Source organism: Calliphora vicina, chromosome 3 (assembly GCF_958450345.1).
Source record: "Calliphora vicina chromosome 3, idCalVici1.1, whole genome shotgun sequence".
NCBI lineage: Eukaryota > Metazoa > Arthropoda > Insecta > Diptera > Calliphoridae > Calliphora > Calliphora vicina.
The window spans coordinates 63,491,015-63,717,698 of record NC_088782.1 but is presented as its reverse complement, the minus strand read 5'-3'; the positions used below and the strand labels follow the sequence as shown (position 1 = coordinate 63,717,698).

Genomic DNA, 226,684 nt, shown 5'->3' with positions numbered 1-226,684 from the left:
GTAAAAATAAGAAAAAGAAGACAAAGAGTAAGTATATAAGAAAGGACCGTTCATTTTTTATAGGGTGTTTCATTAAGTAATGTTAATTTTAAACATATGTATATTGTTTAACTAATACTTTTTAAATTTATTTTTATTTTAAAGTATAATTTGGTGAAGGGTATATAAGATTCCGGCTCTCTTAGGCCGGGTAACTTATCAAAATTTTAAACATTGTTAAGGCATAATCAATGTTAATTTAAACATTGATTATGCCTTAACTATGTTTAAAATTCTGATAAGTTACCCGGCCTTAATGGTTTATTTAATGTTAATAACAATTTTTTAGATGTTAATAAAATATATATGCGCAATTCCATATCATCGTACGTGACATTTGTTGGATAGAGTGGAATAGAATTTGCAAAAATAAGAGTATCTGAAAAATAATTTGGTCTTTATGTTCCATTCAGAGGGTACAATATTTTAAAATAATAAAAAGTGCTTTCGAAATATTGTTGTCCAAAATATTGAGCAAAATAAGGGTATATCGTACGTGACATAAAATGAAACTCATTTTGAGGTACATGTAGAAATATGCGAAAATATTCGAATCGTGAGAGGCGTTATGTTTTCTTCTAATTTCTTACACTAAACGAAATATTTTTCATTTACAAAAAAAAAAACAATCTCTGGATGATTTTATAATAAATAAAATTTAATATCGTACGTGACAGATTTTTCTCTTGAAATAAAACAATATATATTCTGTAAATATATGTACACAAAAACTAAAAAAATTAATAGAAAATATACATACATTCGGTTTCAATAAACAATTTGACAATAGCAAAAAAAAAACAATCAGAGTCAAATTCATTTCATACTACAAGCTAATTGGGAGCCTAGTTTTCGCCGCAATTTTAGACTAAAACATACCTAAAACATTAAAAAATTAAATATAATCAGTTTAAACTATAATTTTGGTCTTTAAAATGTTGTAATATGTAAAGTAAACTTAGAAAGATTGAAATTTACATAACTTTTAATCCGTTTATATATTGCGTTTCAATCGGCTCAGTAGATTCGTAGTTATAATAACAAATTGTAGCAAAAAATATATTTTTTACATGAAAATAGGAATTTTTTTTTTTTTAAAAATCATGAAAAATCGAAAACGGCAGAAACGGAAACGAAAACGGCCAAACTACCGCATTCGATATCGAGTAAAATTGATCGTAATTTTCTTATTTGAGATTATGGCATTCGATATCGAGCAAGAAATTTAGTACATTTTATCATAATTTCGATATCGTAATCATTTTTCGATACGATAGCTCATTCGATCACGAATGCGGTGATCTTTATTGCTTTATCGCAAAACCACATGTAATAGAAACAAAATGAGATATCGATCATAAATATCGATGGATTATTTTCGAATTTATTCACAATTAAGTGAACTCGCTCATTTTCACAAAATTGTATGTATGTATGTACTTCGATTTAAATATTTTGGCGAATGAGCACAATTTCCTTACTGTTTTGAATTTAAGTTAAAAACTATTCATTCCAGGTAATTTTAAATATAGTCTGCAAGATTTACTAAAATTGGAAAACGTTAACCTTTAAATCGTGAAGGTCAAAGGTAAAATTTATTAATATTTGCAATTTCTAGTGGAATATAGCGAAATGTTATATATTTTTGGACCGATTTTAATGAAAATTGAGCAAATCGGATTTTTTTGTAAAAGATTTTCCAAAAAAGATTTAAAAAAAATGTTTTAAATTTATTTATTTTAATTTTTTTTTAAAAATATTGCAGGAAAGGAATATTCAAAGAACTTATTTTAAAAATATGGCAAATATAGAAATTTACAGTTTTTTTTATTTTCAATCAAAGTTGAGAAATATTGAAAAAATGCATAGTTGGTAAATATCGATTTAACCGGGGAAAATTCTCGCAGTCGTAATCGAAATAAATATCGAACGCTAATAAGCGAATAAGAATAAGAGAATCCCAAAAATAAAAAAAAAATCGTACGTTCGAATATGTATTGGATCGTGTTCGACTGCAGTAATTATCCCCCAGGACAAACACAAAACAAACAGTTGTACTTTTTTTGTTATTCTTTTCTTAATAAATATATCTATCTATCAATACAATGAAAAATAATGACGTTAAGTTACCTAGTTTTCGAGATATTGTATCTGAAGTATTATCTGAAAATTACCTAAAAATGGTCTGTTTATTTGAACACTGAGAATCAGTCAACTTTGAAGGGCTAAATCTTCTGAACCAAATTGAAAATAATTTTATATTTAATGTTTAATATTTGAAAATGACCATTTGTAAATATGTATCAGGTTATACTCTACTTTTATTACTTTTATTTCAAAAACCAGTCAAGCAACAAAAAGTCCAAACTTGTATTTGTTCTCTTGCTCTGCATGCCACAATGAAAAGTGGTTGTAAAACATCAAAAAACCAGACGATTCGATATAACTTTAAAATTAATTTAAAACACAATCATGTAAATATTATTGTAACTATAAAAAATAGTTGATTTCTTTATTGTTTATACTGAATAATTACTAGTACTACTACTATACAAGTTAATTAGGCCACTTATGTGATACAATTTTAAAATAAAATAAGCGACACAATTCTCAAAGTATATAAATGGAAAAAGGATAACCTATGAATGTATCCTTTAAACATTGGAATTATTTAAGAGATATCTAAAAAATTATAGTTAAAGATTTACACATGTTGCATTATATAATAAGGAAAGCACTCGCACACAATAATTAGTTACTCAATGTTATTTTGACCACAATTTGTTTTTTTTTATAAAATATAATCAAATGGTTTATTTGTTTTTGTATAAAAAAAATAATATTTATATATGTATAGTTTAAGTAAATTGTTCATATTATGTACTAAGTTCTAAAGCATGATTAGAATGATAAAATATGTTTATGTATAAGAGATGCAAGTTAATGAAAGGGTATCAAATGAAAAAATAAAAAAAATATATACTTTATATACAAATATTAAACATACAAAGAAAGAGGAGAAGTAGTAGGTAGTAAATAGCCGTGCAGCAGATTTAGCATTTAATAAAATCTTTATATTTTAAGTGTTACTTAAAATATGATTTTGTTACTACTAATGCTTAACCGGAAATCTCTTATCGACACAATCAAATTGAATTTAATGCTTATAAAAAATCTTATATTAAAAAAATTTAAAAAAGAACAAAAATTAAGCTTTATGTAGATATTACTCCAATGTTAGAAGTTTTTTTTAGACTAAAAATATGTAATATGGAGTGTAGTGTTTTTTGTTTGTTTGTTTTTGTTTCTATAGCATAGAATTAAATTAAAATAAAAAGTTGTGACAACAATTATTAATTATAGGCGACTTAAACAATATTAAAATTACAAAAAATCACTTAAAGATTTAATAGTAATCAAATATATTTATGTATAAAAGACATTTAAGAGTCCTTACAAAATTTGTTAAAAGTAAAATCATATTTGTATGACAGCGAAAACCCTTCATTAAGCGCAAGTTTTTTTTTTTTTTGTTTCATTATATTTTTTTTGAATTGTGTTACGATTACCGTAAATTGAAATTACGATATTTTAGTATTTTAAATACTTGTAAAGAAATTTCAGCTAAACTCTAAATATTTATCATTAAGATATTTTAATTATAAATGTGTACTCTTTTTTATTTTTTTTTTGTGAAATTAAAACATTAAAGTTTATATTAAACGTTTAAGTTTCTTTCTTCATTTTGTGTTTTAATATAGTTTAAAGTGTCTTACAGTAAATGACACTAGGACGCCAATGAGATGATCATGATGATGATTTTAATAATAGTTTTTTTAATTATAATAATGCTAAATGTAACTTATTTTCACATAATTGAAAATAATAGAAGGAGTATTTAAGTTGCAGACAATGTCTGACTGCTGTTGTTGATGTTTTGCCATATTTTTTATTTAAATACGTCCCACTCCACTTAATGTACATGATTTATTTTTACGTGTCGGCTGCACCGAAAGTGGAGCTAATACTTCTGACTGTGCTGAAGGTGAACTGCTGCGCATGCCAGAACTTTCCTCATCAACAACTTCCTGGAAGACAAAACAAACATAAACATTAATATTAATTAAAAAAATATGAAACTTGAAACTTTTATAATTAAACGTTTATCTTAAAATATTATTTGTACAGAGAGTTTTTGGTACTAATTCTTTAAAATTTATTTTAATAATTAATTGCAAATATTTTTTCAATGCAGTTCTTCTTTTAACATTTTGAATAATAATAAGGCCAGATTTTCAAATAGTTTTTTTTGTAAGTATTATGACAAAACATAAGACAATTCAAAATGAATCCTGAAAAACCTATAGCTCAAGTATTTTTTCTTTGCTGAGCGTCATACATTTGCCCAATTCACAATTGGTGTCGTAGCGTTGTATGTCGTATTTTTTTTTTTATTAATGTTTTGTTTTTGTTTCGAAAAATTTGTTCGAAAAATATTTACGATATACAATGCTACAACGCTACGAAAAAAATTATAATTTGTGGGAACTAATATTGTAAGATCTCTAAAAAAGACTAATTTCGATTGGTCTAAGGAAATGTTAAAAATATTATATAGGTGTGATTTAAAAGATATCTATGTGAACATGACAGTTGCCAATGTGTAAACTATGATTATTAGGTCGAAACAAAATAGCAGCCGACTGCATTGGTCTATAAAGGAAAATTCAAAAAAGTTATTCCTGCACGAATCGCCTTAAATATAATTCGATGTATTTGTCTTTGCCAGACAAAATAAGGGAGGTTACTCTATTCTGTAATTAGATTCAATTTGAAAAGCACTCAAATTGCAATGCAGTTAATCGTTCGTTTTCTTATTTCTTTATTTAAATAAATTGTTTCAGAATCAAAAATAAATGTATTGATCTTGTAATTCCAAGATTTGTTATTGAGACTTTAGGAGACTTTATTTTGCGTATTTCTGCCCATCGCTGTTCATTTCTATGACTTTTTGCTTTACTTATTTATTACTTTATACTACATATTTTATAAGCTAAAAGTCTAATGACAGTCTGCGCTATTTGAATTCTTGAATCCTTAAATCCTTCTCTCCTCGAACTTCTATCTACAGTGATGGCCACCAATTTAAGACAAATACTTGAAAGATCGGTAAAACATATATGCACAAAGATATGTGGAAATACGTTGACGTAACACAAAGGGAACAATGTACTTGGGTCCATAGATCCGTTGGGCTATTAGATCCCCAGATAGTGTATACATCACATCGAAAATTTTCCAAAAATACAGGGTGTTTTTAATGGAGATATCTGCCCTGTATGAGACCTGTACACAGCGATATAGAGGGTAATAATAGAGCGTTTAAAATGGCGTTTCTCTCTAGAGGGATAAACAGCTGAATTCACACAAACTCCACTTAATTGGCAAAGAAAGTTGGGAAATTTTGGCCCATTATGGATATGCAGAGGACACTATTTATGATAAATAAGCCACACAGCGGTCATTACTCGATACTGGCCTATAGGTGTACATGCACAAACATTTACTTACAACGACTTCTAGAAGAAGAATAGACTACTGAACATCTTCTCTGATTCTGTCTGGCATTTGGGGACTTGAGTCGTAGAATTCTTGGTCAACAAATTCTTATTGACAAAACCTGTCTATACAGAAGTGATTTAGTTAAGATGGCAAGCAAGAAACATGGTATGAATTGTGCGATGGACACAAGGTAAAACAACCTTACCCAAGTGACCTATGCTTCTTAATATAATCTTCAATTTCCATTGTATGTGTTTCAAATATCATAACCTCAAAATGGAAAATTACGTATTCAATGCAGATCTAAGTCAAGAAACAAGTAAGAGAGCTATATTCGGCTGTGCCGAATCTTATATACACTTCACCAAATTATACTTCAAAATACAAATTTTAAATATTTTTAGATAAACAAAATATTTTTTTAATTTTTTGTAAAAAATATTTTTTCGAATTATTTAAAATTTAAATTTTTTTTTTTTAAAAATTTAAAATTTAAATTTTTTTTTTAATTTTAAAAAGTTTTCTTTTGGTTGTAGTATGTTGTAGGTCCGACTTACTATGGTCTTATATACGTCGTTGCAAAGGTCTTTGAAATATCTATCATTAGATATCCATATTGTCTATATTAATGACTTAGTAATCCAGATATAGGTAAAAAATCGAGGTTGTCCTGGTTTTTTCCTCATATCTCATATCGATTTTGCTGATTTTAAATATGAAACTTCTCGAAAGCATGTCTGACAGAATTATTGAAGATTTGGATCCCGAATATATCTGGGGTCTTCAGAAAATTGATTTCAACAGACAGACGGGCAGACAGACTGACAGGGCTTAATCGACTCCTCTATCTATAAGGATCCAGAATATATATACTTTATAGGGTCGGAAAATTATATTGTGAAAATTACAAACGGAATGACAAACTTATATATACCCTCCTCACGAAGGTGAATGGTATAACAAAAGTATCAATGTGTCAGTTAAAAAGAAGCGAGAATCGTGCATGGAAGCATTCATTTATTCATTATATGAAGACATAATTGAAGAGATTACAAAAGCTAACGATGAATACTATTTTCTGATTCAGAGCGATTTTTGCGACGTTTAATAGATGACTGTTACTTTATTCCTAAACGTTATCAAACAGCACACATAAAATGCTGGAATTCCACATTATGTCTGATTTACATATCAAAAGTCTTATTAGTTTAGAACTTTTTTGTTTGAAACAAAAATTTGTTTAAACTATCATAATATATTAGGACATTATGACAATATGACCTAATAGTAGACCGTTTGAATTTCAAAAAGGTTTGTGCTAGTAAGTCCTATATTTTTATTCAATCCCAATACCCAGAATCCATTTAATTGTATTTCAACTGCTTGCAACAATGTGAGTTCTACTTCGAAATGTTTGTTGTTATTGTAACAGTATACTCGACATCCAGATTGGTACATGAATGCCGGGTATCTCTTAATGAGATGGCGAGACATTCTAACCTGGAGTTATTCTGGGTGCCTGGTCACTCTGGTGTACCTGGCAATGCTATTGCGGATGAACTAGCCAAAAGAGGCTCACGTCTACAAATTGACGAGATCGATCACTTGGTCGGTTTACCGCTATCTTGCTATAAGTCAACCATACAGCGTAAATTATTTGAGTCTGCTCAGCTCAGATGGTCTAATTTGACCTAATAGTAGACCGTTTGAATTTCAAAAAGGTTTGTACTAGTAAGTCCTATATTTTTATTCAATTCCGAATACCCGGAATCCATTTAATTGTATTCCAACTGCTTGCAACAATGTGAGTTCTGCTTCGAAATGTTTGTTGTTATTGTAACAGTATAATGCCGTTTTCTTTTCTGGCAAAAATGCTGCCTTTTACTTGCCCTTTGTTTTGCAAAATTCCATCATTACTAAAATGTAGCATATTCTGCAGTTAGTCATGATATCGAGAGAAATATTAATTTAATTATATACAATTCAGTTTAAAACTACTATTAGTCCGGTCGAAAGCCGTCTATCCAGGACACTTTTTAAGGAAAGTCCGAACTAAAGTCAAAACGTATTTGGTCAAAGTATTTTGGTTTTCCATTGCTCTACATTGTTTCAAAACAAAAAAATCACAATTTTTCAACATTAAATTACAAATTTCTAAACGTGTGCAACAAAAAATAATAAATATAAATTAAAACAAACATAATTAACTTACATGTATATTCGTACAACTGGCCAAACGCATTTGTGCTAATTGTGAGGCAGGTGTTAAAGAGTTGGTGCTACCGAATGGTGATGTCATCATGGTGGAAACAGCGCGTTTTAATTTCGAAGGGGTTTTGTTGAATGAAAATGCGCGCCCGACCTAGGTAGAGTAAATATTTTCTTCAATTAAATAAAAGTCAATGTTAACAAAAACAAACAAAAACAATAATAAAATAAAATTTAACATAAAAATTTAAATAAAAAATCTACTGTAAACAACACCTTATAATAAATATTTATACATATAATTAATAATGAAACAAAAACAACAAAAAAACCTACCTTTAACCGTGTACGTGCCGCTAATTTAAAGGCTTTTGATAGCGTACTCAAGTTCACATCACTAATATCCACTTCCAATTCTTGAGAAGTACGACATAGTAAAGCTTTATCCTTTTAATGGGTGAACAAGAAAAAATACAAGAAAAGAAATCAATCAATAAAATAAATAAGATTGTAAAAAAGATGAAATAAAAACAAAGACACTTACAGTATCAGTACGGCAGGCATTTTCAGCCATTTGTTTGCACAACGTTTTCAAGTAGACAACTTTGTCAATCTCCTCATCACTTATGGTAAATGAATGCAATTTATCTTTATCCTGGCGACAAAGTAAAGCAAACGCACGAGGACTGTCGGTTATATCAATAACAAAACGTATTGCATTTAAGGATATTAATTTAATGTGCTTAAATGATTTATTCGTACTGGGCGATTTGGCACTGTTAAAACCCCTGGAACGTTTCTTACACACCTCTATGGTGTCGGAGAATAAGTACAGCATTAAATTATCACCACGCCCGCTAAGATTATCCGTCAATTCGGTGACTTCACAGCGAGATATGAAACTACGATTGGAAGATACCAAATGGGCCTGCAAAAGAAAATTAATTAATAAATAATAAAATAATTAATTGTTTTCTTTACAAACTTACCGGACATCCTTCAATATCATTGAATATATCAAATATGGCCATACGTGATTCTGTTTTCCGTTTATCCTCATTTATATGCATCATCACCTCTTTGATGGCCTTTAAAGCCTCCTCCAATCTCGCATAGTCGGGATTACTTTTGTTCGTATGCTTTAATATGTCATTCAACAACAAACTGATACTGGGCAATCTTTGCACCGGCCGTATCATTAAATCCTGCAGACTTTGTCGTCCACATTCCGGCTTCGTTTGATTTATCTTAAGAAATGCATGGAATCGAGGATTTTGTGTATCACAGTGTAATAGTGTTTCTTTCATTTGTTCAAAGAAATTCACATAAGGTGGGTAGGCTTTTATTAAATCATCACGATGCTGCAGTATTATATCACCAATTGAACAATCCTCCGTCCATTTACCGTGTATGCTACGCAAACGTTCGAGCATACTTTGATGTACCTCGTGTATGGGTATAAAATTACCAAATATGGCTCGAATTTCCGATTTATTTAGTAGGGCTTCGTTGGTTTCCGCAATTTCTTCAAGGGGATTTTTGAAGAGCTAAAAGAATTTTTGAAGTTAGAAATAGTTGAAATAATCGTTCGCATAATTTTGAAAAGTTGTTTTGAAATTTATTAATGGTTTAAAGGATGGCATTATATTGATCAATTTTTATATACTTGTGTTTGTAACGGCCCGCTCCAACCTTAATTTAAATTCTGGCAGCTAATTTAAAAATAGTTTTATCAAATATAATTGAATTTTGTTTAACCCTTTCGTAATCATCAACTTTTAAATCAACAGTGTTACTTTTCAATTCATGGACTAAGGAAGTAAGGATGGAACTCGGCATCTCAGTCGAAGGCAGACGTATCCCTACGGTTCAGAACCCGAAGATGTTAGGGGTAGTCTTCGACAGCCTCCTTCACTTCTTCAATTAAATTCCTACTGGGGCATGGACAAGAAGACAATAACGGCGACATATAAAGCAATGGCTCACATTCTCCTTAATTACGCAGCCCCCATATGTGCCCCTTTTCTCAGTGACACACAATGGCAAGTATTGCAGACAACAAAAAGCAATGCACTTGGAATCGCAACTTCATGTGTCAAAATGACAATTGTGGATCACTTGCATGAGGAAACCAAGATGCTGTCTGTCAGGCAACATAATATGTTGCTGGCAAGACCAACCATCAAATTTGTATGGAAGATCCCCATCGACACATACGGGCAGACATTCGGCGTTATATTTGAGACATCCAGGATGTCATATCATCGGACCTCGACCGAATGTCAATAATAAACACACAGATGACATTGCACCAAATGACGGTCACAGAAGCCATTAAAGGCTACAGATGCAATAAGGTCTTAAATCAACATCGGACAGTGAGAGGCAAACTCTATCAACACTTGCACAGTTAAGAGCTGGTTGGAGTAGTATTCTCAACTGCTACCAGGAACGAATTGTTCCAGGTACTCTTAACCGATGCCCTTTCTTCACTAACTTCCCCTTCTTCACAAATTTTTAAAAAACAATGCAATTTCAATTATGTAATAATCTATAAATAAAACCTTAGAAGACAAATAATTCACTTACATTCACAATTGTATCCAATATACCGACATAATTCGATTCCGTACTATAGAAATCCATAAAATGATTAAAACGCATTGAGGACTTCTTTGTGGGTGTCTGTTCGCATACTGATGTCTCCGGCTCTGTCAACAATTTACCACCCTCCAATTTGTCCGGACTTGTGGTGCAATCAAAGAAACTACCCGATACGGATAGTAGGCCAGCATCTGAGACGGATGAACGACGTTTGCCCGAACCCAAGGGTGTACCTTCCAGCTGTATGCGTTGCGAGAAACGCTTACGTTTACGTTTATTAAAGCTGATGGGCAAGGAATCACGACGATCACAATTTGGCGTATTAGCAATACTATCAAGGTACTAGAAATGGCAAGGAAACATGAATTAAATTGTTATTTTTATACGTATATAACTTTTATCTACAACTTACATCCCCGAACAGATAATCCATTTCATCGGCATAGCCATTTTGTATGGTATACCAAAACCAATCAGATTTTAATATATGAGTACGATGATTTTTGGGTTCTGGTTTAGCTTGTGTGGCATGTTCATCGACCACCTAAATGACAAAAGGTTAAAATTACTATAAAAATTGTATAAAATAATTGTTTATTAATATAAATATTAAAAAATAAGTTTTATACAAACACACACACACACACAAATTTATATAATTTCAATGATCTTGTTTAAATTTTCTTAAATTAAAAAAAAAGACAGGTAGAATTTTGTAAAACAATTTTTAAATTTATAAAACAAAATTTCCATACAATATTAGTTTTATAAACCTGTGCTAAATTTAAAAACTATTTTGAATATGTTGCTAAGTTTTTAGAATTTTGCTCGTTTTATAATACAAGAAGTATTCAAATACATAAAATTGGCTAAATTTAACAAGAAATACTTGACATTTCTTGTGAACAACTTGTCGATAAAAAAAATTTAAATATTAGTCGCAATATATTTGAAATTTTTTAGGAATATATGATCTATTTTACTTAGAAACATAACTCAGGGGAAATTTTAGAACTTAGAACTAAAGGTGATTTCAAAATTCGCCTTAAACCATTAAAAATTAACACTTTTTCTTAATTTTCACTTAGAAATTTAATTTCAAAAGAAAATCATTTAGCTGACCTTGTCTTTTTTTGTGCTGTCTTTCTTTTTTAATGTGTTAATATATTTCTTTAAACAAGAATATTCATTCATAAATTTGTTTCTTGTTGCTATTTTCAAATATCTAATATATTAATGTGTGTTTGTGTGTGTTTATCATAAAAATTCAAATTGTTTAAATTTTTTTTTAATTTTTATGTAAAAAAAGAGAAACGTATATTTTTTTCTGCTTAAACAATTTGTTAAATCTTTAATACGTTTTTGTTTTTTGCTCATAATACTTTAAGAAAAAACAAAGAAAACAATAACAAATTTGCAGAAGAAAAAAAACTTTGGCTGAATATAACCTCTGTAGTTGTTTAAAATATAAAAATATACATAAAAAATAATAATAATTAAAAACTAAATTGCTCTACAAACAAATAAAAATGTACATAAACATAAAAATTTAATAAATAATGACATGCACTTGAAAATTAAATAAACAATGATCAGCAGCCACTAACTTATGAAATATAAAATTAAAATCAATTAGTGAGTAATCATTCGGCAGAGCCGAATTTATAACATCCTCCACCAGTTTTCAGAAAATGCATATATTAAGGGATTAAGAGATTTGGTTTTGATTTTTAGCATGAGAAAGTTAAAATTAATTGAAAATCGGTTTCAAAATTCATAAAACTATAACGAAATCCTTTTTTGCTTAGATTAAATAAAAACAAAGTTATTAGCAAAAATGTTGCCTTTTGCCCTTGAAGTGCATTTTGTTTCTTCTCTTGTGAAAATGTTCACACTATGTTATACTTTTTGCCCTCAATTTGATTAAGTGAGAATGTTCCCATCTTAAATTCTACTGAACTCGAAATTCGTTTAACATTGATCAGTTATTGGATTTAATAGTTTTACTTTTTCTTGTCTGTCAATAATGTTGCCTTTTACTTGCCTTTTATTTTTTTCTACAAGAAGGTATCGCAATCAACGAGTCTAAAAATGTCACCCTAACAAGGCAGCAAATTTACAATAATTTTCCTGTTTTTGACTAAAGCTGCTGATGAATAAACCAACAGCTTTAAAAAAATCATATTTAATATGAAACAGCGAATTGAAAAAAACGTATAAAAAATGTGATTAGAATCAATCCGAGCATGAGGAATTCCCCTAAACGATAAAACGGATTGCTTTCTGAATTTAAGCAGATCAATATAGAAAAGGCCGATAGGAGTCCTCACTAGTCTCATTGAATTGAGAAGACTTCATGCACCTTGCTCGCATTAAGCTTTCGGACATAGTAGGATGAAACTTTCATACCTGATTGATATTCCTGTCATCATCTTAATCATGTAACAAGAAGGAATGAAATATTTGTGAAACAAGACCATTGGATCAGTAATGATTCCATGTCTGCGAAAAATCAAAAGCCTTACTCTTCGTGATGAAAATACCCCCTTTTAAAAATGGTTTTAAGACCCATATTTTAAATTGTAATGAAACATAGTTTAAAGACAGCCAGTTACACCAACTTACTTGGGTCAAGATCACGTTGCGTTCTCTTAAAAGCTCCTGACATGTCCGTGTGTGATACGGTGCAGTACCAACCTGACGCACGAATGAACGAATCCATCCTTCGACCACAATCGATAGATCCTTTAAGTCGTGGACTAGTAGTCCTAGTCCCTCTCCGTATTCACAATGACAACTTCTACACAAGTCATTGGGAGCAATATTCATTCCCTACAATCTAGATGTCGTGTAGACACTCGAGAGATAAAAATTCTGGTTTACTGTCGGTATAGATCCGTACACACCGAATACCCTGTAATACCTCAACCAGAGTACCACCCTTTGTATTGCCGAAATTTCTGTCTGAATAATGCTGCTTTGATGAGCAGTATGAAACATACCCACTGCCGAAATCGATATAAAAACCTGAACCCACCCTAGTTGAGGACTTTGAACCATCAACATCCATTTGGAGATGACCCAATTGTGGTCAACACAACGAGCACTTTAAAGGAATTAATTGCAATTTGATATTAATTGCCGAAAGCCTTACTCTTCTTTAAGCAAATATTTCATTTTATAAATGGTTATACGAAAACTGAATATGGTAGGTTATTTCTTAACTCGATTTGGAAATAAGATTATTTCAATATGTTTGTTTCCTAAACACATTATAATTCAAATCGATTTACAAAGTAAGTTCGTTGTTTCTTCGGTATTGTTGCAAAAAAATTATTGAATTCCCAGGACGCTATTAAACTATATGATTCTATTTAGATTTCTTTTCTGAATACAAATCATATACAATTTAGCTTGTTTGATATTAAATCTTAAATATTAGTTTGTACGGCTGCTACAAACTCAATTTGTTAAATTATAACAGACTAGAGTTGGGTTGTTCATGAACGAACAAGTTCAATTGAACAATACAGTCAAATGAACAATAAGAAGTTGTTCAAACATCTGGTTCTTTATTGTTCTTTTTATTCACTTTATTCTTTTTGGTCGTCTGACATTACTGTAGATGTTTGAAGCTTATATTTTGAAAACGCGTTTCAATGGGATTTATGTTGTTTGAATTTTATATAATTCCTTCTTCTTTTGTTTATTATTAAAATCATATTATAATATGCCAAATTATTTTTTAAAAAGTGACCTGTTCGTTTTGTTCACTGCATAAACATTAAGCGAGCAATTGTTCATTCACTTAGTTCAGTCAAACATCACAGTATAGTGAACAACTGAACATAGAGTATAGAGTGAACTGAACAAAAAGAAAACGAACTTGTTCATTTATTTGTTCTGAACAAAAATGACCAATCAGTAAAAAGAACGATTATGCCCAACTCTATAACAGACAGACAAGAAGAAATGAACCAATATAGCTTAAATTTATTTTACATATAAATCAATTTTCAATTCCTTTGATTTATAAAGCCAAAATCCCGTAAAATTTCTTCTGCAAATGGTGGAGGATATACAAATATAACTAAATAATTCAACAGCACATTAAATTATATATTCTTTGCTATATACAAATTCAGCCATTAATAAAATTATATTTACAACTAATAGTTTCTCTTGTTTTTACATAAAAATTATTGAAAAAAATAAACAATTTTAGCAATAAATTTATAAAGACAAAAAAAATAGAACAAAATCAAGAAAACATTTAGAATTTGCAAAATATTTAATAACAATTGTGCAAACAAAAATAAGCATATTTATTTGATTTCTTTTTTTATAAATAAAACAATTAAAACACATTAACGCAAATTGTAATTTGCGTGGCATTTTTAACATCAAAAAAACATTTCAAAACTAAAAAAATTTAAAGTTAATAAAAATATTGAAAAAAAAAATTAAGGAAAAAAAGTTAAGGTTACAAAAATGTTTTATAGTTAGGGATTTAACTGAATTTGCTACTGTTTGTTTTAATTAATTTAAACAAGGTTTTGAAACAAAATAATTTATTGTGCTGTTGTGTTGTTTCCATATAAAAATTTATTGTAAAAACGAAATAAAACAAAACACCAAATCACCATAATGTTAAACATTAACTTAATTAGAAAGAGAAGGAAAGAAGTGCAAATACTAGAGAAATTAAAATATGTATACAAACTGCAAAAAAAAACACAAACATTTATATAGTAAAAAAGTTAAATATTTTTCTTTATAACATTCTAAGCATTTAATTTGCTTTTGTAGTAGTAACCATTGTATGTATAATTTATGGAAATGATAGTTTTTTTTTATTTGTTTAAATGACAATGTTAAAAATGCGCTGCAAATTACAATAAACAAAAGATATAAAAACACAATTGTTAATTAATTATGGATGGAACGGTACCATATCGTAAAAGTTTCACTGTTAAGAAAACAAATATTCGTTGGATTGAGTAATTAAAAGCGAAACTTAAATATCATCTTAGTTTTCGTAAAGACCCAAAGAATATCTGAACAATAATGTAAAAATAAATAAAAATGTTAAAGTTTAACATTAGACTGCTACATGTATTTTTCTGTGATAAGTTTTAGCTAGGGGCCGTAATTATCTCTAGTATTATTCTATTTACAGTTTAAAATATCTTCTGGCAAAATGTATCAAGTTACATTAGCTCTGCAGAGTGTTTATAACAGAAAATTTAAAATATAATTTGTTGTTGTTAAATTTTAAAAAAATCTATATTTTTAAATGTTTAACATTTTTAGTTTTTAATTTGAAAAAGTTAAACATTTCATTAAATTTAATTTTTTTAAAAAAATTTTTAAACATTGATGAATTTTTTTTTTTTTGATCTGAAATATTTCATTAATTTTGTTTTTAATTTTTTAAATTTCAAAACTTTGACTTTTTAAATTAAAATTTTTAATATTTCGTTATTTGAAGATTTTGAAATTGAAGAATTAATTTTTTTTAATTCGTAATTTTTAGTTTTTTGAAAGTTTTTAAAATTTTGATTTTTTTTGGAAATTATTAATATTTAATTTAAAGATTTCGAGTTTTTTTATATATTAAAATGTTGATATTTTAAATTATTTTGTTTTATCTGAAATATTAAAATATTCCTTTTATTTAAAAATGTTTATTTCATTTCATTTGAAAATTTTTAATTTTTTATTAATTTGAAGATTTAAAATTTTCAAATTTTGTAGAAATTTGAAGATTTTGAATTTTTTATATCTAATTTTTTTTTTCATCAGAGGATTCAGAGGGAATAATTTGATATATGGACTAAATAAGTTTTGATTTTGCTCTGTCAAACATTATCAATGATAAAATTATTGATACTACTGAACTTTGCCTAAAAGTACCACATTTATCGAGAATTTTGAAATGAAATTTTATAAAATTTGATTTAATTTAAAGATTTTAATTTTTTTTAACTTAAATTTTAATGGTATTTATTTTTTAATTTAAAATTTGTTCATTTAATCGGTGACTAAGTTTTAATTCATAGGATTCAGAAGCAATAATTTGATAAATAGACCAAAATGTTTCAATAATACTAATTTTTCAAACAATATCATGAACATTTTACCAAAATCAAAATTATCGATGAGCAGGGAAACCAAAATATGCAAATGCATGTTTTTTCAGGTGAGTCTAATGAACACATGGATAAGATATTTACACGTTTCAGAACTATTTACGAATTTTGGCATTGATTTGTTAGTGCATATTTTTGCATATTTTACCCTTAAATACATATTTTTGCATATATTTGTTTTAGGAGCATATTTATGTCATATTTTGCGTTTTTAGAGCATATTTTACTGTTTAATAGCATATTTTGAGTTTATCAAAAACAAATTTTGTCTTACTTATTTTTCGCTGTTGTGTTACAGGTTTTTACTTCCTTTGTTTAAAATTCAAAATCGAAAACAGAATTTTTTTTTTTAAAATTTAAAATAACAGTTCGAAACATTTTTTTATCCAAAAAATTAAAAAACTGAAAAAAAAAAATGTTCACCTAAAAATAATTAAATTTTTTATTTTGAAGTATAATTAGGTGAAGGGTATATAAGATTCGGCACAGCCGAATATAGCTCTCTTACTTGTTTTAATATAAAATAAGCACTATTTTAATAATAGCTCCATCTAAATATCAAATTTTAGTTCTAATGTGTTAAAGAAATATTGCCTTTTAAATTTGCTCCTGTAACATTAGTTGATGTCGAAAGAACATTTTCTATGTTTAAAAATGTTTTCAGATCCAATAGACAACGATTTTTATTTGAAAATTTAAGTAAATTTTTTTTGGTTAAAAATTATGTAAAAGTTTGTTTTTTTAAGAGCATATTTTTTAAATTTTAAGAGCATATTTTAAAGTTTTTACTGCATATTTAAAGCGCCTAAAACGCTTTTTTTAGAGCATATTTCCGGTTTCCCTGTCGATGAGTCAAAGATAAAATTATTGATAATATGGAATTTTACATGAAAATACCAAAATATTTTGTATTTTTGACAATTTTAAAATAAAATTTTATTAAAACTTTTGAATTTTGAAATATTGCATTTTCTAAATTTGTATTAGTATTTTTTAATTTGAAAATTTTATTTTTTAAATTAAAAATTTTGAATTTTTTAAATAAATTTTTTAAAATTGAATTTTAATTTTAAATTTTTAAAATTTTAATTTGTTGTTTTTATTAATTTTTTTTTCAAATTCAGAGGATTCCGATTCAATAATTCGATAAATATGTTTTAATTTTGCTCAGTTTAAATATGATATTTTCAAAATATTAGAGTATGTTCATGAGTATTATTTATTAATATATGCTGCAAATTTTAATAAATTCAAACATTAATCAATGAGCCAAAGTTCAAATTTTTAATAGTATGGAATTTAACATGATTTTGAAATGAAGATTTAATTTTCACTTAAAATACCAACAATTCAGATAAATTTAATTCCAATTTAGCGGTGGATCCGTATTTAATAAAGGGGATTTTGGGAATTTAGTTTTCGAATATTAAAAGTGAGTTAAAGGGTTATATCTGAAATATTTTAGATTATTCTATTTAGTTGCAAATTTTGCTATAGCACCTTAAAAGTAACTTTTTTTATTTTTTGATGTACTTTTCATACAAATTTTGAACCTATGAAAAGTTTAAAAAGAAATATTTAAATTGTAAGAGATTTTACGTAAAACTAAGATGATTCTGCTAAAAAATCGAATATTGTTAAAAAAATATGATTTTTGAAAACTTTAAATAACAGTGAAAATTGTTTTATTCAAATAAATATGTATGTATATTTTGCAAAAACAAATGTTTTATTTCTTAAATTTGTTCGATTTTTTTTTTTGTTGATATTTCATACAAAAAAATTATAAAGAAATTTGATTTTAAGTACCGTTTGAGTCTGAGCACCACAAGGGGCATTAATAGCTGTAGCAACAAGTTGATTATTGCTGTCAGCTGGACAAATCATGTCCACATTTAGCATATTATGAATGACATTTGATTGATGATGATTTGTGATTTGTATTGATTGGTTACTTGAGGGTAAAGCAGCAGTGTTAGTAGTAGAAGTAGTAGTAGAAACAGATTTAATAGCTACATCAACAACAGTTTTGCTAACATTTGTTAGATTTGCAGAACATGTGTTAGAAATCGAGGAGGAGGTGGAGGAAATACTTGGCATATTGGGTATATCATGTAGGGTTAAATTAAGGGATTTATTAAACAATTTGGAAGTTGAAGTAGACGAAGATTTTGAAACTGAAGAGCTGGATCTTAATAGAGTACGTGGTGCTGAGGAACAACTAGCACCATATTTTGAGGGTGCTTTAGGTGTCTTAAAATCGTCTTTGTCATTTTGACAGTCGACAATATCTTTTTCTGGTGATTTGTGTTGCACATTTAGAACATACTTCTCCTTGCGGCTACTGCTGCGTGTTATGCGATTTCTTAAACTGCGGAATTTCTCTTTGACAGGTTTGCGTATGGACTCATTAAATGTGGTTTCCACCGAGGCAATGGAACATATGGAATCATCAGCATTTTCATTATTATCTTCAGTATTGTCATTATCATTAGGGGCTGAATCGAGAGCTACTGAACTCCGTCTTGGTCTTAACATTTTGGCAATGGGTGTGCGCACCGCCACAAAACTCATGGAACGTTTAATGGAACGTGTTATGGAACCAGTGCGCAATAGTTTGGGTTTTTTGGTGCTGGTGGGCAAAGCAAAAGATTCCATCGACATTAGGGACACACTATCGAAACTCTCTCGTTTTCGTTTTAAATCCGATTGAGCATCTTCCAAGTCGATTTCGTTATCTAAATCATCGGTATCCATTTCCAAAGGAGAACAATCGTCAACTTTAGTTAAATCTATGTTCTCTGGTTTAAGCTCATTGGAAGAGGAGGAAACTTGGCCACAATATATGGGTGATATATTGGCATTTTGTTGAAAATCGTTAGTAGATTCATTTGTTAAAATTTTACCATCCGTTTTAGGGACTTCTTTAAGTAGTTGTATAAATTGTTTACTCGAGGACTTGGATGATTTGGGAGTGCTGGCATGGGAATTAATAACATGAGGTTTTAATAAACATAAACTCTCTAAGGCCTCGTCGTTATAGGGTAAAATTAAATCATTTACCAAATCGTCTTCATTAGCATCTTGATTCAAATTATTTTCATAGTCAACTACCAGTCTTTCATCAAAATGATCTTCATCATCATCGTCATCATCCTCCTCAGCGTCGTTCTGATTGTCTTTAGTTTGTTCATTTTGCTTTTCAATTTCTTTATTTTGCTCTATTTCATCTCCATCAACTTCCATTGCATTAATATCAGATATTAAGGGATTATTGTTAATTGTTTTTTGAGGAGTTTGATTAGTATTTGTAAGAATTTTCGAATTATTATTAATATTGTTAGTATTAGTGTTATTAGATAGAGTTTCTGAAAAGTAACCACCCGTATTAGGCATGACCTGCAAAAATTTAGAATTATTTTGTTTCAATATTAAAATAAACATTTATATAAATTAAAAAAAAAAACAACATAAAATTCTCATTAAAATTAGTTAGTGTGCAAAAAGAAAAAAACAAGAAAAATATGTGCAAATATTAATGATTTTGTATCGATTTTAAAAACTCACAACATGTGAACACTCGGGATCATCTAATACGGCTGGCACACCGCCATTACTTTGCAAAACATCAATCATGTGTTGATGTTCATCTACGGGAAAGCCAAAGAAACAGATTTTCTGACCCTCAAAGGCTTTTAAGCGATGATCTTTGGAAAAATCTTCCGTTGTGGCCTTAAATTCTAAATCATTTTTACGTTCCCAGGCAGCATAAACCCAGGCGGGTCGTACCACCGTTAAGCGAAATGTTTTGGCATACCTGTTTGGAAAAGAAAGCAGAAATTGTATTTAATTATTGGTATACAAACATATTTTTTAAAAACAAATTTAACAAAACGTTTTAAACTTAAATTAAAACAAACAAATTCAACTAATTAAATGAAAGGCCATTTAAATATATTGATTCTTTTGTAAATTTGGCAATTTTGACAGCAATCTTTCACAAAAAGAATTCAAATTTGTTTTAGAATTTATAAATCATACGTTTTATACAATATGTTATTAAAATTAAGGAATTTCTGAGAATTATAAAAAAATATTAAGATTCAATTTCAAATACTTACTGATATTTATCACCACCACTGTGGGTACTTATTAAATGTGTAATTTTGGAATTCATATCTTTGCGTATACAGCCACCCATAGAATGTATTAAATTTACTAATTTTGTCTGAAATAAAATACAAAATAAAGCATTAATTATAATGAAAAACAAGTAGATTATTAAATAAAATACCCACCAGTTCATCTTTTTTCCGTATACCGGTGAAACAAGTAACTACACCACGCATGGAATAATTATAAATTGGTCTGGCATTGTGCATAAGACCATCCTTCATGACGGCCGATTGTTTTAAAGCTGGTGGACCCAATATACTACAAAGAAAAAGAAATATACAAATATAATTTAAACATAAATATTACATTAAACCACTTAAATATTACAAAATAAAACCAATATTTTAAATATTTACAATAATTTGCTTAAGAAAAATATATATTTGCAATTGTTTCGCAGAATCTTTAATAAGTCGAAAACAAATGCATTTCATCAATCAACCTACACTTTTCCATAATGATGTCGGTCAGGAATTAAAAAATTCCCAGTATTTTTTTTATGGGCCACCAAATGTTTGTAAACATCAAAAGACCATATCTCGTTTGGCAGTAGTTTAAGAATTATAACCCCAAGTGTAAACATATTTAATTGAATAATTAAGAGGAATATCCCAAAAGCAATAATAATTTTTAAGAAATCGTACAGGTGTTAAACTATTTAGCGTACAAGTTTATTAAATATGAAATGAAAATAAAAGAAAATTTGTTTATTTTTATAAGCAATTTTAAATTGTTTCTTTAGAGCGATTAATGGTTGGCATGTGATTTCAAAGCTGATAAGCTAATTTATGAGAATTGAAGGATAGTGGGGTAATAAAAAACTCATTCATATCGTATAAAACTTTGAATGGAAAATGCAAATTAAGAAAAATTTTTTTAGTAAAATATTTAAAATCATGTGAGAGAAACTTTAAGCGAAAAATTAATAGCAGATGAAAGAGTAACTTTATAAAACATTGGAAATAACTAACTTTTCTTTTAACTAGCTTTTATTCCGTTTGTAATTTCTACAATATTCATATGCAACCCCATAAAGTTTCAATTACATACTACGTTTATGCGTAGCCTATTCGCAAATAAAAATAATTTGCAATTAACTAACTCTCTGTTTATATGTCACTTTGGTTACGGAAAATTCTTATTTTTTTAAATGCAAAAATTAAGGAATTACAAATTCCTGATTGTCTTGCAATCCAATTAATGCAAAAACGCAATGAAATATTTAAAAAATTAAAGAAAAACTAAAAACATTAAAAAATACGGCTATGTTTAAAATCTTATTTGCAAATAGTGTAGTTAATCAGGAATTGTTTTCGTGAGTTAGCTATTTGCAAATAAAAAATTAATTCACAGTTTATACGGCTAATTTTTTTACTTTCAATATATTTATTTGCGAATAAGTCGTGCGTATAAACGTAGTAACAGAAAATATGATTTAATCTGCAAAATGATATAAACAAAAAACCGCGAGTACCTCATTTTGTTCTGTACCTAACTAGACAATAAGGTATAAAAATGTCATTCCAGCAACGTATATCATTCTGCAACATCCATGTAAATGCGCAGTTGTTGTCAATTCGAAATCCACCGTATCCCTTTTCATCACTTGGATCAAGGAATACCGTCATATTAAGAATCTCTGTCGAAGGCAGACATATCCTAACTGTCCAAAAGCATCTTATAATTATACTCGTCAGGTTTACGGTCTGACGAGACATGAACAAAGAGACGACAACTAAGCTGCCACAATATGGACCACATTTCTCAGCGAAACCCAATGGCGAAGATAACATCGCAACTGGATGTGTCAAGATGACGAATGTGAAGAGACCAGTATGCAAACGGTCAGACAAGAATATTAAAGTTAGGACGGTATCGAACATCTACGCTGCAAAATTTTAATAAATTAGTGGTAGTCTTCAATTTTTTTCTCCATTACCCCACTTGGGGGAATTTGGCTTCCACAAAGCATCTCCATCTTATACGATTTGTTGTTCGCGTATTTTCCAGATTACACTGGCCTACTTATTGCATTATCGTGCGTCTCCATGCAAGATGTTGCCATTATATCCAGTCTTTTTATTATTTTTGTATCTGTTTTCGTTAAACGGTTGTAGCGGGTCCAAGGATACATGTACGATGTTACCATAAGATCCAGACTATTGTTATTTTTGACTTGTATCAGTTTCGTTAATCGGTTGTTGTTCCAACTAAGTAGATGATTGGTCTGCTGTAGCTGGTCTAGGATAATGGGGCTTCTATCTGTCGTTTCCTATAAACAACGCCCTCTGTGTATTTGGAGTAGTGATGGGGAACCTCGCTAATTCTTTGATTTCTAACCTTTTTCCCAGGGGATGGCGGGCTGCCTGACCTTTACCATGATGTTATCCACTTTTCCAGGGAGAGAGGAGGTCAGGCGGTTTCTTGGATGAATTTTTTAGGGGAGGGGGGTTGGTTTAATTTCTAAAAACTCAAAAACAATGATGAAAATTGTTCTTCATCTGCCAGGGATCGAACCTGGTGTGCTTGGTTTTGTAGGCAAGCACTTTAACCACTAAACCATGCCGGCATATCCAAGCCTCCTAAAATTATCCTCGCACGCCACTTACATCAACCAGAAAGTGAGAAACCAAAATAAAGTCCTAAAAGCTATCGCTGGCACTTAGGGGATGAATAAAGAGACGGTAGTAGCAACATATAAAGAAATTGGTCGCTCTCTTCTCAATTACGCTGCCTCTACGTGGAACTCATTCCTCAGCGACATCAACTGGCGAGGTTTACAAACATAATATATAGTTGACCTTGCAGTTGACCATACAGTTCCTGATGGCTTGTCATCTGCCTAGTCACCCTAATCATCAGACACTGATGTAGGATCTTTTTTTCTTATTTATCCAAAGAGTTTTGGATTTTCTCTTAAATTAAATTCACACATAAAGATTGAGCCAAAAAAACCATGTGCTGCTTTAAGAAAGGTAAAGGCCGTTTTTGAAGATAATCCTGTGTTTATCGTGCCTGATGTCAGAAATTATTGGCTTCTTTTGCAACAACTGCAAATGGCTTGCCACACAAGAAACTTCTTGAGGAATTTGGTTTGTTTTTTTGTCCGGAACATTACCTCGTCCATCAGCCACATAAAAATCTTGACCCGGAATTTGTGAAATGTCAACCAGGACAAAGGTTTCATCATCAATCACACAACAGGTGGATTTTTTTTTTTATAAAATTGTGGCTAATTTTTTTAGCTCGTTCTTTTTTTACTTCTTTTGCCTTACCAATATCTGTTAGACCTTTTATTCTTCCTGATCCAGCTTTTCATTCAATGTTCAAGTCTTCATTGAACTGCTTAATGGTCCATATTGGATTTTTTGAAAAATTTTTATCATTTTTTCACGTACTTTTTTTTCCATTTGTCCATTTTGACCAAAATATCAGTTGTAAATTAATGATTTAGAAAAGATAATATCTGACACATTTTTAAAAGCTAACGTGATTAAAAAAAAATATAATAATTTGTTAGACCAAGTATAACTTTTGGCTGGAATAGTGTGTTAAGTTTTTCTGACTCACTCTTTATTATAAGATAATAATAACTAGAAAATAAGTTTGGACGATAAAAACCCATTTCTGTTCATAAATTAATCTGTTAAAGAACTAAATCTACTTATTTTAGATTCATTTGCAATTAAAAACAAATGAAAATGTATACAATTTTGGTTTTTTAATGACAATATTTTGATTGTTTAAATTAATCTACATTTTTTTTCCACAAAAAAGTTCACTTAACACTTAAGTGTGACAAATAATTTGTTTTATTATAATTTTTATTTAATAAACAAAAAAATTATGACATGAATTTGACCTTTAAAGTTGGATCAACTTGAAAAAATACTTTTGTTTTAAGAAAACAGCAGAAAACAAAAATCAACAACAGAGAGGCAGGCAGGCAACTAGGCTATAGTGGAAGTAACAGACGGCGGCAACGTAGCAACAGCAACAAACAGTATTTGACCTAATGTTTCAGGTTGAGTGGTTAATAAACTTGTTGAGGGTCTTTTACGGGTCCACAAAATTTATGGAGCATGAAAACATACTCACGTATTCAAAGGGGCACACAACTACTCTGTATATTGTTTTTAATAACACAATCATTAAGAAAATATAAAAATAATAATAATAATACAAAAAAATATTTACAATATATTTTTAGTGTAATAAAAATAAAATTAGTTTAAATAATCAAGAAATACAACAACGAAAATCATGTGTACAATGTCATCAAGAGGACTGACAACAAGCTGGCTGACTGGCTGGCTGACAGTCTGGTTGTGTCTCCGTGGTAAAAGATTTAAGATTTCATACAAAATTATTTCACATTTTCAAAAATTTTAAATCATAAATTTTATTAATAATATTGCGTGTGGACAACACACAATTTTTTAAGTATGAACATTTTATTTTTGTTAAATTCACACAATACAAACGATAAAATACAATAGATTAGTGGCGTACACAACTTAACACAATCAAAAAATGTTGCCGAAATGGAGACAGGGTGTGGTCGAAAAAGGTGGTAATTTAGTTCATTGAAATCAGAGCTTCGAATTAATTAATTCAACTTAAGCTTAATTCACTAAAATCTTAATTCGGAATTTAAAAAAATCAGCCATTCAATGCATAAATGCATTCCCAACATCTAATTCTTTAGCTTTATTCCCAAGGCTTTTATTTAAATAGAATTAATACGTCGTTGAATTAATTCATAATAGAATTAATTCAGAACAGGATTCATTCAACCTTCAAATGATTAAATTTTTGTTAATTAAAATTTTATACAAATTGATTTTTTCATTCAGAAAAAAATTGATTTTTGTAATAGAATTAAGAAAAATGTATTCATTCAACAAATCTTGTTAAGCTATTTTGTAATGGATTTGAATTCAAGAGAATTAATTCTCAAAGGAACGAACTCAATACATTTGAAATACAAAGGAATTAGCCTATGAATTAATTCATAATGAATTCATTGACGGAATGGTTAAGAGATACAACTTATTAGAAATATGAAAACGACCAGCTTTCTGTTATGACTTAAAGAAAATAATGCTGTACGGTGTTGGATTTTTCGTATTGAGAAAAGTGATTTGACAGCTGTCATATTATAGACATGAATTGGTGACAATATGATATTTTCAAAATAATAAATGTTTTGAATTAAATAACACCTCATTTCGCCAACACCCTTTTAACATTATTCACAACGCTACAATTCATACTTAAACATCTCGCATATAATAAATATTTCTTTTGTTATACTTGTGTTTTTGTGTATTTTTCAACACTTTTACTTTTCATATTTAACGTATTGGCGCCAATAGGATTTTTTTTCTGTTCTTCTTCCACCTATATTTTGCTGCTAATTCTATTTATTTGATTTTTCGAAATAAACCACAAATACCAACCAAGCAACACCATGAACAATAATAAAAACAGAAACAATTCACTTTATAAGAATTGTATAAATTTGATTTAAAGATTTGACAGCAGAAGAGAAAAAAAAAATGAAAAAAAAAACAAAGGCCACCATCATCATCAGCAACAAGCAGTCGCAGCCAGCAACACTCACTCATTCACACCCAACAAAATTATCATAGAGACAACGCGAATCATTATGGCCAATTTTCCCTGAAATTATCATACAAATTTCGAGAAAATTAAATTAATAAATAATAAATAAATTCTGTGTGATGTGATGATGAAGATATTTTTCAGTATAATGAACAATATAAAATTTATTGTCATCAGAAATGTGTGACAAGGAAAACAATTTCGTGTGACATTTAGTTGAGAAATAGGTCGAATTTTGATTACACTTCAGATATTTTTTTAAGTTGAAATTAAAAATTCTTAGCCATGAGATAATTTTGATATCAACAACTAACTTGTATTAAAAATCAAACGGTCAAAGGTTAAATTTAAATTGAAATTTAAAAATCATATATTCTGAAGTCTTAAATTGATATTTGAAGCGAAAATAACCAAACAAAAAAATTAATAAAAATAATTACATATACCAGTGTTGTTTTCGTTTTCTCACCACTTAGGTTTATGACAACAGAGTTAGGTCTTTGACAGAAGAGTTTCCGCTCTATGTCTATTCTCAATGGGATTAGCTATAATCATTTGGACAAGTATTTGGAATTATGTGAAAATTAATATTTTAAAGAAAAAAATATTTCCGATCAATTTTCAGAATATCATTTAGCATAAAAACTTGAAATGCAGATCTAGCTGAGTTAACTATTATTAGTTTCGCTGTATGGTATCAGTGTTCACAATAATGAACTCAAAATTCAACACAATAAAAATATTGGACAATATTTTAAAATGCAGTGCTTTTAAATACTTTCAAAGCCACTCTCTTCCTTTTCTCTTTTCCAGTCTGATGACTAGTGAAAGGAAATCGCCAGAAAGACATTAAAAAGTCTAGATATTCCAAGACTTCATGAACGCGATGGAGAAGATCGTGTCAAATATTTGGTTTTCCTGCATCAACTCAGGAGAGTGTGAGAGACCTCTCTCAGATATAGGATAAATCACCGAAAAGAAAAACGTTTTCGTGTCGACGTCAGCTGGTCTACTATATCGTCCTCTACAAACCTTTAATTACTCCTGTATTATCGGATTCAAATTATCAGTGCCTCCTTTTGACTCTGGTCGGTTACATTGGGTATACAGAGCAGAAAATTACTAGGAAGCATTCACAATAGTATTTTTGACAAATTCCTTTTGACTTTGGTCTGATACATCGGGGCTACAGAGAAGTAAAATGCTAGGACGTATGGGAAGGGTTAAGTTTGAAACTCTTCCCAGCAGAGAAAATTCCAAAGATTTTGGTTACATAAAATTGATAACAACGACAATAAAATGTTAGGAGTGACTAATGCTACAGAATTCCAGCATTCCAATGAATGTCTGGTCTGTCATTCTGACCAAAAAGCGTAGTGACAGCAGCACGTGCCTAATTCAAATCGACAATAAGCTGTAGGTGAACTTTCAATTTTAAAATACATAAAAATTGCACTTTTTAGGTTATGGTTTTTACAATTAACTGGAAGGAGAAGTACTAGTGTCCTAATTTACATTCTCGGGAAAAAATAAAAAAATCTGTTTACTTCCAGGAATGCCAGGGAAATTTTAAGTTTTTCGAATAATCTGTTTTAATAGACGTTTGCATAGCGTTTTAAAAAAATAATACAGTATTTTTGGTTAACCAATGAGGGTCCATCGTTTGTTAACTGTCTATAATATAGTAGTAGTATTTGACCGGACTTTTCACAATCTTCTTTATTATTGCTAATCGAATGATTTAGTTTTACAATCGTATTTCTTCTTTATCAGCTCTCTTTCTATTGCTAGAATCCGTAATACTGTAATTTTAAGAAGAAAATTTATAAATAAACTACCGAAATTTCCCGGAAATAGGTCCGACAACATAGTCCCGAAAAACCCTAAATATCTATTAAAGTGACAATCATATCCGTAGTTGAGATAAAAATGAGAGGGATCAGATTGTGGTACATGTAAATATTAATTATTGAATATCTAAAGAACTGCTAGAGCGACAGTTAGTTAAATGATATAAAAACGGGTGAATCCAGAATAACGTGGGCCTCTCATACAAAGTAAATACTTTAATTAACGAATATCTAGAAGGCTTTTAAAGTTGAGATATAAATGATCAATGACAGATTAGTGGGCGTGGCACCTTCCATACAAAAAATTTTACGATATAATATCTGGATAGATGTTAACTTAAACTTATAATGTCGGTTAACATATTTTTTGTAAGAAAACCTTAGGAAACATATCGAGAAAATAGTGTAATGTCTTGTTAAAATGAAACATTTTCTAATCTATATATATAAAAATGAAATGATCCATGTATGTAATGTCATCACGTGAGAACGACTGGAGCGATTTGGCTAATTTTTTTTATTCGATTCGAAATTTTCAGGAGATGGTTTGTAAAGAAAAAAAATTTAAAAATTCCGGGTAAAACTCGGAAATTCTCTTTTTGTGAGTTCAGTCAACTGTAATAAAAAAGCTCCCTAAAGTATGCAGTACAAATTTAGATATTTTATTTGCAAATAAATAAGAACAGGCTGGTGTGAGTGGGTTGGAGAAACTTGAAGAACTAACATTAGTAAATGCTACCGGGCGAAGCCGGGACGATCAACTAGTAAGAAATTAATAGTAATTCTGAAAGTTCTTCCTTCATTCCAAACTGTAAAAAAACTGGTTCAAACAATGAAATAATATTTCAAAATATAATGTATAAATTATAAACTATAATCAACCTATAACACCTATTAAAAAATCATAGTACATATAGGGTATTTATTGTGATACAAATAGATAAATATGCAAATTTATAAATGCCGAAAATATGTCTATTGTGATTTTATAAACATAATGGAATGAAAATATGTATTGCAAATATTATGAATTAACATAATACTCTTTTTCATATAATTTTAATTAGATCGTCAGTAAACCCTATTAAAATTCAAGGTAATAAACTTGATCAATAATAGCCACATATTTGAGTTTGCTAAAAATTAACACAATCCAAAAATAAGCACTGTAAAAATATAACAATGATTGCTGTATGGAATTATGTATAATACATTTTGATTAATAACTTTTTTTTCTTATTAATGGAGCGATTAATTGTTCTAATTTTTCAACAACAAGCTGTTGAGAATTATAACAAATAGATACAAATATCAAGAGAAGAAAAAAAATACAAAAAAATAAAAGAGGTAACAATTTTGGAAAAAAGTATACAAAATGAAATTTAAAAATATTTAAACAATTCTATATTATTTTATAAAGAAAACAAATCTGGCCGTTTTTAACAACATTATTAATCTCTTTTTTTATGCAAAAGAATTGGAAAAAAACAACAAAAATTCATTTGTCATATAAAAATAGACAACATGGCACATTAAATATTTAAATTTAGATAATATTGAAATAAATTTTGAAAAACATTGCACATACACGTTTCCAAGAAAAATATTTGATTTTCACTTAATTTGTATCAGAAAAAAGAAATCCCAAAAACTAAAAAGTAAACAACCATATAAAGCCATTGAAGGAATATATAATTTTTTGTATTAGATAGATTTAAAAATAAAAAAATTTCGTTGAAATCTTCTAAAATTAAGCATCGATTTCTCAATATGTCACTTGGTTATAAAAGCAAATTATGTATGTATGTAGTTATTTTTAAATATATTTTGAATGAATAAAGATAATCATGAGGATTTTGTCATTCATTCCCTGCTGCTATTAAAGTGTGGCAAAAGCTCTTAAGCACACAAACACCTCGATCATTATCTAGTATGATCAAGATATAAAATTATAAAATAGAAAACAATTGTACAACAAATGACACATGTGTTTTATCTCATATTGATGAACTTGTTATCTGTATGTAAGTATATTTAAATACAGAAACAAACAATTTACTTTCAATATATTAGAAATATACAATACAAAGCTAATTTAAAAAGGTCTTAACTAACAATCAAAAATTAATTACAAACAGTAGGAGGGAAACGATTTTTATTTATAAAAAAAAAATTTTTACATTCATGATAGAATTATTGATTCGTTTCAAAGGATCAAAGGGCTCATTAGTCAATATTTTTGAAGCCTTCTTCAGTTCTCTTTTAACAAGACCCCAATATTTTTTCGTTTGATATAAAAATTATTGTTGTAGAATTTGTTTCCCTGGTATAAAAACCACGTTATTATTCTTTAACCACTACTGAAAATTCCTACATATTATTGATATGTTGACCCATTGTGCTGAAGCATTTACTCGATTCGACATATCTGGACGACTAAACATAACTTTAGTCACAGCTCGTCACAAACGTAGTTATAATTTCGCACTGAATAAAAAAAGAACTTCCAAAGAAGCGATAAAGAAGCAAGGCATTTTACAAAAGGCTGTGTCAGAGATGAATGAAATTTTTTTTATTGCTATTTGTAAGGGAATTTTTGATTTTAATATAAATATTGGGTTTATGACTTAAAATGCGGGATTTTTTAAAATTTCTAGCTTTTATTTTGAAACCTTTGTACAATATAAATTTATTCAAAGTATTGGCCATTATTAGGTATGACATTTTCCCATCTTTCTGGCAACATATGGATTCCGAGACAAAAAAAAGAGCTCAGTTCATAATAGATAGGACCCTCCAAATACAGAGAATTACCTTAGCGCCATGGATATTTGGCTTTGGTATCGTAATGCATCCATTTTTCATCGCAAGTAATGATTTGCTGCTAAACTGATATTCTTTTATAGGGTTCAAGCATCATTTGGGACATGAAAAAGGTCTCTCGGCTTCAAATCGTATGGTACCCAATTTTCCTGCTTTTGGACGAATCCTGCTCCCAATGAGTTTTCAAGCTCTTGTTGAGTTTTACAACAATCTTCATGGTGTAATGCCTCCATGTCTGGGTCTGCAAACTTTTTTAGCTGGCCTGGGCGATCTTTGACTCCTGTGTCAAAACCATCACTTCTGAACCTCACAAACTATCTCTCGCACGTTGAAACCAATGAAACACATTCACCATAAGCATCGGTGAGCAATCGATGTGCTTCAGCGAAACTTTTTTCAAATCTAATAGATCGAAACAAATAATAGTTGGACGGGGTACGGTGTGGACTATAAAGCGGGTGTGGTAAAACTTCCCAACCACTTCATTCTAAATACTTTTTAACAGGCATTGCAACATGTGACAGAACGTTGTCATGATGTAATATAACGGTTTCATGTCTGGCCGCATATTCTGAGTGTTTTTCGGCCAATGCTCACTTCAAACGAATCAGTTGCATTCGGTAGAGGTTCCCTGTGATGGTCGGTCAGATTTCCGCAGCTTATAATAGATATTACCCTTTTTCTCCCACCAAATACCTTAGCGCCATGGATATTTGGCATTTTTGTCGATTCTGCTGGTTGGTCGGGATTCACATACGATCTCTTACGCTTCGGGTTATCGTAATGGATCCATTTGCCATCGCAAGTGATGATTCGATGCAAAGCGTCGGACATGAAAAATCGTCTTGAAAGGTCTTTCGGCTTCAATTCGTATGGTACCCAATTTGCTATCAATGATTTTGCAAGCTCATATTGAGTTTTACTACAATCTACATTGAGTAATGCCTCAAATTCTTGGTTTTCAAACTTTTTTGGCTGACCTGGGAAATTTTTTCCTTCCATGTCAAAATCAACACTTCTGAGCCGCACAAACCATCTCTCGCACGTTGAAACCGATAGAACACATTCACCATAAGCTTAGATGAGCTTCAGCGGCACTTTTTTTAAATTACAAAACTACATTTTCGAAGCAAAGTTTCTTTGTTGTACTAAGTTATATACCCAATATATTCTGATTTTAAAAAGTTGATTTCGAAACAAATTACGTATTTTTCCCAGAAGGGGTTTAATTTAAAAATAAACTTTTAATAGGATACATTTTACACTATTACTACACAGTGCAAAAAACACACGATCGTGACAGGTCGTGAAAGGGACGTAAAACCCTATATTCAGTTTGTGCATTTTTGTGACCAATTTTTTTATGGGTCACCAAAGATTTTAAAAATCAGTGGGCCCTCAAAAAATGGTGTCATCAATTTTTGGCCAACAGCTAATTCAGACTTGGTGATACCGCTTAACTTTATATGGCAATAATATAGCTAAGAGTCCGCCAAACAAATTTTGTTAAAATTTTTTCCCAATTTTTTTGTGAGTAGTTTAATTGGAACCGATTATGGCCTATTGGCTAGGATGAATAAAATAAAAAAAAAATAGCTTTTTCGTGCACTTTTTTTGAAAAAAAAATATACGAAGAAAATTTTTTGTTTTACTTTTTTAAGAATAACTTCCATGGACTCCTAGTTTTTCACTAATAATATTTAACTAAGTTGTAGCAACGGTAAAGCTGAATAACTCTTGTGAACATATCAATGCATTCTGAACGTGTCTGGTCACTCTAATTTCGTTTTTACTATTTTTTAACGCTAAAACAAAGATTTTTTGTTAAAATAGTATGATCAAGTCCACACTTCTATGTTGAGCTGTATTATTTACTCGGCTGAGGTGTTTATATTTTTCTTGATGGAAAATCACCATTTTAAAATATTTTTAGTTTTTAAGGTAAATGACGTCCGTAAAAACACAAAATTAATTCATTTCACTAAAATGTCACTCTTCAAGTCATAAGGTTTTCATCGATATCAAAAACTTATATAAAATGCTTATATTTACTCTTCAGAAGCTCCACAAACCTTTCCCACTTTCAAAATTTGTTTCATATCTTGCATCAAGCCGGTCTTGCGTGATCAATATTGGGTAACGTGATGGGCCCGGATCATACTGATAATTAGTTGCCCATTCTTCGTTATTGCAGTGCAATACTGATCTATACACTCGAACATACTTTTTTAACAACAAATCTTTGTTTTAGCGTAAAAAAATAGTGAGCTATTGTGAGCCATTTAGAGTGTATAGATGTGTTCAGATTGCATTGATATGTTCACAGGAGTTATTCAGATTTACCGTAGTTACAACTTTGCCAAATATTGTTAGTGAAAAATTAGGAGTCCATGGAAATTATTCTAAAAAAAGTGAAAAAATTATTCTGAAAATAAAGTGCACGAAATAGCTATTTTTGGGGAAAACATTTTAACAAAATTTGTCTGGCGGACTCTTTGCTATATTATTGCCATATAAAGTTAAGCGGTATCACCAAGTCTAAATTAGCTGTTGGCCAAAAACTGATGCCACCATTTTTTGAGGGCCCACTAATTTTCAAAATCTTTGGGGACCATTCAAAAAAAAATTGGTCACCAAAATGGATAAACTGAGTATAGGGTAGTAGAATCGAACCAATACTGTCGATTGTTTTTCCAAAAGTCTTCATTTGATGCATAGTGATATTGGTTTCTTTTAAAAACTGTTACTTAGGACATTTTTCCAAACAAACTGTTAATGCAGACAACTGCTTAGATAAACTACACAATTATATGTTTTAGGTAACAAGAAGCAAATTATATGCATAGCAATTTAGTTTTAAATTTGCAAAAATTAAAACAAACAAAAAATCGAATAAAATAAAATAAAATAAAATGATTTAAGTTTTGAACACAATTTATTATTGAGTTTTTTTCTTCTTTATTATATAGTATAGACTAAAATTTATGTTTCTTTATAATTAAACATAAATATTTCTTCTATGAATTTTTTATGGGAAATTAACAAATATTTAAAATTAAATTGAGCATTTAAATACATTTGTCGTATTTTTTTTTGTTTGGTTTCTTTCTCCTCCTAGAAAGGGGTGCGTGTTTAATAATGGTTTTAAAGTGTTAAAAATTAAATGAAACACTTTTTGGCAAGAACACTTGACAAAAGGCCCTCATGTATTGAAATAAATTCAAAACAGAAGCAACAAAAATAAATAAATAAACACAACAAAGAATCGCATTTGTAATTATTGTACTCGTAATAACACATACACCAAACCATATTTGTTAATTTAAATAGATACAAGTTGTTAATTCTATTATTTAATTTTCACTTGTTAATATGCTAATTTTACTAAATACAATAGAAAATAAATAAATAATTTATATTATTTGCAAATTAGTCATGTTGTTTTTTTTTGTAAGGGGGACCAATTACATTTACATTTTTATGTATAGCTATAAAACTATTTGTACAAATAAATAATTAATTAACATATTTATACTAAACTATATTGCTCTTTTAATAAATTCTGATATTTTTCATTAAAAACAATAATTTTATTAAAATTTTATTTTCAATTGTTATTTTATTGAGAAAATTCAAACTTACCATTGTTTACTTTTATGTATGGCATCATACACAGGACTCTCGAAATCATTTAATATAAAATACGTTCGCCAATCATAATCGTTAATAAGTTCCAGACCAGTTTCCGATGTTATGATGGGAACACCAAATGTTTGGGCAGCTTCAACAGTCGCCGCATCATTTATCACATCGCCAACCAGGCAAATGCGTAAATTTTCCGGCGAAGGAGAAGGTGAAATTGACATTTCTGTAAGAAAAAAAGAAGAAAATCAATATTATAAATATATAAACTAAATTATTTGATTTAAGGTAGTTGAACTTAAAATTTTGTATTAGATTTGAGTTCAAATACCTTTTTTGAATTGATAAATAAGTCTGCTAATATATTTATCTCTATACATATTTAGAATTGTTTACTAAACTATACATTTCATTTCCACTTATGTTTGTGATTTAAAACCTCTTATTTTTATATTTTTTAATTTACTTAAACATGTCCTTTTAATTTCCATAAGTACCTTTTCCTGCTGTCAATTAACAAAAGTTCAAAAACCTCTTAAGTATTTGTAGATAAACTTTACATTGTTTATAAATGATTATGTTGAAAAGATCCTTTCTTTCTGTGCTGATCATTTTGCTGACCTTTTCAAAAGTTCAAAAACCTTACAAGTTTTAGTCAAATTATTTTCAATTGAGCCGCACTGCTAATAACTGAGTGTAGGAGGCGGGTCTAATTGATAATTGTGTGTGATATGATGAAGTTCAAACTGTTTACAATTGTTTTTTTTTTTTGTTAAAAAGATCCTTTTATATAAGGAGTGAGATCGAAAAATTCTTAACATACATATATGTTTATAAAAAAGAAACCACTAAACTTACAGCTTTAATTTTTTTTTTATTTGATTGAAATTATTATTACAATTTACAAAAAAAATTATTTTTATAGTTTTAATCACTAGTGATGAAATTTTGAACCTTTTTCGGAAACCCTTCCATTAACGTTTTTATAGTGCTTTCTGTCACTTTGCTCGAACATGTAGTCCATCTCCGTTTAAAATCTACCACACTTTTGGACACCTTTTTTGTACTCTTCAATTCTCTTTTAACAAGAGCCCAATATCTCTCCACTGGCCTTAGCTCCGGGCAGTTTGGAGGATTTGCCTCTCTTGGTACAAATACCACATTATTGTTCTTGTACCACTCAAGGGCTTGTTTGCCATAGTGACAGGATGCCAAGTCAGGCCAAAAATAAGTGGACACATTATGAAGTCTTATGAATGGAAGCAGCCTTTTTTGTAAACATTCCTTGATGTAAATTTCGGTATTTATAGAGCCCGTTGTAACAAATGAGTGGCTTCTTTTGCCGCAACTGCATATTGCTTGCCATACCAAGAACTTTCTGGGAAATTTTGTCTGCTTTTGGGTCCTAAACTTTTCTTCAACATTCCCTCGAGCATCAGCAACATAAAATTTTTGACCTGGAAGTTGCGAAAAATCTGCCAGAACATACGTTTCGTCATCCATTATGCAGCAAGAATATTTTTTTATAAAACTTGACTTCAATTTCCGTGCTCTGTTTTTGGCCTCTAAATTTTTAGTAGCGTTCCTGTCAGGAACTTTTTGAGCCTTGTATGTTTTTAAACCTGCATTAGCTTTAACTTTTCGTACCAAATAGTCCGAGCACTGAGCTAACCGGGCTGCTTTCCTACCGGATGTGTTGGGAGCTCTTTTGAAAATGCGTTCTATTTTTTTGGCTTTAGAAACATCATGTGGACCATTCCTTCTACCTGAACCAGGTTTTCTATCAACTGACAAGTTCTCCCGGTACTGTTTAATAACATTGGAAACAGTTTGACGGCAGACCTTTGTATGCTTGGCCAACTTTTTGTAAGACCAAGTTGGGTTTTGTTGAAAATATTTAATAATTTCAGTACGCACTTTTTTCTGGTCACTCATTTTAATCAGATTAACAAAAAAATTAATATAATTGACATTACACATAATAACTGACATGTTTTTCAAAGGTAACTTGATCAAAAAAAAATTCAAATAATACTTGGGTTAAAAAATGTAATGAAAAACGTGTGTTAAGAATTTTTCGATCTCACTCCTTAATACATATGATTACTGTTTTCTTTCTGTGATGATCGTCTCGCTGACCTTTTCATATACTAACAAAAGTTCAAAAACCTCACAAGTTTTAGTAAAACCATTATTTTAAATTGAGAGCCGCACAAATTTTATATAATTTTATATAAGGAGGGAAATAAAAAGAAACATTGAATAACAAATCAAAAATTTTCGGCAAATTATTTTTCTTATCTGAAATAAACTTCGGCTGTGCCGAATCTTATATACCCTTCACCAAAATATACATTAAGTTACAAAAATTTGTCGAATTGTTATTTAAACATTTTTTTTAACTTTAAAATTTTTTAAATTTAAAATTTTTTTTTTAAATAAAAAATTTTTTTTTGGTTTTTTAAATTTTTTTCGGTTTAAAAAATATTTTTTCTGATTTTGACCCATTGTAGGTACAACTTACTATGGTCATATATAAGTCATTGCAAATGTCATTGAAATATCTATCATTAGATATCCATATTGTTTATATTAATGACTTAGTAATCCAGATATAGGTCAAAAATAGAGGTTGTCCTGGTTTTTTCCTCATATCTCAGCCATTTGTGGACCGAAGTTGCTGATTTTAAATAGGAAACTTATCGAAAGCATGTCTGACAGAATTATTGAAGATTTGGATCCCGAAGATATCTGGGGTCTTCAGAAAATTGATTTCAACAGAAAGACGGACATGGCTTAATCGACTCCGCGGAATATATATACTTTATGGGTCGGCAAATTATATTGTGGAAATTACAAACTTATAAATACCCTTCTCACGAAGGTGAAGGGTATAAAAACGTGGCCAACACCTATTGCTAGGTAATGATTTTTGTATTCTATTTATTATATCCCAAACTTGGCTCTCCTTTAAAATTTCATAATCTATTTTGTCCGAAGACCGTTTTTTGCCCTAATCCGAAACCGTAACCTTTTTCACAAAACTTTTGTAAGCAGGTTTTAAACGTCTTAGAATACCGATGGTCAAGTCTTGACTTCATATCGTTGAATTGATGCAAGAACAATAAATCTCTCTTAATAAGAAATATGGAAAATATTTTGTAGTTTTCAGTTACAAAAAAAAAACCAAACTCTCTTGTCGCATATGGGCGATATATATTTAAAAAAAAAAATGTCTTCGTTATGTTTATGGTATCAAGTTGTAATAAAATCGTCAGATACTTGTGATCATCGAACTGGTGAATTCATGCACGCAACGGGCAAAATGCACTCATTTGGCACAAATAACTCAATTTGTTCACTGAAGTTATTTATGATGTGGTAAAAGTTAAAAAAAAGAATTGTAATTTATGCTAAGATTTTTATGACAGGACCATTAATCCATAAAATAAACAATTTGTATACATACAATTTGGGATTACCATTTGAAACATAAACATTTTTTTCTTACAAATAAATCTGACGCACATTTTAAGATAATTACCATTTTTACTAAATTTAAAAATTTTAAATTATTTTTAAAATTTTTTCCAAATTTTTTAAAAAAAAATATTTTTTTTATTTATAACTGAAAAAAAGTATAACAAATAAATTTTGTTGGTGAAAAAAAATATGAGTTAAAACATATTTTTCCCGATTTTGACCCATTGTAGGTCCAACTTACTATATTCTGATATACATACATAGTTGCAATGGTCTTTAATATATGGGGGATTTCACGTCAGTGAACCAACTTTTAAAATCGATGATCGGGATGAAATTTACACCAAGGTTAGACCTATTGGATAGTAATTCAGACACAATTTTTCAACAAGATCGGTCCAGAACTCTCTGAGTTAGAAAATTTGACATTTTGGCCAAACATGTGATTTTTCTCATCCATGTAACTTATTACCTATTGTTCTTAGCAAAATGTGTTCCAAATAGTTTAGATAGCTATTTCTTCAATCTTTCGAAAAAAAAATATTTAAAAAAATTTTAATATTTTTTTTCCGAAATCAAAAACTTGTTTAACTTTTTTTCAAAATGGGCCTTTTTTTCTTAAAATAAAGCTTAGATATTTTCCTTGAAGACCTATTTGGTCGCTTAGGGGGATGCGAGTTTGATATCTATCAAAAAAAATGTTTTGTAACTCAAAACATGCAATTTTTTACTTTTTTTGCAAAATCAAAAACTTTGTTGACTTTTTTTTCAAAATGGACCCTTTTTAATTTTTTTTTTTTTGCTCAAAAGAAAGTTGGGATATTTTCCTTTCAGACCTATTTGGTGGCTTAGTGGGATGCGAGTGGGATATCTTTCAAAATAAATGTTTTGTAACTCAAAACATGCAATTTTTCACTTTTTTTCAAAATCGAACTTTTTTTCCAAAATTAAATTTTTTTTTTTTTTGCTCAAAAGAAAGCTTGGGTCTAGCTAGTCGTTTAAGATCTATTTGGTCACTTAGTGGGATGCGAGTGGGATATATATCAAAATAAATGTTTTGTAACTCAAGATATATAATTTTTGATTTTTTTTCGGCAGAATCGAACACTTTTTTTCAAAAGGGGCCCTTTTTTAATTTTTTTTTGCTCAAAATTAAGCTTAGGTCTATTCCTTTAAGAGCTTTTTGGTCTCGTAGTGGGATGCTTAGATATTTTTGAAAAAAAATTTAAAAAAGTTTTTGATTTCCGAAAAAAAAAATTTTATTTTTTTTAAATATTTTTTTTCGAAAGATTGAAGAAATAGGTATCTAAACTATTTGGAACACATTTTGCTAAGAACAATAGGTAATAAGTTACATGGATGAGAAAAATCACATGTTTGGCCAAAATGTCAAATTTTGACCCCCTCTAACTCAGAGAGTTCTGGACCGATCTTGTTGAAAAATTGTGTCTGAATTACTATTACCCTTGCCACTCATGGTGAAGGCTATAATAAAATATGCAATTAAGAGTGAAATATGCAAAAATATGCTGTAAATATCTAAACCTTAAAAACGTTACCAAAATTATTAAAATTTTTTGAAAAGAATAAATAACTAATGCGTATATTATATTACATATTTTTGGCTGCCCTGGTCATTGTCATTTTTCATCAAGTTTTTTTTTATCAAATTGAAAATATATGTACCTACAACAGGATGTTCAAGAAAAAAATCATTCATTCAAAGCTACTTATCAATGAGCCCACGCAATTTTACTACATAATAACAATGAACTTGAATTGAAAATTGTCATTGCACACTCACACTAACTGATTCATTTATTCAACCATCCATCCATCCATCTATTCTCTCACTCATACGTTTCATGCATAAAACACCACAACACAACAATAATAAATTCTATTATAAACACACGTTCAACAAACAAACATCCCAGCAGTTCTGAGTGACTGTCCCGAACTAATGATAGGTAATATTTACATAAATAGCTACGTGACTTGTTATTTTGACTTGTGACTGATTACTTCATTAGCTACATAACTAGCTATTTTACCATGTACGGAAGCTAATTGACCTCAAAAAGTCAGTTAAAAAGACATCTCCTAGACAGTCCAATAAACGATTGCTTGTATATAAACCATTCTCCGTTAAAATAACTACCCGCCATAAAAAATAAGTGCAGCACAAAATACAATTTTTAAGTGACTATACTCTAGATTACTAAGAGTCGCTAAAGTGAAAATTAACTTCATGCTAGATTACTTAAGCAAAAAGAAAATAAACTGTATGAGAATTATATCAACACAATTTGTATAAAAAAAGTTTGTGGGTATAACTCACAAAAAATTCCAGTAGAAAATAAGCGATTAAAGTCACTAACTCTAGACTTAGATACATAAGTAAAGACTGACTTCACTCTAGATTACCTAGGATGTAAAAAGCAACCAATTGACTTCTATCTGCACTACAAAGAGCACATACATACATGTCAAATGACCCAAAATATATATAAACTGGAGTCAGCCAGTGATCAGACATTAGTGACAATAACCGCCTCCAAGGGATACATTAAATACTTGTAAAACTGCTGGGGATACATACTTAGGACGAGTACATGCAGACATGTGTAAAACATATTAATGTAATCTTTTGAATGTTGAATAAAAAAAAAGGAAATTAAATAATAATATAAATAAAGAAATAACAAAAAACAAACTACACCAACAAACGAACATTCAACATAAACATGGTACGCGAACAAATGTATGTATGTTTGTATTTATGTCGTGTACCGAGGTACATACGTAAGATGGTACTTATTTTAGTGTAATTATTGTTGTTGTCGTTTGATGTCTACCATTTGCACCAGGCACCATGTGTACCAGCTGTTTTTCTTTTTCTTTTTTTTTATTTTTATAATTTTCTTCTACCGCTTCTTTTTCTTTTGATTTTATGTTTTCGGGGATCTTTCTAGTTAAATCGAATGGTAGATATTGAGAGAAGGAAGACGAGTGTCATTGTAGTCGTAGATGGTTTTGTTTATTTTTATTTATCATTTCCAAAACACAGTGTGACAAATATTTATTTAAGCAAAGGTAAATACAATATATTTATTTACCTATTACAAGATTTATTTGATAATTGGCACTATTTTATTTAATTAACGGTTTCAGATTAGGTCACTCGTTTATGACGAGTATTCGGGAAAAACTTGGACGAATTCAAATCTTTTATAAAGGAAACAAGTAAGAGTGTTATATTTGGCTGCCACCATCAATATTTTTCTGATATAGGAATTAGTATATGGGGGGCCAATTATGGACCGATCCTCAGGTTCATATAATACTTATTATGAGACAGTTATGAATGTTCAAGTCATTTCAGAGTACTTAGAACTACATAATTTATGCAATATTGCTGCATACTCAAAATATTTATGATTGTTCAAACAATATTCCGGTGGGACATTTGTATGGGGGCTAGGTGAAATCATGGACCGATATTACCCATTTTCTATATCAAACTAACCATATCGTCGAAAAAAACTTTTTTTTAACCCAAATATCGGGAGAACTTGTCCGTTAATATAAACTTGGTTCAGGTAGAAGGAATGGTCGACATGATGTTTCTAAAGCCAATAAATAGAAAACATTTTCAAAAGAGCTTCCAAAACATCCGGTAGGAAAGCTGTCCGGTTAGCTCAGTACTCGGACTATTTGGTACAAAAAGTTAAAGCTAATGCAGGTTTAAAAGCATACAAGGCTCAAAAAGTTACTGACAGGAACTCTTCTAAAAATTTAGAGGCCAAAGGTAGAGCACGGAAATTGAAGTAAAATTTTAATTTAAAAAAATATATGTATAGTATAATAAAAATTTTAAATATTTTTAGGTAAACAAACAATTTTTTTTTGACCAAAGTTGTTTTTTTAATTTTTTGGAAAAAAAAATATTTTCGATTTTTTTTTAAAAAATTTTGTAATTTTACAAAAATTTTTTTAAATTTTTTTTTTTTTAATTTTTATACCCTTCATTCCGTGTGTAATTTACACAATATAATTTTCCGACCCTATAATATATTCTGGATCCTTATAGATAGCGGAGTCGATCTGTTCGTCTGTCTGTCTGTTGAAATCAACTTTCCGAAGCCCCAAATAACTTACATACACGATTCATACATCAATATCTCCGGAATTCTTCCGGCTCGGTTGCTATTTAAAATCGAGGAAATCGGTCCACAAATGGCTGAGATATAAGATATAAAAAAACCAGGACAACCTCGATTTTTGACCTATATCTGGATTACTAAGTCATTAATATAGACAATATATCTAATGATAGATATTTCAAAGACCTTTGCAACGACGTATATAAGACGATAGTAAGTTGGACCTACAATGGGTCAAAATCTGAAAAAAAAATTTTTTAACCCGAATTTTTTTTTTTCACTAAACGTTTTTTTTCGCTAAATCCGGGTCAATATTTTTATGTTGCTGATGCTCGATGGAATGTTGTAGAAAAGTTTAGGACCCAAAAGCAGAAAATTTTCCCAAAAAGTTCTTGCTGTTTATATTACGAATTTTGATCGTGTACTTATTTAAAATACAATTATTTTTTAATTTTATAAATAAAATTTGAAGACTTTTTGCAATTACTCATTAATATGCCAATCAAAAATTGTAGAATTTCATATTACGCACACTGTAAGTACGTATTACGACGTATGCAGTATGTGATTGACAATCGCTAATGTTGATTTCTAGATGAGCATTAGCAACAATCACGAAAATAAAAATAAATACAAATTCGTTAAATACATTACACTAAAAACAATAGCATAGAAATTAGACATTTTAATACATCAAAAAAAAAAAGTGCGAATAACCATGTAGACACACTGATAATCGAAACAATTATTAATATTCAGTCAGGCGAAAAATAAACGTGAGGTTTCAATGATGACAAGCTACACACATTCTTAAATATTTTCCGGCCTCCATCACGAAGATATTTGGCAGTTTTTCTTAAATGAACAGTGTTTCCAATAGTTTATTTTATAAGAAGATATTGTTAAAAATTTATCATTATTTTACAACTCTAGGAATTTGGAATGTCAATATAGAAATAGGTCTGTTACGTTTGTACATGGAATAGTCAATCAATGGAGCATTGCAAAATTTAAATTTGTAGTAAAAATTTTAGTATTAGCAATAAAATATGTTTGTTTTCTAAGCACTTTTCCAATAACCCTGTTTATTTGTAAATATTATTAGATAGAATAAAATAATTTAAGAATTTATACAACACTTCAAACGAATAATAGTTTGTCGCGTGCCATTTAATTTAATGTTTATTTAGTGCGCCAGTTTGTCAGCTGCCTTGGAAAATGTGTTTCATTTGTTTTATTAAGAAAAAATAAATTATTTAGATAAGAGCCAATGCAAAATATCTAAAAATACATTGAAATTTAAGGCCGAGATGATTCGTGCACTTCAGTACATACTTAAACATAATTCTCCCTGACGAGATGGAATGCCAGTAAAGGTCTGAAAGCAGTACACTTCCACGTTAGATCGTACATTAGTCAACCTTATCTTTGTGTTGGAAGATTCTTTATGTAGCGACAATTTCAAACATAACATTAGCGACCGTCAGTAGGGCACAATATATGGTTGCTATCGGATATATACAGCCCAATTATGAATAAAAAATTCCCCGGGAGTTTTTTTCCCTTTGAATTTGAATAAGAAAAATGAGAAAAGTGAATAAAACTCCCGGGGAATTTTTATTCATAATTGGGCTGATAGTTTCGGTTTATTCGTAATTTTGACGAAGCTCTATACACTTCCAAGACTTTTAGGTGTTTGTAATATATTCTCGAGAAACAAATAGAGATCGCAATATACGAGTTATTGTAGACGAGTACTCAGATCAAGATATATTCAGAGGCACCATTTTGGCGAAAGTAAAGTGGTGGCTCTAAATATTTCTAAAGCGTTTGATAGAGTATGGCATGGTGCGCTTTTAGCAAAACTTATTGCTTTTGGTGTCGTTAATAACTTCTCTCGATTTATATTAAGCTTTCTCAAAGATCGCACTATACGAGTTGTTATAAATGGAATTTCATCAAACGAGTTCAAGATCAATTCAAGTGTACCGCAAGGCTCCGTCCTTTCTCCTACTCTATTTCTTATCTTTATAAATGACCTTCTACCTCAAACTTTCAATCCCATTTACACTTTTGCAGATGACAGCAACATTTGCCATTCATATGCATTCCATTATAGACCAAGCCTGTCGGAGATTGGGGCAATGAGGCAAAACACGAATGATACGCTCAACCAAGAACTTGTGACAATCTCTGAATGGGGTTGTGCGAATAGAGTCGATTTCAATGCACACAAGACTCAATGTTGTATGTTAACTCACAAACGCACAACAGATCATGTTGCTCAATCTGTTTTTATGGGTGGTGTAAATATTAAGGAATCAGAAGCTCATGATGTTCAAGGCATGAGTATTCACTGCGATGTCCGCCGGACAAAACACATTTTTCGAGTGTAGAAAGAAGCATTCAAGTGCCTTGGTTTTCTAAAACGGTGTAAGAAATACTTCACTCCATCTGATCTCCTTACTATTTACACCAGTTATATCCGACCTAAAATGGAATACAACTCTCATGTGTGGACCGGTGCTTCGAAGTCTATTTTGGAGTTACTCGACCGCGTACAGGAGAAGGCAAAGATGCTTATCAGTGACAGTAGTGTATCCAGCTCTATTGACTCACTGGAACATCGTCGCAATGTGGGTTGTGTTTCACTGTTCTACCGATACTACAATGGTATGAATTCTGCTGAAATTAGGGAACTTCACGCAACACACGCTCTTCGGCAAGGGCACATCAATTCGTTGTCGACTTGACAGTGGATCGCAAAACACATTACAGGGAAAATTCGTTATTTAGCCGTACTGTCCGTATGTGAAATAAGCTTCCTCCTGAAGTCTTTCCTGTCACTTTCAATATAGGAAAATTCAAATCAAATGTCCACAATCCTCCCTCCCATACCCTATTTTCCTAGTTCCAACACAATGCTTTACATGACTCCCTAGTCATGTAAAGTCATCCCCTGAGTGCTGGTCCAAGAAAAAAAATATTTTCTAAGTGCAGACATTTTTCATTTAAGTTCAATCAATTGTAGGCCATACCTGTTAGATATTGAATCTATTAGAAGGAACATGAATGATTTACCTAATACCTCTAAATGGGGTTTATTTCAATGCTCCCAAAACTTAAAATATCAATACATTATTATTTATTGGTAATATAAATATTGAGGCATCCGAAGCCCTTGATGTGATGGGCATGAAACATTTCTGAGCTACCACTAATTTCTTAAAATCTTAGAAGAGCTACTTCACTCTATCTGATCTTACTATTTACACCATCTACAAATATTCGACCCAAAATCTATTTGGGAGAGTCTCCAACCCTTAATGAAGAGTTGAAGGTGGTAGTAGGGAATACAACTTTAATTAAAATTTAAAAATCAAATTTAATTTTACTTAACTCCTTAGTACTTCAATCGTATGGAATTCATTCCCTTAAGAATTCATTATTTATAGAAATAGTTCTTTATAAATTCTTCTACTACAAAATAGCTTAATACAATTTTTTTTTAATGTAACATCAATTCAAATCTATTGCAAATAGGATTGAGATATTTTATTTCAATTAATTTTATAAATTATTAAAAACAAAACAAAATGAATGAAGAAAAAATATGTATATTCAAGGTAAAATGAATTTTATTACGAATTAGTTCAAAAAAGAATGAAAAATCTTTAAATGAAGCTAAAGTATTTGTTTTGTTGGAATGAATTGCTAAAATCTTTTTTAATTCTGTATTAAGATTTCGAAGCTCTGCTAACAATATAGAAACATTTAAATAGAATGTCCTCCAACACTACTCTCTCACGCAGCATATTAGTAGGGTGTATTCGTGAGTGTTCGTTCAAGAAGAAAAAATGTAAAATAGAGTACTGCAACTCCAACGATCTCATAGAGGGAGTAACGAACAATAAACTTATATTTACGATGACCAAATTACCACTACTTACGACTATATAATAAAATATCGTTAAAATAACAATAAATTGTTAATTTATGGCCACAAATTAAGCACAAGTCTAGAAAACAAACCACAAAAACCGCAAAATTATTGTTCAGATGAGTACGAGAGTATGTAGGTGGAAAAATTTAACCTCATTTTTTCTGTTTTGTTTTTTCCTTTTTTTTTTGGTTGTAAATTAAAAATAATTAAATTTGTAATAAATTAAATAAAACACAACCTAAGGTAAGCAAAAATTAATTCAGCATTAATTGCTTTGCAAATATGTATGAATAGTTTTCAGCAAGTTTGTAGATTAAAATAATATTTTTGGAAAATTTCTTAAATAAATATTTATTTATTTATTGTTTTTCAACGCAAGATCAAGCCAGAAGAGATGCACAAGATTTCTTAATAATTTATTTTACAAAAAAAAAAAAAAAAAATTAGAATAACAAGAAATTCATAAATATAAAATTTATGAACATCTATCATTAAGTTATTATCTGGTATAATTGATATTTGTTTTGTTAGTGTAACTATAGAATAGTATGTTTATTGAACAAAAAATTTTGAAAATGAAGCAAAAAAAATATTTTATTTTAAATCATTGATTTTTGAAAATATTCCAATGTCTGTTTTTGTAAAATAATTTGGTTGTTGCAGCACACAATAGATAGAGGAGGAATTGTTTTGGAATTCTTTAGTTTTTCTAAATTGCATGCGTCAATTGTTACGATTATTTATTCTTTATTTTTATTGAAACATCTAACGATGCTTGCTAATGCATTTGCAAAAGATGAGCAGCTATTGTAGTGTCTGCTGACTTGCTTGCTACTACATACACTCTTTACACTTTTAGTTTTCAAATGTTATTTACTGACTATAGTGGTGCTTAGAGAAATAGAAAAATTAAGTAATAATAAATTAACCATTAGATTACTTGCAAGCTAAAGTCTTAACTGATTCCTTTCTGGCAAAAAATGTTGCCCTTTTTATGCCTTTTTTCAAAAAAAAAAAAATTAGATCTTAAAACTGGTCATATGTGGTATCAAATCATAGGTATTTTCAAGATCTATCACGATTAGGGTTTTTATCCCGGGAATTCCCGGTACAAATTTCCCTGGAATTTTGCCAATTTTTCACTACCCGATTCCCGGGATTTTTAGTCGGGAATCCCGGGAATTAAAAACTGACGAAAATACATAGAAAACAAGTTAGAACTCTGTTTTTTTTTTCAACAAAAAACAGTGAAAAGTTTTTTGCTTATATCTTGGCAATAATAGACCGCTTATTATTATTATTTATCTGGGATTTTTCGTATGAAAATTTAAAAAGAATATTCCTTATTTATAGAATTTTTTATTATTGAATCATTCCAATTTCTTTAAATTTCTTCTTCAAATCCATAACAAAATAACTTCAAAAATTTATTAAATGATTAAATTTTTCTTCAATTAAAATCTAGTACAAAAAGATTTAAGACAATTTTTTCAATTAATTTTGTAAATGATTTGATTTAACAAAAATTTAATCATTCAAAGTTTGAATAAATTCTGTTATTAATTAACTTTAAAATTAATTCAGTTTAAACAAAGGCTTTGGAATGAATCTACAAAATTAAATATTAGGAAGGGATTTATGGAATGAAAGGCTGACAGTTTTTAATTACGGATTAAGATTTTAGTGAATTAAGCTCAAATTTTATTAATTAATTCGAAGATCTGATATTTAATAATTATAACACTAAGTTTTTATATGAAATTTGGCTATAATATTCCTAATTTACAGTATCATTATATATTTCGGGAATAGCCGGGTACCCGGGACCGTAGAAAAAAATTTACCGATTCCCGGGAATCAAAAAAGGTCGGGAAATTAAAAACCCTAATCACGATAAATATAGTAGGCCAACTCAATAAATAAAGAAAAATATTGAAAAATTTTCGAAAATATAAGTAAAATTCAAATATTTATATATATCTAACCGAATATTATGTATTTCCAAAAAAGTTTATAATCTAAATACCTTTAATTTGATACCAAATTTATCTGCCATAGATATCCGTAATAGTACCAATAATAAGATTTTGCAAGCAAGGGGCAAAAAAAATGCAACATTTTATTCCAGAAAAGAAAACGTCATTAGTTTATGAAACTAATATTAGTTCATTCTAAATTGAAAATGTTCAACATATTCTAATAAATTTGTAATCATTTATTGTTAATTCACAAACCATTTAATTATTATTTTGTTGATATCCTTTAAATGCTTCACACAAAGTGTGCTATTTATCTGACTCTAACTGTAAAAGATAAATTGCAAGTAGTTTATATGGAATGTATAGATAGACAACAAAAACAATTGCACTTGAATTTAAATCTATAAACAAACTAAATTTAAATGTTCATTTGCTACTTGCGCTTCTTGATACAAGATCATGTATGGAAAAATTTGATCATTTATGTATATATGTATACGAGTGATTCCCAAACGTTTTATTATTAGCAATTCAAATTGCCGCCCAAACATAAATTCTTAATTATTTTTTAATGTCACGTATACTATTTGCAATATCAACTAAAAACGATTAATTGTAACTGAACTGATCTGATCTGTTCCTCTCTTTCTACAAAACAATGATCACAGCAAAAAAAAAATTGAATCAAAACAGCTGTTTTAAGGATCATATCTTCGATTGTCAAGATCATGCAAGTCTTAAAATGAAAGATATTGAAAGTAAAAAAGAATTATCTGGAATTATTTTTTTTTTCAATTCTATTGCACTTTCAACTATAGAAACATATTAAAATAAATATCACTGTTTAAGCACAATTTTAGCCTACTAGTGATTGTTGTTAGGTATTCCACGGACAGTCAATCTCACTCAACATAAATTTTTCTCCAGAAATCCGCAACAAAAAAGGTTTGTTACTTTTTGGAAAATTTACCTTTTACCTACTAAAAACATTCAAGAGTTTTACGCCACACAACGCTAATTTGCCACCTAACGTTTTTCTATTGTTTGTTCCATTAAGCGCAGAATATAGTATGTGATTAAGAAAAATGCGAGATAAATTTTAAAAAGGCCAAAATGTGATCCTTTAAATGTATAAAGTGTAGTGAGAAATTTAAGTTATACTCAAATGTGTATAATAGAGCCGACCGATCGATTAACAGGTAAAATATTTAGTAAAAACAATGTAATCATAAATATTTACTTTGTTTATCAGCATAAGCAAATAGCGAAATTTTGTTAAGATAAAAGCAGGTCATCGAAATGAGTTCAATATAAATAAAGGAAACATGTTTTAAGACTTAAACTTCTTTGAAAAAAAAAAAAAATTTGATAAATTGAATATTGTTTTGTTTATTTTCCGGTATCCTGATTTAAAAAATTGTTGAAATAGTTGAAATTTTAAATGTATATGCAGAAATAAGATCAAACCATCCAATTCAATGAATAGTAATAAAAAAAGAGTAGAAGATCCTTCCTAGACGATCCTGTGTTACATTCATTGATGATTTTGTTTACTACTTTTTAAAATTAAACTAAAATAATTGACTATCTGGAAGTTACATAACAGAGAAAACATATTCGTGATAGTAACCGAATTTGTTGCCAAACGAATGATTCGGTTGCACACATAGAAGAAAGTCAGTTGATAAAGAAAAATTTCGGTTGAAGCAACGAAACTTTTGTTACCACTTCTAAAATATTGTAGTCACAACTGTAAAATTCGATTACTAACGTAGAATCATTCGATTGGCAACAAATTCGGTTGCTATCACGAATATGTTTTCTCATTTGTTAAGACACTTTTAAGTATCCCTTTTAGTAATCAAAATATGTTTTATTTATCCAACTTAGCTGACGTTATTTATCACTCTGATTTAAAAATGTTATATAAAACAGGTGGACTAAGGACCCCAATGTATACTGAAATAATTCCCAATTGTATCAGTCAACGAAAATTGAATGCGATGAAATTGCTTTGAAAAATATATATTGGGCAGTCAGCTCGCAAAATCTGCATTGTTTTGCCCCAACATAAGACCAGATCGCCCATTCCGAGCGAAAGGAACTTATGGGATCTTCGACTGGACAGAGTAAAGAATCGTTGGCCTACCTGATCCCAGATAAGTTACACAAGAACGTATTCATTTCACAGCGTATCCCCGCTGGAAGCCAAAGAAAGGTTCAGGTCATATTAAATCGCCAAACAATCCCATCGTGCCAGCTCATAGTGTGCATCAAAGTGTAACACAGTCCTTGACGATACCCGTCCTTACCTGATATGAAGATATGGCCCAATGCGCTATCTGACTATCCGACAATACAAAAATCCTAACGTCCTCAATATTATTTCAAAGCAAAGGCATATCAGGACTTTGAGTACTAATTCGCTAGTACGTGAATATCTCCATACGAAAGGATATTCTTGGAGTATTACAACCAATTCATGGTTGCCTCAGAAAGTCTAATACACCAGCACACCTTATAGTAAGTGTCTAGCAAACGAAAACTGCCCAAAAACTAAAGCACTAAAAGCTTCGGATATTTTTCCTAGTAGTTAAAGAAGAAAGTTGGCAGTCCGGTTAGCTCAGTACTCTTGGGTACGAAAAGTTAACGCCAATGCAGGTTTAAAACATACAAGGCTCAAAAAGTTCCTGAAAATTTAAAGGCCAAAGACAGAGCACGGAAATTGAAGTCAAATTTTATAAAAAAATATACCTGCTGCATAATGGATGACGAACATTTTTCGCAGCTTCCGGTTGTATATTTTTATGTAGCTGATGCTCGACGGAATGTTGTAGAAAAGTTTAGAATGCAAAAGCAGAAAATTGTCCCAAACAGTTCTTGGTATGGTAAGCAATATACAGTTGCGGCAAAAGGGCTCTATAAATACTGAAATTTACATCAAGGAATGTTTACAAAAGACGATGCTTCCATTTATAAGACTTCTTAATGCGTCCCCCTTTTATTTGGCCTGATTTGACATCCTATGCTATGGTAAGCAAGGTCTTGAGTGGTACAATAACAATAATGTGGTATTTCTACCAAGAGAGGCAAATACTCCAAAATGCCTGGAGCTAAGGCCAGTGGAGAGCTATTGGGCTCTTGTTAAATGAGAATTGAAGAGCACCAAAAAAGTGTCCAAAAGTGTAATAGATTTTAAACGGACAAAGTGACAGAAAGCTCTATAAAAACCTTAATGGAAGGGTTTCCGGAAAAGGTCCATAAATTCATCACTAATCCAAACTGTAGGTTTAGTGGATTCTTTTTTACTAACATTTATGTAAGATTTAAGATTTTTTCGATCTCACTCCTTATTAACATATTTCATGACATTCCTCTTTCAAAATCTAAATCCAACAGTAACTGTTTGTGCTTGTTCAGATAAGGCGGTTCAACGAAATCACTTACACCATTGCGACTACGAATTTATTCATACCAACTAGTGTTTTTAATTTCCTGACCTTTTTTTGATTCCCGGTAATCGAAAAAATTAGTTTCTACATTCTCGGGTACCCCGCTATTCCCGACATATATAACAATACTGTAAATTAGGAATATTATAGCAATATTTCATATAAAAACTTAGTGTTATAACCATTATATATAGAGCTTCGTATTAATTAATTCACTTTGAGCTTAATTCACAAAAATCTTAATCCGTAATTAAAAAATGTCAGCCTTTCATTCCCTAAATCCATTCACAATCACCCTATCGGCAATAACATTTAAATTTTTGTTTCCACGAAATATCCATTTCCCTCGAAGGTAAAATTGCTATCGTGAAATTCCCATGAACTTTTCATTCACAATAGTTAATTTTGTTCGTAACAGCTGCATATTGTTTACAAAATTCCATCTAAAAATTTCAAAACAAGGGGAATTTCTTCACGTGAACAAAGTTGATGAACGGAAAAAGGAAAATATTTCATGTGAAATATTGATTCGCGATAGGGGTGAATATATAATGCTTTCGCTTCATTCACAAGCTTAATTTAAATTTAATTAATTTTGAAATTAACTGATAACAGAATTTATTCAAACTTTGAATGATTAAATTGATGTTTATTCAAATCTACCACGAATTGAGTTGAAATGTTTTTTCTTCATTCAGTTTTATTTACAAAATGAATTGAAAACCCTTTTTTTAAGCCTTTTAGTAAAAAAATGAATTCAATAGTAGGGCCGAGATATAAACGAAAAACTGTAAAAAAAACTTTTCACTTTTTTTTGTGAAAAACTCTAACTTGTTTTCTTTGTAGTTTCGTCAGTTTTTAATCCCGGGAAGCCCGACTAAAAATCCCGGGAATCGGGTAGTGAAAAATTGACAAAATTCCCGGGATAAAAACCCTAATACCAACGCATGCAATGAGACTGGATGCACTGATAACGACTACTGAAGAATTTGTCATAATGGGGAAGAGATGGTGTCCTACATAGAGAAAACAGATGCCTGGTGATAACAGAATTTCTCGTCAATATACTGATTCGATTGTATTTTTTTTCGCTTGTAGCTACAGAAAGTCAGTGATCGGTTATTAAGATTGAATCATTCGATTGACAATAAATTCGGTTGATACAACGAAACTTTTTTCTCTGTATACCTATTGTCAATATCCGGCTTTCGCTATTATGGAGAACGCATAGTTCATGTCCCCAACATCTTAATATTAAGGTTGGAAGGGTTGAAGAACATGAACCTCAGATACATCTATTCATTTGACATAAAATCTTGATGGTTTGCTATATAAACAACAACTTTAAAGCTTATAGATATCAAATATATCAGCATGGATATAAAATTCACTACAATTACTGGAACTCATTTACATCCGTAACTCGGTATCAAACAAAATGTTCTTGAGTAGCCTACCTTCGTCCATTAAATTATACATTATATTTAAAGAAATTATATTTCTGTTTGTTTGTTTTTTTAAAGTCGCGCACTACTTTGAACATTTTGTCAACATGTGCTATAATTTTCGTCATCATGTTTTGTTTATATAGCGAAATGTCATTTCTAATCAATATAGAACGATTTATTTGCTTAACTTTTACGCAGTGGTTTTAAACAAAAAAAAATATTATCTGAATGAAATGTTTAAGATTTTCTTAATTGATTAAAATATTTATGTCTTATGATGTCTGCATGTACATATGTATTTTGCTTAACAATAAAAACATCCGGCCCATCAAATATTCTTTTTATTATTTTATTAATAATTTAATTTATTTGTTTATTTTTAACAATTCATTACATTAAATTTTATTTATGTGTGTTGATATATAATTTAGATTTATTTTTTACTAACCATAACACATTTTAGTTTATTTTTGTTTGTTTTCAAAATAAAAACACTAATAACTCGTAACTGAAGTTAAAGAGCAAATAATTTGTTTATTATACAATTATAATCGAATTCAAACACAATTTTAAAGCTGATGAAAACATTTTGGCAAAATGTTCGTTTAATTTTTTTTATTTTGTTTAAAAACTCCTAAAGCGATCAAGCGTAACGTGCCCGAATGAGATACAAACGAAGACTAAAGGTAAGAATTGAATTTTTGTGTTCGGTATCGAGCATAAAGAGGGAGAGTGAGAGAATGTTTCTTTGGCTGCATGGTTTTTGTTGCATATGTTATAAGGAACTATTGAAGCTACTTAAAAAATGACCACGACGTAGGTAAAAATATGAACAAGGACTAAAACACATGCAAAACATATGTGTGTAAATTTGGCAATATGGGAAAAGGAAACTTATACATTTCTGCTTAACTGCAACAAGTGCGAAATTGTTTTTGTGTTTCTGTTGAAAGGAAACATCTGAGGAAAGGAAAAAGGAACAAAAGCAGGTGCTTTAAAACTACAGGTGGGATTATAAAAAGGATTAATGCTTATAAAGATCTCATCAGTTGAAGTGCTGGTTGTGCTTTAAAATTGGTTCAAAGTGGTTTAATTATAACATTTTAACATTTATTACAAAACATTTTGAGCTGACCACAAAATTTCAAAGGGTTTCCAAATCGCCCATTGAGAAAATATTTTTATCAGAGTTGTATAGCATAACTTCAAAGTGTTTTCGCATCGATTTCAACGCGCGAGAGATGAATTGTTTGGTTGAGAAGTGGAGATTTTCCAAGAATTCCTGTCATTACTCCATGAATATTATTGTCAAACTCAACAAGAGTGTTGGGAGCTACTCAAACAGCAATTTCAAACGTTGCGAGCATCAGGATTCATTTAAAAGCAGGGATATTGGGTACTATACGAATTGAAGCCGAGAGACCTTGAAAGATGATTTTGCATGTCCGAAATAATCCTAGAACGCTATCATTTTGCACCGAATCATTACTATAACCCAGAGAGTAAGAGATCGTATGTCAAGTTCGGCTAAAAAGCCGAATCGACACCAAAGCCATAGCCACTCAGATCTCACAGGGCTTATATCAGCAGAGACCTTGTGAACGGACTGTCCTAGTGGCACCTGACTTGTCACTGTCAGTCACGCCACACTCTTCCATCACATACTGCAATCCACAATGCCCAACAACACGAAGAGATGGATAGTGAACTATCTGAGTGGCGGACAGTCGTTCGTGGAGTTTAGTTAGAAATGCTCAACACCCCGTAGAGTTAAATAAGGTGTCCCTTAGGGCGGGGTCCTGTCGCCGCTCCTGTTTTACTTCTACCTCTCTAAACTTTCAGTGCCCCAACAGGGTGTGGAGGTAATCACTTATGCGGATGACTAGTTTAGGGAGAAATGCTCAATACCCTGTAGAGTTAAGCAAGGATTTCCTCAAGGCGGGGTCCTGTCGCCGCTCCTGTTTAACTTCTACCTCTCTAATCTTCCAGTGCCCCCACAGGGTGTAGAGGTAATCAACAGGTCTCAACGTTGATGAGCATTGCGGGACGATAAGTGGTTATCTCAATGAAATCCACAATTTCTTCACTGCACGCTCTTCACCACCTGGACGAAGGAGGTAAAACTCAACTTAGGCATCATGGTCAACGGCGTACAAATTCCGACAGTGAACCAACCGAAAATAAACTGCGAAATATGAACAAGGTCCTGAGGGCACTAGCCGGCAGTACTTGGGGAATGGACAAAGAAGACTTACTAGCTACCTACAAGACGATTTGTCGGTCAGTGGTCAACAATGCTGTTCCAGTGTGTGCAAAAAAATTTGACCAGACCATCTCATGGACTCATCCTGATTGAATATTTTAAAATTGTTTATGTTTCTACAACACCAACACCAAACCCAAATATCAATGGCGCTTAGGTAATGCTCTGTATTTGGTGGAAGCAAACATATCTGGTCAGACCATCTCATGGAACCTGTACCGAACGTAACTGATTCGTTTGAAGCATTTACCGAAAAACATGCAGAATATGCGGCCATCATGACAACACTCGGCCGCATGTTGCAATGCCTGTTAAAACAAATTATAATGAAGTGGTTGGGAAGTTTTGCCTTATCCGCCAGACCTTGCCCGCCCCATAACTATTTGTTTCGTTCGATGCAGAACGCTGTCTCTGGGATACAATACAGATGTTTGTATTGGCGTTAGGTCAAATAATGGATTGATTTCAATCAATTTATGCTTTTTCCTTGGACTAATCAAAACGATGTACCAAACAATGGAAACTTTTAACTTCAGCCGGAAAGAAGTGTAAAACGAAAATAATATTTAAAAGAACGATGTAAAAAGCTTCCTGTTTACAGTTATTTTATTTTATTTTATTTTTAATTTATTTTTCTAAGTTTTTCGCTTAATTCCTTTTTTTCAAAGTTAACGAAAATGGCTACAGTTAAGATTTGTGAAGACTTAAAAAATAAAATAATTAACGATTTTAAAGGTGGTTTAAAACAAAAAAGTATCTTAATAGACTAAAATTAGAAATAAGTACCCGGACAGTTAGTCGCAGGGCAAATGAGGCTGGTCTTGGCTGCTATCGTCCTGTGAAAAAACCACTCATTTCTAAAAAGAACCGTTCTGCTCGTCTACAATTTGTCAGGGATCATTTAAACTGGTCGATACAGAAATGGAATACTGTCCTCTTTTCCGACGAATCCAAATACAATTTAAGAGGCAGTGATGGGAGAACATTTGTAAGACGACCAAAGGGAAAAAGAGCAGTTATAAAAAAGTAGCAGTTATAAAAAATAAGGGATACCCAACAAAATATTGAGTTATTGCAAAGTTTAGACCATATTTGTTAAAATAATACCTAAGTTTCCATTGTTTTGTCAATGCCGTAATAAAGAAATCTTTTAATTTTGTTTTCTCATTTTTAAAATTTAATTAATGTTTAATGTTAAAATTTTTTAAAAAATTATTTCAGATTTTAGGCCACTAATGAAATATTTGGAAAAGTTTCCATTGTTTTTGTCAACCACTGTATTTCAAAAAAATTTGGTATATCGTTTTGATTGGTCCAAGGACAAAACCTAAATTGATTGAAATCCATTATTTCACCTAGCGCCAATATAAACGTCTTCCCGAAATAGGACTTTATCGGTCGTGTTTTATATAAATCTAAGTAATGTCACCTAATTTTATGACGATCGGTCCATAATTCCGAAAATTACTTTAACATGCACAAATATTTTAGAGGTATTAATATGGAGATAAATTTTAACACAAATACGATTTATGCTCTGAAAGCATGCTTCTATAAATAAAAAACTTTTACAATTTCTTGACATATTAATTGCATTTAATATAAGATAATAGCTCATTAAAATCTCAGAATATTCATACAATAAAACAAATTAATATAAAACAAACCATTTCCCTTTTCCACAAATATATCATGTTCCCCCTCTGCAAATATCCGAAAATACTAGAAGATAAAAATCAATTCCGTAAAAAACATATGCATTATAAACTACACGCAATAAAAAACGGAAGTTAAAGGGAGTTTTCAGAAGGGAAATCTTTAATACTCTCGCTCGTACTCATAAACAATGATCATAAAATTCTTCAAAACAAAACACAAACATAATTATTGTCATCGACGAATAATATTAGTTTGAATGTACTTGACACTCGTAAAGTGAAAAGAAAACAATAAAATTACTTGGAAAACAAGATAGAAAAACCTAAAAATACTTTTGGAACATTTCAAGTCGTGACACCAGCGAAACAATTTGGTATTTCTAATTATAAACTAAACACACACGCTAAACTACTAATCCACGCACTAATACATGCCAAAAAAAAAACATAGAAAATTAAACATGTATTTGAAAGTACGTTTTTCATGTTCCTGATAATTTTGTTGTTGCTCTTGTTTTAGTGATGATATTGTTGTAAAATCCCACCATAAACTAAAGGAATCTCCACTATATTACACAAGAGAGAGAGACTGAACATGAGGGAGGAAATAAAGGAACTGATAGAAAAAGAGAGAGAGATCGTACATCGTTAGTACAATAGTTGCTCTTTTGTATGTGTTTATATTTTAAATTTTATGAGGCATTACTGTACGCATAAAATAAACTTAAATTATGAACGAAAAGGAAAGATCAAAGTGCGTCTGTTGGTATGTGCTCCGTGGTAAATTTATGTAAGCGTTTGTGTGCGTGCTGTTGTTATTTTTATTTATTTGAAAATAAAAATGTGTATGTGTGTTGAATTAAAAAAAGACGGTATAATTGAAGACTGCAGTACAACTTACAACAATTAATATGACTCACCCTGCGAAACTTGCGTGGTTTTTTTAATGTAATTTTCTGTGTTTGTAGATGAATGAACTATTGAACATTTTGAAATGGCAGATCGTGAATATAATATTGCAGCGAAACCTAACCAAGAGAGTACAATTTGAGATCAAAAGCTCTAAATTTGTATGTGTTGGCCTGTTATAATAATTCATAGATATGTATATCATTGCAATTGATCCTGTTTATTTGGCAGCACCTTTACAGGAAGACTCAAATTATTCTTGATTACCAATCTGCTTATAAAATGAAACATATTTATCTCGCATCTACATGATGTTGGACAAATTGGAAGACTACTGACAGCAAATTAAAGGCAATGTAAGTGTTTGATCTGTGCGAAGATCTCTTAAAGAGCATGACATTATCTCTCTCTCTTTATTGTATATCCTTTGCAGGATGCAAACAAATAACAATTAAATGATATTATCTAAGAAGTTTGCAAACGTTTACAGCCTGTAGCTCCATGCCAAGTCCAGCTGCTTTCGTCCAATATCACGCATACCCTCGATTTTACCATGTAGTATTAGGAGAAGAAGTTCATATGCCACTCCTATGTGATGTGAACAAAATAAGAAGTTTTACGGATTTTGATGACTAGGAGTAGTTGACGTTCAGTGTTCAATATTCTTAATATTTACAAAATCTGCCAAGGGACTCGGAAAAGTCGGTATGACAAGCTTATTCATATGATACGTTTTAAGGGTTCAAGACTCCATGGAAAATGGCAGAATAGACCAGATGTAGCATTTGGGATTTGTCTTCATTTATTTTTAAGGGAAATTACCTTGAACCACTGTCTGAAAATAAACCCGTTGTGGCGGAAAGGTTGGAATAAAATGCTGAATATACATAATAAATTAAACTTCCCCAAAACTGGCTGAAAACCCAAGAGATTCTTGTTATTGAATGGACAGCACAAAGCTCCATTGAAAATGTGTGAACCATGGGAAAAAGAAAGTTGCAGCAGCTGGAAAATAAAATGAAACTTTGGGATAAATTATAACAGATTTGGAATGACATTGATATTACTCATTGTAGAAAGCTTGTAGATAGTAAGCCTAGAAGTATTAAGGAACATATTCGCAAAAAGACAGTTATTTCAAGACATTAAACTGTAATTTTATTATTTTGTAAAAAGGAAAAACTGAAGACTTATTAGCAATGCAAGGATTTTCATGCACTAAAAAATTTAAAATATGCGCTTATAATATGCACTATAAAGAGAGAAAATATGCACTAAAAATTACAAAAATATGCAATCAAAATTTTTTTTTTTATTTGAAATAATATGCATTTATAACAAAATATGCAAAAATATGCAACAACAAATCGATGCTATTTTGTTGCAAATTATTCGATTCGGAAAGATAAATTGTCAAAAGCGATTTTGAGTTAATGAATACTAACATACATTTGCATAGAAATCCTTGTCCTGCTTATTACATTTTACAAAAAGTTAAAAAACTTAGAACAATTTGAATAATTATACAAAATTTTCTTATATTCTGAGTAAAATTAACCACATTTAATTTAAAGGAATTGTAAAAGAAACTATGAGTAATTTCTCAAAATAAACCATTACAACATTAAATGCTGAATTGAGCATCCCTAATATTTGTTTAAATTGTATCTCGTATATAAAAACAATAACATGTAAAAAGGAAACAGATCCTTTTTAAACAACCACCTTTACCTTTATAGGTAACCAAAAAATATAAACAAAAGCATTTTAGAAGTAAAGACAGCGAGAGGAGAGAGCGAGAGAGAAGGAAACAAAAGAGAATAAATGAAATTAGAAGGATACAAATAATCCTAAAAGGGTGAGAGCTTTCAAAAGATTTGATTAAATTTGTTTATTATTAGATAACGATATTAAGGGCAATAATAAGAATATTTTTAGGTAAACAAAATCAAATTTTGTTTCAAAATTATTTTTTAAAAAAAATTTTTTTTGGTGAAAAAAATTTATTAAATAATATTTTGCCTGATTTTGACCCGTTGTAGGTCTAACTTACTAATGACTTTTAAATATCTGTCATTAGATATCCATATTGACATAGTAATCCAGGTATAGATAAAAATAGGCCAAAAATCGATGTTGGCCTAGAGTTTTCAATATATATCAGCAAATTTTGGACCGATTTTCTCGAGTTTAAATTTCCACCGAATCGGTGGATCGCCCCGGCTTCGCCCGGTATGAACTAACTAATGTTAGTTCATCAAGTTTCTCAAACCCACGCACGCCAGCCTGTTCTTATTTATGTATTTGCAAATAAAATATCTAAATTTGTACTGCTTACTTTAGGGGGCTTTTTATGACAGTTGACTGTAATCACAAAAAAAAAAAAAGAATTTCCGAGTTTTGCCGGAATTTTTATTCCGCTCCAGCCGTTCTCACGTGATGACAGTACATACATGGATCTTTTAATTTGTATACCCTACACCACCATAGTGGGGAGGGTATTATGCGTTTGTGCAGATGTTTGTAACGCCCAAAAATATTAGTCTAACACCCACCTTAAAGTATACCGATCGACTTAGAATCAATTTCTGAGTCGATTAAGCGATGTCCGTCCGTCCGTCTGGTCGGCTGGCTGGCTGGTACAGGTCGCAATTTTGAAGATATTTCTGGCTGAAATCGGTCAACTATTTCACCTAGCCCCCATACAAATGTCCTCCCGAAATTGGACTTTATCGGTCATAAATGTTTAATTTATAAATGTATCTCCACAAATTCCGAAAATCACTCAAAAATATAAATTATTGAAATTTTAAAAGAAAAATTTTTTTGCTCTTTTACTTAGTGTTGGGTATTATATGGTCGGGCTTGACCGACCATACTTTCTTAATTGTTATATATATAGAAGATGAAACATGAATGTAAGTTATTTGGTTGATTTCAACTTACAGACGGTCAGACAGACATGGCTATATCGACTCCGCTATCTATAACAGAAATTAAAAATGCAGTAATTATAAACGGAATGACAAACTTATATCCAATTTTAAGTCGATATTTTTGGCTAAATATGATATATGAGCGTTTAACTGACAAGTAAGAAACTCGCTCTCAGTATTTTATTTGATATACCTCGTTTTTGAAACATTTGAAAGATACAATTGAAGATTAATTAATACAATTAAAGATTCAATCAATACCTTTCTAATACTTTGCCATTTTCCTTTAACCACATCTGATATAATATCTTCCTTCGTGGTATAATTTTGAGTCCGTATTTTTCGATCTATTGAACAATTTCCCATAGATTACCATTGTATTAAGAACTGGCGATTGGGCAAAACAAATAAATCATATGATTGTAACCACTCGGTGTGTTTAAGCGAATGGATATATAACATCCTTTAAAAAGGATCTGTATCCAATTCCAGTCATAGTATCATTTATGAAATGAATTGGACAAATATCCTGTCCTAAAAACAGCTCCACACCATAATATAGACACCGTCAAACTTGGATCTCTTATTTGTGTACATGAGGTCCAGTTTGTTTCCATTCTGCCATGTTACAAATGTTCTACCATCAATGCCTTTAAATTGTATTTTGATTCATTTCTGTACTGACCAGTTTCAATGTTATTTGGCAAATTATATACTTACGAGTTTTCTTCACCTCAAAAAATTTTGCGAAAAATGCATCTAATGTTATAACATGCATTTACATACATATTCTATTTCTTTTTTCTTGCAGATGTTTAAAAGTTTCCATTGTTTTCCCAACGCTAATATGTATAACTACGTTCTATAAATTTATTTTTGTTAACATTTACTACTTAAAAATGCTGAAATTTACTATATTTTAAATTAATAATAATAAAAGATAAATAAGTATATAAATATTTTCGTAAAAAATAAAAAAAATGTATTTATAAAAAAAAAAATTTAAATATACTTTCTAGCAAGTGCTTTAGAACAAATACGCAAAATATTAAGTATCTGCAAAAACATACAACAAGCAGAAAAGAGAAACAAAAAAATTATTTTAATATTTTGAATGACGTGTGCCGTTGATTTTTCAAACATTTGTCTTATTTAAACAACAATTTTTTTTTTCTCGATTTTTGATTATTTATCTACACTTAATGACACTTTTTTAGTGAATTTGTTTTCTGTTCATTTCATTATACACTTTTGCAAATAGAAAAAGAAATAAATATTTATTTAAATTTTTAATATAAGACCAGGGTTTAAAATTAGTTAAACGTTTTTTACATTTGACTACCGACTGCGCAATAAATATGAATCGTTTTCATATTAATGTGCACAAATACTGAAAATATACAAACTATAAACCAATGCCATATATGCACAAGCTTCATGGTAGAAATATTTGTCGCAGTTTTTCCAAAAATATTTTGCCTTACAAAATATTTTACGTTGCAGCTAGAAGACAAAATGAAAATTTTGCATTTTTAAATCTTTTGCTGCCTAAATATATGTATATTTTTGGTTAGCAAAAACAAATGAAATTGCTTGTGTATAATATACAAAAAAATTACTACAAAAACATCATACATGCAAACAAATTGCAGCGTGAAAACCATAAACTGCAAACGATATGCGCAGTGAAAAATTCAAACAATGAAAATATGGAAGATGCTAAAAGTAGACTGCCAAACCATACGAAGTTGAAAAATGTAAAATACGAAATTGTGCAAAGTTAAAAATGTTTAAAGCGAAAATGTTTATTTTTAAAATATTTCCGCCGCATATATGGTTTTGTTTTGCCGCATATAGTCATTGAGTAGAAAAATGTGAAAAAAAAACTATGAAGTTGATTTGGGTGTACAAAATAAAAATTGTATTGAAATGTGTGTTAATAAAGAATTTTAGTGCAATAAAATAGAAGTTTTATTTTTTGAGGTATGTAATTGTATGTATTGTGAAAGATAAATTAAATTAAATAAGATTCTGGACACAGGATAGCTAGCGGAGGATATTATTATTGAATTTTTTGATTGATTGGCTTTTTTAATACGAATTCAAATGTATTCATGCTGGTGGTAATAGGAGTCCAGAAAAATTAGTAAGAAAAAAAATAATTTTGTATGTAAAGCGGTTAAAAAAGGATATATAATGCAACAACAAAATGTGACAACAACAGCCAAATACCATAAATAACAGGATCATTCATTTTATGAATAAAATCTATCATAATAAAGTGTTGTACATTCAAATGTTTCCTTTCGTAAAATTTGTAACAGGAGAACAAACAAAAAAATAAGCAGCATAGAAAATAATTGTGGAAGAACAATTTTATGTGTAAGATATAATGCAAAAAAGGCACAGGTATAATTACAACAGTAGCAAAAGGAAATTAACTGCAACAACATCAACTTATACACACAAGTAGGTAATTATGATATAAAATTGCTGGATGTGTGTACATACAACAACAATTTATGCAAAAATCATAAAGAAATACATAAATAGGTTCAGTCGTGATCGTGAGTGATTTTGTAGCAGGAGAAAAAAGGATAAAGAGGAATGATAGAAAATGTAAGTATCAACAAAAGAAAGGAAAATAGTTAAAAAGGGATAGAAAATGCAACAACCAGATTATGGAAGGACACATGCATGAAAGCAAGAATAATTTATCACTACAAATGAATACAAAGAGGTTATAAATAACAGGAGATACGAAATTTAAGAAAGTTCCTGAAAATATAATTCTGCAATCAATATTACAACTATTCGCGAAAAAAAAATAACGGACACAACGACAAGTGTACAAATAATAAAAAACAAATACGCACAAAAATCCTTTACAAAAAACAACAACTCAGTGCACATGACAAAAATTCCTCGATCTAAAAATAAACCAAAATGCGTAATAAAAAATGATCTGTAACGGTATTCAACAAAAATCAGTTCTACACAAACAATGCAATAATAATATCATCCGCTATCCTTTGCTCATAACCTTCTTGAATGTACTTTCACTGCATTCCTATCCTTCACAATACATATATTTTTTTTTAGCATTCTATATTTTTTTTATTTTACTCCTGTTACAAACGCTCAGCCAATCATACTCATTTACATTTCAGATTGCACAAGTTGTTGTTGACTTTTTAATTTTCTACATTAACAGTAAAGAAACAACAAAATGCAATTAATTGCAACGGTACTCCACCACATGTCTAGAAATTCCTTTGCTTTGTATTTGTTCCTATTTTTTGAATGTGTTGTTGTTGCATTATGCAGCTAGAGGACACACAACCAACAGTTGCATTTCAAAATTACTTGAGGTAGTAGTTAAGTAGTTGTTGTTGTATTTCCTTTTTCTCCTGCTGCACTCGTGCCTATGTAAAAAATTTGTTGTGCCTTCGTTGCATAATTTGTTCTCTGTTGCTTATTTGTTTTTTTGTTCTCCTGTTAGAAATACTACGAATGGATACATATGAATGAGCATTTAAACTTTAAATGCTCATTCATATGTATTAAATTTTAAAAACACAAACAAAGTCGATCATTTTCGCTCTCACTTGATATTTGTATACAGTAAAATTTTCTTCATTGTAGAATTATATTTTCAGGAACTTTCTTAAATTTCGTATCTCCTGTTATTTATAACCTCTTTGTATTCATTTGTAGTGATAAATTATTCTTGCTTTCATGCATGTGTCCTTCCATAATCTGGTTGTTGCATTTTCTATCCCTTTTTAACTCTTTTCCTTTCTTTTGTTGATACTTACATTTTCTATCATTCCTCTTTATCCTTTTTTTCTCCTGCTACAAAATCACTCACGATCACAACTGAACCTATTTATGTATTTGTTTATGATTTTTGCATAAATTGTTGTTGTATGTACACACATACAGCAATTTTATATCATAATTACCTACTTGTGTGTATAAGTTGATGTTGTTGCAGTTAATTTCCTTTTGCTACTGTTGTAATTATACCTGTGCCTTTTTTGCATTATATCTTACACATAAAATTGTTCTTCCACAATTATTTTCTATGCTGCTTATTTTTTTGTTTGTTCTCCTGTTGCAAATTTTACGAAAGGAAACATTTGAATGTACAACACTTTATTATGATAGATTTTATTCATAAAATGAATGATCCTGTTATTTATGGTATTTGGCTGTTGTTGTCACATTTTGTTGTTGCATTATATATCCTTTTTTAACCGCTTTACATACAAAATTATTTTTTTTCTTACTAATTTTTCTGGACTCCTATTACCACCAGCATGAATACATTTGAATTCGTATTAAAAAAGCCAATCAATCAAAAAATTCAATAATAATATCCTCCGCTAGCTATCCTTTGTCCAGAATCTTATTTAATTTAATTTATCTTTCACAATACATACAATTACATACCTCAAAAAATAAAACTTCTATTTTATTGCACTAAAATTCTTTATTAACACACATTTCAATACAATTTTTATTTTGTACACCCAAATCAACTTCATAGTTTTTTTCACATTTTTCTACTCAATGACTATATGCGGCAAAACAAAACCATATATGCGGCGGAAATATTTTAAAAATAAACATTTTCGCTTTAAACATTTTTAACTTTACACAATTTCGTATTTTACATTTTTCAACTTCGTATGGTTTGGCAGTCTACTTTTAGCATCTTCCATATTTTCATTGTTTGAATTTTTCACTGCGCATATCGTATGCAGTTTATGGTTTTCACGCTGTAATTTGTTTACATGTATGATGTTTTTGTAGTAATTTTTTGTATATTATACACAAGCAATTTAATTTGTTTTTGCTAACCAAAAATATACATATATTTAGGCAGCAAAAGATTTAAAAATGCAAAATTTTCATTTTGTCTTCTAGCTGCAACGTAAAATATTTTGTAAGGCAAAATATTTTTGGAAAAACTGCGACAAATATTTCTACCATGAAGCTTGTGCATATATGGAATTGGAAAATAGTATTTATATTTTTAGTATGTATACAATGAAATATTATCTTGTTAAATATTTGTTGCAGTTTTCATGTAAAATTATGATTTTTTTTGCAATTTTTTGACTAATATAGTAGTAATTTTAAACTCTGTATAAGACACAAACATAAATCTAGAGATGACATGACTCCTACCTACTAACAGTTGAAAAAAGTCAGCATTTTAAAAATAAACTTTTTAACAATTTATATGGGAAATCAAAAAAGTCAACAAACAATTTGTTTATAACTAATGATAGAAAAAGTATGAAAATTTTGATTTGATTAGTCTTAATGAATGTATGCATTATTGAAAAGAATTGTGATTAGTGAAAAGTTATTTATTGAAATTATAATCAGATTAAAGTCGTTTTGAATAAGTTTTTTTTTTCTGGATTTAGAGATATTCTTCAAACCGTGGAATATTTAGATGATTTTGCCGTGTAAAAAGATGTAAATATAAAAATATTCCTAATATTTTTGATTATAAATCATAAATCATAAAAATATGTACCAAAGTGCCTAAAAAGTGAAATTTTATACTTATTTTAATCAGAAAATTAACATCTTGGGATAGCAATTCGAGTTAGTATTATAAATCAAACATTAGACGTAGGTATAGAAAAAGTTCTTCAGCGATATAAAATAGTATACGTTTTTCATTTCTGCCCTCCGGCTAAATATCAAGATGGTATATTTTGTTTTTGTCGCATGTCCGTATTTCCCGGGATATGGGCCGCCAAATTTCGAATATTATATGTAAATTTTGTATTTTAGTTGGTATACAAACCATCGAAATAGATGTAATTATACTTTAAAGTATGGCGGAAATCGTTAAACATTTTTCCCTAGTTCCCATACAAGGCCCCCTCATAAAATTACTTCAACATTCATAATTGTAAAGCTAGGTATTTCGAAAACTTTCAAACCATATAAAAAATTGTTACGGTTACTACGCCCTTTTGCATTTCACGTGACGATTTGTAGGTGTCGTCAGGATGTACCTATCGATGTTCTCATAGATAATAAGAATACTTGTAATTAAATTTGTTATTGACCAAATAAATAAATAAATAAATGAATTCAACTTCAGAGCCCCATAACTCTGAAATATTGAACGGCGAGAAAAAATTTGTTGTTTTCCCCTAATTACAAGATTTTTTTATTTTCCTTTGCGCCCATAAAATAGATTTGTTCCAAATAGTTTTCTTTAAAGACCCATAACTCGGAAATAAGAAATTAAAGATCCTGCGAATAAAATTATTATAAAAATTGCATACCTATCTTTAGTCTGAATATGCCATCAAGATGTACATCTCGTATCAATTTGTTAACGATCCGGTGTGGCGCCCATATAGCTTAACCGAATAATAAAAATTCTGTAGGATTTGTGTGATTTTCTGCTTTATACCGATTTTATATGATCTAGTATAAATTTACATCCCTGAACTTTGGCCCAGACCGACTTGGCAATATGTACAAGTAAACAAAAACAATGTTTATCTTAAACCATATTCCTTTTACTCTTCCTGTTTACACTGAGATATTTACACAAAACATAAAATAAAGCAAGAAAATGAGGAAACAGGTGTGAAACGAATAAACACAATATTACAATTAATAATATACAGAATCCATCAAATACACATCTTTCACTATTAGTTTCCTACATTTCAAACAAAACAAAAAAATAAAGAAATTTCAACTTACCACTCTTGGATTGCTCCTCTATTGTTTCCATTTTGATTTGTAGTTCAGCTTTTCACAAACTTTAATTTAATACTTTTGTAAACAAAATAAAATATAAATAAAAAATCCGAAAAAAACAAAAGCTAAATTCATTAACTTCTCACAGAGAAGCCATTGTTAATTAATTTAAAAGACCACTAAATTTATATTCGTATATACAACACAATTGCAAGTAAATATTTTGTCAACTTTTATTCTATTAAAGAAACAACCAACTTTTTGATGGTTGTTGTGTGTAGAAAATTGCACAAATAGGTTTGTTTAAAGATCGTCCGACGACTCGCTTTTAGGAAAAGATTTTTCACATCTCTTGGACAAAATTAAACGCCGCTTTTTTTAGTTGTTGTTTTTTTATAATACACTGTTACACAAAGCAATAAATTTAGAGGAATGTTGTGCTGTATCCTTATTTTTAACAATTAAAGGTTTTTGTTCTTGTGTACCTCTTTGGCTGCCTTCATAAACCATTAAAATGGCAGGTATAGATAGGTAAACATTTCTTATACACCAAACTTTTTCATGTAAATTCTTTTCTTTTGATATTTTTTAATAATTTCACAGGAATTTTTGTATTATCAAAATGTATTTTTTAATTTGTTTTATATTTCAAGGACACTTTTTTTAAACATTTTTATAAATATATTTTAAATGACATTTTACTATTTTGTAAAATTTTCTGATTTGATTTTTTCACTTTTCTTTGTGTAAATAGAATAATTTTTAATTCGTTTAATTACTATTTTTAAATTTATTTTGCTTAATTAAATTCTGCCTTTTATTGTATTTCTCCTTATTCTTGTTCGTACTAACAACGGCGTTGGCGGCGGCGAATAATAAACTGCAGCGCGGACATAGCAAAATTGAAATTCCAACGATCGTTTGCGATGTTTTTTGTTTGTATTTGTTCTGTCAATTTAGGCGATGTTTTTCGTAATGACAGCTGTTTGTTTGCAAAAATGGCGGCCTAAAAAATGCAACACTGTACTGTAATGCAGGGATGAGTTTTATCCAAAAAATAGTGTTGCCATTAGTTTCAATATAAATTTAGTGATTTATTGAAGCCGTTTAAAAAAATTAAAACATCATATATTTAAAGAAATTTTGATTCTCTTGCATGATATGACTTTAAAATGTAATTATAGCCATTCTCAAAAAATCGATTATTAGCTTTTCATTCCATTCATTAAATTCGAATACGTTTTAAATAAAATCCTTTGAATGAAGCTAAAGGATTCATTTTTTGGGAACCGTTTTATGGAATGAATAAATGCATTAAATTAAAATATAATTAATTAATACGAAGGTATAATTTATCAAATAAAAACATTGTTTAATTTGAATTCATATGTACCTTAAACATTTTAATATTGACACATGGAGAATACCAGAAGATGTGTATTTAATTAAACTCCTTTTCCAGATATCAAGCCTTCGAAGGGAAAATAACATTTTAGAAAATATTGTAAAAGCAGAGCCTTCCAAAATAAATCAATTTTTTTTAATGTAAATTTCAACTTTAAGCCTAATAGCTTTCTTTTTTTGGAATTATGGGTTTCACAATGGCAAATCTTAATTTTTTATTTCACTTTTGCATTTTAATGTAAAATTTTTAATATAAATGTAAAATTTTATCGAAAATCAGACTATCCATTTGAAAATTGGAGACTTATTTCCACATTTCGACACTGTGTGTTTTTTTACAAAAAATAATAATGTATATCATATGTGATAATGAAGTCGATTTCAAATTAAAAAGATTTAAGAACATGTCTCTTTAAATTGTAATTTAAACTAATACTTTATTAATAAGTTCTATAAATATATGAAAAATACTATTATTTCACTTTAACGATTAATTTTAAATTAAAAACGAAATTATGTATGAAAATCGTTTGGAAAAGTAACGACTATTATAAACTGGCATTTTTCGAGCCAAAAACTTGACAACTCTGTGTGGTGTATTAAAAATAGGGACGATGAGAGCCATCTATTGTGCAGTAGTTGCGTTAACACTATTCAACTCGTACTGGCACTGGGATGATAAAGAATTGAAGAAAATGAAAACCTTCAATGTGGCAATTTGTCAAACACACTACTGACAGTTTATCAATAACAACACAAAGCCACTGCACACATACTTTTGCACTGTTTATTTTCATACAAAAAGTAAACAATTTATTTCATAATTTATGCAAAAACCGCACAGCAAAGATTCAATTTAACAACAAAGTGTTACAAAATAACGGTCATTGCAGATAAATTCAAAACACTTTTTCAAAATGATGGAAAAATTTCTACCCCAAGTAGCTGCAGTCAGTGCACAGCAACAGCAACAACAACAGCATTCACAAGCAGTACAATCTCAGTCCTCGAAATCATTTAGTGTTTCCGAAGAACATCGTCACTATTTAAAAGTATTCATACAAACTTATCACAATTTGCCAATTTTATGGGACACTTCTTTGAGGGACTATACTAATCGTGATAAAAGAGCCGATGCTTATCAACAGTTGGTGCCCATTTATAGGTATTTGAAACGGGATGCCACTTTGGAGGATGTTAAGAAAAAGATAAATACTTTGCGTACAAACTATCGCAAGGAGTTAAAAGTGGTGGAAGCAGCCCGCAAACAGGGCAATCACTATCAGCCCAGATGTTGGACATTTTATGAATTGGATTTTTTGCGTAATGCTGAGAAATTTCTGGCCATCGATACGTCCATAATAAAGCATGAAACCTCTTCCTCCGCCACATCTTCGGTCTACAATAGCTTTAGTGAATCTGCGCATGCAGGACATTTCCTAGATAATGCTCCTTATGGCTATTTAATGAATAAGGGCAACACTTCGCCCATGAGTATAACGGAAATGTTTCATAAATCTTTTGGTCATCAAAATAACAACAACAATAACAATCAGCAACAGAGAGAACAAAATTCCAATCACAATACTCCGCCTTTAGGTTTGCCGGGAGGCATACAAACTAACATTGGAGCTTCATCAACTACAGCACAGTATCAAACACAAACAGCGGTAGCGGAAATAAATTCAAACAAACGCTTGAAAACAACTGCTACTACGGCACAAAATTCTACTACACCTCCCGATGAAATGCTAAACATGGCCTGCGATTATTTATCCTCCACCTATCCTGAAGAAGAGTCTATAGCACGCACCTGGACTTTTAAATTGAAAAGATTACCAAGAGAACAACGTCTGTTGGCTGAGAAATTTATAAATGATATACTTTTCGAAGCTGAATCGGGTAGTTTACATCGAGGCTCTATGCAACTGAATGCCATGGAGCCATATGTACGATTTGAGGAATCACAAAATGATGATAGTAGCCAAGAAAAACCACAAAGCCCAAATGCTATAAGTACCACCACAAATAGTACTAATGCTGTACAGTCTTTAGAACAAGCCGCAACTGAGGCTCCATCACATCATTCTCCCATTGAAGTAGGCAATATGCTAATAAATGATGGATCTACGCCCAGTGCCTCGAATGATGCCGATAATAATAGTAGAAATAATAGCGCTTTTAGCAGCTATAATTGATAGAACGCAGAGAGTTGAATCGATGAATGTACATAAATATTTTATGGGAAATTAAATAAGAATTAATTAAATGAAGTACTACCGCAATATTTACTGTAATTAAATTTATAATTAAGAATACAAAATTATGTTAAAGTTTAACTTTATGATGTAATATAGATCCATATTAAGAGAAAAATAATAAAAAGGTTCTTTTTGAGGTTTTTATGATTTTTGTCATATTTCTCACAAAGGAAACATATGAAGTATTTCAAAGGTCTTTAAATGGCGCTTCAATGTGTAATGAAAGCTTATTTTGAAAACTATATTCCGTTATTTCAGTTTCCAAAAACATGACCTTTTTCCAAATATAATTGTATATTTCTAAGATAAATTCAAATTGACTAGGTTTTTCTATTAAAATATAGTAAATTTCAGAGTTATAAAGCAATAAAATTTAACAAAAACACATTTATAGAATGTGGTTATATTTCTTAGCACAAAAATAGTTTTTTTTTAATTATTTAATTTCATACTAAGAGGAAGCTAGCATAATGTATTTTTGTTCTTAGTACTTTGTTCTTATTTCTTTTTAACACCGTGAATTGTAAAATGAATAACACTCCAAATAATAGGAGCCTCATAAAAGAAATGGGCAAGTAACGACAGCACATTTGAAAAGCAATAAAACAAAATCTTTGACTATTTGTTTAAATTAAGTAATAGTTTAATGAAACATTTACAAACAATTTTATAAATTAAATAAATAATATTATCAGTTAAAATTGTTGAAGAGATCTAACTAATTGTTAGTACAAAAACGTGTATTCCCTGATCTAAAATATATTTTTCAAAAATATAAAATAAATTAATGAAAACAATTGATTTTGGATTAAGGAACTAAAAATTAAATGAGTATATTAATTAAAATTAAAACAAAATGAACTTTTCTCTCTCACTTTTAGTTAACTCTTTGATAATTAGTTACACCCCTGGCAAACCAAACAAAGGGTGAGGCAGCTGCAAACATTAGGCCAGCACCAACCATGGGACGATGTAAAATCCAAGCCACGGCGGCTATAACAAGAGCCATCGATAATGAAAGTAAAATATTGGTGCCGACTGGAAAACGTGGATCTGGTGCCAGCGAGGAAAGAAATTGTATGCGGGATACTGAAACAAAAATTAAATATTAGTAAAAATTTAGCAAGTAAATTCTTTTTTTCCATGTTCTTTTTAATATTTTAGATCTTTTATTTTTGTTAATTTATACTCACATATAACATGTAGTAAAGTTGAAGTGCAAGTAACACCGAAAAATACTAAAATCCAACCCATGAAACGGAATCCCCATGTTGTTAAGCGTTGAGCATGATGTTCCTTCTTAAACACCTCTGTTAAAGACAATTCTCCGGGATACACTAGAAGTATATCAACTCCACGACTGGTTCTGTAGGGTTCAATTTTATTTTTCACCATTTTGCCCACAATAGTATACTGTAAAATGCACAAAAACAATATTCTAAGATAAAAAATAAAATATACAAAATTTTCACTCACCATTTCACCTTCCATGCCAGCAAACGAGAATAAGATACGTATATCACCAATTTCGGGATTAAATAAATCATTAGTATGATAATATAGTCCCAAATGCAATTTAATTGTTGCATCTTCGGGTCTAGTATCCGAAGTCAATTCTACATAATTATTAAATTTATTTTTGATATTATTGCCCAGTTCGAAACGACCTACATAAACGGCATCAGCTACTTGTGTTTCCGATTCAATGGGGAATTGTTTAGGATTTTGATGTCCAGTCTGTATATAAAATGAACGGGAATCTATAAGTTTGTCACGCCAATCACGGGTATAATAATAAGTACGATCCTCGGTATGCACGGAAGCAACACTTTCGCCATAATTATGTTCACTATTAAATCAAAAAAGATAAAGTTATAAAATAAACACATTTTGGAAATTGTATTGTAATACACCTACACAGTTTCTTCCACCCATTGATACATTTGTACGCGTCTTCTGAGTTTAACCGCCAAAACCTGAATATTATAATCGGGTTCGGTCAAAGGTTCGCCTACTATAATTGGTCCTGATATATGAACAATACGATCATTGTATGTAGGCTCGATATCATCAGATGTGGCATCTAGTGTTACAGCATCGTCCAGGGCCTCATCCAAAGACAGGATAGTATGAACGGCCCGCCCCTTTTAGTAATTACATTGTATGAAAACGTTAGCTTATTATTCGCAACAGATATAGAATTCTATTATTTTATGTACCTCATTCCAAAACAGAACACCCGCTCCGCCAATGAATAGTACTAGGCCAAATGTTGCTACAAGCCAACATGATCGATATGTTTCGATTAATGTCATTGTTAGTGCATTATTTTAAAACTTTAAATGTTAATTTCAGTCACACATATACTTCGTGGTTACACATATATTTATACCATTAAATTTTATAAATAATTCGCAGATTCACTAATTCTAAACAATTTAATTCTTGTCAGTCAGCTGTTGCATTGCAATTAGTTGTGTTATCAAATTTTGTGAATGCCAATCATAACATTATATATGGTGATGCCAACACAAATATTTTATTAAATAAGTGATGCCAGAATAAAAGAACTTTATATATTGCAAATGATTTTGAAAATGAAAAATTTGAATAAAAAATTCCGAACTAAATAAGATTTTATTATTACATATACCCCCGTTAACACGAAGTCTGGTTATGCCTTAACTAATAGTTATACTGTAGGTTAAAATTATTTTTGTATGAAAACTGTCAGTATAACTATTAGTGAAAACATAACCAGACTTCGTGTTACTGGGGGATAGTGAAATAAATTAATACATTTGGGTATAAATAAAATTTATTCAAGATCGTCTAAAAGTAAAAAGGGAAATATCAAAATACCTTAAAAATATTGAATATGTACTATATTTTTTTACCAAATTGTGGCAAGAAAGCTTATTAAAAATATCTATTTTTATAGAATTTATATCATATTTTTTATAGAATTTATTATTCCTTTTTCTTTTATATTATAGACAATTGTATATGTAAACAAATAAATTCGAAGAACATAGTAGTTATATTAACATAGATCATCAGGGTAACAATATGAAGACAAAAAATTAGTAATGTGTTATTTTTACAATACATATTAGGTAAAATGTATTGTAAAATTACATATTACTAATTTATTGTCTGCATATTGATACCCTGCTGAAAATTCCAAATTTAAAAAGTATAAAAATAACGGAATTAACTGTCATTTTCGTTTACAAAATACAATGTCATCAATTTACAGAGCATAACAAAAAATAAGAAGAAGAATGTTTATTTACATTTTGCAGAATTTTGTTCACATTTTTTTTTGGAAACTTTTGATTATCATGTCCTCAGAAATTTCTCCCGAGGATGTAGCCAAAATATGTTTTGATAAATTTAAAAGTCTACCCAAGACCGGTAAACCCACTGACAATGAATGGACTATATTGGCCGGTGTGGTTGTACACAACAAACAAACTGGTAAGAGTGAAGTAATTTCACTTGGCTGTGGTACTAAATGCATAGGAAAAAGTAAATTATGTCCGCAAGGTTTAATACTCAACGATTCACATGCTGAGGTAATGGCTAGAAGAGGATTATTGCGGTATATGTACCATCAACTAAACACAACTTTGAAAAACCCTGAAGGAGACAATGATTGCATATTTAGGTGGCTGCCGGAGAAGGAAATATTTAAACTAAAAGAACATTTATCATTTCATTTCTTGAGTACCCAAACTCCTTGCGGGGATGCCTGTATAATTGCTGCGCAAAAAACTAAAGAATTAACTGAAGAACCTTTAATTAAACGTAGCAAAGTGGAAGAGGTAAAAATTGAAGATACAAATGTGGGTTGTATTGTTGAAAGTGTATATACTGGTGCTAAACTTATAGGTTCCCACCATAGCGATGCTATGGACCAGTTAGAGGGTGCTGTAAGAACTAAGCCGGGAAGGGGTGAACGTACTTTATCCATGAGCTGCAGTGATAAATTAGCTAAATGGCAAGTAATGGGTGTGCAAGGTGCATTATTGGATTTCCTGCTTGATTCACCCTTATATTTTGATTCATTAAACTTTTGGGGAGAAAATGATCTTGCTACCTTAGAAAGAGCTATGTGGAAACGCTTTAATAACAATTATAAACATTCTAAGTATTGTCTGCATATTCCCAAAATAAAAATATGCAACAAACCGGAATTTCCATATTTTCAAGATAGCACAAAACAACCTTCACCAAATGGTCTAGTGTGGTGTAACTTACCAGACAGTATGAAGTAAGTTTTACTGTCATTACTGAAGAGTTAATACAAATAAATAATTGATAACATTTTTTATATTTTCAGACCTTATGAAATATCAGTGAATGGCAAGAAACAAGGCATTACTTCGAAGAAACTACATAGTCCACAGTCGGCTTTAAAAATTTCCAAATATTATCTTTTTAAAGAATTTTTAAATATTACAAAGTTATTGCGGGATTCTATAAACAAATTTGGGGATATGGAATCTAAAACATACTTTGATTGTAAATCTTTAGCAAAAGATTATCAAAGTGCTTGGTCTGATGTTAAAATAAACTATTTTAAACAATGGTCCCAGAAACCAGATAATCTTTTACAATTTTCGGTTGAAGAGGTTGAAAATAAAGGATTTGGTAAAAAATAAGTGTTGTGTTAAAGAATTTCTTTTCTTAAGTTACAGTTGTAAGGAAACTAAGCTTTAACATTTAAGTGGGAGCTAGAAAGGAGATAGTTTAATGAGAGGTAGATGATAAAATTTATCTATCATCTATGTCGACACAAAATCACGTCGACAGCTAAAAAAAAAGGTATATATTTCGCCGATATCAATAACAATTGGTAACTATTTGCAATTTAACCCGTCTTAAAATTCTGTCAATAGTAACCATTTGTTATCGATATCGCCGAAACATATACCATTTGTTTTGCTGTCGACAATGACTTACAGATTAGGGGTGATTATGTTCTGTTAATACGTATCGAAAAATGTATGTACATATAAAATCGAATCAATCATTGGGAATAAAGCGCATGGAATCTGTTTTATCTGTGCAGAAATAATACTGTGACTTTAAGAAGAAAACTCACGAATTTTACCGACAATTTCAAGGGAGTTTCCAAAAAAAAAATATTCCCGGGAATTGAAACGTCAGTTGTGTGTCACATTTTAAAACAAAGTAGTAAACCTCGTCCAAACTACCTATGGCGTTACACTAAATAAAAAATATCCATTTCCCATAATTAATTGAAAAATTTTAATGTTTTTTTTTAGAAGAGGAAATATTTTTTTATTTAATATTTTTAATACATGTTATTTTTGTTTGTATTTGTATTTGCTTTTGTTTTTTTATTAATTTGTTTACGACAATAAGTAACTACTTGTTGGGAAAATGTAATATTTTGGTTATTGCATTTAAAAATATAAATATTTATGTATATTTACAACAAATTATTTATTGCAGGCTATAAAAATTATGTTTAAAAAAATATTTTTAATGATTTTTTGGTTTTTAAAATTTAATAATAAAAAAAGCCGAATTGATTATAGTACGAATATTATATTGTATAATAATTCAGTCTAAATAAATATAATTTTTTAAGTATATATATATAATTTGCTTTTATTGTTTAATTTAATTTATAAAGCTTACCTATTTAGTATAAAACAAAAAAATTAAAAAAAAAATCCCCTAGATAATGAGAGGACAGGAAACACTTTGAGAGAAAATATTTAAAAAATATCTGGGTAAAAAATGTAAAAATAAAAAACCTTTAATTTGTTAGAAATAAAAATTAAATTTTATTTTATAATTTTGTTTCTTTTTTTTAAATTCAATTTAAAACTTACTAACAAATTTAACAAACTGTTTTAAAACAAAAGTTTCATGTTTTTTTATAGGAAATTAACTAAATATGTATGTAAAATAAAAATATACAAACTTAAAATATACAAATTTAGGTTTATTTACAAATTAAAATATTAAACACAATATACTACAATTAGAAATAAAATAAAGAAAGGTTAAACTAAAAAAATCAAGAGATTTTATATGAGTGATGTTTGTGTTTTAATTTTTTGTCAACTCAAAACAAATTTTGTTTGTTTTTTTTATATTGAAATTTAAACAATGCGATTCGAAATAATAAAAATAAACTATTCACTTGCTTGTTTTTGTAGTTAAAGTAAGTGAGCTGACATGAACTGACTCTTTTAAAGTTTTAAGATATTAAATAATGGGTAGGAGGAGATTAAATAAATTTGGTTACTAGTTGTTGTTATTAAGGATTACAATATCACTTGTCTACATAATAATTTCATTTTAATATGTATGTATACATATATTTATTGTATTTATATATAATAAATACATACGTAATTATAAAGCTTATATATTTCCTATAAATATGTATAATGAAAGCAAATTAAACAAAGTTGCAATTATTACAGTGCCAATTTTATTTTAAACTATTTTTCTCTAGAAACATACTAAAATACGTTCTTCATGACACCATCATAACTAAAACTTTGATAAACCATCAATAACAAAACAAAAAATAATTAATTAATCATATTTTATCAAGTTCTTTCTTTTTATAAAGTTCAATAGTTCTTGTTTGTTAATTATTAAAAAGCTTGTTTGTCCTTTATCCATGTTCTTCAATCTTGCAAAAATTTCAATTTTAAAAACTATTTGGTGGTGTTATATGGTTTTAATATACGTACGTTTTCTGTAATACATTATTTCTGTTAATGTATCTTTCACATTTGTGTCTATTAGTTTACAAAAAAATATGTTTAAAACTAAATAAAATAAATTAAGTTTATATTGCTAATATTTTTTTTATGTATAAAAAACTAAAAAAAAAAACAAAAACACTTATTGAAAACCTTTACTATTTTGAGTTATTTTGTTTAACAAAACAAAAAAGTTAACGTTGACTAACATGCCACACAATTAAATAACTTTTGTCGCCACGATTTTCAATGGTCTGATTTTGTTCCAGATTAATACTCTTTTCCATATCATTGTCATCTGTAAAATAGTTTAAAAACAATTATGTATTTATTAATAAATATGTATTTGCAATAATGATTAATTGTAATTTAGTATTAACTATTGTTAGCAATAAAACAATTGTGTATTATACAGTTGTTAGGATAAACATATGCAGGGGGGTTATTTTGTATATCGTTTCGAAAAGAAATTCGTTCGAATTTGTATGGTTTATAAATTGTATTTCGTAAAGGCTTTCTTTCGAATCAAATTACACTATAACCCCTTAGGAAATATACTATGTATGCATGTATATAACAATAACGAGATTAAATAAAATAACCAGCCAAGTTCTGTAATCTTTATGGTTTTATTAATTTTATGTACATTAAGGTTATAATTTATATCGATACGGTATGGGCATAAAAAAGTACGAAGAAATCGTAGATCAGTTTTTGACAGACGTTTAACAAGTTTCGGTATATACTAAGGTTATCGACTGGAATTTTGATTTGCTTCACAGCTGCCGTTTTTTTTAATATAGAATTTTCGAATATTGAATAAACCTATTTTTAAAACGTTATTTTTTGCAAGGAAATAGGTATGAAATTTATTATTATATTTAAGTATTTGGAACTGTTTTCCGGATCACAACTTCACGAAAGGATTTGTTGTTTCATTTCTTAGGGATATTAAGAGCTCTGTTCCTCAAATGATACATTTTCCCTAATGGTACCAAAGTGTAAGGGAAAGTTGATGCTGGCATCTCCATTACGGAGTATGAAATCAAAATTCCTTATAGAATCAATTATGATTGCAGTCAGTATTCTTCAGGTGATTTTGTATGAAGTTGAAGGAATGAAGGACTTCATGGTCTCGGCACTTGATTTTAATAAGACACCCATGATTTCGTTTCCTGATAAAACCGTGGCTTGAATACGACAGACTGTTTGATGGGAGTGCGGTATTCAAGGAGGACTCAAAAATTAAAGAGGGTACAGGAGCCGGGGTCTTCATTATGGAGAAGTCATACAGCAGCCCTTAGCGCTTTAAAAAGCAATGTAGTCTAATTGAAACTAGTTAGAGTATACGATTGGGTTGTACTGGGCTCCGCGGCACTGCTCAGGGCAATGAGATTGCGGATTAAATCGCACGAATCGGCTCTGTATTGAGTTTAGGTGAGAGGGTGAATGGGAGGAACAGTGCGGACTGTAGGATATCAGCTGGACATAGCAGGTACCAATCTACTGTAGGGTTAGACAGGGTTCTAGTGGGGGCAATTACGTACCCAATATGAGATAAAACAAGTTTACAGGACATTTTTTGTTCGACTAGAAGCCATTAGATTATTTTCTCTGGGAATATGTAAATTCCCAAGTCTATGCAGATATAAGAAACAATCGAGCAGCAGGATGCGAATATTGTGAAAATTGTACCTCCAGGTTACGCCAAGTACGCGATAGCCGCGGCTGCCACATGACCCAAATCATATTCTATAAAAATCACCATTTACATTCTGATTTTAAAATATTCTCTTCCCAATGAATTACGCATTTTTTATGATTGAACTTAGTAGCACCTGTTAAATCTAGACATCTGGGCACCGTAAATATACGTTTGGTTCATCCCACAACGCCAGTTCTGCTTAAGAAAAGTGAGAATTCCCGAGAATAAACTTTCTGATATACTTTTAAAATGTCTTGATCCGTCGGAGTTCCTCTCATTGGGAATAGATTCGTGACCACTTCATCTTCTCTTTTGCCATGCACTTTTCCTTAAAACCAGTTCAATATTTATTTTGTATTATATTTTGTCTAATGGTTACGAACTTTTATATTTCTTGTTCATTAAGATATTACTAAAGGGACCTTATAGGAACAAAGTAGGCTACTACAACCATTTTAAATCTAAACTATTACGTTTCATTCTAAAGGCCTTCCCAAATTCTTTTAAGAATTTAGGTTTAAAAGTTCTTACTGATTGTATACAGTTTTTCCTTTGTTATTATTTGAACGCTTATAAAAATAGTAGTTTATCAGTCAAAGTATCCATATTTACAAATTTTATAAATTAGATTTTACCAATTCACAACATGTGTTGTATAGTTGTATCGACGTATTGTTGTATAACGCTTTTTATTTTCAAAATTTATTTGGCGTTGTAATACAACAATACAACGTATTTAAGTTGTAAATTAAACAATTGTATATGTGTACACACCACTGCGCATATTTGGTAGTTTGTTTGGTAAAGTTAACGATTCTTTTTGTATTAAATTTTTAATTAAAATTGTAAACAAAATCATATTGAAAAATAAAATTTAAAAAAAAAAATATAATTTTTTGGAAAAGTTAATTTTTTGTACAAAATTGTTAAATAAAAAAGAAATTAAGTTCTATAGGAACATTTTGTTTAATTTCCTGTTAATCGTAAGCAACAATTTAGAGCTAAGTTCGAAAATTTGCAAAAAAAAATATAAGTACATTAATTAACAATTTTAATAGATTCGTGGAAAAAAATAATATAAAAATATAACCAAAAACCAAATAAACAAAAATATGCCATAAAATAGTTAAAAATTATTTGCGCAACTTGTTTTTTTTTGTTTAAGCAGAATTTTTAAATAATAAGGTGCAAAAATAATAACTTTGCAAAAGCCAATGTGTGACCCTTTTCGTTTTTTTTTGTATTTTGTTAAAAGGTGTGTGTGCATATAAAAAATGTATAATTGTAGAGCAAAATAAAAAAAAACACCAATTGAAATTGAATTTAAAGAATAAACAAAAATATTGAAAAATTGTATAAACCTTGGTTTACTTCAGGTCACATAACTCCTTTTTCGTTGTTTCGAAACAAAACTAAGTAAGCGTTTTAACCAATGTATAACGCTCGTATATGATTGGCAAACGTATAACGTTAATTTATAAAGTTCCAGTTGATAAAACTATAAATTAAATGTACTATAAATTAAAACAAAACAACAAAGAAAAAAATTAAATAAAAAAAAATACGTTAATACATTATTATTACTCAAGTTGCAACAACAAAATGATAGAAGAACAACAATAACAACAAATAAGTAAAAAAAGAAGTTAAAACAAAACAAAAGAAAGATATAATAATAATATTCTTACGAATCAACTTTCCAAACTATCAAATGCGCAGCATTATCACTAGCATCAGTTATAGTTCTCTCTTGTCCTGCGATAAGAACAAAATATGAATTCAATAACCCAACCGTACAAAATATATAATTAAAAAGATATACAAATAAAAACTTAATGCTATGTAGTTCAAATATTAAAAAAGTAAAAATTTAAAATAAACAAAAAACTACAACTTACTTATGCGAAAATCAATATAACCTTCACCACCACACATCACCAGCATATCGGGTCGCTTATTGGTAAATTGTAATTGAGCGCTATTGTTTTGACGCAGTGGTACTGAGACAAAAAATTTAACAGCATCACGATGTCCATGAAAAGACAGTTGAGCATTGGCCATACAGCATAACGGCAGTTGACTACTTGGATCATCTACATTTAGCATTAAATAATATAATAAACATTTCTTTTTTCATTTAAACAACAAACTTACTTAATTTTCCTTGACCTTCGGATAAGGGTACAGAGATAATAACTCCATTACTAGTACCAATCCACAGACGATTACAGGACACCATTAAAGCGGTAATGCGTACAAATGAGAAACCCAATTTGCCAGTACCCAACATTTTCGATACGTATGGTTCTATATCCACATCCTGATTGTGTTCAAATGTGTAGGTATTGTATAAACGTAAAGTTGAGTCCAATCTATTTGAAATTTTGTTATTATTTTCATTAAATTTAGGTTATGGTTTTAAAAACTATTTGCAGTTAGATTTTCATTGCATATTTTATATACATATATTATGATGGTATCAATCAGAGGTTCGAATTAATTAATTTTTTGCTTAATTCACTAAAATTATAATTCAGAATTAAATAATGTAAGCCATTCATTAAATTAAACCATTTCCAACTAAAATTCTTCAGCTTCATTAAAGAGATTTTTTAATATAATTCATTCATTGTTGAATTAATTCATAATATAATTTATTTATTTATAATAACATTCATTCAATTCATGAATATTTTTTATTTTTTAAATTTATTTTTGTTTTATTTATAAGCAATTACAAAATGAATTAAAAAAATGTTACTAATTAATTATTCAAAGTTATTTTGTATGGATTTGAATTAAAGAAAACTTGAATGATTCAATTAGGAATTAATTCTACAAAGAATTAAGCCTGTGAATTAATTCGTAATGAATTCATCAATGGAATAGTATAATTTATTATTTCGAACCTTTGGTATCAATAAATACATATTCATGAGAATTTGATACTGAAATCAGCAAAATCGATTCATAAATGGCTGAGATTTAAGCAAAAAACCTAAACTACCTTATTTTGTTTGTTTACACACAGCGATCGATAGACAATTTAAAAAAAATCGATTCATAAATGGCTGAGATTTAAGCAAAAAACCTAAACTACCTTATTTTGTTTGTTTACACACAGCGATCGATAGACAATTTACATTTTAGAATTTTTTACTCAATTTTTTTTTTTAAATTGGCCAAGTTTGGATAAATCTGGTGGATAATGTGTCCGCTTAAGTGAGCCAAAATTTACTTTTCACGCTTTTGCGTTAAATTCTCTTTCCGGATCGTATACAAATTGTATATAGTCCCGAAGAAAATTGTTTTCTACAAAAGAATAAATAGAGGGGATTTTTAATATTCCAATTTGGATACGTGTAACTTTTTCTAGGAACGAAATACCTGTTAGCAATGGTTGGCCCACCATTTCTAAGAAAACAAAACTAAATCTAAAACTAAACCTAAATATCTCATCAACTAAAAGAGAACTTCTCCAGGATAACTTACATTTTAAATTTCAGCTCGTTCGGATCATAAATGTAAATTAGACGATTTAAAAAAAAAAAAATTAAACCCGAGGTGACCAACTTTGAGGGGCTATGAAGTGGCCCCCATTACCCCTAGGAAGCTCAACAACAAAAACACCTCAACTCCAACCAAGTGAAATTTCGAAACAATATCTTCAATAGTTCCTGAGATAAAACGTTTCTGAAAGACTGTGCAACATCAAAAGGCATTCCCATCTGCAGTTTATCCGTTCAAACTCTACTTCATTTTTAGCGTATGAATTTTTCTCAGAATCTCTTTGAAACTTTTAACATTTTAAGGTAATGCACGTCACCATTTTACTCTTGCGAATATGCGAACATTCGCCCAATCACAACAAACATACGTATTATATATGTTGTTGTTGTGATTGTGCGCAAATATTTCCACATTGAAAATATTTCCATAAAAATTAAAAAAAAAAACAAAAACATTCATACGAGTACTGTCTCAAAGTGAAGTGATTTACAATTTCGGCTCAAAATGACCAGGTTGTCAATTGTACTGAAAAACTAACGATATTTCCATATGCTTTACAACATTTCAGTACTATAGACAACCATTGAAAATGTTTTCAAATACAAATTTATACCTGATTGAAACCCAAACACCAGCACCTGTTGCCGCCATTTGTCGCACTTGGCTCTCTTTGCGCGGATGAGCGTCCAGCGAATGGATAATATTTAAAGAGATCGGATCCACAATAAAGATCTTATTGCGATGGGCGGCCCATATGCGTTCGCCGGCCACACAGAGGCAACGTATCGAATGATTGCGATCACCTAGCGTCACCAAATGATAACTATTCAGATCCCATTGGCCGTCTGTTTGGCGGCGGAACACGGCTAATTGGGCATTTGCGAGGGCCACCACAACGCGTGACTCAACATGAACTATCGCTAGGACGGCATCGGGCAAATGAACTTTATGCAAACACTCGTGCCAACGACCGACAGCACTGTGCACGTACAACCAATTGTCCTGAGCACCCAGCCACATTGTGGGACCCACCGAACTCATGACGGGTTCCTCACGGTCCTTAGTTCCCAATATGGGATTAATGGGTTTTGAGAACGGCAATTGTTGTTTCATCGAAGAGTTATTGTTATTGCTGAATTGCGACGTTGTATTATTGATTGTTGCATCTGCGGCATTGTTGGTAGTGGTTGTAGAGTCGGTAGCATCGTTATGGATACGTTGCGGTATGCCCGGTATCGGTTGACGTATTTTAATTTCATTGACATTGCCTAATGGTTCAATCGGTATGGAACCATTCTGCTCATTCGATTTTTCTGTAGCTTCTTTAGCTTTTTCTTCCACTGGAGTTTCAGCATTCACCTCTAAGGCTTGTTCATTGTGATCTGTTTCTTTGGTATTGCTATTTGGATCCGTTTTGGGTTTAACACGTATAAACTCTACCTTGCCAAAGCCTTCGTTGCCCTCTCCAGGTCGTTCCAACATTTCGCCCGCCTTTATAACCTCCGAGTTTTCGAGGAGGGCGTAATCCTTCTCCATGGCACCGGGTACCGAGGCAATACACAACAAATGAGAGGCACAAATTGGAAATACATCTAAAACTGTGGCCGACTGATTAGCATCCACCACAGTCACAGTACTGGCTGCATGGGTGCTTGTGCATATCCAAACATAAGAGGTTAACTGGGTCTCGGGCTCCAGATTTTCAAGGCTGCACCGAGTTATTTGACGATCTAATGCCTCGGCCGAATGCTCAGCTGTAGGACTAGTTATTTCGGTAATTTTTGCCGTCGAACGAGGGGCATATGGTGAAGTAGATGGTATTATGGACTGACCATTTTTGGTAAAACCTCCATTCAGATTAACGCCCGCCGCACAAAACACTTTCATATGGGGCGAGGCCTCCGCCAAAGGATTGCAATACACAGGCACTGGTACACCACCAGAATGTCTGGATTGCTGTTCTTTTTCGGTCTTATTACCCGGCAAACTCCAGCCATAAGCATGTAAACGGCCGTCTTCTTTCTGAACATGAGCTCTCAGTTGACGATATTGCTCATGTCGCCTAGCGCGGGCTCTTTCAGAGGTGCCTTCTTCGGCATAATCTTTGTTGGCTAAAGCATTGGCTAAACCAGCACTGGCAGGATGGACTCCACCACCAGTTATGGCAAGGCGACTGTCGCTATTTCTACTGGGGGATCCATGAGAGTGAGATGGGCTTGAGTAGCGAAACATAGGACCCCCTCCCTGCCCATCAGCGACACGCTCTTGTGGGCGATTAGAGGGGCTGAAATTAAATAGGTTTTTTCACATAAGACCCTTCATATACATATCAAAAGAAATTACTAAACCAACTTACGTGAATAAATTACTAAAATATTTCCAAATGCTTTGCTTAGACTTCTTATCCAAATTATCAACAGTGCGCGTGGCTCTCAAGATTTCCGTCAAACGCACAGCTTCTTGCAGTTCCATTAAACGTTCCTTATATTGATTACGCTCCATTAGAACCATAGCCATTTCAACACGTGTAAAGCGTTTACGCTGAGCCAACGGTACATCATTTTCATCTTGATCATTATCATCTGAAATTGAAAATACTTAATTTACTACGCTTTTAACCCTCCTTAAAACTTACTTTGTTGTTTGACTTGTTCTTTGGTTTTCTTCAGTTCCTCCTCCAATTCTTGCACCTTGTTACGCAATTTATTGCGTGATTGCTGCATGGCATTCAATTCCTCTCGTAAGATTTCAATTTCGCCAGTTAACTCATCGACACGGGCTATCAAATCATCTTTGACAATGTTAAGAGCGTTTCTGTAAAGTGTTACAATTAGAGCAAACTTGTTTAGTGTAAATTAAGTTGAAATATTCATACTTAGTAGCCAAAAGTTCATTGTTTTCCATAATGAGATTTTCCACTTCTTTGCCCATTCCTAAAATAATAAAATCAAATAATAAAATATTTAGGAGAACATTTATTTAAATTAGCTTAATTCTACTACATAAATCAAAATGTTACAACAACCAAGTTATATATTACAACAAAAGGATGAAAATTAAAAGTGTTTACAAAACTATAAGTGTGTTCGCGTACTGGATAATTTGTAATTATTACTGGAAGTCCTTTGATAGACAAAAGTTGACCAGTAAAAATATCAAGATAGAAGCAGGTTTAAAACATATAATTTGTAATTATTACTGGAAGTCCTTTGATAGATAAAAGTTGACCAGTAAAAATATCAAGATAGAAACATATGATTGTGATTTAATAGCGATTTTAGCTTTTAAAAATGTATTAAATATCAAATGTTTACAAACTGAAACTTAAAAATTGTTATTATTTTTGGATATTTTTCAGATTGAGAGTGAATTTATTTTTACTTTCTTAAATACAATTACTGGATAATTTTTAATGGAATGTACGCGAACACACCTTATAATAAATCAATTTTATTAGAAATAAATGAGTGTAGGTTAGTTTATTTTAAATATAAACTTAAATTTGAATGAATTTAAATATTTGTACATTTATGTCTAATCTTCTCTCTTCTTCTAATCTTTATTTAATTTGATTACATAACAATTTATCTATATCAATAGCTATTGTTGTTATAACATATCTTTTGATAGCGAAAGTTCTTCCCTGGACAAAATACATCCAGTTGATACAGCTGTCACTGAGCTGATAATATGTGGTCGTTTGTTATGGGTGAAATGCCTTTGTCATTAGAGTTTCCAGAAAACCGCGGTTTTGGTTTTAAAATATTGAAAACCAATAGGTTTCGGTTTTGTGCTAATTAAATATTATGATATTACAGAAAGAAGAAACATTGATAATGTACAAACATTATATAAAAAAGTTGCTCATACTTTTTTGATGTTTAACTGATGTTATTTCATCTTAAAATTTTAGCATCGATTTAACTTTAGATAAATTAAGCTCATTGAATTATGAATATTGTTTCTTGTACTCCTTTAAATCTCTGTGCTGTGTCTCATATCGAGGGACTATATTCAAAACCCTCTATCTTTGATTTTCACGAAAATGACTTTTTGATGGTAAAATGTTTAGTAAAACAGCCCTCATCTATGGTATGAATTTTGCTGTTTTATTTGAACTTGTTATTTCTCTATCTTATACAATTATTTTTATCCGAATGCAAAACCCTCTATCTTTTCAAATATTTTTTTTTGGAATAATTTCTTCATGTTTTCTTACTAATTTTTGCATGCTGAATATGAGTTTTACATATTTCAATCATTTATCAAAATAGCGAAATCCGATTCTGAATTGAATTACCATGAACATATTTTACCATTTTGTTTTTGGAAAATATAAGGTCCATGAATAAAAATAAATGGTTTAAGTTGGAATTTGCTTAAAAAAAATGTCTACTTTTAAAGTGTCATCATCATGGTTGTGGCTACCAAAACCGCAACCATTATTTATCTAAAGCTCTATCCAATTTTGCTGCGGATAATAATAAAGTTGTTGAACAGAAGTTCTTAGAGAAGATAGAGATTAAATTGTAAAATCAATCTATACAATTGCCAATCGATTAAGTTAGAATTACTAGAGAAGCCAGGACGACTGTTCAAATTCACAATGAGATCGAAAAAAAGTGTTTGATTATGATGTCTTTAATAATTACAATGATGACAAACTTATTCATGTGAGATTCAGTAGTTGCTTTTAAAAAATATTGTAGAATACCATACATATTAATAATACGCGAAAAACAGTTTTTTTGACTCTCCTGAAATGTTGTGTTTTGAATATAGTCCCTCGATATACTATTAGTTGTTTCGAAACTTGAAAATATGTATATTGTCTGAAAATCGTATTTTCACAGTTAAGTAACTGTTACAGTGCAATTAGAAAAATGTGGTGGATGTATTATCAGAATATAATATGCTGTTAGGTCAGCTTTTTTTATTCAAACTTGATATTTTTCAGTTCCAAATTTTTAAAAAGAAAAAACCGTAAACAGAATAATAATTGTCGGTTTTAAGTCATAAAAAAACGTTGTTTCGGTTAAAATCTATTTGTCATGGATTATGCAACATATTGTTTTCCCAGTTACCACTTTCCCAGTGAAAAATATACTTTTGAATTGAGTAGACAAATAGCCAAGCCCTGTTAATTGTCTTGAGATATGATCAATAGAGGAATATTCGTCAATTATTTCACACTAAGTAAGGCTGAGATATCGTCCATTAAAATTTGGGCAAACTGTCTTCCAACATGGAGTGTGTAGACCAGGAATGTCGGGCATCCTTGAATTAGATAGTGAGATATTCCACAGTCACCCGTCAGACTCGGGGACATTGCAGAAATAGTTGATAAATTATGTTCATTATGAGCACGATCAGATCATACGATTGGGGAAATCGACCTATTTTTATAATCACGGGTTCAGAGTGAAAAACCCGTTTACGGATATTGATTTTCTATGTGGTTTCAACCTTAATTTCTACGAATCTAAATTTTTGGAAGGAACTTATCTTGCAATAAATTTGATAAGCCCAAATAAGGCAAAAGTTTTGAAATACTACGGGCAGATTTCAAAATATTTCGACTTTTAGATTTTCATTGAATATCCTGTGGTTTTTCTTAATACACTTTAACACATTTGGGCGCTAAGTTAAATCCTGGATTTATTCTAAATTTCAATACCAAACATACCTATTTGTGGAAAATTTAGGCCAGCTAGCTTCTCGTTTGGGCTCTATCATGTTTTCAACAGATATACAGACGGACGGACATAGCTAGATCGTCTTAAAATTTCAGAATATGTATACTTTTGTGGGTCTGCGATGAATACTTCTATGTGTTACAAACGAAATGACAAAATAAATACATATATGTAATTCATCTTTTAAGATGGTTCGTATAAACATATCCAGGAATCTTTAAGGTACGAGTAGTAGAAAATTCGAATTCTTTAGTTTAATACCTGTAATTTTTGGCACATTGCCTTTAACCCTTTTCGCTCCGAGACAAAATTTTTATTGTTAAAAGGTTATTCGGGAATACAAAATTAGTATTTTAGTAAAATTGTTTTATGCTAAATTCCCAATTTTTAATTTGATAAATGCACTGAAGGTTGCCAACTCTTCAGCTCAGAAAATGGCTAGATTTTGAATTAAAAATGGCTAGAAATGGCTAAAACCTAAAAATAGTACAAATATACAAATTCATAAATATTACATTTCTTGCCCTAACAATTTCGAAGCCTGTTTTCATAAAACCAATAATATTCTCATCAAATCATCAACAGACGAATTTGTTTAAAAAGACTGTTTCTTTGTCATTTGATAAAAAATAATGTTTTATTTTTTCCAAAAATGCTCAAGATAAGTATAAAATAAAAAAGGCTAAGACAAAATAAAATGTTAGATCTTCCGGCTAGATAAATTCTAGCCATTTTTTTATGGCTAAATGACAAAAAAAATCGCTAGATCTAGCCGGAAAATGGCTAAATTGGCAACCTTGGTTGGGGGATAAGCTAGTTCCTATGCGCATTTCACTGGTTGCTTAGGCCAGATCATCAGGAAACCTTTTCCCAAAAGGCTTTAGAAAAACTAAAGATATTATACAAATAAAACTATAGAGTGTTTACTTTATTATTTATTTAAAAAAAAAAAAAATTGCAAATATCTGGTCAAAAAAAATTTCCGATTTTTCGTTTTACCAGAAAATCTAGTTCAAAATTTCGAACAGTTAAGTTTACACATATGTGATGTCCTGCATTTGCATGTAAATCATGGTTTTTATATTTTATGAAACAGCTACATATGTTTGCAATAATTCCTCATGTTTATAATTTTAATTTTATTTTTTTTTAATATTTTTAAAAATTAATTTAATTTTTTTTTAATTTAATGTAATTGCAGAAATTTGCCCCTAGCAACGATGGGGAGGGGTATGGTCACTTTGGAATATAGTTTTTTATTTGCTAAAAGATGAAACTTAGCATTCATACAAAATTTTTTTCAGAAATTCCACCTATTTCACATATAAACATTTTTTTGAAATCTTTTATTTTTACTGTTCGAAAAATCGAACAGCGGAGCGAAATGGGTTAAAGACGTAAATAGTTGTATACATTTAAAAGTTTAATTCCACGGTATTAAGGGAAACCTGTTTAATTATAATATAAAAGTCGAAATATCTTTGATACTTTCAGTGCTATTTTAAAACCATATAAAAACTCAGATAATCAAAATTTATACAGAAAAGATGCATGAAAAAATTTACGTTCGTAGAGTAATATAATTTGCGCTAATGAAATGGAATAGTTACATAAACAATATAAAATAAAAAATAATTAAAAATATATAGTAGAAATCTAAAAACTTATTATATAAAACCAACACCGTTAAAAGCAAAACAAAATAAGTTTGTGCAACCATGTACAAATTTCAAATAACTACAATACTACAAAATTTAAACAAAATCTACCAAAAAAAAAAAAACAAATACAAATATAATTTTTACACAACTTACCAAAGTAGTTGTCATTAGCTTTATATTTTATTTTTATAGAAAAATACACGATGATGGTGGTATGTATCCATATGATTGACAAAATTTGCATTTGTTTAATTTCAAAATTGTTGTATTAAAAATTTTTGTTAAAAAGTGACAGCATATTGAGAAAAAAGAGGTAACAACAGGACATGAAAAATATGATGAGTATTGTTTTGTTACATGTAGTTTTTTAGTATTAATTTTCGTTTTAGAATTCGTTTTAAATTTTATTTTTTTTTTATTTCGAATTTATATTTGATGTTTCAAATATTTACAAGTGATGTAAATAAAGCCATACAAATAAGATGTTTGATACCTACCTGAAGAAGCATATTCCCCAGGATGTACCCAGCTCCCTAAAACCAGGCATTTGTTGTAGTTTTGTTGTTGTTGGTGATAGATATGTGTGTGGACAGATTTGTGTTGTTCAATAATATGTAATGTTTAGTTATATATTTTTATTGTGTGCAAATATTTGGGCAATAAGTTTTTTAATTTATTTTCAGATATTTTATACATAAAAAGAAACACAAACAAAGAAAAGAAAACAAATAACGTATATTAACATTTTGCAATAAAATATAGTTAAAATGTATGTAGATATGTTGACATAGGTATGCAATATTCACGCCTTGCTCATAATATTAAATTCAAACCAAAAAAAAATTCGTTTTAAAGATTTCCTCATACATACCTGTAACAATTTCGTTTTCTTCACTTTCTTCATTGTCTTGAAAGGAGAGTTCTTGATATAATGTATTCGCAGAACGTTGTTCCTTTTTCGTAGTTGTACGACCAACTAAATTCAATAGTAATGTACAATGACATTGTGTTTAGATATGGTTGTGTTTACAATTTTAGTGATCATTTTTTTTTTGGTGGAACAATGTAGAGTTAAAGAAATGGGACAAAAAAGGATATTAACATCATTCATGTAGATTAATGAGTGGTTGAATTAAGGATACAAAAATTAAACAAATGTTAAGACACACACACACAAATAGAGACATATTTTAGGTTGATTGAACGAACGTATGGGATGTTAAGGAAGATGCATAAAAAAGATAAAAGATAATAATTTTAGAGTTATTATTAGTAAAAAAAAAATGTTGATTATTCTAAACACAGCTCTATTTATTTATACAATATTTAAAATTATTATTCATAGTTGTCTTATTTTATTTTGACCATTTTATTAAATCCAAATATTCAGTAATAGAAATAAAGAAAAATTGATTCTCAAAACTATTTGAAAATGTGACAATTTCGAATAAAAAATACTGATGGAAGAACTGGACCGTTCTAGTTCCAAGGGTGATTTCAATTTCAAACCAATTGTCTCAACATTTTCACAGATAATAAGTTATCATTTTATGAAAATTGGTTACAAGTAAATATGAACGTGACAAATTTGTGTGGATTATTAGTTTATTCGTTTAATTTTAACAAAAATAATGTGCAATGTGCCCAAAATCTATCACCCTATTAGAAGTTGCTATAATTTTAGGAATATTTTTTTTGGAAATTTTCGGGAAAAGATTGTTGGGAATTTCTTTATAATTTTTTTCTTAAAATTACAAATATTACAGATTAGCAACTATGAGAGGGCACTTGGCCTGCCCTCTTGATCGGTTCAAGCCACAGATAGTCTGTTGGCAAAGAAGCAACTGAAGCCACAGTAGAAAAATTCGGTAATTAAGAATGATTCAAAATTTATGTTTTTTAATGAAATTATTAAGGTTTTAAAACTTTTAAGGATATTCGTATTTAGAGAAAATAATAACAATAATTTATTTATCTACAATCTGATTTGAAAAATTTTGTTTCGAAACTAGGGATGCCAATCCCGAAATCCCGATCCCGAAAATCCCGGGATTTTTCGGGATCGGGATTTCCCGAATCCCGGGATTTGTGAAAAAGAATCCCGGGATTTTTCGGGATTAACAAATCCCGAAATATTATGAGATTTTTTATATTTTAGGAAGATTTTTGAAGCACCCAAAATACTTAGAAAGCTAAATTTCAGCATATTTATAATAATCTCGCTTCAAATCCAAACGCAGCCAGATTTTTTCATTTGAATCAGGAAGCAGCACGTCTCCCTTCCATTGACAGGCTTTTACATAATTTACACTTTTACGAAATTTATGTTCAAGTTATTTTCTGAAGGGGTAAATGTAGTCCGATTTCCGCAGTGTTTTATAGTATAATTTCAGAGTACTTACAACTTATTTTGTGCAAAATTTTGTAAGGATTGCCGCATAATCAAGATATTTATGACTGCTCAAACAGTACTCCGGGGGACAATTGTATGGAGCTAGGGGAAATCATGGACCATTTATTTTAATTTAATGCATTAGTTTTTGATTTGTTATATTTTTACTTAAATATATTAATGAAATCAATTATTGTTAAATTTGATGTTTTTGACGTTTAACTAAAATCCCGAAGTCCCGAAAAATCCCGAAATCCCGAAAAATCCCGGGATCCCGAAAAATCCCGGGGTCCCGAAAAATCCCGGGATCCCGGGATTTACATTTCTAAAATCCCGAATCCCGGGATTTGTAAAACCCAGTCCCGTTTGGCATCCCTATTCGAAACTAACTACGAATGTTTTGCAGATTTAATGTAGTCGAAATTCTTCAGTTTTTTAACTAAACAATTATATTAATATATTAACATATACCAAATAAAACAACTAGTGTGAAAATATCGATCAAATGCCACTATTAAATTAGAAACCCTTAAAAAGGTTGGACCAACATTGTACAACCAAATATAGTAATTTTATACTACTTTTATAATGCTGGTAAAATTAGAAAACAATTTATTCGAAAACAATCTAGTGGTTATTCGTTTAATTTAGTATTGAAAATTTTTTTTCAATTTTTTAATTTCGCCCCGGGAAAGGAAAAGGTCCGGAAACCCTAGTTGATGAAAACAATACAAAAATCACCGAATACAGTGACATTTACGCGGTATCGTGGTTAACATGTTTATTGTGACTGGTAAACTGTAAAGAACTAGGGCAGAAGGATATGTGGTTTCAACATATCGAAATGCTTCTTTTGGGTCACCTAATGTCGCAATTGTCGGCAAGATTGCTCGATTTGACCGCAACAGAGTTCTTTTATAGAGATATTTTGACAATATCCGAGGTAAAAACCTAAATGGTCATCTAAAATGTCAGCGTAGAATAAATACATAGAAGGGAAGGACATTCTCATGAATTAGGTTTTTGACAACAGACTTAGGTTTTTGGCTCTCAGTTACCTATCTAGTTGTCATCTATGACCGATATCATCTTCCAAACGTAATGAAAAAAACCTTAAACATTTAAAACAAGTAAGAGAGCTATATTCGGCTGTGCCGAATCTTACATATATACCTTCACCAAATTATACCTCAAAATAAAAATTTTAAATATTTTTCGGTAACAAAATTAATTTTTTGTTGCAGTTTCTTCATTTTTTGGAAATTGTTTTTTTTGTTTCTTCAATTTTTTTTTAATATTTTACAAAAAAAAATATTTGGTGAAAAAAAAATCGGATTAAAAAATATTTTTCCGATTTTGACCCATTGTAGGTCCAACTTACTATGGTTTTATATACGTCATTGCAAAGGTCTTTGAAATATCTATCATTAGATATCCATATTGTCTATATTAATGACTTAGTATCCAGATATAGGTAAAAAATCGAGGTTCTCCAGGTTTTTTCCTCATATCTCAGCCATTTGTGGACCGATTTTTCTGATTTTAAATAGCAAACTTCTCGAAAGCATGTCTGACAGAATTATTGAAGACTTGGATCCCGAAGATATCTGGGGTCTTCAGAAAATTCATTTCAACAGGCAAACGGACATGGCTTAATCGACTCCGCTATCTATAAGGATCCAGAATATATAAGTATATAAAGTATTATAGGGTCGGAAATGAAAAATGTAGAAATTACAAACGGAATGACAAACTTATATATACCATTCTCACGAAGGTGAAGGGTATAAAACTGATGAAATTATGTGCTGGTTCACACACATCAAGTAGATTGGAAAAATTCTCTCTTTATCTTCTCTGAGAACCAGAACTAACAAAACTATATCGGTTGAGTGGTCCAAATAAGTTTTAGCATAGAGAAATACACTTAGAGCAGTATTTATTTATGAGCTTTAAAAAGGTTCTTTTACTCATTTCGTAATATACTTTTGCGAAAAAATACTGAATTGAATGAAGAAAATATATTTTCATTAAAAACAAAGATTGAGTTGAGTTCTATTATGAATTAATTCAACAATAAATAAATAAATAAATTCTAATTAAATGAAAGCGTTTGAATAAAACTAAATTATTTAAATTTTTGGGAATGGTTTTATAGGTGGAATTGGTGTAATTTTTGAATACGTCATTAAGGTTGAATTAAACTTAAATTTATGGAAAATATGGAATTATAAGGTTAAACCAATGAACAAATTGTGTAAGAAACAAGTAAGAGAGCTATATTCGGATGTGCCAAATCTTATATGCCCTTCACCAAAGTATACTTTAAATAATGACTGAAAATATTTTTTGGTAAAATATTTAAAAAAAATTTTAGCTGAAAACACTTATAGTGAAAAAAAATTTTGTTGGTGAAAAAAAACTCGGGTTAAAAAATATTTTTCCCGATTTTGTCGTATTGTAGGTCCGAATTACTATGGCGATATATACATCGTTGGATAGGTCTTTGAAATGTCTATAACTAAATATCCGTATTGTCTCTATTAATGAATAAGTAATTCAGATATAGATAAAAATATGGTACAAATAAAGTTAGTAGTGGTTTTTTTTATATCGATCACAGCCATTTGTGGGACGATTTTCTAGATTTTAAATAGGACTATAGCGGATATATTGATGTATGAATCATGTGTGTAAGTTATTTGGGGGCTACGGAAAGTTGATTTCAACATACAGATGGACAGGAGGACATGGCTAAATCGAGTTGGCACTCATGGTAAAGGGTATAAAGAAAAGTCCCGAAAAAGAAAATTGTAAATCGCCAATACACTTCTCTTCTGTGAATATTAAAACCCCAATGTGTGTAAGTTATTTGGGGGCTACGGAAAGTTGATTTCAACATATAGATGGACAGGAGGACATGGCTAAATCGAGTTGGCACTCATGGTGAAGGGTATAAAGAAAAGTCCCGAAAAAGAAAATTGTAAATCGCCAATACACTTCTCTTCTGTGTATATTAAAACCCATAGATATAATTAATTTAAGATAATATTTAAAACAAAAACTTTAGAATGATTTCCAAGATTTCTTTAATTTCAAATAAGAAGTATTAGATTTTAATAATAATACGAATTAAAGACTTTTTTTAATACCAATACGATTGGTATATCTTTTAATTTAATAAAAAAATATATAAAATTTATAAAAAATACAACAAAAAGGTAAAATATTTCCAAAAATAAACAAATACTGAACGTAAAATCTGGGGGGGTTATTGTTAAATTCGATTCAAAAGGAAAATCATTCGAATTTGCATGCTTTATACATGGGAATTTGAAAATAATTTCATTCGAATAGAATTACACAATAACCCACCTGGTTGTTAATAAAAAATACTTAGAAAAGCTTTATAATTCGCTTAATCTTGTGTTTACCAGAAAATTTCTTTAAACACATAATAATTTGAAAAACTTTTTAATACATTTAACAGCAAAAGTCGATACGTTTTTAAAATTTGTAAAATATTGTTTGGATTTAAAAATAAATAACGAAACGTTTGATAAAACTTATAGAGCTGTGTTTGGAAATAGTTAAAGAAATAATAAAACAAACCATTTGATGGAGCATTTGGCACTATGGGACTGCTATCACTTTGTGGCGATGTGGCTTGATTTTGCTGTTGTAAAGTATCAGTTTCAGCGGACTTTTCAACAGTATGCAAACTTTCAAATTCATTTTGCAGCGAAGGTGGACCAGAATCATCGGAATTACTGCCAACACTACAGATAGTTTCTGTATCTAACATGGCGGAATTTTCCAAAGAGGCAAAGCCAAAGGAAACAGGGCCGGAAGATCTGTTGATAAAGGAAATTTTATATAGAGAAAATATATATTTAGAAATTAAATATTAACTATATACCTGGCAACAGGATTAAGTCTAGCACGACTTAATTCCATTCGATCCGAAGCTGTGCTCATTTGTGAATGGGTAGAGCCCATTAACATTTTGGTGCGCTCCATATAATCTACATGATTTTTAAATAATTCCGTGTACCGTTCATGTAGTTTATTATATTCCTAATAATAAATATATTCAATTATATATTATTATTATTGTTTTTTCTTTTATTAAAATTACTTACTTTTTTCAATTCCGATTCTCTTTCCTCCAAACGGCTGGCATGTTCTAAACTATTTTTATGCTTTAACTCTAGCATACGTACAATACTCTCTAATGACTCTAAACGGCTGGCTAAATCTTTATTCTCCTGCTCTGCCAAATCTTCCGATTCCAAAAGCTGTAAATATTCAATTTGAGAAATTTAGTTATATATTAACGAATATATAGTACCTAATATTTCAGATTTACCTTTTGCTCTGCCAGTTTTCTAGCACTTTTTTCACGTTCATATTGCGTTACCAATTGCTCATTGTCTTCCCTTAGCAATTCCACTTCAACATCCTGTTCCTGATTAATGCGATAGGAGGCATCCAGGCATTCTAAGACATTAACCAATAAAGGCATTAAGTTTTTAACGACATCTTCGTCGTAACGATTAATCATGCGTTCAAACTCCTGGTAAATACTGCCAGCCAATTGTTGAACCTGATAAAATAAATCCATAAATAAAAAACAAAATTAAATTTCAGTTTTCAGCCATGATAAGTTCTCTTTCTATTGTAACATTACTAACTATATTTTATGCTTATTTACACAACATTTTGTTTTGGAATTTCTTCTTACTTTATCAACTGGCATAACTTGTAAACGTTTTCGTATTTTATTAATATTGTATATTACTTTGGGTTTCATTCTAAAGCTAATACGTCTAATATCTGTGAGTTAATAATTTATAAATTGAAGTTTTTTTGTATTTTATAGCACCGGTCGTTGTTAGCTGTCTTAGTATGTATTTAATGAAATATTAATTACATTTAAATTGGTTTCAGCTACTTTTATTTACGTATTAATTCATATTTTTTAGAATCACAAATCAAATTCGCCATAAAATGACACATCTTTTGGTATAAACAAAAAATGATAATAATTTGATGTGATACAAAATTAAAATTCGTTCCTCTTGGTTAGCAAACAGAAAATTTATTAATTGTATAATTTGGTACAAACAAAACAAAAAAAACTTGTAAAACTTGTAGAGATTATATTTTCATTCCAGTCGAACTTTACATTCACTCATACAACTTTCAAAACTATTGTAAATAAGAAGTCACAAATTGTTTCCATTTGTCAAAATAACTGAATAAAATGTTCTGTAGCCAGTAACAAAATCGATTTTTTAGAAAAGAATGAAATGGTCCATGTATGTAATGTCATCACGTGAGAACGGCTGGAGCGATTTGGCTGATTTTTTTTAATCGATTCGAAATTTTCAGGAGATGGTTTGTAATGAAAAAAAATTCGGGGTAAAACTCGGTTTTTTTTTTAGTCCAGTCAACTGTAATAAAAATGCTACCTAAAGTATGCAGTACAAATTTATATATTTTATTTTCAAATAAATAAGAACAGGCAGGTGTATGTGTGTTGGAGGAACTTGAAGAACTAACATTAGTAAATGCAACCGGGCGAGGCCGGTGCGGTCAAAGTAAATCTTTCTATCAACTTATGTGATTATCGGTCCATAAATGAACCTATCCCACATATAACCCCTACACCAGAAAAATATTTTATTGTCAACAAATAATTAAAAAAAATACCCACATATTGATGGTGGTACAGCCGAATATTCTTACTTGTTTTATGTTGTAAATTAAAGAAGGCATGGTTATAAATAAAATTTATAAAGAAATTTGATTGTGGACTTTGATACAAAACTTAATGTAAATACGTCACCCCAATATGTTTCATTATGAGTTGAGTCATTCATGTTTTTTTTTATTTATAGTATGCATGTTTATGTAAATATCGTTACCCAAAACGCAAACGGCTCTAACTAACCAAAAATTCAAATTCGATGTTTTTCTAACTCTTATGTATTGCATCAAAAGATGCCTGGAAAAAAATTAGAACTCATTCTATCAAAACTTTCAGTTTTATTAAAGAAACTTAAACGCTCTGATTACAATAATAATATTGAAATATTATTTAGGGCCGTTTGCGTTTTAGATAATATACATACATATGTACACTCTGTAATGAAACTACTCCAACGCATGGCATCTACGAGTAGCTACAAAAAATTAAGTCTAAAAATAATTAAAATATTACACATTTTATCAATAAACTTAAGCAAATGGAGTTATTAAATATGAGTACTTTTCCAAACTATGAATGTATGTTAAGTACAACATGAACAAGCGATTAACTATTGCCCAGCAAACTGTTTCATTAGATATGGAATTTTTTTATTGAGTGCGGAAAAACCCCTTAGAAAAACTGCGGTTTACAATATTTACAAATTAATATATTAATCTAACCAGAGCAACCTGACAACAAAGTTTTGCCAAAAAAAACTTAAACGATGACTTAAAAAATTGTAATTGTTTAGCAAAATGCCAATAGATGTCACTCAAAAATTTTTAAAGACTCTAGAAAAGGTGGTTAGTAAAGTGACCACTAAACCGGAAAGAGTTAAAAAATTAAAACACGATAGTGCCAAATCGAGACATATAAAACCTGAAACAAATAATTATTCCTAATACTTAACTGATGGGTCCAAAAATGAACAAAATATGTTAAATCGGCAAAAAATGTTACATCAAAATATAACTTAGTTCCGACTTATCCCTTTATTTAAGAATATGAAAAATTTTGAAGAATCTGTAGTTGCATTTTGGTTTATAGTTGAAAATTTAAAAAAGTTCTTAAAAATAATTCATAGATGCCTCTTGGCGTAAGTTAAAATATTTATTACATATTTGCTCAATACGCAACCGGTGTCGTAGCGTTGTAAGTTGTTTCTCATAAATTTTTCGAAACATAAACAAAATATAATTAAAAAATTACGACATAGAACCATACAACGTTACACCGATTGTGAATTGGGCAATTATATCATTACTGACAAGATTTTATTTCTTGCAAAAAATATTTAATAATTTTTAAAAATCTCAGGTAATATTAGATATAATTTGCAGAAAAAATTAAGTAAACATTAATGTTGCTTAAAAAATCAGAAATATGAGGTTTAAGTTTTTCGAAAAATGCGCGCATACGATCAATTATAATTTTCCGCCATGAAGTATTACCATGATTATTTATAGGCTATACAAATTACCAAAGTCTAGTGGATTTAATCTGCATGTTAGAAACTATTAGTACATATATAATTCTGTCAGACATGCTTTCGAGAAGTTTCCTATTTAAAATCAGCAAAATCGTTCCACAAATGGCTGAGATATGAGGAAAAAACCAGGATAACCTCGATTTTTTACCTATTTCTGGATTACTAAGTCATTAATATAGACAATATGGATATCTAATGATAGATATTTCAAAGACCTTTGCAACGACTTATATATGACCATAGTAAGTTGGACCTACAATGGGTCAAAATCAGAAAAAATATTTTTTAACCCGAATTTTTTTTTCACCAAATAAAAATTAAAAAACCAAAATTTTTTTTTAAAAATTTTAAAAAATTAAAAAAAAATTTTAAAACAATTCGAAAATTTTTTTTTCCAAAAAATGAAAAACCAACTTTGGAAAAAAGAATAAATTTTGTTTACCTAAAAATATTTAAAATTTTTATTTTGAAGTATAATTTGGTGAAGGGTATATAAGATTCGAAGGGTATATAGCTATCTTACTTGTTAAACCTGCATTGGCTTTATTTCTTCGTACCAAATATTCCGAGTACTGAGCTAACCGGACTGCTTTCCTACCGGATGTGTTGGGAGCTCTTTTGAAAATCCTTTCTATTTATTGGTTTAAGAAACATCATTTGGACAATTCCTTCTACCTGAACAACGGACAATTTCTCCCGAGACAGATGAATATCATTGGCGAACTTTTTGTAGGACCAAGTTGGGTTTGGTTGAAAATATTTAATAATTTTAGTACGCACTTTTTTCTCGTCACTCATTTCAATCAGATTAACAACAAATGAACATAATTGACATTTAATATAATAACTGACATACTTTTCAAAGGTAACTTGATCAAAAAAAAAAGAAAATAATCAAATAATACTTATGTTAAAAGTTTTAAGGAAAAACGTATGTTAAGGTTTTTTTCGATCTCAGTCCTTAGTCCTTAGTGTCCCACTGATATTTTCAAATAATAGAAAATATAAAATTAACCAAATTGGCTGAACCAGATTAATGTTTTTTATAAAAATGCGCAAAAATCGGTGCTCGCATTATATTGGTGGTACCTATATAAGATTCGGCGAATTTAATATAGTAAAGTGTCGAAGCTGGATTCGCACTAACATGTAGAAGATAACTGTACAAAAAGTTTAAATCCCAACTAGCGGAGGTAGGCTTTTGTAATATTTATGTTAATGTTTTTACAGTCTCCGCATTTAACAACTGTTGGCATGAGGTGCATATGTATATAAACGTTATACATAAAGTCTGTTTGGTGGGTAATGTGTGAATCAAAGTATGTATTTATGTACATTAGGTTGGCTCTTATTTTTCGATATTTGAATGTCCCAAGAATGTTCACCATCATTTAAAAACCAAATGCTGCAAATTTGAGCAAAATCGAATAACGTTTAGAGGTTGTACCCTTCACCTTCGTGAGAAAGGTATATATAAGTTTGTCATTACGTTTGTAATTTCCACAATATAATTTACGACCCTATAAAGTATATATATTCTGGATCCTAATAGATAGCGGAGTCAATTAATATATAAGGATCCAGAAATCTGTTGAAATCAATTCTCTGAAGACCCCAGATATCTTCGGGATCCAAATCTTCAATAATTCTGTCAGAAATGCTTTCGAGAAGTTTCCTATTTAAAATCAGCAAAATCGGTCCACAAATGGTTGAGATATGAGGAAAAAACCAGGACAACCTCGAGTTTTGACCTATATCTGGATTACTAAGTCATTAATATAGACAATATGGATATCTAATGATAGATATTTCAAAGACCTTTGCAACGACGTATATAAGACCATAGTAAGTTGGACCTACAAAATCGGAAAAATATTTTTTAACCCGAATTTTTTTTCACCAAGAAAAAAATTATAAAACTAAAATTTTAAAATTTAAAAAAATATTTCCAAAAAATTAAAAAAAAGAATTGGAAAAAAATAAATTTTGTTTACCTAAAAATATTTAAAATTTGTATTTTGAAGTATAATTTTTTGAAGGTATGTATATAAGATTCGGCTCAGCCGAATATAGCTCTCTTACTTGTTTTTAGAAATTTCGTTTATATGTATTTAGAAAATTAAAAATTTGGCATTTGAGATATGCATGATATTTTTTGGTATCAAGTTATAATGGGCTTTCGATGTCATGAGTGAATGAAATGAGAAAATTAATTTTATTTGAATTTGTTTGAAACATTGCTACCTACTTTAACCCAAAACTCGAAACTCTAAACGTTATCCAATTTTGCTACAATTTTCTGCACTTGGTGTTTAGATTATGGTGAAGAATTTAAGACATCATGACCATTGCTTCCAACCGAATTATTGGTGAGCTGAATCAAAGAACGAGAAAAAAACACTTTTGCTAAAAATCGATAACTTTTGCTTTGATCGGATCATTGTTTATCTCTCAAATAAGAGCATATCAGAATAACCCGAAAATGGACCATTGGATGCATTGAAAATCATTTAAACTGAAATTTTATTACGTAAATCAAAAACTTTTTTGAGTCATCCTAATGAACATATTATATGTGTATGTAAATGTAGGTGCATGGTTTTTAAAAGTAGCTGTGTGTGAAAATGTAGTTCAAATATCTGAAAGTACGTTATATTCATTATTCAACATAAAGATGCAAAAGAAATAGAAAAAAAAAATAATGTGAAGACGTTATAAAGATTATTAAAGCAAAAGGTGTCAATGTGTTAAATATTCATTTTGAAATATAATACATTAAACGCAATGAATAAGTGTTATGAGAAAAGTAGGAAAACTAAAAAAATTGTATCATGGGAAAATTCAACAACGAAAAGAAAATGTTTAACTTTTACACTAAGCACTCGATTATAAATCAAGAGTTTTTTTTAAAAAAAAATCAACTATTTTCTTTTAAATGATCATAAATAAACTGAAAGCCATCCATATTGTCTACGTTAATGACTTTGTAGTCCAGATATAGATCAAAAATAGGTAAATAAAATCAAAGTAGTCGTGGTTTTTTGCTTATATCTCAGCCATTTGTTATCCGATTTAAACGAATTTTAATAGCAACCCCACAAAAACTGTGGAGGATATAATAATGTATCAATCATATATGAAAGTTATTTGGGGCTTCGGAAAGTTGATCAACAGATAGACCGACATGGCTATATCGAATCCGCTATCTCTAACGATTCTGAATATATATATTTTATGGGGCGCCAATGAAAAATTTTGAAATTACAAGCAGAATGACAAACTTATAAATATATACCCTGTCACTTATGGTAATAGGAATACAAATTATGGATATACAGTGGTTGACAAAACAAATATTCCATATGTAGCCCAAAATTTAAAATATTTTTTTAAAAAATTTTTTTTTTTTTTAGTATTTTAGTTGTATAGTTTTATTTATCTAAATTAACTGAAAAACAAACAACGTGATTAATTATATTCTGAAAAAAGGGAACAAAATTAAAAATATTCACTATTTCGCTACTGACAAAACAATGAAAACTTTTAAACTTCTGCAAGAAAGAAGTGTAAACCGAAAATAATATTTAAAAGAACGATGTAAAAAGCATCCTGTTTACAGTTATTTTATTTTTAAATTTCGGTAATTTTTCACAATTTCTTATTCTAATTGTTTGGCATAATTGCTTTTTTTCAAATTTAACGAAAATGGCTAAAGTAAAGATTTGTGAAGACTTAAAAAATAATATAATTAATGATTTTAAAGCTGGTTTAAAACAAAAAAGTATCTGTGACAAATATTCAATAAATAAATCAGCAGTTCCAAAAATTATAAAGAAATTTCATGAGACCGGTTCTGTAAAAACTCAACATTTAGGTGCAAGACCTCGTAAGACTACTTCTAGACAAGATAATTTAATAGCGAGAGAGTTCAAGAAATCCCCAAAAATAACTCCTCGAGAGGTTGTTAATAGCCTAAAATTAGAAATAAGTACCCGAACAGTTGGTCGCAGGGCAAATGAGGCTGGTCTTGGTTGCTATCGTCCTGTGAAAAAAACACTCATTTCCAAATAGAACCGTTCTACTCGTCTACAATTTGCCAGGGATCATTTAAACTGGTCGATACAGAAATGGAATACTGTCCTCTTTTCCGACGAATCCAAATACAATTTAAGAGGCAGTGATGGGAGAACATTTGTAAGACGACCAAAGGGAAAAAGATTAGATCCAAAGTACACCAATAAGACTGTAAAGTTTTTCGGTGGCAATATTATGGTATGGGGATGTTTTTCAGGGCAAGGTATGGGCCCAATTCATATTATAAAAGATACCATAACAAGTATAGGATACAGAACCATATTAAACGATGTTATGTATCCATACGCTGAGTTAAATATGCCCCTAGTTTGGAGATTCCAACACGACAATGACCCGAAACACACCTCTAGGGTTGTAACCGAGTGGTTACAATCCAACGAGGTACGTGTTTTGAAGTGGCCTGCCCAATCGCCAGATCTCAATCCCATAGAAAATCTATGGGAAATTGTAGATCGTAAAATAAGGACTCAAAATTACACCAGGAAGGAAGATTTATCGGAGGCGGTTATAAGGGAATGGCAAAATATTTCAAAGGAGACCATTGACTCTTTAATTGGTTCAATGCATCGTCGATGTGTAGCAGTTATAAAAAATAAGGGATACCCAAGAAAATATTGAGTTATTGCAAAGTTTAGACCATATTTGTGAAAATAATACCTAAGTTTCCATTGTTTTGTCAATGCCGTAATAAAGAAATCTTTTAATTTTGTTTTCTCATTTTTAGAATTTAATTAATTATGTCCTTTGTTTTTTGTTAAATTAAGTTAATAAAAGTATACAAATAAAATACTACAAAAATTATAAAATTTTTTAAAAAATTATTTCAGATTTTAGGCCACTAATGAAATATTTGGAAAAGTTTCCATTGTTTTGTCGACCACTGTATATAATTAAAATATATCGCGTTAAAAGAGTATTAGCTGTACATATATCTTTAATGAATGAAAGAAACAGAAATCTTTTACAGTTTTATGTTTATATTACAAACTAACAATAAAAGTCATTTCAATAAGAAAAAGCTTGACCTTGCTTTTAAAAACTAGTTTATATTTTTATTTATTTAGGTTTTGTTTTTTTCAAATTCCTACTCACAACACTATCTGGTATTTTAAGCGTACATACTCGTATTTAGCGTTGAGTATGGAAATTAAAAGTTGTTAGTAGATAGGAACACAAAATACAAATAGTAGGCTACATTTTAATGATACAATCAGGGCGACTGGCTACAAGCGATTAAATTAGATCATCTGAAAGATTTTGTTGATTTTTTCTTTTCTTTTTAGTTAATAAGAATTGTAGAAACATTTTATGTGTTATTTGTACAAAAAAAAATTATGTTTTGCTACTTCTTTGTCTATAAATATTTCTGCTTATTATAACTTAAATTCAATTTTTTTTGGGTACGCATCTTGAAATTGTCTCTAGTTGAGGCAACCATAAGAACCCAAGAACCATGGATTCACTGTGAAGTGATTAGTGTAGGTTAGGATAGCTACATTACTCAAATGGATCTGATGAGATACGATCCTGTATAGTGGCTAAAAAAATTAAATACATTCATTCTGTAGAACATTGTAGATACTTACCCCTATCGGCAATAAGATGTGAAATTTTGTTCCCATGAAATATCCATTTCCAACGAAGGGAAAATTGCTATCGTGATATTCCCATGAACTTTTCATTCACAATAGTTGATTTTATTCGTAACAGCTGTTTATTGTTTACAAAAATTCATCTAAAAATTTCTCAATATGGGGAATTTTTTCACGTGAACAAAATTGATGAACGAGAAATCGAAAAAGGAAACATATTTCATATGAAATATTGACTAGCGATAGGGGTGATTAAATTGGTCATCTCTAACTATATGGCCCACCACCAAATAATCACCCCTATCGGCAAAACATGTGAAATTTATGTTCCCATGAAATATCCATTTCCCTCGAAGGAAAAATTTGCTATGGTAAAATTCCCCTGAACTTTTCATTCACAATAGTTGATTTTGTTCGTAACAGCTGTTTACAAAATTCCATCTAAAAATTTCCCATGTTGGGGAATTTTTTCACGTCAACAAAGTTGACGAACGCAAAATGGGAAAAGGGAACATATTTCATGTGAAATATTGATTCGCGATAAGGGTAATAACTAAGGTCCACAGAACAGTTGAGTTGTACAAACTGCTGAAACATGACGATAATTTTGGGACGCACAGTGGGGTAGATCGCAAATCTAACTGGACAAAATTAATAAATCACGTTGGGTTCACTTCTCACTTATGAATCATATAAAAAATGAGTTGGGTTCACTTCTCACTTATGAATCATATAAAAAATGAGTTCAAATATATAAACGATTATAAAAAACCAACTTCTTTTTCGCAAAGTATTTTGGGAGTTTTTACCCATTCTTCAAAAATTTTCTTTCGTGAAAAAATAGAAGTCATACTGGAAAAGTGAAAACAATTATGGCGGTCGCAAGAATGCGCAAGATGTTTTTGATTTACCTTGAAGTGAACACTTGAAAGAATAACTCAAATATCGTTTTACACCGGAACTATCCGGAATAAACAGCTTTAACTCTACTTGAAAAAAGGAAATATTTTATTTTTTCTTTGTGTAGGTCTACTGGAAAAGTGAAAAAAATGTATGGCGGTCGCAAAAATGCGCAAGATGTTTTTGATTTAGCTTAAAGTGAACACTTGACAGATTAAACCAAATATAGTTTTACAGTGGAACTATGCGGAATAAATAGCTTTAACTCTACTTAAAAAAAGGAAATATTTTATTTTTTCCAATTTCTGATCTTCTCACAAAAAATAGTTTTTTTTAATAGTTACAATGGAAATAATTAAATGAAAATTGTTGCATATTTCCTTGAAATAGAGCTTAATAATAATATAAAAAAATTATAATAAAATCACCGTAGCCTTTTTAATCATAAACCAAAGTCACACAAAAAATACACTTCTCTTTGAAATCTTAATGTACCTGTTGACAACAACTGACTTTAAAGCTTAGTTTTTCCTAATCGGAGCTAAAAACCAAAAAAGCAAAACATGAATTACAGTTCCCTATTGTATTGAGAAGCTCATTAAATGATAAGAAGGAATATTGCCAGACATTTATTTTTTGATTTTGTCCAGCTAGATTTGTGATTTACCATAGTGTGGGACGGTTGGAAATGCCATTACATGGTCTGAGGAAGCTCTGACATAAACACAAGAGATGAGGCCATATTTGAATTAGTTTTGTGCTATAATCTTGATGTATTGAATTCATGTTTGGAATCAACCTGTAGCGAATAGAAGCTAAAGTTAGTTTTAGGCATTATTGTGGGATCAGGACATAACAGGTATTTAACGTATTTATTTCGATATAGATGTCAACGAGACTGTTATGAAACCATTTCGAACTAGAAGAAATGACAAATTGTCATTTCCTATTTGTGAGGATAGATAGTATTATACCAGTGGATCTACAGCACAATGCAGTCCTTATTAAGCCTAGTCTTATGTGGCTTAACTTCAACTGCGAAATCATTGGACATAGCTTGTTCGAATTAATTGAGATCTGTAGAAGTTATGTTGCTTATTTCAGCATGAATTGACGGAAGATGTTCCTTAAAAGGATAAATGATTTCGTTTGTGCAAATGGCTTGGTTAAGGACTCATAACGGACAAATGCATTGCTGATTCTGAATTTCTTAACTCGTACCTATAGTTCCAATTTAATGCAAGCAAATGGATCACATCCATTCATTTTAGTGGGTGTTTTAAAAATATCAAAGTTCGCACTTTTTGGAGCTCTTATTTAAGTTTGATCTTGTTAGTTTTTTGTTTTAAAATAATCTCTCTTCTATTTAAGGAAATCCAAAAAAATCATAAATTCGTTTAAATTTAAAAACATTGGACAATTTTTTTAATTTTAAAAAAGCATTGACTGTCTAGGCGAGACAGTTGGATGCACAAACATTTAAGAAGAATATTCTGGTTTAAAAAATAATCTTTGATGCTTATTTTCATAAAATTATTCACTTTGTGTATACATTTCATATTAGGGGTATTTTTAGAGGCGGAGAACTTTTAATTGGCAGCACTGTTTGCTGTGAGAGCTGATTTGACAGTTCTCGGTTGTTTTGAGGTTCACCCCAGAGCAACGTTTCCAAATAGATCAAATTTATTTTGGAAATCACGGATCAATTCAACTAACACTACAGACATTACGTGCATTTTATGATACTCATATTCGTCCATCAGACCGATTAATTGGAGAAACTATGGATCGTTTCACAATAGGTTTACTCTTAATGATAGATAATACGCTTCCAGAACACAGAACAAGCGATATATGCAGATAAACCAGAAACAATCGAGCACTTGGAAGCGAATATTAGACGCGTTGTTGCCGAAATACTGCCAGACTTACTGCAAAATTTGAACTCCATGTTACGCCATGTACGAGATAGCCGAGAGTCATGTCAAGTCGTTAGAGTCAATTCTCTTCCCATCTTAAGGTTTTTATATCTTAAGGTTTGGAAAAACAAATTGTCACTCTGGACTAAATTCGGAGAATAGGGCGTAAGAGGGAGCATGTCGTAGCCTAATTCATGGAGACTGCGCATGTGCACCCGATTGTGAGCTAACGCTGCAGTCAACTTGCAGAAAGCTTTCTCATACCAAGTGATCATACAAAATTGAAACCACAGAGCCATGTGAGATGCCTATGGCTTCCACAATCTATCGCACTTTCAATCTCCGATCGGCCAACACCAAATCGCGATTTTATTCAATTGTTTCGGGTGTAGAGACTGGGCGTTCAGAAGTTATAAAATAACTTCCAATGAAACAACTCCCAATTACATTTTTGTTGGGTTTTATTGAATTTTATTTTGGGAATTAGGAGTTATAAAATATCTTCATATTTGGAGTTATTTTATTTTTGTTGGGTTCTATTTTGGGTTATTTCTTCGCTTACTAAAATTTGTTTGCAGATGTGTTCTCCTTTTAAGTGTATTAAAAACCGGCTTCACATACTAAAAACTTTGTGCATTGCTGGCCTTCGGCTGGGCCCAAAAGTTTTCTCCTCTGTGGTGTATCAAAAACCGGCTTCGCCCAGAAAAAATTATTTTTGCATTGTCGGCCTTTGTCAGGTCGCACCGATTTCTTACTCTGGTTCGAAATGAAAATCGGCTTTTTGAAATATTATAAAATCCTTCTGCAATGAAAGAAATCTTTACTGGGAAAGTTTTGGGACAAAGAAAGTTTTTAGAATTTTGAAACCGCCGATTATTGGGAGTAATTTCATTTTACCGTTTGGCAGTTATTTAATTTTTTAAGTTTATGAATTAGTTCATTTGCGAGTTATTTTACGGTACCGTCCAGAACGTTTGGCAATTTTCATGGATATCGGCTCATAATTGGCCATAGCTCCCATATAAGACCAACTAACTAAAATTACTTTAACGAGCATAAATCTCTTAAAAATGTTGGAATTCAAAAATAATTTAAAAAATTATGTTTCATAAAGAAATAAAATACACAGCCTAATCTCATGGCGATCGGACCGGATACATCCGAAAATCACTCACGAAAATAAAATTTTAAAAATTAAATTTTTTTGCTCATTTACTCAATTGAGTATGGCCGGGATTGACCGACCATACTTTCTTACTTGTTTACAATTGAAATTGATAGTGCAGATTTCACATAGTATTTATCAAGCTTAGTCTTGGTTTTCCTCGAAAAATAATGCTTAATGAGCAAACGAAATTAAATTTTTTCCATTTTCTCCTCAAGTTTCGCTGTATTCTACTATCAATGGCTGTCAAACACAGACTAACCAGCCCTTTTCTCAATATCTGGTTATTGTTTTTTGTAACGATAAACCTCCAATTAACATTTTTTTTGTATGAGAATTGTCAGTTTATCGTCACGATAAAAAATAATCAGAGATTGAGAAAATGGGGGTAAATGACGCAGCTTCGTTATAATTTGGCAGGAGTCAACTGACAGATTTCTGTTGACAGGAGCAGTGTTGAACTTTCAGTTAAGAGGCGAGAAATTCAAAAAGTCACCGACTTATTGACCCGCCATCGTACATTTGAAAATTTTCGTTTTGTTTCGGTTCGATTTCGGCCTAACTCTATTTTATAATTTCTACTTTTAAACGATTTACTCGTTACAGTAGTTTAATAGGTGTCCTCATTGGTCGGGAAATATTTGTTATTAGTTTGTTACAAATATGAAATATTATTTTATTGAGTCAGTGTATCGAGCCCTTAGCGCCAAATTATCGTAAGCGACAAAACACAAATTTTACAGGAGAAAGTTTTTTCGATTATTTTGAAATTTATCCATAGAATTAAAAATTTTATTATGCAATATATTATAATTTCGTTCAAGCTATTTGTCTATTTTACAAAAATATTTATAACTTTTGACAATTTAAAATTAATGGAATACTTTATTGAAAAATATGACAAAAAATATATTTTATTGAATTTTTGCATAGATACAATTTTTTCGAATTGAAATAAAATATTTATTTATGAAATTTATTAATGAAACTTCACAGTTAAGTAAAATTTTCTATTTAAAATGGAAAAATAAAAACGAATTTTGAAATTTATTATCAGCAATCCCGCAATTCCCAAAAAAGTGTTGAAAAATCCCAAAAATCGAAATTTTTAGTTTTTTGGCTATAATATCCATACCAGGGTCGGAGTTATCGGAATCCTTTACAAAATAATTAAAAGCATATTGGGCCATCTAAAATCGGTTATTTTATTTTGATATCGAATATTCGATTTGAGAATTTTTGCCCTAAAGTTTAATTTTACATAAAAATAGGTGTTTTTTGAATGGACCTGGTCCCCTGGTAACAAACATTTTTAATTTTTTTTTCATTTAAAATGTTTTATGAAAACTTAGCTTTCAGAAAGTATAAATTCCTTATACATCCTCTTACAAATTTTTTGCGATAACTTAAAAAGAAAAAAGTTATTTTTTCCCAAAAAATTAGCGAAAAATCGGCTTTTCAAAATTGTTTAAATTCAAATGCATATAACTTTGGACTTAGTCATTATTTTTAAACAGTTCTTTTCTTATTTGACACATACGTATGTTGTTAGTCCAATGAAGGAAAACCTGAGAAAATCGGAAAATATTTGGATACGCTGTTATCAAAAAACTGGAGTAGGTTGGGTAAAAATGTTGAAAATTTAATTTTCAAATGCGAATATCTCCTAAGCTATAATAGACAATTGATAGCACTCGATGAAAAGATTTTATGTGTGTAATTTTTTTGAAATCGGAACACAAACGAAGAAATAGGATCATTTTAAAATGTAATATAACCGAGGTGTCATACTTTGAGGACCCTTGGTCGCGGCGCTGGTGGGCCCATGAGGTCCACGTTCAGAACTTAAACTCAAGAACACATGTGAAATGTCATTCAAACCAATCTAACCATTTAGAAGTTACAGATTTATTTCCCTCTTTTTTTTCAATACCACTATGTGTCGCTTACGATAAAATTCGTTTACTGTAGATGTAAACATTGACTTACGATAAAATCTTACCCCCTATAATTTTGAAGTTATTAACAATTTTGATATTCTGAGAACGCTAAAACATCAGTCGGTCCATAAAATTTCAACTTTTGCAATAAAAAAATTTTTTGAAAATGTCGCTTACGATAATTTGGCGCTAAGGGCTCGGTATGTATAAGTATTTTATTTTTGATTTTTTTAAGAGTCTGTCAAGGGTTAATTTATAAATACATACAATTTAAATATAAAGTAAGAAAACATGAAATTAAAAAGTGGCAAGTAGTAAATAGTAGTTAACAAAAGTTATGAAATTGTTTTTAAACTATTAAATAGTAACAAAAATAACAACAACAAACTTGCATAAAAACATTGTAAGTAAAACAAAAAAGACAAAGACATGAACATAATCAAAAACAACAACAACAAAATACAAAACATTTATTTTATGTTAAAAGTTTAAATATTTCTTGGTTGAAAGCATGCATTAATTTATGTTGTATGTATTAATTATTATTTTTTTTGTTAACATAAATTGTTCAAGATGAACATATTTTATAAAACATCTAACTACTTTTTATATAGGAAAATACAGAAAAATGAAGATTGAAAATTATGTACAGAAAATATTTATTAACAGATAACAATTATAACAATCATAGTGCAAGCAAAAAATTTTCAAATACATTACCAACAAATTAAAAAGACCCCAAATAATAAAGTTAAGATTGGATTTAGAAACGTTTATAAATAGTACAAAAGTTTTTTTGTTTTAAATCTTAAACCAATATAAAAACTCACGATGCTGACAACCTGTTCATTCTGCAAAAAAAGAGGAAAGAAAAATAAACAAAAATACACAAATAATAAAAATCAAATAAATTAAAATAAGAGACACAATTTAATAATTAATTACATAAAAAAGAATATAAAAATAAATACATTAAACGATAATAAATAATTAAAAGCAAGCAAGTAAAAAAAAAAATGAAATAAATAAAGTATTAATTTGCTAAACGACTCATTAAAATCTTTTATAATATGGTCCAGTGGGAATGAAATTGTTGTTATTTCTGCCACACTTCCTTCCTTAGCCTTGACTTACTTAGTTGTGTATATTTAAAGTTAGCAAGTGAATGATTAAGTTATACAAAAGCATTTATTCAATACCACCACAAATTCCTCAATCTATAATCAATAAATACTTTTCAAAATTCAATAAACTTCTTATCTTGCGGAAACAATTCAATTGCACACAAATGTCTGGTAAATCCAAGTAACAGGGTGTTTTAAGATTAGATATAAATGGCAATGATTTTATTTTATTTTTTAAATAAAGGTAGGTAACTTATGACTATGTGGGTCCAACTATAAATACGGATACTTCCGAGAGAGCAGAAAATCTACCTTACCACGTGTAATTTTTTGTTTCCCAGCCAATTTCAAAGATTTTCTCTGCATGGTCTGGAAAAAACATGCTTGCGTATGCTATTTATGTCTTATAATTTTCAAAATTGACATTTTTGTCAAAGCGGACCTAGGTCCGCTTTTTTAAAAATATAGGGCGTAATTTTGGACCGAATGGATTCGAATTTTGGTAGTTAAACAACTAAATTTCCAATAATATACAAAGATTTTCAATTATGGATCCATAAATAAACGATTTTCAATTTAAAAATTCAAAAACAGTAGATTTTTGCTATTTTTTTGGGGAAAAAGATGACTTAACTCTTATTTTATTTAAAAAAAACTTTCTTAAAGAACATATAACAATTTTATGTTTTTCTATAAGCTATCTTTACGGAGAACATTTTGGTATAAAAAAATGTCCTATTTTTAGAAGATGTCGCCCCTACTTGCTTTGGAATTTGTCCTATTTTTTATATCAAAATTTCATCTTTGGGCCACATGTTCTCAAATCCAAAGCTGGGATCAGAAAACGTAGAGCAGCTTTGAAAACCTTGATGTGTTCCCTATTTATCCCCAAAGTATTTTCCCAACACCGAGGGAAATGAGGAACCACATTTCCCACATTGGGCAAAATTGTAATGATACCATTTTTGGAATTTTCTAATTTTTAGGAATTTCGGGGTTACCTTTCAACTTTTGACAAGTTTTTTTACATTTCATTATATAGAATGACAAATTTAAAAAACGTTGAAAATTTCATTGAATTTTGTTAATAAATAAAGATGTTATTACATATTTATTGAGTTTCTAAAACTAAAAATTGTATCAACATTTTATTAGGATTGCAAATATTAGGAACAATTTGATCCACATTTCAAATTTCAAGTCAATATCTCAATTATATTCAAAAATATGCCATTTTAAAACTCCGTCCTACAAAAATATTGCACTCTTTCATACTACAAACTTTGTATAAATTTTCTTAATATTTTATTCCTCAACAAGTCAATGGTTCTGACTAGTCACATTAAAATATGAATAAGTGCGGTTCAGAAGTGGTGATTTTGACACGGAAGACAAATATCGCCCAGGCCAGCCAATAATGTGTGAAGAGAAAAAAGGGAAATTGGGTAACATACGAATTGAAACTGAGAAACCATGAAAGACTATTTGTATGTCGGAAATGCTGCTTAAACGCTATAAAAGAAAATCCTTACAATGGCGCTAAGGTAATGTTCTGTATTTGATGGGACCAAAAGGTTATTATGAGCAGCTGCAATCTGGCCAGATAATAACAGGGAACCTACACCGAATGCAACTGATTCGTTGCATTTTGGCCAAAAAAGCCACATATGCGAGCAGACATGAAACCTTAATATTCCATCATGACAAAGCAAGGGCACATGTTACAATACCTGTTAAAAACTATTAAAAAAGAAGTGGTTGCAAAGTTTTGCCACTCCCGCCTGATATTTACCCTTTCGATCGTAGCAGAATGCTCTCTCTCGGATACTCTTCACTTTGCGACAGAGTATCCGATATTGGCTTGATTCGCTCTTGGTCTCCATGTTGGAAAAGGTCATAGCGAACAATGGCCAATACTTTGAATATATTTATATTGTACAAATGTTTCAACATAAAAGCTACAAATTTAAAAAATCCCGCATTTTTAAATCATACACCCAATACATTTGCAAATTTAAATTAGACATTTTGCCAATACTTTGGTCTGACGTTTTCTAAAAATCGGAAATAATTTTGAAGCTATTTTATTATCAAAATTATTATTGTTTATGTTATCTACAACACTTTTTATACCCTTCACCTTCGTGAGAAGGTTATATATAAGTTTGACATTCCGTTTGTAATTTCCACAATATAATTTTCCGACCCTATAAAGTATATCGTCACCTAAAATGCAAAATAACGTAACATCACTTTTCATAAGTTTATAGGAGAAGAAAAAAACGATATAAAATGAAAACTACTTGAGATATTGAAACAAAATTTTCAAATTTGAATTACAATGACTCTAGAAATATATTTTATGAAAAAAAAATAATTTTTTCAAAGCACACTTTAAGATATGTGGCTTTCGTTTTTTTAAATTGTTATTTTCTGAAACAAAAAAAACGTATCATCAATATAAATTTTTATGAAAAAATAAAAACTTAAATAAAAATATTTTTTTTATTTTAAATAAAAGCAGTTTATATATACTTTTTTAATTTTATTATGTTTTTTTATTTTAATTACTAAAAATTACTTTTTAAACTAAAAAAGGTTCTTCATTAAATTTATTTAACAAAAATTATGATACTACCTAAAATAAGGTAAAAACGATTTATTAATTAATTACTCAAAGCGTATACGTTATTTTGTTCAAGAAAATCATATACTTGATGATACTTTATTTTAAATTTTTGTTATAACTTGGTTATTTTTGATAGTAAAAGTTTAAAATTTTGTACACATATGTAATATGATGTAGTGAATCGTAATCAATAATAAAATCAATTTCGAATTTTTTGATGATACGTTGTTTTGCATTTTAGATGACGATATATATTCTTGATTCTTATAGATAGCGGAGTCGATTAAGCCATGTCCTTCTGTCTGTCTGTTGAAATCAATTTTCTGAAGACCCCAGATATCTTCGTCATCCAAATCTTCAACAATTCTGTCAGGCATGCTTTCGAGAAGTTTCCTATTTAAAATCGGTCCACAAGTGGCTGAGATATGAAGAAAAAACTAGGACAACCTCGATTTTTGACCTATATCTGGATTACTAAGTCATTAATATCAAACTACTATCAAATTGTATAAAAAACATTAAAGAAATACTTCAAAATTATGATATTTTTATAAAAACTTTCTAGACAAAGATTTCGTCCGTTTTATTTATCAGGTCAAGTCCGACAAACTTTGGTTTAGAGCCTCAATCAATCACATGCTTATGGGACGTGCTGCACTCATCCAATAATTTGCATAAAAAAATCAACAAAATTTGGATGACTGGAGACAAGCTTTCCAACAACTATATGATCTGATGACAAGCTACACTTTGAATTTTAATATTTTTCACCAAAATGTTAACTACATCCGACCAATCTATTTGTGGTATTTTGTCTACTTATTTTTCTTCATTTTTTTTTTTAGCTGGGAATTATTAAAAAATTATCTCCCATCGAAGGACAGAATGATAATTTCTCTATAGAGTACTCAATGGTTTTTAATCGGTTCTACAAAGTTCGCATTGCTGAAATTACTCTTGAAATTGATTCTAAATCGGCAGGGATAACTCCAAAGCGATCATGGTATGTTATTTACAACTTGAATACGTTGTGGCCCAGTTTTACATATCTAGGCTACATCTCATTCATTTCAGCTTTATTCCATACTATGTATTATCAGGAGCTAGGCACCTGCTTTATATCGAATATGTATATCAACAGAAACTACGATATTTCCCAAATATTGAATACCACTAAAACACTATAAATACAAAATGTAAAAATAAAAAAAAAAATAAAAATAAAATTAAAAAAGTGTGTTTATAATTTTGTATTTGTCATAATCTGTTGATCAATACATCAATTCAAGGTCAATGTTAAACATTCCTCTTTTATCTTTGGGTATAAAAAAACTTGTTCACATCGGGTGGTTACTAGTTTGATTTTGGAAAGTTTAATGGTGTATTTTTGGTAATTAGTCAGCAAATTAAGTTATAAGTAGACTCCGAAATTGGTCTTTGGTTTCTTTCAAAAACCATTCTGTAATTTTTCAGCTTATTAGGAGTAAACCCAAACAAAAATTTAGAGTTATATGGGGATTTCGAAATGTTTGTCTCTTTAACTGTTTCAGTAACGCTTTTTTGTGTATAAGCTTAAAATCAAAACAATCAAGGCTAGTTCATTATAAAAAGTAAGAAAAAATAAATCAAAACCTAAAAAAATCACCTCATTCAGGTTTTTTGTGGGGTTTTGACATGACTCGGTAATAAATAAAGGTACAGTGACGCATTTTGGTACAAGTAATATATGACTAATTTCACAACTTCTGTAGAAAAATAGGCGGAATTGGACAACTGCCACGCCCTCTTCACATATAAGATAAAATTTTATATTGCATTATAATCATTAAAAGTACTACACCGAGTGATTATAAACAGTTTTCTTTTGATATGAAACTTATTTGTATTGAATCTTATTTTTGAGAATTGTGCTTATATGGGAGCTATGGAACATTGTCGACCGATCGGTACTAAATTTGGCAGTACGAGTTCGGCTTATATAAAACTTATTTGTGCTGAATTTCGTTTGGATATGTTTATAATTAAGATATTTATGAGAGCTTAACTATTTTCAGATAGGGCAGTTGTATGGGGGCTAGGAGAAATAATGAACCGATTCTATCCAAATTAGATTAGTTCTCGGGGCAATATAAAAGTTTGTGCCAAATTTTGTCGAATTATCTTTAAAATTGCGACCTGTATTCAAAAACTTGTTGGCGCGAAATACCTGAACCCATAATCAGTTTTTGGATCGGCAATTGTGGAGAGACAACTTGGTGCAGAAGTTTTTGATTGATTCTGTAAAAAGACAGATAAGGTTATCTAATGTAAATGATGCGACTACTTTACCTTGCATTCCTATATATTTGTATGTCCAATTAAAAAATTCAAAATTTCAAAATAAGTTCAAAAAAAGAGATATATTTTAAAACCATCAAAGTTGAGCTATGCGCCTTGACTAGTTTATGCTTTATAAAAGTCTGCAACTACAGTGAAGTTTAAGGAGCTGTTACTTTATAAAACTGTAATTTTTTTTACTTTAAAATGCAATTCTTTATATTTGGGAATGTTATCATTCAATTCAACAAACCAAAAATTGTGTTTTGATAAGCTAAATTGTTAAAACCTCACACTGTGCACCGTGGCGGTTGGCATTAAAATAATGATGATACAAATTTTCGTATCGTATAAATTTTTTTGAAATCGAATAATTTTGACTTAATTTTCAGACCAAATAAACACTCTGTGCTTTTTTATTGAATGCGTGAAAATCTCTTAAAAAAATGCGGTTTACAATATTTTCAAATTAATATATTTATCTAACCAGAGCAACCCGACGGCAAAATTTTGCAAAAAAAAAAAACATAAACGATGACTTCAAAAATATAATTGTTTACCAAACTGCCAATAGATGCCAATAAACTATGTTTTAAAGTCTATAGAAAATTTGGTTAGTAAAGTGACCACTAAACCGCAAAGAGTTAAAAATAGGGCGTGCGATCTTTGTATAAGATTCCCAAGAAAAGGTAAGTACATATAACTGATTTGCAATGTTATAACTTTTGATCAAACAAACCATAGAATCATAAATAAAGCGTAGATGATTTATTATACATAGTTATAAAAAAAACATATGTATGTGTATAAATAATTCAATAAATGACGTAATTACACAAAGTGATATTATTATAAACATTAGCAGTATTATTTAATTTGTATAAATACGTATGTTTGTATTTATAAATGAACCGGTCTTACATAAGAACAACTCTTATCGAAAATAATATTATAGACAAAACAAATTACATATTCCTAAAGTCATGAACTTTTATTTTTTATTAGGAAAACAAAATAATAAAATAAAGGTATGAAAAAGGTAAACATAATTAAAAATCAATAAACGTATTTTACTAAATATAGTCATTTGATTTACTTAAACCAGAGCGAAGTTTAGGCACTGGAAATGGCTAAAAATAACTAATCTAAGCCATGTTAGGGTTAATAAAAAGAAAAGCCAATTAAGCTTAAAATACTTAACTCTCTTTTAAAGGGATGTGTCCAATAAAGAGACTGCAAATTTAAAAATAGCTTAAATGGAAATGTATTTATAAAGAAATCGGGTTAACCATCAATTATGACAGATATTAAAGAATTAACTTAAACCCTTTAAATAAGTCTTATGTAAAATTAATCAAGAAACTCAATAGGCAAAACCCGTATTAGGTTTTGGGATTATAATATCGATTACTTCAGCACAGAGAGAAAACTCATTGCAAATGATTGCCAACAATGAGTTTATTTCTTTAGTTATTTTTTTCGTTCTTCATTATGTTGTTTATTTCTGACAATGTTAATGTCAATGACCAATATTTTATAAACTTATATCTTTAAACGAACTAAAAAAGAACCCAACAAAATGAAATTTATTTTGGCAATCATTTTTGTCATAATACACAGTTTGCCTGGCAATTTCCACCCAGTTCTTTGAATTGATTTCGCCAGCACAGTAAGAAGAGATTGTAGTTTTCAAATGACAATGAAAATTTGTAAGTTAACTTCTGGTTAAAGTCTTACGAAATTTATAAAATGAGCATGTTCTATTTAAATAAAAGTACTCAGTACGATTAATATGTATACTACTACATACATACTACTGGTAACAACCTAGCCGTTCGATGAGACTGTGATTACTAGTTTTTGACCCTTTTGGCTTACAATGAGCTACATAGAGTCAAACTAGCAATCTAACAGGTTACTTGATCACCTACATAACTAGTTATTTTAACATGTACGGATGCTAATTGACCTCAAATAATCATATAAAAAGACATCTCATAGACAATCTAATAATCAATTGCTTTTAAACAAATTTTCCTCCGACAACTCTCCAATAGATTACTTTATAAAGTGCAGTACAAAATAATCGTTTAAAATGTCTACACTCTAGGTTACTTAGAGAAACTAAAGTGACAATTGACTTCACGTTAGGTTACCTGGGATGTCAGTATATATAAGCAAAAATAAACTGTATGAGAATTATATCAACACAATTTATATAAAACCAGTTTGTATGAAATACTCATCAAAAAAAGCAGTACACAATTAAAATGACTACACGCTATATTACTTAGAGACACTTAAGTGACAATTGTCTTCCAAATAGATTACATTGGATGTATAAGGTAACCAATTGTCTGCTGACTGCACTACAAAAAACACAGACAGCCAAGTGGTCAGACATTATTGATAATTACTGCATACATGGGATACATTGACTACTAGCGTAACTGCTGGGAATATTATGGAACAAATGTATGTATGAATTGTTTGTTTGATGTTGTCAACTTAAATATAAATTAACATATTGTTTGTTATTCCAATATACATACAAATATAATCCATTTAATAAATATGGCATGGGGAAATATTATAGACAGTGAACGAAAAAAGTGTAGGCTTTGTTTGAAGTATGGTCGATATTTTATTTAAATCTCTGAAATATACTTCAAATATCTAACCACCACCATAAGAACCATATCTAATGAAGACCTATGGAAAACTATCCACCAGCAAAACATCAACGCAGAAATAAGAAAGAGAAAATATGGTTGGATTGGACACACTCTACGAAATCTCTACGATATTCCTCCAAATCCTGATCTTGTCTGGAATCTTTTGAGACACCTTAAGCACGCAAACATTGAGTATGGATTGTAATAATCACGATCTATGTTCATATGTTAACTTATAGTTATAAAACATAACTATATATTGTGATAATGGGGGTAAGTTTTTCTGGATAGCTAATTTTTTATATCCAGAACAGATAAATCGGTAATAAAGACACAATCATTCGATTAGCATTAAATTCGGTTATCACAACCAAAAATATTTTCTCTGTGACAAAAACAAAAAAAAATTTATTTAAAACAGGAAAATTAATATTTCCAATAGTTCGACTTAATACAAATTTAAATGCTGTGTCATTAAAGCTTAACATTGTAACATCTAAGGATATTCGAATTTAGATATTAGCTATTTTAGCTTAGTTTAGTATTCAAATTCTTTCGGAAATGTAAAGTAAAGCCGTAATTTTCTCTCCACTCTGGATCAGATGTAGTAAAGACTCTTGAGATTATACTAGTCACCAGCATGTTCAATAAATGCCTTGAAGATAATAATTGTCGTGGCTCTAGCCTAGTCGAAGGTCTTCTACAATGTCAGCCACGCTACACTCTTCCATGATGTCCTTCAATAATGTCCAGCAACATGAAGTAAGATATCGTCATTTGTTCGTGTTCCACAAGGCATGGTCCCGCACACACTCCTGTTTAACTACTACCTCTCTAAACTCCCGCAACTTTACCTGCACGAAGGATTCCGACTGTGAACCACTCAATAATTTGGAGGATCAACATTGACAGCCATTGCAATCACGCTCATTCCCACGACCGTCGCAATGATCCGAGTTCAGTTGGCCAAGGGCTGTCAACTCAGACACCACTGCTGCTACAGTGTTTGAGTGGAGAAATATTCAAAGTGTTCCGATAGACTGGATGATAGAGTGCTGAACTATCAATCTGAGGGTTGCGGGTTCGATTTCCGCCAAATACTCTGGGTGTATAAATAGAAAAAGGACTGCCACAGGCTGAATGCAGAACAAAGTCTACAAGAAAAACGATGGTTTTCCCAGTAATTAAACACAACGTCATGCTGCTTATTAAACATGTTGCTCCTGTGATGTCTACTGGAATATGCAGACAAGCAAAACGAATCCCAGTTTGTGTTCGTTTTTTAAATAAAAAAAGGACTGCTGAATACTAATGACTTTAGAACAAAGTCTACACGAGAAACGATGGTTTTCTCAGTCATGCTGATTAAACATTTTCCTCCTGGGATGTCCTCGGAGGAATCATCATAGCCTCGGCATCATACAGCTGCAGTCTCCCTCTAGGCATGTCAGTAAGCATCATTCGAGGACATACAAAGGTTTGGGAAGGATCGAAATACATCAGTTTTGAACGACATTCATCTATAGTGAGAACTACAATACCGCGGTAGCAGGAAACAGCATGAATATCGTACTTGTAGATCACTCAAAGCAGACAGGCCGAAAAACCTGTTACGGAACGTTAGAGTAGTTCTGGCTTAAACCAGGACTATAGATGATATATTAATGCATCATGTATAATATTTGGGAACTTGCATATATCAACTCCACAACGAATGTGAAAATTACAAACGGAATGACAAATATATATACCATTATCCCTATATAAAAATCGAATATTTTATAGCTATTCTTTCAAAATGTATCATTTTAATTACATATATTAATTTCCATTAAATGTACAAATGTTACAAATACAAATATCGATTGTAGTTTACCTACTATACAGTTTTTATTTTCTTAATTATCTGCCATGAATTTGCATTCAATGAATGTGTTTAATTTATGAATTGATTAAAAACTTTTTTGAAATAAAAAAACTTAAATAATAAATGAATGATATTGTTTAAGGAAATACCGTTATCAGACAATGTAATTTTTAAGAATGAATAATATTTTAAATTCATATTTATAAATAAAATGATAGTAATAAGTAAATAGTCTTTATCAGAGTTAATATTTTAAGGGAACTCTTTTAAATATGATATTAAGTCATATCGTCACTGCGCATACAAAAAGTCCTATGTGTAATTTTTTTTATTCAACAATATGAAAGACTTATTTATCGCTCATTTACTCACTAAACTGTTTTCGAATATCTCAATTGGTTTAGAAGTTAGCAAAAAGAGCTACGTGTAAATCATATAGACCAAAATAAAAAATAGTTAAACTAATGCCTGTTTTTGATCAAAAACTAATAATGAAATAATAAAGAAATTATGAAACATAGAATAAACACATAGAACGGAAGGAGAGAGTAATATATATTGTGAAAAATTACTCTCTTTTCACACATACGGGTGATACAATAACAAAATACATGCAATTCATTCTCATGAATTAGGTTTTTGACAACAGACTTAGGTTTTTGGCTCTCAGTTACCTATCTAGTTTTTGTCTGTTATGAAATTTCTAAACAAATATTTCCGGGAATTCCCGAGAATTTTTTCTCAAACAAACTTTGGAATTATAAAGCAAATAGACTTAAAATCACATTATTTTTGTAAAGTTATTAAAAAAACATAGATAGGTAGCTATTTTTGTATGCCTAGCGAAGAGATGAATTTTATGGAAAGTGATAAGTACAATCAGAATTACTTAAATAAACCAAAAAATATAACAAGAAAGGGTATATTTAGTCAGATAAAAATGAAGTAATTATACAAATTTCCGCAAAAAGAAAGAGTATAGAAAATAAATTGTGAAAGATCCCAACTTAATAAGAATTCAAAATTGATTATTTACTGACTCGAATGTATTGCATCAAAACATATGTGTAGGACTCAAAAAATACTTTTCATTACAATTATTATTTGACAACTCCTGTAAAATTTTAGTTAAGGTCGTTTACGTTCTAAGCTGACGGTATATAAGGGATGTTTTTTAAGCACGAAAGAACTTGAAATTGTAAAAAATAACACAAAGAAGTAGCTTTTAATCAAAAATATTATTTTATTCGAAAGTTCAATACAAGCAGCTCACTTGGGTCCATTCACATCTAATCACATTGTGATAGCCAAGGAGTAATCATCAGGGTATTTACAAATACTTCCATTGTCTCCGAGTTAAACTAACCAGATTCCCTGATGAAGGAGAAGATTTGTAAAAGATTCATCCTTGATAGATCATCCAAGAATGCTAGGAATGGAATTCCGAGGATGCATTCCCTCAGGTTTGTCAGATCCGGGCATTGGCAGGAAAGGTGATACAGAGTCTCTTCGTCTTCTTCATTATGACAGCTTCTACAGTAATTGTTGTACCGTAGGCACAGTCTTCTAGCATGTGTCGCAATTATACAGTAATAAAGAAGACAATTAGCCTTATTTGCTTACGACGGAATTCCATAAGTAGATTCGTCCTGCTGGCCCATATACGGGTCAAGTCGACCTCGTTGTAGCACAGGAAGGTTTATTAGTCCACATGTTTTGTGCAGTCTCATATAGTTTCTGCTGAACAGTCATCTTTTGTTGCTCTTTTATCAGCATAAACCAGTGACTTTATGTGGACCCATGGTGCTTTTTTCTGGATGTAATGAAATCTGTAGGGACTTTTGGGGATTGGTCTCACTCATATGCGTCCATTTTGTTTATTAACAAACCCGTTAAGACAAAAATGAGCCCCATTAATGCAATTTTGCGTTAAAACAGTCGTCTATAAGATCCGGGAATCGATGACTAATTTTCAAAGTAAATTTGCATAATTTGGTTGCGTTGTTCAAGCCTCAATCTATTCATGATGATCTGCCAGAGTATAATGATAATAAATGTAAAAAAGTGAGCGCAGTATGACAGTTCGTTTGACAGTTAACCCTTTCTTAATTTATATGGGGCTTAAAAACCACCCTTTATATCTTACACCTATACGTATTCTCGACTAAAATTGTTTTAGCTCTAACTGCCCTACACTATCCTCCATATACTGAATTGCGCAGACTTTAGCACCGAAAATGTATGAAAGTATAACTAAAATATTTACATATGAATTACATACTATGGAATGCCTAAATTTCACAGCTAAATATAGCTAATATCCAAAAAAATTTAGGTACAAAATATTATACAAACCTTTTCGGACATCACCATATTGTTATCATCGGTGCCATAAACGGTCTCAGCACCAGGCTGAGGACCACGATTGTTCAGTAAAGTGTCGTCGTTGTCCATTTTGATGTTTTGATATTTTTGTTGTTGTCTATACTTTTGTTATTTTTGCAAAATCACTTGTCACTTTTTTTACCACCTCTCATACAAGTCACTCACTTGTGCACAAACACTCGCACAAGTTTGCAAACGTGTGCTTTTATTTGAGGAAGTGTATAAACAGTGGAGCAAGAGTGTAGCGCGAAGGGATGAACAAGAATAAATACAACACTTTCACACACACATATGGGGAGACAAAATGCACAAGTGTAAAAGAAAAAAATAATTTTACAAACAACCCCTTGTCAAACACCAATTTATTTTCTTTCTTTTATATTTTGGTATCGAAAACATATAAACACACACTGGCTGGCTGGCACTGTGAGCTTTTGAACGCCTTGTACACAATATTAGATTTATTTATTATTTTAAATTGCAATTAAACACTATCACTATTATTTATTAAATATGTTTAACAACTTTTTTCTTCGTCATTTTTTCTATGCCAATTTTTTCTTCATTTGCTGACGAATCTTTTTCTATGAAACTTTGTTGTTGTCAAATTCAAGGTAGTTAAAGATAGATTTTTTTTCCAACTGCTATGTGCTGGTGCTCTGGTTGTGTTGTGGATGGTTATATTTTTTTTTTTGTATTTTTGGGGTGAAAAGAAAAAAATTATGACTAGATTTTCTTTCAACAAATTTACGTTAATTTTGTTGGTATTTCATCTTAAATTTTATTGCACTTAATAGTTAAAACGTTTAACTTTCATTTTCCTAACACTTTTGTGAAAATTTCTTTAATATTTTTATTATTTTAACATTTATAATAATTTTTTCGCAGATACGCGTATGACGTGAAAAATTTTCTTGGTGTGTAATGAATGAAAAAAATAAGACGATGAAGAAATAGAAAATGAGAGAGAGAGCAAGTTTACGTAGATTTGACGTAAGTCACAGATGACAAATTTTGTTACGTTGTAGAGTTGTATTTAAATGCGGGCAGTTAAAGTATTGCCATTGGTATTTAGATAAAATTGGGTTTCTAAATCAAGTTTATACAAGCTTGAAGTATAAATTTCAGAGTATTGGATATTGTAAATTTTTTTGTTCCGAGTTTGTAGAAAATTTAGTTTATTGTTAAACAAATTTTCAAGATTCTATCAAATTCCAGAACCTTAGAAATGATAAAACGTTTAGTTCTTTATTTGATGAAACGCGTCAGTTAAATTTTTAGTCGTGGTATAATTTTTAGTTCATATTTTGCGGTCTCCAATTTCCAATAGGTTTTCTATGGGATTGAGATCTGGCGATTGTGCAGGCCACTTCAAAACATATACCTCATTGGAAACTAGGGGCATATTTTCCTCAGCGTATGGATACATAAGATAATTTAAAATGGCTGTTATCCAATTTAAGTCATAGTATCTTTTATGATATAAATTGGACATATAAACAGCCCCACAACATAATATTTCCACCGCCAAACTTCACCGTTTTATTTGTGTACTTGGGGTCTAGCATCTTAAATTGTATTTGGATTCATCCGAAAAAAGAGCAATATTCCAATTCTGTCTCGGCCAGTTTAAATGTTCTTTAGCAAATATCAGTACGATTTTTTATAGAAATAAGACTAGCGAGCATTATTTGTCCTGCAGCTAACAGTTTGAGAACATATTTCCAATTTCAGATTATTGATAACCCGGGAGTCAAAATTGAGAATTTCTAGCTATTAAATTAAAAAGCTCTAAAATTTACTATAAGGTAATTCACGTTACCGTTTTAAACCCTTGCGAAAACACGAACTTTCGCACAATAACAACAACCATACATACATATGTATTGTTACGTTTTAACCTTTTCAAAACGTTAGTTTATTTCCTTTAAATAAACCGGATACTTTTGATTGCAAATAAAAGCCGTTTAGTAGTTTGAAAATGGTAACAACTCTTTATTTATTCAAATGTACAACAACAGAATTAAATAGCCACTCAATGTTTTTTATACACGTTTATAAATTCTCAGAAATACAGACACAATTTATAATGTACACGAATTTACTTGAAAAACACAACACACTTTAAGGCACTCAGTTGATGTTTATTCGAAAAGCGTCTCTGATAAACTCACTAACGACTGCAAACTCTGCCACTATTTATAACACTACATTACCATCTAGAAAGCTCTATTTCTACAATGTTCCTTAACTGAATATTCGAATTCAAACAGCGTTGCCAACTTACGATCAATGGTCAACTGAAAGCTTTTATTTAATAATGCCCACAGATATGTTACAGTTTGCTATTACAGCACAGTTATTTGAAAGCATTATGCTACTTTTAAATCAGCCCTTAAAATCGTTATATTTGAATTCAAGTACAATTTCGTAACAGTATTATAAATTTGTATTTAAATAATATAAAATTATTTAGCTTACCGGTACTGGAAGTAGAGCTTAATATTTTAGAATGGTATTAAATAGGGTTCCTAGTCGGGAAAATGTTTCCGTTATATTTCCGGAATTTCTTTATAAGTTTTGTTCTTAAAGTTGCAGTTTTATTTCTGCACATATTGGAGAACAGATTTGTTGTGATTTGTTGCCAATCGAATGATTCGATTATATTCATATATTTTTTCGATACTAGCAACAGAAAATCATTTGACACAGATGAACATTTTGTCACTCCAACTAAAATTTTTCAGCCACAACAGAAAAATTCGGTATTGAAACTATAATCGTTTGGTTTGAAATATATTCAGTTATCACAACCAAAACTATTCTCTCTATGTGACAAAAACAGAAAAATGTTTATTGAAAACAGGAAAATTAACTTTTCTAGTAAGTCGAATTAATACAAATTTAAATTTTAAGATCTTAAAGAAATTATTAAGATGGTTAACATTAAAACTTCTAATTATATTCATATTTAGAGAAAATACAGACAGTAACACAATAGCTCTGTTCATTTACACTCCCAGTAAATACTCAAAACTAGGAAATAGTAATTGAACACTTTACCAGTAAAAACTAAAGACTTTGGCATGTAAACTTGACTTCAGTGAACCAGTACTTACACTCTTGTTTTTGATTTTTCATAGTTTTTTGAATACATTAACGGTTTTCCAGTAACAATTCGCAACAATTTTTGTTATTGAACAGATATAATACTCTGAAATTGCATTCTGATTTGAATAAGTCTTAAATATTACAATAAAGGTATATGTATAGATTATTGAATTTTTCTCATTAATTTTTAAAACATCTATTGGTTTTTGTGTTGATGTAGTATTAAAAAATTCACGGTATTGAACAGATTTGTTTAATATTCCCCGGCAATGGAAAAAGTCCAGGAAATTCCGAACCCTAGTACCAGATCTAACCGTATACGAAATTTCAATACAAACCGATCAGTGGTATAGGTGTAATTCAGACATCGCTCTTCGTCCAAATGTAATAACAACAAATAGTGATACAGCTTTCAAAGAATAAACTAATATGTATAAGTAATTCTTTGAATTTTATCCGATTTCAATAAATCGTTATTTTAATGTGTTCTGAGGATACTACTTTCGGCTGCAAAATTAATAATTAATTTTTAACAATTGATAAAGCTCTGAAGTTAAACACAAATTACACTGAAGTTAAAATAAAATTTTGTATTCCATATTAATTTCAACTAAATAAGCAGAAGCATTTGCACAAATTAAGAAAACAATTTTCTATTTTTTTTTCTTGCAAAATTTTTGAGTTCATATTTCATATATTTATAATAAAACTGAATACAAAAAAGCACATTTCATGGAAATGTTTTAATTAAAAGTTATTAAAATTATTATGCATTAAATTAAAAATTAAGAAAAACGCTTTCTTATAAAACAATATAAAAACATTAGAAAAATAAACATTTCCTTATAGATGTTGCTTTAGATTTAAAAGATGGTGGTTTTGTTTTTTTTGTTTGTTTGTTCCTGTTTAGAGTGTTTCCGAGCATATTTTTAATAAAGTGGTTAACAAAGCTAACATTTTCTGTACCAAATGTTATTTAAACTATGATTATTTACAACTACTCTGTAACCACTTTCCCGGCCTTAATTAATACCTTAAACTAAACATGCTCCCACACTGAACTCAAGACATGACTTAACGCGTTAACACTTTTCCGAGTTATTTAGACGAGTAAGATGTTTATGAGGAATATTATTGTGCTTCCTATTCCTTGGAAGCCATATGACCCATTAGATTGCTGGTGAATTTCTCAATTTTCTTTACATCGGGCATGTTTTCGGCTTTATATTGTATGCACTAGAGATAAATTTTAAAAATTAGTATTCCATGGATGCCCTTAAAAAGAAACACAACCGCAACAACAAATCGTACTCACTTTAACGTTGTCGGTCATTTTCATAAGTATGTGTCCCTTTGTGTGCACATATTTCATGGTGTAGCGGCAGCCCATGGGATTGGCCATGTACATATTTTCGGCTGCAATCTCGAAATCTTCCCAATTTTTCACAAACACCATTTCAAATAATTTAGTTATTTAGAAAAAACAAAAAAATTTAATATTTTCGAAAGCTAAGAAATATCTTGCGTTTTTTTTGTGTCGTGTTGTTCAATGTGTCATTTTTGACATTTCGTTTTGTGTCTGGTTTTCTCTGACGTGACAAATATTTGACAGTATTTGTTGGAGTGCTGCCATCTGGTTGTGCATGGTTAGTTAGGTTTCCAACCTAAAATTTAATAATTTGCTGATGTGAAGGCGTATCTACACTGAATAATTGGTTTAGAAATTGGCTATTAATGTTTGAGCCAAAAATTTGCAAGCTTATATTAAGAAATATGATTTTATCGTCTCATAAACACGATATGGGTTATATAATAATGCTGATTTAATAAATGTAAATGTTTAGCTATCTTGTCAAAGTTCCGAAAATTAGTATCCAATATTAAAATTAAAAATTTTTAAAATTGGTTTCTGATATTTCAAATCATATTTATTTTATTTGTTTAATATTTTTAGATCAAATAAATCGTAAACAAATCAATAACTGTTCTTTTAAATCATCCAGAAAATGGTGTAATTTTCGTCTTGATGTCCATGTTCTTTTGGGTATTGCCATTATTACCGCTGCCATTCATTACATTCTATTTACAAAAAAATCAATAAAATTAAATACGGTTTAGTATAAATTTATTAGAAAAATAATTTAATTGCTCACCTGGCTAGGAGTAGCCATAACACTGGCAAAAATGAAGCCAATTACAAATATTATTTGAGAGAATTTCATTTTGATGAAAATTTTATTTTTTTTAAAGGAAATTGTATTTAGTTTTAATCTTTGAGAGGTGGTTTTATAATCTGATAAATTTATTGAATTTTATTTGCCTTTTATAGGCAAACTGAAGAATTGAAGAATGGATAAAGACTTAGTGTTTTTTTCGGGAAAACGAGAAAGCTATGAATAACTATTATTAAGATTCTTAATAAATTGTGGTGAGAATAAGAATTATAACTTCAATTGAAACTTGAATGCATTAATGTGGTTTTAATGAAAGAAGATATGAATGTTTACAAATTCATGGAAAAGACTTGAACTGTTTAGAATTTATTCATAACAACATTTTGAAATACTTACTAATATAATAAATGTACTTGTAGAATAGTTTTTACACAATGTTTAAAAAAAATTCTTTTGATTTATAGATTTTTTGGTAATTATTTAAATTTTTTTTATTTAATATAATTTTAAAGTATATTTTTAATTAGGCTTAAGTTCATTTATTATAATTACCCTGTAATAATTCAAAGAATATCACTGACAATTAATGAAAATACATCACAAGCAAATTGACCTTGGGTCTTCCGATTTTCATCATATTCGGTAAGCATATAATCTTCAGAATCATTTGGATATTTCCATTTTAATTATACCCTTCATTTTCGTTAGAATGGTATATACAGTGTCGGACTTAAATATTCACACAGCATACAGATTTATCTTTAATCGTCCATATTTTTTAAACGAAGGCCTCAACATTCGTACGGGTTTCAACAAAAATATTTATTTACATATACATAACTTATGGAAATATATTGTTACGAAATTGTACTTGAATTCAAATATAACGACAAAAATATTCACACAGTTTCTAATTTTTAATAGGAAAATAGTTTTTTTAAATAGATTAATATTTTGTGGAGTAGCCTTCTTTTAATCGTCTTGACATTGAATCGAGCAATTTTTTGGTTACGTCAGCTCCAATATTTTTCGATTCTTGCAACAGGACTTCTTTAAGTTGTGTCTTACTAATAATATGGTCCTTTCCTACACGTCCGCAAAATTTATCCCACAGATGTTCTATGGGATTCATGTCAGGTGATTCTGGAGGAGTCTGGAGAATGTGGGGAACATGATGTACTATCCATATTTGGACGTCATGGGCTGTGTGTTTGGGGTCATTGTATTGTTGAAAATAGAAATGTTCCCAAACTTTAACTTTAGAGCACACTGTAGTAGTTTTTCTTTTAAAATATTAAGGTATACAGTTTTGTCCATTGAACCATCAATGTAAACTAAGTTTCCTACATCTGATGCAGCCATACAACCCCACAACATGACCCCTCATCCGCCATGTTTGACAGTGTTTACTACATTGTACTTTTACAATTCAGTTTTTGGCCTTCTCCAAACTGTTACTCTACCGTCCGATTGAAAAATAATCTATAATCTTACAAACATAAATCTGAAGATTTCTGGAACGTAATACTGTTCTCAGACGAAAGTAAGTTTAATATTTTTCAATCGGACGGCAGAGTAAGAGTTTGGAAAAGGCCAAACACTGAATTGGAAAAGAACAATATAGTAAACACTGCCAAACATGGCGGTCAAAACAAGCTATTTTTGAGTTTTTTTGCAAAATCAAAAACTTTGTTGACCTTTTTTTCAAAATGGGCCCTTTTTAATTTTTTTTTGCTCAAACGAAAGCTTAGATCTTTTTTTCTTGAAGCCCTTTTTGGTCGCTTAGTGGGATGCGAGTGGGATATCTATCAAAATAGATATTTTCTAACCCAAGACATAGATTTTTTAAATTTTTTTTGCCAAAATTAACTATTTTTCCAAAATGGTCCCTTTTTTTATTTTTTTTTTGCTCAACAGAAAGTTTAGGTCCATTCCTTAAAGAGGGTTTTAGTCGCTTAGTGGAATGCGAGTGGGATATATGTATATGAAAATAAATGTTTTGTAACTCAAGATATACAATTTTTATTTTTTTTGGGCAAAATCTATTTTTTTTAATTTTCTTTTTGCTCAAAAGAAAGCTTACGTCTATCCCTTTAAGAGCTATTTGGTCTCGTAGTGGGATATACTATATCAAAATAAATGTTTTCTAACTCGAGACATCGATTTCAAAAGTTGGTTCACTTGACATGAAATGTCCCATATATAAGTTTGTCATTCCGTTTGTAATTTCAACATTTTTCATTTGTGACCCCACAAAGTATATATATTTTGGATCGTTTTAGATAGCAAAGTCGATATAGCAATGTCCGTCTATCCGTCTGTATGTTGAAATCTACTTTCCGTAGCCCGTAGCTATTTTTTTAACAGATTTTAATCATTTAGAGCTTGTTTTGTTTGGAACTTTTTTTCTATACGCTTAGAAAAAATTAACAGCGTAGCTTCATTTTCCAATTTTAAATGCCGTTTTATAAACCAAATATTTCGAAATTTTTCTAAAAAATTATTTTTTTTTTGCCAAAAAAAAATTATATATCTAAAACGAAGATTAAAAACGTGTTAAGCCACTGAATTCAGCGTACCCGAATTAGTTTAACCTATCGGGTGCCCCGCTTGACAGTTTTTTCAACTAGCTCAGTATTATTATATATGAATGTTCAAGACATTTTCTGAGGGAGACCATGTATGGGGACTAAAGACAAATGTTGCCCGATTTTCGTCATACTCCACAGTATAATTTCTGAGTACTAGCCAGCTAGCTCCTTTCGTTTGAGCTCTATCGTGTTTTCATCAGACAGTCAGACGGACGGTCATAGCTAGATCGTCTTAGAATCTGATGAGGACCCAGATATTTAGATATGTTACAAACGGAATGATGGTGGGTATAAAAGAGTGCAAAAGTTGAACACATTGCATATGAAAACATTTCTAGTGGTAAATTTATGTAGTTTGTCCTCCCGTTTGTTCAAGTTTTGAACTTGGACCTCATGGGCACACCAGGGGCGCGACCAAGGGTCCTCAAAGTAGGACACCTCGGGTAAGTTACATTATTAAAACGATCCTATTTCTTCGTTTGTGTTCCGAATTACAAATATAGAATCTCCTCATCGAGCTCTACAAAAAATCTCGTCGTAGCTATCAATTATCTCTAATAGCTTAGTAGCTAATCGCATTTGAAAATTAAATTTTCAACATTTTTACACACCCTACTCCAGTTTTTTTATCCAAATATTTCCAAATTTTCTCTAATTTTCCTTTATTGGAGTAAGAACACATGCATGTGTCAAATAGAAAAAGAATTGTTTAAAAATAATGACTAAATCCAAAGTTATATGCATTCGAATTTAAAAAATTTTCAAAAGGCGATTTTTCGCAAATTTTTTGGGAAAAAAGTACTGTTTTTCTTTTTAGGTTATCGCAAACAATTTCTAAGAGGATGTATAAGGAATTTATACTTTTTGAAAAGCTAACTTTTCATAAACTTTTCGCATATTCGATATCAAAATATAGTAACCGATTGTTGATGGCCCAATATGTTTTTAATTATTTTGTGGATGGATAGATATTATAGCCAAAAAACTAAAAACTTCCATTTTTTGGATATTTCGACACTTTTTAAGGAATTTTGGGATTGCTGTAAATAAATTTCAAAATTTGTTTTTATTTTTCCATTTTAAATAGAAAATTCTACATAACTGTGAAATTTCATTAAAAACAATTCATAAATAAAAATTTAATTTCAATTTGAAAAATTTGTATCTAAGCAAAAATTCAATGAAAAAAAATGTTTGTCATATTTTTCAAAAAAGTATTCCATGAATTTTTTAATTTTCAAAAGAATACAAATTTTGAAAAGAAGACAAAACCATTTGATATATAACATGTCTGTCTGCCTTATTTTTTTTACGTGGCAAATTAATTAGGGAAAACTTAACAACTCGTTCTTTAGAACTAGTCTAGACTAGTCTACAAAACTCTATAGAATTACTTAAGAATCACAATAATATGTTTATAGTCCTTCTAGAAGTAGTGATTTTACAACAAGTTCTAAAAAGTGTCCTGGGATATTAAATTTAAAAACATTTTTTATTTTATTTAGAACACACAATTTTCATTTATTTGTGTAAATTTTTATTATGAAAGTTCTAGTAAAATTTTCAATTATTCATCAAGACAATGCAAATTTCGTCTTAATGTCCATGTTCTTTTGGGTATTGCCATGATTTCCGCCACCATTCATAACATTCTGTTTAGAAAAAATCCAAATAATAAAATTTATTTGTTTAAAAATTCAACAATACAAATTATATACGAGTAAATATTAATATTCTTACCTTGCTAGGAGTAGCCAGTACACTGGCAGCAATGCAGCCAATTACAAATATTAATTGAAATAATTTCATATCGAAACTTAAACTGCAACTAAAGTATCAATCTTCGAGAGATGTGTAATCAACTGATGCATTTATGGGATTTATTTTAGCTTTATATAGAAAATAGTCTTTATAATAAAATGAACATACATGTATTTAAGTATCTTTAGACATAGTGGGTGGTTATTAGGAAAAGAAAAAGTAAAGCAGAAGTTTTTATTAATAACACTAGTTTACAAGGTTTTTGCTCATGAATTGAAACATATGGGGATTTGTGTATTAAGGTCTTCTTACTTTGGAAAAAATATAAAAAAAAATCCTGGACGTCAAACTTTTGAGATATTTATTAAAAACGAAACATATAAAAATGTACATTAAATTAGGACAAAAAAATTAAATGTGAAGTGTTTAGTCCTCTTTTTATAATTATTTTCATTTGTCTCCCTCACGACACTTCAACAGTAGTCTCGTAGCATATTTGATCCCAAAAACCTTGATAATTCCTCTCAAAAAACTTCAAATCTTAATGGAAACGCTCTCAATGTTCGTCACTCATGTGTCCGAGGTTTTCCGGGAAAAAATTCACATGAGAATGTAAATAGTGAATTTTGAGGGATATATTTACACCCATCTGTTCAAAATTATGTAATAAATTCGCAACAATATCTCTGTAATTTTGACTTTTCTTATTCCCCAAAAATTCTTGAACAACAAGTTTAAAAGAATTCCATGCTGCATTTTCACCATCGGTTAATAGACACTCAAATTTGGTATCAACCAAAATTTTTCTTATTTGCGGACCCACAAATATCCCTTCATTTAGTTTAGCGTCTAAAAGACTCGAGAACACGCTGCATAAATATTGAAATGCTTGTTTTGTCTTATCTAAAGCTTTTACGAAATGATTTAATGTATGTAAATAAGCATTTTGCAGTGTTTGTGTTATAGGAAAACCTCGATTTGACTGAATAATTTTTCTGCAAATAAAACAAAAATGGTCTGGGTTTATTTTACACTTTCTAGAAGACATTTTGATAAAGTTTTTACTTTAGAAATTTGTATTTAACAGCGATTTATTAACGTTTATCTACAGGAAAGACGTACTTTTAAACCGTATTTATTTTTTTCCCGTTCATTTTTTTTGGAATTTGTCAAAAGAATACAACTCTGAAAGGATCTAGCAGCTTCACCAGAGTGTTGAGTACCCAAAAACGATGTAAATACTTAATTACTACAATTCGGTACACTACAGTATGCATTAGTAGTACTCAGGGCAGGTGAAAAATAAAAACCCATATATCTCAAAATTTTGACGTATAGGTGGGAAACAAAAAATGGTCAATTAACAAGCGTCCCTAGCTCTTCTCAAAAATATAAGTTTCATTCCATGAGCAAAGAAAAATGTTTGATTTGTAAACTAGTGTAATTTGTGGTGTGAATTGCTTATAATTTTAAATGATGGCTTTAAGAGATATATTTTTACAATATTCTTGAAAAAAAATATTATGAAGCTTATTTATAAAATGAAATTTTGTTTTAATTGTTTTAAGTAAAATGTATAACTTTTCTTATTTTTTCTTAATTATATTTATTACAGTAAATCTATAAACCAAAAAGAACTCGACCCAGAATTTTATTAAAATTTTGAAAATTGCTTTTTTCAGTTTTAGCTTTATTTTTCGCATAGACCATCTCAGCGTATGAGTATTATTGGTCATCAATCATAATAAGTATACTCAAGAATAATTTCATTAAAGATTTATAAAAATAAGTATAAAGATTTTGTTCATATTCGACAACTTCGGAACTAGACATCTGCAGCGAGTAAGTTTTATTCTTCATGTGTGAAACTCGCCTTCAAATGTAGTATTTATTTGTACTCTTACTCAGAGCACAAGTAGGGAAGTGAAGAGAATGTTTGCTTATTAAATACGAATAAGTAAGTAGCCGAAGTTAATAGAGTACCGAAAAAATAGAACAAATGATATGTGAACAACAAAAAAAGAAGTACCTTAAAATTCATGTTCTCTTCATGTGGTACTGCAAGTATTTTTGTGTATTATACAGTAGAGATTATAGTAATGTATTAATGTAATTAACGGCATTTACATTTGTATATTGTGAATTAGAAATAAAACAAGCCAAATTTCATTAAAATCATCAGATAAATACATATTTTATTCTTGATAAAGTAAAAATAAAAAAATATTAAATATATTAAAAATATTAAATTTGCCAAACTTCACGTAGTACTGCAAGTACCTCGAGAAGTTTGGTTGTAGCTTGATACTCGATATGTTCTCTTCTTGTATGTGGAGAGTGTGAGTGTAAAACAAACCTGTAATTAACTAGTAAACATAAAGGCGAGTAACAACAAATACATATTCGATAATTTTGTTGTTCCCAAAAATATGAACATTATTTTTAAATATAGTTCGAGTAAGAGCACATACTTTACAAGTACACATGTACTACTTAACTACAAATCCATTCATGCAGAGGTTTATTCGGAACAATATATGGGAGTTATGTTCAATTGTGGATCGATCGCCATGAAATTAGGTCGCGTGATTTTTTTCTATAAATATTAAACTTATTTATATTGAATTAGCATTTCACACGCTACTTCGTTAGCGAAATTGTTAGTATAAAACAAAATAAAGTAAGAAAACTGTAATTAAATTTTTTTTTAATTTTTTTTTAAAATTAAAAAAAAAAATGGAAAAAACTTTTTTAAAAAAAAATTTCGAAAAGAAAAAATTTTAAAAAAATTTCGAAAAAAAATTAATTTTTTTTAACTATAAATATTTAAAAAAAAATATTTTTATGTATAATTTGGTGAAGGGTATCTAAGATTCGGCACAGCCGAATATAGCTCTCTTACTTGTTCGTTCTTCAAATTGTACTTTTTGAATTTTCTATAATATAGACCAAAGAATAATAACAAGAAGTGAAACGCTGTCAAAAAAACCTAAGTCGGTTGACAAAAAAACCTAACTATAACTCCCTGTCTATACCTGATAAATTTTTATCATGATAAACGTCAAAATCGTTGTCAAGATAAAAAAATATCAGGTATAGTCCTCATTTATTAGTATTATTGCTTCGTTATGACAAAATTGTTAGTGCTTTTGCTCAGACAACTTTGTCTTGACAACAAACGTCATTAATTGTTATGATAAATATTTGTCAAGTATAGACAGGGAGTAAGAATGTATTGGTATCATTTTATTTATATGTATTGGTTTTCAAACCACTTTCAACACACTCCTTAAACAGACAGAGTTGTAAAAAAGCGACCTTAAAAATTATAACAAAATTTTATTACAATTAAATTTAAAAATTCAAACAATTCTCAAATTATTTGAATTATATTTGATCTGGAAAGATTTTATAAATAGATTTTGCCGCTTGTTTTCCATAATTTCTGCAAACAATTAAGTTTATTTAAATTTTTTTTATTAATTTCCAATACGAAATTTTACAAATGTGTTTATATTAGTTTTTATTCCAACCCATAGTAGAAAAATAGAAGGTATTTTCATTCTCTCTTTATTTTTTCAAATTCTATATCTGACATGCTTAAGGATTTTGAAGTTTTCGTAAAAATAGTAAAGCCATATCAATTTCAAATTTTCCCTTTGGGAATACATAATTTCCATTAATTTGAAAATTATTAAAAAAATAGAAAAAATATTTACCCAACAACAACAACAGTTTATGGATATATGTAAAGCTTGCGAAGACGATTTGCCAAAACAGCCAATGGTGTGCTCCGACCATTTAGTTAAAAGTAATATTTCAGTTAAAACAAAGCGTGTGAGATTGGATATGAATGTTGTCCCAATGAACACAAGGTAACTTCAAAATACTACTTATTATGTAAACATATTTTGGGATATATATCACCGATTATTACCGATCATAATCCATTAACTATGCACATTGGAGTAGAATCGAAATTATTTGAAAATAAATCTCGTATTTCTAAACGGCGTACCCAAGGAATATTCGAGTTTAAGATTTGAAAATTAACCCCACAAATACTTCAATGGCGGCGCTATGGAACCCAAAGTAGGGCACCTTCGACATGTAAATTTGTTAAACGCGTGCCATTTTTTGTTTTCCATCCGATTTCAAAGACTTTTTATATTTTCTGAGAGTGCTCGGCTAGATCTTGAAAATACATTCTTCCGTGTGCTACTTGTCTCTTATAATTAAACATCCATTTAAAAGATATAAAATATTTACATAGTAATAAAAAAAATTAAGAAAATGCATACATATAAAAATAGTCAACGTGTTTTAATAAGTAATCGAACGTTAGGAATTGAATCAATAACTCCCAACACAACATAATACATTTTTATTTAAATAATAAATTAAATTACACATTTTTTGTAAAAAAAATTCTCGAAAATCATAATCATTTTTTGGAATGTGGCAACGCTTTTTATAATGCTCACAAAAAAAGGAAACTTCAAAAAACCTTATTTTAAAAAAAAAAAATTTATTGAAACTACCTTCTATATTTTTATCATGTTCCAACCCCTAAAAAATTAATGTCAAAAAAATTAAAAAAATATTTTTTTCGTTTGTGCAAAATATACACGTTTCGGTTATTTAAATGTTTTAAATTTGTGGAAAAAAATAATAAAAATATTATGTGACTAGCAGACCCTGTGCGCTTCGCCACCCCAATTAGAAGAATGAAATAGTACTATTAAGTCTCCCTTTGTGAATCTAATTGTAAATGTCTAATTTCATATTTCTGGGTCCATGGCCATAAAAATATTCGATTAATTTCATATTTTTATGGCCATTATTACAGAAAATTCAAAAAGTACCGCTACAATATACAAAAAGTACCAAAAAGTACAGGCACTTGTGGATTCCCACTCACTCCGGTCCATATAAGCTTTACTTCATGTTTCTAAGTTCATTGGTGAAGAAATTACAAAAAGTACCATTCGAATAGGGAAAAGGTACCAAAAAGTCTCCCCCTAGAATTCTCACTGACTTAGGACCGTGTATGCTTAATTTCATGTTTCTAAGTCCATTGTTATACAAAATTAAAAAAGTACCATTATAATAAAGAAAAAGTACCATGAAGTATCCGCTAAATTTTCAATCACATAGGACCATATACGCTTAATTACATATTTCTAGGTCCAAGTACCATTATAATATAGAAAAAGTACCAAAAAGCAGTCACTTGTAGATGCCCACCCACTCTGGCCCATGTAAGCTTTATTTCATGTTTCTAGGTTCATTGGTGAAGAAATTACAAAAAGTACCATTCGATTAAAAAAAAGTACCAAAAATCTCTCCCTAGAATTCTCACTGACTTAGGACCGTGTATGCTTAATTTCATGTTTCTAAGTCCACTGTTATAGAAAATTAAAAAAAAGTACCATTATAATAAAAAAAAGTACCATGAAGTATCCGCTTGAATTTTCACTCACATAGGACCATATACGCTTAATTTCATGTTTCTAGGTCCTTTATTGTAGAAAATTCAAAAAGTACCATTATAATATAGAAAAAGTACCAAAAAGCAACCACGTGTGGATTCCCACCCACTCGGGCCCATGTAAGCTTTATTTCATGTTTCTAGGTTCATTGGTGAAGAAATTACAAAAAGTACCATTCGATTAAAGAAAAAGTACCAAAAAGTCTCCCCCTAGAATTCTCACTTACTTAGGACCATATATGCTTAATTTCATGTCTCTAAGTCCATTGTTATAGAAAATTCAAAAAAGTACCATTAGAATATAGAAAAAGTACCAAAAACCCCACAATTGTGGTTTCCCACTCACTCGGTTCCATATAAGCTTTATTTCATTTTTCTAGGTTCATTGGTGAAAAAATTACAAAAAGTACCAATCAAATAAAGAAAAAGTACCAAAAAGTCTCCCCCTAGAATTCTCACTTACTTAGGACCATATATGCTTAATTTCATGTTTCTAAGTCCATAGTTATAGAAAATTCAGAAATGTACCATTAGAATATAGAAAAAGTACCAAAAACCACACACTTGTGGTTTCCTACTCACTCGGTTTATATATAAGCTTTATTTTATGTTTCTAGGTTCATTGGTGAAGAAATTACAAAAAGTACCATTCCAATAAAGAAAAAGTACCAAAAAGTCTCCCCCTAGAATTCTCACTCACTTAGGACCATATATGTTTAATTTCATGTTTCTAAGTCCATTGTTATAGAAATTTCAAAAAAGTACCATTAGAAGAACAAAAAAGTACCTATAGTTCTGTTCACACATTTTGGTACCTAAATATTATACCCTATGCCTAACACAAACTTCACTCAGATACAAATCAGCTAACTTTAATGTCGATAAGTGCAATAATTTAAAATATTAAAAAAGTACCATTAGGAGAAAAGTACCAATTTCCCTTTTCTTCCTCGAACACCCCTCAAGTTCGACCTTTAAAAATATTCCATTTTGCCAAAATTGTTTATGCTACAGACATGTCTCAAAATATTAAAATCTGTGTTAATGTGCCCAAGAAAAAATATGTTTTAAAAAAGTACCAAACTGTTTACCCGGATTTGGCCCAATATACACCTTGGCACTCGAGTTCCAACTAACACCCTGTTAGTTAATTTTTGTATGAATCCAAGAACCAGTGTTAAAAAAATTATCAAAATTGGCTTAATAATTTCAATAAAATGTATTTTTCCGATTTTATCCCCTTTTTGGTACCTTTTTTTATCCCCATTGCTTTGGTAAAATTTAATTCAAATAAATTTCTGTATCGTGGTGGGATCTCATAATAAAATATTCGTATGCCTATGTCAAATTATAGAAAAACATATTTTATGAAAAAGTACCAAAAATAAACACAATTTTTATCCCTTAAGGGTTCGAATTTCCAAAAAGTACCAAACTTATATTTTTTATTTTTTGATAAGTAAAGAATGCGATTTAAAATTTGTTTATATGTTTATTGGTTTAAAAGATACATAGGGTGCAAAAAAAGTACCAAAATACAGTTTTTACCCGTTTTCTCCCCTAAATGTTTCGAATTTCGAAAAAGTACGAAACACCTGTCAGCTTATTTTTTAAATGGAGTAACATGCAACTTTAAGTTTTTTTGTATCTTTATTAGTTTTGAAGATATAAGGTTACCGAATTTACCCGTTTTTACCCTTTTTTACCCCCTAAACGTTCGAATTTCCAAAAATCCCTTCTTATCGGATCGTTTTGGGGAGGGAGGAACCCACAGTTAAAATTTCGTGATTCTAGCTTCAGCCGTTTGGGCTGTGCGATGATGAATCAGTCAGTCAGTCATTCAGTCAGTCAGTCAGTCAGTCAGTAACGTTACTCTTTTATATATTTAGATGGTGAAAGTGTGTGTTAGAATTGCAATTTTGTGCAATTTTCAAGAAAAAGTTTTGAAGTTAAATCTCTCTCTCAAGTGTGTTGAATTCACATCCCAGCGGATTTTTTTCCCCATACATCTTCCAACTGAGACCAATGACAATGTAGATGCGACTAATCTAAAGTCTGTATTCAGTTTCCACTTACATTTACACAGCGATGGCCTAGGCCGTCATATGGGTCCAACTCTACCGACAATGTAAGCGAAAGTCGGATGGGTCCAACTCCATCTACATTGTAAGCGAAGGTGGGATGAGTCCAACTCCACTGACTTTTTTTTAAAATGTTAATTCAATATAAATAAGTTTAATATTTATAGAAAAAAATTACGAGACCTAATTTCATGGCGATCGGCCACAATTGAACATAACTCCCATATATTGTTCCAAAAATAAATGGCTCAATGAAGTTGTCGAATATGAACAAAATCTGGATATTTGTTTTTATAAATCTTTAATGAAATTATTCTTGAGTATACTTATTATGATTGATGACCAATAATACTCATACGCTGAGATGGTCTATGCGAAAAATATAGCTAAAACTGAAAAAAGCATTTGTTAAGCAAATTTTTAGATTTAATTAAGAAAAAATAAAAAAAAAATTATACATTTTACTTAAAATAAAATTTCATTTTATAAATAAGTTTCATAATATTTTTTCAAGAACATTATAAAAATATATCTTTTAAAGCCATCATTTAAAATTATAAGCAATTCACACCACAAATTATTAATAAAAACTTCTGCTTTACTTTTTCTTTTCCTAATAACCACCCACTATGTCTAAAGATACTTAAATATATGTATGTGCATTTTATTATAAAGACTATTTTCTATATAAAGCAAAAATAAATCCCATAAATGCATCAGTTGATTACACATCTCTCGAAGATTGATACTTTAGTTGCACTTTAAGTTTCGACATGAAATTATTTCAATTAATATTTGTAATTGGCTGCATTGCTGCCAGTGTACTGGCTACTCCTAGCAAGGTAAGAATATTAATATTTACTCGTATATAATTTGTATTATTGAATTTTTAAACAAATAAATTTTATTATTTGGATTTTTTCTAAACAGAATGTTATGAATGGTGGCGGAAATAATGGCAATACCCAAAAGAACATGGACATTAAGACGAAATTTGCATTGTCTTGATGAATAATTGAAAATTTTACTAGAACTTTCATAATAAAAATTTACACAAATAAATGAAAATTGTGTGTTCTAAATAAAATAAAAATAATGTTGTAAAATTTAATATCCCAGGACACTTTTTAGAACTTGTTGTAAAATCACTAGTTCTAGAAGGACTATAAACAGAACTACTTCAGATTCTTTGATAACAACCACTTCTAGAACCCGTTCTGTGACATATTATTGTAATTCTTAAGTAATTCTATAGAGTTTTATAGAACAAATTGGGAATAGACTAGTTCTAAAGAACGTATAATTTAGTTTTGGAAACAAATTAAAATTTATTTGTCAAACAAATAAACAGACAGACGGAGATTGTGTTAGAAATAAAAGGATCCAGAATATATACTTTTGTGGGTCTATGACCCATATACATATCAATGTTTTACAAACGAAATACCATAATTTTACCAATGTCTTCCACAATCTCTTGGCCAACAACATATCCTGATTTTTTCCAATTGTTTTGGGTGTAGAAACCTCAACTGGGCGTTCAGAACGTTTGGCATCTTCCGTTCTTGTACGGCCACAACGAAATTCTGTATACCACTTTTTTGCCATTGAAATTGTTGGTGCAGAGTTCCCATAGTATTTATCAATCTTATCCTTAGTTTAAGTCATGGGTTTTTCCACAAAAAATAATTCTTAATTCTCAAGTCACGCGGTAATCTGGTATCAATTGCTGTCAAAAATAAACCAAATGAGTCAACTGACAGATGCCTGTTTACAGTCTTGTCCTTTTAGTTAAGTATCGGGATATTCAAAAAGTCACGAAATATTGTAATCTAGGACAATTAAACATAATATGTTCCACAGTCTCTAGTTCCTAAATATCCTCGCACATCATACAGAAGTCCTGGGCGCTTCAATGAAGCCTCCAATTAAGCAGTGACCGGTTATCACTCCTACTAAAGTCCTGTGACTTTTCCTGCATCCAACCGTCCGTCTGGCTGTCTGATGAAAACACGATAGAGCTCAAACGAAAGGAGCTAGCTGGCTATACTGTGAAGTATGACGAAAATCGGGCAACATTTGTCTCCCTCAGAAAATGTCTTGAACATTCATATACACATAATAACACTGTGCTAGTTGAAAATACTGTTAATCGGGGCACCCAGTAGGTTAAACTAAATCGGGTACGCTGAATTCAGTGCTAACCGTTTTTTTTAGGTTAGCTCGTATTTTCGAGATATACCATTATTTCGAAAATGGAGGAGGTTGTACAACATATATTCGCGTAGCGGTTTAGTTTCTTGAATAAACTGAAAAAACTGTTTTTAATCTTCGCCGTCGTTTAAGATATATAAATTTTTTTTCGCAAAAAAAAAAATATTTTTTTGAAAAATTTCGAAATATTTGGTTTTTAAAACGGCAAATGCATATAGGCTCTTAAATTATTTCACACATATAGAAAACAAAGTTCCAAATAAAACAAGCCCTAATTGATTAAAATCTGTACACAACTTTTAATTTTATTCACAGAAGACAAGATACATAACTCGTAGTAATTAGCTACATCGCACAGCGAGGTATTTGAGAAAAAAAGTGGAAATAAATCTGTAACTTCTAAACGAATAGATCGATTTTAATAAAAATTCCCATGGCTATAGAAAAGGTATTGATAAGCTTAAGTTTTGAATTTGGACTTATAATAGTAAGGGGTCGCTGAGCCACAATGCCCCAAAGTGAGGCACCTAGGGTATATCAAAAATTAAAAATGATGCAATTTTTTGTTTGCGATCCGATTTAAAAGATTTTTATATATATATATATGGAATCTACTAGACGAGATCTACAAAAAAACATTGGTTTCTTTCATCTCTTATAGTTTACGAGTTATTTGCATTTGAAAAGTATAATTTTATGTTTTTTACCTACATTGGTCTGCTTTTTTGCTAATAAATTATCCAATTCCATTCCGATTTTCTTGAGGTATCTTTTTTTTGAATTAACAGGGTAGCTTCATTTTCCAATTTTTCATGCCGCACGTTGGGTCCAAATGGTATAAAAGTGGCGATTAATTGAAATTTATAAATAAAGTTTTTATAATAAATGTTGGTATAGGGTAAAAGTAGATAAAATTCTACATCACTTTCTTTCTTTTCAGTGAGCGGTCAAAGTTAGCAAATTATATCTGTTTTTAAAAAAAGTGAAAAATTCGAAATTTTTACAATTCAAGCGATTATTGTTAGTATTAAATCTATTAAAAGTAAATCTTTTATAATGGAACCTTCAACATCAGATATTAAAGTATATAGTAAATTTTTTTTTATAAAAATTATGTGTATATATTTTTAATATTTTTTTTAAGAAAGGTCCAAAATTGGGATAATTTCCGCATTTAATGGGCCACAAGTATTAAGTTAGTAATAATTGAAATTAGTTTTATAGATTTTAGAATAGTATAGAATATGAGCTTATTTTAAGAAAAAAATTTTTATTTTTTGTGTAAAAAAACTCTGGTTGTCATTTATTTAACAAGACCAGTAAATGATAACAATGATGAAGATAGTGATGATGATAATGATGAAGAATATTATAATAATGATGATGAAGATAATGATTATAATGAAGCTTATGATAATTTTGATATTTGTGGTGAATTTGTGAATGCAGAATAATACAAATATTTTAATATATTTTTATTAAGAAGGTAAACCGAAACCAAAGATTCCCCCAAAACTTGTAAATTTTTTTATTTTTGCAGATTAATTTTTCCATCTACTGAGTTTAGTGAAAGAAAAACTGGATACAAATTTATACTAATAGGAATACATATTACATATTAATTTATTCTTTAAATTTATTTCGATTTCAAAGTTAGAGCGAAAATTATATTTTTCCGAAAAACAAAAAACGCTTAACAGGTTAAAAATTGTTTTCCATTTTTTTTAAAGCTGTGTTTTTTTATTTTTTATTTATGATTATTCATTACAAAAATTTATAATATTCTATTTTGTGATTTTTTTTTAAAAAATTTTACATTTATAAAATTTTATGAAAAATTTAAATTTAAATTAAATTTATACTAATATAAATACTAGAGTGCTCCAAAACAATAAAATTGCGAATTTTGACCGTCCCCCCTCTAGAATGGTTCTATGTATTGTAAAAACACGTTGTGTAAAATATTAGTATGATAGGATAACGTTAATTGGTGCCGCAACGACGCTGAAGTTTTGAGGTGCATTTACAAGAGGAAAAATGCAATTTTTTCAGTTTTTGTAAAAATTTTGGCATTAAATAATTACTTTTGCAATTTAATTTAAAAGAATCGAAATGTACACGTAATTGTCGTTCTAATAAGATATAAAAGATAAAAATTGGTTGAAAAATTTTAAAGTTATTAAAAAATCGCCAGGCCATTAACGTGTCTCAGGCCACTAGAACAAGAAATGTAGAAACAAAATAAACATATTTTCAGAAATATTAAAATAAAAGCACATTTTTACTTAAAATATATCCATATTTACTTGTATGTGAGTTTTTGTCTTCGTAGGATATCGTTAACCTATTTGCAGGTATGACCAAAAATATTTATTTTTTTAACGGCAGTTTCAAAACTCCAATTTTAAATTTTGAAAAATTTTGTTAAACAAATTTCAAAATTTTTTGATCATCACATTGGGATTTATTGAGAACATAATAGGGAATAAAAATATGAAAAAAGTATGAAAATACCTCCTATAGTTTTTCCGTACCTGCGATTTAAATTTTGAGATTTTCGAGAAAAACTATTTTTTTGGCCATATTTTGGAGAATTAGCCGAATTTCTTTACTGTTATGATTTTTAAGCAAAAGCTATTCAGAATATTATATTCCAGGTAATTCTAAATATAGTCTGAAAGTTTTACTAAAATCGGAAAACGTTAACACTTAAATCGTGAAGGTCAAAGGTCAATTTTTTCAATATTTGGAATTTCTCATGGAAAGATAGCGAAATGTTATATATTTTCCGGCCGATTTTGATGAAACTTAAGAAAAATATGACATGAGGTCTAGTATGTATAATAACATCACAAAAATTAAAATTAACCCTTAATAGCACTTGGGGTTAAAATGACCCTCAACTTTTAACATCTTTCCCTAAATAGTCTTTCAGAGCTCTCGAATAGGAGGCTAGAGGGCATTAATGCCTTTATAAGGAGTAGAATAGGTTAAAAATACCTGACATGGGGATCTCATTAGAGTGACCTAATAACCGCCAACTCATTGGTACGCAATTTTAAAACTATCCTCTCTCCCTCTTTCTTCGGACATCTTCATCTTAACTCTTTCAATATTCCTCTTCTTTCTTTTTCATTTCTATCTGTCCCTCTTTTTCTGTCTTTCTACTTTCAGGTAAAACAAAGGGATATATAGCTTTGGACCCACGTGAGTTGCTCTTCTTTTCTTCACTTCGTGGCTGCCTGGAAACCTTAACTTACACAGTGGGGCAGAATCCAAATTTTTTGGAAATAAATCTGACATTTCTAAACAGCTGGTCCGATCGGGATAAAAATTGACATGGGCATAAACAAGGAGTACATTAAGAATATTTATACAAATTTTTTATTATGAAAAAGTGCAATATTATTATAGAAGGACGGAGTTTTGTGGCATATTTTTGATATTGACCTGAAATTTTTTTATAGGACCAAAAATTACCAAAAAAAAATTATTTCGGATTAAATGTGGATCAAATTGTTACTAATATTTGCAATCCTATTAAAATTTTGATACAAATTTTAGTTTTAGAAATTCAATAAATATGTAATGTGTAACAAAATCTTTATTTATTAACAAAACTCAATGAAATTTTCAACGTTTTCTAAATCATCATTCTAAATAACAAAGTGTAAAAAAAACCTTGTCAAAAGGTCAAAGGAAATTCCGCAATTCATAAAAATTGGAGCGAAAATCAAAAAAAATATTTGTTTTACAAATTTGCCCATAGGGTCCATATTTCTTTCGCGGCTGGGAAAATACTTTGGGGATAAATATCGAACGCATCAGTGTTGCTTTCCGTTTTCTGATCCCATCTTTGGGATTTTTGAACATGTGGCCCAAAGTTGAAATTTTGATAAAAAAAATAGGTCAAATTCTAAAAATAGGACATGTTTTTTTTATAAAATTTTCTTAAAGAAAACTTATAGAAAAACTTAAAATTGTTATATGTTCTTATAGAAAGTTTTTTTTATAAAAAAAGATTTATGGTAACTTAAATCCCAAAAAACAACAAAATCTACTACTATTTTTTGAATTTTTAAACTAAAAATCGTTTATTTTTGGATCCATAATTGATTTTGCTCTGAAATCTTTTGTATAATATTGGTAATTTAGTTGTTTAATTAATAAAAAATTTAAAAATTCCATTCGGTCTCCTATATTTTTTTAAAAAAGGACCCAGGTATGCCAAAATTTTGAAATGCCTATAACTAGAAAATTCAAGACCTAGCTTGCAAAAAAAAAATATATTGTTCTATGCAGTTTTGTATTGAAAATCAGCGAAATCGGTACAGTAGAACCAGAATCGGGACAACCTAAAAAAAAAATATATAATTTTCACATATTTATTGTTATTTGTGTAAATATATTGGAGATAATAACATCAGATTTGACACTTGTTATTTTTATGTTGAAAATGGTAAGAATCGGTCATTGATTTCTCCTAGACCCCATACAAATTTCTTCCCTTCTATCGCTTTATGGCATTTAAATGCCTATATAATAGACGTATCCATAAAAAATTCAGCTTAAAATTATTTTCTAATAAAAAAGAATCACAATACCATAATTTTTTTTGGATCGGTCCATATTTGACCATAGACCCCATATAAAGTCCTCTTCAGAAAATCAATTAAGTTCGTATAAATCACTTAAAAATACCGTTATCAGGTAACATTTTTTCATAAATAATTCCCATACATGTGAAAATCGTTGTATCGAATTTTATGAAGATCGGCTCGTAATTAAAACCTTTATAAATACCAAACAAATATTGATATTGAACCAAGATTTTACAGGGATCAGTAATTTGTATTCAAAGTTCACTGGATTTTGTGAATATCAGTCCATATTTGACCACATAAGGTCCACTTCCAAGAATCTCTATAACACCCATAAAAATCTCTAAATAATGTTATTGATATGAAATTCATCCAAAATAGCCCTCAAATACATAGAAATCTCGTTACAATATTTTTTGACTATCGCCCCTTAATAGGACACAGTTCTCACATAAGTACAGTACGGGCTCGATTTGTGCAACTACCTATTATTGCAACTGACCGATTAGCGCAACAGCCTATTTTTTAACATTAGAGTCTTTATAACTGCAACTTTTTTCAAAAAACAGACGCGATAAGTGCAACTTTATTTTTTTTCATATGTAATATTATTCAGAAGTTATTCTATTCTCTTCTCTATTTATTCTGGTTGTTTTTTTAATCAGAAGCGTAATTCAAAACTATTTGCCAAATCATAGGCACCTAAAAAATACTTTCACGACGACACTGCTCTCATAAAGAATTTTGACTGTTTATTCAGTTATTTTTTATTAAAAGATTTATTTACACCATTTATTTTTACTTTGTTTTGTTTAATATATGAATTAATTACTTTTTGTTAATTAAGTTGCATGTTTTTGTTAAAAAAAGAATAAAAAATAATACCATATATAGTGGTTGCTTATTGCAACATTTCGAATATCGCAACAACCTCGATTTCCTTTCGGTTGCGCAAATAGAGCCCGTACTGTATATGTAAGGCCCACATCCGCTATATTAAACGTGAATAAATCTGTAATTGTCAATAGGGTAGTAAACAATTACTAATTATATGATCTATAAATTGATGAAAATTAAATACACTACTTCTAACTATATATGAAATACTAATATCGAATAAACTAATCTTATTTAACCCTCCGTTATTCGCAATCATTTTCAATCGAGACTAGTCGCAATGTATCAAATTGATATCAATAAAAAAAGGCGCGTTTCCAAAATAATCTCTTCACTTTTTATTTCGAAAACATCAAAACAATATTAAATGCAATTTATTTGAAAGAGTAATACAAAAAAAATTGCAGTAAAAATATTATTTTATCAAAAAATAGCTTAAAATTTCGGGTGTTTAAAAAAATTTACAATAAAAAAATGTTTGATTGTATCAACTAGATCAGTTACGAGTAACGGAGGGTTAAATTTCGAATAATTCCATGAATAAGAAAAGCTGAATATGGATATTCTACTCGCTACACCAATGTTATTTCTGTAAGTCTCAGTATATTTAGGTGGAGGGTATTTAAGATTCGGCATAGCCGAATATTAGTTTTCTAATTTGTTATTTGTCAAAGTGACAAAGTTACCAAATTGCATAACGTTGCAATGTTGTTTGATTGATTGATTTTTCCATAATATTGCCACTCTGTTTTAATCGTGTTATTAAGAATAAAACTGTGGTTTGTGTCCTTCCTAATTAAAACACAACATTGCCAATACTTCTTAATCTTATTAAACTGTGGTGTGTGTATTGAATAAAATTTGATATGGACTGTATAAATAAAAACTGCAGTATTTCTGGTGATGATCGTACGATTTTCTGTTGGCTGTGTTTGGGAAATTATCATTTAAAATGTAGTGGACTTAAAGCTCGTGATGCAGATACACAATCCGATAAATCTAAAAACATCCAGTGGACATATCATAATTGCCGAATAATTGGTATCCCCATCCTAATGCGCAAAAATCAAACTGAATTTAGCTTTTTAATATGGCAATACCATCGACAATCGATCAGCTGTTGGAAAATTGTTTACAATTATAAAAGAAAACGTAACACAGTATAATAGTAAAAAAGAGGGAAATAAAGCTGTAACTTCTAAACGGTTATCCATGTTTGAATGAAATTTCAAAGAGGAAGAGTTTAAGTTTTGTGCTCACCAGGTCCCCAAAGTAGGACATCTCGGGTATGTTAAATTTTTAAAACGATCCTATTTCTTCCATTGTGTTCCAATTTCAAGCAAATTGTATATATACAATCTCCTCATCGACCACTACAAATCTCTTCAATTATCTCTTATACCATGTTCACACGACGGCATTATTCGTCATTCACACTCTCATTCGTCATTCAACCCCCAATTACGAACTGAATTACATGATTCGCCATACAAAATTTCAAGTGCGAATTACCTTGATCGTACGTAATTCAGTTTGAATTACCTTATGAATTACGAACAATTGACTGTCATCTCTAATTTGTATCGATTATTTATGTATCAAAATCAGCTGTCCAAACAAAAATGTCAAAACAAAACAAAATAAAGAAAAAGATTTTTGTATTAAATAAATAAATAAATTAAAAGACATAAAAAGTCTGATTAAAGTTAAAGCCACGCAGCTCTGATTCTTTCAGCCCACACCTCTAATAAACCCGCTCGCTGCCCTGGTCCCACTTGATTGCACTTTTTCTTTTTTCTAATAATGAAAATAATAATTAAATTATATTTGTTTAATTAATAATGCTACAATTTTATGTTTTTACTTACCTTTTTTATCCATTGCCAAATTACAAATTTAAAATTCGCACGGCTTAGGAGATATTCGCATTTGAAAATTAAATTTTCAAAATTTTTACCCACCCTACTTCATTTTTTTGATAACAGCGAATCCAAGTATTTTCCGATTTTCTTCAATTTTCCTTTATTGAACTAACAACACATGTATGTGTCAAACAGAAAAAGAATTGTTCAAAAATAATGACTAAGTCCAAAGTTATATGATTTTGAATTTAAAAAAGACGATTTTTTCCAACATTTTTTTTTGGAAAAACAAGAACTTTTTTTCTTTTTATGTTATTGCAAACAATTTCTAAGACGATGTATAAGGAATTTATACTTTATGAAAAGATAACTTTTCATCAAATATTTTAAATGAAAAACAAATTTTTAAAATTGTTGATACCGAGGGAACCATGTCCATTCAACAAACGCATATTTTTTATATAAAATTCAAGTTTAAGGCAAAAATTCTCAAATCGCATAGTCGATATCAAAATATAGTAACCCATTTTCAGTGTTTAAAAAACTAGACTACAAGTAGCAGTAGCAACGAAAAAACACAAGTAGTCTAGTTAAAAAATTAATAAAAACTCGGAGTCAATAATTACTACTACTACTGCTACCTTCACATTTTAGTAGCAGTAGTTGTAGTAGTACTAATAAAAGAAAAATTTAAAAGTAGCAGAGTAATTTATTTTCTATTGCTACCTTAAAAAAGAAAAAGTTTTGATGTAGCAGTCATTAGTTTTTTATTAATTCTGCTACTTTTAAAATTTAGTAGTAATAGAAGTAGCAGTTGAGGTAGTAGAAGAAGTAGCAGTTAAGTAGCAGTTGAAGTAGCAGCTAAGTAGCAGTTGAGGTAGCAATAAAATAAGTCAAAAATAAAAATCTTCAGTCAAAAAAGTATATTATGTGTTGTTGTTGTGAATGTATATTTGTGTAAGTTGGTCGTATTGTAAACAATAGTTCGGCTTTTTTGTTATACACACAGAAAACATGATCTTTCTGTTAGCAACACGAACATCTGAGACGAATAAAAACGAATAATTCTTTCAAACTCTCTCAAAACAAAAACAACACACAGTGTTTAATTCTGTCAATTTTGGTGTTATGACTGAAGATTTTCTTTTTTGACTACTTTTATTGCTACCTTAACTGCTGCATCAACTGCTACTTTACTGCTACCTTAAAAATTAAAACTCGATATAGAGTAGTAGCAATGATTTGTATTTTTATGCTACTACTCCATTTACAATTCATGTTTTATTACTACTGCTCTGTTAAGAGTTTTATATTTTGAAGGCAGCAGTAGTTTTAAAAAAACAAGAAAACGAAAAAAGACAAATGCTACTGCTACCGCTACATACACTTTTTTGAAGCAGTAGTTGTAGCAACAGTTAAAAATTTGTTAGTTATCGTAGCTTTTTAAACACTGCCCATTTTATATGGCCAAATATGTTCTTAATTATTTTGTAAAATGTTCCGATAACCTCGCCTTGGTATGGATATTATAGTAAAAAAAACTAAAAAATCTAATTTTTTTTCCATTTTCAATGGAAAAATCTATATAACTGTAAAATTTCATTAAAAAACATTCATAAATAAAAATTTTATTTCAATTTGCAAAACTTGTATCTTCCCAAAAACTCCTTATAAAGTTAAATGTATGTACATATGAAAAAAGTTTCCTTGGTATTGTCAGTCACTGTAAATATATATAGTTATGTTAATAATAAGTCTATAGTATTTATGAATCATGATTATGATATTTTCTAACATTTAATATGAGTAAAAATAAAGTAAGAAAGTATAGTCGGTCAAGCTCGACTAATAACAACACTATGCTACACAATAATTATAAAGTAACTAGCGGATATCCAGAGTGTGCTACTACGCTAATATGTACATGGTATTTTCATTATTAACCACTCAGTTTATACTAAAGTAGAAACACAAAATATTTTCGAATATGTTTCAAAAAGTTCCCCATTGTATGAAATTTACCCATTTTATAAAATTTTTTGTCATTCTGTAAAAAAAAAACATATATTTCTTTATTAATTAATTTTAATGGAGGGGTTTTATAATACACTTTTGTTATCAAAACTATTTTTAAAAATGGTACCGAAAAAGGAACAATTTGACGTTCAAATATCAAAGAAGTGCCAAATTCCATTTGGAATTTTTCTAGAAGTACTACAATTCCATTTAAATTTAATTTCTGGGAATTGGGATGCAAAAAAGTACAAAAACTCAGTTTTTGCCTGTTTTATACCCTTAAAAGTACTAAAATCAAAAAGTACCACACTTGCATATTTTTCATAAATTCAGATTATATTGGATATTTGTTGCAATTGTTCCGTTTTTACCTTCTCAGTGGATCTACACATCATACAATACAAAACTTTATGACATACACATTTTAAATATTCAAAATTGTTGTATGGGAAAAATCGAAAATCGGCTTTACGAATGGACCGCAATGACCTAATATAGTATTTTAAGTGTCTAAAACCATCTTCAGAAAATGTCCTTTCCAATGAAACTGGTTAGGAGCTAATCGGTTGAGTAGTTTCAGAGTCTACAACCGATATACTACATATGTAGCTAGAAATACTTTTTGTATTTTATATACATAGGAAGATTTTCATTTCAAGTGAACCAAATTTTAAAATCGATGTCTTCCGAAAAAAAATTAAAAAGTTTGAAAAAAAAAATGTTTGCAAAAAAATCAAAAATTGTATGTCTTGAGTTACAACATATATATTTTGACAGATATCCCACTCGTATCCCATTAAGCGACCAAAAAGGTCTTCAAGGAAAAGAGCTAAGCTTTCTTTTGAGCAAAAAAATTTAAAAAAGGGTCCATTTTGAAAAAAAAAAAACAAAAAAAAATTTTTGATTTTACAAAAAGAGGCAAAAATTGTATGTTTTTAGTTACAAAACATTTACAGTGACTCACAGCTAATCGAAAATTAGTCGAATGTTCATTAAATTTGTATATAAAATGTAATGATATATGTCCTGTTATAATGCTGAGGAAGAAAAAATAACAATTATAGATTGGCATTTGTTTTTTTTCTTCCTCAGCATTTGCCTTTGTTCAAATGTTGTCGACAAAGCTCGATTCTTCGTCTTTTTATACCCTCCACCACCATAAGTGGTGAATGAGGATATATGCATATAAGTTTGTCATTCCGTGTGTAACATTGAGAAATACTTATCTGAGATCCAACAAAGTATATATATTATTGATCCTTATGAAATTCTAAGTCGATTGAGCCATGTCCGTCTGTCTGTCTGTCTGTATAAAACACGCTCACGTCCAAAATAGACAAACATATTTGGTAAACTTGCAACAAAAATGTTTATTGTTCTCCTAAGCAGTTTGGTATTGAAAATCAGCAACATCGGTTCAGTGGAACCAGAGTTATGAACCAAAATGTGAGACAACCTAAAAAAAAACATGATAATTTTAAAATAGTTTTTGTTATTTGTGCAAATATATTGCAGATAATACCATCAAATTTTACACACGTTATTTTTATGTCAAAAGGACTAACTCTGGTAAAAATTATAGGGATCGGTCCATGATTTCTCCTAGCCCCCATACAAATTTCTTCCCGAAATATGGTAAATGCCTACAAAATTGCAGTATCCACACAAAATTCAGGAAAAATAAGTTTCGTGCTTGAAAAAATCACAACACCAAATTTTTTGTGGATCGGCCCATATTTGACCATAGCCCCCATATAAAGTTCACTTCCGAAAATGATTTAAATAAGCATAATTGTTTAATAAATATCGGTATTAAGTTGAAATTCGTCATAAATAGTCCCCATATATACCAAAATCGCTGTACCTAATGCTATGAATATCGGCCCATAATTGGTTATAGCTCCCATATAAGGACCAGTTCCGAAAAACATATTAACCTACATAAATATCTAAAAACTATCAATATCAAAACAAAATTTTACACAGACTTTACACTGTATACAAGATTTTTTAAATATTGGTCCATAATTCGGCATAGCTCCCATATAAGGTTAATAGCGTTGTTTATATAAAATTCTACAAAAATAGCCCTCAAATACTTAGGCCCGTTATAGGTCATAGCTTCCAAATATTGAACCAAAATAGTACACCGATCAGTAATTTGTATTCAAAAATCATACTACTGAATTTTGTGAATATCGGTCTATAATTGGCCACAGCTCCCATATAAATACATAAAAATCACTTTAAAATATTTTATTATAATCGAATCATAATAGCTCCCATATAAGTCCCACAACCCAATATTTTGAAATTTGTGAATATATTTGTATACCCTATTTTATACTCTGTTTCTTCACATGAGGTTAAAAAGGAAAAATGTTGATCCAAACGTAATAACTAATTATTAAGTATATAAATTGTTCTAATAGGAATTTCACTTATAAATTGCAGAATTAGATAAAATTTTTTGTACATTTCAAATAAAATATCTTCTGCGCAAACTAGTCTTTCTAACAATTGTTATATTATTTCAGTTGTTATACCATCATATTTAGGTGGAGGGTAATTAAGATTCGGAACGGCCGAATATAGTACTCTTACTTGTTTAAACAGCATTTATCAACGGCTTATTTCGGGCACTCCATCCATCAAAATTTGCCTCGTGCAGAATCCGTAAAACCTAAATATTTTTCAACCTCATTCTTCAACTTTGGAGCACTTAAAATCCATCTAATATCTTCATTATTAAATATTTTATTTGGCGCAGATCTACCCTTAACGTCTATTCTATTATCGTTTCCTTTCTATAATGTGCTGGACAGTTGAGGAAATAATTTCAACAATTTCAAAAATTTATCATTGGATTTTCACTGTTTCAAATGACTAATAGCGTCTTTTCTTTTCTCAAAAAATCTTTTCAACTTATTTTTATAAAAATTCTTTAAAAATTACCTTAGCTTAGCGCCTAAACAGAAAAAAATGCATTGCAACGGTATTTCATTATCAGAGAAAGTATCAAATACACTGCATCATTTAAGCTGTGAGCTTATTTTAAGGAGAAAATTATTTTTTTCATTAATATTTCTTCAATTAGATTGGTTTTTGTAATTTTTTCTTCGTCATTTTATAAAATTTTTTTTTGATAAATTGAATGTAAAATAATTTTACCTGCATCAAATAAGCTGTGAGTCACTGTATTTTGATAGATATCGAACTCGCATCCCATTAAGCGACCAAATACGTATTTAAGGAAAATATCGAAGGTTTATTTTTTTTTAAAAAGGCCCATTTTTAAGAAAAAAAAATATCAAAAAAAGTTTTTTGTTTCGGAAAAAAATATTAAAAATTTTGAATTTTTTTTTTTTAAACATTTTTTTTCGAAAGATTTAAGAAATAGCTATCTAAACTATTTGGGACAAATTTTGCTAAGAACAATAGGTAATAAGTTATCTGGATGAGAAAAAGTTTGGCCAAAATGTAAAATTTTGACCCCTCTAACTCAGAGAGTTCTTGACCGATCTTGTTGAAAAATTGTGTCTGAATTACTATATAGGTCTAACCATGGTGCAAAATTTTATGCCGATCGGAAGACATCGATTTTAAAAGTTGGTTCATTTGACATGAAATCCCTCATAGATATATAGATTTTGTTATATTGAAATCTATAGAGTTCTTTTCTCAATCTCTGGTTATTTTTTATCGTGACGATAAACTGACAGTTCTCATACCAAAATTATCTTAATTGGAAGTATGTCGTTACGAAAAAAGATAACCAGAGATTGAGAAAATGTGGGTTTAGTACTTTTAGTACTTTTTATTAGGAAATGTAGTGAAATAACGATATTCTTAAAGTGACAACTTTACAGATCTGTTTCTTTTTAAAAGATAAAATCAATAACAATTTTCAAAATTAGATTCAAGAAAAAAATAATACAGTTTTTTACTAAAACAAAGTGATCGAGAAAAACTATAAGTATTTCTTAACTCTATGGACTACAACAAAACAAAATTGCTACATATTTCTGCATATTTCTTTCGTTCACTTTTGTATCACTTTGTAATCTTAATAGAATTTCGAAGAGTATAAGTGTATCGTTAAATGCGGTCGTGTAAAGCAGAGTTGCGCTTTCATATTGTTCAGGTTTCGTCAATTTACACGTACACAAACCGAATGTAAACAATAGAGCGTAGTATTGCTTAAAAATACAAATATTTCATTCAGTTGCTTGATTATTGTTGCGGATATTTTATTTTTTACCCATACATGCACACAAATTCAATCCCTCTATTTACCTAGTACTGGTGCAAAGAGCCTTCAAGTGATTTACTGGACAAACTTTGTAAATATTCAGACTGGATGAAATCACAAGTTCATTATTGGACCAAAATAAATACTAAGGGAAATTTCATTAAATTTGTTTAAAAATAAAAAATATCATTAAATGTAATGTTAATAGCTGATTCGGATGATGAATATAGTATCAACAGTTACAAACAGCCTTACAAAACCGACATTACATTCCCCCATCTACTCTAGTGTAGGGTAAAATTACTTACAAATAAAATATATAAAATCCAAGTAAAAGTTAAACAACTCAACAGTATTCTAATAAATTCTAAAGCGGAAAACAGTTATTTCATCTTAAAGAAAAACATGAAACTATTTCAATTAATATTTTTAATTGGTTGCATTGTAGCCAGTGTAATGGCTGCTCCTGGATATGTAAGTTTTAGCTGTTACCCTTTTAATGTACATCTTTACTTTATAATTAATATTAACTATTTTTTTTAGAATTTAATCAATGGAGTCACAAATACCGGTGTTATGGATGTTCCTGGATGTGTAAGTTATAATTTTTGAACTTTTAATGTATTTATTTTTCAATTAATAATATTCATTATTTTTAGAATATAATCAATGGATTCCAAAGCACCGGTACTCATGTAAGTTTTAATTTTTGATTTTAAATGTATTTATTTTTCAATTAATATTCAATATTTTTAGAATTTTGCCAATGGATGCAAAAACAACAGTGGAAAGGCTAAGGGAAATGTAAGCTTAATGTTTGCCCTTTTAATGAACATATTTATTTATTTCCAAATAATAGTACAATGAATATTTTTTAGAATAAAAAAAAGGGTTGAGTCAAAAACTGGCGCAAATCATAAAAATAATAATAAATAAAATTTTGAATATAAATCAAATGTAATCTGAATTTAATAAAGTTAATAAAAATATTTATATGCAGTAAATTATTTAAGGAAATATTCATTAACAATTGGAGTAAATTGAATCAAAATAGATTCCGTTATTTAAATAATAACTCGCATACAAATATACATCCGCCGATTTTTGTTTTCAATATTGTCACTAAGTTGTTACACCAAAAATACTACACACAGAAAAAAATCATTGTAAAAACGCTGAAAACAAGGTTGAATCAACATTTTTCAACTATGATTTTGCTTCATAGGTGTTTCATGTTAATTCAACATGATTTTACAATAAATCAAAAATAAAATTTTTTCACTTTAAAACAACTAGAAATCATGTTGAATAACATTGCTACTCATGTTGAATCAAACTGGTATCATATTGAAATAACTGTAAGAATCCAATCAAATCAACATTGTTTAGTGTTAAAAAATAACATGAATTTCACGTTGAATCAATATGATTTTCATGTTGAATTAACTAATAATACCATTGAAATCAAAGTTGTAGTCCTGTTAAAATGAAATCTTTTCATGTTATTTCAATATGAAAAAATGTTAAAATAACATGAAAACATTTTCTTTTAACATGGAATTTCAGGTTGAAATAACATGCAATCATGTTAAAACAACATGAATTTCAATGTTAATTCAAAATGATTCCAATATTGAAATAACATGAAATCCATATTGATTTTCCGCTAATAATAGGTCTATTCTATTACAAAAAACTATTACTAATTGTTAAAAATTTTCGTTAGAAATGTTTCAAAAACATGAAAAATTTCTAACAATTTGTATTATTTCGTAATAGTTTTTTGTTTTTATTATAGCTGTAAATATAAACAACATTTATTAATATTTATTATTAAAACATAAAATCATTATATCAGACATATATATATATAAATACATACATTTAATTTTGTATAGATTAAATTATTACTAACATTTACATCATATATAATTTTTACCATTAATAATTGGAAAATATGCAAAGGTGGGCTAGTAAATTCATGGAGCTCTTTTAAAAGTATTTAATTTTTTTAATTTGCCTGCTGCATATGATTGCAAACGTTCATCAAAATAGAGAATTTAAACTTCATAACGTAGAAACTAAATATTGGTTTGATATTTTACAAGATAGTAATTTTTGAGAACAATTCTCTTGCTTGCACTTTATTGTACTAGTTGAATTAATAAAATGAACAACTTGATAATGTTGTAAATATTACTGGAAATAGATATTTATATATTACAAAGAAAACAAATCAACATATTGAAATTAATAATTAAGTTTTTAAAACGTTAAGCAAGGAGTAAATGCTTGATAGTTTGCTTTCACTAACTGGTTTAATTTCATAAAAATATTCTTGTATAAAAAGCCACGGACCTTGACAACCTTTTTGATATTCTAAAGACAATTTATAAATTATTTTAAAACAAATATCTAAACTTTTTAAAAAAGAGTCAAATTTTAATAGTGTTTTATCAAAATACACATAACATTTTTCAAGATTATAAATACTGTGGCCTACAACTATTATAAAAGGTTGAACAGTTAAACCTCTATTGTAATATTTGTCTCTAAGTTCTGATATTACCTTTTCATAGTAATTTATAGTGGTAAGGTGTACAATAAAACTCTCGTTAGCATCTGGTATTGAAATTTTCTTTGAATTCTTTCCAAGTTTATCCACAAAACGTGCCGTTGGTAAAATAACTGAATTTAGTAGAATAGTATGAATATAATCTAATGAATCTGAAAAGAAAAGTTGGTGATTTAGAATATTACATTTGAAAAATAAGTATATAATAATTACTTTGTTCAGTAGTATCCTTTGAATTTGTCAGACCTTCCTTAGATCTTTTGTCTTTTATATATAAATAGTAATAGTTTACTATTTTTTGCATAAACCCCTTCCATTTACTGAAGAGAAGATGGCTTTTGTTTGGGTGCAGCAGCTCGAAATTGATATTAATCTATATAGAAAATAGAAATGAAAATGATGTTAAAATATCAATTTTTGATAAAATTTTGTTAAACTTACTAGTTCATGAGATCGTGCATTAGAATAAGCGGCCAGTTGCTTAGAAATTCATAATTTTTCATCTACTATTGTTGGCAAATCTTTTGGTGACAATTTAGCTTCATGATAAAATATATCTTCCAATATTACATTGATCAATTCTGCACGAAATGTTTCAGTCAAAGTATCATGTTGTTTATAAAAAATAGTTATAGATTTCCCTTTACGGTTTTCATCTAAAATATGCTTAAGACTCTATAATGAAACATAAAACAATTATTAATAACACGCACTAAGACTACAATTCCATACTTTACCTTAGATAACTTCGAACTTCCAACTGATGCATAAACGATGATTTTGGTGTTGATGTTGTCCCAATACTAGATTGATTTTGTAGCCATAAAACTACTTTTTCGGCAATCGTTTCAAAAAATGTTTCATCATCAATTCCATACTGATAAGTTAATAATAGTATTAATTAATATTTAACTAAATATTTGTACTATAAAAAATGTTTTTACCTAATTTTTTCTCCAACTAAATAGAATAACAATAGGCGGTATAGTTTTATGTTTCCTTTGATGAATACTTTAAACTTTCAAATGTTATTTCTGCTTCTAAATAAATAAATATTATTTCCCATTTGTTAAATTATCTGAAATAATACATGAAATGCAGGTACTTACTTGTCAAATATGGTTTTACATCACTCAAGTTAAAAGTTTGCAGCAGGAATGTTTAATATAATACTACCGTCTTTGCCACTAAATAAATTAAGGGTTTCTTCAATTGATACTATTTCTTGCACAACACTTGATAAATTAACATAATTATTCTTTGAAACAGACATAATTTAATTTTTATATTTAAAAAATGTAATTTAACTTACTGCAAAACAATGCACGAGACTGATTGAAGCTGTACTAATAGAAGAATGAAAAGTTTTTTATGTTCCAAAATAGCGGTACTTTTTTAGAATTCAACATGATTTCATTTCATTTCAACATTTTTTCATGTTAATTAAAAATTTGACAAGTTTATTTAAATCGGAAATTGTTCTTATTATGGTATAATGTTGATTCAACATGACCCAATGATGATTTAACATGAATAAATGTTGATTTGAAATGAACCAATGTTGAATCAACATGATCCAATATCAATTTAACTTGAAAAAACGTTACTTATAATTTGTGTAAAAAAAAATCAAATGTAAATGTTCTTTTAACATGAACCAAAGTTGATTTAACATGAAGCGAGGTTGTTTTAACACGAACCAATGTTGATTCAACATGAAACAATGATATCCACAATTCGTTAATACATTTAAAATTGTCACATGTTGTTTTAACATGTTAAAATGTTGATTTTATTGTCAATATAATGTTGAATTAACATTGGTCCATGTTGTTTTAACTAGATCCAATGTTGATTTTACGTTAAAAACTTTTGTTTTTACTATGAAAACGTATTTTGTAAAATCAAGATTGAACAATGTTATTTTAACATTTAAAAATATTAAATCAAATGTGCACAATTTTATTTTAAAGTGAATAATGTCGAATCAACTACTTTTTAGATTAAATTAACATTTTTTAATATTGTTTCAACATGAAACAAGGTTAAATATACATTTAGTCAAAATATTGTCGAAAATTTACAATGACTTGAAATCAACATTTTTTCATGTTGATTTTACATTGGGTTATTTTTCTGTGTGTACGTGTTTTGTTGTTTCGAGTACATCGCACAGAGTGATTTTGGTGTGAAAACCCCTATTTTTCGACCACTCAATTTCAAAAATCAAATGATGCAGTTTTGTAGAGAAATGTTTAAAAATAATATGTGCACTTATAGTTTTAAGAAAAATTTCTATTTTATTTTTAAACAAGTAAGAGAGCTATATTCGGCTGTGCTGAATCTTATATACCCTTCACCAAATTATACTTCAAAATACAAATTTTAAATATTTTTAGGTAAACAAAATTTATTTTTTTTTCCAAAGTTGTTTATTTAATTGGAAATTTTGGAAATTTTTTATACCCTCCACCACCATAAGTGGTGAATGAGGGTATATATAAGTTTTCATTCCGTGTGTAACATTGAGAAATATTCATCTGAGACCCAACAAAGTATATATATAATTTATCCTTATGAAATTCTAAGTCGATTGAGCCATGTCCGTCTGTCTGTCCGGCTGTGTAAAACACGCTCACGTCCAAAATACGCAAATAAACTTAGTAGAGTTGCAAGAGAAATGTTTATTATTGTCCTAAGCAGTTTGGTATTGAAAATCAGCGAAATCGGTATAGTGGAACCAATGTTATGAATTAAAATGTGGGACAACCTAAAAAAAGAAATTGTTAATTTTCATATATTTTTGTAAATATATTGCAGCTAATATCATAAAATTTTGCACTCATTACTTTTATGATAAAAGGAGCAACTCTGGTGAAAATTATAAGAATAGGTCCATGATTTCTCCTAGCCCCCATACAAATTTCTTCCCGAAATATGGTTATATGGTCTATAAATGCCTACAAAATAGGAATATTCATAGAAAATTCAGCAAAAATAAGTTTTGTGGCAAAAAAAAAATATATTACTAAATATTTGACCATAGCCCCCATATAAAGTACACTTCCGAAAATCACTTAAATAAGCATAAATGTCTTATAAATGTCGCTATCCAGCTGAAATTTGACACAAATAATCCCCATATATACCAAAATCGCTGTACTTAATTCTATGAAGATCGGCCGATAATTGGTTATAGGTCCCATATAAGGACCACTTCCGAAAAACACAATAACCTACATAAATATCTAAAAAATATCAATATCAAAACAAACTTACACACAGATCCGTAATTTATATTTAGAAATCATAATACAGGATTTTGTGAATATCGGTCCATATTTGACCATAGCTCCCATATAAGGTCCACTTCCAAAAATCAGTTAAGTACTCATAAATCTCTTATAAATACCTTTATCATGCTGAAAAAACTAATACTCATGTACATTAGGGTGGCCCCAAAATTTAAGTTGCGGATGTTCCCACCTAAAATGAAAATTTGATTCATTCTAAGACTACGTTTTGAATTTTTTTCGTCCTGGGGTCAATATTTGGCGAGCTGGATCGAAGGATAAAAAGGTCCTTTTTTGAGGTTTTTTACATTTTTTCCATATTTCTTCCAAAGGAAATATATGTAAATTTGGTATCATATGAAAGGTCTTTGAGAGACGCATTCAATTGGTTAAAAGAAATTTAAAAAAAAAAATTTTTAATTAAAAAATTTTAAAAATTTTCGACAAAATTTTAGTTTTTTTTAATTTTTTCATAGAATTTATTCAAATACATAGATGAAATTTCTTGATAATAAACATCATGTAATTTCACCGAAATGGTTTTTCTCGTTTTTTAAAATTCAGTCCAGTTCAATGTTTATTCAAATTTGTTTAAACACAATTTCATCCCTATCTGTTAAGCAGTTTTTCACATGTTACTTAAAATTAACAACAACATTCCAAAGGAATAACATTAAAATAATCATTATAGCGCGATGTATAGTAAATGTTTTAGCTTAAATTTAAATATTCGTAGTGTAACAAAAGAAAAGTATAATAATTTATACATCGATGGAAAGCTTATAAAATTTGAGTTATTTTGATGCCCATACATATACTATGAATTGAGTACAGAGATTGTCAGATAGGAATGAAATTAGGTTTAAACAAATTTGAATAAACATTGAACTGGATTGAATTTTAAAAAACGAGAAAAACCATTTCGGTGAAATTACATGATGTTTATGATCAAGAAATTTCATCTATGTATTTGAATAAATTCTATGAAAAAATTAAAAAAAACTAAAATTTTGTCGAAAATTTTTAAAATTTTTTAATTAAATTTTTTTTTTTTTTAATTTCTTTTAACTAATTCAATGCGTCTCTCAAAGACCTTTCATATGATACCAAATTTACATATATTTCCTTTGGAAGAAATATGGAAAAAATGTAAAAAACCTCAAAAAAGGACCTTTTTATCCTTTGATCCAGCTCGCCAAATATTGACCCCAGGACGAACAAATTTCAAAACGTAGTCTTAGAATGAATCAAATTTTCATTTTAGGCGGGAACATCGATACCTTATTTTTTCTCCATACAAACGGGGCCACCCTAATGTACATAGATATCACTGTACATAATTTTATGCATAACACTACGCAACAAATGAAGACTTTTGGAAAAACACAAGATCATGACAGTATAGGTTCGACTCTACTACCAAAGGGTAGTAAAACCCTATACTCAGTTTGTCCATTTTGGTGACCTATTTTTTTTATGGGCCCCCAAAGTTTCTGAAAATCAGTGGGGCCTCTAAAAAAGCTGTCATCAGTTTTTGGTTAACAGCTAATTCAGACTTTGTGATACGACTTAACTTTATATGGTAATAATATAGCAAAGAGTCCGCCAAATAAATTTTGTTAAAATTTTTTCCAAAAAATTGCTTTTTCGTGCACTTTTGTTGAAAAAATATACAAAGAAAAATTTTTTTTTTACTTTTTTTGGAAAAACTTCCAGTGACTCCTAATTTTTCAATAACAATATTTTGCAAAGTTGTAGCTACGGTAAATCTGAATAACTCTTTTGAACATATGAATGCAATCCGAACATATCTACGCTTTCTAAATAGCTGTCAAAAATCACTTTGTAGCTTAAAAATTTTAGTTTTTTTTACTATTTTTTGACAATAAAACTAAAATTATTTGTTAAAAATGTATGTTCGAGTGTATACTTCTCTGTTGTGCTGGAATAACGAAGAATGGGCAAATCATTATCGGTATGATCCGGGCGCATCACTTTATCCAATCTTGATGCAAGATATGAAAAAACATTAAAATTTTTGAAAGTGGGCAAGGTTTGTGGAGCTTCTGAAGAGTAAATATAAGCTTTTTATATAAGTTTTTGATATCGGTGGAAACATCATGACTTGAAGATGGTGAAATAAATTAATTTTGTGTTTTTTCGGACGTCATTTATCTTAAAAACTAACAATATTATAAAATGGTGATTTTAAATCAAAAAAATAAAAACTTCGAATTGATGTAAAATTTGAACAGTTACAGATATCACAATAAAATTTTGAAAATAGCCCACTTTGATGTTATTTACAGTATGATAGCAAAAACGTTTTGTATGTATATAAACAACATATAGGGCTATACAAATGTGACAAGTTTTTAAGAATCGGTGCTTTGCGTTTTTAGAATTTTTTACTCAAACCTAAAATTTTGTTTCAAAATTGGCCAAGTTTGGATAGGGCTGGATGGTACAATGTCCGCATAAGTTAGTCAAATTTTACTTTATTCGTTTTTGCATTCAGTGCTCTTTCCAGATCATAATAAAATGTATATACCCACGAAGAAAATTAGTTTTTTATAAAAGAAAAAATATAGGGACTTTTTTAGGAAAAAACTTAAAAAACACACGCATACAAAGTTGAAATATATAATAAGATGCTTCAACTTTGTATGCGTGTAACTTTTTATAGGGACAAAATAATTGTTATCAGGTTTGTTTTATTTTCTTTAGAATTTGATCGCAAATATACGTCATATATAAAAAACAAATTTCGACCTTTCGTAGGCCCATCATATATAAAATACAAAAAAAAGATCGAGCAAAATTTTAAAAAAATAAACCTAAATATCTCTTTAACTAAAACAGACAACCTACAGATAAAATCATATTTTTGTAGACCTTCTCAAGGACTATCTATATTTTAAATTTCAGCTCATTCGGATCATAAATGGCTTTTTGGCGATTTTTTTTTAAAAGTGTGACATTGAGGTTCACTCATTGATCCCCTTTCCGAACACCTCAGCAGAGTAAATAATACAGCACAACATAGAAGTGTGGACTTGATCATACTATTTTAACAAACAATCTTTGTTTTAGCGTCAAAAAATAGTAAAAACGAAAATTGTTAAGGTACAAAGTGATCTTTATGTCCTATTTAGAGTGACTAGACACGTTCAGAATACATTGATATGTTCTCAAGAGTTGTTCAACTTTACCGTAGCTACAACTTTGCTAAATATTGTTAGTGAAAAATTAGGAGACCCTAGAAGTTATTCTAAAAAAAGTAAAACAAAAAATGTTTCTATATTTTTCACTTAGCTATATTATTGGCGTATAAAGTTACACCGATCAGTAATTTGTATCCAATTCGGCATAGCTACCATATAAGATCCACTCATGTTAATAGCGTTGTTTATATGAAATTCAACTAAAATAGCCCTCAAATACTTAGCACCATAATAGGTCATAGTATCCATATAATGAACCAAAATAGTACACAGATCAGTAATTTGTATTCAAAAATCATAATACTGAATTTTGTGAATATCGGTCCATAATATTGGCTCCCAAATAAATATATAAAAATCACGTTAAAATATTTTATGACAATCGAATCATAATAGGTCATAGCTCCCACATAATTTCCACAACCAAATATTTTGAAATTTGTCTAAATATATTTGTATACCCTTATTATACTCTGTTTCTTCACTTGAGGTTAAAAGGGAAAAATGTTGATCCAAACGTATTAACTAATTATTATGTATATAAATTGTTAAATTTCATACGTTCTAATAGGAATTTCAGTTATAAATTGCTGAATTAGATAAAATTTTTTGTACATTTGAAATAAAATATCTTCTGCGTAAACTAGTCTTTCTAACAATTGTTATATTTAGGTGGAGGTTATTTAAGATTCGGCACGGCCGTATCGTATACTCTCATTTGTTTTTTTTCGAATTGTTATTTTAAATATTTTTTTTTTTAAATTTTAAAAAAAATGTTTTGGTTTTTATAATTTTTTTTTGTGAAAAAAAATTCGGGTTAAAAAATATTAAAAATAGGCCATACATGTAAAATTTTTAAACACTTGCAATTTTCTTGTTTCCCAACCGATTTCAAAGATTTTTATATTTTTGGAAAGCGCTCGGCGAGATCTTGACATGCTTGCGTGTGCTACTTATCTCTCTCTTATAGTTACCGAGTTATAGGCATTTAATTTCCGCTTCTTTAAAAATATATGTGGCGTACTTTTGAACCGAATGCAATCGATTTTTTTTTGTTAGTTAGACAACTGAATTATCAATAATATACGGAAGACTTCAAAGTAATATAGATTATGGATCCAAAAATAAATAATTTTCAATTTAAAAATTCCAAAAATAGTAGATTTTTGTGGTTTTTTGGTTCTGGTTCTTTAAGAACATATAACAATTCTATGTTTTTCTGTAAGGTATCTTCACGGAGAACGTTCTGGTATAAAAAACATGACCTATTTTTTGAATATGTCGCCCCTACGATCTTCGTAATTTTAACTATTTTTATCAAAATTTCTAATTTGGGCAACATGTTCTAAAATCCCAAAGCTGGGATCAGAAAACGGAAAGCTGCTTTGGAAACCTTGATGTGTTCCCAATTTATCTCCCAATTTCCCAGCCTCGAAAGAAATGTGGACTTTGTAGGAAAAATTGTAAAAAAATACTATTTTTAGGAATTGCGGGATTTCCATTGAGTTTTTGAGTTTGAATTTTTTATTTAAAAAGACAAATTTAAAAAAACGTTGAAAACTTCATTGAGTTTTGTTAATAAATAAAGATTTTATTATATATTACATATTTATTGAGTTTCCATAACTAAAATTTGTATCAAAATTTTAATAGATTTGCAAATATTAGGAGCAATTTGATCCACCTTTATTCTGAACTAATTGTTTTTGTTTAGATACATATGTAAATTTTGGGTCTTACAAAAAAATTTCAAGTCAATATTTCAATTAGATTTGAAAATATGCCACTTTTAATCTCCGCCCTTTGTAGAGCCCATTTTAATAACTTAAATACGAATACTCCTTGGCTAAGTCCAGGTCAAATTTAAACCGCTTAGAAATGCCAAACTTATTTTCAAAAAATTTTGATTCTGCCCCACTTTGTGGCGGTATAAAATTTTTGGAAATGCTGTACTATATTCTTTAGATCTAACACGAACCGATTATGTATATTTTCTACCTTCTGATATATGAATAAAATACTGGTTTATTTTTAAAGTCTAAACCTCTATAGTGGAAAGGGTATAATGCGTTTGTACTGATGTTTGTTACTCCCAAAATCGACTCAGAATTACTTTCTGAGTCGATTTAACAATGTCCGTCCGTCTGTGTGGATGGCTGGCTTTTAGGATTCCTAATCCGGAAAATTTTTTTAATTCCAGAGAAAATTTCGGGAATTTCTTTATAAGTTTTCTTTTTAAAGTTACAGTATTATTTCCGCACAAATAAAAAAAGATTCATTGTAATTTGTTACAAAAACAGTAGAATTACGAATTTAATAACCGAATATAAGATAATTGTATGTTGGTGGGGAGAAGTCGTGGACCGATTCTTACAATTTTCAACAGAACTTGTCATTTTATCATAGGAAATTTCTTGGTATTAGAAAATAGCTAAATATTTTTGGAGGTTGTCATCACATTTCCGTCCATAACTTTGGTTGTACTTGAGCGGATTTTCCTACTTTCAATACCAACATTCCTTATTATATGAGGATATCAGGATATTCCGTAGGTACATATGTACTTCTGTGTAAGCCCTATCGTGCCTGCAACTGATAGACAGACGGACGGATGGCATTACCTAAATCGTCTTAAAATTTCATAAGGGCCGATATTACTTGACTTCGTTTCTCGTAATTAAGCATCACGTCATTAATATACATATGAATTTAATGTAATAAATTTAAAAATAATATTACAATGCTGTAAAACTAACAAAACCATATTATGTATGAATCATGATGGAATTTTCCAAGATTAAATATAAAAAAGAAAAAAAAACAAGTAAGAGTACTATATTCGGCCGTGCCGAATCTTAAATACCTTCCACTGAAATAATATAACAATTGCTAGACAGGCTAGTTTACGCAGAAGATATTTTATTTCAAAAGTACAAACAATGTTTATCTAATTCTGCAATTTATAATTGAAATTCCTATTAGAACGTATAAAATTTAACAATTTATATACTTAAGGCCGTATTCATAAACAAATTTTAAATTTAAACAAATTTAGTATATATTTAGACAAATTTCAAAATATTGGTTTGTGGGACTTATATGGGAGCCATGACCTAGTATGATTCGATTTTCATAAAATATTTGAACGTGATTTTTATGTGGCCAATTATGGACCGATATTCACAAAATTCAGTAGTATGATTTTTGAATACAAATTACTGATCTGTGTACTATTTTTGTTCAATATATGGAAGCTATGGCCTATAATGGGCCTATGTATTTGAGGACTATTTTTGTAGAATTTCATATAAACAACGCTATTGGGAGCTATGCCGAATTATTGACCAGTATTTAAAAAAATCTTGTAGAACGATTCTTGGATACAAATTACTGATCGGTGTAAAATTTTGGTTCAGTACAGATTTTTTTGGATATTTCTGCAGGATAATGTGTTTTCCGGAAGTGGTTCTATGACAAATTACACTATGCAACAAATGAAGACTTTTGGAAAAACACAAGATCATGACAGTATAGGTTCGACTCTACTACCAAAGGGTAGTAAAACCCTATACTCAGTTTGCTCATTTTGGTGACCGATTTTTTTTAATGGGCCCCCAAATTTTCGGAAAATCAGTGGGGCCTCTAAAAAAGGTGTCATCAGTTTTTGGTTAACAGCTAATTCAGACTTTGTGATACGGCTTAACTTTATATGGCAATAATATAGCTAAGAGTCCGCCAAATAAATTTTGTTAAAATTTGTTTCCAAAAGACGGCTTTTTCGTGCACTTTTGTTGAAAAAATATAGGAAGAAAAAATTTTTTTTTACTTTTTTTAGAATAACTTCCAGGGACTCCTAATTTTTCAATAACAATATTTTGCAAAGTTGTAGCTACGCTAAATCTGAATAACTCTTGTGAACATATCAATGCAATCCGAACATATCTACGCATTCTAAATAGCTGTCAAATAACGAAGAATGGGCAAATCATTGTCGGTATGATCCGGGCGCATCACTTTATCCAATCTTGATCACGCAAGACCGGCTTGATGCAAGATATGAAAAAACATTAAAATTTTTGAAAGTGAGCAAGGTTTGTGGAGCTTCTGAAGAGTAAATATAAGCTTTTTATATAAGTTTTTGATATCGGTGGAAACCTTATGACTTGGAGATTGACATTTTAGTGAACTGAATAAATTTAGTATTTTTTCGGACGTATTTTACCTTAAAAACTAACAATATTATAAAATGGTGATTTTCCAAAAATAAAAACTTTGAATTAATGTAAAATTTGAACAGTTACAGATATCACAATAAAATTTGGAAGTAATATAGATCTAAATGTTCTTAAGTCAATGGCATCACTAATGTTGCCATTATTTGTTTTCAAACATCGAAATTCCTAAAACGGGGAAAATGTGTTCCAAAAACTGAGTTTTTTTTAGAAAATAGCCCACTTTGACGTTATTTTTTGCGTTTTTAGAATTTTTTACTCAAACCTAAAATTTTGTTTCAAAATTGGCCAAGTTTGGATAGGGCTGGGGGGTACAATGTCCGCTTAAGTTAGTCAAATTTTACTTGATACGTTTTTGCGTTAAGTTCTCTTTCCAAATCATAAAAAAAATGTATATAGCAACGAAGAAAATTAGTTTTTTATAAAAGAAAAAATATGGGGACTTCTTTGGGAAAAAACTTAAAAACACACGCATACAAAGTTGAAATATATAAAAAGATACTTCAACTATGGATGGGTATAACTTTTTATAGGGACGAAATAATTGTTATCAGGATTGTTTTATATTCTTTAGAATTTTATCGCAAATATACGTCGTATATAAAAACACAAATGTCGACCTTTCGTAGGCCCATCATATATAAAATACAAAAAAAAAAGATCGAGCAAAATTTAAAAAAAAAATAAACTTAAATATCTCTTGAACTAAAAGAGATACCTACAGATAAAAGCATATTTTTTGTAGACCTTCTCAAGGACTATCTACATTTTCAGCTCATTCGGATCATAAATGGCTTTTTGGCGATTTTTTTTTAAATGTGTGACATTGAGGGTCCACTCACTGATCCCCATTCCGAATTCACCCAAGCTCTTTTGATCCTGAAAAAAGAAAAACAAACTCGGTTTATTTTTTAAATGTATATAAGAATAAAAGGAACAAATATTTTTTGAAAAACTGGTTAACTCCATTTTGTCTTAAAAAAACGGGTAAATTAACGTGCTGAGTCAAGTAGTTAATTTTTATACCCTTCGCCATGAGTGGCAAGGGTTTATATAAGTTTGCCATTCCGTTTGTAATTTATACATTTTTCATTTGCGACCCCACAAAGATATATATTCTGGATCGTTATAGATAGCGAAGTCGATATAGCCATGTCCGTCTGTATGTATGTGTATGTTGAAATCAACTTTCCGTAGCCCATAAATAACTTACATACACGATTCATACATCAATATGTCGGGAATTCTTCCGGCTCGGTTGCTATTTAAAATCGGACAAAATCGGCCTACAAATGGCTGTGATAAAAAGAAAAAAAACCGGGAAAACCTCGATTTTTGGCCTATTCTTGATCTATATCTGGATTAATAAGTCATTAATATAGACAATATGGATATCTAATGATAGATATTTTAAAGCTATAGTAAGTTGGACCTACAATGGATCAACATCGGGAAAAATATTTTTTAATCCGAATTTTTTTTTCATCAAAAATTTTTTTTGTCATAAATTTTTCCAAAAAAAATTTTTTTTTTAAAAATTAAAAAGTAAATTTTAAAAAAATTTAAAAAAAAATTTGGAAAAAACTTTTTTAAAAAAAAATTTCGAAAAGAAAAAATTAAAAAAAAAAAAATTTAATTTTGTTTGCCTAAAAATATTTAAAAAAATTATTTTTAAGTGTTATTTGGTGAAGGGTATCTAAGATTCGGCACAGCCGAATATAGCTCTCTTACTTCTTTTTTTCTCAAATGATTACAGGAATTGATTACCGTAAAATATAGAAATAAATTGAAAAAATAAGTTTTTTTTTGCAAAAACTAGGTAACTCCATTTTCCGAATAAACAAACCAAAAATAAGTTCAATCGAACCAGAAACCTTTAACCTACCAAAATTTTTAAGCGATTTATGCACGTTAAAGTGATTTTCGGAAACGGGTCTATATGGGAGCAATGACTAATTATGGACCGATCGTAACAAAATTTGGTGACATGATTTTTTATATATAAAACTTATTTGGAGCGTAATTTGTGGAGATACATTTATAAATTAAACATTTATGACCGATAAAGTCCAATCACTCAAAAATATAAATTATTGAAATTTTAAAAGAAAAATGTTTTTGCTCTTTTACTTAGTGTAGGGTATTATATGGTCGGGCTTGACCGACCATACTTTCTTACTTGTTTTTCGTCCAACTGTGGTGGGACGTAAATAAAAATTAATATTTAGATTTAAGATTTGAACAAATTATTGATAGTTCACATTATTTTGTGAAGATACAATAAATAAAATATGAAAAAAAAAATATTTGGTTTAATGCGAATGCATAATAACATAAATTCATATTAAATAATTAATGAAATGTGTTTAAAATGTTAGTGTGTTTTTCGAGTGTTTTCAAAAAATGGAGTTACATAGTTTTTCCAAACGAACACAGAATCTAGATTGTCTTAGAATTTTATAAGGACTCAAATGGTGGTGGGTCTAAAAATGTCATTAAATCGACTCAGTAGATGATTCACAAGTGCACTAGAAATATATTTGAGTGTCATAAAACGCATAATATGTGGTGTAGGGTAAACTTACATACATATAAAATATATAAAAACCAAGTAAATGTTAAAATACTCAATAGTATTGTAGGAAATTTTACAGCGGAAAAAAGTTGCTCAATCTTGAATAAAAATATGAAACTATTTCAATTATTATTTCTAGTTGTTTGCATTGTTGCTAGTGCAATGGCTGCTCCAGGAGGTGTAAGTTTTACTTCAATTATTTTGTAAAACACTTCATCTCACTTAGAAGATATTTCCGTATACATTTTATATACAATTTATATGGAAACATTTATTATCGTCATTTTAATTGATTTGTTTTTCTATTAATATTTTTAGAATATAATCAGTGGAGTCCATAACAATGGTGTTATTATTCAAGGCAATATGGATGTGAATACTCACTGAAATTAACTCAATGTGTTAGATTAATTATAATTATTTTACATATACAAATTCTATTTAATTTGAATAAAAATGTTAATATTTAAGGCTTTATTCATTATCACTTGAAGGTAATTGAATCAATATAGAGTCCGATAGTTTAATAATACTTCATGATATCGTTTTCGTTTCATAAACGATAGTATTTCTGGAATTGTACCTTTCCTTATGATATCGTTTTGCCATGAAATTGTATGATACCGTTTTCGATATAAAAATTAAATAAATTCCAACTCTTATTTTGGAAATTCTTTAATTTGTTTAATTTAAACATTGTCAAGAGAATAACAAAGATGGTTCAACAACAGCGCACAGTGGTTTAGAAATGTTTCGTTTTGGAAATAATTCGGTATATCGGGAATTATTGGAGATATTGTTACGAAATTTCACGTAAGTATTTCGATTTGCAGTGTTCAGCTTACTAGCGCTAATTGGGTCCAGTGCGTTGCCCCTCAAAGTTGGTCACCTCGGGTCTTAATTTTTTTTTAAAAATAGCCAAAAATCCATTTATGATCCGAATGAGCTGAAATTAAAAATACAAATAGTGCTTAAGAAGATCTTATCTCTATTAGTTGAGGAGATTTTTGGGTTTATTCTTAATTTTTTTTTAATTTAGCACGCTTTTTTAATGGTTTTGTAAATGTGGTGGGCCTACGGAGGGTCGACGTTTTTTTTTTTAAATATCACCTATATTGGCGATAAAATTCTAAATAAAATAAAAAAAAAACTTGTCCCTATAAAAAGTTAAACACATCCAAAGTTGGAACATGTAAAAAGTGCCGTATTTTTTAATTTTTTTCCCAAAAAGGCCCATATATTTTTTCTTTTGTAGAAAAAGTTTTCTTCGGGACTATATACAATTTGTATGTGATCCGGAAAGAGAATTTAATGCAAAAGCTTGTAAAGTAAAATTTGCTAATTTAGAGACAATTACGCATTGAATAATACTGTGAGCACAATAATTGCCGCATCTGGTAGGTTTCCAATCATGGAAGGTGTAATTAAATCATAACCAGGAGCTTTTTATACCCTACACCACCATAGTGGGGAGGGTATAATGCATTTGTGCAGATGTTTGTAACGCCCAAAAATATTGGTCTAACACCCACCTTAAAGTATACCGATGGATTTAGAATCAATTTCTGAGTGAACTCCAATATAATGAACTATCCACTAATGTGAACAATCTGGGCGCTCTAAATAGTGAACAAAGTTTAATGGCTCTAAATAGTGAACAATTTTTTTTTAGTTTTTAGGAATTTCCAATTTGTTAAAAGCTAAAATAACATAGTAGGCTTTTATTTTAAAGGCATTTAATGTTAGTAATTTTCAAAAATGTCTAAAAATAATCGAAAGTTTTTATCCTTAAATAAAAAATGGGAAATTCTAGAATTTTTTAAAAAAGGATCGAGTGCTACAGTGTTAAGTAAAAAGTATAAAGTTGCAAAATCAACGATTTGTTCAATCAAAAATAAAAAAGATAAAATTTTAAAATGTGTTGAAAATACATTTTATGGACCCGGAAAACGCAAAACATTGCGATCGTCAGAGCTTCCACAAAAGCAAAAATCTCTCTATAAGTGGTTTCTTTGTATGCGGCATAAAAACCTCCCTGTGAGTGGGTTGATGTTAAAAGAGAAAGCTAAACAACTTCACAACAACATGAGTGAAAATGGGAATGGCTTTAATGCTTGCGATGGGTGGCAACAAAAATTTAAGAAGAGATACGGAATACGACTCCTTGAGATAAGCGGTGAAAAACTTTCTGCCCAATCTCAGTGGGTAAATTCTTTTAAACTAAGATTGAAAACAAAGATAGAAGATTTGGCTTTATCCAATGAGCAGTTGTATAATGCCGATGAGTCCGGATTATATTGGAAACTTCTTCAACAAAAGACCTATGTAACGTCATTGACAAAAAGCGCTCCTGCGAAAATGGAGAAGCAAAGGATAACATTTCTATGCTGTTCAAATGCGTCGGGGACTCACAAAATAACACTTTTAGTAATAGGAAAATCTAAAAAGTCTGCTCAGATGACTTCTTCCATTTTTAAAGAATGGTTTCACAACTGTTTTGTTCCAGAGGTAAGAAAACATAAAAAAGAGTTCTGTTGGGATTCTAACAGTTTTATTTTTACATTAAGGTTACAAATTTTTTAACAAAAAAAGGATTACCAGTAAAAACTCTACTCTTAATAGAAAATGCCCCATCCCATCCACATGAATCCGACCTAAAATTCGTGGATGGTTCTATAGAAGCTATGTTCTTGAATCCAAATGTAACTGCTCTGATCCAGCCAATGGATCAAAATGCAATTAGAATCACCAAACTTCATTATAGGAATAGTCTTCTGGCAACAATTATTGCAAAAGAGGGGGATTTGCTTGAATCGATGAAAAAAATCACACTTAAAGAAGCCGTTTCTATTCCAGAGGCATCCTGGAACCGAGTTGGTAAAGAACCTTTATCTAATTGTTGGAAAAATATTTTGAATATGGTAAATGATGAAGACGAACCGGAATATAATATTCCTTTGAGCGTTTTACAATAAAGATGGCAATCAGAGGTTAGATCTTTGGAACTTACTGCATCAGATCTTCTAGAGATATTGTGCCCTCAGGAATTATATACTGCTGCAAACATTAGAGATTGGAACAATAACCCTGTTACATGAAGAGTCCGGCGATGATGACGACTGTATTACAACGCCGACTGAAGACAACATTAAAGCCAAAGAAGCTGTCGAAATTTTTAACAAATCTGTGCAGTGGTCTGAATTTCAAATGATCGATCAAACTGACATTAAAATATTGAAAAAATCAGGGAAGTGGCGGTAAATAATCTGGTCGAACAAAAGAAAAAACAGAAAATAATAACCGACTATTTTCATATTTAATTATATACCCATGTAACGTTGCACAGTGGGGCAGTATCGAATTTTTTTGGAAATAAATCTGGAATTTCTAAACGGCTGGTCCGATCGGGATAAAATTTGAATTGGGCCCTACAAATAATCCAGGGGCGGCGCTATGGGTGCTCAAAGTAGGGTACCTTCGATATGTAAAATTTTTAAACACGTCCCATCCGATTTCAAAGAATTTTATATTTTTGGAAAGCGCTCGGCTAGATCTTGAGAAAACAATTTTATGTTTTTCTATAAAGTTTCTTTATGGAGAACATTTTGGTATAAAAAACATGTCCTATTTTTTTTTATAAATTTTCAACTCAAATCATTGTTTCTGGCTCAGTCACATTAAGAAAATTTATACAAATTCTTTAGTATGAAAAAGTGCAATATTTTTGAAGAACGGAGTTTTAAAGTGGCATATTTTTGAATCTAATTGAGATATTGACTTGAAATTTTTTTTATAAGACCAAAAATTAACTTATCTAAACAAAAAAATATAGCTCGGAAAAAATATGGATCAAATTGTTCCTAATATTTGCAATCCTATTAAAATTTTGATTTAAATTTTAGTTTTAGAAACTCAATGAATATGTAATATGTAATAAAATCTTTATTTATTAACGAAACTCAATGAAGTTTTCAGTGTTTTTTAAGTTTCTCATTCTAAATAACAAGGTGTAAAAAAACTTTTCAAAAGGTCAAAGGGAATCCCGCAATTCCTAAAAATTGAAGCTAAAATCCCAAAAATGGTAATAGACAAAATACAGGGTCCACATTTCCTTTGGGGCTGGGAAAATACTTTAGGGATGAATAGGGAACACATCAGGGTTTCCAAAACTGCTTTCCGTTTTCTGATCCCAGCTTTGGGATTTTAGAACATGTGAAATTTTTATAAAAAATAGGTCAATTTCCAAAGATCGTAGGGCCGACATGTTCGAAAAATAGGACATGTTTTTTATACCAAAATGTTCTCCGTAAAGAAACTTTATAGAAAAACATAAAATTGTTATATGTTCTTAAAGAAAGTTGTTTTTTAATAAAAAAAAGAGTTATGTCAACTTTTTGTCCAAAAAACAGCAAAAATATACTATTTTTTTAATTTTTAAATTTAAAATCTGTTATTTTTGGATTCGTAATTGATATTGCTCTGAAATATTTTGTGTGTTGTTGGTAATTTAGTTGTCTAACTAACAAAAAAATCGAGTCCATTCGGTCTAAAAGTGCGCCCTATATTTTTAAAAAAGCGGACCAAGGTATGGCAAGGGAATTATAAGAGATAAAGAATGTTTTTTCAAGATCTAGCTCGGATGGGAAACAAAAAAATGGCACGTGTTTAAAAATTTTACATGTCGAAGGTACCCTACTTTGAGCCCCCATAGCGCCGCTGGAGCTTGTTTAGGGCCCATTTTAATAATTAAATCATTAGATATCCATATTGTCTATATTAATGATATACATAGGTCTAAAATCGAGGTTGTCCTGGTTTTTTCCTAATATCTCAGCCATTTGTGGACCGATTTTCTCGAATAGCAACCGAGCTAGAAGGGCTTCGGAAAGTTGATTTCAACAGACACACAGACGGACATGGCTTAATCGATTCCGCTATCTATAAGGATCCAGAATATATATACTTTATAGCATAGTTCCTCGCTAGTATTGTCCAGAATTCGAAGATTTTCGTCAATTTACACGTACACAACCCGAATGTAAACAATAGAGAGTAGAAATACAAATATTTCAATTATATTGTGGAAATTACAAACTTATATATACCCTTCTCAAGAAGGTGAAGGATATAAAAATAGTCCTTGGGAAGATCTACAAAAAATAAGCTTACATGTGTAGGTATATTGATTTATTTTTTTTTAATTTAGCCTGATTTTTTATGGTGTTTTATATACATATGCATATGTTTCAGTTAATTTTCATATGAAAACTCAATAATAACTTAGTAGGAAGCGCTCGCCGGGAAGCATTGATCCCTGTTAAACAATTTGCAGTGTGTCTTTTTTATGGCAATTTACATTTTATTTCAGTTTTAGTATAATTATGAATTTTGACATATATACAACGGCAGATACAATATATATTAATACATTTGGGATATTCACACGGTCTGCTATTAGTCATATTGTCATAATGTCTTAATAGTTGTTGTTGTGTTTTTAATAAAAGTATTATTTTATGACAAAACAATAAACCTAGTTCAAAAGTATTATTAGTTTAGAATTTTTTTGTTTGAAACACAACAAAAATTTGTTTAAACTATCTAATATATTAGGACATTATGTCAATACGACCAAATAGTAAACCGTGTGAATACCCCAATTATGTCAGTCATGTCAGGATTCAAAATTCGAAACAGCATCATTCATTGTTATTAGCTGGTTCATCCACAGTATTAACTAAATTATTATTTATATGATCGACTATATGTGAAATCGTTTTGTACGCCTTCCTCTCATTATGATACTCTCTTTGTGCAGGACCATTTTTATAAGATGGAGGCCTTCTTACAGTCATGCGATTCATTGGCCTAAAAATCTAATAAATTAAAAAAAAATAATATTCCTTTTTATAAAAATAACATAGAAAATACTACTTACAGGATCAGCCAATACAACAGCTATAATGCAGCTTACTACCAGCAATAATTGTAACAGTTTCATAATTGTTGGAGGTTGAGAAGATTTTTAATACTTTTGACAATTAACACACAAAATACCACTGGGTACTGATGAATATTTGACATTCTAAACAGCTTTTATATGATATTTTTATATGTTGATATTCAGTTAAAGATCCAGGAATTCCACGAACAACTTGCTCATTGTGGTTGAAAGTAAAAATATCGTTAAATCGAATTAAAACTAAGTATAAACATTCATAATTTTATTTATTTGCTTTGGTTAAAAATATTCGCATTATTAAGATTTATATTTTTGTTAAAAATAATATAAATATTTATTTGAATATGGCATTTCCAATTTATTTTAAGATGTAATAAGTATGAAAGCGTGGACAACAATAAATTAATCCTAAAGGCATTTGCTGGTAATTAATACTCTTAGAACTTATATCGTAAATATAAAATTTAATAGAACTATGGTCTACTATCAAGCAATCCTAACAGTTCTTAGTAATGAGCTCTATTGCTCAATCAAGGCTAAATGGAAGCTATGATCGATTATGGGCCGAGCGTCATTTAATTACGTAACATGTGCATAGGCTTTAACTTTTTTACATATTTTGCAAATATCAAAATGGCCCTAGCATAGTCGAATAAACCATTGAAAGTTAATTAAAAAAATGTTATTACTTTTTCGCGGTTGTCAAAAAAGTTCACCCACAAAACTTCTTAACCCTTAGTCCGATTTCAATGAAATTGGATATGTGCAAAGAAGAAGTGTTACCGAGTTCAAGATTTGAATTTTGACTGCATGGGCCCACCAGGGGTGCGGTCAGGGTTACCCAAAGTAGGACACCTCGGGTATGTTCAATTTTTAAAACGATCCCTTTTCTTCGGCTGTGTTCCGATTTCAAAACCATTACACATATATAATCTCCTTGTCAAGCGCTACAAAAAACCCCGATCCCCGGGGATCGGGATTTGGTAAAGAATACCGAAATCCCGACCCGGGGTTTCGGGATTTTCGGGAAATCTAAAATCCCGAAAATTATAAGAATGAAACGTACATAATTATGTCTTTACAATTGAAAGTATTTTTTTATTTAGAAATTAATTTTTATTAGACACTAAAAAGCATACTATTGCATCTATGGTTTTGTCTGCCATTCTGGAACGAATTTTGTTTCCGACATATGTTGCTGCCGAAAAACATCTTTCATATTGACAAAACCGTTTGCAAATACTTATAACAAATCTGCAATCGTTATTGTTATTTGGATTTTTTACATTTATTAATAATATCTTTTAGCCTTTGAGCAATCGAAATATTTTCATTTTGTTTGAGCTCCTCATCTGAGATAAAATCAATTTCGTTTGAAGAGGATTTAAATTGAGTTTTGTTAGACAACTTACAAGAAAATGTGAAGAATTGATTTTCCAGAGCCCCACTCTAGGAAAACCAAAAATACCGCTTTCCTTTATTAACTACTAGTTGACCGCCCCGGCTTCGCCCGGTAGCATTTACTAATATTTGTTCTTCAAGTTTCTCCCACATACAACTGCCTGTTCTTATTTATTAACAAATAAAATATCTAAATTTGTACTGCATACTTTAGGGAGCTTTTTAATTGCAGTTGACTGGACTCAATTATTTCCAAGTTTTAGCCGGAATTTTTGAATTTTTTTCTTTACAAACCATCTCCTGAAAATTTCGAATCGAATAAAAAAAATCAGCCAAATCGCTTCAGCCGTTCTCACGTGATGCCATTACATACATGGACCATTTCATTTTTATATATACAGATGTTGTAGCAGGAGTTGAGCTTAACAACTTTGCTGAACATCTCTTTGCGATATTCGGGCATGTAGAATGTCAAAATGCATAAAAAAGGCACACAAAATGACAATTTCCCCTATTTATTTATGAAAAACGGGATTTGGAAAATCCCGAAAATCCCGGGATTTAAAATTAAAAAATTCCGGGCTTCGGGATTCCCCGTTTGGCATCTCTACCTGTACTATAATATTCTTAACAGGTTTTACTTAAAATGCATAACAGTAAGGAAATTGGACTCATTCGCCAAAATATGGTCAACAAATTTGTTTTTCTCGAAAATCGAAAAACTTAAATCGAAGGTACGGAAAAACTATAGCAGGTATTGTCATAATTTTTTCACATTTTTTCCCTTATTATACTGTCAATAAATCCTAGTGTGAAGATAAAAATAATCTGATATAAAATTTTGAAAAATTTGAAAATGGATATTTGAAACTGCGGTTAAAAAAATTATATTTTTTTGGTCATACCTGCGAATAGGTTAACGATATTATACGAAGACAAAAAGTCATATAGAAGTAAATATGGATATATGTTAAGAAAAAATTATCTTTTATTTTAATATTTCTTGAATATGTTAATTTTGTTCCTACATTTATTGTTCTAGTGGCCTGAGACACGAATTTTTAATAACATTAACATTTTCTAACCAATTTTAGTATTTTATATCTCATTAAAACGACAATTGCATATACATGTCTATTCTTTTAAATCAAATTGCAAAAGTAATTTTTTAATGGCAAAATTTTTACAAAAACTGAAAAAATTGCATTTTTCACCCTTTAAATGAACCTCAAAACATTGAGGGGCACGGGTTAACGTCGTTTAATCGAGCTCAAATCTCAATATCTCGAAAAGGGGAATCCTTTTGTGGAGTCCAGACGAACAAGATTTCGAAAGTTTTTTCCCCCATATGAGATCTTGTCACCCTAATGATATTTATATAAGTAGATATTTATATAAATTATACATTTATGACCGATAAAGTCCAATTTCGAGAGGATATTTGTATGGCGGCTAGGAAAAATAATGAACCGATTTCAGCCAGTTTCAATAGGCTTCGTAATTGGGCTGAATATATAATATATATAATAATATGTACCAAATTTTATCGAAATATCTTCATAATTGCAAGCTGTACTTCTCGCACAAGGTTTACGAAATCCTAGTGTTTCAAAGAATTCTATTTTTAAGACGAATCTCACAAATTAACATCACATCGATTCATCATAATATTATAGTACTCAGATTTATGTCGGTTCCAAACAAACTTGTAGTCTAATTAATAGAAAAACTTGGCAAATGAATTTATTATATATGTTTATGAATCATGATGATATTTTCTTAGTATGTATTTATATACAACATGAATAATAACAAGTATGAAGTATGAGTCAATCAAGTCTGAACATATGTAAATATAATGACACCAGTTATAAGTCTACTTTAGTAATCATTTATTTAAACAATTATTGTGAAGGTAAAGCTTATTTATAATAAATTATATTTTATAACCACAGCTATTACTGAAAGGAGATTTTAGCAAAAACCCCAGAAAGGTTTTCCGATGTGGGCAGGTCAAATAACGAATAAGAATATTATCATCTGATTGTATCTTACAAACATCATCACAGACGTATAATACCCTCTGCACATCTAAGTTGGTGTAGGGTAATATTACTTTTATATAAGAACTATGAGAAGTTAAAATTACCACCAGTATTCTGATAAATTTTATAGCTGAAATAAGTTGAAACAATCTAGAATAAAAATATGAAATTACTGGCATTCATTTTAGTTGTCGGTTGCATTGCTGCCAGTGTAATGGGTGCTACATCACATGTAAGTTTTAATTTGTATTTTTTTTAAGGTACTTTTTTTAATGTATTTGAAATATTTTCAGACTCTGAGAGGGGTTATTAACCAATCTAACATGGATTTGCATCAATAATAAATGCCATTAATTTTTTTATATGTTAAATGTACAATTTAATAATTTTTTTAAATTTAACTAAAATAAATTAATGAAGAACGTAGCCAGCAAAAACATAACTACTATTTACATGTGTATTATATTGTGAGCTCTCTCCCACTACAATACTGAAATTTATTTCAATGAAAAGAAAAAGTATCTACCAAAAAACGCGAAAAACTTTTCATTTTTCTAATGGTGTATTTTGATTTAAAAATATTGAACCCGCACACATGAAAATTTGTTTTCAAAACAAACATTTTAATATGAAGCTTGAAAATTAATTATAATTATGATAAATTCATTTGCAAAGATTTTTTAATTTGACCACAAATACAAAATTAACCTATTGATTAGTTAATTTTATAATAATAAAATCCATAATAATTATGAATCATGAGCATATTTTATTTTCATATAATTTGTAAAAAATATAGTCAGCCAACAAAAATACCTCTAATTGAATCAGTCTGTATAAGTACGAATATTTGTCTGCGTCCCACAGTGGGGGAACTGAAAAAAATGTGGAAATAAATCTGCAACTTCTAAATGAATTGATCGATTTTAATAAAATTTCCCATGGCTATAGAGGAGGTGTTGATAAGTTTGAGTTTTGAATTTGGGCTGAACCACCCCATTCCAAGGTTTCTTGTAGAGCGAAGTGGTTAGTTTACTAACCACCGTGGCGGTTGGCATTTGTTTCGTATACATTTTTTTGAAATCGAATATTTTTTACTAAATTTTCTGACCAAACAACCGAAATATCAAAGTAACACTGAATTCGATGAACAATAAACACTCTGTGCTTTTTTCACATTAATATATTTATCTAACCAGAGAACCCTGACGACAAAGTTTTGCAAAAAAAATCATAAACGATGACTTCAAAAAATATAATTGTGTTTTAAAGACTATAGAAATGGTAATTAGTAAAGTGACCACCCAACCGCAAAGAGTTAACACATGCTTATAAATCCCAGAGAATTCTATGAATTGGTATCATTTTAATTTCAACTAAGCAAAACCTATATTTTTAAGAATATTTTTAAATTTACTATATTTTTAAACTTTAAACCAAAAAACGATTAACGTGAATAACTACAAAATGGCGTGCACCACTTATCAGCACCTCCTCTATAGCCATTGCAAGTTTTATTAGAATCGGTTTATTGGTTTAGAGGTTACAGATTTATTTCCACTTTTTTTCTCAAATCCCCCATCTGGACATCTTTGTCTAACATGGTAATCAACGTTTTGCGTATTTTTAAATGCATCAATCATGCACTGACTGACTGACTTCAAATTAGCCACGTTCACTGACAATGAACTTTGGACAGATTTGTGTAATTCCCTAAGAGCACTTGATTAAGCAAAGATACGCCAACGCACAGTGGTTTAGAAACTTTTTTTTGGAAATAATTCGGTATCTTCGGAACTATTGGAGATATTATTACGAAATTTCACATGGTATGTGCTGAGGTGTTTTCGACTTGATTCGCGTTTGTTCAGCTTCCTTGGGCCAATGGGGGCCAGTGTGTAGACCCTCAAATTTGGTCACCTCGGGTCTCAAATTTATTAAAAAAATCGCCAAAAATCCGAATGAGCTGAAATTTTGAATGTAAATGGTCCTTGAGAAGATCTACAAAAACTACGCTTACAAGTGTTGGTTATTTCTATTAGTTGAAGAGATATTCAGGTTTATTGATTTATTTGTTTTAATTTTGCTCGATCTTTTTATGGTTTTTTAGATATGGCGGCCCTACGGAGGGTCGAAATTTATTTTTTCTTCGGGACTATATCAAATTTTTATATTATCCGGAAAGATAACTTAATGCAAAAGCGTGTAAAGAAATATTTGGCTAACTTAAGCGAACATACCACCCCACAGTCCTATCCAAACTTGGCAAATTTTAAAAGAAAAATTTTGGTTTGAGTAAAAAAGAGTTGGCAAAGCACCGATCCATTTGTTATGTTATCTTTAATTGTTAAAATTTTACATTAATTCAAATTTTATATTTTTATTCGTGGAAAATCACCATATGAATTTTTTTTTAGTTTTTAAGGTAAATGAAGTCCCAAAATTTTATAAAATTATTTAATTTTACTAAAATATCAATTCACAAGTCATAATGTTTTCAACAATATCAAATACTTATATAAAAAACCTTTATTTACTCCTCAGAAGTTCCACAAACCATGGCCCCTTTGAAAAATTTGTACGTTTTTTCATATATTTCATGCAAAATGTTATTAACATATCAAATGTAAACTTTGAATTCAAACACATACTGACTTAACAGAAATTTTTGCGTAACAGATTTTGCACTCATTATATGAAAAAACGTACAAACTTGTCAAATGGGGCAAGGTTTGTGGAACTTCTGAGGAGTAAATAAAGGCTTTTAATATAAGTATTTGATATTGTTGAAAACATTATGACCTGAGGATTGATATTTTAGTAAAATTAAACAATTTTATAAAATTTTGGGACTTCATTTACCTTAAAAACTAAAAAAAATTTTAATATGGTGATTTTCCACGAATAAAAATATATAATTTGAATTAATGTAAAATTTTAACAATTAAAGATAACATAACAAAATTTGGAACCAATGTAGACTAAAATGTCCTTAAATCAATGGCATTAGAATTTTTGAAATTTTTTATTTTCAAATACTGAAATTCCTAAAACGGGGAAAATGTGTTCCAAAAACTGGGTTTTTTTGAAAAGTGCCTACTGTGACGTTATTTACCATGTGATAGTAAAAATACTTAGTACGTATTTAAAAAACATATGGGGTTATACAAATATAGAGCTTTTTCGTGGATCAGTGCTTTGCCTTTTTAGAATTTTTTACTCAAACCGATTTTTTTTTTAAATTGACCAAGTTTGGATAGGACTGGGGCGTGGTATGTCCGTTTAAGTGAGCCAAGTTTTTCTTTGCACGCTTTTGCATTAAGTTATATTTCCGGATGATATAAAAATTATATATAGTCCCGAAGAAATTTTTTTTCTACAAAAGAAAAAATATATGGGCTTTTTTGGGGAAAAACGTCCTTTTTACAAGTTCCAACTTTGGCTGCGTATAACTTTTTATAGGGATGATAAAATAGAATAGAATTTTATCGCCAAAATAGCTGATATTTTAAAAATAAATTTCGACCCTCTGTAGGCCCGTCATATCTAAAAAGCCATAAAAAGATCGAGCAATATTAAAAAAAATAAATCAATTGAGATCCGAGGTGACCAACTTTGAGGGGCTACGTACTTGCCCCCATTAGCGCTAGGAAGCTGAACAAACGTAAATCAACTCGAAAACACATCAGCTCAAACCATGTGAAATTTCGTAACAATATCTCCAATAGTTCCCAAGATACCGAATTATTTCCAAAAAAAAAAAGTTTTTAAACCACTGTTCAACGTTGATAGAGCTTGAGGGTATAAATTATACCCAATTATAACCAATTGTATTATACCATATAATACAATTGGTTATAAATAATTTAGAAAAAGTGAACAATTCATTTACTAAAGAATTAGTTACGCATTTTAAAACCCGTATTAATGAACGACATATAAAAGTTCTTAACTCAATTATATTGTATTTGAATTCAGGATCATGTCCAACTAGCTCAAATTTTTTAAAGTATAGCTCCAAAACGGAGACTAAATAGTTTGTTAGTCAATTGTTTGTAGATTGTTCGGGAGGGAATCTGTTTAGAATATTTCTGATGAAAATTTAATGATGGACTTTGTTTTCGAATGTTTTTTAACATTATCAATACATGAATTTTTAACTTTAACGTTATTTTATGTTTTTCTTTAACAATAATAATATATTATTCGAATAATTCGATTAATTTTAAACGTGTGGTCGAATTATTCATACAAGTTAAAATCTCTTATTCGAATTATTCCTTTTATTCGAACTAGAGAAATTAAGGTAGTCAAAGACATTAAGGATTATTATGGTACTTTATGTTTTGTTGTGCATATAAACTTAGACATTTTAGAAATAAAAATTCTGTAGCATCATAACAGGGGGTCCGTAAATAGTTTCAAGAAAATAAAACTTAGAAATAACAGTTTTTATTGATTTTACCTGAATTCAAGAATGACAGCAATAGTTGCTTTCTGCGTCAACCAAAAAATAAATAACATCAAGCAATACTTTTTAGCATGTACTTTATTGAATATAAAAATACCTAATTTTGAAAATTTAACAACATAATTCTTTTTATATATTTTTAAATTCAATAATTTCTTTAAAATTCAAAATGATGCATGCAATTCATTATAACCAAAATTAATCCATTCATATGGTTTAACGTTTAGAAATAACACCAGAGTTACGGATGCCACTATATCCAACCTGAAATGATTTATTAATTATTATAAAATAGTACATTAAAAACACAAAAGGATATAAACTTACGTTTGGAGTACCCAATACACCGACAGCAATGCATCCAAGCACGACGAATAATTGTAATAGTTTCATATTTGCGGATAAGTTTTACTGATATACGAAGTATACTGTAACTTCTAATGGTTTCTCACACCATTTATATACAAATTAATTTAACCTACATCAACTTAGATATTATTATGAGTATTATGCATTTGTGATAAGGTTTGTTAAATTTTGAATGAATAACGTATCATATAATGTCCATAGCATCGCTATAAGGTCCATAAAAGCTATTCAATTTTGGATGTAGATATAAAATTTTGCGGATCAATCAGTAATTCTCCGAATGCTCCAGTATAAATTCAAATATAATAAATATTTCAGTCACTTGTAACTCATGTGTGGCCATTGTATAGTCGGGCTTGCTGGTAAATAGTAAAAAAATACCATAGCAATGACTCATAATATGGTGGATATTATTAGATGATTTTTACCACAAATATGTGTTAATATAAATAGTAGTTAGTTTTATTAAACTATAAAACTATGAATGTGACTAATGATACACCGAGAGTGGTAAGCCAATAATAGAAATGACCGGTATATGGTGAAAAAGAATATAAAAAAAAAATGTTTTTCTTATGACACGAACGTCAGGTTAATAATTTTTTGTTTTAAAGTTGAAAATTTAAAAAATATTATTAAAAATACACACCTTAACTATGAAAGAAATTTTCAAGTTAATTTTTGTTAAAGTCGACTTTATTTTAAAATAAAACTTTTCAGCCTAACTACAAAAGCCTTAAAGTCGATTTTAAATCCATAAAGTTGGCTATGTATATGTTGGAAAAAGTTTTGAAGCTTTTTTCAAATAAAAACAAAAGTTCTATTTTAAAATAAAGTCGACTTTAACAAAAATTAACTTGAAAATTTCTTCATAGTTAGGGTGTTTGTTTTTATTTGAAAAAAGCTTCAAAACTTTTTCCAACATACACATAGGTTAGGTTAGGTTACGTGGGTTGCTCGCAAGTTAGCGAGTTCACTCGGAGGCCTTGCGGCCCATTGTGGTACCCTTAGAAGTACTATTCCCTTATGCTGAAAATGTCACACATAAAGTGAGAATAGTTTCCCTCCCTAGTTTCGTCTATTATGTGATTTCTGTGGTCCCTATGGGAACCAGCCGGTACTTCTAATAAACCCAATCATATTCACTAGTGACACATCCCTGAGACAGTCCAGATCATGGAAAAGAGCTCTACCAAGATGTAGTAGTCTATGCTCTTGTAAGGCTGGGCATTCACATAGAAGGTGCTGTACCGATTCCTCCTCCTCTTCATCTAAACAACTTCTACAATAGCCATAACGTGGGTAACCCATACGTTCCGACATATGTCCAATCATGCAGTGCCCAGTAATTATACCCGTGAGAAGTCTAATCGAATTCCTACTAAGAGACAAAAGAGTCTTAGTTCTATCCTCTGTCAGATTGGGCCAGAGCATTCTGGATATTCTACAAGTGATGATATTTGACCACCTAAGTTCCGTCTTGCTCAAAGCCCATTCATCTATCAATTTTGATACTGTCACCAAGGGAGTGTGAATATCCCTTTGCGCAAGATATATATATCGTCCAGGGACGACCCGTTGGTTGCGCACTCATCAGATACTTCATTTCCCCGGATGCCCGCATGTCCTGGAACCCATATCAACTCCACGTGATGTTGTGTCAGTTGTGCCAGTGATTTGATACAATTGAGAAGACATTTCGACCTAATCACGTTGGAGTTAAGAGCCTTGATTGATGCCAGGCTGTCCAAGTAGATATGTATGGTCGAATTTTCGAGATTCAGTTCCCGGATTCTTCTCGCGGCTGTATCAATAGCATAAATCTCTGCCTGGAAAACCGTGCAGGTATCGGGTAATCGAAGAGACATCAAAAGGTCCAGCTCATCTGAGAAGATTCCCGAGCCCGTGCCTCTTTCTGTCTTTGAACCATCAGTATAGATTGAGATCACGTCATCTCTACACATATGTACATTCAAATAATTGAAAATATTTTTCAATGAAAGTAAATAAAAATAAGAAATTTCAAAAAATTAAAATAACAAAATGTACATAAAACTTCAAAACAAAAATTTTATTTTGAAATAATAAAACACATTTTAATTTACATACATATGTACATATCGATGGCTTAATATTTTTTAATATTTTTTTTTTCAAAAATATCAATGATAAACTGTTATATTCAAGGCGTATTAACAAGGTGAGTGCGTCCCGGCAACAAATACAACAATGCAAAAACAACAGGCAATTTGTTTTTGTTAAAATGTACAGTAAATGTCAAAATCAAGGCGAATTAAAATATTACTATGTTATTTACAATAAAAAATGTAAACATAAACAAAGTTTGACATATAGTGTACATAAAACCACAGCGAATTAAGAAACAGCTGATTTTATGCACTCACCTTGTTAATACGCCTTGGTTATATTAAATAACTTATTAAAATAAAAAATAAATTTTAAATGAAAATGATGTCTCTTCTTATTAAAAATTGCATTTAAACTTTTTTTTGTGTCTAAAATTTTATGGATTTTAAGTTTTTTCCTTGTCCTGTAAAGTAACAAAAAATCGAATAACGTCTTTATTATATTAAGCCATCGATATATGTGTTTGAAATTTGTTTTATGGTACGAAGTTTAAAATAATAGTCAGCTTTATGGACTTAAAATCGACTTTAAGGCTTTTGTAGTTAGGCTGTATGTTTTTAACCAGAATACTTTCTGATGCTTTGCATTTTGCAAAAGAAAATATTGAAATCGTCAAAAAAATACCAATCACAACTTGTAAGTATAAGTTTGTCATTCCGTGTGTAATATTGAGAATTATTCATCTGAGATCATTCTAAGTCGATTGAGATATGTCTGTCTGTGTAAAATACTCTCATGTCCAAAATACTTAAGCGAAATTAATGAAATATATACCAAAATGTTTATAACTTTTCTGAGTAGTTTGTTAGTTAGTTAATTATGAACCAAAATATAAGAAAAACCTTTAAAAATGTTGATAGTTCTCACATATTTTTTTGACTTTGGGTAAATTCATTGCAGAGAATACCATGAAAATTCATTATTCATATGATAAAAGCACAAATTCTGTTGATAAAATGGTAAGAATCGGTCCTTGATTTCTTCTAGCTCCCATACAAATTTCTTCCCGAATTATGGTGCTATGGTATATAAATGCCCATAGAATTGCATTATCCATTCAGCACAACTAAAAGAAATCGTGAGACCAGGTTGAAATTCGACGTAAATAATTCCCATATACATAAAAATCGCTAAATACTCATAAATCTCTTATAAAAAGTTTTAGCTGCTTAAAATTTCACATAAATAATTCCCATATATACGAAAATCGATGTGCTAAAATTTACGAAGATCGGCTTATATATGACCATTAAGTGCTCCAAAAAAACGAAAATACGAATTTTGACCGCCCCTCCCCTAAAATTGTTTTATGTATTGTAGAACCATGTTCTGTAAAATATTAGGACAATAGGATAAAGTTAACTGGTGGCGCAACGGCCCTAAAGTTTGGAAATGCATTTACAGTTTTTGCAAACATTTTGCTACTAAATAACTACTTTTACAATTTAATATAAAAGAATCGAAATGTGGACGTAATTGTCGTTCTAATGAGATATAAAATACGAAAATTGCTTAAAAAACGTAAAAGTTATTAAAAAATCGCCAAGCCATTAACGTGTCTCAGGCCACTAGAACAAGAAATTTGGGAACGAAATTAACATATTTTGAGAAATATTAAAACAAAATTTTATTCTTACTTAAAATATATCCATATTTACTTGTATATGGGTTTTTGTCTTCGTAAGATACCGTTAACCAGGTATGACCAAAATATTTTAATTTTTTTTAACGGAAGTTTCTCTGAAAGTTTTACTAAAATCGGAAAACCTTTACCCTTAAATCGTGAATGTCAAATGTTAATTTTTTCAATATTTGGAATTTCTCATGGAAAGATAGCGAAATGTTATATATTTTTGGGCCGATTTTTATGAAACTTAAGAAAAATATAACACAAAGACTAGTATTTACAAAAACGGCAGAAAAATTAAACATACATTAACGCATATAAACATTGATATCGATAAAAATAGTTTAACAGAAATTAGTTTCAAGTAGACAGAATTCATACTGTTTGATTTGGTGACTATTGGCATAGAGAAACATAGAGCGGAAACTAGAAAAAAACTCAAACAAAATAATTACTCAAAATAATCACACACACGAGTGTTGTTTTTGTTTTCACATAGTTTTTTCTACTAATACATTCTCACCACTTAGGTTTTTGACAACTGAGTTAGGTCTTTGACAGGAGAGTTTCCGCTCTATGACTATTCTCTATGACTATGGGCTCCTCAATTAGTACAAGAACTCTCATTATTTTGTACATACGGTTTGAACATTAAGCAATAAGGACATCAAATTATTTTATTAGATTTTGTTAGCAATTTGCACTTTAACCAAGTATCAACATTAGTCATATTCGCAGTTTTCTTCATAGTTTAATAAAACTAATTGGAATTTCCACATAATTGTGGTAAAAATCATAAAATAATACATAAAATTATCCAAGCATTATATCATGAATCACGGTTGATATTTTTTTAACTATTTATCGGGTATATAAAGGAAATGATAAACAGTTTGAACGTACAGTCAGTATTGAATATTATTATAGTAAAGTTTATAGCGGAAAAAGTTATTCGAACTTGAATATAATTATGAAACTGTTACAATTATTCATAGTCGTTGGATGCATTGCTGCCGGTGTATTGGGTGCCCCAAGTAATGTAAGTGTTAATATTATTGGTTTAATTTATTTGGTTTTTATTTTTAAATCATTAATAAATATTTTCAGAACATATTGAATGGCGTCGAAAACTCTGGTGTGATGAGTGTACATTAACCAAAACTTAACTTGCTTAATTTTGGATATAAATTTAATTAGTTTTGAATCTTAAACAAATTAATAAAATATGTAATCGAACAAAATATTAAATATTAATATGAGCTTTTAGTTCTAACGCAATGGTAATCTACAAAATCTAAAAAATCCGTTAGAAGAATTTCCAGTTATTAAAAAGTCCCCCGACCATTAGGTGTCCCAATCCTTATGTAAAGGAAATTGTAAGACACAGTTTTACTTGTTTTGCTGGGATCCTTTGGAAAGTTCCTCAAAAATGTGTCCAACATTACACTCTGCAGTCAAGCCCTACCATATTATACCCAACCATTATTAAATGAGCAAAAACCTATTTCTTTTAAAAGTTCAATAATTTATTTTTGTGAGTGATTTTAGGAAGTCACTCTGAGGCAAACTTGTAGCACTTGTCATAAAGAATAAAAATTGTGAACATGTAAAATCAAAAAAACTTAATTTTCAAGATCAAAATCGCAAAAAACTTAAAAAAATAGATTTTTTACCTTTTTTCCCTGTTTAGGTCCATCAGCACTAACCCAATATACCCTCCCCACTATGGTGGTGTGTAAAGGTTCAAATTGCTCTTGGCCCTATCTATCGGAAGACTGCGCTAACTTTTAATCCGACCGTGCTAAGAGAAATAGGGTGGTTTCTTTATCGAAATTAGTTAAGAACCGTTAAAAATAAATTTAAAAAGGTAGCATAAACTAACCTAAGCTAAGGAAGAAAATGCTTTCACTTCCTTCTGGTCATACAATTTTCATTAGATGGCCCTAACTATTCCACTGGATTTTGCGAACTAACTGTTCATGAAAAAAATAAAAATAAATTCTTTAATTTAAATGGTGATATAGGGTTAATATCCAAACGATTTTTTTATTGCAATTTTCATTAATATAAATAAATCTATATACTTCTATAAAATAATGAAGAATGCTGAGGAGTTTCACAAATGTATCTCATATAAATAGTAAAATTTTGCATATATCTGACCTTTGACCTCAATGCGCGTCCCGAAATCGTTGTCCGATTTGGCTCAAATCAGAACTTAACTTTTAGACCTAGTGTCACAATATTCCAACCGGTACTCTTTGAAATCTAAAAAAATCGGCTGTCAAACTAATGGATATATTTTAAGTAAAAATGTGTTTTATTTTTAATATTTCTCAAAATATGTTCATTTTGTTGCCATATTTCTTGTTCTAGTGGCCTGAGACACGTTAATGGCCTGGGGAATTTTTAATAACTTTAACATTTTTTGACCAATTTCTGTTTTTTTTTATATTTCATTAGAACTACAGTTACGTACACATTTCTATTCTTTTAAATTAAATTGCAAAAGTAATTTTTTAATGGCAAAATTATTACAAAAACTAAAAAAAATAATTTTTTCTCTTGTAAATACATCACAAAACTTCAGAGGACTTGGCTTGCCTTAACCCCAACCGATTTACCTAAATTTTTTCAGGATGATTTTTTTTACCAAACTGGGGTGTGAGACTGCCAAAAATCCAACTATTCTTTATTAAGAGCCACCCCAATTTAGAGAGCCTCAAAGGTGAGTAAACATCAGTGAATTCTTTGATTTTTTAAAAATCATAAAAATCATTATAGTCCGACTTAAATCTTTTTTTTTCAGAACCGAATCTATTATTCAGCCCAATCTCCATTAAACCGAAACTTTTAAATTGTAATCGATGGATAGATTTCAGGATTTTCATCGTCTTAAAAATGTTTAAAAATTTGTGTTGTATACTCATTTTTGAGGCTGCACAGTGGTATGAGAAAAAAAGAGGGAAATAAATCTGTAACTTCTAAACCCTTACTCCAATTTAAACGAAAATTCACATGCGCAAAGAGGAAGTGTTGTCGAGTGTCATGACCCCACCACAAGCGGGACCAGGGGTCCCTAAAGTAGGGCACCTCGGGTATCTTCAATTTTAAAAATGAATATATTTCTTTGTTAATCAATTATTTTTTATAGCTTAGGATTCGCATTTAAAAATTAAATTTTCAACATTTTTACCCACAATACTCCAGTTTTTTGATGACCGCGTTTCCAAATATTTCCCGATTTTCTCCACTTTTTTTTATAGGATTAACAACTGACGTATATATCAAATAAAGAAAGAATTGGTTAGAAATCATGACCAAAGTTACATGCATTTTAATTTTAAAAAATAAAAAAAGGTGATTTTTCGCTATTTTTTGGGGAAAAAAGTACTTTTATTCTTTTTAAGTTATCTAAAAAATTTCTAAGAGGATGTATAATGAATTTGTTCTTTTTGAAAAGCAAACTTTACATCAAATATTTTAAATGAAAAAAAGATTATAATTTTTGATACCGAGGGGACCATTCAAAAAATGCCTATTTTTATGTAAAATTCAACTTAGGAGCAAAAATTCAAAAATCGCATAGTAGATATCAAATTATAATAATCTATTTTAGATGGCCAAATATGTTCTGAATTATTTTGTAAAGGGTTCCGATAACCCCGCCCCTAGTATGAATATCACTACTTTTTTGGAAATTGCGGGATTCCTGATTACAAATTTCAAAATTTGTTTTCATTTATCCATTTTCAATAAAAAAATCTATATAAGTGTAAAATTTCATTACTAAATATTCATAAATAAAAATTTTATTTCAATTTGAAAAATTTGTATCTATGCCAAAACTCATTAAAAAGCATTTTTGTCATATTTTTCAAAAAAGTATTCCATGAATTTGTTAATTGTCAAAAGTTATATACATTATTGGAAAGTACAAGACAAAATCCGCTATCCATTGCTATATAACATGTCTACTTTATGTTTTTTACGTGGCAAATTAATTAGGGAAAAAATGTAATTAATGAATGCTTCCCATCCAAATTTCCTATCGAAGGTAAAATAATAGAGATATTAGTGATTTTTAGTTAAATTTGAACTATTTTCTTTTTCACTATAAATTTTTGGGGTACTTTAAAATAAAATTCTTAATAAAAGCGAAATTAACCCTAAGCTCTCTTTTGTTGTGTCATATTTCTGTCTTTCTAGTTGAATTTTCCGTTTTGGTGTATTCAGGGACTTATAGTAAAATTTTACGGATAATATTTTTGCGCAACATTTTAACCCCTTAAATCCCTGTTTTATTGGTGGTTTTTGCTCTTTTTTAAAAGAAGGACAAAAAAGACCCATACCTTGATGATTTAGAGGGTTAACATATTCTACAACAATATTTTCCATAACATTTTACATAAGTTTGCTGAAAACATTTTATACCTAAAATGTAAGGATCATATGGTTTCTTATGCCGATTAACAATAAGAATGAGCCAGAGTTGGGAAAATTTAACTCCCCGTCAAATGAAATTCAGATGTAAACTTTCAAAATGCCGATACAAGTGTCTTTTTTTGGGGTATCCTCTATCAAAATTTATTGGTCTGACCTTGTAAGTTTTTTTTGTGTTGTACAGTGTAATCAAAAGATTTAAACAATTTCTTTAAAAACTTATCAGCGCCATTCTCTTAATTAAGCATCATTTTAGACCGACTTTACTGCAATGTGCGTTGTGTAGGAAATATTAATGAATTCTTCAATATTAAAAGGCTAAATATTAATTTTTTAATGTTTTGTAATTTATTTCAATAATTTGTGTGTAATTCCAAATGTTTCAATTCATTGTAATAACTTTTAATCCATCTAGCCATTTGGCTCAACCTATCATTATTTGTCCATAGTTTTGGACGCGATCAAAATTTGTCTGAAAAGATTTATTAATTGAAATCAAATACATAAAACTAGAAAAGATTTACACTTACCCTTTTTTGATTACCGAATACTACATTTTGTGCAGTAATACATGCAATAGATGCAATAGATGCAACCACAATAAATAATTGTAATAATTTCATATTTTTTATTCAACTTCGGATAACTTTTTCCGGTATGAGATTTATTGCAATATTTCGAATACTGTAAGTTCTAATTTTTTTCATATCTTTTATATACAATTTTGCTTACCCTACACTACATTAGATATTATTAGTTTGTGATAATGTTTGTAACGCTCAAATGTATTGGTCATTAATCAAAGTTTGTCTTCCATTCAAGATGAGAGAATACTCTAACAAGTAAGAAAGTATGGTCGGTCAAGCCCGACCATATAATACCCTACACTGAGTAAAAGAGCAAAAACATTTTTCTTTTACAATTCCAATGATTTATATTTTTGAGTGATTTTCGGAAGTGGACCTTATGTGGGGGCTATGACCAATTATGGAGCGATTGCCATGAAATTAGGTCGTGTGATTTGTGTCTATATGAATTTGTTGAATTTTGCGAGTATACCAACATTTTTAAGCGATTTATGCATTTGCGGAAGCGGGTCTATATGGGAGCTATAACTAATTATCGACCGATCGTAACAAAATTTGGTGACATGAATTTTGTATATATGTATAAAACTTATTTGGAGCGCAATTTGTGGAGATACATTTATAAATTAAACATTTATGACCGATAAAGTCCAATTTCGGAAGGACATTTGTATGGGGGCTAGGTGAAATAATGGACCGATTTCAGCCAGTTTCAATAGGCTTGGTCCTTGCTCCGAAAAAACTATATGTACCAAATTTTATCGAAATATCTTCAAAATTGCGACCTGTACTCTGCGCACAAGGTTTACATGGACAGCCAGCCAGGCGACCAGACGGACGGACAGACATCGTTTAATCGAGTCAGAAAGTGATTCTAAGTCGATCGGTATACAAACATCTGCACAAACGCATAATACCCTCCCCACTATGGTGGTGTAGGGTATAAATATTACATCCAAGTTATTAAGACTCGCTTACAATAATTTAATACTAAGGGCTCGATATGGTCGGGATTGCTTGAAATAATATGGGAATATCAATATGATTCATAATATACTAAATAGGTGAATAATTTGTATTATTATAATGGGATTTTGACCACAAATATGACGAAATTGCAGATGGTTTTTTTACTTCCTTTACAATTAGCTGTTTAAAATATTAAATATGATTAATGTGATTTAAAAAGCAAATTTTTTTAAAATTATTTCGAAAACTTTTACTGTTTCTGACTTTATATTATCTCATAACTATGAAGCACAAATTTACTGCATTTACGAACGCACTCTTTATCTCGAAACCTAAATATTTCAGACATTTATGAATATTAAAAGGGTTTTCAGGTTTATGCCTAATATGAACCGATTCAAAATTATTTTTGTAGGGTAATAATTCAAAATTATTAATAAGGACGAACAAATAGACGGAAGGACGGTATAAAAATAATTTATATTCATCAAAATTACTTTCTTGACTTACTAATGATCCAATGATTAAAACTGTATCTTAAAAAAATTATCAGCACCCATCTCTTATTAAAATAGAGCCATTTTTATCCTGTTTTATCACAATGTGTCGAAATATTTATGAATTCTTCTATTTTAAAAGGCTTAATATTAAATTTTTAATATTTTGTAATTACTACATTTTATTTCAATAATTTGTGTAAAATTCCAAATGTTTCAATTCATTGTAATTACTTTTAATCCATCCATTCATTTGGGTCAATGTACAGACATAAAACCAGAGTTTTGGATGCCATTCAATAGATTCTGAAAAAAATTTATTAATTGAAATCAAATACATTAAACTCAAATAGATTTACACTTACACCATCTGGAGCACCCATAACACCAGCAGCAATACCTGCAACCACAATGAATACTTGTAATAGTTTCATATTTGTTTAATTAAATTCGTAAAACTTTTTCCGCTATAAACTTTATTGCAATAGTTTTGAATACTGTAAGTTCTAATAGTTTTTCACATCTTTTATATACAAGTTAAGTTCACCCTACATTACATTAGATATTATTAGTTTGTTATATGGTTTGTAATGTTCAAATGTTTTGCCCATTAACCAAAGTCCAGTGAAACCCAAAATATTACATCCAAATTATTAAGCATCTTTATTGGTGAAGGCGCTGCAATAAAGAACTTATAAAAAATCATATTAAATGCAACAGAAAATCTTATCCTGTAACGCAAGAGCTCGATATGGTCGAGATTGCTTGTAAATAGTAAGGAAATATCAACATGATTCATAATATAATGGGTGACTAATTTGTATTAATATAATGTGTTTTTAACCACAAATATATTGAAGTTCCAGTTGGTTTTATATAAACTATAAAACCACTTATATAAATTACTAATAGTTTTCTTTACTAACTTTACCATAAGTTGTTTAAAATCTTAGATATGGCTAGTATGATTTATGATTTTTCGAATTTATTTAAGATACTTTTAAACAGATGTTTTTAAACATTATTTGAAAAACTTTTACTGTTTCTGACTTTATATTTGGGGGATAGAGTTCGTGGTATAGGCGGGTAATGTGGTATAGCTGCTTTTCTCTAAAACTAAGAGCATAGGAGTAACGGTACGTACCAAGCTTAAGAGTTTTATTATCCCAGAAAATTAATATTGGGTGAGTGTACTTAATTTTTGCAGGTCATGGAAATAGTCAGTGATCTGTGATTTTTTTGTGATCTGTTAAAAATTAACTTCGACTTATAACTCAGACAGTTTTTGTCCGATTTCTAATTGTGTAACGTGCTTGTTAAGAAAACTGATTACGCTTTAAATTACATGAATTTATTGATAAATTTGTAAGTTATAGGTATTGTTTTTGTTAAGAATATCTGAAAACAAAACAAAATTGATCAACTTTTTTAAATTTAGTCGCTTTTCATTGATGATTTTGATATGAAAGCTTATAAAAATTTATATCAAAGTATAAAGAAAATTTAGTTCTTAACAAGACATGGTTTTAGTTTTTCGAATCGGATGAAAACTGTAAATGTTATTTTCATTAATACGTTTTTTAGTGTTTTCTCCCCCAGCGCATATGAAGAAAAACAAAAAACTATACGAAAAATAAAATTTGTAAAAATTTTTAATTTACAAGGTAAATTTTTTGAAAATTTTTCGAAAAAGTTTAATTACTTTTGCAAAAATAAACCGATTTTAATAAGTAATGTCACGTTTTTGTGTAAATAAAATTGTCTTTAAAACTCTGTGCAAAAAAAAAATGGTTTTCATAGAAAAAATTTAAAATAACTATTGTTGAATTTGAAAAATTACGAAAAAACTGTAAACTTTTTATAAAAACTTAAACAATTTCTTGAAATATACATTTTATGCCTACATAAAAGGAAATCTTAAATCTTTGTCAATCCATAGTTGTTTAAAATTTTGAAATCGCTCTACAAATATGTGAGTTAGAGGTACTAAAGTACTGCGACCAACCCTAAAACAGTTTTTTCAAAATAACTCAACATTTTGAGGGTATTTCAAAATCATTGAAAAAGGTTTTAGTATGTCCTCACCTAGGCCTATTAGGTCACTTTTCAAGTTTTGACAAAAAGTGTCATTTTGTAGCAGAGTGTAATCATTATAAACTGATGTTTGTTGATTGGCAGTGGCTGGGAATCGAACCCAGGCCACAAATACCATATCATGCTTAATGATCAAACGCACTAACCAATTAAGCCACAGCACCTTCGTGGTATAGCTAAAGAATTTCAATTAAATAATATTCCAAAGAAAAGTGAAGTAAGAAAATGGGCAGCGGAAGAGTTGAAGAAACCTATCTGAGCTGTTAGAACAACGAGATGGACATTATTGTCGCATTAGCCATTCAATGTCTCCTACGAAGCGAAGAATGTATTGAGGAGCTTCTGGTAAGCCTGGTCAGCCGCCAACTTTAACCGCATCCTTTGAATATGGCTTAAATAAAACGCAACTCAACCCGAACTTACTCTACATTAGAGTGGGTCAATTTTTTTTTCTCGACAAAGCGGTTATCAATATCGTACATGGATTTATTGATGAAAATCTGTTGAAAAAATGTTTCGTCAACAATTTATTTGTCCAAGTATTGGCGAGAAATGCAACATATGTAGAAATTGGTCCGCAATCGATTATTTTCTATTTTATTTACATATGTACAGTGCCGAATTTAAGTATTGGCACAGGATGCTCATTGTACTTTAAGGTCGATTTAAAGGCCATATTGTTGACATTTTTAATAAAAATATATATTTATCAGATAGATTGATGAATTTCCTACAAAATACCACCAACTTCTTTTCAACAATTTTGCAATATTATTAAAAAATAATAAAAATACGAAAAATTCCGTAGAACAAAACTATTGGCACACTTAACCAGATTCATCAAATTTTATCGATCTATCCACTTTTTTTTTCTTTGAAAATGCGATTTTATCTTCTTTTATTTAACAGTTTTCGTTTCTAAAACTGTTAATGTCAATTTGTAAAAAATGAACACAATAATTATCAATTTTGCTGAAAATGGCTAACAAAAAAAAAAAGGAAACAACAGAATCTGAGCGCAAAATCATCCTTCACTTGCACAATCAAGGAAAATCATATGCTGATATTGTAGAGATTATGGAAAGAAGCCGTTTTATAATTTGGAGTATCGTGCAACGTTTTAAGGCAACGTCAACACTTGAAAGTGCTAAACATACAGGTCGTCCTAGATTCTTAAGTGAGCGTAAATACAGCCATATAATCAAAAAGGTCAAGTTATGTCCAAAAATATCTCCAACACAGGTTGCTGCAGAGATTAAGGAAGAGTTTGGGAAAGAAGTTCACGCAGCAAGAGCCAGAAGAGTGCTCCAAAAGACAAACTATAGTTGTCGTATTGCTAGGCGTAAACCATTTATTTCATCTGTGAACCAAAAGAAGCGTTTAGAATATGCCGTTTAGGAATTTACGTAAGCCATATGATTTTTAGCACCAAGTGCTATTCTCCGATGCAAACAAATTTAATATTTTTCGCTCTGATGGCCGTCAAACGGTATAGAAAAAAAACCAATAAAGAGCTGGAAAAACAAAATATTGCTTCAATAGTAAATTATGGTGCTGGAGAGGTAATTGTGTGGGGTTGGAGAGCTGGTGTTCATTGACGAAATAATGGACAAAGTGAAATATAAGGATACACCTCAGGAAAAGTGCAGAAAAGTTAAATTTACAATTTTCTTTCACTTTTCAACATGACAAGGATCCCAAACATACGGCCTATACTGGACGTATGTGGCTTTCATACAATATTTCGCATGTCCTACCACACCCTCCACAATCTCCGGATCGCAAACCAATAGAGCATCTGTGGGAAGAGCTAGATAAGCGAGTGAAAAAGGCATTAGTTGAAGAATGGCAAAGTATTGGGTCAGATATCACAAACAAGTTGGTGGATTCATGCCTAAACTACTCGAGGCAGTTATAAAACGAAAGTCACTTGAAACTAAATATTAAATTATGCAATATTGCTTCCAAAATCAAATGTTTTTTAGCTTTTAATGAAGTGTGCCAATAATTTTGTTCATTGAAATGCAGTACTTTTTATGTTGTTTTGTTATTAATAAATAATGGTATTAAATAGTTGAAATGAAGTTGGTTATATTTTGTAGGAAATTCATCAATCTATCTGATAAATATATTTTTTTATTAAAAATCTCTACTGTACGGCCTTTAAATCGTCCTTAAATTACAATGAGCATCCTGTGCCAATACTTAAGTTCGGGACTTTTAAATTATAAACGCACAATTTAAATTTTCTTTAATATTTATTTCTGACACAAACATTTTCTTTAATTTATTTCTATATTTGATATTCCGAAATTGTTAATATAATTTACAATTTACCAACGTGTTAATAAAAAAAATTGTTATAAATTTTTAAACAGTATCTTAAAAAAACTATCAGAGCCCTTCTCTTAATTGTATTCTTCTATTTAAAAAGACTTAATATTAATTTTTAAATATTTTGTAATTACTACATTTTAATTCAATAATTTGTGTAAAATTCAAAATGTTTAATTCCATGTAATTAATCTTAATCCATCCATCCATTTGGGTTAACGAAAATGTATAATGCCAGTGTTATCGAAGTTAGTCATATTATTCTGAAAAAATTTATTAATTGAAATCAAATACATTAAACTAGAAAAAATTTATACTTACAGTTTTTTGATCACCAAATACTACATCATGTACACCACTACATGCAATACATGCAATAGATGCAACCACAATGAATAATTGTAATAATTTCATATTTTTTTTATTCAACTTAGAATAACCTTTTCCGCTATGAGCTTTATTGGAATATTTCGAATACTATAGCTTCTAATTTTTGTTCACATCTTTTATATACAAGTTAGTTCATCCTACACCACATAAGATATTATTAGTTTGTGATAAGTTTGGTAACGATCAAATGTATTGATCGTTAACCAAGGTTTGTCTTCCATATACGGCGAATGAATAACCAAAATATTACATCCAAGTTCTTATAAAAAATCCATTTCCAATGATGAACACAAAATCTTATCCTGTTAAATTTGTGTGTTTATCGCTTGCAATAATTAAACGCTAAGGGCTCGATATGGTCGGTATTGCTTGTAAATAGTATGGAAATATCAACATGATTCATAATATAATAGGCGAATAATTTGTATTTTTATAATGGGATTTTGACCACAAATATGTTGAAATTCCAGTTGGTTTTTTAGAATCCATATAAATTACTAATGGGTTTTTTAATTCCTTTACCATAAGCTGTTTAACATATTAGATATGATTAATGTGATTTAAAGAGTACATTTTTTTTTAAATTATGTGAACAACTTTTATTGTTTGTGACTTTAAATTATTTCATAACTGTGAGGCTTTAATTTACTGCATTTACGAACGCACTCTTTATCTCGAAACCTAAATATTTCAGACATTTATGAATATTAAAGGGGTTTTCAGGTTTATGCCTAATATGAACCGATTCAAAATAATTTGTGTAGGGTAATAATTCAAAATTATTAATAAGGATTATTTATATTCATCAAAATTACTTTCCTGACTTACTAATGATCCCATGATTAAAACTGTATCTTAAACAAATTATCAGCACCCATCTCTTATTAAAATATAGCCATTTTTATCCTGTTTTATCACAAAGAATGTCGAAATATTTATGATTTCTTCAATTTTAATAGACTTAATATTAATTTTTAAATATTTTGTAATTACTACGTTTTATTTCAATAATTTGTGTAAAATTCAAAATGTTTAATTTCATGTAATTAATCTTAATCCATCCATTCATTTGGGTCAATGTACAGACATAAAACCAGAGTTTTGGATGCCATTCAATAGATTCTGAAAAAAATTATTAATGCATAATTTTTACATTTATTTTGTTATAAAGTATCAAATATTTATTTGATTTTTATTTTTTATATTTCCTATAGCTTTAATTTGATTTAGAATTTCTTTAGCTGAGACTTATCGTACTCCATTTGATTTTTCTGAATGAGAATCTGAATTAGCAACAATATGCATTTAAGGGTTAAACTCAAAAAAATTTACACTTACACCATCTGGAGCACCCAATACACCGGCAGCAATACCTGCAACCACAATGAATAATTGTAATAGTTTCATATTTGTTTAATTAAATTCGTATAACTTTTTCCGCAATAAACTTTATTGCAATAGTTTTGAATACTGTAAGTTCTAATTGTTTTTCACATCTTTTATATACAAGTTAGTTCACCCTACATTACATTAGATATTATTAGTTTGTAATAATATCTGTAACGCTCAAATGTATTGCCCATTAACCAAAGTCCAGTGAAACCCAAAATATTACATCCAAATTATTAAGCCTCTTTATTGGAGAAGGGACTGCAATAAAGAACTTATAAAAATCATTGGAAATGCAACAGAAAATCTTATCCTGTAACGCAAGAGCTCGATATGGTCGAGATTGCTTGTAAATAGTAAGGAAATATCAACATGATTCATAATATAATAGGTGAATAATTTGTATTAATATAATGTAATTGTAACCACAAATATGTTGAAGTTCAAATTGGTTTTATATAAACTACTAGCTATAACCCGGTGTGCTTCGCTATCTATCTAAAATTAGTTTCTAACATAATAAAAAAAGTATATTATTTCTTATTTTCTAACCATAATATGAATTGTAATAAAATAGAAAAGTTTAGAACAAATAATACTTGTATTTGATGTTTACTACTGTATATACAATTTTTTATTATTAATTATTTGTTGTTAATTTGTTTTCCCACTCCCGAAAATGCAAATGAAAGCTGTCTATGTGAAAAACATGGATTTTCTAGATTTAGTCCGCAAACTTACCAAGAATGACCTTGAGCTTTATCAATTGTCACTGCAAATGCTAAGCAAATAGGAAACTGCAAACTACTAAAATCAAATAGCATTTCCGAAGTTATCATGACAATACGTGGCAGCAAAACAGCTGTCCCTTTATACTTCAAAGTTATAATGATCACCTCGATTAGATTGTTCATTAATTTCTTTACTGTAAGTCGAGTGCCATTACAAAGTCGTGGTGTCTTAAAGTAATTCTTAGTTTAGCATCATATGAAGTACAAATACGCAAACAATCATACAAACAAATATACATTCACTTTTATATATATACACAGAGAAAACAGATTCGTGATAGCAACCGAATTTGTTGCCAATCGAATGATTCGGTTGCACACATTGCAGTTTTCAGTGCTATCAACAGAAAGTCAGTTGATAGAGAAGAATTTCGGTTGAAGCAACAAAACTTTTGTTATCCCTTCTAAAATTTTGTAGCCACTACTGTAAAATTCGGTTAATAAGGTAGAATCATTCGACTGGCAACAAATTCGGTTGCTATCACGAATCTGTTTTCTCTGTGTATAGAAGATTTTCAAATGTTTAAAAACGTTAACATTTACTTAATATTGTTGGTAGTCCACGTATTTCTGTCCTAATTTGTCACATCTACGGAAGGTGCCACGACTTCTATTGCTAGTTTGTCCATTTTTGGCCTAAATAAGTAATTCATACAAAATGTTAAGGCTTTACATACTACAATTATACAAGTAGATATGAATTACAGTATTTAATTTGCATATAGGGTGCACGCCCATTATTGATAGTCCGCCCATTCTTGTCCTACTGATGGTAGGATAACCGTACAAAATATATGGAACCAATCTCTTATATGGGAAGTGCCACGCCCCTCTGTGGCTACTACTCCCATATTTCGCCTCAAATATTTATAAAAACGGTGGAATTGCTCATGTAAAAATACATACAGGAACATGTAAACATTTAAAACAGCCGTTTAGCCGTGAAAAAAAAAATAAACATACAAAACCATATTATTTTTTAAATTTTTTTTTTTTTTGTTATTCCATGTCCTCCTTAGACAAATTACATACGACAAATTACAATCAAAAAAGTGTATGTAGCGGTAGCAGTAGCATTTGTCTTTTTTCGTTTTCTTGTTTTTTTTTTTAAACTACTGCTACCTTCAAAATATAAATTCTTAACAGAGCAGTAGTAATAAAACATGAATTGTAAATGGAGTAGTAGCATAAAAATACAAATCATTGCTACTGCTCTATATCGAGTTTTAATTTTTAAGGTAGCAAAAGTAGCAGTTGATGCAGCAGTTAAGGTAGCAATAAAAGTAGTCAAAAAAGAAAGTAAAAAAAAAAGAAATTGACAGAATTAAACACTGTGTGTTGTTTTTGTTTTGAGGGAGTTTGAAAGAATTATTCGATTTTATTCGTCTCAGATGTTCGTGCTGCTAACAGAAAGATCGTGTTTTCTGTGTGTATAACAAAAAAACCGAACTTTTGTTTACAACACGACCAACTTACACAAATATACATTCACAACAACAACACATAATATACTTTTTGGCTGAAGATTTTTATTTTTGACTTATTTTATTGCTACCTCAACTGCTACTTAGCTGCTACTTCAACTGCTACTTAACTGCTACTTCTTCTACTACCTCAACTGCTACTTCTATTACTACTAAATTTTAAAAGTAGCAGAATTAATAAAAAAAACTAATGACTGCTACATCAAGACTTTTTCTTTTTTAAGGAAGCAATAGAAAATAAATTACTCTGCTACTTTTAAAATTTTCTTTTATTAGTACTACTACAACTACTGCTACCAAAATGTGAAGGTAGCAGTAGTAGTAGTAATTATTGACTCCGAGTTTTTATTAATTTTTTAACTAGACTACTTGTGTTTTTTCGTTGCTACTGCTACTTGTAGTCTAGTTTTTTAAACACTGTTTAATTGTTTCTCTTATTTATTTACAACAACAAATTGGACAAACACGCATTGCTTTGTTTACTTTTTAGCTTAAGGTTCACATGTACACGTTTTTGCATATGTGTTAGTAACATCTTTAAATGCTTATAGCTCCTAAAAAAACTGAACCGATTTCAATAATTCTGCACTTCTGTGAATAAATCCCTTTAAAATGGTATATTTCTTGCCCAAATTGAATGTATAATGTGAGCGTAAAAGGGGTCTAAAGAAATCGACTTGCCGATTAATATTATGATTTGCTTACCTTTGTTTTAATTGGGTTAAAAATCCAACAACGAAGTTGATGCAATTATTTCTTGTACTTTATTTTTTCGAATTTTACCTGAGTTTTTTTATTTTTCGAATTCATGACCAAGAATACACCTGTACATAATTCGTCGTATAATACATCTATATTTTCGTTATCCAATATCTTTTTTTAAGAAAGTTAATTAATAGAGTTATTTCTTTTTAAATAACAAAACATATTTTTGTTTCATTTATATTTTTATGTTGATCAAAAATGCTTGAAATTTCTAAAAAGAGCTATTTCTAGCACTAAAAGTGCAAAATTGGCAACACTGGATATGACTAATATGATTTATGATTTTTCGAAGTAAGAAAGTATGGTCGGTCAAGCCCGACCATATAATACCCTACACCAAGTAAGTGAGTAAAAATATTTTTCTTTTAATATCATCAATAATTTATATTCGTGAGTGGTTTTCGGAAGAGGGCCTTATATGAAAGCCTTATATGGACCGATCACCATAAAATTAGGTCGTGTGATTTATGTCTATATATATAAGCGGGTCTATATGGGTGCTATGACTAATTATGGACCGATCGTAACAAAATTTGGTGGCATGAATTTTGTATATATAAAACTTATTTGGAGCGGAATTTGTGGAGATACCTGTATAAATTAAACATTTATGACCGATAAAGTCCAATTTCGGGAGGACATTTGTATGGGGGCTAGGTGAAATAATGGGCCGATTTCAGCCAGTTTCAATAGGCTTGGTCCTTGAGCCGAAAAAATAATATGTTTCAAATTTCATCGAAATATCTTCAAAATTGCGACCTGTACTCTGCGCACAAGGTTTACTTTGACAGCCAGCCAGCCAGCCGACCAGACGGACGGACATCGCTTAATCGACTCAGAAAGTGATTCTAAGTCGATCGGTATACTTTAAGGTGGGTGTTAGACCAATATTTTTGGGTGTTATAAACATCTGCACAAACGCATAATACCCTCCCCACTATGGTGGTGGCATTCCTTGTATAAATACAAGGAATAACTCTTTCATTCACTCACTCATTCACCGACTCATCAGTGAGTGGTTGAGTGAGTGAATGAATGAGTCAGGCCTTGTATTTTATACCCTCCACCACCACAAGTGGTGAATGAGGTTATATTTAAGTTTGTCATTCCGTGTGTAACATTGAGAAATATTCATCTGAGACCCAACAAAGTATATATGATCAATAATACCTTATGAAATTCTAAGTCGATTGAGCTATGTCCGTCTGTCAATATGTCTGTGTAAAACACCCTCACGTCCAAAATGGACAAATCAAATTGATAGACTTGCAAGAAAAAATGTTTATTGTTCTCCTAAGCAGTTTGGTATTGAAAATCAGCAAATTCGGTTCAGTGGAACCAGAGTTACGAACCAAAATGTGAGACAACCTAACAACCAATTGCATAAATGTCTTATTAATATCGCTATAAAGTTTAAATTCGTCATAAATAGTCCCAATATATACCAAAATCGCTGTACCCAATTCTATGAAGATCGGCCAATAATTGGTTATAGCTCCCATATAAGGACCACTTCCGAAAAACACATTAACCTACATAAACATCTGAAAAATATCAATATCAAAACAAAATTTCACACAGATCCGTAATTTATATTTAGAAATTATACTACAGGATTTTGTGAATATCGGTCCATATTTGACCATAGCCCCCATATAAGGTCCACTTCAAAAAATTAATTAAGTACTCATAAATCTCTTATAAATACCTTTACCATGCTAAAATTCGACAAAAATAATACTCATATACATTAGTGTGTCCCAAAAAAAGTTTTTTTTCTTATGTTCATGGGTGCTCAAGCATAATTTGAATGCTTATAATGTATAGTATTTTTGAGATTTTTTTCAGATTTTTCGGAAGAGGTTTAGAGGTCGCTCAAGTCGAGTTTTTGCCAAAAATCGTGTATGTCGGCCTTTTTTTGAGTTTTATTCATAACTTTGTCAAGACCCACGATTTTCATTACTTAAGAACTTTCACTTCTAAAAAATACTTTTTAATAATTTATTTACAAGAAAGGCTTTATTTAGCGAAGCCGCCTGCCGCGTTCTATGGAGAAGAAAGTCCCTAAGAGCGGCCGTAGGACGCCACGCAGAAAAACTTTAATTACAAAGACAAGTTTTTTGCTCTCACTAGCATGGCGAGCAACTATTCGGTATCGCAGAAAAATATATTTCTTATTGGCGTTTAAAAGTTGACAGTTTAAAAGAAAAATGTTCATGCTTTATTTTTGTGTGCAAACATTTTTAGTTTTTGTAATGAATTGGCTCATTAAGGTGCCCTACATTACAAATCTTAGAAATTTTTCCATAGATTTTGTAAATAAGGCTTTATAACTTTTAAAATTTTTATGAAAATGAAAAAAACTAACAATGCAGTTTGAAAGATCAATTAATTCTTAATAATTTAGAGACAACGATTTTTGAATTTGCTTTTACCGTTCCTGAATTATATAAAGCAAACGAAAACTTTTATGTACACAAAATGATTTATATACCCTACACCACCGTAGCGTAATCAAACTACAAGTCGCAATTTCAAAAATAAAATTTGGTACAAGCTTTTCTATTGCAACATGGAAGAAGCATATTGAATTTGGATGTAATCGGTCCATTATTTCTACTAGCCCCCATACGATTGCCCTATCTAAAAATAGATAAGCTCTCATAAATATCTTAGTTATAAAGATATCTAAACCAAATTGAGCAAAAATAAGTTTTATATAAGCTAAACTCACGCCTACCAAATTTTGTGAGGATCGGTCCATAATTAGTCATAGCTCCCATATAAGGTATACTTCCGAAAATCACTTTAACTAGCATAAATCTCTTAAAAATATTCGTATTCAAATAAAATTCAATCCAAATATGTTATATATATACAAAAGTCATGTCACCAAATTGTATAACGATCGGTCAATAATTAGGCATAGCTCCCATACAAAGCCCAATTCCGAAAATCATTTTAAAGAGCACAAATCTCTTAAAAATGTTGGTACATTTTAAAAGGGTGGCATGTCACAGTGTCCATTGACATAATGTCCATGGACATTATGACACCCCATAAAGTGACATTATGTCCATGGACATTATGTCATTTCGGTAGTGTCATAATGTCCATGGACACTATGTCACTTTGCTTATGGATATTATGACACTTTTGAAAGTGTCATAATGTCCAAATTTTGTCCAGAAAAACTAATTTTTATAAAATTTTTTATCCAGTAACAGTTTATATTTTCATATATTAGAAAACTTCATGTAGCGAATCCGCCTGCCGCGTTCCATGGAGGAGAAAGCCCCTAAAAGCGGCCGCAGGCCGCCAATAAGAAATATATTTTTCTGCGATACCGAATAGTTGCTCGCCATGCTAGTGAGAGCAAAAAACTTTCTTCTCCATAGAACGCGGCAGGCGGCTTCGCTAAATAAAGCCTTTCTTGTAAATAAATTATTAAAAAGTATTTTTTTGAAGTGAAAGTTCTTAAATTTTTTATTGAACTCTCTTTTTTTGTCAAATTTATTCCTAAATTCATATTTATATTTTACATTACCCATTTTAACACTTTAACACTTTTACTTTTTTAAACTTTAAATTTGTGACGTCTGAACTCCACAAAATTCAGATAACAGATAACTAAAAATCGCAGCTATCGTCTTATTACTACTAGAAGTTAAATTAAAACATAAATACTTAAATTATTTTTTAAATATCATGGACATTATGTCACTCCAAAAGTGTCATTATGTCCATGGACTTTACGACACTTTACACATGGACATTATGACACTACCAAAATGACATAATGTCCATGGACATAATGTCATCTTTTGGAGTGACAATGGACACTGTGACATGCCACCTTTTAAAAGAAAATTGTTGTCCCTAAATTATTAAGATTTAATTGATCTTTCAAACTGCAATGTTAGTTTTTTAATTTTCATAAAAATTTTAAAAGTTATAAAGTTATAAATATTTATGGAAAAATTTCGAAAAATTGTAATGTAGGGCACCTGAGCCAATTCATTGCAAAAACTAAAAATGTTTGCACACAAAAATAAAGCATGGACATTTTTCTTTTAAACTGTGTCCTCAAAAGTAATGAAATTCATGGGCCTTGACAAAGTTATGAATAAAACTCAAAAAAAGCCGACATACACGATTTTTGGCAAAAACTCGACTTGAGCGACCTCTAAACCTCTTCCGAAAAATCTGAAAAAAATCTCAAAAATACTATACATTATAAGCATTCAAATTATGCTTGAGCCCCAACAAAACAATTTTTTTGGGACCCCCTAATATACATATATATGACTACCAAATTTTATGCAGATTGGCCGAAAATTGGTCATAGCTCCCCTATAAGGCCTATTTCCGAAAATGATATTAACCTTAAAAAATATTCAAAACATATCGATATCAAAATGAAATTACGCACAGATCAGTAATTTGTATCCAGTAATCATACTTCTGCATTTTGTGAATAAGTTTGTCATTCCCTTTGTAATATCTACATTTTTCATTTCCGACCCTATAAAGTATATATATTTTGGATCCTTATAGATAGCGGAGTCGATTAAGCCATGTCCGTCTGTCTATCTGTTGAAATCTATTTTCTGAAGACCAAAGATATCTTCGGAATCCAAACCTTCAATAATTCTGTCAGACATGCTTTCGAGAATTTTGCTATTTAAAATCAGCAAAATCGGTCCACAAATGGCTGAGATATGAGGAAAAAACCAAGACAACCTCGATTTTTGACCTATATCTGGATTACTAAGACATTAATATAGACAATATGGATATCTAATGATAGATATATAAGACCATAGTAAGTTGGACCTACAATGGGTCAAAATCGGAAAAACAAATTTTTAACCCGAATTTTTTTTTCACAAAAAAAAAAATTTGAAAAAACAATACTCTGTTTGTTCACTTGAGGTTAAAAGGGAAAAATGTTGATCCAAACGTATTAACTAATTATTAAGTATATAAATTGTTAAATTTCATACGTTCTAATAGGAATTTCAATTATAAATTGCTGAATTAGATAAAATTGTTTGTACATTTGAAATAAAATATCTAGTCTTACTAATAATTGTTATATTATTTCAGTTGTTATACCATCATATTTAGGTGGAGGGTATTTATATATAGTACTGTTACTTGTTTTTTTCCAAAACGGGACAAATGACGTCCCGATATTCTACTGTAAAACTGGTCTGTCCCGACGAAAACTGGACGGTTGGCATGTCTATGAGGAAGAGATGCCCTTGAGATGGGAGTTTCAGCAGGACAATAGTCAGAAGCACTACTCAAAATTGGCAAAAGACTGGTTTGCTGTATTTATATTCATAAAAGTAAATTTCCTGTCTTACTAACTATCAAATGATCAAAACAGTATCTTAAAAAAATTATCTTAATTAAGGCACCATTTTAATTCGTTTTACCGCAACGTGCTTCGTGCAGGAAATCATAATATTAATAGGCAAGTCGATTTCTTTAGACCCCTTTTACGCTCACATTATACATTCAATTTGGGCAATAAATATACCATTTTAAAGGGATTTATTCACAGAAGTGCAGAATATATATTTTATTGCAATCGGTTCGGTTTTTTAGGAGTTATAAGCGTATAAAGATGTTACTAACACATATGCAAAAACATGTGCATGTGAACCTTAAGCTAAAATGTAAACAAAGCAAAGCGTGTTTGTCCAATTTGTTGTTGTAAATAAATAAGAGAAACAAATAAACCGTATTGATTTCGCTCTATTTTAAGTGAGAATTGTTATAGAAAAGAAAGAAGAAGACTTTAGTAATTCAAAGTCAATTAAAAAACTATATTTTGAATGTGTTTTTTTGTTTTGTTTTCTAACTCCCATATGCATAAACAATTTTTAAATTTATCAAAGGTTTATAAAACAAAATTTCCATTCAAAATTTGTTTTATAAACCTTTGACAAATTTAAAAACTGTTAATGTATATGGGGGTAAATACTTCATACGAATCAATTTCTTATCACGGCATGAAGTTCAATAAAAAATGGGACGGGTTGGAACAAATGGTGAATCACCTCCCATACAAATTAAATGGTTATTTATAAATATTTTGTGAACTATAATTGCAAGATTCTCCAAACTTAGTCTAAATGGCTCATTTATAATTTTGCATAGTTTCGCTGAAATTGTTCGGGATTGGAATAGTGGGCGTGGCCCTATACAAAGTAAATAATTAATTTCGAATATCTGTAGAACTATAATTGTAAAAGTGTTTAAACTTTTTACGAATTAATTTCTTATTACTGTGCGGAGTTTATCTGAATATAGACGGAATTGGATTAGAGGGCGTAGAACCTCCCATACAGAGTAAATATTGATTTCGAATATCTGGGGAACCAAATGGGATGGGTCGGAAAAGGAGTTATTCAAACTTTGTCCGCATAGCTCTCTTACAATTTTACAGAGATTGTCTGAAAATGGTCGGGATTGCAGTAGTTGTCGTGGCACAATGTAAATAATTAATTTTGAATATCTCGAGAATTATAATTCTAAAAATATTTAAACTCTGTATCAATCAATTTATTACCATTCTACGGAGGTTAGCTAAAAACGAATTTATTCCTGATCCCTGTACGAAGTTTAGCTAAGCGTGATCGGCGTAGTAGAAATGACACCTCCCTTATAAAGAAAGTTAAAGTAAAGCGAATTTACTTTGAAAACACACTTTAAGGCACTTAGATGATGTTTATTCGAAAAGCGTCTCTGATAAACTCACTCACGACTGCAACCTCTGCCACTATTTATAACACTGCATTACCATCTAGAAAGCTCTTTAACTGTCAAAGTTCGAATATTCTAGATCATACGTCATCTGTGGTGTACTTTCTACAATGTTCTTTAACTGAATATTCGAATACAGCGTTGCCAACTTACGATCAAATCAACAATGCCCACAGATATGTTACAGTCTGTCATTACAGCACTGTTATTTGAAAGCATTATGCTACTTTTAAATCAGCCCTTAAAATCGTTATATTTGAATTCAAGTACAATTTCGTAACAATATTTTTTAATTTTACTAGGGTAGGGGTAGCGAAGTGCACCGGGTTATGCTAGTATTAATGAATTCTTCTATTTAAAAAGCCTTAATATTAATTTTTAAATATTTTGTAATTACTACATTTTATTTCAATAATTTGTGTAAAATTCAAAGTGTTTAATTCATTGTAATTAATCTTAATCCATCCATCCATTTGGGTCAACGAAACTGTATACTGCCATTGTTATGGAAATTAATCATATTATTCTGAAAAAATGTATTAATTGAAATCAAATACATTAAACTAGAAAAAATTTATACTTACTGTTTTTTGATCACCAAATACTATATCATGTATACCACTACATGCAATACATGCAATAGATGCAACCACAATGAATAATTGTAATAATTTCATATTTTTTTTTATTCAACTTCGAATAAACTTTTCAGCTATGAGCTTTATTGGAATATTTCGAATACTATAGCTTCTAATTTTTGTTCACATCTTTTATATACAAGTTAGTTCACCCTACACTACATTAGATATTATGAGTTTGTGATAAGTTTGGTAACGATCAAATGTATTGTTCATTAACCAAGGTTTGTCTTCCATATACATAAGGCGAATGCATACATCCAAGTTCTTATAAAAAATCCATTTCCAATGATGAACAGAAAATCTTATCCTGTAAAATCTGTGTTGAATCGCTTGCAATAATTTAACGCTAAGGGCTTGATATAGTCGGGATTGCTTGTAAATAGTATGGGAATATCAACATGATTCAAAATATAATAAGTGAATAATTTATATTTGTATAATGGGATTTTGACCACAAATATGTTGAAATTCCAGTTGGTTTTTTAGAATCCATATAAATTACTAATGGTTTTTTTTACATCCTCTACCACAAGCTTTTTAAAATATTAGATATGATTAATGTGATTTAAAGAGCAAATTTTTATTTTTTGAAAACCTATTACTGGTTGTGACTTTATATTATTTAATAACTATGATGCACAAATTTACTGCATTTATGAATGCACCCTTTATCTCGAAACCTAAATATGTCAGACATTTATGAGTATTAAAAAGTGTTTTATATATATGCTTAGTATGGAGGCTACGCTCAGTTATGGTCCCATCCATTACTGCAACGTGCGACGTGTCGAAATATTTATGAATTCTTCTATTTTAAAAGGCTTAATATTAATTTTTAAATATTTTGTAATTACTACATTTTATTTCAATAATTTGTGTAAAATTCCAAATGTTTCAATTTATTGTAATTACTTTTAATCCATCCATTCATTTGGGTCAATGTACAGACATAAAACCAGAGTTTTGGATGCCATTCAATAGATTCTGAAAAATTTTAATTAAATTTAAATTAATTTCAACTCAAATAGATTTACACTTACACCATTTGGAGCACCCATAACACCAGCAGCAATACCTGCAACCACAATGAATAATTGTAATAGTTTCATATTTCTTTAATTAAATTCGTATAACTTTTTCCGCTATAAACTTTATTGCAATAGTTTTGAATACTGTAAGTTCTAATTTTTTTTCACATCTTTTATATACAAGTTAGTTCACCCTACACCTCATTAGATATTATTGGTTTGTGATAATGTTTGTAACGTTCCAATGTATTGGACATAGAGATGCTAATCGGTACTGATTTTTGAAAATCCCGGTGTTCGGGATTTTCGGGAAATCTTAAATCCCGAAAATTATAAGAAATAAACGTACATAATTATGTCTTTAGAATTGAAATTAAATTTTTATTAGTCACTAAAAAGCATAAAATACTAAGAAATTTTCCCCAAGAAACCATAGGTCTTAAATTAAATCCTATCTTGCGCATTTCGTTGTTTATCCAATGATATTTCAGTATGAATTTTTTTTAATAGTTTTTTTTACTGGATAAAAGACAAAATGCGCAAGATAGGATTTGATTTTAGACCTATGGTTTCTTGGGGAAACTTTCTTATAATTTTCCGTAGATTGCGTTTTTGCTATACGATTTTTTATTTTTGATCGTCCTTACAAATCGACCCAGCCTAATGTACAGTACCTTAGTAAAAAAAAATAGTGTTTTTATTTTAAAAAGAAAACGGAATTAAAAAAATTAAAAATCTCGGGCTTCGGGATTTAGAAAATCCCGTAAACCCCGGAATTTTCGGGAACGGGATTCCCCGTTTGGCATCTCTAATTGGACATTGACCAAAGTTTGGCTTCCATATAAGGCCAGTGAAAGCCAATATATTACATCCAAGTTATTAAGCCTCTTTATCGGATCCTTGAAATACTTGAAAATTAAACAGAAAATCGTATTCTTTAAAATTTGTATTTTATCGCTTGCAATAATAAGTTAACGCTAAGAGCTCGATATGGTCGGCATTGCTTGTAAATAGTATGGAAATATCAACATGATTCATAATATAATAAGTGAATAATTTGTATTAATATAATGCGATTTTAACCACTAAGATGTTGAAATTCCAGTTGGGTTTATAGAAACTATAAAACTGTATAAACTACTAATAGTGTTTATACCCTCCTCCAATAAAACTGGTGAATGAGGGTAAATAATAGGGTATTCATACGATTCATACTAATGATCGTTCGATTAATCGAATAGTTTCTTACGAATAATTTAAAAATTGCCATTTTCGAATAACGAATAATTCGAACAATTTTATGTAGAACTAGCATGCAACCCGCTACTTCGTTAGCGAAAAAATTTGGAAATAACAAAACAACTACGTAAATTATTTTAAAATGTTTATTATAGAAATTTTAATTATTGCGTAAAGTAAATACACCTTACAATTGTTTGTAGTCCATGATATTTTGAAGTATTAAAGCATCTCAAAACTGCTTGCGTAATTGAAAATTCATAATAATAATTGCAAATATTAATAGTAGATAGATAAAGATATACTAATTTAATAATGTGTGTGAAGTTAAATTTCGAAATTTATAACCCTAGACACAAACCAGTTGAGTTAACAGAGTTATGTTTAAAAGTTTACATGACACCGTTAAACATTGTAAATCAAGGAAAGTGTATTCAAAATGGAATAATAACCACACGGTTGAACCTAATGTACCACTAATGATTGAAACGGGAACTAATCTCCCGTTTTTTCCAAATACTAAGTCAAATCATAAATGTCAAACATAGTTTTATACTTTTGCGGAATTTTTAAAATTTAATTATTATGGATGGACGAATCTAAATTCATGGAAAACGGGAGAAGATGGGCAGATGGAACTTGCTGGAATTTATAGCCAAGGTGTTTTTCTATCATAACCCATGGTCATAACCCTTAACAGTGCGAGTTTTGATAGAGAAATTAAAATTTTTCGGAAATTTAAATTTCTTGGGAGGATGATCTAAATTTCTTGGAAATGGGAGAAGATGGGCGGAGGAATCTTGCTGGAATATTTAGGTAGGGTGTTGGTCTATCATGGTCCGTGGTCATAACCTTTAACAGTGCGAGTTCTGCTAGAGAAATTTAAATTTTTCGAAAATTTAAATTTTTTTGAGGATGATTCTAAATTCTTTTATAACGGGAGAAGATGGGCAGAAGGAACTTGCTTGAATTTATAGCCAAGGTGTTTTTCTATCATAACCCATGGTCATAACCCTTAACAGTGCAAGTTTTGGGAGGAAGAATTTAAATTTTTTGGAAATGGTAGAAGATGGGCGGATGAATCTTGCTGGAATATTTAGGTTGGGTGTTGGTTTATCATGGTCCGTGGCATAACCGTTAACAGTGCGAGTTCTGATAAAGAAATTTAAATTTTTCGAAAATTTAAATTTTGTTTGAGGATGAATCTAAATTTCTTGGAAATGGGAGAAGATGGTCTATCATGGTCCGTGGTCATAACCTTTAACAGTGCGAGTTCTGATAGAGAAATTTAAATGTTTCGAAAATTTAAATTTTTTGGAGGATGAATCTAAAATCCTGTATAACGGGAGAAGATGGGAAAATTAAATTTTTCGAAAATTAAAATGTTTTTGGAGGATGAATCTAAATTTGTTGGAAATGGGAGAAGATAGGTGGAATGAACTTGCTGGTATTTATAGATAAACTGTCCCACTATGATAATCTGTGGTCATAATATTTAACAGAGCGAGTTTTGATAATAATTTTTTAATTTTGACCAAAATCAAAATTTAATATACTTGGGAGGCTGAATCCGAATTCTAGGAAAACGGGAAAAGATGGGCGGATGGAACATGATGGAATTTATACATAGGCTGTTAGTCTACCATCGTCCATGGTCATAACCTTTAACAGTGCGAGTTGGAGAATGAATCTAAATTTCTTGGAAATGGGAGAAGATTGGCAGATGAATCTTGTGGGATTCTGCATTTATTCTATAATTCAAAAATATATTTGAAAAAGCACAAAATATTTTTCTGATCTTCTTAGGAAAATTAATTTCAACTAACAGTCGTACATACACTCAGATGGACAAATAAGTGTTCACCAATTACCAATAAATATTCTTACTTTAATCATATATGTATATTTACAACTGTCTCAATTTACATCCATTGTTTAAGCCAAAATAAAAATTACAGCCAGAAGATAGATAATAAATAGTAGTAGTAATTGGTTTTTAAGTCTCATAGAAACTCACATTCTAACTTTTAGAATTTTCTATGTTTATGAAAATCAAAAATACTATTAAATAACTGTTAGTTCAAACGTCATTTCGGAAATGCTAAATCGCTTTTCAAGGTATCTCGTCTTCGATTCGTATGGTACCCAATTTGCCTTTTTTTTGACAAATCCTGCTGCTTGCAAACGTTTTGCTTCTTGAGTATCTCCCTATGATATTGCAAGCTCATGTTGAGTTTGACAACAACATTCACGGATTAATGCCTCCAAATCTTGGTTTTCAAATTGTTTGCTTGTCCTGGGCCTTCCGTTTCAAAATCATCACTTCTGAACATGCACCATCTCTTGCACGTTGAAACCGATGGAACACGTTCACCATAAGCTTTGGTGATCTATGTGTACTTCTGCGGCACGTTTTTCAAATGAAAGAAGTAAAGCTAAACTTTCCACATATGACGCTTTGTTGGCACAAAATTCGACAAAAAAAACTTTGTTGTTTACACATAATGTTCAATAACTAAGCGAGGATGAATGACAGATATATACCCTTTAGAGTGATATAAAAGTTATTAAAAATTAAAAAAGGGGTTCAAAAGATACGCCACCTATAGCAAATCCCACATTTTTGAGTCATATACCCAATAGTTGAAATCAAATTTCAGTAAAAATATTTTTTTTAACACACTTTCAACATATTTGGGGTATTCAAACGGTCTGATTGTCCTAATATATTATGATAGTTTAAACAAATTGTTGTTGTGCTTCAAAAAAGGTGTTATTTTATGACAAAACAATGAACATAGTTCAAAAAGTCTTATTAGTTTAGAACATTATTGTTTGAAACACAACAAAAATTGTTTAAACTATCATAATATATTAGGACATTATGACAATAAGGACATTATGACAATATGACCTAAGTAATAGCATATCATTTTTTAAAATTTTAAAAATTGTGGTGTGAATGTATGTACATATACATTTTATTTACACGATAAAAACGTAATAAAACTTAATGAAGATTAATATATATATATGGAATATGAAATTAAAAAACTTACATTTCTAAGTAACGTAGAATTTTTTCTTTTAATTGAATTTATAAAATTTGAGCACTTATTATTACACAACTATTTTTTTTCAAATGAGTTGACGGTTATATGTAAATAGTGTTGTCTATTCATCGAAATAAAAATATTTAAATAAATGTTTGTGTAAACGATTTTATTTAAGCGAAAATTTATTTGTTATTATCTAAAAAAATGTTTTTTTTTATAAAGCGTGCAATTTGTATGAAGAATACTGGTAATAAGGTTTTAAACTTGAATTTTTTTCATACAAAATTTGTTCAACGTTTGGAAGCGTAAGCAATTTGTATGAAGAATACTGGGAAAAAAGTTTAAAACTTATTTCCATAGAATTTTATTTTAACGTTTGTCGTTGCGTTTTATAAAATGAGGCCCTAAATTTGTTTTATAATCTTTTGATAAATTGAATATGAATAAGGTTTTAATCATAGAGACACATATTGCGTAAATTCTGTTTTTTAAATTTATAAAAAGTTTCTAATACTACATTTGAGTGAGATATAAGTTGATTTTATAAACTTGATAAATAGAGTATAAATAATGATTTACTCATAGATACACATAGTGCTTTACATTTTAATTTTTTTAGGGTCTAATTTTATAAAACGAAACGACAAACGTTAAAATAAAATTCTTTGGAAATAAGTTTTAAACTTTTTTCCCAGTATTCTTCATACAAATTGCTTACGCTTCCAAACGTTTTGTTTTATAAAATGAGGACCTTAATTTACTGAAATTGTTATTAAATTTTGCGAGAACAAAATTCTTATTTTAGCGAATAGGAATAAACACGTGATTTTTTCTTGAGAAATGCTTTAATGAATATATTTTTATGAATATTTTTTGTTTTGTTTCACATTTCAACAAAATAATTTGTTTTGTAGTTTTTTATCAAATAAAACTATAACATTTCAAATAGCATTAAACCAACTATATTTACAACACTGTTATTAATATTTTCCCTCATAAATTCCCATATACATTTCATATAACTGTATGTTGAATAAATTTTAAATTTATTGAATAAGGTGAAAATAATAATTTTTACAAAAAAGGTTAAGGTTTGTGTCTGTACTATTGGAATTTTCAACACCATTAGAATTCAACTAATGGTGAATAGGGTGAAAAACTATATATTTTAAAATAAAATTAGTATTCTAAACATGAAAATAAACATTCTGGTGTAGGCTAAGGGTTTAGACTACTGAACTGTAGCCGAACTACATCGGTTCGAATCTCAGTGGTGGCAAAACAATTTTATTGAAAAAAAAAAATAAAACTACTTGAATAGAATAGTAGAAATGAATTTCAAAAAAGTACCAATATAAGTGTACTGAAATTTGGCCCTTTTTACCCATTTGTATTTGACTTCCGAATAGCATGTTGTGGATTCTTTTTTGTGTGGTTGGAAGAATATTTTATCTTTTTTTATTTTTAAATTGAATAAATAATATCAAATCTCCGTTTTTATCCCGTTTTTTGTCCCCCGTGAAGAAATAATTTTCAAAAAAGTACCTAGTAATACGTACTATTTGAAAATAATAGTTCATGGAATTGTTAGTGAGAAAATACATTTTGATAAAAAAGTACCAAAAAAGAAAACAATTTTGAGGCCTTAGGAATTCGAATTTCAAAAAAGTACCAAAAAGATTTCTAGTTTTTATTGATCTGAGCCAGATACATTCAATATAATATTTCTATGTTTATTTATGTAGGAGATATACATGTTAACAGAGGGTTCTACGGGGACTATTTTTACCCCATATGGCCACTTGAATTTTGAATTTCAAAAAAGTACCAAACACCTGTCGGCTCTTTTTTTGATTACAGGCGGACGCATTTAAAATATTATTTCTAAGTTTATTTGTTTTGGAGATATAGAGGTACAGGTTTTACCCGTTTTTGCCCCATTTGTCCCCCTTAACGACCGAATTTCCAAAAATCCCTTCTTAGTGGATCTACATATTGTAAAAGGAACCCATTACCCGAATTTCAAGTTTCTAGCTTTAGCGGTTTGGGCTGTGCGATGATGAATGAATCAGTCAGTCAGTCAGTCAGTCACGTTACTCTTTTATATATATAGATAATCGAATAAATGTTCATATATTTTTAAATTTATTAAATTGCTTAAAATTTTTCATAATTTCAAATTTAAATAAGTAATAATGACTCACAAAAATTGTATTGTTTCTGAAATTCGACAAATAACAAAATACAAAGGGACTTTCGATCACTGTACTTGAGTGTTCCAATAGCTCCTTCTATAAATATATAAATATTACTGCAAGAAGTTACAATTCTAAAAACATATCTTTCAAAATTTTTAACTTAGGACTTGAACCAATGAAAATAAAAGGTACGGAATAAAATATTAGTTATTTAGCTGGCGAAATATTAGAAGAATCGCAATTAATAATCAAAATATTAACTTAGATTAAAGTGGAGTTGAATGTCATGGAGAATGTGATTTTGAAATGGTCGTCGAAAATGATGTTGAGGATGACATTTATAAAGATTACATTGAAATAGATGAAGGCCATGATTTTAAAATATATGTTTTGCAAAATATTTAATAAATCGAATGATAAATACAAATATTGCAAACTAATGTTTTGTTGCAAGAAAAGCATGGAGTTCGTCTTATACATGATTTTGAACATCGTTGAATATCTTTGTCTAACATGGTAATAAACTTTTTGCGTATTTGTAAATGCGTCAATCATGCACTGCCTGCCTTCAAATTAGCCACGTTCACTGAAAATGATATCAAACTTTGGACAGATTCCCTATATTGTGTAATTCCCCAAGACCACTTTATTAAACAAAGATTCGGCAACGTTGATAGAGCTTGATGTATAATACAATTTGTTATAAATAATTTAGAAATAGTGAATAATTAATTTACTAAAGAATTAGTTACTCAATTTAAAACCCGAATTAATGATCGACATAAAAAAGTTCTTAATACGTTTATATTGTATTTGAATTCAGGATCTTATCCAACTAGCTCAAATTTTTTAAAGCATAGCTCCAAAACGGAAACTAATGGGTTTGCTAGACAATTGTTTTGTTGATTGTTCGAGAGTTAATCTGATCAGAATATATCTGTTGAAAATTTAATGAAGGACTTTGTTTTCGAATGTTTTTTAACATTATCAATACTTGAATTCTTAACTTTAACGTTATTTCTTGTTTTTATTTAACAATAAAATATTAAAAAACCGACATCAAAACTTCATTCTTTACTTATTTTAAAAAAATTAAATTATTCGAATAATTCGATTAATTTTAAACGTGTGATCGAATTATTCGAACAAGTTAAAATGTCTTATTCGAATTATTCGTTTTATTCGAACAAGAGAAAAATATAATAATTCGAATACCCTAGTAAATAAGTATAAGTATTAGGGTATTCAATTGATTAACCGTTAATCGGTTAACCGATTAATTCCGGTCGGTTAACTGTAATTTCGAATTCAAAATTGTCGATTTTCAAATAACAAATAAACCGATTAATTTGTGTCGATTAACCGAAATTGGTTTCTTTAACTTTATATAGAAACTAGCTGACCCGGTGCGCTTCGCCACCCCAATTAGAAGAAAGAAATAGTACTATCAAGTCTCACTTTGTGAATCTAATTATAAATGTCTAATTTCATATTTCTGGGTCCATTATTATAGAAAATGCAAAATGTGTTCCTAATTTTAAATTTTTAGGTTTATTATTATAAAATATTCAAAAAGTACCATTGCAATAAGGAAATAGTAACATTGATTATCACTTTTAAATACGCATTCACTAAACCATAACCCGTCAAGTTTGAATTTTAGATTTGTATATCATTTCCTATATTATCAACTAATTTTGTTTCTATAACCGATTCAAATAATACTTATTTGGAAAACCCTTTATGGGAGTTTGAGTAAATTATAAACCATCCTTCATAAGGTTTAGTAAAATAATCATTTGGTAAAGGTATTTATAGACGGCAATACTGAGTATTAACACTTTTCAAATTTAAAATATTATTGAAACCATACGATATTTCAAAAAATCTTTTCGAAAAAACATTTATTGTTTACACGATAGTATTACAAATATTTTATTTCTTTGTTGATTGATATTTTTATGAAAACTTTATTTTTGTTTTATATTTTCTTGGCTTTTTTGTTTGTCTTATTTGTATTTAAAATTACATACCCGATACATATGAAAATAAAAAGTTTTTGAATTGTTTTAGTCCCCATCCATACTGTGAAACATTTGCTGCAAAACATTTGAGTTTGAAAAGGGAAAGAGGAATGGAAAAGTGTACTCTGTTTCATGTACATGAAGTTTTTGTTGAGTATGTCATCCACATTTATTCGTTCATATTCGTTCTGTACAGAAATGTCAAAAACTGAAAAGCAAAAACTTCACCGTGTGGACACAAATGCAGTTTCAAAAGAGAATTTAAAAATGTTTTGCAGCAACTGTTTCACAGTGTGGACCGGGACTTAAACAAATTTTGAATACGGACCGTAAATCCAAAAAATTATTCGTATTTTTTGAAAATCTAATACAAATTTTATTTAGACGATGAAATTGTATTATGATACTTGAATTTTTGACAAATATTAATACTCAGTATTGCCGTCTATAAATACCTTAAGTAAAACTTATCAAATATTCTCAAATGTATCTCCAGAACCAAATGTTTAAGAGATTTCTAAGAGGTAAGATCCTTATCCGGGAGGATATTTGTATTGGAGTCGGGGTCAATTATTGACTAGAGCTCTCTTTGTTAGAAAATATTTTTTGTACAAACATTATTCGTGTAGAGATTTGTCTTGAAACACATATAATATAGGTATTTGTGAGAATGCAGGTTTTATCGGGGCATATCTTGTATGGGAGACAGAGCCAATTATAAATCGATACTCATTAAATTTTTTACATATTTTTGTAGGCTTCTTTTTTGGATCAAAACATGTTTGAATACCACTCAAATGCCTTGTTTTGCATAGTAGCGTGGTGCTAAATCAGGCTAGAAATATGAAGACACTCCGTGCTGTTTTAAGAAATTTAAAATAAGTTTTTGTAGACACTCTGTAAAATATTTTTCTGTGTGTCTCGTGTCTGGTGTCACAAATAATTGATTCCTTTTGCCAGAACTGCAAATGGCTTGCCACAGAAGAATCTTCTTGTAGAAGTTTGTTTGTTTTTTTGTCCGATATTATTCTTGAACATTACTCGGAAATCTTGACTCGGAAGTTGTGGAAAGTTTCATCATCAATTTGTTCGCTTGCTTCTAGTTCTTTACCGCATTGTGATCTGGAACTTTCTTAACTTTTTACGATATAAACCCATTGACACAAAAGAATTAGAGCATTGAACTTTATGAGCTACTTTTCTGATAGAAGTGTTCTGTGCTTTTCGAAAGAGTTGTTCCACTTATTTTGCCTTACCATTATTTCTTTCTTCGTGATCCAGGTTCTATTTCAACGCTCATGTCTTCCTTATCTTGTTTAATTGCTTTAAAAATAGTTTGACGATGAAAAATCCATATTGGATTTTTTTTGAAAAAAGATGTAATTGTTTTTGTATGTACTTTGTTTTCGTTGACCATTTTGACAGAAATAACAGTTGAATATTAATGATTTAGAAAAGATAATATCTGACATTATTTTAAAAGCTAACGTGATCAAAAAATTAATAATTTGTTGGAGCAAAGATATGCTTTGGCTGGAATAGTGTGTATAAGTTTTTTAAGATAAATTCTTTACTAACTAAATATAAAAATATTTGATATTCGGTTAAAAACAGGTGAGTTTTTTTTAAATTTTGTAGGCCGGATGTGAGCAACTTAGGAGGGCTGCCCATGAGGCTCGTTCCCAACTATGTACAGGTCAATTCTGAAACACCTCAGCACTGGCTGATCGTTCACGAGCTATCGAATTATTTCCAAAATAAACAAGATAGAGTGTAATAGTCGGCTTTATCGAATCTTGTATATACAGTGAGCCTCAAAATTGAGTATACACCAAAAAATATTTGATTTTTTTTAAGATAATGAAAATCCTAAAATTTATTCATCGATTAAAATTTTAATGTTTCGGTTTGTTGGAGATTGAGTTGAATAAAAGATTTAAGTCGGACTATATTGATTTTCATGATCCTAAAAAAATCAAAACATTCGCGGGTTTACTCACTTTTGAGGCTGTGTGTATGTATGTAAGTATTTTTTTTATTTTTTTTAAAGCAAATATTTTCCTGATAAGGGGGTTATATTATATTGCAAAAGTGGAAAT

At 29.7% G+C, this 226,684-nt stretch overlaps 7 protein-coding genes and 11 long non-coding RNA genes across 31 annotated transcripts; 8 read left to right on the top strand and 10 right to left on the bottom strand.

The window, feature by feature from the left end:
• Window positions 1–2,514: 2,514 nt before the first annotated feature.
• pbl (epithelial cell transforming 2 pebble) lies at window positions 2,515–68,681 on the bottom strand. 2 transcript variants are annotated; one of them, XM_065504681.1, is made up of 13 exons: window positions 67,672–68,681; window positions 34,685–34,910; window positions 20,864–20,999; window positions 20,687–20,793; window positions 20,133–20,382; window positions 18,375–19,964; window positions 10,826–10,957; window positions 10,399–10,755; window positions 8,799–9,356; window positions 8,354–8,737; window positions 8,146–8,256; window positions 7,814–7,963; window positions 2,515–4,127 (listed from the first exon to the last, which is right to left on the bottom strand). In XM_065504681.1, exons 1-13 carry the CDS (start codon window positions 67,700–67,702, stop codon window positions 3,993–3,995), a joined length of 4,167 nt encoding a protein of 1,388 aa, XP_065360753.1. In that variant the 5' UTR covers window positions 67,703–68,681; the 3' UTR covers window positions 2,515–3,992. The 2 variants fall into 2 exon arrangements, with proteins under 2 accessions (XP_065360753.1, XP_065360752.1); XM_065504680.1 differs by lacking the exon at window positions 18,375–19,964 and having other exon boundaries at window positions 67,672–68,642.
• A 1,134-nt stretch (window positions 68,682–69,815) lies between these two features.
• Window positions 69,816–71,477, top strand: LOC135954421 (uncharacterized). The gene has a single exon (XM_065504591.1). The coding sequence runs from the start codon at window positions 69,990–69,992 to the stop codon at window positions 71,268–71,270; it is 1,281 nt and encodes a 426-aa protein (XP_065360663.1). The 5' UTR covers window positions 69,816–69,989; the 3' UTR covers window positions 71,271–71,477.
• Window positions 71,478–71,946: 469 nt separating this feature from the next.
• Window positions 71,947–73,730, bottom strand: Tmem43 (Transmembrane protein 43). Its single transcript, XM_065505179.1, has 5 exons — window positions 73,553–73,730; window positions 73,251–73,477; window positions 72,810–73,182; window positions 72,527–72,746; window positions 71,947–72,422 (listed from the first exon to the last, which is right to left on the bottom strand). Exons 1-5 carry the CDS (start codon window positions 73,646–73,648, stop codon window positions 72,211–72,213), a joined length of 1,128 nt encoding a protein of 375 aa, XP_065361251.1. The 5' UTR covers window positions 73,649–73,730; the 3' UTR covers window positions 71,947–72,210.
• Window positions 73,731–74,663: 933 nt separating this feature from the next.
• On the top strand, window positions 74,664–76,237 carry Adat1 (Adenosine deaminase, tRNA-specific 1). The gene is made up of 2 exons (XM_065504525.1): window positions 74,664–75,609; window positions 75,679–76,237. The coding sequence occupies exons 1-2, from the start codon at window positions 74,678–74,680 to the stop codon at window positions 75,998–76,000; spliced, it is 1,254 nt and encodes a 417-aa protein (XP_065360597.1). The 5' UTR covers window positions 74,664–74,677; the 3' UTR covers window positions 76,001–76,237.
• Window positions 76,238–77,969: 1,732 nt separating this feature from the next.
• syd (JNK-interacting protein syd) lies at window positions 77,970–125,849 on the bottom strand. Of its 12 annotated transcripts, XR_010576313.1 has the most exons (18): window positions 124,877–125,849; window positions 112,741–112,761; window positions 97,425–97,661; window positions 97,198–97,353; window positions 96,975–97,132; window positions 96,668–96,909; window positions 91,535–91,639; window positions 91,161–91,196; window positions 90,817–90,834; window positions 86,182–86,239; window positions 85,942–86,120; window positions 85,663–85,888; window positions 83,920–85,590; window positions 81,951–82,168; window positions 81,695–81,889; window positions 81,485–81,551; window positions 81,158–81,294; window positions 77,970–78,389 (listed from the first exon to the last, which is right to left on the bottom strand). XR_010576313.1 is itself a non-coding variant. In XM_065506292.1 (17 exons), the coding sequence occupies exons 1-17, from the start codon at window positions 124,973–124,975 to the stop codon at window positions 78,386–78,388; spliced, it is 3,690 nt and encodes a 1,229-aa protein (XP_065362364.1). In that variant the 5' UTR covers window positions 124,976–125,849; the 3' UTR covers window positions 77,970–78,385. The 12 variants fall into 12 exon arrangements, 11 of the variants coding, with proteins under 11 accessions (XP_065362364.1, XP_065362359.1, XP_065362360.1 ...); XM_065506292.1 differs by lacking the exon at window positions 81,158–81,294; XM_065506290.1 differs by lacking the exon at window positions 77,970–78,389 and having other exon boundaries at window positions 81,164–81,310.
• Window positions 125,850–128,666: 2,817 nt separating this feature from the next.
• Window positions 128,667–129,583, bottom strand: Srp9 (signal recognition particle 9). Its single transcript, XM_065503281.1, has 2 exons — window positions 129,333–129,583; window positions 128,667–129,253 (listed from the first exon to the last, which is right to left on the bottom strand). Exons 1-2 carry the CDS (start codon window positions 129,471–129,473, stop codon window positions 129,161–129,163), a joined length of 234 nt encoding a protein of 77 aa, XP_065359353.1. The 5' UTR covers window positions 129,474–129,583; the 3' UTR covers window positions 128,667–129,160.
• A 4,713-nt stretch (window positions 129,584–134,296) lies between these two features.
• LOC135953102 (uncharacterized) lies at window positions 134,297–134,656 on the bottom strand. The gene is made up of 2 exons (XR_010576193.1): window positions 134,523–134,656; window positions 134,297–134,434 (listed from the first exon to the last, which is right to left on the bottom strand). It is a non-coding gene; the product is annotated as an uncharacterized LOC135953102 (long non-coding RNA).
• Window positions 134,657–142,836: 8,180 nt separating this feature from the next.
• Window positions 142,837–143,211, top strand: LOC135956077 (uncharacterized). Its single transcript, XR_010576337.1, has 2 exons — window positions 142,837–142,957; window positions 143,046–143,211. It is a non-coding gene; the product is annotated as an uncharacterized LOC135956077 (long non-coding RNA).
• Window positions 143,212–158,274: 15,063 nt separating this feature from the next.
• Window positions 158,275–158,946, top strand: LOC135955857 (uncharacterized). 2 transcript variants are annotated; one of them, XR_010576310.1, is made up of 5 exons: window positions 158,275–158,431; window positions 158,501–158,551; window positions 158,617–158,652; window positions 158,714–158,761; window positions 158,836–158,946. It is a non-coding gene; the product is annotated as an uncharacterized LOC135955857 (long non-coding RNA). The 2 variants fall into 2 exon arrangements; XR_010576309.1 differs by having other exon boundaries at window positions 158,714–158,946.
• A 14,976-nt stretch (window positions 158,947–173,922) lies between these two features.
• On the top strand, window positions 173,923–174,386 carry LOC135953580 (uncharacterized). Its single transcript, XR_010576217.1, has 2 exons — window positions 173,923–174,036; window positions 174,175–174,386. It is a non-coding gene; the product is annotated as an uncharacterized LOC135953580 (long non-coding RNA).
• An 8,989-nt stretch (window positions 174,387–183,375) lies between these two features.
• On the top strand, window positions 183,376–183,706 carry LOC135955814 (uncharacterized). Its single transcript, XR_010576304.1, has 2 exons — window positions 183,376–183,496; window positions 183,558–183,706. It is a non-coding gene; the product is annotated as an uncharacterized LOC135955814 (long non-coding RNA).
• Window positions 183,707–187,795: 4,089 nt separating this feature from the next.
• Window positions 187,796–188,180, bottom strand: LOC135955991 (uncharacterized). The gene is made up of 2 exons (XR_010576325.1): window positions 188,063–188,180; window positions 187,796–187,999 (listed from the first exon to the last, which is right to left on the bottom strand). It is a non-coding gene; the product is annotated as an uncharacterized LOC135955991 (long non-coding RNA).
• A 4,605-nt stretch (window positions 188,181–192,785) lies between these two features.
• On the top strand, window positions 192,786–193,127 carry LOC135955982 (uncharacterized). The gene is made up of 2 exons (XR_010576324.1): window positions 192,786–192,918; window positions 192,987–193,127. It is a non-coding gene; the product is annotated as an uncharacterized LOC135955982 (long non-coding RNA).
• A 5,398-nt stretch (window positions 193,128–198,525) lies between these two features.
• Window positions 198,526–198,868, bottom strand: LOC135955967 (uncharacterized). Its single transcript, XR_010576320.1, has 2 exons — window positions 198,741–198,868; window positions 198,526–198,681 (listed from the first exon to the last, which is right to left on the bottom strand). It is a non-coding gene; the product is annotated as an uncharacterized LOC135955967 (long non-coding RNA).
• Window positions 198,869–201,447: 2,579 nt separating this feature from the next.
• Window positions 201,448–201,867, top strand: LOC135955500 (uncharacterized). Its single transcript, XM_065505850.1, has one exon. The coding sequence runs from the start codon at window positions 201,448–201,450 to the stop codon at window positions 201,865–201,867; it is 420 nt and encodes a 139-aa protein (XP_065361922.1).
• A 1,044-nt stretch (window positions 201,868–202,911) lies between these two features.
• On the bottom strand, window positions 202,912–203,263 carry LOC135953649 (uncharacterized). Its single transcript, XR_010576225.1, has 2 exons — window positions 203,125–203,263; window positions 202,912–203,066 (listed from the first exon to the last, which is right to left on the bottom strand). It is a non-coding gene; the product is annotated as an uncharacterized LOC135953649 (long non-coding RNA).
• An 897-nt stretch (window positions 203,264–204,160) lies between these two features.
• Window positions 204,161–204,661, bottom strand: LOC135955966 (uncharacterized). Its single transcript, XR_010576319.1, has 2 exons — window positions 204,532–204,661; window positions 204,161–204,315 (listed from the first exon to the last, which is right to left on the bottom strand). It is a non-coding gene; the product is annotated as an uncharacterized LOC135955966 (long non-coding RNA).
• Window positions 204,662–215,868: 11,207 nt separating this feature from the next.
• Window positions 215,869–216,207, bottom strand: LOC135956046 (uncharacterized). The gene is made up of 2 exons (XR_010576332.1): window positions 216,081–216,207; window positions 215,869–216,024 (listed from the first exon to the last, which is right to left on the bottom strand). It is a non-coding gene; the product is annotated as an uncharacterized LOC135956046 (long non-coding RNA).
• Window positions 216,208–226,684: the final 10,477 nt, after the last annotated feature.

Coding starts and splice junctions, on each gene's coding strand:
- pbl (XM_065504681.1), bottom strand. CDS start 67,702: ATGGAAACAATAGAGGAGCAATCCAAGAGTG. Junction 9,357..10,398: donor TATTGGATACAATTGTGAAT/GTAAGTGAATTA, acceptor AAATTCTTTTAG/CTCTTCAAAAATCCCCTTGA. Junction 4,128..7,813: donor CCAGTTGTACGAATATACAT/GTAAGTTAATTA, acceptor TTTGTCTTCCAG/GAAGTTGTTGATGAGGAAAG.
- LOC135954421 (XM_065504591.1), top strand. CDS start 69,990: ATGATGGAAAAATTTCTACCCCAAGTAGCTGCAGTCAGTGCACAGCAA.
- Tmem43 (XM_065505179.1), bottom strand. CDS start 73,648: ATGACATTAATCGAAACATATCGATCATGTTGGCTTGTAGCAACATTT. Junction 73,478..73,552: donor GTGTTCTGTTTTGGAATGAG/GTACATAAAATA, acceptor AATTACTAAAAG/GGGCGGGCCGTTCATACTAT. Junction 72,423..72,526: donor AACTTTACTACATGTTATAT/GTGAGTATAAAT, acceptor TTTTTGTTTCAG/TATCCCGCATACAATTTCTT.
- Adat1 (XM_065504525.1), top strand. CDS start 74,678: ATGTCCTCAGAAATTTCTCCCGAGGATGTAGCCAAAATATGTTTTGAT. Junction 75,610..75,678: donor AACTTACCAGACAGTATGAA/GTAAGTTTTACT, acceptor TTATATTTTCAG/ACCTTATGAAATATCAGTGA.
- syd (XM_065506287.1), bottom strand. CDS start 124,975: ATGGACAACGACGACACTTTACTGAACAATCGTGGTCCTCAGCCTGGT. Junction 112,762..124,876: donor ATATGGTGATGTCCGAAAAG/GTTTGTATAATA, acceptor CTTTTTTTGCAG/AATGAACAGGTTGTCAGCAT. Junction 97,662..112,740: donor ATGAACAGGTTGTCAGCATC/GTGAGTTTTTAT, acceptor TTATTTTATCAG/GTTCAACAATTGGCTGGCAG.
- Srp9 (XM_065503281.1), bottom strand. CDS start 129,473: ATGGTGTTTGTGAAAAATTGGGAAGATTTCGAGATTGCAGCCGAAAAT. Junction 129,254..129,332: donor AAATGACCGACAACGTTAAA/GTGAGTACGATT, acceptor ATTTATCTCTAG/TGCATACAATATAAAGCCGA.
- LOC135955500 (XM_065505850.1), top strand. CDS start 201,448: ATGGCTAACAAAAAAAAAAAGGAAACAACAGAATCTGAGCGCAAAATC.